Source organism: Tamandua tetradactyla, chromosome 8, assembly GCF_023851605.1.
Source record: "Tamandua tetradactyla isolate mTamTet1 chromosome 8, mTamTet1.pri, whole genome shotgun sequence".
In the NCBI taxonomy this organism is placed as follows: Eukaryota; Metazoa; Chordata; class Mammalia; order Pilosa; family Myrmecophagidae; genus Tamandua; species Tamandua tetradactyla.
The window spans coordinates 58,021,290-58,265,082 of NC_135334.1; the positions used below are offsets into that span (position 1 = coordinate 58,021,290).

Below are 243,793 nucleotides of genomic sequence, written 5' to 3' on the forward strand. Positions count from 1 at the left end.
GAGCCCCCAGTCTTGGGGTTTGTTCATATGAAACTTAACCCCACAGGGGATAGGTCAAGCCTACTTAAAATTAAACCAAAGAATCACCCCAAAGAGAACCTCTTTCGTTGCTCAGATGTGGCCTCTCTCAGCCAACACAGCAAGCAGACTCACCACCCTCCCCCTGTCTACATGGGACATGACTCCCAGGGGTGTGGATCTTCCTGGCAGCATGGGACAGAAATCCCAGAATGAGATGAGATTCAGCATCAAGAGATTAAGAAAAACTCTAGAATAAGCTGAGACCCAGCATCAAGGGATTGAGAAAACCTTCTCGACCAGAAGGGGGAAGAGTGAAATGAGACAAAGTGTCAATGGCTGAGAGATTCCAAACAGAGTCAAGAGGTTATCCTGAAGGTTATTCTTATGCATTAAGTAGATATTACCTTGTTATCCAAGATGTAATGGAGAGGCTGGAGGGAACTGCCTGAAAATGTAGAGCTGTGTTCCAGTAGCCATGTTTCTTGATGATGATTGTATTATGATATAGCTTTCACAATGTGACTGTGTGATTGTGAAAACCTTGTGTCTGATGCTCCTTTTATCTACCCTGTCAACAGATGAGAGGAACATATGGAATAAAAATAAATAATAAGGGGAACAAATGTTAAAATAGATTTAGTTTGAAATGCTAGTGATCAATTAAAGGGATCAGTAAGGGGTATGGCCTGTAAAAAAATTTTTTTTCTGTTTGTTATAGTTTTCTGTTGTCTTTTTATTTCTTTTTCTGAATTGATGCTAATGTTCTGGGAAATGATCATGATGATGAATATGCAACTATGTGTTGATATTGTTAATTGCTGAGTGTATGTGTTGGGAATGTTTGTTTCTTGTAATGTTTTTAATAAAAAATAAAAAAATGAAAAGAAAAGATAAACCTAGGTTGAAAGTGAAAGGTTGGGAAAAGATATTTCATGCAAATAACAACCCAAAAAGAGGAGGAGTAGCTATACTAATATCCAACAAATTAGACTTCAAATGTAAAACAGTTAAAAGAGACAAAGAAGGATACTATGTACTAATAAAAGGAACAATTCAACATGAAGACATAACAATCATAAATATTTATGCACCGAACCAGAATGCCCCAAACACATGAGGCAAACACTGAAAAGGGAAATAGACACATCTACCATAATAGTTGGAGATGTCAATTCCCCACTCTCATCAATGGACAGAACATCTAGACAGAGGATCAATAAAGAAACAAAGAATTTGAATATTACAATAAATGAGCTAGACTTAACACACATTTATAGGACATTACACCCCACAACAGCAGGATACACATTTTTCTCAAGTGCTCATGGATCATTCTCAAAGATAGACCATATGCTGGGTTGCATAGCAAGTCTCAACAAATTTAAAAAGATTGAAATCATACAAAACACTTTCTCAGATCATAAGGGAATGGAGTTGGGAATCAATAATAGGCAAAGCGCCAGAAAATTCACAAATATGTGGAGGCTAAGCAACACACTCTTAAACAACCAGTGGGTCAAGGAAGAAATTACAAGATATATCACTAAATATCTCGAGGCAAATGAAAATGAAAACACAACATATCAAAACTTATGGGATGCAGCAAAGGCAGTACTAAGAGGGAATTTATCGCCCTAAATGCCTATATAAAAAAAAAGAAGAAAGGGCAAAAATTGATGGGCCCTTAGCAAGATTGACAAAAAGAAGAAGAGAGAGGATGCAAATAAATAAAATCAGAAATGGAAGAGGAGACATAACCACTGACCCCACAGAAATAAATGAGGTAATAACAGGATACTATGAACTTTTGCCAATAAATACAACAATGTAGATGAAATGGACAAATTCCTAGAAAGGCATGAACAACCAACATTGACTCAAGATGAAATAGATGACCTCAACAAACCAATCACAAGTAAAGAAATTGAATCAGTCATTCAAAAGCTTCCCAAAAAGAAAGGTCCAGGACCAGACGGCTTTACATGTGAATTCTACTAAACATTCCAGAAAGAATTAGTACCAATCCTGCTCAAACTCTTCAAAAAAATTGAAGTGGAGGGAAAACTACCTAATTCATTCTATGAAGCCAACATCACCCTCATACCAAAACCAGGCAAAGATATTACAAAAAAAGAAAACTACAGACCAATCTCTCTAATGAATATAGATGCAAAAATCCTCAACAAAATTCTAGCAAATCGAATCCAGCAACACATTAAAAGAACTATACATCATAACCAAGTAGGATTCATCCCAGGTATGCAAGGATGGTTCAACATAAGAAAATCAATTAATGTAATACACCATATCACCAAATCAAAGCTGAAAAATTACATGACCATCTCAATTGATGCAGAGAAGGCATTTGACAAAATTCAACATCCTTTCCTGTTGAAAACACTTCAAAGGATAGGAATACAAGGGAACTTCCTTAAAATGATAAAGGGAATATATGAAAAACCCACAGCTAATATCATCCTCAATGGGGAAAAACTGAAAACTTTCCCCCTAAGGTCAGGAACAAGACAAGGATGTCTACTATCACCACAGTTATTCAACATTGTTTTGGAAGTTCTAGCCAGAGCAATTAGACAAGAAAAAGAAATACAAGGCATCAAAATTGGAAAGAAAGAAGTAAAACTATCACTGTTTGCAGATGACATGATACTATATGTCGAAAACCCTGAAGAATCCATAGCAAAACTACTAGAGCTAATAAATGAGTAGAGCAAAGTGGCAGGTTACAAGATCAACATTCAAAAATTTGTAGTGTTTCTATACACTAGTAATGAACAATCTGAGGGGGGAAATCATGAAACGAATTCCATTTACAATTGCAACTAAAAGAATAAAATACTTAGGAATAAATTTAACTAAAGAGACAAAAGACCTATACAAAGAAAACTACAAGAAACTGTTAAAAGATATCACAGAAGATCTAAATTGATGGAAGGGCATACTGTGTTCAGGGATTGGAAGACTAAATATAGTTAAGATGTCAATTCTACCGATTTACAGATTCAACGCAACACCAATCAAAATCCCAACAACTTACTTTTCAGAAATAGAAAAACCAATAAGCAAATTTATCTGGAAGGGCAGGGTGCCCTGAATTGCTAAAAGTACCTTGAGGAAAAAAAATGAAGCTGGAGGTCTAACGCTGCCTGACTTTAAGGCATATTATGAAGCCACAGTGGTCAAAACAGCATGGTACTGGCATAAAGATAAATATATTGACCAGTAGAATTGAATAGAGTGCTCAGATATAGACCTGCTCATCTATGGATATTTGTTCTTTGATAAGGCAGTCAAGCCAACTCACCTCTGACAGAACAGTCTCTTCAATAAATGGTGCCTGGAGAACTGGATGTCCATATGCAAAAGAATGAAAGAGGACCCGTATCTCACACCCTATATAAAAGTTAACTCAAAAAGGATCAAAGATCTAAACATCAGGTCTAAGACCATGAAACAGTTAGAGGAAAATGTAGGGAAATATCTTATAAATCTTATAATTGGAGGCGGTTTTATAGACCTTGCACCTAAAGCAAGAGCAGTGAAGAAATAAATAAATAAATAAATAAATAAGAACTCCTCAAAATTAAACACTTTTGTGCATCAAAGAACTTCATCAAGAAAGTAAAAAGACAACCTACACAATGGGAGACAATATTTGGAAATGACATATCAGATAAAGGTCTAGTATCCAGAAGTTATAAAGAGATTGTTCAACTGAACAACAAAAAGACAGCCAACCCAATTACAAAATTGCAACAGGACTGGATACACAAACTCAGAAATGGACAGCACAATACTACCTAACTGTAATATAATTATGTTAAAACACTGAATGAATTTCATGTGAGAATGATAGAGGGAGGAGGGCTGGGGACATAAATGAAATCAGAAAGGAAGATAGATGTTAAAGATTGAGATGGTATAATCTAGGAATGCCTGGGTGTATAATAATAGTGAAATGTACAAGATACAATTTTAAAAATGTTTTTGCATGAGGAAGAACAAAGGAATGTCATTATTGCAGGGTACTGAAAATAGATGGTAATTAATATTTTAAAATGTCACCTTCTGTGTTAGACTAAAGCAAAAAATGTTTATTAGTTACAAAATGTATATTTTAACTAGTGCATTTCCTAATATAACTTATGTAGATAGTTTGATTGAATGCCATAAGTACTTGGAATCTCAGATAGGACATGAGATTTTGCTGGTTTGTCCAGAGTGGTGCCCCGATGAATCCCAGAGTGATTCGATCAGTGAGTGGAAAAGTATCTGCAAAGCCCCCTTCGGGGAGTGGTGAGAATGGGGAGAAATTCAACTTCCCCAAGTTGAATTCTTGATATTCTCACAAGCAGTGTGGACAACCAAAGCTACAGGAGAGCCCCCAGTCTTGGGGTTTGTTCATATGAAACTTAAAACCACAGGAGATAGGTCAAGTCTACTTAAAATTTAGGCCTAAGAGTCACCCTCAAGAGAGCCTCTTTTGTTGCTCAGATGTGGCCCCTCTCTCCAGCCAACACAACGAACAGTCTCACCACCCTACCCCTCTCTACGTGGGACATGACTCCCAGGGGTGTGGACCTTCCTGGCAACATGGGACAGAGATCTTGGAATGAACGGAGACTCAGCATCAAGGGATTGAGCAAAACCCTAGAATGAGCTGAGACTTAGCATCAAGGGATTAAGAAAACCTTCTCAACCAAAAGGGGGAAGAGGGAAATGAGACAAAGTGTCAATGGCTGAGAGATTCCAAACAAGAGTTGAGAGGTTATCCTGGAGGTTATTCTTATGGATCAAGTAGATGTCATCTTGTTAATCAAGATGTAATGGAGAGGCTGGAGGGAACTGCCTGAAAATATAGAGCTGTGTTTCAGTAGCCATGTTTCTTGAGGATGATTGAATAATGATACAGCTATCACAATGTGACTGTGTGATTGTGAAAACCTTGTGTCTGATGCTCCTTTTATCTACCTTGTCAACAAAGGAGTAGAACATATGGAATAAAAATAATAATAGGGGGAACAAATGCTAAAATAAATTTAGTTTAGATGCTAGTGATCAATGAAAGCAAGGGGTAAATGGTATGGTAGGTATAATCTTTTATTTTTTCTTTCCTGTGTTCGTTTTATTTCTTTTTCTATTGTCTTTTTATTTCTTTTCTGAATTAATGCAAATGTTCTAAGAAATGATGAATATGCAACTAAGTGATGATATTGTGAATTACTGATTATGTATTTTTTTAATAAATAAGTTTTTTTAAAAATGGTCCTAACAAATGCTGGAAAGGATATGGAGAAAGAGGCACACTTATCCACTGTTCGTCGGAATGTCAAATGGTACAACCACTGTGGAAGGCAGTTTGGCGGTTCCTCAGAAAACTAAATATAGAATTGCCATATGACCCGCAATACCATTGCTAGGTATCTACTCAGAGGACATGAGGACAAGGACACAAACAGACATTTGCACACCAATGTTTATAGCAGCATCACTTACAATTGCCAAGAGATGGAAACAGCCCAGATGTCCATAACAGACGAATGGCTAAACAAACTGTGTATACATACAATGGAACATACAGCTGTAAGACAGAATAAAGTTATGAAGTATGTAACAACATGGATGACTTAAGGCCATTATGCTGAGTGAGATTAGCCAGAAGCAAAAGGACAAATACTGTATGGTCTCACTGATATGAACTGACATTAGTGAATAAACTTGGAGAATTTCATTGGTAACAGCGACCATCAGGAGGTAGAAATGGGGTAAGATATTGGGTAATTGGAGCTGAAGGGATACACAATGTGTAACAGGACTGAATGTAAAAAATCAGAAATGGATTGCACAATACTACCTAACTGTAATACTATTATGTTACAACACTGAATGAAGCTAAATGTGAGAATGATAGAGGGAGGAGGGCTGGGGGCACAAATGAAATCAGAAAGAAAGATAGACGATAAAGACTGAGATAGTATAATCTAGGAATGCCTAGAGTGTATAATGATAGTAACTAAATATACAAATTAAAAAAATGTTTTTGCATGAGGAAGGACAAAGGAATGTCATTACTTCAGGGTGCTGAAAATAGATGGTAATTAATATTTTAAAATATTAACTGATGTGTGAGACTAAAGCAAAAAATGTTTATTTGGTAGAAAATTTATATTTTGACTAGTGCATTTCCTAATATAACTTATGTAGACAACTTAATTAAACACCATAAGTACATGGAACCTTGAGTAGAACTTGAGATTTTATTGGTTTGTCCAGAGTGATGTCCCGATAGATCCCAGAATGATTTGAATAGTGAATAAAAAAGTATTTGCAAAGTCCCCTTCAGGGAAGGATGAGAAAGGGGGAAAATTCAACTTCCCCAAGGTGAATTCTTGAAATTCTCACAAGCAGTGTGGACAACCAAAGCTATAGGCTGAGCCCCCAATCTTAGGGTTTGTTCATATGGAACTTAACCCCACAAAGGATAGGTCAAGCCTACTTAAAATTAGGCCTAAGAGTCACCCCCAAGAGAACCTCTTTTGCTGCTCAGATGTGGCCTCTCTCTCCAGCCAACACAACAAGCAAACTCACCACTCTTCCCCTATCTACGTGGGACATGACTCCCAGGGGTATAGACCTTCCTGGCAACACGGGACAGAAATCCTAGAATGAGCTGAGACTCAGCATCAAGGAATTGAGAAAACCTTCTCAACCAAAAGGGGGAAGAGTGAAAGGTATAGGCACAGGTTCAGGATGCTATGCTGGTGCCTGTGAGCATGGGTGCCCAGTGGCAGGGAGGATGTGTTGGAGGCTGGTGGTGGAGACTCAGTAGGTTGGCTGTGAATCAAGAACTCAAAGCATTGGCATGCCATGCTTGTAGGCCCAGTGAGCAGACCACTGAGGCAAGGTTCTTGAGGAAGACTACGTCAGAGTCTGAAACTGCTTGTTCCTACAATTCCCGATAAGATGTTTCTTAAGATACTTTTGTGCTGTGAGAACCTGATTTAAATATTAAGTACTTACCTATGCAGTCTGAAAAAACAACGCAGAGAATGCTTAATTAAAATATAACGGTACTTTCTTTTGAGCTGGAGAATAAATATGTTATGCTGAAGCTATTCGTGGCTCTTGTCTCAGGAAAGACTTGAGTCCCTTAACGCCAGTTTTCTACTGTGTCTTATTTTTTTTCACCCCGTGCAGCGACCCTCTTCTTTCCCTGCTCTCCGAGGAATCCCCGGCAATGATGTGGCTGTGTGGGTACATGGGTCTGGGGGGCAGGGCCCTGGTGTGTGCTGGTCTAGGGCACGGAGCCCTTTGTGTGCATGCACAGAGCTCAGGGCAGTGGGTTGGTACTGCATCTGCATGGGCTGGGGGCAGATGTGGCCGGCTGTGCCAGGTCAGTGCTTGCCAAGAGTTGTGGCTGTGACTGGGCTCCATGTGCATGTGCAGATCTGGGAGTGCCATAAACTGATGTACACATCCACAGAGCTCAGGTGGGGTGGGGTGGGTTTGCACAACTGTATGGGTTAGGTGTGTGTGTAGCCTGGTTTGAAGGTAAGCACCCGCAGCCTTTATGTGCTGGTGACCACATGCATGTGGCAGAAAGGGGGAGGTGGGTCTTGGGAGGAGTGGGGGAGACTGAGCTTGTGCAGGAGATCACAAGCCTGGGCTGGGACAGGCATGTAGGTGCTTGGGGTGGGGGTCTGGGGCAGATACATGTGTGGGAGTTTGGTGGGGCAGGGGTGCTTGGAGTGTGGGAGATAGGGTGGTTGACAGGGTTCGGGTTCATGGGGCATGGGGTGAGTCATGGTTGCGGGGCTGTGCTGGTGAGGATAGCACATTCAAGGAGTGCAGATTGGCTCATTTCCTAGTCTCCCATCTCCCAGTCTGTGCATTCCTGAGGGCTCTGGCCTTCCAAATGAGACTGTTTGCAAGACAGAAGGTCTCTGGTTTTCTGCTCCTCAGTTCTTCAGCTTTGCATCCAGGCCTCCCTTTGTGGTAAAGAAGACTCTCCCAGGTCACTTACACCTGAGATCATTGCCATCTGAGTCACCCTCCTGTCCCTTCTCTAGCTATTCCTTGCAGCAGGGTGAACTCGACCTGTCCTATTCTGCTGTCTTCCCAGAACTCACTTCAAAATTAAACACTTTTGTGCACCAAAGAATTTTTTCAAGAAAGTAAAAAGGCAAGCTACACAATGGGAGACAATATTTAGAAACCACATATCAGATAAGGGTTTAGTATCCAGAATATACAGAGATTCTTCAACTCAACAACAAAAAGACAAACAGCCCAATTTAAAAAATGAGCCAAAGACATGAACAGACACTTCTCAGAAGAGGGAATACAAATGGCTAAAAGGCACATGAAAAGTTGCTCAACTTCACTGGCTATTAGGCAAATGCAAATCACAATGAGGTACCATCTTACCCATTAGAATTGCCATTATCAGAACAATGCAAAACAAAACAAAAGAGAAAATAACAAGTGCTGGAGAGGATGTGGAGAAAAAGGCACAGGTATCCACTGTTGGTGCAAATGTAAAATGGTACAACCACTCTGGAAGGCAATTTGGCAGTTCCTCAGGAAGCTAAGTATAGAATTGCCATATGATCCAACAATCCATTACTAGGTATATGTTCTGAACACCTGTTGGCAAGGTCACAAACAGACATTTGCACACCAATGTTTATAGCAGCATGTTTACAATTGTTAAGAGATGGAAACAGCCCAAATGTCTATCAATGGATGAATGGCTTAACAAGCTGTGGTATATACATATGATGGAATATTACACAGCTGAAAGAATAAATTCATGAAGCATATAAAAACATGGATGACCCTTGAGGACATTATGCTGAGTGAAATTAGGCAGAAACCTGTATGGTCTCACTAATACGAACTAACATTAATGAATGAACTTTTATGGTTGAAGTTAAGAACACAGGTTATCAGGAGATAGAAGTAGGGTAGAGATTGGGCATTTGGCACTGAAGTAATACAGACTGTGCAACAGGACTATGTTGTGCTATAAAGGTATAGCACAATACTACCTGATTGTAGCATAATAAGTACATTGAATGAAGCTGAATGTGAGTATGATGAAATAGACACTCTCTAGATGGGCTGGTGGCATGTATGAAACGAAAAAGAAAGATAAAGGATAAAGACTGAAAGTATAACTTAGCAGTGCCTAGAGTGGAAATGATGATGATTAAATGTACAAATAAACATTTTTGCATTAGGGAGAACAAATGAATATCAACATTGCAAGGTTTTGAAAATGGATGATATTTGGGAAAAAGTACAATCAATGCAAGCTAGGGTCTACAGTCAACAGTAACATTGTAATATGCTTCCACTGAATGCAATAAAGGCATTATGCCAAAAGTAAATGTCAACAGATGGGGGATGACATGGGGAAGGACTGAGGAAATGTCTTCATATAGATTATGGTGGTGAGGGTATATCTATATACTTAGGTTGGATTGCATGATGTGTGAATAAAACTTTTTAAAAAATGAATGGAGTGGTAGAAAATATGCAGAGAAAGAGATGTACCTATTCACTGTCGGTAGGGAAACTGAGAGGTCCAGCCCCTTGGAGGGCAGTGTGGTGGTTTGTTCCACATGAGGCTAGGCATGGGTTGCCATATGATCCTGAAATCAGTACATACCAGGAGGAACTGTGTGTGGCGACAGGAGTGGACATGTGCAGACTGGTGTTTATGGTGGCAGTGTTCCTGATTCACAATGGATGGAGGTGGCCTAATGGATGGAGAACTATGGTATATACATACAATGTACTACTGAGCAGCCTCAAGAAGGAATGAAGTTGTGAGGCATGCAACTAGGTGTATGGACCTTAAGGACTGTATGCTGAATGAAATGTCAGGAATAAAAAGACAGATATTATCATACCTCAATCATATGGCCTAACTATAATATAAAAACTCAGTGAATTGAAGTCAAGAGCATGAATTATCATGTTGGGGCCAATTGTAAAGGGTCGTAGATTATAAACTTCTATAGCAGTCACATATTCATGAGTTGTAACTGTTATTTCTAAATTCTGAGATACTGAGCTGTTTGTATATAACTTGGTAATACGCAGAAACTTCAGGTATTTATGTGACACCTGAGACTCAGAGTTAGAGCTCTGAAGCTATGAAAGTCAGCAGTATCCCATTCAGGAACTGTTTAAAAAGTTGAAAAACTGATCAGACTTTGAATAGAGATGAATGAAGCTTATCTGGATAGGACTAAGGTATATCAGAATACAGGGTAAAGGATGATATGGTCCATATTTTAAAACTTCAACTTCAGTGTGAGACCAAAGGGAAAGATGTTTATTGGGTACAAAATTTATATTTTGAGGGTGGGCCATGGTGGCTCAGCAGGCAAAGTTCTCGCCTGCCATGCCAGAGACCCAGGTTCAATTCTCGGTGCCTGCCCATGCAGGACAAATATATATATTTTGGGTAGTGCATTTCCTAATTTAACTTGTATTGTTAATTTAGTCGAACACCATAAGCACATGGAATCTTGAATAGGGCACGAGTTTTTGTTGGTTTGTCCAGATTTAAGAGTTGAGAGGTTATCCTGGAGGTATTCTTATGCATTTTATCCATATCCCTTTTTAGTTTATGGTGTATAGGAGTGGCTGGAGGGAAGCACCTGAAACTGTTGAGCTGTGTCTCAGTATCCTTGATTCTTGAAGATGAAGTATAATAGTATAACTTTTACAATATGACTCTGTGATTGTGAAAATCTTGTGTCTGATGCTCCTTTTATCCAAGGTATGGACAGACAAGCAAACAAAAATACACATAAGAAATGAATAAATAATGGGGGAAATAAGGGGTAAAAGATATTTTGTAGGTGGAAATTCTAACAGTCAATGAGAGGGAGGGGTAAGGGTTATGATATGTATGAATTTTTCTTTTTTCAGAGTGATGCAGATGTTCTAAAAAATGATCATGGTGCGTACTGCTCGTTCCACGTGACAGAGGAGCCCCTAAGATCTGTGGCAGAGAAGTATGTGCTGTGCTGAGTGATCGCGGGTGGCTAGCAGAATGGAGGATCCTTGGAGCAGTACTTGGAGTACACAGTGAAGAATCCACCAATTGTTGGCATCCTGTGCACAGATCACAAGAACTTAATCTGGGCTGCCATGGGACTTTGTCAGATGAGCATGCTGGGGTGATCAGTTCTAGCCCAGCAAGCAGCTAAGCTAACTTCCAACCCCACTGATATTCCTTTGGTATGTCTAGAATCAGATAATTGGAAAATGATGATCCAGAAACACAATGGCATCACTGTGGCAGCGCACAAAATGGCCTCTTGATGGTTCATATCAATTCTCCAGCCTTTCATATGGACTCAGTTCTCCTTATGTTAACTATCTTATAGAACTATTAAACCTCCAGTAGCTAGGTCATCATGTAATGTGTATTGGTCATTTTTCTATTTATTTTATAGTAAATGCTTTTTGACACTGTATGGATTAACCTATCAAAATATTGATAAGAAAATATCTTGTTTTGAAGTGGCAGATCCAAGGCACTTTGTATATATATATTTTTTATGTTCAATAAATCTGGTTGGAGGAAAACAAAATGATCATGGTGATGAATACACAACTATGTGATGATATTGTGAGCCATTGATTGTACATCATCTATAGAATATATGAGTGTGAAGATTTGTCAATAAAAATATTTTAAAAACCCATGAGAAGTTGATGATAAAATCATGGAAGAAAGGGAAAAGCTTTATATTTTAGTATATTTAACAGGTTTTTTTTTTCATGTTTTTAAACAAGGGGCCTGAATTTAGGCTTCAAAAATTATGTAGTTGATCCTGGCTCTAGGACTAGAAGACCAATAGCATCATCTGTTCTGCATTATTTTGTGTCTTACACAATTAACTTGTTTTGGGGTCCATAGAGCACAAGAGGCTTTGGGATGACTTCATTCTGAAATCCCTAAGCAAGAATCCTCATTGTGTCCCTTATGTAAACTCTAGCAGGTATTGCCATGACTTTGGTTCACTTGGGAGCAACTTGACCTGCATGGACATTACAAGTATGGAGGTGCTGGAACAGAGTCTTGTTCATTTTGGGAATGAAGGTCCAGGTGAACTAGATGTGCACTTTCTAAAGTACCTTCACTCTCCAAGATGCAGCTGTGATTCAGAAAGAAAATGGGCTCAGTGACTGAAACTAAATGGAGAACTTGTGATTTATCAGAGAACTGGAATAATCTTGGTGAATGACTAGAGAAGGTTTAGATCAGGTGTCAGGACCCATAGTGTTGGGATGGGATGTCACCCTTGGTTCTCATTGCTCAGAAAAAAACAATGACAACAATAACAAAAACATGGACATCCACATTTTATTGTCCTTCAAATTGTAGTGTAGAAGGCTTTGGAGGATCTTGCTATCCTGAAGGTGAATATTTTGGCTCAGCACAAAAGGCCACAATAGGCATATGGTATCAATTGGCTCCTCATCAAGCTTCAAATATACCATGGAGATTTGCTTTTCCTCAGGACATGAACTAGATCAGGGTGAGTACTGGGATTGGTAGAGCCTGCGGCAGACTAGCACATCAGTGGCCATGATTAAAATGGAAGTGAGAGAAGACATGCATGATGGTAAAAAAAAATGCCAGAACCACCCTCTCTCTCCTAGCTCTATTATGCATGGCCGTGTAACTCTTTTAGGATCTCAGTAGTAAGTAAAATAATTTTTTTCTCATGATTGCTTCTTCACCTCAGATTTCCTTCTAAGGTAATTTTCCTTCTAGAACCATACCCTATAAAAGTTCCTCTGGTGAAGATGTGCTACTTGTAAACTTTTTTTTTTTATATATATTTGAAGATCTATTAAAAGCATTTCTCTGGGTACAAAATTTTAGGTTAGCAATTACTTTGACAATATTTAACAGTTTGTTGTCTTCCATTATTGCTATTGAAAAGTCTGATTTGGCCTGCATGTAATTATTTGATTTTTCTCCTGGGTTATTTTTTGTTTTTGGTATTCTTAATTTCCATAAAAAAGTGTTTAGTTGTGGATTTCTTTTGATCTGACTTGGATATGTTCTGCTTTCTTAATATGTGAATTCATGATTATCTGTTCCAGAAAATTATTTTTTATCCTTACCCTCAAATATTGCCTCTTCATTCTTTTTTCTCTATCTCCAATTAAACATCAGGCATTTTTCATTTTATGTTCTGTAATTCTTAACCTCTCATTTTCTATATTTTGATTCTCAGTGCCAAATTCTAGGTAATTTAGGATCTGTCTTCCAGTTCACTAATTTCTCTTCAGCTGAGACTAATCTACCATCTTACCCCTCCATTGTTTTTATTTTTAAAATTATATTTTTCATGCCTAAAAGTTCTATTATTTCCTTTGAAATACACCAGGTAATACTTTTTAAAAAAATTTTTTATTAGAGAAGTTTTAGGTTTATAGAAAAATCATGAATATAGAGTTCCCATATACCACCCTATTATTAACATGTTGCATTTGTGTGATACATTTGTTGCAATTAATCAAAGAACATTTTTATAATTATACTATTAACTATAGTCTATGGTTCACCTTGGGGCTTACTGTCTGTGTTGTTATAGTCCTATGGATTTGCTTTTTATTCTTGTAACATATGAACAACTCAAGATTTCCTCCTTGATCACATTCAAATGTGTATTTCAGTGTTGATAATTACATTCACAATGAAACACTACCATCACCATGAACCATTATCAAAACTTTTCCATCATCCCAAATAGAAACTCTGTAACATTAAAGCATTAACTCCCCATTCCTGACTCCCACCCCAGGTCCTGGTAACCTATATTCTAGTTTCTGACTCTATGAATATGTTTATTTCTATTTCATATCAATAAATCCATACAATATTTGTCCTTTTATATGTGGCATATTTTACACAACATGACATCTTCACACTTCATCCATGTTGTCATATGTGCCAGGAACTTTGTTCCTTCTTACAGCAGCATAATATTCCATTGCCTGTACATACCACATTATATTTACCCATTCATTGGTTGATGAACACTTGGGCTGGCTGCTTCCATCTTTTAGCAATTGTGAATAATGCTGTGTTGAACATCGGGGTGCAAATTCTCCAAGCCCCTTCTTTCAATTATTTTGGGTATTGTTCTAGTTTGCTAGCTGCTGGAATGCAATATACCAGAAACAGAATGGCTTTTAAAAAGGGGAATTTAATGAGTTGCTAGTTTACAGTTCTAAGGCCGAGAAAATGTCCCAAATAAAACAAATCTATAGAAATGTCCAATCTTAGGCATCCAGGAAAAGATATCTTGGTTCAAGAGGGCCAATGAAATTCCAGGTTTCTTTCTCAAGTGGAAGAGCCCATGGTGAATACAGTCAGAGTTTCTCTCTCATCTGGAAAGGCACATGGCAAACATGTCATCATCTCCTAGCTTCTTCTCCTGGCTTCGTGTTTCATGAAGCTCCCAGGGAGACATTTTCCTTCTTCATCTCCAAAGGTCGCTGGCTGGTGGACTCTGCTTCTCGTGGCTGTGTCGTTCTGCTCTGCTCTCTGAACCTCCCTCATTCTCCAAAATGTTTCCTTTTTTATAGGACTCCAGAAACTTATCAAGACCCACCCAAATGGGTGGAGACATGTCGTCACCTAATCCAATTTAACAACCACTCTTGATTAAATCACATCTCCAGGGAGATGATCTGATTACAGCTTGAAACATACAGTATTGAATAGTGATTATTCTACCTTTATGAAATGAGGTTTACATTAAAACATGGCTTTTCTAGGGGACAATACATCCTTTCAAACCAGCACAGGTATATACCTACAAGTGGGATTGCCAAGTCATATGGTTAATTCTATATTTAGCTTTCTGCCAAACTATCTGCCACAGTAACTGCACCATTTTACATTCCTACCAACAATGAATGACTGTTCTTATTTCTCCACATCCTCTCCAACATTTGCAGTTTTGTTTTTTAAATAATACCCATTCTAGTGGTTGTGAAATAGTATCTGTCATTTTGATTGGCATTTCCAAAATGGCTATTGATACTGAGCAACTTTTCATATGCTTCTTGGCCATTTGTATATCTTCTTTGAAGAAACATCTATTCAAGTCTTTTGACCATTTTAAAAATTGGGTTGTGTGGTGTTGTTGAGAAGTAGGACTTGTTTATATATTTAGGATATTAAACCTTATCAGATATGTGGTCTCCCAATATTTTCTCTCATTGTATAGGCTGTCATTTTTCTCATGACAAGTCCTCTGATGTACAAGTTTTTAATGCTGATGAAGTTCCATTTATCTATTTTTTTCTTTTGCTGCTTTTGCTTTGGGTGTAAGGTCTAGGAAACCATTGCCTAACTCAAAGTCCTGAAGATGTTTCCTTATGTTTATTTTTCACATAAAAATTTTTTATTTTTTTTAGTTTTTTTTTTATATTTAGGTCTTTGATGCATTTTGAGTTGATTTTTGATATTGTGTGAGTTAAGGTGCACCTTCATTCTTTTCATGTGGACATCCTGTTTTTCTCAGCACCATATGCTGGAGAGACTATTCTTTCCCAATTGAGTGGAGTTAGCACCGTTGTCAAAAATCAGCCATAAATGTGTAGGTTGATTTCTGAATTCTCAATTCGATTGCACTGGTCTATGTCTGTCATGGCAATATCATGCTGTTTAAAACATTTTTTATTGTGAAACATAAATACAGAAAAGTGATAAATTTCAAAGTACAGTTTGTAGATATAGAGTTAATTTCAAAGTCTAGTATGGAGCACCATGCTGTTTTCGTTTTTCTTTAAAAATATGGAACTCTTCACAAATTTGCATGTCATCCTTACATGGGGGCCATGCTAATTTTCTCTGTATTGTTCCAAAATTTTAGTATATGTGCTGCCGAAGCGAGCACGCACCATGCTGTTTTAACTAGTGTATCTGTGTAAGTTTTATAAGAGAAGTGTGAGTCCACTTAGTTCTTTTTCAAGATGACATTTCCTATTCAGGGCCTTTTACCCTTCTGTATAAAATTGGTGATTGGCTTGTTTTGTCTTTTTCTGTATATAAGTCCTTAACTGATATCATTGGTTACATTTATTCCTAGATATCTGAATCTTTCAGTTGCTATTGTAAATGGAAGTTTTGCAACTCAACCTTGTATCTTGCCATTTGCTGAATCCAACTCTAGTAGCCTTCTGGAATTTTTTTTTAAAGGATTTTATGTATATAGGATCATGTCATAAGCAATTAGGGAGTTTTACTTCCTCCTTTCCAATTCAGATGTGCTTTGTTTGTTTCTTGCCTTATGGTTCCAGATAAAATTTCCAGTACAACAACAGTGGTGACAGTGGGAATGTTGTTTCATTTCTGGTGTTACAGGGAAAGCTTTCAGCCTTCCACTATTATGGTTTTAATGGCATTATATATATATATACATACACACACACACACCTTTTATCATGATGAAGCATCCTTCTATTTCTAGTTTTTTTAAAGTGTTTTTATCAAGAAGGGTTGCTGAATTTTGCTCAATGACTTTTGTTGCACCAATTGAGATAATTATGTGGTTTTCCCCTTCATTCTTTTAGTAGGGTGTATTATATTAATTGACTTTGTTATGTTGAAGCATAACTTGCATAACTGGGATAAATCCCTTTTTATTACTGTGTATAATTATGTCAATGTGCTGTTGGGTTTGGTTAGCTAGTTAGTGCTTTGTCAGGGATTTTGAATCACATTCATAGGCTCTTGGTCTGTAATTTCCTTTTATGTGGCTTTGGTATGAGGGTGATGACCTTGTAAAATGAATTAGGGAGTGCTCCCTCCTCTTCAATTTTTTGGAAGAATTTGAGCAGGACTGTTAATTGATCTTGGAATGTTTGATAAAATTCCCCTATGAAGCCTTCTGGTTCTGGGATATTCTTTGTTGGGAGGATTTTGATAACTAATTCGATCTCTACTAATTACTGGTTTGTTGAGAGCTTCCGCTTCTTCTTGGCTGTTTCGATAATCTGTGTGCTTCTAGAAATTTATCCATTTCATCTAGTTTACGTAATTTGTTGGTGTGCAGTTGTACATAGTATCCTGTCATAATCCTTTTCACTTCACTGGGGTTGTGCAGAAATATTCCCCTTCATTGCTGATTTTGATTATTTGTGCTTTCAGTCTAGCTAAAGGTTTGTGATTTTGTTGATCCTTCAAAGAACCCCCTTTTGGTTTTGTTGATTCTATTTTATGTTGTTCTCTACTTCTCACCAATCTTAGTTATTTCCACTCTTCTGCTCAGTTTAGTTTGCTCTTCCATATCTACATTTTCCAGTTGTGAGGGCAGTACTCTGATTTCAGATCTTTGTTCTTTTTTAAATGCAAGCATTTAGAACCATCAAGTCCCCTCAGCACAGCCTTTGCTGCATCTAATAAATTTTGGTTTGTAGTATTTTCATTTCCATTTGCATCAAAATTTTTCCTATTTTCCTTTTTTATTTTGTCTTTGAGTCAGTTTAAGAGGATGTTAATTTCCACATGCAAATTTTCCACTTTTTGCTTTATTTCTACCTTCATTCTATTATGTTAGAAGATACATTTCATATCAGTATTTTTTAATTTATTAAGACTTGTGACCTAACATTTGGTTTGTCCTAAAGAATGAGCCATGTGCACTAGAGAATTTTAATTTTTCTGATGGAAGAAGCATTCTGTCTCTCAGATCTACTTTATTGTTCAAGTGTTCTTCTTCCTTATTGATCTTCTGTCTGGATATTTTATTCATTATTGAAAGTGGTATATTATACTCTAATAAAACTTCATATGTTGGGGATCTGCCACTAGATGCACAATTGTAATTGTCTTCTTGTTGAAGTGACCCCTTTAGCAGTATATAGTGACCTTCTTTATCCCTTATAAGGTTTTTACTTAGTCTATTTTTTTTTATTAGAAGTTTCTCCAGCTATCTTTTCATTACTATTTGCATGGTGTGTATTTTTCAGTCCTTTCATTTTCAGTTTACTTGGTCTTTGAACAGTCTCTTTTAAACAGTTTATAGTTTGGTCACACTTTTTATCCATTCTGCCAATCTCTGCCTTTTGGCTCATGAGTTTAATCTATTTACATTTAAACGAATGACAGATAATTAATGCTGGACTCTTCTGTTTTTCTTTTTGCCTTTTGTTGACCATCAATTCTGCCATTGCCTACTTTCATATTCTTTGATACTTTGTATTCTACCACGTTGAGTCCCTTTTCATTTCTTTCTGTATATATTTTTCATGTTTTCTTTGTCGTTTACATGGGGCTAAATTTTAACATCCTAAATCTGTAACAATCATGTTTGACTTGGTACCAACTGAACTTCAATAGTATCATATACATACATTGTTTCTATACCCTTCCACCCCCCTACCTTTTTATTGTATTTGTTCCAAACTATAGCTTCATATTTATGTCCAAAAGCATAGGTTTATCATTATTTTTTATGTATTTGCATTTTACCTATAAGAAGTAAAAAGTTGGATAACATGCTAAAATACAATAGTACTAGCATCTATAATTATCCATACTTCCATTTATTGGTGGTCTTTTTATTTCATTGGTTAATGCAACTTTATTGAAGAAAAATAAATCAATTACTAGCAGAGCTATTAGTTGATCACTCATCCATTGACAACTTGCATCATTTATTCAGTGCTATATTAAACAGTGTATTGGAAGATAGGTTAACTAATAGCACCAAGCTTCTTAACAATTTAAATGAAAATTAAAAAATGTTTGAGACCCTATTTTGGAATACAAAGGGTGTTTGACTTACAATTTTCATTCTCTGTAGAACAAGAACAGGTCATTCCTTTATTGACATGCATAAAATACATCACATTTTCTGTTCTGCTGATGCTATAAATTCAATACCAATTCTCCAGCCACATCAGTTATGAGCATAAAGTATATCATGTAACCTCAAATTTCTAACAGTGGAAGGTTTAAACAAGAATGGATGCTGCTATAGAGCAATGCTGTTTCCTTTGATGTGACAACTGAACATCCATCTCCCTCCCCCTCAGATGACTTCTTCAGCATGTTAGAGTGGTAAGGAATGGTTTTAGTCTCATAACCAAGTTAGAGTGAAGACATTGGCCACATAATACACATGCTCCATGTTTTAAAAAATTCTGACTCTTGGGCAACTGTTCTCTTGTAACTATACAGTTTCTAAAAGCAGTTATTTTTCAAAGCTGGAAGAACTTAAGTCTTCTTAGATAGCATGTGAATGAATGGAGGGAGGTAAACAAAAAATAAAGAAAGATGAGGTCTGATAGGGGAGCAGCCAGATAACTTTAAATTACTGTTCCTTTTTTGATTTTTTTTATTCCAACTACAATGCAGGTTATTCTGACTTTAAGGTGGCATCACATGGCATACTTCTGAGTCCATTCCCAAGATATTCTGTTCTACTTATCTGTCTGTTTTATAGATCCATGCAATCTCAGGCACTAGGGGGTCATCTGGGTTCGGATCACATAGGAGTGAACAAATGGATAAAAGAACTTAAACAGTTAAAGCAGGAGACCACTGTGATCTTAGAATATCGAGACAAATGCTGCCATTACTGTTAAAATTTAGATGGTAAATTGTTGTAAATGCAACCTTAGGTGGTTTGAAGGGGTCGTCTGTAGGAAAATGAATTGTCAAAAAGAATACACCGCCTTGATATGGGCTGTCATTAGGTCCCATAATTGTGGCTTGCCAATGAAACATATCATCCCCAATTGGACCTGCAGAACATTGTGTTGAGGGGTCACAGGCCAAATCACTAAGTTCCTTATTAATCCATTTCAGCGCCATAGTATGTGCTTTTCGACGGGCTCCACACTATCTTGGCGTGCGCTCAAAGGTCCAGCCAAAACTCTTTATTATCAGGGCAGCAGGGAACAAATATATCTTTGTCTCACACCAGTTCTGCCAGACACAGGTGCTTGGTATTGATGCGAATCTCGCAAGACCTTCATGGCTGGCTAACAGGAACTGTATTGGTGGGCTCTTTTGATGTTACTCTGACCCACTGTCTAAGGTCCTTTCCTTTCAGTCTGAAGAACTCCCTTAGCATTGCTTGTAGGGTAGGTCTGATGGTAATGAACCCCTCATTTCTGAAAGTTGGCTGGATATCATATTCTAAGTTGGCAACTGTTTTTTCAACATTTAAAATATTTCGTTCCACTGCTTTCTTGCCTCTGTGGTAACTATGAGAAACTGACAATTAATCTCTTACCGTTTTGGAACTTCCATAATACATATATTAAGCTTGATGGCACCCTCAGACCTCTTAGGCTCTGTTTTGTGCTTTTAAAACTTTTTTCCTTTCAGCTTCTCCTTCTGAATCATTTCAATAATCTTGTCCTAGAGGCCACTGATTCTTCCAGCTTCAGTCTGCCCTTAAAATCCTGTGGAAATTTTTCATTTCAGTTCTCATCTTTAACTCCAGTAGTTGTTTTGTTCCTTTAAAAAAGTCTGTCTCTCTCTGTTGAGCTTCGCATATTGTTCAGTTTTCCTCATACTCTTTAGTTCTTTCTCCATGTTTTCCTTTCTCTCCTTGAGCACACTGAGGATACTTTTTAAGTCTTCATACATTATGTCCAAAGTCTTGTCCTCTTTGTTGAGAAACATTTCTTATCCCTACGGATGAGCTATCGTTTTGTTTGTCTTCTAATTTTTTGCTGCACACTGCACATTTTAATATTTTAAAGTGTTAACTCTGGGGTGTAGTCCCTGTGCTGTTACCCAGTTAGTGATAAGACAATTTGTATCCAGTTAGTGTTAAGACAGAGACTTGAGTTTCAGGAGTTAAAACAAACCAAAGCAAGTATCACTTTTTACAGATTTTGCAAATTGATTCTGCTTTGGCTGGCTGGAGGTGTCAACCAGAACTTAGCCCTCCTATCAATACCAGCCCAAGGCAAATGTGATGTGCAGGTTCCTGTCTTCAAGCCAGTGGGGAGTCTGTTTCTCCTGCTTTGTGTTTTCTCCTGAAGGATTCCCATTTTACAAAAATTCTAATACCTCCTCTACATCCTTCAAGAGACTTTACCCCTCCTGGGTGCTCTATTGTATGCAGGTAGTACTTTGTTCCAGGCTTCTTCCATGTAATCATTTCTTATACACTTTAGGTATGTATCACTTGCTTTTCTTCAGGACAAATTCTGGGAGGGGGATTCCAAGGCAAGTTTCCTGTTTCAGTTTCATACTTCCACTTAATGGATTAGTAGTGACATATCGGCATAGCAGTATGCACAAAGGGACTGTTCCCTTTGGAACAGGACAAGGGACCCACGGTGGGAAGGCAGGATGGCTCCACACCACGTCAGCAAGTGGCTAGCAGGAGCATCATTGGTTTTGCCTGTTTTTCAAGCTGATTTTTCTTGATTTGGTACTTGCCGGATACTGTAAGCCTTTAACTGTTTTCCAGAGTTTTTAGGAAGATGGCTCTTCCAGTTTTTTGCTAGTTTTTCAAAAAGCCTTTGGAAAGACAGAACCCTACAGCATCTTATGCTGTTATTTGGTTTTAAATCTCATTTTCCCTATAGCTTGACATATTTTGCTATTTTATAAAGCTAGTATTTCAGCTTTACTCATCATTATTCCTAATTATTTTTTCATTTTTCCCTTTCACTTTGACTAAAAATGATTGATGTAATTATCTAGAAGCAGTAAAGCAAACGATCGTTCAATTCTTATGCTACAAAATGCATCTTTCCAGAAAATTTAAAAGCTAGAGAATGCCATCCTTATAAATCCAGAACTTTTCATCTTCAGATCATAGAAATTAAGATGGAAATGTTTCACAATTAGTAGTTAAACCAGATCAAGAGAGACAAATATACCAGCAGCACATTAGACTTCAATGGTGGTGGTAAAATTTTATAATTTAAGTGACCTATCAGTCTGAGTCTTTGGATAACTATATCATAGAATTTTTTCTGGCTCAAAAACTGAGTAGTATAAAACCTATTTCTAAGACCAAAAGGGTAAATGACATGCAGCAAGCTGGATTTCATAATGTGATATTTTACATTAACTTGTAGCACCTCATCTTCCTAAATGACTGTGACAGTATTTTTTTCATATGCTATGATTATGTACCAAACTTACAAACAAGTTGGATGCTTAAATTTCTATTACAATTTCTAATTAAAAAAACTAAAGGGGGACTTCCGGAGAAGATGGCGGCTTAGTAAGACGCGCGGATCTTAGTTCCTCCTCCAGAACAGCTACTAGGGGAGTAGAAACAATACAGAACAGCTCGCGGAGCCACGACAGAGATAAAAAAGACAGCGTACCCCATCCTGGAACGGATGACTGGCTGGGAGAACCCGCTCCGGTGAGATCACCGAGGGGCGCGGGCTTCCCCGGGCCGGGGCAGCAAGCGGCCGGAGTCCCTCCCTTCCTCCTTCCCGGGCCAGCTGGGAGAAGTGGACAGGTGGTCCCCTCAAGCCGCAGCGGTTGGCGACCCCCCCACGTGCGCCCCCCCAGACAAACTGGGAGAATTGGATCGGAGATACCCAGGCTGCGGAGAACGGTGACTGGGGTCCCTTCCAGACACATGACTTCCCAGTCCGGCTGGGAACGGTGCACTCTCCCGGGCCGCGGCGGCTGGTGCCCTCCCGCCACGCTTGGCGCCCCGGGCCGACTAGGAGATTCGGACGGGCACTCGCCCGGGCTGCGGCGGCCAGCGACCCTCCCCACGTTCGGATCCCCGAGCTGGCTGGCACTCTTCCAAGCCGCTTCGGCTGGCAAACCTCCCCCATGGCAAGAGTTTTCCAAAGTTAAAGGACCCACAGCACCTTTTACTGGTGGGACCCGCAGACAAACGTGTGCCATTAGCGCCACCTACTGGGCAGGATAAGAAAAACAGAACCCAGAGATTTCACAGAAAAATCTTTCAACCTGTTGGGTCCAACACCCGGGGAAATCTGACTAAATGCCCAGATGCCAGCAGAAGATAACGGATCACGCTCAGAAAATTGAAAATATGGCCCAGTCAAAGGAACAAACCAATAGTTCAAATGAGATACAGGAGCTGAGACAACTAATGCTGAATATACGAACAGAAATGGAAAACCTCTTCAAAAACGAAATTGATAAATTGAGGGAGGACATGAAGAAGACATAGGCTGAACAAAAAGAAGAAATAGAAAAACTGAAAAAACAAATCACAGAACTTATGGAAGTGAAGGATAAAGTAGAAAAGATGGAAAAAACAATGGATACCTACAATGATAGATTTAAAGAGACAGAAGATAGAATTAGTGATTTGGAGGATGGAACATCTGAAGTCCAAAAAGAAACAGAAACTATCGGGAAAAAAATGGAAAAATTTGAACAGGGGATCAGGGAACTCAAGGACAATATGAACCGCACAAATATACGTGTTGTGGGTGTCCCAGAAGGAGAAGAGAAGGGAAAATGAGGAGAAAAACTAATGGAAGAAATTATCACTGAAAATTTCCCAACTCTTATGAAAGACCTAAAATTACAGATCCAAGAAGTGCAGCACACCCCAAAGAGAATAGACCCAAATAGGCGTTCTCCAAGACACTTACTAGTTAGAATGTCAGAGGTCAAAGAGAAAGAGAGGATCTTGAAAGCAGCAAGAGAAAAATAATCCATCACATACAAGGGAAACCCAATAAGACTTTGTGTAGATTTCTCAGCAGAAACCATGGAGGCTAGAAGACAGTGGGATGATATATTTAAATTACTAAAAGAGAAAAACTGCCAACCAAGACTCCTATATCCAGCAAAATTGTCCTTCAAAAATGAGGGAGAAATTAAAACATTCTCAGACAAAAAGTCACTGAGAGAATTTGTGACCAAGAGACCAGCTCTGCAAGAAATACTAAAGGGAGCACTAGAGTCAGATACAAAAAGACAGAAGAGAGAGGTATGGAGAAGAGTGTAGAAAGAAGGAAAATCAGATATGATATATATAATACAAAAGGCAAAATGGTAGAGGGAAATATTATCCAAACAGTAATACACTAAATGTTAATGGACTGAATTCCCCAATCAAAAGACATAGACTGGCAGAATGGATTAAAAAACAGGATCCTTCTATATGCTGTCTACAGGAAACACATCTTAGACCCAAAGATAAACATAGGTTGAAAGTGAAAGGTTGGGAAAAGATATTTCATGCAAATAACAACCAGAAAAGAGCAGGAGTGGCTATACTAATATCCAACAAATTAGACTTCAAATGTAAAACAGTTAAAAGAGACAAAGAAGGACACTATCTACTAAAAAAGGAACAATTAAACAAGAAGACATAACAATCATAAATATTTATGCACCGAACCAGAATGCCCCAAAATACGTGAGGAATACACTGCAAACACTGAAAAGGGAAATAGACACATATACCATAATAGTTGGAGACTTCAATTCACCACTCTCATCAATGGACAGAACACCTAGACAGAGGATCAATAAAGAAATAGAGAATCTGAATATTACTATAAATGAGCTAGACTTAACAGACATTTATAGGACATTACATCCCACAACAGCAGAATACACCTTTTTCTCAAGTGCTCATGGATCATTCTCAAAGATAGACCATATGCTGGGTCACAAAGCAAATCTCAACAAATTTAAAAAGATTGAAATCATACACAACACTTTCTCGGATCATAAAGGAATGAAGTTGGAAATCAATAATAGGCGGAGTGCCAGAAAATTCACAAATACGTGGAGGCTCAACAACACACTCTTAAACGCGTGGGTCAAAGAAGAAATTGCAAGAGAAATTAGTAAATACCTCGAGGCGAATGAAAACGAAAACACAACATATCAAAACTTATGAGACGCAGCAAAGGCAGTGCTAAGAGGGAAATTTATTGCCCCAAATGCCTATATCAGAAAAGAAGAACAGGGAAAAATGCAGGAATTAACTGTCCACTTGGAAGAACTGGAGAAAGAACAGCAAACGAATCCCAAAGCAAGCAAAAGGAAAGAAATAACAAAGATTAGAGCAGAAATAAATGAAATTGAAAACATGAAAACAATAGAGAAAATCAATAAGACCAGAAGTTGGTTCTATGAGAAAATCAATAAGATTGATGGGCCCTTAGCAAGATTGACAAAAAGAAGAAGAGAGAGGATGCAAATAAATAAGATCAGAAATGGAAGAGGAGACATAACTACTGACCTCACAGAAATAAAGGAGGTAATAACAGGATACTATGAACAACTTTACGCTAATAAATACAACAATTTAGAGGAAATGGACGGGTTCCTGGAAAGACATGAACAACCAACTTTGACTCAAGAAGACATAGATGACCTCAACAAACCAATCACAAGTAAAGAAATTGAATTAGTCATTCAAAAACTTCCTACAAAGAAAAGTCCAGGACCAGACGGCTTCACATGTGAATTGTATCAAACATTCCAGAAAGAATTAGTACCAACTCTCCTCAAACTCTTCAAAAAAATCGAAGTGGAGGGAAAATTACCTAATTCATTCTATGAAGCCAACATCACCCTCATACCAAAACCAGGCAAAGATATTACAAAAAAAGAAAACTACAGACCAATCTCTCTAATGAATATAGATGCAAAAATCCTCAATAAAATTCTAGCAAATCGTATCCAACAACACATTAAAAGAATTATACATCACGACCAAGTAGGATTCATCCCAGGTATGCAAGGATGGTTCAACATAAGAAAATCAATTAATGTAATACACCATATGAACAAATCAAAGCAGAAAAATCACATGATCATCTCAATTGATGCAGAGAAGGCATTTGACAAGATTCAACATCCTTTCCTGTTGAAAACACTTCAAAGGATAGGAATACAAGGGAACTTCCTTAAAATGATAGAGGGAATATATGAAAAACCCACAGCTAATATCATCCTCAATGGGGAAAAATTGAAAACTTTCCCCCTAAGATCAGGAACAAGACAAGGATGTCCATTATCACCACTATTACTCAACATTGTGTTGGAGGTTCTAGCCAGAGCAATTAGACAAGAAAAAGAAATACAAGGCATCAAAATTGGAAAGGAAGAAGTAAAATTATCACTGTTTGCAGACGATATGATACTATACGTCGAAAACCCGGAAAAATCCACAACACAACTACTAGAGCTAATAAATGAGTACAGCAAAGTAGTAGGTTACAAGATCAACATTCAAATATCTGTAGCATTTCTATACACTAGTAATGAACAAGCTGAGGGGGAGATCAAGAAACGAATCCCATTTACAATTGCAACTAAAAGAATAAAATACCTAGGAATAAATTTAACTAATGAGACAAAAAACCTATATAAAGAAAACTACAAAAAACTGCTAAAAGAAATCACAGAAGACCTAAATATATGGAAGGGCATACCGTGTTCATGGATTGGAAGACTAAATATAGTTAAGATGTCAATTCTACCTAAATTGATTTACAGATTCAATGCAATACCAATCAAAATCCCAACAACTTACTTTTCAGAAATAGAAAAACCAATAAGCAAATTTATCTGGAAGGGCAGGGTGCCCCAAATTGCTAAAAACATCTTGAGGAAAAAAAACGATGCTGGAGGTCTCGCACTGCTTGACTTTAAGGCATATTATGAAGCCACAGTGGTCAAAACAGCATGGTACTGGCAGAAAGATAGATATATCAACCAATGGAATCGAATAGAGTGCTCAGATATAGACCCTCTCATCTATGGACATTTGATCTTTGATAAGGCAGTCAAGCCAACTCACCTGGGACAGAACAGTCTCTTCAATAAATGGTGCCTAGAGAACTGGATATCCATATGCAAAAGAATGAAAGAAGACCCGTATCTCACACCCTATAGAAAAGTTAACTCAAAATGGATCAAAGATCTAAACATTAGGTCTAAGACCATAAAACAGTTAGAGGAAAATGTAGGGAGATATCTTATGAAACTTACAATTGGAGGCAGTTTTATGGACCTTAAACCTAAAGCAAGAGCACTGAAGAAGGAAATAAATAAATGGGAGCTCCTCAAAATTAAACACTTTTGTGCATCAAAGAACTTCATCAAGAAAGTAGAAAGACAGCCTACACAATGGGAGACAATATTTGGAAATGACATATCAGATAAAGGTCTAGTATCCTGAATTTATAAAGAGATTGTCCAACTCAACAACAGAAAGACAGCCAACCCAATTACAAAATGGGAAAAAGACTTGAACAGACACCTCTCAGAAGAGGAAATACAAATGGCCAAAAGGCACATGAAGAGAGATGCTCAATGTCCCTGGCCATTAGAGAAATGCAAATCAAAACCACAATGAGATATCATCTCACACCCACCAGAATGGCCATTATCAACAAAACAGAAAATGACAAGTGCTGGAGAGGATGCGGAGAATGAGGCACACTTATCCACTGTTTGTGGGAATGTCAAATGGTGCAACCACTGTGGAAGGCAGTTTGGCGGTTCCTCAAAAAGCTGAATATAGAATTGCCATACGACCCAGCAATACTGGGTATCTACTCAAAGGACTTAAGGGCAAAGACACAAACGGACATTTGCACACCAATGTTTATAGCAGCGTTATTTACAATTGCAAAGAGATGGAAACAGCCAAAATGTCCATCAACAGACGAGTGGCTAAACAAACTGTGGTATATACATACGATGGAATATTATGCAGCTTTAAGACAGAATAAACTTATGAAGCATGTAATAACATGGAGGGACCTAGAGAACATTATGCTGAGTGAGTCTAGCCAAAAACTAAAGGACAAATACTGTATGGTCCCACTGATGTGAACCGACATTCGAGAATAAACTTGGAATATGTCATTGGTAACAGAGTCCAGCAGGAGTTAGAAACAGGGTAAGATAATGGGTAATTGGAGCTGAAGGGATACAGACTGTGCAACAGGACTAGATACAAAAGCTCAAAAATGGACAGCATAATAATATCTAATTGTAAAGTAATCATGTTAAAACACTGAATGAAGCTGCATCTGAGGTATAGGTTTTTTTTTTGTCTTTGTTTTGCTAGTTCATCTTCTAAATCGATGCAAATGTACTAAGAAATGATGATCATGCATCTATGTGATGATGTTAAGAATTACTGATTGCATATGTAGAATGGAATGATTTCTAAATGTTGGGTTAATTTCTTTTTTTATCTTTAATTAATAAAAAAAAAAAACTAAAGGGCACATTGGTCCAAGTTTTCCTGTTTACTGAGGAATAAGCATTATATTTTCAGGGAAGTAAACCTTACTTCAGAGACAGCTTAAAAAGGAGCAGTGTCAAAGACTGTGTACTTATAGCATATCAAAACCAATTTAAAAATGGCTTAAGAAAACAAGGTTCATTTGTCTAAAAACTTGTCAACAGTTAGTGTTCTGTATTTTACTTTAGCTCCCTTGCTTACCTCCTATTTTAGTTTCATGATTACTCACTCAGGTGCTCATTCTGGCTACTTTAGGTTAAATCCTCCACATGTAATCTTTGTCCTAACTCTGTTGGGATTTCCTTTTCTTTTATATTATCAATTTCATTATTTCTACTGCTTCCTTGTCCCCTTCCCTACAAATTCGCACAATGTGCCCTCTGTTTAGGACAAAACAACCAACTACCCTCAGTACTATGATCTCCATCTACATACCACCCAAATAATATCCTTCTAGATAAGAGGGGCAATAACTCCTTATATGGGTATACTCCGCATTTATTTAATTCTTCTACCCACTATATTTTGGCTATTTGCTCCTCACACCCCTTGCCCAATTGCTAATATTTCAATAATAATAGCAATTTAAAACATATTTAGGGTTATTATATGTCAAGTACTGTTCTAACTGCCTTACATGTATTATCATTTCACCCTTCCAACAACTCTATGATATGTATTATTATACCCTATTTACATATAAGGAAACAGAAAAATGTTAACTTATTCACCCAGGTCTGTTAGGGGCAAAACCATGGTTTAAAATTCACTTTAGTTTTGGCACTTTTGTGTGTGTGTCGGGGGGGTGTGTGTGCATAGTCTGGGAACTGAACCCTGTCTCCTACATGGCAGGCAAGCATTCAGTGGTAGCACTGAACTACCCATGCACCCCGAGCCCACACTTTTAGCCTCTACATTAAATAGCTTTCACCATTTAAGAACACTACAAAAAATGATCATTTCAAAAAGATAAGGCATAATTTTATTACTTTCAACTTCTTTTCATCACCATGAAAATAAACTAACAGAGCTTTACAAAAATAAATTTTTATTAAAAGCAGTGGATTCTGAGCAGGAAGACAGTACAAAGAATGTAAACAATGTAAACATCACTACATTCAGCTCAGCCTGATTGAATTCTGAAAGACAACTAAATGCTCTATGTGCACTTACTAACAAGATACATTAAAAAGACTCTACTATACACATACAACTCTCTCTAATCTTGAATAGGAAAAAGTAATTTATCGAAGTCTATCCCAGCGCCAAATACTGGCATCATCACAGACAGCTATAAGGATACTACTATCCCTGCTAAAACTGGTTTGTCGAATAGCAGCAACACATTTCTGATGAGTCAGTGTTGTGCATCTAGAAAAAAACAGGAAAACAGGTTATATAGCATTCATAATAGTCCGTATCTAACTTAAAACTGAAATAGAAAATAAACAGATGCTCCAAGTCAATTAGAAAAAATTAAAATCTAGATATACTTCACTACAAATTTAGTACATTTTATATTCTAGAAATATGTAAAATATATATAAATTATATACGTTATAATGATATATATAATTCATATAAAGAAAACTTATCACCAAGGTATTCACAAAAAACAATCATTAAATTAGAAAAGAAATACTTTACTGGCCTAAAATTTAGAAGAAAAAGGAAGAAATTTCCATAAATTTCTAAATGCTTACTTGGCTTTATGAGGATCTTCTACTTCTAAATCCCAAACATAAAGTTTGCCAACCTGATTGCCCAGTGCAAGCATCTGCATAAACATTTAAAAATATAACAAATTAATAAAATCATCAAAATATAAAGCATTCAAGCAATCCAATCACACCAGCCTCTGGCTGCGCATCTAATGATCTTTCTGTTATGTTCCTAATTTAAAATGGAAATAAGAACACTAATACATATTTCAGGTACCTATGAAGGGCTTTATAATTTATAGTTACCATGGTGATGTTTTGTTTTAATGAATCATAGGAAAAGCAACAGAAAACTCCCAGTGCTTTCCTAACAAAAATAATGCTCATGTAATTTGTTACCAAAATATTCTAGTACCAGATTTCTTTAAAATTTTTGATAACTAGTATTTTTTTTCTCTGTCCTCCACTGATCTCCTTTAAGTTTTCTAGGAAAAAGCTACTCAAGAAGGTTAACATGCTAATCTCTGAAACATTAAGTCTCAGTAGTGGGTGTTATGTTAAGTAAAACTTGACAGGTTACCTAACTGCCAATTCATTCATAATAAGCACTGCAGATGGTATACAGATGTGTAAGGTAAAATAAATTACAAAGGCAAAGTAATCAATTCAAAACATCACAGTAGATTCTTAGATGAAATAACATGGACACAGCAATAGTCTTTCACAGGTCAAATAATTTCAAAATGTGAAAATGTAATACTACCTTTTGCCAGAAATCCATAGAAAACCTCATGTACCAAATGTCACACTGGCTGTAATCAAATCGCCCAAGAATAGTCACATTAGACTCACTGGGTTTAATTTTATCTATATCATCTTCCATTTTACCAGGTTTCCAGCACACAATGGCATTTTCACAAGACTTAAAAAGAGAGAGAAAGGGAGAGAGAGAAATAAACTTTTTAAAAGAAATTTTAATCATAGAACTGAATGTAAAAATTTAAAAGGCTTACTTTCCACTATCATTCTCTCCCCTCAGTTTGTGGTTTGTCTTACCACCCTTTTTAGTTTACAGGAGAGTTAGAATAATAATATAGCCCCCAGAGAGTACTCCAACATACCCCGCCCCCATGATCCCTGATACCCTTATCCATCAATTTTAACATTTGCTATCATTTTTTTTTGGCAGGGGAGGGGGGGTTGTGTGTGTGCATGGTCCAGGAACTGAATTGCCATCATTTTTTAATTGATAGCTTTTAGAACCTGGTTAATGACATATATCATTAGCAATATATATTCACCAATATTTACAGATTAAATGTCCACTCTTGAGGATAAGACTCCAGTTAGCAAAATAATTAAATAATATAAAAGCATTACACTGTCTGAAATACTGATTTTGGAAGGTATAATTTAGCTTCTAGGTCAAACCAAATTAAGCTCTAGATACCTTGATATCTAGAGACTAAGTATTTTATATATTAAACATAATATTACAAGCACATAACTTGGAATACATGGCCCTTCATAATCTCCTGAACATTAGTTTCATTGTACCATGCCCCTCTGACCACACATGGTTCCCTTTACCTGGTTAACTGCTACTTATCCTTCATTCCCATGCCTGCAACATGGTAGGTGCTCAACAGTTGTCTTAGGAAAATTCAATAATTCATAGAAAGGGGCTTAGAGATAAGATTATAAATAAGGCAATAGAAGGCAATAAAAACAGTAGCTTATTGTTAAAGCACTCAAATAGGAATGGGATTGAAATAGGGTGAGAAGTTAGGCCCTCCTATCCTTGCATCAATTTCTAGATAAACCACAAGTGGTAAAGAATACAACGAAAGAAAAACTCTACAACAGTGGGCTCTAGTCCTATTACTTTCTAAGTCAGTGGTCCTCAAAAGAAGAGGGTATGCAGGGCAATTGTACCCACTAGGGACAAGTGGCAATGTCTCTAGTTTCTAGTGAGTAAAGGCCAGGGGTGCCGCTTGGTATCCTACAAAGCATAGGTCAGCCTCTGACAAAGAATTATCCGGCCCAACATCGACTAAGAACCCCTGGTCTAGGTGAACAGTGATTTTGGCAGTTTTACAAGTCACAGCCTGTAGGTTCACATGTGGCAGCCCTGTGGGGTTCCAAATAGTTTAACGTCAGGACAACAGGAAGATCAGAGAGGGGCAGCACATTTATTTCAAAACAGTATTTTTCTCTACCTTTTTTACTTTATAAAATTACAATGCTGTATGTTATCTGTTATACAAATTCTTTACTGCCAAGTAATTTAGGGATCAGCTGGTCTGATGGCTCTTAACTAAAAGTCCTAGGGTTCTCTCAAAAGACTCATCTCAGCCCAGTCCTACTGAAGCAGAATCTCTTAGAGGGAGATGGACATAGATGAACAGTAAAACAGCTCAAGTGCTTCTTACTGGCTGCATTGGAAAACGGATCCATCCCCTCAAGGAAAACTAAAGTGTACGGAGGTAAAAAGAATTTGCCCAAGATAACGTATGGCTGCAATTCAAAATCATCCACAGAGCTTTTAAAACTTACAGGTACCCAGAGGTCCTTGTGCCAGATTTAGAGTCTGTGGGGGTGTTCTTCCACTGATTCCAGTGTAAAGCCACATTTGAGACCAAAGATCGAGTCTAGCCTGTCATCCCAAATTCAGAAATCTTTTTGTGGTCCGATTAAGTTATGATGAGAGCAGAAAATTTAAAGCTAATGGCTTTTATTTCCACTTCCAGAAGTATGGAATAGACCTACTTTCCTCTATCTGTCCCACTAAAACCTCTGGATAGTATATATAAAATAAAAGATTCTAAAAGGTCACAAGAAGGCTGATCAATTAGGCTCTTGGGACATGACGATGATAAAGAGGTAAATTTCCTGGGTTTTCTTCTGCTTCATGTGTCCTGATCCCACATTGGATACTAGAGAAGCTGACAACCCAAAAATGCTAATGAACTTGGAGCCCCACCAAAAGCTTGCTCTCTCTAGCCAAGGAACCAAGAAAGTGAGAGCCAAGCAAGATAGAAAACTTTCAGACAACAAATACTATAGTGCAGCCAAATACACTAAGAAAAACTGTGGACCCACCTCCATTCTAACAAGCAAAGGCTCACGGGGACCCTCTTAAGGTACTAACTATGCACACCTCAAGTACCTAGCCCCGATATACCCCTTCTCATGATAACAAGGTGACCCTCATTCTTTCTGGCTGAGTTGGTATCAGAGGAGCCCTACCACAGATACAAGGAGTTTCACAACCACCAGCAGTAAGAGGCCACCACCTCCTATCCAAAGTGTCAGGAGAGGCCACTTGGGGAAGTGCTAGGAGGCATTACATCACTCCCAGATAAAGTGGCATCAGTTGAGGTCTAGTGGGGAGCCCTGACTAACTCAAGTCGAGTGGATAACCTGGACTTCCATCACTAGACAATCACAAGTTAGTACTGAGTACTCCCCTTCCCCAACTAGAAAGATGTCAAAGGAAGCCTGCTCTGAGAAGATCCAGAGTCTCATAACATAATACCCAAAATATCCAGGTCTTAATAAAAAGAAAACACTATCATACAAAGAATTGGGAAAATCTTGATTTTTAATGAGAAAGATGATCATTAGATGGCAACACCGAGATGACAGATGCTGAAACTATAAGACAAGGATTTTAAATCAGCCATCATAAAATGCTTCAGTGAACAATTAACAAACATGCTTAAAACACAAAAAATAGCTGTTTCTTCAAAGAAACAGAAACTATGAAAAAAACCAAATGAAAAATTTTAAACTGAAATATATAATTAAAATAAAATTGCAATAGATAATCTCAATAGCAGAAAATATGAGAACAAGGAATCAGTAAACTTGAAAAAATTGAAATGACCTATTCTGAACAACAGAGAACTGGAAAGTAAATAAATAAAAAGGTGACAGTGTCAGGGACAAATAAAAAAATCTAATGTGTTTCAGAGTCTCCAAAAGAGAAGTGGAAGAAGGTGAGGCTGAAAAAGAATTTGAAATGGCTAAAGCCCCCAAATTTTGGACAAATTATGTTCCAAAAGACATCAACTTACAGACTCAGGAAGTTACCCCAAACAAGATAAACCCAAAGAAATCAGCACCAAGACATATCATAATTCTGAAAACGAAAAACAAAGAAAAAATCCTAAAAGCAGCAAGACAGAAAGAACACCTTACTTAAATAGAAAAGCAATTTCAGTGACAGTGGATTTCTTATCAGAAACCATGAGGGCTAGAAGGAAGTGAAACATTTTTCAAGTGTTGAAGAGAAGAACCATCAACCCAGAATTCTATATTCTGTGAAAATACCTTTCAGAAATGAAATGGAGGAAACTAGGACATTCTCAGATGACGAAAAACTAAAATGATGTCACCAGCAGACCTATCCTAAAAGAATGGCTAAACAGTTTTCGAAACAGAAAAGAAATGACATAAGAAGGAAAAAGCAAAATATGTTAATACAATACTTGCCTTCTAAATTGTATTTGATGGCTGAAATAAAAATTAACGCTGTCTGATGTGGTTCACAAATATAAAGGAAATAGTTAAGATAATGATATTATAAATAGAGGAGGGTAAATAAACATGAAGGGATGTAAGATTTCTATACTTTACTTGAACTAGTAAACTGTTCATACAAGTATACTGTGATAAAGTATACACACACACACACACACACACACACACACACACATATAAAATACGTAGAGCAACCACAAAAACGCTACACAAATAAATATATTAAAAAACAGTATAAATAAAAAAGGAATTCTAAAAAATGTTCAAGTGACCCCAATAAGGCAGGAAAACAAGAAAAATGAGTAACAAAGAAACAGACAAAAAATAAAATGGCATTCAATGTATTAATTGATAAGTTAAAACTTAAATAGTATACACCAAACAACAGAACTGTAAAACATGAGCTAAAACTCAAAGGAGAAAGAGATAAACCCATAATTACAGTTGGAGACATCAACACCATTCTCTCAATAATTGATGAAACAAGTAGATGAAAAATCAACAAGTACAGAATAATTCAACATCATCACCAACCAAAAGGACCTTAAAGAACACACCATCCCAGTGACAGAATACTTAGTCTTTTCAAGCTCACATGGTACATTTACCACAAGGCCAGAAACTTTAAAGACCTGAAATTGTGCAGAGTGTATTGTCCGACAACAATGGGATCAAACTAGAAATCAATAACAGGAAGATTATAAGGAAGTCTCTCAATACTAGAAAATAAACGACCTATTTTTTTTTTTTTTTTTGGCATGGGCAGGCTCTGGTAATTGAACCCGGATCTCCAGCATGGCAGGCAAAAATTCTGCCACTGAGCCACTGTTGTATTGTCCCTAAACAACATACTTCATATCAAAATTTATAGGATGCAGCCAAAGCAATGTTGACAGGGAAATCAATACCACCAAATGCTTATATTAGAAAAGTCTCAATAATTTAAGTTCCCATCTTAACAAATAGTAAAAGACAAGCAAACAGGAAGGAAATAATAAAGAGAAATCAGTTAAATGGAAGCAAAAAAAGGCTTGCTCTCGGAAAACAAAGATCAATAAAACTGGCAAATATCTACCAAAACTGACAAAAAAAGAGAAGACATAAATTACCAATTTCAAGAAAGAAGCACAAAACCAGACTGCGTGTATATCAAAAAGATAATAAGAGCATACAACAAACAACTCTGTACACATAAATTTGACCTTATATGAAATGGACCAGTTATTCTGAGTGGTACAAACCACCATGACTCACCCAATCTTAAGTCAATTTAAATAACCTATAACTGTAAAGGAAATTGAACTGGTAGTTTAAAAGTCCAGGCCCAGATGGTTGCACTGGAAAATTTTACTACCCATTTAAGGAGTTAACACCTATACTATCCAATCTCTTTCAGAAAAAAGTAGACAGAACACTTCCTGATTCATTTTTAAGAAGTCAGTATTACCCTGATAAAAAAAGACAAAAATCATACCAAAAAAAGAAAACATCACATCAGTATTCCTTATGAATACAGACATAAAATCCTTAGCAAAATATTAGCAAAGAGAATTCAGCAACACTAAAAAGAATGAAACACCACGAACGAGAGTGGGATTTATTCGGCAGATGCAAGGCTAAAACAATCAATTTAATTCATTCTATTAACAGTCCAAAGAAGAAAAATCATATGACCCTATCAATTGTTGCAGAAAAAGAATTAGACTAAATTCAACACTCATTCATGAGAAAAAAACGTCAGAAAATTAGCAATAAAAGGGACAGCCCTCAATGTGATAGAGAACATCTCAAAAACCACACAGCTAATATTAAATAATATGAGAAACTGAAAGCTTTCTCTCTTATATTGGGGAACAAGTCAAGGATGTTTTCTCTCATCACTGCCATTCAACACAGTACTGGAAGTTCAGCAGCGCAAAACAGCAAGAAAAGGAAATACGATCCAGTTTAAAAAGGAAAAACTAAAACTACCCCTATTTCCAAGTGACACAATGATCTAAATCCCAAGGAACCTACCAAAACCAAAACTTAAACAATGTAAACTCCTAAAACAAATTAGCAATTAAGCCAGATCTCAGGATTCAAAATTAACCCGCAGAAATTAATTGTATTTTTATATACAAATAATGAACATGTAAAAAGGAAATTAAAAATGGCAGTTACAAATGCTTAAAAAAAGTACTTAGATGTAAATCTATCAAAACATTTACAGGACTACCTGCTGAAAAATACAAAATGCTTATAAAATAAATCAAAGATCTAAATGGAGAGACATACCATGTTCATGGATTGGAAGATGCCGCACAGTAATGATAACTCTCCCCCCAAACTGACAGATATAACACAATTCCAATCAAAACCAATCATGATTTTTAATAGAGACAAGATTATTTTATAATTTATATAGAAGAGCAAAAGAAACTAGAATAGCTAAAACAATTTTGAAAAAGAAACATAAAGTGAGAAAAATCACTCTTATTGGATTTAAAGATATAAAGAGCAAGAATAATGAAATCCATGTAGTACTGGCAGAAAGATAGATGCATAGATCAATGAAAGAGAATAGAGAAACCAGAAAGAGTCCCTCACGAGTCTGGCCAAACCATTTTTTGGCAAAGATGCAAAAGCAATTCAATGGATGAAAGATAGTCTTTCAGCAAATGGTGCTCATAAAATAAGATATCCAGAGGCAAAAAAAAAAAAAAGAACTTCGACCTAAACCTCATACCTTAAACAAATATCAACTCCAAATGCACATATATTTAAATGTAATAAAATTTAATACCATAAAACTTTTGAAGAAAATCAAAGAGATAATCTTCAGGATGTACAGGGCTTGGTGAAGAGTTCTTAGATAATTATCAAAAGCATAATACAAAAAAAAATTTTTATAAAGTCAATAAATGGACTTCATCAAAATTAAAAACTTTTGCTCTGCAAAAGGCCCTATTAAGAAGATGAAAACACAAACTACAGACTGGAAGAAAATATTTACAAACAACATATCTGACACAGAAGTCATTTTTAGAATATATTAAGAACTCTCAAAACTCAACAGTTTAAAAAAAACCAATCTAATTAGAAAATGAGCAAAAGATATGAAAAGACATCACCGAAAAGGATATATTGAATGGCAAATAATCACATGGAAAGATGTTCAACATAACTAGCCATCAAGGAAATGCAAATTAAGACCACGATGAGATATCACTACACACCTATCAGAACAGCTAAAATAAAAAATAGTGACAATACCAAATGCCGGCGAAGCCTCCGAGAAACTGGATCTCTCCTACATTTCTGGTGAGAATGTAAAATGGTACGGCCACTCTGGAAAATAGTTTGGCAGTCTCTTAAAAAACTAAACAAATTTAACCATATGACCCAGCAATTGCCCTCCTAGGCATTTATCCCAAAGACATGAAAACTTATGTCCACGCAAAAAAAACCTGTAAACAATTGGTTATAGCAACTTTATTTGTAATAACCCAAACCTGGAAAGAACCAAAATATGCTATAATAGATGGATGGTTACAGAAACTATGGTACATCCATACCGTGAAATAGAACTCAGCAATAAAAAGGGAGAACTAGTGATACATGCAACAACTTGGATGGCTTTGAAGGGCATTTTGCTGAGTAAAACTAATCACTCTCATATTCTATGACTCCATTTATATAAAATTCTTGAAATGACAACATTCAGATGTGCTAAAAACAGAACTACACAAACACATTGCACCAATGTCAATTTCCTGGACTTAAGAGTATATTATAGTTACATAAGATATAACCATTGAGGGAAACTGGATGAAGAGCACAGGGCCTCTGTACTATCTTTGAAACATCCTGTGAATCTATAATTATTTCAAGATCTAAAATTTTAAAAAAAGGTAAAAATATACCCACATCAGCCCCAAGGGGAAGGGAAGGGAATTCAGGATCTACTCAAGAAAACATGAAATGCCCTGAATCCACATCAAGGAAAGAAACTGGATAATTATTTCCCCAAATTTGACAGTCTTAAAAATGTTCAGATGACACCACCAATAACTTCTCTAAATTAGTAGAAGTCTATTCTACCAACATGCTAATGCTAGAGCAGGGGTAGACAACTACAACCCATGAGCCAATTTCAGCAGCCTATTCTTTAAGTAAAATTAACCATACCAATCCCCCCCACCCAAAAAAAAAACAAAAAACAAAAAAAAAACCCCAATGATACTGGCTTTTGGTATGACTTATTTTGACACAAGATTAAAAATCTGAGAATAATATCACCTTAAAAGCTACACTTTTAATCTTATGGGAGCAGAAGGAATTATAATAAGTCACTGTAATGTTTTATGCCTAAAACAAGTTCCAAATCTATCAAAAATACCATGAGACTTAAGAACAAACAAACAAACAAAAACCTCTCAGCTGCTAACAGGCTGAACAAAAAACTGAAAACTCCCTGTCAACTTCCAACACACAAGCACACATACAACACACAGCTTAAGAGCAATTACCATACCTTGGATAGTATCAAATCGCCCAACCATCGAACACAATCGACATAATTCCTATGTATGTCTCTGGTAGAAAAGTCAGGAAAGTGAATTTTCTGAGAAATAAATGGCCTGAAGGAAGAATGAAAATGTCAAAACTTAAAAAAAATAAATAAATAGAATCACACTTTCATTTTTTGATTTGTAAAACTTTGTAAAATGATATAGACAACTTAATTTCATGATCTTAGATAATGAATACCTTCCTATCTATTTATTGGGTGGTAAAGTCTTATTCCAATTTTGTTTCTATATTCTTTTCAATTTTTGGCTCTCAAGTTCAATTTTATTTTTGCTCAGTGAATTTTCATTTTATAGAAATTGCAACTTTCTGCCTTTTACTATATATAGCCCAAATTAATCACCTCAATTCTGGTTATCCTAATCAATCATAAGCAAAGACAATTGGTTGCAGTAGTGAGTTTCTCACATAATATAATACTAAGCTACTGACTCAAACCTTTTATATTAACCATTAATGGTCTTTAAAAGTCTACCTAACTAGAATATTTCAAAAGACAGTCATCTGTCTAAGAATGAGATATATTCCCAAGTCTGCTGAAGATGAGATTATATAAGAAAGTCCTGCCTTGAGCAAAAATTTCTGAAAAATGATTCCTAGAAGGACATTTCTTAGTTAGAACTTTTCCACATAATAACTACATTCAGGAACTAAAATGTGGAGCCATTTTCTCGAAAGACATTTGTAAGAAGACCATAAACAAGACAAAATAGAGTTGATTAATAGTAGCAGTAATCTAGAATTAATTAATAGTAAATCTAACATTTCTAATCTAGTGATTCGTTTGTTATACTGAAATAACTGTACAACTACATTATGCCGTGAATTATTTGTCTTAGGCAAAAAAAGGCATATGTCCCTTTTTTTCCTTTCCTCTGATTTGTAAAAACAAAAATGCAGAGTTAACATACATATACATATGCTATTTATAGTTAAAATATTAATGATAGCTTGATGAGGTTCTGAAAAGATGAGAAAGCATTAAGAATTGAAGCATTTCAAAAATATACCAAAACTGCAAAATTCCCTACCCTACCATCCCATAGAGCACTGCCTTTGAATTTTCTCCATTTGTTAATGAAATGAGCATCAAGAATTTAAGCTAAGAACCACCTTTTTAAATTATGTTTTTTTCATGTTGAGTTCAGTTTACAAAATACAAAAATTTATATTAAACGGATTGATAGTATAACATTATACTGAAGTGCCCATTACTGGCCCTATTCCACGATAAATTAAGGTGATTTGAAATTTAAATATTTATAAGGCCAATAAAAAAATAAGTGAAATATGCTATTAAATTAAGATGAAAACACAATTTAAAAGAGGTTTTAAAAACCAAACCAAATATTAGACTAAAAATAAAGGGCTTCCATTTAAAATGGGAAATTTTATGGTTTGTAAATTATACCCAATGTGCTTTGGGGTTCTTCTTAACTCCATGTTGGGGGATTATGTAATAATTTTGGTGAAAAGTAAAATCCACCAACTCATCAGTGTGAGATGACAAACTGTTTTAAATATCACACTGTTACCTGTTGGTTTTATTTGGGTTATAATCATAAGATTCCTTAATTGCATTCATCATTCTCTTTGAATTGATCCTCCAAAGTTTAAGAGAGTGATCCATACCACAGGACATTATTTTTTCACCCAAAAGATCATAATCCTATATGTAAAACAGAAAAGTTCAAATTAAGTATATAAAGTTCCAAGTTACAATATTTACCCAGTTCACCTTATGTACAATACAGTCAGAATTGTATTTCAAACACAATACTAATTATATTGTGAGTTTCATCGGTTTAGGCCAAAAAATCACAGGTATCGTACTACTTCACCCTTTAAAGTTTTGACTGGTTTATACCTAGGCTTAACACTACCAGAGTATGAGTTTTTCTGATATGGAAGGCAAGGGTATAAATTATTTGAATTTAATTTTACTTATCAACTATTTTTAAATATATCTTTTGCTTGATGTTAAGGGTAAATAAAATACTTAATGTAAAAATAATTATTCTATGACACAAAAACTGAAAAGTTTTATTGTTCCATATGTTGACTATTATGACTCTTAACTAAAAGTACAGCAGAGTACAATTTGAGGTTATGGCTCAAATAGTCAATCTTAACTAAAATGTGAGAAGCCAATGAACAGATTTCCTTATAATAAAAACTGGTTTCTTTAATCAGGTGCCTTCAATTTGATTTCCTACTAAGCATCTTAAAAATACTATCAAGTGACCAATATAATTTTCAGCTGTCCATTATATAACCCTGGATCAAGCAATGAAATCAGTATCTGTATGTGCAATTGCAATGAGTACTCAAAACAGCTGGAATTTTACTTCATTTGTATTTCTAACTCAAAACAATTCAAAGATGTTACATTGATTTTAGAGTTTCTAAAATAAAGAAAAACCATATACATAAAGGATATCATGTCTTAATGTTTTACTAATTTTTAATAGGAACCTTAGAGTTTGTCTGTTATAACCACTTTATTCCACAGAGTTCCAGAGACGTTAAAACATCACATTCATAGCAAACACATCAAAGATTTCTTGAAACATTAAAAAAAAAACATAATTCTAAAAATAGGATTTTTCATTTCTCTTGTTCAAAAATGTAAGTCATCAAAAACATTATAAAGCTGCTGAGTGATAGCTATTTAGCACAAGGCACATAATCATAATGGATCAATGAAATTCTCACTCAACAGTCCTTCTAACAGGAAACTCTTGTTGCTGCTTCCTGCTCTCATTTTATATAATAGGAGGTACACGTTTTTTTGTTTTTAATTCTAGCTGCTCCAAGACACTGAAGACCAAAAGAAATATCAAAGTAATGATTCAGCAATCATACTCATTTATTAAATCCCATCTTCAGTTATACCCATCCTTCTTTTTCTTTTTTGTGAAAAGTAACATATATACAAAAAAACAAAAAGTTGTATAACTGTAACTAACCCATACTAAACTTTAAAATTTGTTCTGTAATCTAGGAATGCCTAGAGTGTATAATGATAGTGACTAAATGTACAAACTTAAAAAATATTTTTGCATAAGAACAAAAGAATGTCATTACTGCAGTGTGCTGAAAATAGAAGGTAATTAAAATTTTAACTATGTGTGAGACTAAAGCAAAAAATGTTTACTTGGTACAAATTTATACTTTGACTAGTGCATCTCCTAATATAACTTATGTTGATAGTTGGCTGAAAACCTTAAGTACAATGGAACTTTGTATAGGACATGAGATTTTGTTTGGTTTGTCCAGGTGATTCCCTGATGAATCCCAGAGTGATCTGATCAGTGAGTGGAAAAGTATTTGCAAAGTCCTCTTTGGGGAATGGTGAGAACGGGTGAAAATTCAACTTTCCCAAGTTGAATTCTTGATATTCTCACAAGCAGTGTGGGCAACCAAAGCTATAGGCTGAGCCCCCAGTCTTGGGGTTTGTTCATATGAAACTTAACCCCACAGGGGATAGGTCAAGTCTACTTAAAATTAGGCCTAAGAGTCACCACCATGAGAACCTCTTTTGTTGCTCAGATGTGGCCTTGCTCTCTAGCCAACACAGCAAGCAAACTCACCACCCTCCCCTTGACTACGTGGGACATGACTCTCAGGGATGTGGATCTTCCTGGCAACGTGGGACAGAAATCCCAGAATGAGCTGAGATTCAGCATCAAGGGATTAAGAAAACCTTCTCAACCAAAAGGGAGAAGAGTGAAATGAGACAGAGTGTCAATGGCTGAGAGATTCCACACAGAGTCAAGAGGTTATCCTGGAGGTTATTCTTAAGCATTAAGTAGATATCACCTTGTTATTCAAGATGTAATGGAGAGGCTGGGAGGGAACTGCCTGAAAATGTAGAGCTGTGTTCCAGTAGCCATGTTTCTTGATGATGACTGAATAATGATTTGTCTTTCACAATGTGACTGTGTGACTGTGAAAACCCTGTGTCTGATGCTCCTTTTATCTACCTTGTCAACAGATGAGTAGAACATATGGAATAAAAATAAATAATAGGGGGAACAAATGTTAAAATACATTTAGTTTGAAATGCTAGTGATCAATGAAAGGGAGGGGTAAGGGGTATGGTATGTAAAATTCTTTTTTTCTGTTTTTATTTTTCTGTTGTCTTTTTCTTTTTCTGAATTGATGCAAATGTTCTGGGACATGATCATGATGATGAATACGCAACTATGTGATAATATTGTGAATTGCTAAGTGTATGTGTTGGGAATGTTTGTGTTTCTTGTAATTTTTTTTAATTAATAAAAAATTTAAAAGAAATTTGTTCTATAACTACTTATTAAAACGTACTTGGAAATTTATTGCTCTTGTAATTTTTTTTAATTAATAAAAAATTTAAAAGAAATTTGTTCTATAACTACTTATTAAAACGTACTTGGAAATTTATTGCTTTTTTGTATGTACATTATATTTCACAATAAAAAAACAAATTGAAGAAAAATAACAGGAGAGAATTCTATTTAAGGAGGATAGTTTTCTTACTAACCTAGATATTTTTTGTCAATCTAAACTTTCCAATTAATCATGGACAAAATTTTACAAAAATTTGTTTTTAAAATTTTAAGCTGTTTCTGCTATTTCTACCATTTACCTCATTTAGGGCTGTCAACATTAACAATATATCCCTAGAGCCAGGACCTTTAATTTAGAGTTCTTAATAAAGGATGATAAACTCAACTCTTGTACACATAAAGCCAGATAGATGCAAGTTGACAAAAGTATCCTAATATAGGCATGATTTTCACAAAGGTATACAAACCCAAACTATGAATATTCAGTATCTCCAATTAAAATGGAAAATGCTTCAAAATAGGTGAACCTTTATATAGTTTAATAAACACAAGTGAAGAGCTATAAAATTACTAAAGAAATCAAGTAAGCTATGAGACGTACATAAAACTAAAATAATGTGAAAAGCTGAAACCTGAGTAAAAACACTTGTATCATATAATTATACTAGAGCAGTACAAAGATGGTATTTGCTTATTTTTAAAGATAATCAAAACTGTTAAGTTTTGAATAGCATAATACCACCCAAATCCAAGGGCTGGAAACAACTCAGTGTGAATACAATAAAACACTTCTTAAAAGTTAGTTAATTTGTATTTCAACTTTAAACAAAAAATGAAGGAAAGTTTCAAGTTCATAGCATTCTTTCTAGAAGGTGGTATAGATAAAGTGCAAGTAATTAAAAAACACAAAACATTTACTTGCTTTATTCTTTCACCTTAAGATTAAAAACCTGGCATGTCACAAATAAATAAAATGAATGCCTGACAAACTACATAAAACAAACCTCATGTTTTTTAACAAGCAGAGTTCCATGAGGATTGTTCACAGCTATGTCAACCTGAAGGTCACTGCCCTGTAGCTCTCAACTTACAGCACTTAGAACTTCATCTCTGTGCCCTTCTACACCTCCAAATATTGCCACCAAGGTGTCCGTTTGGATATTCCATAATCGTAAAGCATGATCTAATATAAACACACAAATATTAAGACAATATGTATCATTCATTTACTGTGGCTTTTAACATCTCCTTAAAGAAGTAAAAACTACATATGTGAGTTGCATGTTATGTACCATAAGAACTAAGTATGGAATTCATATCACATGTCAAATTAAAATACTGAAATCATATGTCAAATTAACTAGGCATCATGAGCACAAACGCTTAAGAAAATAAATATTTATGTGCTCTTAGAAATATCTTAAGCTTATTTACTGCAAATAATTTTCTTTAATATCTTAATTTGATGAAGATATGCTTTTGAGATAAGAAAATAAATACTCAGGGCTTTGACCTAACAAAGCTTTTCTACATTATGCTATGGAACAACATGCACAGTTTTTTCCTTCATCACATTCACAGTAAAAAACTGAAGGGGTGGAGTAAATTTATAAGATTTCTACAGTAAACCCAAAATATGATTGAAAACTATATATATCAAGATGAAGTTTTATAGTGATAATCTTCCTTTAAAAAGTATACAGAAGAATCTAATGTTGTATTAAACATTGATAAAAGAATGTACAGCAACATTAATAAGCATAAGAAATGATATTCAGTGACTGAAATATGACAATATCTGCACTATACATGAATATTAACATATTACACAGGCAATGCAAAGAGGTTATTATTAGTAATACATTGTGTAACAGAAATTAGCACTGGTATAACTGCATCTTGATTTGAATCCATCATAATTTTATTACACTATTAGATTTCTATTCATTTTTAAACAGCTTTATATAATTTACATACTACAGAATTCACCCACTTATGTACAAAACTCAATGGTATTTCAAATATTGACAGAATTGTACAATCCTCACAACAGATTTCGAGAACATTTTCATCACCCCAAAAGGAAATCTCATATCCATTCTCTCAACTCCCAACCTTCCCAGCTCCAGGAAACTACTGATTCACTTTCTGTATCTATAGACTTGCTTATTCTGGACATTACATATAATTTATACAATATATGGTCTTTTGTGCCTGGCTTTTTCATTTATCATAAGTGTTTCCAGGTTCATCCATGTTGTAGTATGTATTAGTACAGAACACTTCCTTCATATTCATTGGTCAAAGAAGATTTGTGTATCTTCTTTAGAGAAATGTTTATTCAGAACCTTTGGCTATTTTTAATTGGATTATATAGTTTTTGGTTGAGGTGTAAGGTTCTTTTTATATTCTGGACACAAGTCCAAATATATGATTTGCAAATATTTTTTCCTATCAGGTGGGTTGTCTTTTCACTGTCTTGGTAATGATTATAGCAAAATTCCTATTCATTTTGAAAATGTGTTCTAACATGCAAAGGGTACAGATAGGATTAAGAAGCTGTGATATTTAGTACAAGTGAGGTATTATGTATTATGGCTTATGTCACTTGCAGAGAAATAAGTGAGCCTAGCTACTACTCTCAAGAGAAAAGAAAATATATTTAAGATCTTAGGTGATTTTCAAAGATAAACCTTGGTAGTTAAAGAAAAATTATACCGAAGCATTTTAAGATAGTGTTTCTAATTTGAGGATATCTTTTAATCTGAACAGATTGGGGTGGGGTGGGGGTGTGTAAGATGACAAGCCAAAGAAAAGAATAAACGTGACTACAATAAAGAAGTATAAATGAAAATAGAAAAGGTCATTCAAGAACAGAAAATAGAAGAACAATCTAACGTCATTTCTGAGAGCTCAGTTAAAAACTAATGAAGATTCTCGACCAAAAGGGGGAAGTGCAAAATGAAACAAAATAAAGTCTCAATGGCCAACAGATTCCAAACAGAGTTGAGAGGTTAGCATGGAGGTCTAACCTGATGAATATACAACTATGTGATGATATTGCTTATTACGGATTACATATGTAGAATGGAATGATCATATGTTAAGAATGTTTGTGTGTGTATCTTGGTATGATCAATCAATTTTTAAAAAAGGGGGAAAAAAAACAAAAACAAAAAACAATGTAGAGGCTTTTCAGAACCCAGAGTAAACTTATAGGGCCAATAAAGACACAGAGGGCAATCTGATGCTTTACAAGTTTGACAAATATTTAAAGGAACCTGTACTGGAGAACTTGGGCATTTTAAGGAATGTTTATAAAGCAAAACCTTTTTTTAAACAGAAAAACAGTATGAATTTTAAGATGCATTATATCTTATTACATAATTGAACAGAGTGAAAGTAATTGGTAAGATGATTGGTGAAACCATTTTAAAAACTTTTAAAGACATGCCACTTAAAATAACAGCATCTTAACATAAATACGTAAAATGGTAACACAGACCTAATCTTCAGTACTAATTATTTTATTTATCCCTACTGTTGACAATACTATCCCTGGTCTTCTTCCCCAATACTTGGTTTGGGGATGTTCATTTAGACTAAGATTTTTCTGCTAAAATGTACTGATACGGGAGGAGGAGCCAGGACGGCGGCTTAGCAAGCTGTGGGATTTAGTTTGTCCACCAGAGCAGCTACTAAATAACCATCAACAGTACAGAACAGCTCCTGAGGCCACATCAGTGATAGGACACAAAGGGTATCCCAGTCTGGACCAGCTGGACTGGCTGTGAGCTCCCCCAGACCAGGGAGTTTCCCAAGCCGCAGAGGTCGGCACTCCTCCCCAACAGACGGCTTCCCAGAGGGGAAAGGAAAGGGACTTGACCAGAAGTAGGGGCTGAGCGCAACTAAGCTTCAAGTGTGGAATTAATTCACAAGTTCTGACTAATAAAAATGGGCCCCCAGTTCAGCTGAACCTGGTCAAAGCAGAAGTCGCTCATTTTTGCCCCGGGGCCAAGGGGGCAGGGCTGACGGAAAAAGAACAGAAACAGTTTTTTGGCTGTGTTTCTACAAAGGCTTGACTGCCTTTGGAAACAGTGGCAGGACGTCTCAGGCTGCAACTGACCCAGGAATAGGCAGAAACAAGCTTGTTTGAGAGCCTTTCTGGAGCCTGTGCCTTCCCCAGGGGAGGGGTGAAGCCCAACTCAGGTGGAATCCCTCCCTCAAGGAATTTAGACCCCAGGTCTTGGTAATTTGAAGCCATTAAAACCAGCCTACAATCTCTCCTCTGTCTCTACCACGTCCCCAGCAGGGAGAGTCTGCCAAAGTTAAAGGTACCGCACCTTCTTATGCTGGTGGGACCTGCAGGCAGACAAGCACACATACCGGGCAGGATAAGAAAAACAGAGCCCAGAGACTTCACAGGAAAGTCTTTCTACCTGCTGGGTCTCACCCTCAGGGAAAACCGATGCAGGTGACTCCTCCTGATAGGAGACCAGTTTGGTCTGGGAACATCCAGCTGGGGTCTATAATACCTAAGTAGATGCTCCTAAGGTGGGGGGGAGGCACCATACAGGCAGGGCAAGAAACAAGAATTAAAAAATTCTCCTCTGTTCAATAAAACCTTAGCTAGAGTAACAGAAAAAGCTGAACTGAATGTCAAAGAACAGATAGAAAACAAATTCATCCAGCAAGAAAACACTAGGTAAAAGAAGTGCAAGCAATCTCTGGAATAAACAAATTAAGTTAATTAAATACCTAGATGCCAGCAAAAAATAACAAATCACACTAGGAAAACTGAAGATATGGCCCAGTCAAAAGAACAACCCAACGATTCTAATGAGATACAAGAGCGGAAATGATTAATTAAGAATATACGAACAAACATGGAAAACCGCATCAAAAACCAAATCAATGAACTGACGGATGATATAAAGAAGGCAAGGAATGAACAAAAAGAAGAAATCAAAAGTCTGAAAAAAACAAATCACAGAACTTATGGGAATGAAAGGCACAGGAGAAGAGATGAAAAGAACAATGGAAACCTACAATGGCAGATTTCGAGAGGCAGAAGATAGGATTACTGAACTGGAGGATGGAACATCTGAAATCCGACAAGAAAATGAATATATAGGGAAAAAAGAAGAAAGGGGAAAAATCAAGGAATTAACTGACCACTTGGAAGGAGAGAAAGAACAGCAAACTAACCCCAAAGCAAGCAAAAGGAAAGAAATAATGAAGATTAGAGCAGAAATAAATGAAATTGAGAACGAAACAATTGAGAAAATCAACAAAACCAGAAGCTGGTTTTATGAGAAAATCAGTAAGACTGATGGACCCTTAGCAAGACTGACAAAAAGAAGAAGAAGAGAGAGGATGCAAATAAATAAAATCAGAAATGGAAGAGGAGACATAACCACCAACCCCACAGAAATAAAGGACGTAATGACAGGATACTATAAACAACTTTATGCGAATAAATACAACAATGTAGATGAAATGGACAACTTTCTAGAAAGACATGAACAACTAACTCTGAGTCGAGAAGAAACAGACAACCTCAACATAACAATCACAAGTGAAGAAACTGAATCAGTCATTAAGAAGTTCCCAAAAAGAAAAGTCCTGACCAGATGGCTTCACATGTGAATTCTACCAAACATTCCGGAAAGAATTAGTACTAATCTTGCTCAACTCTTCAAAAAAATTGAAGAGGAGGGAAAGCTACCTAACTCATTCCACAAAGCCAGTATCAACCTCATACCAAAGCCAGACAAAGATATTACAAGAAAAGAAAACTGCAGACCAATCTCTCTAATGAATATAGATGAAAAAATCCTCAACAAAATTCTAGCAAATCTAATCCAGTAGCACATTAAAAGAATTATACACCATGACCAAGTAGGATTCATCCCAGCTATGGAAGGATGGTTCAACATAAGAAAATCAATTAATGTAATACACCATATCAACAAATCAAAGCAGAAAACCCACATGATCATCTCAACTGATGTAGAAAAGGCATTTGACAAAATTCAACATATTTTCCTGATGAAAACACTGCAAAGGACAGGAATAGAAGGGAATTTCCTCAACATGATACAGGGAATATATGAAAAACCCACAGGTAACATCTTCTCAATGGGGAATAACTGAAAACTTTCCCCCTAAGATAAGGAACAAGACAAGGATGTCCACTATCACCACTGTTATTCAACCTTGTGTTGGGAGTTCTAGCCAGAGCAATAAGACAAGAAAAAGAAATACAAGGCCTCAGAATTGGAAAGGAAGAAGTAAAATTCGCACTGTTTGCAGATGATATGATACTGCTAAAAAACCCCGAAAAATCCACAGCAAAACTACTAGAGCTAAGAAAGGAGTACAGCAAAGTGGCAGGTTACAAGATCAACACTTAAAAATCTGTAGTGTTTCTATACACTAGTAATGAATAACCTGAGGGGGAAATCAGAAAAAAGAATTTCATTAACAATTGCAACCAAAAGAATAAAATATTTAGGAATAAACTTAACTAAAGAGACAAAAGACCTATACAAACAAAACTACAAGAAACTGCTAAAAGTAATCACAGAAGACCTAATTAGATGGAAGGGCATACCGTGTTCATGGACTGGAAGACTAAATGTAGTTAAGATGTCAATTCTACCTAAATTGATTTACAGATTCAATGCAATACCAATTAAAATCCCAATAACTGACTTTTCAGAAATAGAAAACCCATAACCAAATTTATCTGGAAGGGCAGGGTGCCCCAAATAGCTAAAAGTATCTTGAGAAAAGAAATGAAGTCGGAGGTCACATGCTGTCTGACTTTAAGGCATATTATGAAGCTACACTGGTCAAAAAAGCATGGTACTGGCATAAAGATAGATATACTGACCAATGGAATTGAATAGAATGTCACCTATAGACCCTCTCATCTATAGACAATTGATCTTTGATAAGGCAGTCAAGTCAACTCACCTGAGACAGAACAGTCTCGTCAATAAATGGTGCCTAGAGAACTGGATATCCATATGCAAAAGAATGAAAGAGGAACCATATCTCACACCCCATACAAAAATTAACTCAAAATCGATCAAAGACCTCAACATTAGATCTAAAACCATAAAACTGCTGGAAGAAAATGCAGGGAGATATCTTATAAATCTTATACTAGGAAGCAGTTTCCTAGACCTTACATCCAAAGCAAGAGCATTGAAGAAAAAGAAAGAAATGAGAACTCCTCAAAATTAAACATGTGCACATCAAAGAACTTCATCAAGAAAGTAAAAAGAAAGCCTACACAATGGAAAACAATATTTGGAAACGGTATATGAGATAAAGGTCTAGTATCCAGAATTTATAAAGAGATTGTTCAACTCAACAACAAAAAGACAGCCAACCCAATTACAAAATGGGCAAAAGACTTGAACAGACACTTCTTAGAAGAGGAAAGACAAATGGTCAAAAAGGCACATGAAGAGATGCTCAACTTCCCTGGTTATTTAAGAAATGCAAATCAAAACCACTATGAGATATCATCTCACACCCACCAGAATGGCCATTATCAATAAAACAAAATGACAAGTGCTGGAGAGGATGTGGAGAAAGAGGCAAACTTAGTCACTGTTGTTGGGAATGTCAAATGGTACAACTGCTGTGCAAGACAGCTGGGCGGTTCCTCAAAAAGCTAAATATAGAACTGCCATATGACCCAGCAATACCATTGCTAGGTATCTACTCAGAGGACATGAGGGCAAGGACACAGACATTTGCACAGCAATGTTTATAGCAGCATTATTTACAACTGCGCAGAGATGGAAACAGCCCAAATGTCCATCAACAGATGAGTGGCTAAACAAACTGTGGTATATACATACAATGGAATATTATGCAGCTAGAATAAAGTTATGAAGTATGTAACAACATGGATAGACCTTAAGTACATTATGCTGAGTGAGATTAGCCAGAAACAAAGGACAAATACTGTATGGTCTCACTGATATAAACTGACATTATTGAATAAACTTGGAAAATTTCATTGGTAACAGTGACCATCAGGAGATAGAAAGAGGGTAAGATATTGGGTAATTGGAGCTGAAGGGATAAAGATTGTGCAACAGGACTAAATGTAAAAGCTCAGAAATGGACAGCACAATACTACCTAACTATAATACAATTATGTTAAAATACTGAATGAAGCTGAATGTGAGAATGATAGAGGGAGGAGGGCTGGGGCACAAATGAAACCACAAAGAAAGACAGATGATAAAGATTAAGATGGTATATTTTAGGAACGCCTAGAGTGTACAATGATAGTGACTAAATGTACAAATTTAAAAAATGTTTTTGCATAAGGAAGAACAAAGGAATGTCATTACTGCAGTGTGCTGAAAATAGATGGTAATTAATATTTTAAAATTTTAACTGATGTGTGAGACTAAAGCAAAAAACATTTATTTGGTACAAAATTTATATTTTGACTAGTGCAGTTCCTAATACAACTTATTTAAATACCATAAGTACATGGAACCTTGAGTAGGACATGAGATTTTGTTGGTTTGTCCAGAGTGATGCCCTAGTAAGTCCCAGAGTGATTTGAACAGTGAATAAAAAAGTATTTGCAAAGTCCTCTTTGAGGAATGGTGAGAAAGGGGGAAAATTCAACTTCCCCTAGGTGAATTCCTGATATTCTCCCAAGCAGTGCAGACAACCAAAGCAATAGGCTGAGCCCCCAATCTTGGGGTTTGTTCATATGAAACTTAACCCCAGAAAGATAGGTCAAGCCTACTTAAAATTAGGACTAAGAGTCACCCCCAAGAGAACCTCTTTTCTTGCTCAGATGTGGCCTCTCTCTCTCCAGTCAACACAACAAGCAAACTCACCATCCTCCCCCTGTCTACGTGGGCCATGACTCCCAGGGGTGTGGACCTTCCTGGCAACATAGGACAGAATCCTGGAATGAAGTGAGACTCAGCATCAAGGGATTGAGAATACCCCTAGAATGAGCCAAGAATCAGCATCAGGGGATTGAAAAAACCTTCTCGACCAAAACAGGGAAGAGTGAAATGAGACAAAATAAAGTGTCAATGGCTGAGAGATTCCAAACAGGGTCGAGAGGTTATCCTGGAGGTTATTCTTACACATTAAATAGAAATCACCTTGTTAGTCAAGATGTAGTGGAGAGGCTGGAGGGAACTGCCTGAAAATGTAGAGCTGTGTTCCAGTAGCCATGTTTCTTGAAGATGATTGTATAATGATAAAGCTTTCACAATGTGACTGTGTGATTGTGGACAGTGAAAACCTTGCGTCTGATGCTCCTTTTATCTATCTTATCAACAGACGAGTAAAACATACGGAATAAAGATGAATAATAGGGGAAACAAAAGTTAAAATAATTTAGATAGAAAAGCTGGTGATTGGTGAGGCAGAGGGGTGGGGGGTATGGTATGTACGAATTTTTTTGTTTCCTTTTTGTTTCTTTTTCTGAATAGATGCAAATGTTCCAAGAAATGATCATGATGAATTATATACAACTATGTGATGATATTGTGAATTACTAATTATATATGTAGAACGGAATTATCAAAAGTTTAGAATGTTTGCATTTGGTGTTTTTTGGTATCTTAAAAAAATTTAAAAATTAATTAAAAATAAATAAATAAAATATACTGATACGAAGCTTTTCAAAATTTTTTCCCCCTTGATACATCTGTCCTTAAAAAAATTCACAAATAAATAGGACAAAAAATATTTGCTTCTCTTACCTTTACTTACAGACAGAAGAAGGTTAGGGTCTCTTGGGTGGAATTTCAGTTCATTAATAGCATTTCCATGGCCAACATAGTGCTATAAAAAATATTAAAATGTTTCATATTTCAAGTTTCATATTTCAAAATTAAACACTTTCATAACTCTTAATAGAATGGAAAACTAGTTTCACTTAAAGAAGTTTTCTCAACCTTAAGTGCACGTTAAAATTTCTTATATTAACTTCCCAGGCTTCACCTTTCAGTTCACTCCAAGGTGCCCTTGATGCTACACCCCCAATGTGGGGGCCTTATAAAATGGCATCACTCTTCTGAAGTAGAGTAGAGTGAAGGCGAGAAATGATTACAAAAGAAAACACTGAAAATAAGATTTTTCCACTTCCTAGTCTTTAATATACATTACCTAAATGTAATAAAGGTCTCAAAAACTAAACAAAGTAATACTTAAAGTACAAATCAAGCCAGAAATATAACAGACACTGATTCCATCCAATTAAAATTCAACATGACATGCTTTCACAGTTGTGTGTTCAAAAGAAACAATTCTATAATTTAAACAGAAAGCCCACCTTTATGCACTGCATTGTTATAGGATTAATTATCCTAATTATGCCTCTAGATCCAGCCACAGCCAGCAGAGGATGGCTGGTATTGCTATCATATGTCCATGCACAAGTGTAAAAGTTTTCATCAGCCTAAGAAATGCCACAGTTAAGAAATATAATGTTTTTGAAAAAAGACACATCAGTGGTTACAGTACAGACCACAAAGAGGTCAAATCCAAAGAACGGCTGAAGATTTTGGATGTAAAAATTCTCACTTTCTTTATACATTTACATTGATATTTGGCTTAAAATCTACACCAAATGAACAAACAAAACTGTAATTTCACACTCAATTCCAATTACTATTTGGCTGTTTATATTGCTTGTTCTTCAATCAGTTGAACATTTGCTTCTAGTGTCAAGGATTGGAAAGACCAATAAGGACTGTTAACAAAGTCAAGGTTATAAAATTTGATGATTCCTATGAGGCCAATTATGGTTCAAAATAGTCTCTAATATCAGTGGCCAGAACATAAGTCCTGGTCTGCCACCTCATAAATAAAACAGAGTATAATCTGATGCAGAAAGCCCAGCTCAATCCTCACTACCACTGAAAAAGGCAAGTCATTGTGTAACCTCTACTACTTGTAAACATGAAAAACTGGAAATAGCTGGAATGGCTATTTATGCAAAACTTACATAAATTCGGGCAAAATCATACCAATTAAAGATGAGGTAATACTGATTTGAAATGATTTCCAATATAACAGTCAAATACAGCATGTGCAGAACAGTGTACACTATCATTTGTGGTTTATTCACACATACATACAAACACACCTGTATAGGATCTTTGGAAAAGGCTATAAAAGCTGATAATGCTGCATCTTGTGAAGGGATGGTTAAGACTTATTTTGCATCACATACTTTTTTGAATTCTATACCTTCTACTAGTTTTACCTACTCAATTTTTTTTTAAATTTAGAGGTAAACTCTAATATATCAATGGCATTAAGCAGTATGGTAACTCAAGAATTGCCTGGATCAGCCTCAGAAAGCCAATAAAGAAACTGGCTGCCTGCCTCCACATTAACCTCAAAGTTTAAATAACTGTTCTTCCACTATCCTAGTTTCCTTATATAGTTTATTTTATGATGTATTTGTAATATAAAACCTTTCTAAACATATTGGTTTCAATTTGAGTTACCTTTTTAGGATAAAGATTTATCCATGTTGACTGTTTACTCACTATGTGAAGACTTCATTTCATTTAGTCTAATTTAACTAGTTTCAAATTTTAAGAAATATTCTATCATTAGTTCTCAAACTTTATTGTACTTATTCAAAATGGAGATTCTTGCACCCTCATTAAAAAGAAACTGCTTTTGGGGAGACACAGAAAACTGCATTTTAAAGAGCATTCTGGGTCTCTCGCTCTGCCACCAAAGATGCCAAAAGGAAAGAAGGCAAAACGGAAAAAAATGACCCCAGCCCCTGCTGTTGTGATGCAGGAGGCCAAGAAGGTAGTAAATCTTGTTTGAGTAAAGGCCCAAGAATTCTGGCAATGAACAGGACACCCAGCCCAAAAGAGACTTCATCTGCTTTGTCAAATGGCCCTGCTACATCGGTTGCGGCAGCAACGGGGCACACTCTATAAGCAGCTGAAAGTGCCCTTGGCCATCAACCAGTTCACCCAGGCTTTGGACCACCAAACAGCCACTCAACTGCTTAAGTTGGCCCACAAGTACAACCAGAGACAAAGCAAGAGAAGAAACAGAGGCTGTTGGCTCGGGTTGAGAAGAAAGCTGCCAACCAAGAGGTGTCCCTATTAAGAAGCTGCCTGTGCTTTAACCATGTTGGTAGAAAACAAGAAGGCCCAGCTGGTGGTAACTGCACATGAAATGAACCCCATCAAGCTGGCTGTCTTCCTGCCCGCCTTGGGTTGCAAAATGGGGGTCCCCTACTTCATCATCAAGGAGAAGGCCAGGCTGGGATGCCTCCTCCACAGGAAGACTTACATCACTGTCACCTTCACAAAGATCAACTTGGAAGACAAAGGAGTACTGGCTAAGCTGGTGGAAGCTATTAGGACCAATTACAATGACAGATATGGTGAGATCCACCATCACTAGGGAGACAGTGTCTTGGGTCCAAAATCTGTAGTGCTTGCATTGCCAAGCTGGAGAAGGCAAAAGCTAAAGAACTTGCCACTAAACTGGTTTAAATATATGCAAATAAAAATAAAAGTTCTCCTATCAAAAAAAAAAACAACAAAACATTCTGGGTAATTCTGACACAGGCAGACCTTGGAGAACATTTTGACAAACACTATTTTACAGAAATGGAGTAATATTTACTAACCCTGTTATAGTAACAATTATACAATAAATACTGGATATAACCTATACAATACTATACAACCTATTTCCTTAACACATAAATTCATTTAAGTTTAATTTAATATAAAATTGACTTCTATGACATGCTAATTCAAGTACCAGGCTTAACAGAAATAAAATTTGTCAATTTTAAATAAATAGGTAATTAGGAAGTCTAAAAGGAAGTTTATTTTCATCAACTTTATTGTCCTTATGAGTGATTTGCCATGGTTAAGATGATTTTAACTCTTCATGACATCACTACACTTTCAGCTTAACACACCTTTCAACTTCCCCATGATACCAATACTTTTTTTCCTCTCCAAATACTTAGTTGGAAAATTCCAAATATCAGAAAATCAGAGAATAGTGAAATAACTTCTTGCCCCCTCTTTTTGTGGGGCATTTTAAAGCAAATACTGGATATTATTTCACTTTACTCTACATTGGAATAGCAAACTTTTTCTTAAAGGGTCAAATGCTCTTGACACAATTACTCAGCTGTCATTATATGCAAATTAGCCACAGACAATATAAAAGCTAATGGGTATATATGTGTTCCAATCAATTTATTTACAAAATGCACATGTTTATTTTCTCCCTAGGCTTTGTTATTAAATACTTGGTATCACTGTCAGTCAGTTTCTGATCAACCCCGGTTCATTATTTTAACTACAATGAAATGATACAATTCTAGACAAGGACAAAGAAACAGAAGGTTTTAGTTAGTTTCTGCTAACACAATCTATTACTGAATTTCTGATGCCCATCTCCAGCCAACACCATACCAATCTCACAATTGATTTCCAGGGATCAGGACAAATAGATATAAGGAATCTCTTGTAGGACATTGATAATGAAGGAACAGTATTAGTTAAAGTTAAGAAAGGTCTACATAACTTTAGGGAGCTAAATAATTTAGAAAAGTTTCAGTTTACTCATTAAAAGTCAATTTCTTCACTCAAAGCTATTAAAAACCCAGAAAAGGATACATCAGCATCCACATAGGATTGCAACAACCGGACTTCTCCTTGTGAGTGACATTCATATAAGGTAACCTAATGAAAAAAAATACAGTCAATTTTATCCCCAAAATACAAGGACTCTATTTACCTTTTGAACATACTTTAATTACAAATATATTTAAAATTTACTATAGATAAGAATTGCCTTAAAATAGCCCCTTTAAATTGAAAAGAAATACAAAGCCTGAGGTACTACATAATGTTTGGAATATAATATTATAGTAGCCACAAAGGTTTCTATTTCCAATCTTTTCATCCATATAACTGCATCAACTCCTCAAGGTGAATAAAGTCGAACCGAAGACCTCAAAGAAGAATAGAATTATTTCCTGAAGGTGTGATTTTTCATCTTTTAATTAAAATCCTAATTTTAAAAAGTTGGTAGTTTTTGCTCATTTATGCATTAATTATATATAAGAAAATCTATAATCTACCTAATAATGAATGATATTTTCTCGGACATAGCTTATCTAATATTAACTTCCTCACATTTGTCATATGTTCTAAAATTTAATATATAATAGATACACATACTACATAACACTTCTTTCCATGTGAGAATTCATTATGTTAGTACCATTTGTTGAATTTTTGTTTTTATTTGGTTGTTTGCTGGTTTTGGGGAAGTGCATTGGCCAGGAATTGAACCCAGGTCTCCCGCATGGGAGGCAAGAATTCTTGCATCCCGACATAACATTTTATAACACTGAATTTCCATAAATTTCCATTTTTAGTATAGCTTAGTCACATTGAAAATAATCTGTCACTAAAATTTAATCAAAGCATGTAAGAATGCAACGAAGATCCTACAAATCATCTATCACTGTTAAATTCTCTATACAAATATTCTTTTAAAAATCCCTTATGTGAAGTACTTGGAATCTTGGGCAGGACATGAGAATCTGTTGGTTTGTCCAGAATGATGCCCTTATGAATCCCAGAGTGATTTGATCAGTGAGTGGAAAAGTATTTGCAAAGTCCCCTTTGGGGAATGGTGAGAACAGGGAGAAAATTCAACTTCTACAAGTTGAACTCTTGATATTCCCATAAGCAGTGTGGACAACCAAAGCTATAGGCTGAGTCCCCAGTCCTGGGGTTTGTTCATATGAAACTTAACCCCACAGGGGATAGGTCAAGTCTACTTAAAATTAGGCCTAAGAGTCACCCCCAAGAGAGCCTCTTTTGTTGCTCAGATGTGGCCTCTCTCTCTCCAGCCTACACAACAAGTAAACTCACCACCCTCCCCCTGTCTACGCGGGACATAACTCCCAGGGGTGTGGACCTTCCTGGCAACTTGGGACAGAAATCCTAAAATGAGCTGAGACTCAGCATCAAGGAATTGAGAAAACCTTCTTGACCAAAAGGGGGAAGAGTGAAATGAGACAAAGTATCAATGGCTGAGAGATTCCAAACAGAGTAAAGAGGTTATCTTGGAGGTTATTCTTATGCATTAAGTAGATATCACCTTGTTAGTCAAGATGTAATGGAGAGGCTGGAGGGAACTGCCTGAAAATGTAGAGCCGTGTTCCAGTAGCCACATTTATTGAAGATGATTGTATAATGATACAGCTTTCACAGTGTGACTGTGTGATTGTGAAAACCTTGTGTCTGATGCTTCTTTTATCTACCTTGTCAACAGATGAGTAGAACATATGGAATAAAAATAAATAACAGGGGGAACAAAGGTTAAAATAAATTTAGTTTGAAATGCTAGTGATCAATGAAAGCGAGGGATAAGGGATATGGTATGTATAATCTTTTTTTCTTTTTCTCTGTTTTCGTTTTATTTTTTTCTGTTGTCTTTTTATTTCTTTTTCTGAATTGATGTAAATGTTCTAAGAAATAATGAATATGCAACTAAGTGATGATATTGTGAATTACTGATTATATATGTAGAACGGAATGATCACATGTTAATGTTTTAGTTCGCTTGTTGTTAAATTTTTTTTAATAAATAAATAAATCCCTTATGTGGATGCTGATTAAGTAACATCACAGGAAATACTTTTTTTCCTTCTTTTAAAGAAATCCTAGAACACTACAATAAATATATCAGAGAACTAATGATGTTAATTCCTGTATATCATGTCAAAACTAGTGATGTGTAATCTTAAATTTATAGTGATGTCTTAAAAGTGTTAAAAGTGAATTTAAATTAATGAACTATGCTCCGGTGGGAAAAAAATCCAACCACTATTGAAATTATATCATTTTTCCTTCGTATTGCTGTTTTTAAAAAAATTTAGGCATTATACTTCTTATCTTCCCATATTATTAACCCGTACTGTTGCTGTGGTACATATGTTACAGATGATAAAGAGTACTAAAATATTACTTAGGCCTCAGTTTGCAATATAATATAATAGGTAGGGGAAGATTAGAGTTTCCTTTCTTATTTTTAATTCTTTTCTGGAGTAATAAAAATGTTCTAAATTTGATCATGAGACCATACACACAACCATGTGATGATACTATCAACCTGTGATTCTATTCTTTGGATAGTTTCTATGCTGTAAGAATGTATCTCAATAAAATTGCATTACAAAACACATATTACAATCAACGTTTGACTGAACATCAAGAAAGGCAGATCAACTTCAGTGGCCAGTCTCAATAACCTTTTAAAATAGTATAGGTATTAGTCTTAAATGTATAGGCATTAGTATAGGTATTAGTCTTAAATGTAACAAACTTCCTTAAGAATGTCCATGAAGAGTCTGAAGGAAGTCTTACTTTTTAAAGAAAAAGGAATAGGAAGGAGGATCTAGCCCAGAATGGATGGATCAGTGTGTTTGTATGATTCTCAAACTTTCACAAGAAAAAAGAAAAGGAAAAAAAAAGAGCTTGGAAAGATGCTAACATCAAAAAAATAACTGAATGACAACTCCCCTGAATAAATTTGAGTGAAGCCAGAAGAATATCATCAACACAAAGAAAAAGAAAACAAATAAAGGAATCAGATAGTGTACCTTTAAATAAAAAATCCCATCTAAGATTTCAGCACAATTACCAAAGGTATATAAAACTTAAAATAACAACTTAAGTTTTGGGGCAGTTAGAAGGAAAAATCTGAAATAGTGGAATGGTAACCCATACAAAACACTGAAATCTGTTCTGTAACTACTTCTTGGCATATACTTTGAAAATTATTGCTTTTTCTTTCTTTGCTTTGTATATGTGTGTGTGTGTGTGTGTGTGTGTGTATGTTATATTTCACCATAAAAAACACTTAGGAAAAAAACAACTTTAGTAACATCTCTCAGATTTACCCCTCCTCCCAACTTGGGCTGACAACGGAGGAAGTGATGTGTATTTGTTGTCAACCCATACCCAATTAGTCTATTTCCTCCATCTTCCTTTCCTTTCTCCTAATACACTAACTTAGTTCTACATAATTCCTCATAATTCCTAGTATAGTATTAACTGATAAGCAGAATGTTAGCTAATAAAGACTTAGGGTTAAATTTTTCCCTGAGGTGAGTTCACTTAAACAGAAAACTCTCCATCCATTTCAAAATGAATGTAATGAGTAAGTCTTTGCAATCTACTAGTCTAATCCATGATTTAACTAAAAAGTTGGGTAATGTTTTAAGTTAAAACAAGCCGACCTGGTTCTCTCCATACATTTCTCTCAGTCCAAGATGCTTTTGGACCCTTTAAATAAAAGCAAATGCAAATATATTTACTGCAAACATTAAAATAACAATTTCTAGATGTTATTTAAAAAGGCTATTAAAATTTAGTGGGTATCACATTAAATATGATTGCAACAGATAAAGGATGTTAGATTTTAGTCTATGGTAACAACAAAGAAAATATATGAAAAACATATTCAGACAGAAATGAGGAAAGACTCAAAATGGTAAAATACAAAAAAATTAAGGATGTAATAAAGTAAGGGTGGTGGGATGGTGGCTGAGCGGCAGAATTCTCGCCTGCCATGCCGAAGACCCGGTTTCGATTCCCAGTGCCTGCCATGTGAAAAACAAAACAAAACAATAATAAAGTAGCCAGTGATACATGAATTAGGGACAAAAAAATGATATGAGACTTACAAAGACCAAATAGCAAAATGGCAGAAAGTTCTGTAATATGAGTAGCTACTTTAAATGTAAATGGATTAAACTCTCCAGTTAAAAGGCAGAGATTGGCAAAATGGATAAAAAAAAGCATGACCCAACTATATACTGTTTATAAGAGACTCATTTTAAATTCAGACACAAATAAGTTGAAAGTGAACGGAGGAAAATAATATATACCATGAAAACAGTAACCAAAAGAGAGTTGAGGTAGCTATACTAGTATCAGACAAAATATACTAAAACAAGAACAGTTACAAAGGACCAAGATAGTCACTATATACTGCTAAAGGGGTCAGTTCAACAAGACAGCATAATCATAACTACATATGCAACCAGTGACAGAGTCCCAGATATATGACAAAAACTGACAGATCTGAAGGGAAATGAATGGTTCTATATTAATAGTAGGAGACTGGCAAAAAAGCATATGAAAAAATGCTGAACAGCTATGAAGGAAATGCAAGCTAAAAATCACAAGAAACCATTTCACCCCCTCTAAAATTGCTACTACTCATAAAATGAAAAATACAGAAATAGGAATAGAGTAGCTTGAAGCTAGCCCTGTTCCACAGAAAAATTAGAGAAGGGACAGGAGGGCAACTGAGGCAGCGATTTGGGAGTGCAGCTGACCTGGGAGAGCCTTCTGCACTACATGGGGCAGTCCTGGTTGCAGAGGACGAGGAACTGAGAGGCAGAAAGCTGGAGCCTGGCGCTGAGGTGGGGAGCCTGCAGGAGTGCACGGTTGGGAGCCCAGGTCTAGGAAGTAAGCCAGGCTGCGTTCCTTGGGCCAAAGTGGTTGGGGGTAAAGTAATTCAGAATGGAGGGGTAAGGAATATCTATATTTTAGAACCTGACATACCCTCGGAGAACAATGGAAGAAAGGTTTATTTGATCTGGAACTGATCTGTAGTGCATAATCTAATTCAACGTATTTGTATAGCTCATTTGAACTACTCCATATTAGTGACAGACCCTTCCAATATCAAAAATTTAGAATTGTCATAGCCCAAACACCCCTAAAGAGGGGTGTGGAAAGATCAAAGATGATGATGGAGCTATACATAGAAGATAGGATTTAACAAATGAATGTGAATGCTGAATCATTAACTTGATATCTCCATTAGTTTCCAGTATTTTAGAGCAGCTAGAAGCAAAAACCTAAAATTGTGAAATTGTAACCCATGTCAAACTCTGAAATATGTTCTACAACTAATTATGGTGCTGTGCTTTGAAATTTATAGCTTTTTTGTATGTATGTTATTTTTCACAAAAAAAAGAAGGAAAAAAAGTCAATTATGATGATAAAAAAATATTTAAGCCCTCTAGCCTCCTATATTCTGGAGCAGCTAGAAGGATAAATATAAAAGGATCATATGGTAAACCATGACAAACTCTGGGATCGGTCCTATAGCCACTTGTTGAAGAGTGCTTTGAAAACTATTGCTTTTATATTTCTTTGCTTTGTATGCATGTTATACTATACAACGAAAAAAAGTTAAAAAAAATATATAGAAGTATTAGAGAGAAATAAGAACACCTGTTCATTGTTTTTGGGAACGTAAAATGGTGCAGCCACTGTGGAAAGCATTTTAGCTGTTCCCCAGAAAGTTAAGAATAGCATCACTTTATCACTTGGCAACCCTGCTTCTAGGTATACATCCCAAAGAACTGAAAGCAGGGACTTGAACAGATATGTGCAAACTGACGCTCCTGGCAGCATTATTTACAATTTCCAAAAGATGGAAACAACCCAAGTCCATCAACAGATAAATGAGTAAACAAAATATGATATATAGCTACAATGGAGAATTAACCACCTGTGAAAATGAATAAGTTGTGATATATGCAACATGGATGAACCGTGAAGGCAACATCTTGCATGCAGTAAGCCAGACACAAAATGACAAATATTGAATGATTTCTCTTGTATCACATCATTAGAACACACAAATTCATAGAGCCAGAAACTAGGATAGAGGTTTCCTGGGGGTCGGGTATAATAGGGAATGAGAGTCAATTACTAATTAGTGCAGAATTTCAGTTTGGGTGATGGAAAAGTTTTGGTAATGTTTAGTGGTGATGATAACAACATTGTGAATGTAATTAACGTCACTTTATGTATCTGAATATGGTTAAAAGGGGGCGATTTAAAATAGAACATATGATTCTAGAATAAAAAAATTAAAAAAAAATAGGACTGTGCAACACAATCAAACGCTAATATAAATAGGTACTATAATTAATAGTACAATTATAATATCCTCTCACCATTTGTAACAAAGGCATCACACTAATACAAAATGTTTAAAATGAGGGTGGTTATCTGAGAACTCTTCTTCTTCCATGATCTTTCTGCAAGCCTACAACTTCTCCAATAAAAATAAACAATTAAACAATTAAAAGAACACTTTCAATATGGAGTACTTTTTATAGAGTCACTAATTACGCTTATTATTTGGGAAAAAAACCCAGCCTTCTCCTATTCAAGGAGAAGCAACTACTGAAATCGTTTCAAGAAAGACAGTCAATTCTTTCACCCACAAAACATTCATGAAGGCAAATATAAAACTTGCTTCATGAATAATTCGTGAATATAAATTAGATACACCTTTCAGTCACGAATACTTGTTTTAATTTGAAAATTTCTAGAATGCTTCACTTTTATAAGAATCACACTGTCAAATCAACTACACAAATTTTACTTCAAAATCATTCCACTTGAATTTTTAACACTGGAGTCCAATAATCAAACCACAATGCCAAACACTCACTCTGTTGCTTCCGACAGTTGCAAACACTAATGGATCTCCTTCTTTACTATGCCAGTTAAACTGAACTCCAAACAACGGTTGGCTATGATCTTCCTATAAAACAACCATGAAATAGACAAATTAATATATTTTGGAAACCAAAAAATGGTAGTAGAAGAGCAAACTGACTTTCCCTCTTAAAATGTTTGTCCAAAATGCAAAATATTTACTAGTCTAGTTTCTATATTTTTAAATATGGTTGTCTGATAAAAGTTCTATAACAAGAGTTAAGGCACATGTTACATAACAACTACTTTTCTATGAAATGCTTTGATATATTTGCTTTTTATTTTCTTAAACCCAATCTTATTCTTCTGAATCACAGTAACAAAATCGGATAATTCTGGTAGATGTATTGAACCTCTCTAACCCTGTTTTATTTTTCTCAAACAGGAAACTAACAACTGAGTTGACACACCTTCTCTAGCATTCACTAAACTTTATTATCAGGTTTATTTTTCCCCTTTAAAGTGAAGTGTAACAGATTCCTGTAGAAACAATTTTAAATAACCTTGAATTTGAGTCTTAAAACACACACACATATACACACACACACACACACACACACATATATATATATATATATATATATATATATATGAGTACTTTTGTAATGAATAAAATTATCTGACCAGTGGGAGCTAGGGAAGAGAATGGACGGTAACTTCAAAAACAGTTAAAAAACAAAAACAAGAAGGTTATATGAAAGTATACAAAAATAATTATTCACTTCTGTTCACAAAGGTTATTTTTCAGCCTTAGGACGTTACTGGCCATATCCACTTAACAGTAACTTTCATGCTCACTTTAGGGCACTGGTTTTACTTGAAAAGCCACAGGTTTACTATTTCAAATAACAGTTAAAAACAAATACCAAATATAGTTCCTAAAAATAATAGGTTAATATAAATAAACATTAGCATGAAACTTTTATATGCTGCAATTACTCTTTTTAAGGGGATATCATGTGATATTCTGAACACTTAATTTTGCTATATAGACAGGAAAATGTGACAGAGCAGTAGCTTTTTACACTTTCCAAAGCCCTTACTCTAAAAGTGTATTTAGATATTTAGAAAAGGTTTTAATTTATGTATGTTTTAGATAATGTGACATATTCCTATTTAGTACAGGAAAAACAACTCCAAATGTAAAAATCAGCAAATGAATATATGTAAAGGAAAACATCTTAAATACATGTAATCCTTGTTATAAAGCAAATAAAAATATGTTGAAGAAGTTGTGATTTAAAGCCACCCCAACTCTTGTTTTCCCTAAATCCTGAATATTCAAAAGCTTCAAAATTTTTAACTTTTTCTTTGGCAATAATTAAAAATAAAACAAAGGACAAAGTTAATTTTTTTTAAAGTACAAAATTAAGACATCTGTTTCAAATTATGCTGACTCAAAGTTAATGGGTCATATTTAGTTTTAATAAGTAGTATCAGAAGTGGCTTATGTTTTTAAAGTTTTACCAACATATAAAGAATAACATTTTATTTTCAAATCTTTTATTTCAATGCAAAAAAAATAAAGCAGAACCAACCTGTAATACTAGATATAACCAATTTACATTTGGGGGGAAAACACCCCTAAACTAAACAAGCATGGGTTAGCTTATAATAAATAATCTTCTGAATTACCAATAATAAAAAAAAAACCTTCAAAACACTTATCTTAAAATAATTCAACTTGGCAGGGTATCTTAAGGATAAATTATCTACCACTAAGAAATAATTCTGAGGCTTACCATTCAGCCCAAAGGATCTGTCTTTTTGCACATACCTTGAGACTATTTACACATTTGAAAGAATATTTGCATTTCTTTGACTTCCATTTTCCCTTCCCCCAACTTTTCCTTCCAGGTGCATTTGGTGTATTTGTAGGTGTATCAGGGCGTTCAGTGTTTGTACCACTTTCAACACTGACAGCATCATCCTGTAAGTAGTAAATTAGGAAAAATTACATAAAACATTAATATTATATTTAGCAGCAAATGACCTTGTTCTGTTTTGGGGTTGACTGACCTAAAAGAAGCAAATTTCTGCAAGAACTGGAAAATTTTATTATTTCCTCCAAATGGGGATAAAAAGCAAATCCAGAATGTTTGTAGATTTAGAATGATGACAAATGATATTAGTAATAATGCCTTAAATAATAAGGAACTGATCTGTGATAACCACTTTAATTCACTGGCTCATTTAAACCTTACAACTTTCAAGGTACAACTATCAAGAAAGGGAAAGTGTTGCTTAGAGTCTAACTAGTTTCTTGCTTTATGGCTACAGAGGATTCAAATCCAAAACCTTGACGCTTAAATCTATCTGACTGAACTATACCATCTCCATAATTTACTTGACTGCTACCTAGTTTAAAGCATGGGTGTGGGTGGTTTTATGTTAGTGTGCGAATGTTAGTGCCTTCTACAGCCAATGTAGTTTTTTGAAAAAATTCCATCATTCAAATTCTGCTTAACCATTAACCCCTAAACCATTTAGGATTTTGAAATATTTTTCCATTATTCGTTATTATTTACAAGTAAAACCTACCTCATGGCTCTACAGCAGGAATAATAGTTTTATCAGAATTCCAGAGCTCTCTATAGTTAGAAATGATAGCAACTAATTTATACCTTACCTCCAGTCCATATGATATTTTATTGGCTCTCTAATCTCAGAAGGGAATTTTACAACCTCTATGATTACAAATTCCACATGTCTTCTTTGGAATAAAGATATTTTGTTAAACCTATCACCTTAGGGCAATAGTTCCTAAATTCATTTCATAAAGGAAAACTTTCTTTGTGCAGCACCTATTAACATCTATTAGAAAACAGACAGGAAAACAAGGGGCTCTTTCTAAATTATTGCTTCCTAAAGCTGGTTTTATAATATTATAGGCTAAAAATTAACTGGAGCATCAAATATTGTATAAAAATTCGTATTAATTCACTTAAAAATAATATACTATTAAACTAGTTTTGGGGAATGGTTTTCAAAACTTCAAGTGGTCCCAAAGAAAATGTTTTTAAAGAAATATGCTAATTATTCTGGAATACACTGATTAGGAGGAAAAAAGGAATGAAGTGGAGGGCTGTCACTCTGAGGTCCAAATAAATATCCAAACTACAATTTCATAGGGGTAGAAAATGTAAAATTTTAAGTTTAGTTCCCATGTTGAAATTACTGTTTTAATCTCTCCCTATTTATCCCACCTTTCAGTTTTTTTCAATTATATACAGAAAAATATGTTTCAATAGAAAGCTATGCATTATCTATATAGTACATCCTTCTAGTTCACCAGTTTCTGTCTTCATTGTCTTTGAGCTATTTTGTAACACTTTTAAGGTCTACAATTTATAGACATACAGATTCTATCTTGCCAGGTAGAGGTTCTTTGAGCTATTTTGTAACACTTTTAAGTTCTACATTTCATAGGCATGTAAATTCTACCTTGCTAGGCAGAGGTTCAAATTGGTGCAAAAGTCATTTTTTGTTTACATTTGCAGTTCAATTCTACATTCCTTTACTCCTGAGTAAAATAAAATCTTTAAAATTTGTTTTTTTTACTTTTTTCTGAAAATTACCCTTTTAACACTAGAGAAACAAAATAATAAAACTCTTAGACATTTTTATACCAGCTTCTTTACATTCTAACTAAACATTCAACTGCTAATCAAAAAGCCACACAAATTATTGTCAAATATAGGGCAAGCTACACGTTTTCCTTTTGACCACTTAATCTACCCATCTACAAAGGCAAATCAAGGTGGAATTAAAGATTTCATTTTTCTTTAAATTAAAATAAAATCTTGTGAAGACCCGGGTTTGATTTCCAGAGACTGCCCATGCCAAACATAAATAAAAAATCCGACCCATGTGTCTAATATGTATACAGGTTGATTTCCACCTGCCCCTCCTCAAATTACAGAATGATGCTTTCTAACAAATAGGACACTATCACCTTCTTTTCCCTGCAAGGAAAGAGACACAGGGAAAATAATTTGGCTCTTCCAGAAAAGTAATACTCTGCAGTCACATGTGCTTTAAAAGTCCAATAAAATGGCAGGTAACATATTAATTTAAAATATGTCCTTTCAAGTACTTGATTCTCCTTAATAGTAACAACTGCTCAGGTTACCTTATCTCTAATTCAAGAAGTCTTCAATTTCTGCAACTTATCCTTGGGAACATCCTCCTAGTCCTCCCCTCACTTACTTTTTGGCCTTCTTATATTTAGCTTCCTCAAGAGTAAAACCACTGTCCCTGTTATAGTTATTTCCAAATGCATTTTTAGATAATGTTTTCTATTCACTTCCATTATTGCCTCTCCTAAATCCTATCTCAGGGGTCCTTGGATGGAATTTAGAAAGCCTGTGAAGTTAAATGGGGAGAAAAATCACATCTTCATTTTCATCACCTCTAACTGAAATTCAGCAATACCTTCAAATTTGAAGGCAGGTAAAATTCATGCTAATGTTACTGTACCTTGACTGTGTCACCAACAGAAATCAGGTATTTTCACACTATCTTTTAGTTGCTGTAGATCTAAAAAAAATCATGTATCCCCATCACTATCAGAGCAGCTGTTGATCTTGTTATTTAATATGCTAATAAACACATATTACTATTACTACAACAAATGTTTTTAAAATACTTTTATAATAAATGATTTTATAACTGACTTTGTTTGCAACCTTATGTACTTTATATTATGCATTTTTAAACATTATTCTTAGAAATATTCACAGGAATCCGAAAGAGGTCCAGGGCTTATAACAGTTAACAACCCTTAGCCAAATGGAGGAAGCAAAACAAAAGCTTAATCCATTCATTTGTTTTTGAATAGCTTTAGAATGCACAAAGTATATATTCCCCTTAAATGCTGCAAACAGAAAATACACCTTCAATTTATTTGATCCCCTGAAATTTTCCTCAGTCTAAACAGGTTACTGACATTTTCACTACATTCTGCTTGATTATTAAGCATGTAGAAGGGCCAGAAACATAACTCTCAACTATATGACTAAAAAATAATTATAAATAATTAACATTTGTTTAGTACTTATCAAGGGACAGGGACTCTTTCAGGGATATTATCTATATTATCTCATTTAATCCTCACAAAGACTCCCATAAGAAAAATACGATTCTTATTTCCATTTTTCAAGAAATTGAGGTACAGGTTAAGTACCTTGCTCAAGGTAACACAACCAGGAAGTGGAAGAGCAGGGACTTTAACCAACATTTAGATCCAGCACCAAATCGCTGGTCTAATCTACTAGTAAAGTTCTTTTTAATCCAGAAATAAAAGTAACAAGCTCCAAGGACTGGAATGAAGAGGGTCACAAATGTTAGACCTAAATATACAAGACTCGGAAACAAACAAGGAGAAAAGAAAAAAAAAAATTTTAAGTAACACTCAACACTCAAATTTTTCAGAAATTTCAAATCCAAGATCCACAAACTGACAAGGACCAAAATATCTTTCTAACTGAAAGAATTAACTAACAAAAAGAATCTTTCCCATCACTTCACTGAGAAATTAGGTCACAATATCATGCTATATAATATGCCTCAGTGTTTATGATGTGGAATTTAGGAACTAAATGTGTAAGGTGCAAAAATTCCTAAAACTAGTCAAACTGACAAAATGAAAAATTTACACGACCCTCATACAACACCTTAAAAAATTCTTTAAAATATTCAGATACTGCGATACATTATGAGAAGAGGGCTCAAGGGCTGTGATTCTTGAGTAGCCCCGATTTTTGAAGACGATTTTATGACGATATACCTTTTACAACGTGACTGTGTGATTGTGTCTGATGCTCCTTTTATCCAGGGCATGGACAAATGAGTAAAAAAATATGGATAAAAAATAAATAGTGGGGAGTTCCAATTGGGTAGACTGAAACACTACTGGTCAATGAGGGGAGGAGTAAGGGGTATGGGATGTATGAGTTTTTTCTTTTTTTCTTTCTGGAGTGATGCAAATATTCTAAAATGATCATGGTGATGAATACACAACTATATCATTGTATTGTGAGTCAATGATTGTACACAAAGTAGGAATTGTATTTGTGAAGATTTGCCAATAAAAATATTAAAAAAAAAAAAGAAGAGGACTCAAGGGCCCACATTTTGTAGTAATTTGAGTGGACTATCTTAGAAATTTGCTGACTTCACTTTGGGATATAAATTTAAAACATGAAACATTTAGATACTAACATTTGGAAACTCAGAGAAATAGGAATTGCTATAAAATAGCTATCAAATTTTTGTTTTCCCACTTTCATGAAATTTATAGTTGGAAAGCAAGCTATAAGACTGAGGGAAGGGGGTGTAAGGGAAGTTCAGTGGTAGAATTCTCGCCTGCCATGCAGAAGACCTGGGTTCGAATCAGGCCCATGCACGTCCCAAAACAAACACAAACAAGCAAACAACAAACAAAAATTCAACAAACTGTGCTGCATTAACGGGATACTCACATGGAAAAAGAATGAAATGTGACCCCCTGCCATGCAGCTACAAAAAAAAAAAAGATTGTCCAACCAGTCCATATTTCCTCTAAGTCCTTTGGTGTGCAAGCCAAAATAATATTATCCTTTCTAAGGAATTCTAATTAAATCTGAAACATCCACATCCTCTAGTTATTACCTGGAAATTCTAAGTATACGCTACTTAAGCATCATTCACTCCTACACTTTTTTATACAGTCATCCTTCTTGTTTGGCGCACACACACAAAACAGAATTTCAGTTTTAGTATTTCCAGACTGTTTTTCACTCTTCAATCTACATTTATTAATGTCAATTTAGTTCCTACTGGCTAGTCACCTCAACTTAAGTTTAGTTAACTGCTGGGACTAAGTTACCAAAATCCATCTCAGAACATTAAAAAAAAGCTAATTCCAAAAACCTTACACTCTGCTAGAGCCAGGAGCCCATATAATGCATATATGCTTTTATCACCATTGCCTATTATCCTTCCGGTCCTCCTCATCTTAAGATAAGGACTTTCAAAGGAGAGCCTTCCTTTCTCATTCCTTCCCAAAGGTCGTTCCTCCTCCAAGTCAGACCAAAATTCATAAACCCTGCTCCTCTGGCAAAGACATCGACACTCAACACGCTCTCCACCAGGTTTGCTCCAGGACAGAAAGAGGTACAAAACGTCCTTAAAAAGAGTCACCCAAACCCCAATAAGTCGAAGATTTACAGTTCCCATCCTGGAGATTCTATAAGGGCCTAAAGAGTGAAAGTGACTCCAAACTCCTTTAGAAGAGGCCCTAAAAGACTCTCATCCCCCTTCCTAATCTCTAACATGCCTTTTAAACTACAGGAATCTCAGATTCGCACTCTCCCCAAGTGTTTCGAAGGCCCAAACATTCTCCATCACAGGCAACAAGAGCTCAGAACAGACCCCTCGGAACCGCTCACCATCATCCAAATACTCAAACTACTCCCCTTCGCAAAGTTTCTGCTTGCCCTCGATCCCAGCTCAAAACCCCCATAGAGACAAGTTCGATTTTCTCCTCCACGCCCGCGTTTTCCGGAGCAAAGAGTGACACCTCTCCCTCCCCCAACAGAAACCCGCAAGCCCCCGGACGTAGAGTTTAAGAAGAATTTTAAACTTTCATTCCAGAGTCCCGTCCAGACTGCTTGGGGTTGTACTCACATTCTCGTCTCCAGAGAGGTCAGGGTTGCTGTTCTCGTCGCTGCTCAGCTTCTGCTTCTTGGCGGCAGGCATGTCTGTTCCCGCCGGCGCTGTCGACACTTCCCTCTCGGACATATTCCTCCGCCTCCCTCCAGTTTCCTGCCGCCTCGAGCGTGGCCTCCGCCACACCGCCGTCAAGCAAGCCCGGCCGGAGCTTGCCGCAAAGTTGCCACTGCCGCCGCCACCTCCACCGCTCCCCCCACTGTCGCAAACTGCGCCCAGCCGCCGAGGCGGGCGTGCGTGCGACCCCGCCACACTGCTGAAAAAGGGGCGCGCGTGCGCGCCCTCCCGCGCGGCTTCCTGGCTCCTTCCCTTTCCCTACTCCCGTTTTGCCCTTTTGCCGCCGCCCTCCCGGCAGCTTGCTTAGAGAGGTATGATCCGTTGGCTTTCCAGGGCAGTAGTACTTCGTCCGTCTCCTTTCCCCACTACCACCTCGTAATGGAGAGGTGGGGCTCAGAGGTATGCTCCCTCACCCTCTTCCTCCTACCAAAGCCGTTTCAGCCGCAATTGGCCCAAATCTTCGATCACCGACCCGCTGCAGGGTCTCGAAACTCTGTGGAATGGACTAGACCACAAATGTGCCTGGGAACGGGGGGAGATATAAGAAGTCGCCTCTTGCTTTAGCGGTGTATATCAAGTGTCATTAATCTCGAACTCGGAGGATAACACTTTCAGGTAGATTACGTAACTGTTCATAACGTAATTTTTTACTGAATGTAGAAATTCCAAAACCATAAACTGCTTCCCACATCTCCCCCCCTTAGCAAATGGAAATTACTCACTAGAGACGCGCCTGCGCGAGAGTGTATTCTCGCGCTGTCTTGCTCCGACCCGCCTACTCCAAGCGCCTCCTCTTTTCGAAATCTTGTTTGTTGACCCAGGTAGTTTTCCACCGCTTTTCCATAATCCGGGATGGATTTCAAAGCGTTACCAAATTACAGTCAATGATTGCTTCGTAAATTCTTGATGAATATTTATTCTGATGAATACTTATTGCGATGGACAATTAACCTCACCTAGTTAGTGCCAATATCAGGTAAGGTTTAAGTAGGACTATCCTGAAATCATAATATGATTCTAGACCCTAATGAGTTAAGCCGAAGGACTTTTTTTTTTACGGCTAAATGGTTGTCAGGGTCGATCAAATCAGTGGTCGTTTTCAACTATGTGATTTAGACGTCGCACAATATTTTATTGGCACATCAGCTACAATAAGGAGAAGGCTACAAAACTTATAATTCACCAAAATATTTGTCTCTGTTAGTGATACCATATCTGGGCTCTTGACATGTACCAAATACTTTGAGGAGCCTTATGGATTTGTAAGATGAGTTATTAAGCCGTGTAACTGAAAAAGCAGCAGGAGAAAAACAATGAGAAAGACGGCAAGAAATAAAATTTATCCCCACTTCCTTCCCCATCTCCCCCCCCCCCCTTTTTTTAGAACACAGTTGTGATTATCTTTTGGGCTTTCAATTTCCTCATCTATAAAAATGAGGTGGGAAGGAGCCTAACACTTCTGGAGGACCTACCTGTTGTTAAATACATTTTCTTCTTTAGACCTCGTTACATCACCCAGTGGATAACCAGTCTAGAACGCGGTGTCCATAAAATTCTAGTATATTTGAATTACTTTCACGTGATCCCTTAATAGAATATCAGTTTCATTATCTGCAGATTGCAAACCATTCTCCTTTTGGAGATAAAAAGAAAAATCTTGTTTGAGAATGAGAAAAGCAAAGTATAGCAAAGACGGGGCAGAATAAAAGGTTTTGTAGTGAACTTTCAGAAAAAATAAGGAAGCTACTTTAAAGTTCAGGTCTTTCTAACAAGAATAATTGCAGTTATTCGCTGAACCCTTTAATTTGCTAGGTACTGCAAAGCACTCCTCAGTTGGTGAGGAGAAACGAGACTGTTATGAAGTCAGCCCACTGAGGAAATAAGATGTTCTTTGGTGTGACATTTTCATTAGCTGAGGCTTACACTCCTCTGTTGAAAAGGCTGTTTGTGAAATACAGCTATATAAGTAAAGGATAAATTACCAAAGAATTTTAAATCCAATTACTTTGTCTAGAATCTGTGGGAGCTGGGAAGTGGGAATCAACTTCTAGTCATAAACTACAAAAAGTGCTGAACATTTGGATAAGGGTACATGTGAAAAGAAACTGCCTTTCAGCATGCTTATTATATATAACAAAGCAAGAAGATTTAAAAAGAGTCCATTAAAACTTGGAGGGATGTTAAAAATCTTTTTCTGGTGATTCATAGGTGATAAATGGAAATTAGTTACTATTATTACTGATTTAAGATACGTAAAATATCACGGGTATTCTATGTATAGCACTACCTTTATGGTATTAATTTAATAAATATGAAGTCTAATTACCTGTTAAAAATAATAAATTTCTCAACACAGAATTCTCCTACTGTGGGGGATGTCAGGAACCATTTCAATTGGAGAGGACTTAACCACCTGCAATTTATGAATGAGGAAACTGAGGCTTAGAGTGATCAGTTTGCCTGAAGACACCCAGCTCTTCAAATGGCAAAGCTAGGGATCAAGTCTGATAGACTCCAAAGCCAAAGTACTTTTGCTAGCCCAGTGGTATTTTTGTGCTATTTTTAAAAAGTCACCCTTTTGCTGTGTACTTTGAAATTTATTGCATTTTTGTGTGTGTATATGTTACTTTTTTGCGATAAAAAAATTTAAAAGCTACCCTTATAGAAATAGACCAGAGTACTCACGGTTTGGCAAACAGACTGTGGCTTTGATGAAAGAGAAAAGGGTGCTTTTTCTACCAGGTTGACACAGCCCAGCACAAACTGATTTGAGTGCCACTTGTCACCTCATCTGGGGACCCTTTTTTGGTTGCATACACAGTAGCCCTACAAAAACTTCCGTGGACTCACATGATAAAAGTTAGGGAGAGTTTCCTTAAAGAACAAAAGAGTGAGAGCTGACAAAAGAATGGGAGTTAACCAGGTGAAACAGAGGAGGAAAAACATTCCAGGGCAGTAATATAAAGCACATGCAAAAAGGCTCTGGGGCTGGGTGGGGCCACAGCGTCTTTGGAATACTAAAAGTTCAGTGCTATTGAAGAACTGAAAAAATGACAGGAATGTAGTACAGGGAGAAGCTGCAGAAGTAGGTAGGGGGTCAAATCATGGAAGGCTTGTAGACCATTTTAAGATCATTATGTTAGTATATATCTCCTGCTGATAAGATTTATATAGACGGAATTAGAATGGCATTACTTTATTTTAAAATTTTATTTATTTTATATACAGTGAAATGCATGGACTCTTAAGTATATGGTTCAGTGACTTTCAATGCAGACATGAGCCCATGCAATCCGCATCCCGTCAAAATATAGATAGAACCTTCCAACACCTCAGAAAGTTACCTCATACTTCTTCTTAGTCAGATCCTTAACCTCCACTCCCCAGGCAACCACTATTCTGATTTCTTTCACTATATATGTAAGTTTTGCCTATTCTAGGACTTGATATAAATGGAAAAATTCAGTATGTGCTCTTTTGAGTTTGGCTTCTTGTGCTCAACATAATGTTCTTGAGATTTATAAAATGGTATTAACTATTAAAGATAAATACTGTCTAGATCAATGATTCTCAAACTATAACAGGCATAGAAACATGGCTAGTTCATTGGACCCCCATCCCCAGAGACTCTTGATACATAGGTTGGGAAGGGGCACCTGACTGCATTTCTGACAAGCTCACTGGTGATGCCTATGCTGCTGATCTGTGAGAGCCAATAGACGGTTTAGAGGATAAAATCAGAAATGTCTTAGTAACAGTTTCTAGGAATAAATCAAAACATCTATCTATTCCTTTCGTGAACATTTTTGAAGTGCCTGTTACATACTACACACTTTCCAAGTGCTGGGGATACAAAGGTAGATGAAACGTTATGCCTTCCTTCTAGTAACTTTGTCTGATTAGGGAAGATAGAGATAAATCAAATAGTCTTTCTAGTTCTCTTAGAAGTCTGTTCACTAGAAAATAGACAGAATCCTAAAAGAGAAAAAGTAATTTCGCTTTCCAAAGTAGACAAACCATCAAGAATAAAAGCAAGACATTAGGGCCAAGATTGTGGCTTAGCAAGGTGTGGGATTTAGTTCGTCCTCCAGAGCAGCTAATAAATAGCCAGGAGCAGTACACAACAACTGCTGGGGCCATGTCAGTGACTGGACACACAGTGTACCCCAGTCTGAACCAGCTGGACCAGGTACAAGCACCCCCCCCCCAGAACCGTAAGTTCCCCAAGCCTCGGTGGGTTGCACCCCTCCCCCACAGGCTGCTTCCCAGAGGGGTAAGGAAAGGGACTTTACCAACAGCAGGGGCTGAGTACAACCAAACTCCAACTGTGGAGTTAACAAATTCTGACTACTAAAAATAGGCCCCCAGCTCAACTGAACCTTGAGTAAAAGTGGAGGTCACTGGTTTTTGCCCTGGTGCAGAGGGGTCATGGCTGACAGAAAAAGAAAAACAAAAAACACGTTTTTGGATTTGAAAAGGTCTGGGCCCTGAAGGAGAGGAGGGGGCACATAGGACCTGGAGATACACACAGCAATATATCAACTTTAGCACTTGATTGGCAAACCCAAGGAATGGGGTCCTGCTCTGAAAAAGATTTTTCTCTTTCGTTTTGGTGGCTGTGTTTCTATGACTTGACTGCTCTTTGGATATAGCTGCAAACCTTCTCGGGCTCCACTGCCCCAGGCATAGGCAGATTAAACTTTTTTTGAGTGTTTGTCTGGAGCCTGTGCCTCCCCCAGGAGAGGAGTGAGGGTCAGCTTAGGTGGAATTCCTCCCTCAAGGAGTTCAGACCCCAGCGTCTGGAAAAGCAAAGCAATTAAAACCAGACTACAACCTCTCCTCTGTCTCCACCATGCCCCCAGCAACTTCAACTGTCCACCGAAGTTAAAGGTACCACATCACCTTATGCTGTTGGGACCCGCAGGCAGACAAGCACCACATACTGGGCAGGATAGGAAAAATGGAGAGCCCAGAGGTTTCATAGGAAAGCCTTTCAATCTGCTGGGTCTCACCCTCAGGGAAAACTGATGCATGTGTCTCTCTCCTCCTGACGGGAGACCAGTGTGGTCTGGGAAAATCTGGCTGGAGTCTGTAACACCTAAGTAGACCCTCCTGAGGGGAAGAAAAAGGCACCATACAGGCAGGGCAAGAAAAAAGAAAGCAAGAACTGAAAAACTCTAATCTGTTAAACAAAACCTAAGTTAGAGGTCCAGAATAAGCCAAACTGAATGTCAAAGAACAGATAGACCACAGAGTCTCCAGCAAGAAAATCCTAGGTTAAAAAAAAGTGAAATAAACAGAATAAACTAACAGATTTAATTAAGGTAATTAAATGTCTAGCCACCAGCAAAAAACAACAAATCATACTAGGAAAATTGAAGATATGGCCCAGTCAAAGGAACAAATCAAAACTTCGAATGAGATACACAAGTTAAAAGAAATAATTCAGAATGTTTGAACAGACATGGAAAACCTCATCAAAAATCAAATCAGTGAATTGAGGGAGGATATAAAGAAGGCAAGGAATGAACAAAAAGAAAAGTGAAAGTCTGAAAAAATAAATCATAGAACTTATGGGAGTGAAAAGCGCAGCAGAAGAGATGAAAAAAACAGTGGAAACCTAGGATGTCAGATTTCAGGAGGCAGAAGATAGGATTAGTGAACTGGAGGACAGATGACCTGAAATCTGACAAGCAAAAGAAAATATGGGGAAAAGAATGGAAAAATATGAGCCAAGCAAAAGAAAATATGGGGAAAAGAATGGAAAAATATGAGCAGGGACTCAGGGAATTGAATGACAACATGAAGCACATGAATATACGTGTTGTGGGTGTCCCAGAAGAAGAAAAGGAGGAGAAAAACTAATGGAGGAAGTTATCACTGAAAATTTCCCAACTCTTATGAAAGACTTGAAATTACAGATCCAGGAAGTGCAGCATACCCCAAACAGAATAGATTCAAATAGACGTACTCCAAGACACTAATCAGAATATCAGATATCAAAGAGAAAGAGAGAATCATGAAAGCAGCAAGAGAAAAGCAATCCATCACATACTAGGGAAGCCCAATAAGACTATGCTTAGATTTCTCAGCAGAAACCATGGAGGCAAGAAGACAGTGGGATGATATATTTAAATTACTAAAAGAGAAAAACTGCCAGCCAAGAATTCTATATCCAGCAAAATTGTCCTTCAAAAATGAGGGTGAAATTGAAACATTTTCAGACAAAAATTCACTGAGAGAATTTGTGACCAAGAGACCAGCTCTGCAAGAAATACTAAGGGGAGCACTAGAGACAGATACAAAAAGACTGGAGAGAGAGATGTGGAGAAGAGTGTAGAAATGAAGACTATCAGTAAAGGTAAAAAGAAGGAAAATTAGATATGACATATAAAATCCAAAAGGCAAAATGGTAGAAGAAAGTACTGCCTGTACACTAATAACACTAAATGTTAATGGATTAAACTCCCCAATCAAAAGACATAGACTGTCAGAATGGATTAAAAAACAGGACCCATCTATATGCTGTGTACAGGAAATGCATCTTAGACCCAAAGATAAACATAGGTTGAAAGTGAAAGGTTGGGAAAAATTATTTCATGCAAATAACATTCAGAAAAGGGCAGGAGTAGGTATACTAATATCCAACAAATGAGACTTCAAATGTGAAACAGTTAAAGAGACAAAGAAGGACACTATGTATTAATAAAAAGGAACAATTCAACAAGAAGACATGACAATCGTAAATATCTATGCACCGAGCCAGAATGCTCCAAAATACATAAGGCACACACTGAAAAGGGAAATAGAACATCTACTATAATAGTTAGAGACTTCAATTCCCCACTCTCATCAATGGACAGAACATCTAGACAGAGGATCAGTAAAGAAACAGAGAACATGAATAATACAATAAATAGGCTAGACTTAATGGACATTTATAGAATATTATACCCCACAACAGCAGGATATGCCTTTTTCTCAAGTGCTCATGGATCATTCTCAAGGATAGACCATATGCTGGGTCACAAAGCAAGTCTCAATAAATTTAAAAACATTGAAATCAGACAAAACACTTTCTCAGGTCATAAAGGAATGAAGCTGGAAATCAGTAATAGGCAGAGTGCCAGAAAATTCACAAATATATGGAGGCTCAACAACACACTCTTAAACAACGAGTTGGTCAAGGAAGAAAGTACAAGAGAAATCAGTAAATATCTTGAGGCAAATGAAAATGAAAACATGGCATATCAAAATTTATGGGATGCAGCAAGCAGTGCTGAGAGGGAAATTTATTGCCCTAAATGCCTATGACAAAAAAAGAAGAAAGGGCAAAAATTGAGGAATTAACTGTTCCTTGGAAGAACTAGAGAAAGAACATCAAACTAACCTCTAAGGAAGAAAAAGGAAAGAAATAATGAAGATTAGAGTAGAAATAAATGAAATTGAGAACATAAAAACAATCGAGAAAATCAGCAAAAGCAGAAGTTGGTTCTATGAGAAAATCAATGATTGATTTTAGCCTTAGCGAGGCTGACGAAAAGAACAAGAGTGAAGATACAAATAAATAAAATCAGAAATGAAAGAGGAGACATAACCACTGACCCCACAGAAATAAAGTAAGTAATGACAGGATACTATGAACAACTTTATGCTAATAAATACAACAATGTAGATGAAATGGACAACTTTCTAAAAAGGCATGAATAATTTCTTTTTCTGAATTGATGCTAATGTTCTGGGAAATGATCATGATGATGAATATGCAACTACATGATATTGTGAATTGCTGAGTGTATGTGTTGGGAATGTTTGTTTCTTGTAATTTCTTTTAATTAATAAAAAATTAAAAAAAAAAAAGGCATGAACAACCAACATAGACTCAAGAAGAAATAGATGACCTCAACAAACCAATCGCAAGTAAACAAATTGAATCAGTCATTAGGAAGCTCCCCCAAAGAAAAGTCAAGGGCTAAATGGCTTCACATGTGAATTCTACCAAACATTTAAGAAAGAATTAGTACGAATCTTGCTCAATCTCTTCAAAAAAAAAAAAAAAAATGAAGAGGAGGGAAGGCTACCTAACTCATTCTGTAAAGCCAACATCAGCCTCATACCAAAGCCAGACAAAGATATTACAAAAAAAAGAGAAAACTACAGACCAATATCTCTAGTGAATATAGATGCAAAAATCCTTAACAAAATTCTAGCAAATTGAATCCAGCAATGCATTAAAAGAATTATACACCATGACCAAGCAGGATTCATCCCAGCTATGCAAGAATGGTTCAACATAAGAAAGTCAATTAATGTAATACACCATATCAACAAATCGAAGCAGAAAACCCACATGATCATCTCAATTGATGCAGAGAAGGCATTTGACAAAATTCAACATCCTTTCATGTTGAAAACACTTTGAAGCATAGGAATAGAAGGAAATTTCCTCAACATGATACAGGGAATATATGAAAAACCCACACCTAACATCATTCTCAGTGGGGAATAACTGAAAACTTTCCCCCTAAGATCGGGAACAAGACAAAGATGTCCACTATCACCACTGTTATTCAACATTGTATTGGAAATTCTAGCCAGAGCAATTAGACAAGAAAAAGAAATACAAGGCCTCAAAATTGGAAAGGAAGAAGTAAAACTCTCACTGTTTTACTTAAAATTAGGCCTAAGAGTCACCACCAAGAGATCCTCTTTTGTTGCTCAGATGTGGCGTCTCTTTCTCTCTCTCAGCCAACACAACAAGCAAACTCACCGCCCTCCCCCTCTCTACGTGGAACATGACTCCAAGGGGTGTGGACCTTTCTGGCAACCTGGGACAGAAAGCCTAGCATGAGCTGGGACTCAGCACCATGGAATTGAGAAAACCTTCTCGATCAAAAGGGGGAAGAGAGAAATGAGGCAAAATAAAGTATCAATGGCTGAGAGTTCCCAAACAGAGCTGAAAGGTTTTCCTGGAGGTTGTTCTTACGCATTAAACAGATATCACCTTTTTAGTTAAAGCATAACAGAGAGACTGGAAGGAACTGCCTGAAAATGTAGAGCTGTGTTCCAGTAACCATGTTTCTTGAAGATGATTGTATAATGATGTAGCTTTCACAGTGTGACTGTGTGGTTGTGAAAACCTTATATCTGATGCTCCTTCTAACTAACTTGTTGACAGATGAGTAAAACATATGGATTAAAAATATGTAAATAATAGGGGGAACAAATGTTAAAATAAATTTAGTAGATTGAAATGCTAGTGATCAGTGAAAAGGAGGGAAAAGGGGTATGGTATGTATGAATATTTTTTTCTGTTTTCTTTTAATTTCTTTTTTTGAATTGATGCAAATGTTTTAAGAAATGATCATGATGAATATACAACCATGTGATGAAAAAAAGAATGTTCATATTGTATGTTGATTGGTTTTATTAATAAAATTTTTTTTAATGAAAAAAAAAGAATAAAAGCAAGGCTGCATAATGGGCCCCATTCCAGACACACAATTCTTCACTGCCAAGCTGAATGCAAAGATCTTAACTTTGTGCTTTCCATTTGTCAGATACTGTGTAAAGTACTTGACATGTTGCATGTCATTTAATCCCCTCAATAAGTTTATGAAGCTGGCACTATTATATGATCCATATTTTACAGATGAGAAACTGAAGCTCTCAGGTTAAGGGACTAGACAGAGATCACACAATGAGTAAGTTGGAAAATCAGAATTCAAACTCCGATCTACTTGAGCCAAGTGCTGGTCCTTTTAGTTCCTACACACTGATAGTTCTCTAGAAGATAACAACCTTCAAAAATAATTTTAGTGCTAAAAATACCAATGCGTAGTATAACAAAACATTCAAAGTAGAACACAATATCATAACAGAGCAGGCGGGGAATAACTAATTTAAACTGGGTGGAAATATGAAAAATCTTCATGACGAGAGGATTAGCTCAGAAAACAAAATTTTTTCAGTGTTTCCCTAACATGAGTCTGAGACAGATAATCTAGTGGATACAGTTGTTGCATTCCAAACACTAGAAAAGTATACTCTATTTTTGGGTAAAGAAAAGTTTATCAGGATTAATTATAGCCTGAATGAAGTTTCTTTTGTGAGTGTACAGTGCCTTTGCTTACCAATTCAATGATTGCTAATTCATTTTTTGGTTTTCTTGGGGACAAGAAGAAAGCACCCTGAAGAATGGGCATTTGTATTCTAGTCACTGGAAAGATGGCAGCATAAATGTAATATTTTGGCATAAGATTTATGAATAGGAAAATATTTAGTATTAAATATCAATAATTAAATAATAAATAACTTAATCCACAAATTTCCCTCTATATAATAAAAATGTGCATAATAAACTTTTAAAATTGTAAGTGGGGCGGGCCGCGGTGGCTCAGCGGGCAAAGTGCTTGCCTGCTATGCCGGAGGACCTCGGTTCGATTCCCGGCCCCAGCCCATGTAACAAAAACGGAGAAACAGAATACAATAAAACAAGAAAATGTTTAAAAATGTTTCCCTTTCTTCCTTCCTTCCTTCCTTCTATCCTTCCTTCCTTCTCTCTGTCTTTCCTTTAAAAAAAAAAAAAAAAAAAAAAAAAAAAAAAAAAAAATTGTAAGTGATTATCTTTTGACATTCTCAGTGCTCTTTTCAAATGTAAATCAAAACCAACAGTGTTCTTACTTGAAAACACTAGAATCCAGAAGTTGAACCAAAAGTAGCATTCACTGAATGCTTGCTGTGTGCTAGGCACATTGCATGATTTATCTTCTTTAGTCTTCACAACACCCTTGTGATTCTACTTTACAAAGTTGCTGAGAAGGAAAAGTTAAATTACTAGCTCAAAGGCATACAGATGGTAAGTGGTAAAACTAGGTATGAATCCATACATCCTCACTCTGGAACCTGAGTTCTTAATCCCGGAACCATATGGCTTTCACTGAGCTGACAACATGTTTATCTCTAGGGGAGTGGACTTGATATAATCTTTATTTCTTCTTTCTGTTTCTCTGTATTTTTGGTATTAAGTGAAAGTTGCTTTTAGATCAAGAAAACAGCTATTTTAACTTTCTAAAGATCAGGTAAATACTTTTATTTTAAATAACCCAATTCTCATTCATTCCCTGAAAAGAGCACCTCTATATATAGTTTTGATTTTAAGCATAAAGTGCACTGCTGTTCGAGATCAGTCTTATCTGGTGCGTAGTACATATTATACGGTTAATTCCCTGAAAAAAAAAATAGGCTACATTTATTGCCAGGTTAATTAATTGTATTTATCTTAGAGTTTGGAACATCATAGGTAAATGCCTAGATTCTGAAATAAAATTTAGTGATCAAAACCAAAGAAACAACCGTTTGTTTTTATAACATTTATAATCTTTAAAGTGGCTGAAAGATGTTAGTCAGCCATAAGAAATTCAACACTATCTGTAAATTAAAGTCACTACCCAAATAGTTCCGAGATCTGATGTGTAACTTAGAAGTGTATGAGGCTAGCCCCTTAGAAGTATTAAACTGCTTTTCCAGCTTCTTTGTCAATATTTGATTTTCCTTTTTCCTGTGTACATTTTGGCTTGTTATTATATGATGTCTCAGGAGTATTAGCCTGTTGGATAGAATAGTGCTGTTTTGTTGAATAAGACAGCACTAGGGAAGTTTTTGTGTTGAAAGCATAATTACATAGATTGAATTACACAGACTCTGGAAAACAACATGAGGCACTTAAAAAGGAAAAAGAAAAAACAACAAACCTCTATAATAGGTTGCATTTGGATCCATCGACCTTGACACTAATCCATTCTCAGTGCATACAATCAAGGCAAAAAAAAAAATACCTTTTATTAAAAAAACTATTTGCTGCTATTGGTTTGAAGTTTATGTGCATAATTAAAATATATCTAATAGAGAACCTTGAGTAGGGTTAAGATGCGAGACAGCTTTTCCAAATGAACATGTGAAAAATAAAAGTAAGTGTGCTCTTAAAAAGGGAGTAGTGGACTAAATAATTACACATTTTGAATTCATTTCACCATGAATTCTTGTTTTATTTCATTTCTTTGTAGAAGCAAAGGTAATTTCAGGTTCTTAGAACAAAGATTTGATAGAGCCAGTTCAAGCAATTTAGAAGGCACAGAGTGTTAAATAACTCTGAAAAGAGATTTTGATAAGTATAAATGAATCAGAAACATATGAGTTGCATTTCTTGTATTTTGTCCATTCACCTCTTGGTGGACAATTGGGTTATTTATAGTTTGGAAGTACTATGAATAAAGCTGCTATGAACATTCATGGATAAATCTTTGTGAGGATCTATGTTTTCATTTATCTTGGATAAATACTTAAAAGAATTCTGGATTGTATGGCAAACGTACATCTTACTGACAAACAGTTTTCGAAGTGGTTAAAACATTTTTTATTACCACCAGCAATGTATAAGAGTTCTAGTTGCTCTACATCTTTGTTGGCTCTTGGTTTTGTCAGTCTTTTTAATTTTAGCCATTTTGGTGGATATGTAGTTGTATCTTATTATGGTTTTAATTTACATTTCCCTGATGACTAGTGTTGCTGAACACCTTTTTTGTATTTATTGTCCATATAGCTTCTTTGGTGAAGTGTCTGTCCAGATCTTTAGTTCATTTTTTATTGTGTGGTTTGCCTTTCTTTTATTGAATTGTAAGAGGTCTATATATAGAGAATTCCATGTTCTATATATATATATATATATATATATATAGAATCTCCCTGTTTATGACTGCTTTTTTCCTTTCTTAATAGTATCTTTAAAGAGCAAAAGTTTTGAATATTGATGAGGTTCTGATAACAAATTTTTAAAGAGGGTTCTTCTTTTTCTGTCCATCTAAGAAATCCTTGCCTCTCTCAAGGTCACAAAGATTATCTCCTATGCTTTCTTCTAAAAAGTTTTATAGTTTTAACTTTTACATTTGGATTTATGACATTTTGAGTTAATTTTTATGTATGATGTGAGATAAAATTTGAGGTTCAGTGTTTTCCACATATATATACATACCCAGTGGTTCCAACATCATTTGTTGAAAAGACTTTACTTTCTGCACTAAATATCTTGGCATTTTTTGTCAAAAATCAGCTGATCACATATGTATGGTTCTCTTTCTGGGCCTTCTGTTTTATTCTATGATCTGTGTGTTTATCCTTTCACCAATAAACTGCTGATTTGATTACTGTAGCTTTATAGTAAGTTTTGAAATCAGGGAGTATAAGTCCGGAACTTTTGTTCTTTTATGTATATGTTGTTGTTTTTTATGTCATTTATGTGTTTATTCCAGAGATGATCCTGCTCGCCAGAACCGGTACTTCTCTTCATATCCTCGAGGCCTTTAAGTTTCTACACAGTTATAAAAAGGAAGGATCATGGTTTCCTGACTTTCTTATTTCTAGTTTCTTCCCCTGTTCCAGGAGATTAATGAGTTTTTTGACTTACTGATGACTAAAACTTGGTTTTACTAGAGAATGTAACAGATCTTGGGGTGGTCAGATAGGGTACTTTTACAGACTCATGCTTAGGTGAATTGCAAAAAGGGAATCCTATGTAATATTACAAACATTATTTGGGATGAAAATTATAATAATTAGTGGAACATATCCTCATTAATTTAAAGTTAAGTCTACTTAACCTGGCAGTCTCATGTCCTCACAGACTTCTTCATATATGTGATGCTCCAGTAAAATTGTACAGTGCTTGTGTTCTAGCTTCCCCACCTCTGTGCTGTGATTGTTGCCATCTCCTGAAATGCCTTTCCCCTTATCTTAGGATGTCTACCTTTTCTTCTACAAAGGCTTTTGTGATCTTCTCAACCAGGAGTAATATGCCTTTTCTTAATTTCCCATGACCTTAATTTTTATCACTTTATAGTACTACCATAGCACTATAATAGCCTACCTTTATTGATTACTTATTAGGTGCCAGACATGTGTTAAGTACTTAACATACATTACCATTTTTATTCATTGTAGAAACATTATAAGGTAGATAGTATATGACCTAATTTACAGGTGAAGAAATTGACACGCGAACAGATAAAGTAATATATCCAGGGTTACCCAATTAGTAAATTTCAGAGCTAAGATTTTAATGACAGACCACTTGACTAGAGTCTTTGTTTTTAACAATTAGGCTTTTCTGCCTCTGAATAGGCCTGTTTTTCCTGCCTCTCTCAGAATCTCTGCTATATTACTATTTGTCTATATTGGTATATACCAAATATAGTCTTATTTGTCCATAGTCTCCAGGTATATTAAGAGAGATGGTGAAGATTTTGGCATTGCTTATCAGACTTCAGGGATACTAGAACCAAAAACCCTTGAACAAGAAAAGGTCTGCAAAGACTCTACAGCTCCTGATGAATGTGCCTCAGACAGGATGGCAGTGACTGTTTTCTGTGGGTAATGTTTTGAGTTGGCACAGACAGCATCACTAAAATAGCTTTCATTCTAGCTTTGAGAAATTTGATGCAACTTCTTTGTCAAAAACAGCTACAAAATAGGAAGAACTAGAGCACTTTTTTGGTCCTTTTTAAAAATAAAATTTATTTCAAATAACAAAAGTAACACACATTTTGAATAATTAGGAAAAAAAAGCACAAAGAATAAAACTCACATAATCCTACTATCCAGAGATAACCAGTATTAATGTTTGAGTCTTCTGTTCATTTAGTCTTTTTCTGTGCACATATAAACAGAAATACACACATATTTTGAAAATATAATTGATACCAATTGGCAAATGTTTTCCTGCAACATTTTAATGGTTGCACAGTAATACATCATAAGAATATTTGTAATTTATTTAGCCATAATCCTATTTGGGGGCATTTAGTTTGCTTCTGATCTTTCTCTGTGTATGTACATGCCTGTATATGCATGTTTATATTCATCTCCTTAGGAAGGAGAATGGGAAGGAAGCTAAATAGCTAGTTTAAAGATACATTGTGCTCTGGTAGAGTTGTGCCAGTTAACAGTCTCAGTAAAACTAGGTTACAATTTGATAACTAAGAAATTTGTAATGCCTCAGGGACCAGATCCTGAAAGAGTTGCCAGAATTGCAGGGAAAGATCACTCTAACTGGAAACAGGAGGCATTAGTGAGAGAGAACCATCCAGGCTTTTCAACTTTCATACCAGAATGCCAACTTTGCCACATGTCCTCTGTTTATTGGTCTATACTCCAAAGTCCATGGATTGACAACATAAAATACCTGTACTTCAAGGTCTTGATGGAGATATCAGCCTTAACCCAGCGGTTTTAGTTTGTAAGCTGCTGGAATGTGATATACCAGAAACAGGGTGGGTTTTAAAAAGGGGAATTTATTAAGCTGCAAGTTTACGGTTCTAAGGCCGTGAAAATGTCCAAATTAAGGCATCCAGGGAAAGATATGTTGGTTCAAGAAAGTTGATAATTTTGGGGGCACATGGTGATGACTGCTAGCTTTCTCTCCAGGCCTCTTCAATGGCTTCCCTGGGGCTCTATCTATTCTGTTGGCTGTCAGTTTTGGTGCCTCTCAAACTTTTTCCAAAATGGTTTCCTCTTAAAGGGCTCCAGTAACAACCCCACCTTGATTGGGTGAAGATACATCTCCATGGAAACCATCTAATCAAAATTTACCACCCATAGTTGGGTGGGTCATGGAAGTAATCAAGAAGACCCCACCCAGCAATATTGAATGAGAATTAAAGGACTTGGCTTTTCTAGGGTACCTAATAGCTTCAAACTGGCACACCAGCTAATTAATTGTGCTCCACCTTCACCCTTCCCCCAGGCTAAATAATTTGTGGGCAGAACCCATTTCTGATTCATCTTATTAGAGTGTCTTCACACTCAATAAATATTTATTGAATAGGATATGAAATCAATATTTTTCTTTCATTTACTAGTTTAATTTATACTGACTTCTTTAGAGGATTTAATAGAAGCATGCTTCTGGTATTGCTGTTACAAGGATAGCAGACCTTATGTATGGTAAGAACAGAACTAGACCAACTGAAACCACTTTTACCCGTTGGAGCTCCTAGGCAGAGACCTCTTCCAGAGGTCAAATTAAAGTAAAAGAGGTATCATTATCACAAGATTAATTTTAATCTTATAATAATGCATAATAATACTATTTTGTTAATATCTTTAAAAGGAGATAGCCTATTTATCTCTAACACTTTTTTAAGTCTTACTGAAAACTCTATCTAATATCTACCTCAGCCATTATGTTTACATAAAACAGGAAATTGTATGAGGTAGAGCAAGGCCTTAAGAGGCCCCACAGTTCTCCTCTTTAAAAGTTATATTATTTAAAAAGATATTATTTAGTTGCTGCCTTTATTCTGAACATCCTGAGCACACATATCCGTATACAAACAATGAGTTAATGTCTGTTTACCTGTGAATGCTAAAGAAGGAGAATGGAGTTTTAGGGTGCTTTTTTGTTTAATTTATCTGGGCTTTAATTTCCTAATGTATAAAATCATAAGAATAGGTGTTGGAACAGATTGATATTGGACTAGTATCAGTCTTCTGCATTCCTGATTTTGCTTGTCTGTGAATCTATGAATCTAAAGAATTTGAGACAACATGGTAGAATGGTTGGGAAGAATGGATTAAAGTCTTAGCTCACTACTTAAAAGCTGTGTTATCTTGGTCTAGTCATCTAAATAAGCTTAAGTTACCTATAAATGGGACTGATGATAACTTCCTTAAATACCTTGGGGTTGTTATGAGATTCAAAAAGATGAAACTGGTTGAAAGCTCCTAGCTTATGCTAATGTTCTTTTTTTATTTATTGAATGTTCATTAAAGCCCTTTACTTTGCTTCTTTCCTTGACTTTTTTTCCCTCCACCCTCCATCTACATGCCTTTTTCCTAGAGTTCTGCCTTCTCTGCCTTTTACTCGATTATTGAATATGTAACCTTTGCGTGACCTGCTCGTTTCTCATAGCTTCAACTACTACTTATATGCTGATGTCTGCTATTGATCTGTAGCTCTCTTGTTCAACTTCTACTGTCTATTGGGTATAGCTATCTGTGTACCCCAGAATACCAAGGTAAAATGTCCAAAACTCAGTTATCCTCCCTATACTAACTCTTTCCTGTCTTGGGGATTAGTACCACCAACCTTGAATGGGCCAATGGTACTTATGTTAGATTCTGCCTTTTTAGTCACACTCCAGTTCAATCAAGTCAGAAATATTGTTGATTTTTACCCCCTTAAAACTTCTCTAATGTCACATCCCCTCCTTTTCATTCTTACTGCCATTACCTTGTGTTCTAGTTTGCTAGCTGCTGGAATGCAACACACCAGAGATGGATTGGCTTTTATTAAAAGGGGATTTATTTTGTTAGTTCTTCAGAGGAAAGGCAGCTAACTTTCCACTGAGGTTCTTTCTTAGGTGGAAGGCACAGGATGGTCTCTGCTGGTCTTCTCTCCAGGCCCTTGAGCTCCAACAACTTTCCCTAGGGGGACTTCTTTCTGCCTCTCCAAAGGCCTGGGCTGAGCTGTGGGTGCTGAGATGAGGAATGCCGAGCTGCTTAGGCTGTGCTACCTTGACTCTCTCTAGTCTTTGACCAGCCAATTAAGTCAAACATCATTCATAGCAGCAGACACACCTCCTAGCCAACTGCAGATGTAATTAGCAACAGATGAGGTTCACGTACCATTGGTTCTATGTCTGCAGCAACAAAACTAGTTATGCTCACCTGGACAAGTTGACAACTGAATCTAACTAACATAACTTGTAAGCCAGTTTGAGAGGATTCTGTGCCCTAGAAAAGCCTTGTTTTAATCCTGATCCATCTCATGGAGGCACTGTTTTTTTTTAATTCCTATTCAGTACTATAAGTTGGAAACTTGATTAGATTATTTCCATGGAGATGTGACACACCCGATTGTGGGTATTAACCTTTGATTAGAGGGAGATGTGACTCCACCTATTGCAGGTGGGTATTGGTTAATTTACTGGAATCCTTTAAAAGGAAACATTTTGGAGAGGGCCAGGAGATCCAGCAGAGCCACAAAAACCATGAAGGTGCACTTAGCCAGAGACTTTTGGAGGTGAAGAAGGAAAATGCACCCAGGGGAGCTCATGAGACAAGAAGCCTGGAGAGAAAGCTAGCAGATATCACCATGTTGCGATGTGCCTTTCCAGTTGAGAGAGAAACTCTGAGCATCATTAGCCTTCTTGAACCAAAGTATCTTCCCTGGATGTCTTAATTTGGATATATACTTGCTTTGAATGGGACATTGGAACATTTTTTATATACTTGCTTTGATTGGGACATTTTCGTGGTCTTAGAACTGTAAACTTGCAACTTAATAAATTCCCCTTTTTTAAAGGCTTTTCTGTTTCTGATATATCACATTCCAGCAACTTGAAAAGTAGAACAGATTTTGGTACCAGAGAAGTGGGGTGCTCCTGCAGTTTGCAAATGCCAAACATGTTGGAACAGCTTTTTAAATGCATAAGGGGATGATTCTGGAAGAGTTGTAAGGAGCTTGATAGAGAAGGCCTAGAATGCTTTGAAGAGACTGTTGGTAGCAATGTGGACTCTAAAGATACTTCTGATAAGGCCTTACACAGAAATGAAGTATGTGTTATTACAAAGTAGAAGGAAGGTGATCCTTGTTTTAAAATGGCAGATAATCTGACAAAATTGACTAGTACCTTTGGCTGGAAGGCAGATTTTAAAAGCCATGAAGTTGGATATTTAGCACAAGAGATTTCCAAGTTAAATTTGGGCAGTGCAGCCTGGTTTCTCCTTGCAGCATTGTAGGGAAATGCGACAGGAAAGAGAGAAGCTGAGAACTGAACTCTTTGGTACAAAGAAACTGATGTTCTGGAAAATTCTGGGCTTCCAGGAAGGGAGACCCCAGAGGATAGTGCTCCACATGAGGATTTGGCCAAATGCAGAAAACCATTTCAGAGAAAGCCAGGACTGAAGATGGAGTTATCCAGGAAGGATTGGTGGAAATTCATTCTGTCTGATGGGCATGATCTGAGCTTACGACATAGAAAGCCAACAAGAGTACTGTGGGACCTGTATAAATGAAATTGCTGCCAGTCAGGACTGAGAGGGACAGAGAAGGGATACACTGGAGGGAAAATAACATCAGAGGCAGAACTATGGAAGCTAAAATCTAAAGTCAAGAAACCTTGGGGCCAGGAGAGTGGACCCACCCAAGCATGTAGAGAGAGTGAGTCTGCCCCTCAGGCAGAGGATGGACCTTCCATCTTGTTGCAGTGAAAGAGTTGTGCTGCCTTAGGCATTGGAGAAGGTGGAGCTTAGAAAAAGGTGGTCTCCCCAATAACCCCCAAGGTTGCATTCAGAGAGAGGTGGCCCGCTGCATGGGCCCTTGAAAAGAGTGGGAGTGCTGCTTTCTAAAGACCCAAAAATAAATGACTTTCAGACTTTGAAATCTAATGGACTTTGCCCTGCAAGTTTTTGAAATTGCTTGGGTCTGGTGACCCTTGTGTTCCTTCCAGTTCCTCCCTATGAAAATGGGCATATGTTCCCATGACTGTTCCTCCTTTGTATGTTGGCAGCAAATAACTTGTTCTGAGTTTTAAAGGTCCAGAGCCTGAGAAGAATTTTGCCTTAGAATAGACCATGCCTATAAGAGTCTTTGATGAGACTTTGTACTGGTTTTAACCTTGTATTGTATTTGTGTTGTTACTGAAATGGCTTAAGGCTTTTCTGATATTGTGATGGAATGAATGTATTTTGTATATGGGAAAAACATGTCTTTTTTAGAGTTCAGAAGGTAGAATATGCCAGTTTGAAAGGATTATGTACCCTAGAAAAGCCGTGTTTTAATCCTGATCCATATCATGGAGCAGTGTCCTTAACCTGTGGAATTTATCTCTGGCTTGTGTCAAAGTTCCAGAAGCGGTAGTTTTCACATGGTCAGCCTTTAAGTTCTTCCAGGATTAACTTTATTTGGGCATCTGACATTAATCTTCCTCCAGTTGCATATTTTAAAACCTTTCCTTTCTGGCAATCACGTTTCATTTTTCTTGCTGAGTATTGTTAATGCCATGATTACATGATTGAACCCGTTCTTTGGAATTATCATTATTACTGAACATGTATCATTTTTTGCTACATACATTTTTCCCTTTTTTTTAAATTAGAGAAATTGTGTGTTTACAGAAAACATCATACATAAAATACAGGGTTCCCATACACCACCCTATTATTAACACTTTGCATTGGTGTGGTACATTCATTACAATTGGTGAAAGCACATTTTTATAGTTGTACTATCAAATATAATCCATTGTTTAACTTAGGGTTCCTGTTTGTGTTGTACAGTTCCATTTTATATTCCCACCAGCAGTGAATGAGTGTTCCTATTTCTCTATATTCTCTCCAACACTTGTACTTTTCCACTTTTTTAAAAGGTAGCCATTGTAGTAGGTGTGAAGTGATAACTCATTGTGGTTTTGATTTGCATTTCCCTAATTAGCTGTTCCTCAAAAAGCTGTGTATAGAAACCATATGACCTGGCAATTCCACTATGAGCTGTCTACCCAAAAGAACTGAGAGCAGTGACTCGAACAGATATTTTTACATCAGTGTTCTTGGTAGCATTATTCACAGTTGCCAAAAGGTGAAGCAACCCAAGTGTCCATCAATTGATGAACTGATAAACAAAATGTAATATGTACATACATTGGATGGAATATTATTCAGCATTAAAAAAAAGGAACGAGGTTCTGATTCATGCACAACCTGGATGAACTTTGAAGACATATTCAGTGAGATAAGCCAGACACAAAAGGATGAATATTATATGATCACACTATATTGAGACAATTAGAATACACAAACTCATAGAATCAAAATCTAGAATATAGGTTACCAGGGGACAGGGTGGGGATAGGGAATGGGAAGTTAAGGCTTAAAATGTACAGGGACAATGGAAATGTTTTGGTAATGGATGGTAGTGATGGTAGCACAATACTGGAAATGTAATTAACAGCACTGAATTATATATGTAAATGTTAAAAGGGTAAATTTTAAGTTGTATATATGTTACTAGAATAAAAGATTTAAAAAACATAGGCCTATACAACACAGTGACCTTATTGTAAATGATGGACTGTAGTTAATTGTACAATCATAGACATGTTCGTTCATGAATTATAACAAATGTACCCTATTAATACAATGTGTTAATAATAGGATTTTATATGGAAATTCTGTATTTTATGTATATATTCATATTTCTGAAGAACTACTACTACAATAAAAAAAATTGTTTAAATTAGTTGGCCATATTGTGAGGGTTGATTTATGAACAGTCCTTATGCCATTACCATGCTATTTTGAATACCGTGAGTTTGTAATAAGTTGTAAGATTGGAAAGTATGAGTCTTCCAACTTCCTTTGTTTCAAGATTGCTTTGGCTACTCAGGGCCTCTTACCCTTCCTTATAAATTTGATGACTGGCTTTTCCATTTCTGCAAGGAAGGTTGTTGGGAATTTGATTGGGATTGTCTTGAATCTGTAAAATGCTTTGAGTAAAATTGACATCTTAGCAATATTTAGTCTTCTAATCCATGAACACAGAATGTCCTTCCATTTATTTAAATCTTCTTTGATTTCTTTTAGCAATATTTTGTAGTGTTCTGTGTATAAGTCCTTTACATCCTTGGTTGCATTTATTCCTAGATGTTTGATTCTTTTAGTAGCTACTGTAAATGGAATTTTTTGTCTCAATTTTCTCTTTGGATTGTTCATTACTAGGGTATAGAAGCACTACTGATCTTTGGGTCTTGATCTTGTACTCTGCCACTTTGCTGAATTCATTTATTAGCTCACTTAGCTTTACTGTGGATTTTTCAGGATTTTGTGTCATAGGAACACAGTATCAGAATATTTATTTTAGCCTTAGTTACTCATGAGTGTCCCTGTTTTAGTTTGTAAAAGCTGCCAGAATACAGTATACCAGAAACAGAATGGCTTTTAAAAAGGGGACTTAATTAAGTTGCAAGTTTATAGTTCTAAGCCTATAAAAATGTCCAAACTAAGACATCCGGTAAAAGATACCTTAAGTCAAGGAAGGTCCATGGGTCAGGAACAACTCTGTCAGCTGGGTAGTCATGGGGCTGTCATCTGCTGGTGCCTTGCCCCTGGGCTCTGTGCTTTCAGCCTCTGTTCCTGTGGAGGTTCCTCACTTTACATCTCCAGTACTGGCGTAAATCTCTTGGTTTCTCTTGGCTCTCTCCAGGTTCTGGCTTGCTTAACATCTCATGTTGACATAAGCTAGGGTCCACACATCTCCAAATGCTCATGTCTCTGTTCTCCAAGTGTTTGCATTTGTGTCAGCTCTGCTCTGAAGTTTCTATTGGCTCTGTCTTTTCTAATTCCTTCCAAAAGGTTTTTTTTAAAGGATACCAGTAAACTAATCAAGAACCACCTAGAGTAGGCAGAGCCACATCACCATGGAGATAACATAATCAAAAGTTTCTCCCCTGCAAGATGAAATTAGGATTAAAGGAAGTGGCTCCTTCCACAAGATTGAATTAGGATTAAAACATGGCTTTTCTGGGGTACAAAATATTTTCAAACTAGCACAGTCCCTAACATTGAATTACCATATAAATGATTCAGAGTAAGGTGGTATTAGGGCTAGATAAAGTGGAAAGGGAGGGCTTTAATTACTGAGTTAATGTGCCCATTTGAAACTGTTGTATACCCCAGAGAAGCTATTTTCTTTAGTCGTCATTGAACATTATTAGGTGGGATCTTTTAGATTAAGTTGCTTCCATGGAGATGTTACCCACCCAATTGTGGGTGGGACCTTTAGGTTAGGTGGTTTCCATGGAGATGTGTCTCCACCCATACAAGGTGGGATCACTTCCTGGAGTCCTTTAAGAGGCAACCATTTTGGAAAAAGCTTCAGAGCTCACACAGCCAGAGACCTTTGGAATGCAGAAAGAAAATATCCCTGGGGAAGCCATTTGCAAAAGCTGGGAGAGAAAACTAGCAGATGTCACCATGTGCCTTCCCAGCTGACAGAGAAACCCCAAAGCCATCAGCCTTTCTTGAGTTAATGTATCTCTTTCTGGATGCTTTAGTTTGGACATTTTTATAGCCTTAGAATTGTAGCCTTGCAACTTCATAAATTCCCTGAATAAAAGCCATTCCATTTGTGGTATATTGCATTCCAGCAGCTTTTAGCAAACCAAAACAATGAAGACATGCTGATGTCATGAATTTGCCTATTTAAGAAGTTAATGGGGAATAAATCACAATGAAATACCAGTGCAATCCATTCATTTATTTTTACCTTTGAAACATTGGTTAACGATATTGTGGGCATCATCATGATAAACTACTTATTAACTGTAAATACTCTTAAATTTATATCCCTAAATTCATTGCTACCCTCATCGAGTCCTCATACCTGTGTGATTCTGTCATTGATCATTAGCTATACTGTCAACTTACTTTAAGCAGCCTCTTTAAATTTGTTTCAGTTCCTTTTATTCTATTGCCTTTCATGCAATATTAACTTATTCTATAGATACTGAAATCACATTATGTGTTATACTCTATATTAGGCCCTCACATACAGTGGTAGGCAGAACAAGATACAGGCCCCTATTTTCATGAGTCTAGCGGTGGAAACAGACATAAATCAAAGTAACACATATACATCTACATTTACAGCTAAGATAATTGCTATGAGTCAGAGGTATATGATGCTATGATAGAGTAAAATAGAGGGAATTTCTCTAATCAGAAATATCATGAAACACTTTCCTGAGGAAGCTGAAACTGTAGGAGGTTAACAAGGCAAAGATATGGAGGTAGGAAAATTTAGACCTTACTTCTTGCAAAGTCTTCTGAGACTAGCTTTTTTCTCTTCATGTTCTTATCTTGGCATCCTCCTCCTATAGATTTTTCTTTTTTTTTTTCTTTCTAATTTTGCTTCAATTAAGAGCTTCTCAAAACATACTTAGCACAAGATCAGAGAAAATCAGTTAAAAAACATACAGGTAATAATTTTAGATGCTCAATAAAGAAGAAAGGGCCCCAGCTTCTCACTGTTGACTAATGCTATTCTAATCAGATTCCTCCTTTTGTCCTATGCTGATCCTAAGTATGGGGATACTGGCATGTCAACCAACAAGGGCTCTAGTGTTTATGAAAATAATAAAGCTATGAGCCAAAACTATTAAACGACAATGGGAGCAACTTACTTTGTTGATTAGAGTCTGGGCAGCCTTGACAGTGATTTAAAATAGATTTTGAAGGGGTGGGGTGGGAAATAGGACATTTGGGTGAGGGGACAAGCACAATCATACAAAGGAGTGGAAAAAACTCCAAGTATCTGCAGGGGCAGTAGTAGTTTAGTATTCTTTCTCTCTCACTTTTATTTTTTTTAATTTTTTTCGATGATTTTTTTATTGAGATATAATCATCCAAAATGTACAATCAGTGGTTCACAGTATCATCATAAAATTGTGCATTCATCATTACAATCAATTTTTGAACATTTTCATAACTCCAAAAATAATAAAAACAAAAGTAAAAAAGAATACCCAAAACATCCCATACCCCCTCAACCCCTCTATTGTTTATGTATTTATATTTGTGTTTCATCTTTTTTTCTTACTCATCTTTCTATACACTGGATAAAGGGAGTGTCAGTCACAAGGTTTTCACACTCACGTTCAAACCCTTTAAAAGCTCTATAGATTTCCAGAGCCTGCCCATGTAAAATAAATAAATAAATAAAAGGAAAAGCTCTATAGTAATTCAGTCATCTTCAAGGCTATTGGGTTACGGTTCAACAGTTTCAGTCATTTCTCTCTATCTACTCCAAATACACCAAAAACTGAAAAGGAGTATCTATGTACTGCATAAAAGTAACCTCCAGAAAGACCTCTTGACTCTATTTGAAATTTCTCAGCTACTAAAACTTTATTTTGAGCATTCTTTTAAATAAGTCAGGGAAACATCATAAAACAGAATAAATCAGATTTTTAGAAATTAAAAAAAACAAACTAAACCTCAGTGAACTGAAAAAGTCCTATAGATAGAATCCACTAAAATCCTTGATAAATGAGTTGTTGTTATATTAATCTGAACATCTGCAACAGTCATAGATTCCAGAAACTTGAGTTTAATTCCCTGGTTTCTGCTTATTTTCCTGGCAAACCTTATTTAATTTTTTCCCCATTTTTGATTGTTTTCCAAGTGTTACCCTTCTCCTTTCTTGCTTAACATTTGGAACAAACTTTGCCAAATGTTTTCCCCATCTCCCCAGACCATGATGAGGTTGGCTAAGAATTTGTTTAAGCATAGTTCTTTCTTCAGTTCTCCTTCATTTGATTAAAAAAATAGCTTGCACTGGAATGGAAGCTCCACCTGATGGCATATGGCAAGGCCTGGAGGAAAAACTGATGAGAAAATATTTTCAGCCTAATGAGAGACCCAGCCACCCAAAAATTCTTCCAAAAAGTACACATCCAGAGGGGAAAACAAGCACTTCAGCGATATTTTTGATTAAATAATTTGAATGGTTCTTTATTACCATATTGTCACGCAAATATACCTTTATGTGTCCATCCTCAATGGATAAAGACAAACTTTTCCTTTTCTTTTAATTGAGAATATTGAAGTATATTTCCATTATGTGTGAAGAAAAGAGGAATTAATGTTTAATAACACTCATATGCCAGGCACTATGATAGGTCCATTCTGAATTCTCTCTTGTTTAATCAGGTGTTGGTGTAACTAAATGGGGAGATAGACACTCAGTCTTACTGTCTTGGTTCTTCAGATGAAGAAACTGGGACCAGAGAGTAATTTAGTTGGTCTTTTATGTCATTAACAGCCAAGTGGGACTTGAACCCAGGTTCTCGATCTTTAGTCCAGTGTTTTTTCTTCAATAGCAACTGAAATTCTCATGACATTTGTCTTTCAGCCACCCTTCCATCCTCCCTTCCTCCCTTCTTCCCTTCCTCCCTTCCCCTCCCCTCCCCGCCCCTCCCCTCTTTTATTGTGGTAGCATATGTAGAACATAATATTTCGCATTTATACCACTTTCAAGTATACAATTTAATGGTTTTAATTATCTTCACAATGCTGTGCCAACATCGCCACCATTCATTACTATTGCAGGAGTTTGGCTACCAGGTTCTTGGTCATGCCACGAGAAAGAATTCAAGTGCACAGCATAGTATAGAGTAACCGAGCAGAAAAGTTATTGGGAACAGCTGTGAGAAGATATACAGGCACTCTGACAAAGACAGAGGTGAGAGAGCTGAGAGACCCCAGCAATGTGTGGTGTGAGAGTCAGCGTCCATGCTCCACCTCCTCCTCCGTTTTGAAAGCAAGTCACATAGCTGCCCAAATGATAAGATAGACATTAAAAGTCAAAAAATGTAAAATGCCCCACCCCTAATAACCAAATCTCACTAGAGTCTGCTAAAACTCTGTTGTAACCAAATCTTGTGAGACTATTAAACTTTATAAGCCTTTCCTGGGCACGCTCTCTCACTTTCTCTCCTGGCTTTGGTTGGAGTACAGACTTTCATCTCCCAACTAGCGCCATTGAGGAAGATCTTCCTCCTATCTGCAAGCACCTAATTAAACTCATGGGTAATTTTCTGTCTAGTGTGTTCTTTGATTCAGGGTTGTGCTGGGTTCTAACATTTGGCAAGCTAGCCAGGGACCAATGAGCAGCCAACATAGAAAGCATGAGTTTGTGAAAAGTGTCTCTGCAGAGGTAATCCCAGGGTGGCATACTTCTTTGGTCTGGAAGGAGTCACCCACTTGCTTGACTGTGCTGTAATCAGATGGCCGTTGTGTGCGGTGCGACCAACTATGGTAGGGTGTCTTGAGGAAGATAGAGGAACCTGCACATCCATGAGGGCCATTGCAGCAGACTGTTTCAGAAAGACACAGAAATCAGCAGATTTGAAGAATGCATTGAATGAGAGATTAAGTTTGTAGATAAGAGTTCAGGAATATTAGTATGCCGATATGCTAGAGTGAGAGGGCATATCCTGACTTCCCTTGACTGGGATCCAAAGGCTTGGGGTCCCATAGGTTCTTTACTTGATAATGAAAAGGAGAAAGAAGAAATTTGGGAGGCAGTATTTCCAAATACCTCTTTATTACAAGGAATTAACACTTAATTATTTAGTATTTGCTTAAATAGGGCAAGTTAACCCATTTTTACCCTAACCTGTGAAGAAGAACGAAGGATTTTCATCGTGTTCCCACAAGACTATTCACTTAGCCTGACCATCTGCTGTGGGCTCATAGCAAAGGACTTGGCTAACTGGAAAAATGTAATTCTATTTCATTATATTGATGATGTCATGTTAACCAGTAACTTTTCCAGAACTAAAAAAAGCCTCAGGCTCATTGCTGTTTCATCTTAACAGCTGGGGATGGACAGTTGATTGTGGTAGACTGCAATGTCTTGGCTGCCCTGTCAAATTCTTGAGTATTATATGATTGGGAAAAGCAAAATTTATCCCTTTTGTAGTAATTGATAAGGTAAAATGTTTTCCTATACTTGTATATGCCAAAACAACTAATGTCTTTCTTGGGATTGTTGGGGTATTAGGGAACCTTTTGTGCCCCACTCAGCCTAAATGTTAAAACCTGTGTATGTTTTAATTAGGAAAAGTTATCCCTGGGAAAGGATACTTCCCAGAAGGCTGCTTTTGAAAAAGCCAGATGGGCCATCCAATGGCTCAGGCTTTATGGAGGGTGGACACAGATGTCACTTGTGAATTAAATATGGCTAGTTCCAATATTGGCTTTGGGTGGAGCTTGTGGCAAAGGCAACAGGCAAAGCAAGTTCCCACTGGATTTTGGTTTCAGCTCTGGACAGGAGCCAAACTGCTGTATAGTCCCTTAAGAAAACAATTGTGTGCTGCCTATAATGCCTTACTGCAAGTTGAACGACTAACTCAAAAATGCCGTGTGAAATTAAGAATAGCCATCCTCATACAGGGGTGAGTATGTACTTATCTGCTACACTGCAGCATTTTCAACAACAGCCCCTTAAGTGCAGAAATGCAAGACACCCTGAGGCCAGTTTCCTATGTAGAACAATGCTTGCCTCTTCCTGCTGATCCTCCTGAGATGGCTGTCTCTGCACACCATTGGCAGATGTGGCAGTATACGTAAGTCTACCTGGTATACTGATGGATCAGCACACAGGCAGCCTGCCACCAAGATGGCAATACCCATGCAATGTAGTACAGGCACTATATGGTGGGAAACTGGGACTATGCAAAGCAGCCAGTGGGCTGAATTAAGGACTGTTTGGATGGTCAATGTTCACAAACCAGGAGATGCATTAACTGTTTGTGCTGACAACAGGGCAAGGTACTGGGATCTGACAGTGTGGATGGCCATGTGGAAGCAGGAGCAATGGACTGTTGTCTGCTGCCCCTTATGGGAAAAAGAAATCTGGGAAGATATCTGCACTACCTGTCACAAGCAGAAGGTAACTTTTATTTTATGTCTCTGAGCAGAACACTGGCACTTTACCTGGCAATATTAAGGCAGATGCTTTAGCAAAAATTCCTAGTCTACAGCCAGCATCACATGAGGCTGCCAAATGGTTGAACAGAAAAACAGGACACTATGAGTACCAGACTCTGTGGAGATGGCACAGCAATTCCAGCTGCCCATCATCAGACAACAACTGAAAGATGTCATAGTCGCCTACCCCTCCTGTTCACTGCAGTGCCCAAGGATGTTTCCTCACCTACTTGGTCATATTGGTTCTTACCATCAGGTGGCAGGTAAATTATATGAGGCCCCTTCCCTTATCGGAGGTGCAAAGTATGCTCTTACATCTGTAGCTGTGGCCACTGGACTGTTGACCCTTCTAGTAGGGAAAGCTAACAAAGAGCTGCAATACCAGCTTAGAAAAGCTCAGTGCATTCTTTGGGTTCCCCACACATGTGGACAGTGATAGATGGATCACCTCTTCTGAACGTCTAATCCAAGCCTGGGCTACTGAACATGGCATCTGATGGACATTCCATTTGCCTTACAACCCCACAGCAGAGGAGATAATGGAAAGGATGAATGGGCTCTAAAAGAGCTATTAAAAGGTAATAAATGAGTGGTGAGATGCTGGCTCAGTGGCAGAATTCTCGCTTGCTGTGCCAGAGACCTGGGTTCAATTCCTGGTGCCTGCCCATGCAAAAAAAAAAAAAAAAAGATGATAAGCAATTTCTACAGCAGTGGATATGCAGGTTCTATCAGGCTCTCCCCAGCCTCAATTCAAAGCCCAAGCAGTTGCTTCTGCCCTTGTTGAACTTGTAACAATGGAGTCCGTGCTGGTGCTGTGAATTCAGGTAAAAAGACCAGCAATGCTACAGCCACACCAAGATAATGAAAATAACTTGCTCTTGCTTGTGTCACAAGCATTAAAAATTGGGGAAAATAAGGTGTATTGGTCATAGTCCTGACCAATGCAAGCCATGTTGGTTGGGAGTCCTAGGTTCCTGGGGTATTAGGGTTGCCCACAGTTTATACACAAAATGCTGAAAGTTGTATATGTTACCAACCTAGGACCCCCCTCCATACACCAAGGCAAATTATATATGACTCTGTGGATACTTAAGCCCACGCTAAATGTATTTGACTACAGAAAGCAATAGCAGGAGCAAAACGTGTGGAATCTGTCTACTAATGGAAATTTAGCTTATATTCCACTTGCCCTTAGTGTTATAGCAAATACCTTCTTGCAATAGGCGTCTGTGGTAACCTCCATGCACAATAGATCTCCATGCTGAATGTGCACATTCAGCTACTGAACAGTAGAATGCTACTGTTGGATACCACTGGTCTACCTTGGACTGTGACCCCTGTGAATTGGACTGCATAGAATACCCTGCTGGCCTGGGAGAATTCACAACATCAGAAAAATGTGGAAGAGAATCTTCTCAGTTAGGACTGAATTTACAGGTTAAGTAATTATCAGTAGAATGACTTAATTCCCTGTCTTAGCCATGGTGATCTCAATTTGTGTGGTTGTTATTTCTCTGTAGGGAATTCCTAATGTTCTGTTGTCTGTTATACTGTTAATGAATGCAACATCTGTCCTATAGACAATGTAATCTGTTGTGTGGGATAGACTGTAAGGACCAGGGCCAAGACCCTGCCCCCTCCTCCATTTTGAGAGTAAGTTGCATAGCCACCTACATGCCCAGGGATAGATGTTAAAGGTTAAAGAAGGTAAAACCCTCCTCCCCTAATAACCAAATTTCATAAGACTCTTCTGAAACTTTGTTGTAACCAATTTTCACAAGACTATTAAAGTTTATAAGCCTTTCCTGTGCATGCTTTCTCTCAGCTTTGGGCGGAGTGCAGATTTTCATCTCCCAACTAGTGCCAATGGGGAAGATCTTCGTCCTTTCTGTAAGCCCCTAGTTAAACTCATAGGTAATCTTATGTCTAGTGCTTTCTTTGACCTCGGGATTGTGCTGGGCTGGAACATGGGGTCATTTGCTTTTATAGATTAGCTCTACTTTCTCCCCCTCCCCCTTCTTTGTTCTGGGCTCTTTCTCCTTCCCTCCTTTCTTTCCAAGGTGGTACCTAGTGGTAGATAGTATATTTGGGTGGGTTGGTTGGTTCTACCCTTCTCTGTAGATGAGTCACTTGGGTGGGAGTCCTTTGGTTTTGGGTAGCTTGACTGCCACTGGGTGTTCTTCATAAGTGGGTAGCCCTAGGCAGGTTGTCTGTCCAGGACATGGGCCCTCCTGACATTGATTAGTCCTCCTTGCCCAAGAGCTCTTTCATGTTTTGTTTTGTTTTGTCTCTCCACTCTTTCCCTGTCCTAGCCTGCCTCATTACCAAAACTTTCTAAAACCCCAAACAATTTCTTTCTTTTTTTCTGGAGCAGTTAATATTCTTTGGAACATTTAGAAAGGAGAGGTTTGCCATCCTCCTTCAACAACTTAATTCAACATTTATCTGTTGACTGTCTACTGTATATGAGGCTTTAAAGGTCATGTTGGGTTCTGGGATAGATACAGTAAGATAGGTTATGTAGAGATAACTAGAATAAAGGGCAGCATATGATAAGTGCTTTTTAAGCAAGTTCTAGAGGATTTCGGAGGTGGGGAAGGTGGCCTGTGAGTTGAATTTTTAAAGAATGGAAGTGAAGAGCAAGAATAAGCTCTTAGAGGAAGGGAACGATGCAAAGTTGGGGAGATATCCATCTGATAGAATCCTGTGGCCAAAAAGGGTTTGTATTGGAGGAGAAAGTAGAAGAGAAGACTGAGAAATGTAGGCTGTGTCTCTACTTGCACTGTTACATAGCAGGGCAAGATACTCTTCCTAATATCAGGTGTAGCTACAAAGAGGATGGAAGCCCCAGTCAGATACCATGGAGGTTGTAGATAGGTCATCTAGAAGCAGTACTAGAAATGGATAAAAGTCAGCAACCAAGTTAACAAAGGTTGATGCTAAGATGAACTGGGTTGAGTCGAGAACCACGGTCCAAGGAGACCTTCTAGCACACTCCTACCTCCAGGGGGAGCTCAAGGTTTCCTTCTTTCATTAATAAAGAAAACCGATCTCTGAAGTAAATCCATTACAAAATGGAGATTTTAGAGGAAAAGAATGGTTCTGCAGAGTTGAGAGTGGGGAGGGAGAATCTGTTGGAGGAATAGAGTGGTTACAAATGGATGTGAACTGAGACAGTATATCCTGTGGCAACGATCTCATTGGGACTCTTGGTTTTGGCTAGCTTCTGTAATCTTATCTTTTCACATCTTCCCTGCCTTGTGATGGATATTTGGGACTTCTTAAAACAGGAAGGCAAAAGTATCCTGGAGGAGTCTGCATTCTCCATCCTAAGCTGCTGGGGCAACAGACCTAATAAGGTTTGTAGTCATGTATGAAGTAGCAATAAAGAAGGCACTTTGGACAGGACTGTCCTTTGTGCACTTATATGTTAAGAAGCTTGTGCAACTACATGTATGATTTGGGATCCTGATAAGATTGTTTTCACCTCCTAGGAGTATATGACTGTCATCTAGTGTGGTCATTTAGGGGACTAGCATTTAGGAGATAGGAAATTCATGGGCAGGATTCTTCCCAAGAGGGAATCTTACTCAAGGCTTCAATTAGTGATGGCCAGGGAATGGTAGAGATGGAGAGACCTATTTCTGGCATGCAAAATGGTGCATTTTAGGGGCTGAGACTTCAAAGCCACCTAGCTGCACTTTTGTGGCGCTTCTTCTCTCATGGAGGTAGCAGGATCCTCTTTTCAGAGATTCACTTCTAGGTGAGAGCAGTTCCACTAGCAGAAACCTAGAATTTGAAGGGATGCAAAACCAAATGTGAGGTAGGTACCTTCTTCACTATAGAATAAAGGCTGTGTAGTTGGACAGAGCCAGCCCTTACTTAATTCCAGAGCAAGGAGTTAAAAATGCCAGGAGCAATGGCATGAATCTAGGATCCCAGAAAGGTTTTAATCTCCAGGAATAAAGGAGATCTGGGAATGACCTAAGGAAGAAGTATAAATTCTTAGTCTTGCTAGTTCACAGTGATGTTTGAATGCAATTCTTTGGGTATGCAGACAATCTAGACAGGTGTTGGACTTACTCTATCAGATGGGTATTAGAATGCCATAATTTTAACCTTATTCCTCCTGTGTTCCAATTATAGGAGCCACAATATTATTCTCAAATATCATCTGATATATTAATATGAAGGCCTGCAGTTTCTGGCCCAAATAATTTCTTGATCTTGTACATATCTCTTCATTGCTTTCTAACCATCTTAGTTATTAAATCATATTTATCATTTAATCCCATTGTAAAATTCTTAAATAACCATGGCAGAAAATTTTAAAGCCCACATAGAAAGTTAAAAAAAAAAAGCCATAATTCTACCACTCAAACATAAGTACCATTATCATTTTGATGTATCCATTTTCATTGTTTTATACTATATGACTGTGTATTTTAAAGCAAAAAACATCATCACTTTACATTTTGCTCTGTAGGTTTTTTCTTCACTTAGTAATCTATCTGCAGAACTACTTCAATGTTATTAAATTACCTATGTCATGATTTTTCCTTATAAAATTTTTAATTATAAAATATAAAAATAAAAGTGTTGCACAGGGAAAAAAATACATATGGAACTATTAAACTCTTCTGTCTGAGAAACCCCAGGTACCCTCCCAATCACCCAAGGAAATAGGCCAAGCCCTGGATTTTGAGGCTTCGTTTTTTTTTTTTTTTTTTCTTTTTTTTTTTTTTAAAAACTTTAAATCATTGAAGTTTATTATGCTTTTAAATAACTGGTGGCACATAGATTGTTAATGCAGATTTCATAGCCCAGGATTATAGGCAACATTCTCTGACAGTTTTATAATCTTTATTTTTTTTTTTTTATTTTATTTTATTTTTTTTTTATTAACGGAAAGAAAAAAAGAAATTAACACAACATTTAGAAATCATACCATTCTACATATGCACTCAGTAATTCTTAACATCATCACATAGATGCATGATCATTGTTTCTTAGTACATTTGCATCAGTTTAGAGGAACTAGCAACACAACAGAAAAAGATATAAAATGTCAATATAAAGAAAAGAAATAAAAGTAGTAGTAATAGTAAAAAACAACAACAACAAACAAACCAACAAGCAAACAAAAACAAAAAAAAACCCTATAGCTCAGATGCAGCTTCATTCAGTATTTTAACATGATTACTTTACAATTAGGTATTATTGTGCTGTCCATTTTTGAGTTTTTGTATCTAGTCCTGTTGCACAATCTGTATCCCTTCAGCTTCAATTACCCATTGTCTTACCCTGTTTCTAACTCCTGCTGAACTCTGTTACCAATGACATATTTCAAGTTTATTCTCGAATGTCCGTTCACAACAGTGGGACCATACAGTATTTGTCCTTTAGTTTTTGGCTGGATTCACTCAGCATAATATTCTCTAGGGCCATCCATGTTATTACATGGTTCACAAGTTTATCTTGTCTTAAAGCTGCATAATATTCCATCGTATGTATATACCACAGTTTGTTTAGCCACTCTTCTGTTGATGGAGATTTTGGCTGTTTCCATCTCTTTGCAATTGTAAATAACGCTGCTATAAACATTGGTGTGCAAATGTCCGTTTGTGTCTTTGCCCTTAAGTCCTTTGAGTAGATACCTAGCAATGGTATTGCTGGGTCGTATGGCAATTCTATATTCAGCTTTTTGAGGAACCGCCAAACTGCCTTCCACAGTGGTTGCACCCTTTGACATTCCCACCAACAGTGAATAAGTGTGCCTCTTTCTCCGCATCCTCTCCAGCACTTGTCATTTTCTGTTTTGTTGATAATGGCCATTCTGGTGGGTGTGAGATGATATCTCACTGTGGTTTTGATTTGCATTTCTCTAATGGCCAGGGACATTGAGCATCTCTTCATGTGCCTTTTAGCCATTTGTATTTCCTCCTCTGAGAGGTGTCTATTCAAGTCTTTTTCCCATTTTGTAATTGGGTTGGCTGTCTTTTTGTTGTTGAGTTGAATAATCTCTTTATAAATTCTGGATACTAGACCCTTATCTGATATGTCATTTCCAAATATTGTCTCCCATTGTGTAGGCTGTCTTTCTACTTTCTTGATGAAGTTCTCTGATGCACAAAAGTGTTTAATTTTGAGAAGCTCCCATTTATTTATTTCCTTCTTCAGTGTTCTTGCTTTAGGTTTAAGGTCCATAAAACCACCTCCAGTTGTAAGATCCATAAGATATCTCCCAACATTTTCCTCTAACTGTTTTATGGTCTTAGACCTAATGTTTAGATCTTTGATCCATTTTGAGTTAACTTTTGTATAGGGTGTGAGAGATGGGTCTTCTTTCATTCTTTTGCATATGGATATCCAGTTCTCTAGGCACCATTTATTGAAGAGACTGTTCTGTCCCAGGTGAGTTGGCTTGACTGCCTTATCAAAGATCAAATGTCCATAGATGAGAGGGTCTATATCTGAGCACTCTATTCGATTCCATTGGTCGATATATCTATCTTTATGCCAATACCATGCTGTTTTGACCACTGTGGCTTCATAATATGCCTTAAAGTCAGGCAGCGCGAGACCTCCAGCTTCGTTTTTTTTCCTCAAGATGTTTTTAGCAATTCGGGGTACCCTGCCCTTCCAGATAAATTTGCTTATTGGTTTTTCTATTTCTGAAAAATATGTTGTTGGGATTTTGATTGGTATTGCATTGAATCTGTAAATCAATTTAGGTAGGATTGACATCTTAACTATATTTAGTCTTCCAATCCATGAACACGGTACGCCCTTCCATCTATTTAGGTCTTCTGTGATTTCTTTTAACAGTTTTTTGTAGTTTTCTTTATATAGGTTTTTTGTCTCTTTGGTTAAATTTATTCCTAGGTATTTTATTCTTTTAGTTGCGATTGTAAATGGGATTCGTTTCTTGATTTCTACCTCAGCTTGTTCATTACTAGTGTATAGAAAAGCTACAGATTTTTGAATGTTGATCTTGTAGCCTGCTACTTTGCTGTACTCATTTATTAGCTCTAGTAATTTTGTTGTGGATTTTTCTGGGTTTTCTACATATAGTATCATATCGTCTGCAAACAGTGATAGTTTTACTTCTTCCTTTCCAATTTTGATGCCTTGTATTTCTTTTTCTTGCCTAATTGCTCTGGCTAGAACTTCCAACACAATGTTGAATAATATTGGTGATAGTGGACATCCTTGTCTTGTTCCTGATCTTAGGGGGAAAGTTTTCAATTTTTCCCCATTGAGGATGATATTAGCTGTGGGTTTTTCATATATTCCCTCTATCATTTTAAGGAAGTTCCCTTGTATTCCTATCTTTTGAAGTGTTTTCAGCAGGAAAGGATGTTGAATCTTGTCAAATGCCTTCTCTGCATCAATTGAGATGATCATGTGATTTTTCTGCTTTGATTTGTTGATATGGTGTATTACATTAATTGATTTTCTTATGTTGAACCATCCTTGCATACCTGGGATGAATCCTACTTGGTCATGATGTATAATTCTTTTAATGTGTTGCTGGATACGATTTGCTAGAATTTTATTGAGGATTTTTGCATCTGTATTCATTAGAGAGATTGGTCTGTAGTTTTCTTTTTTTGTAATATCTTTGCCTGGTTTTGGTATGAGGGTGATGTTGGCTTCATAGAATGAATTAGGTAGTTTTCCCTCCACTTCGATTATGTTGAAGAGTTTGAGGAGAGTAGGTACTAATTCTTTCTGGAATGTTTGATAGAATTCACATGTGAAGCCGTCTGGTCCTGGACTTTTCTTTTTAGGGAGGCTTGAGGCTTCGTTTTATGAAACTTATTTCCATAGGGGAGAAGCTAAGACTACTCAAAGAGGCCTAAGTATTGTTCCTAGGAAGCCTCTTTTTTGCTCAAATGTGGCCTCTATCTCTCTAAGCTCAACTCTGCAAGTAAAATTGTTGCCCTCCCCCCACACACACATCTACTCTGTGGGACAGAGTGGAAATCTCCCTGACAACATGGGGTATCACTCCGGGGAATGAGTCTTGCCCTGACACCCTGGGATCAACAACGCCTTCCTGACCAAAAGGGTAGAAAGAAGTGTAATAAAATAAGGCATCAGTGGCCAAGAGAGATCAAATCGAATCGAAACTGTTCTGGAGGCTGCTTTTAGGCAAGCCTCAGATAATGCTAATTGCTGTTGTTTACTAAACCCCAATCAACATCATTCCTGCTGACTCTTAACGATAAATAGGTCTCTAACTGAGACTCAAGAAATGTTTCATGCACTAGGTTTGCCTTTCTGAAACCTATAATCCCCAGAGTGTTCCTAGATTAGATAAATCCTAATCCTAAATCCTACAGAGGGACCATCTTCTCCAAGATTATCAATTAATTATATCTCCCAACCTTTAGTGAAGTCAGAACAGGCAGTCCCCAAAGGTCCCTATAGATTGGGAGAAGGATTAAAAGAGTAGGAGGTATAACAGAGAAAATGGGATTTAGCAAATGAGTGTGGTTGCTGAGTCCCTATATTAATATTCCTTCTAGCCTCCAGTGTTTTGGAGCAGCTAGAAGGAAAAATCTAAGATGACGGAATGGTAGCCCATGACAAACTCTGGAATCTGTTCTGTAACTACTTGTTGAAGTGTGCTTTGAAAATTATTGTTTTTCTTTCTTTGCTTTGTATATTATGTTTTACAATTTAAAAAGTTAAAAAAATTATATGTAAATGGACAGTACATGCATGGTGAATGTACAATAAAGTGGAATATGCATTCGAATTTCAAGATTCATATAATAAAAATTTAAAAAATTTAAAAAAGGTATCTTGTTATTGTGAACTTAGAAAATGAAAGAAAATATGTATAGAAGGAGGGAAGTCATCAGGAATCCTGTCATCCAGAGATGAATTGCTTTTAATATTTTGAATCTATTTCCTGGCAATCTGTTTTTAAAAATTCTATAGGTAATAAATAAATGTGTTCTAACTATAAAATTTCAAACAATACTAAAGTATTTTACTCTTCTTTTCTTGCATGTAATAACTTTTAAAATGTTGATTCTTTGAGTAAAAATATTCTTAATCCAGAACAAGAAAATTATAGAAGAAGAACCCATAAATCATCCCCAAACCCACCATCCAAAGGCAACTATTGCTCAAAGTTATGTAATTTTTTTAGTCAATTTTCTTAGCCATTACTGATAACTTTGCTTAAGTTATTTCATTTTCACAATATCTCTAAGGAGTACACACTGTTGTTATCTTGGATTTACAGATGAGAAGCTAAGGGTTTGAGGAGTTACACAACATACCCAAGTTTCCACAGCCAGTAAGTGCCTGAGCCTGGAGCTTTGAGAGAAGTTCTCTCTGAGGGTGAAGTCTCAGTCCTGACCTACCATATAATATTGCCGCTCATATTTTTGTACATGAGATCACAGGCTGTCATAACTTTTTAAAACTTGACAATATGTTGTAGATATCTTTTTATGCCAATGAATTATGAAATATTTCATTATCATTTTCGATAGCTTTATATTATTCCATTGCAGGATATCCTAACATTTAATTAATGTCTCACATTGAAATTATTTCTGGTTTCTCCTGTTATAATTAACGTTGTACATTGTACATTCCTCTGGATTATTTCCTAAGTATGAATTCCTGGGAGTAGGATTGTTAGTGATAGAATGGATGTATTTTTAAGACTTTTGGTGTATATTTACTAAATAACTATGACCTGTGAAAGGTCATAGTTATTATCACAATGATAATGTGATAATGTCATTCAGTATTGTGATAATGTCATATTATCACAGTGATCAGCAGTGCAGGAGAGTGTTCAGTTCCCCACTCTCTCCAGACGTCTGAACATTGATATTCTTCATTTCTTTGATTATTTATGTTTTAATGTATTTACATGGTTAACTGGCCATTTGTATTTCTTTTGTGAATCCTCTGTTTATGTTCCTTACCTATTTTTCTGTTCACATTTCTGCCCTTTCTTTATCAGAGTAAAAACTCCTTTTTACAATAAGGATACCAACACTTTGAGTATCATATTGTTGCAAATATGCTTTCCAATTTTATTGCTTTTGACTTTAAAATTTTGATTATAGTATTTATGGTTAATTTTTTTCTCCTTCTTTAATCAGTTAGACTAAGACCATCATAATTAATGTCTTGTTAGAAATATTCTTAGTGTTCATAGACAATGAAATCTGAACAGCTAACATGTTGGACAGGCTGTTCTCTGACTATTCTCATTTCTCTTCCGTTTCCCCTTCATGAAAAAGCTTATAAAGTTGTAAGTGACTGTGCTAATTTGAAAGGATTATGTGCCCTAGAAAAGCTATGTTTTAATCCTGATCCATCTTGTGTAGACAGCCATTTCTTTTATTCCCTATTCAGTACTGTAGGTTGGAAATTTGATTAAATTATCTCCATGGAGATGTGACACACTCAGTTGTGGGTATTAACCTTTGATTAGAGGGAGATGTGACTTCACCCATTCCAGGTGGGTCGTGATTAGTTTACTGGAATCCTTTAAAAGAGGAAACATCAGGCAGGCCACAGTGGCTCAGCAGGTAAGAGTCCTTGCCTGCCATGCCCAAGGACCTGGGTTCGATTCCCAGTGCCTGCCCATGTGAAAAAAAGAGGAAACATTTTGGAGAAAGTTTGAGAGCCACAGGAACCAGAGAGCCCATGCAGCGAGAAACCTTTGGACATAAGAAGGAAGATGCCCCTGGGAGGAGTTTCAGGAAAAAAGAAGTCTGGAGAGAAAGCTTACAAATGCCCCTTGTCCACCATGTGCCTTTGCAGTTGAGAGAGAAACTCTGAAGGTCATCAGCCTTCTACAATGAAGGTATCTGTCCCTGGATGCCTTAGATTGGACATTTCTATAGCCTTGCTTTAATTTGGACATTTTCACAGGCTTAGAACTGTAAACTTGCAACTGAATAAATTCCCCCTTTTAAAAGCTGCTCTGTTTCTGGTACATGGCATTCTGGCTGCTAGCAAACTAGAACAGTGATCAACGAACTCTTTTAGCCTGGGTGCTAAAACAGAGTCAGTTGGTCATACTGCAACTGATGACAGCTATGTGGTTTTAGACTGTAATATATAAGATATAGTGGATTCTGGGATTTCAGCCTTTGGGTTAGAAATTCTGTTATGAGAAGCAGGAAATTATAAGATGTTGCAGGGGTCATTCGTTTCTGTGATTTCATTGTGTTTATATTTTGGTCCTTATTTAGTAGCACTGTGGGGCTTGTGTTTGTATGAGTGTGTGTGGTATTCTGGTGGGTTTTATTAACCCCCTGGATTTTTGGATAACAAATAGAAACTTAGTCTCTTGGCATTAATTCTTTCAAGTAACCAATTTGTTTTGGTTTGCCTCAGACTTTCCCAATTTTAGTTGTCAAAGTCCCACATCCTGTGAAACCCCTCTCCTGAGTGTGTCACACTCATATTAAGTTTAAAGAAATTTTCCCTGGTAGTGATATGCCAGGGATGAGAATGGAGTGAAGCTAGAATCAGGGAAGCCAGTCTGTGCACAAGGCAGTAAAGACCTAAACTACTTTGAAAATGGAAGGACAGAAAAAGACTTAGAGAGTTGTCTCTGGAAAACTGGCTTTTGTTATGATGGGGTAACTACTTTTTGAAGTTCATGAATAATCCTTTAACACCAATTTTAGTAGCCTCCTTTTTGTTCTTGTTTTTGTTTCTCTAATTCACTTCACGCTGTTGAAACCCTTCTTGAAATCCTCCCTCTACTCCTCCTTGATCTAGCATTCTTCAACATCCTGATCACTACCCTTCATTTATTGAGAATTTTGTCGTACAGGTCACAGTGTCCTCTCTCCTTTCTCCCTAGCTTCATGCATCCTAGACAAACTCAGCATCTGTATGGAGATCTGTCTATCATCCTGAGTTCTCAGTTCCAAAACCTGCTAACAACCCATGACCTTTGCCACCATCTTACTTCAGCTACTCAAGTTCTCCCTCAGGCCCCTGACATCACTTTAAATAGCTCCAATCCTTAAACTGTACTGTACCTTAAATTCCCCCAATCATCCCTTTCCATTCTAGCTCTTTTATTCCTCTGCTTTTACTATTACCTCACTAAGATATCTAATCCTTTGGTCCTTCCATTCCTCCTTAATCTTTTAACCTGTTGGCTTCATGATTCTCTCTGTATAGCCTGAACACAGTCCATTGATCAAGACAGGTTAAATGGCTATACCTTTTCTGAGGATATAGAGACTGTTTAGTACATTTAACCTTTCTTTTGGAGCCTTGGATAGTTTTTTCAGTATTTTGCAGAATAGTAAGGACATCATTGTGAAGATACATCATTGTATTGAAGATTTCAGAAATATTGGTTAATAAATGGAGAGCTTTGGTTGAGATAGTACCAAGTATACTCGCTTTTACAATACTTTCATAAAGAGAAAAAAAGGAAAGATGAGAAAGAGATGTCCTAGAAGGCTGAAATTACTAAGAAACTTTTGGAAAACATCATATGCTATTGTCAGTAAAAATTACTTCCTTTTCTGGAAAAGAGAAGAAGGAGGGGGCGATCATCAAAGTAACTTAAAATTAACAGCTGTGAAACAGAGCATGCAACAAGAAGTAAAAGCAGTACAAAGATGTTTTAGGGCATGGCTGTTGTAACAAATTACCACAAACTTGGTGATTTAAAACAACAGAAATTTATTCTCTTTCAGTTCTGGAGGCCAGAAGTGAGAAAGCAGTATCACTAGCCCAAGTGATAGCAGAGCCCTGCTCCATCTGGAGGCACTAAAGGAAAATGTGTTCCTTTTTTTCTCTTGCAGTTTCTTATCACTACCAGCGTTCCTGGGTTTGTAGCTGCTTCAGAGCATCTTTGAGCCCAGCATCTTCAAATTTTTCTCTGCTCTGTCTTCACATCTTCTTCTCTCTGTTGTATCAAATCTGCCCCTGCCTCTCTCTTATAATGACACCTGTGACTGCATTTAGGGCCCACCCAGATAATCCAAGATAATCTCCCCATTTTAAGATCCTTAATCATATCCACAAAAGATTTTTTTTCTTTCCCCCAAATAAGGTAACTTTACAGGCTCTAGGAATAGGACTCGAAATCTTTAGGTGGCCATTATTCTGCCTACTATAGCTGCATAGGGCGGGGATGGAGGTACAGATGGATTAGAGGACACTTGGCAGAGACTGTAGACAGAAGCCCCAGCAGAAAGTTTCCTGATCTCTTCAGTGGCCATAAACAAGGTGTAGGGCATTCAAAAGATTGGGATTTTGGCAGCACAGGGAATTTTCAGCTTCTAGTCCACCTGCTTGTCTAATGCTATTTACTCATTATTTTCTATCAATTAAGTTCTTTATTAACCTTGCTTAAAGTGGTCTGTCAACAAAGGTTGGATGAGAACTACCTGTCTCTTTAAGTGCTATCTTTAGGAGTATAGGAGAGGAAATGACCTTATAGGGGTGATCATTCTTTTTTAAAAATGATTTTTTATAGTGACATATATTGAACATAAAATTTCCCATTTTAACCACTGTTAAGTATACAATTCAGCAGTGTTAATGATATTCACAATGTTGTGCTACCATCACCACTCTCCATTAAGGGGTGATAATTATTCATTCATGACTGGTGAAAAGAGGACATTTTGGAGGGAGTATGCCAAACACACCTCCCTGTGTACACACCCTCCTGAAGGTTGTTTGTCATTTTGACTAATTTGGGGGGTTATAAGGATGCTATATTTTCCTCTGAGAGGTCAGAGCACTGTGGAGTGTTTGAGTAGATGAGCATGAAATGCTAGGTGTGGGTGCAGACAGTTACTTTAGCCACCTCCACCCACCAAAAAAGCAAGTATGAAAGAAGAGCAAGATCTTAATTCAAAGAACTTCAGAGATGACTGAGCTGGATTTCCCCAGCCACACCACAAAAGAAACCCTAGGTAAGAGGAAAGGAGGAAATTCTGTGGGTTAATGTCGCCCAGTCCTTACACTGCCTGGGCATTTCCCCCAGAGAGGCCCTGACTACAGAGTGAACATTGTGGGCTATGCTCTTGCTTATCCTCATGGGGATCAGCTATTTTCTGAGTAAGATGGAGAAAGAATCAATATTTAAGTGAAGTGGAGAGGGGATTGTGCTGGTATAGTGACATGACCCCATGTCAGGACATTCTAAGCATGGTCAAGAGGGAAGGAGCTGAGAGCTGGTGGAAGGGAAGAGGAGGAGAACACATGAGCCCCAGAACTCTGTGTCAGCTTTAAAAACTTCATCTAACATTAGATGCCCAAGTGAGGAGGTGGAAGGAACTTCTCCTTTACTAGTCTGTCTCTTCTATCAATCTTCTTTTCTATCCCTAAACTGCATTCATATCAATACTAAATAATCCCAGAGAGAAAATATATATGACAGTGCTTTGTGAACTTTAAATCCCTAATATTTATAATAAGGAATAGCATTTGTTGAGAATTACTTTAGGTAGACATTGATCAAAGCACTATGCATATATTCATCTCACTTAATCCTCATAACAATTTCATGACAAAGGTTTTATTATTACCATTTAACTGATGAGAAAATTCAAGACCTAGTAAGGTTAAGGAACTTGGCCAAAGACAAGATAGTAAATGGGAGCACCAGGATTTGAACCCTTCTATCTCTGGAGCCCAAGCTATAATCATTTTGCTATACTGCAGATTAATACCGGTTTAAATATTTCTTTTCATACGCACTAAATAAGTATAAATGTGGATAGAACAGAGATACTTGCAGAATCTATATTTAATTTTTTAAAAATCAGTGCATAATGGATAAGATCAAATCAATGCAAAGTCCCTTAAAGGAAACAATATGGTCCCCAGGCTAATAGTAGGACCCTGGCCTTCCGTGTCTCTCCTTCACGAGCAGAGTCTTAGGTGGCCTTATTCATCACTGGTTTACACTGAAATACCCTGAAGATGGAGATGCCTATCTCTCAACTCCACTGTCTCACAGGCTCTGCTCTGTTTTCCTGTTGTTGCTCCCAGTGATATTCCCTGGGATTTAACACTACCCAATTGAGTTCAGGCCTCCTTTCTTCATCCTCATTGCCCTCCTCACTGAGGCTGCTCTCCCTCAAGTAATGGGGGCTGGGTGGAGCGGTACTGGGCAGGCAGAATTACAACTGCTTTCTCCCAAATTGGCTGATCCTGCTCGTGGGCTTTCATGGATTCCCTACAGTTAAATTTTTATTAGACCCATGTGCTGGTTTGAAACTGTTAAATATCCCAGAGAAATCCATGCTCTTTTTTTTTTTTTAGATATTAAAAAAGAAATTGGTTTATTGAGGGCAAGAGGATACAAACAATATAAAAATTGAAAGCTCATCTGACATGTAATTGACTTTTCTTTCACTGCTGGATTTTTTGTACATTTTCTAAGGACCCAATCTGTTCTGAAATCCTTCTGCAAAGGGTAGTTGTGGGGCACATACTTTAAGTGACTCTTGGGATAATTCTTATGAGGATGGGTTGGGGGTGTAGAATTAATTCCTCAATTAATTCTGCCTACTTCTTTCCCTTCTGCTTCATGTGTACTACGAAATAGTCATTGCATGCGATGGTGAGCCCAGCAATTAGCGAAAAGAAGCTCTGGAAGCCCACTTTGCCATCTCGACACTGGTCCAGATCTTTCATTATTTTGTCCACAGCCAGAGGGTCTTTTTGATTTTCAAAAAATCTGGGGAACTCCTTTTTCATGACTACCCTCAGGTCCTCCTTTGTTAAGTAGCCTTTATCCCCGGTGAATTTGTGAAATGTAAACATCATAGTTTCCATGGCATGCTCCATTTGAGATGGCATTTTGGTGAGGTCTGTTGAAACCTTGGCTGGAGGCGCGGCGGTGGTGGGAGTAGGGTCTCGGGAGTGGGGTCACCGAGCCAGTCAACCCATGCTCTTTTAATCCAATCTTATGGGGGCAGACCTATTGTTAGATGGGTTGTTTCCATGGAGATGTGACCCTGAGTATTCAAGGTGGGTCTTAATCCACTTACTGGAGTCCTCTAATAAGGAGACATTTTGGAGAAAATATAGACGCCTGAAGACAGAAAATACCCTAGGAGATGCTAAGCTAAGAGATGAAATCCAGAGTTTGCCCTGGAGAAGTTAAGAGAGGACCGATAGGACACAGAGAGAAAGCCACTGGAATCAGAAGCTGAAAGCAATGAACTGGGAGCAAGGACCAGCAGATGCCAGCCATGTGCCTTCCCAGCTGACAGGTGTTCCAGATGTTAGCAGCCTTTCTTCAGAGTCCAGGTATCATTTTGTTGATGCCTTATTTCAAATATTTTCATGGCCTTAGAACTGTACACTTGTAACCTCATAAATCCCTTTTGTAAAAGCCAATCCATTTCTGGTATATTGTATTTCAACAGCTTTAGAAAACCAAAACAACCCATACTGTCAGTTTCTTGTCAAAGGACATTTACTTCCCTCCAGCCAGTTAGAGAATGTTTGAGTTGTGCTACTCAGTGTCTGACAAAAGAAAATTCCTACCCATTAATGGTAACTACTGTTCCAGGATTGAGCTAGAGCATCTGATCCCTTTCTTGTGTCCCTGGACATTCTTCTTCTTCCAGTATATTCTGCTACTAGCTCCCCAAGGTGGTCAGTTAAGAATTCATACACATAGAACCCTAGCACCTATCTCCAACTTGCTCATGAGGAGAAAAGAGAAGTTAAAGAATAGGATCCAAGGAAAGAGGAATTCAAATAAATCATTCCACATGGACTCCAGAGTTTTGAGTCTGTCTGTGAATCATTCTCCTTGCCTATGGACTGGTTAGTGCCTTGCCCCAGTTAGTGCTGGAGTGCTGGGACACCCTTGGGAGGAAATTTGCATGCCTTATAGAGAATAGGGTATATATAATGCAATCCTCTCACTCCTGAAATAGGTGCACCACCATATCTACTTATGGTGTTTGAGAATTACCTAGATAATTTCTCTGGCCTTGTAATGGGAGAAAAAAAATAACCTCATTTTGGCCTAATAATCTTGGAATCTAATTTTGAATTTGACTCTGATTTACCTTCCTGCTTTCAATGCAGTATTATTCATACACAAGCTGGCGTTCACAATGGCACAGTTAATTAAATAATTGCTAACACTCTACATCATGCTATTTAACAATAACAGGAGATTGAGAGAATGGCCTAAACATCATAAGTCAAGAAAACTAGTCCCCCAAAAGGCCGACTTGATTTATCCAGCTTGATTGCCAGGTAATAAAATCTAACACTTCTCCACCTCACTTAGTGCTCAGATTCCATCATAAAAGTAAATTAAGACTACTGAATTAGTATAGAGAAGTTGACCCAGTTATTATTATTGTCTTAAGAATAATCTACTAGGTTAAAATGAGCATTTTGTCATACAATTCAACAACAAAAGAACAAACAAACCAATTATAAAATGTGCTAAAGATATGAATAGGCATTTTTTCTGAAGAACAAATACAGATGGCTCAAAAGCACTTGAAGAGAGGCTCATTTTCATGAGCAATGAGGAAAATGCAAATCAAGACTACAATGAGATACCACCTCACATCTATAAGAATGGCTGCTGTTAAACAAACAGGAAACTACAAATGTTGGAGAGGATGTGGAGAAATTGGGACACTTATGAACTGCTGGTGGGAATGTATAATGATACAACCACTATGGAGGATAGTTTGATGGTTCCTTAGGAAACTAAATATTGAGTTGCCCTGTGACCCAGCAATAGTATCACTTGGCATATACCCAGAAAAGCTGAAAGCAGTGACACAAACAGACATTTGCACAATTCTGTTCAAAGCAGCATTATTCACAATTGCCGAAAGAAGGAAACAATCCAAATGCCCATCAACAGATGAGTAGATTAACAAAATGTCATATATACATACAATGGAATATTATGCAGCAGTAAAGATGAAATGATGTCCTGAAGCACATGACAAGATGGATGAACCTTGAAGACATATGCTAAGTGAAATAAGCCACACACAAAAGGATAGATACTGTAGGACTCCACTTTTATGACCATGGTAAAGGTAAAATCAGAGGCTTATAATACAGAATATAAGGGACTTAGAGATACATAGAAGCTAGAGATGGGTGAATAGTTAGCTAATGTGGTTGAACTCAAATTTAAGGGAATAAATAGAAGTGAAAGCAGTTTTCTAGTGGGTCTATAAGTGATATTACCATATTGAAGGTGAACATGATTGAAATGGGTTGTATAGATCTATGTGTCCCACTGATTAATACTAGAAATATAAATAAGTTCTTGCAAGAACTACTTCAAAGGTATGATTTGTGTACAAGGAGTGTTTGTTTAAGTCCAGAGTACAGGGGGGAAACATGCTATTGCATGCTATGGGCTATGTTTAACAGGGAAACATCAGCAGTACCACAGAAACAGCAGGGGTAAATACTTGGGGGAGGGACAAGAGTTATGGGGAGATTTAGATTTCCTATTTGGTGAGGGTGTGTTTGTTGGTTATCTTTCTCTTGGGAACAATGAAATTATCTAAAATTGAGAGTGTTGACGCACTGTGGACTTTGGGCATTATACATGATGCCTAATAAATGCAGGTGGCTGAAGGATGCACTGACTGAGAAGTAGATTGGTAAACAATGGTGTATACATATGGCCACATATTGTGCTGCTACAAAAAGGAACGAAATGGTGAGACATGCAATGATGTGAATGAACCTGTGGGACATTTGGTGAGGTAAAATAAGCCGGAAATGAATCATTGTGTGGTCTCCTTTAGAAAATGCTTATAGAAAAACAGGGCCTAGATTGTAAGCTCTTATAGCAGACACATTTAGTCTGGAGTAATAATTATTATTCCTGGATTTTGAAAAGCTGTTTTATATGTCTATAACCTGGTATTCAGAGGTAAGAACAAAGCCAGTCAGGTTGGGATTAAGGTAATTCACAACACAGGGGTAAGGAAAACATTGTCTATGTTTTAGAACTGCACCTACTCTTTGAGACCAAAGGAATTATTTTTTCTGGAACCTAAATTTTCTGTAGCACATAATAAAACTCAACCTGTCTGGATAGCTCATTTGGACAATCACAACAGGGAGCCCAGAATAAGTATGAGGTCCATTAATCCTGTATAGCTTAATGTAATGCCTGGATACATCCTAGAATATATTAAGCAGATAATCAGAAAGTACTGGCAAACTCCCTTGAGGGATGGGAGAAAAAATATGGAACTATTAAACTTTACCACCAGTGAAACCCCAGATATTGTGTCAAACATTAAAGACACCCAAATCAATAGGCCAAGTCCTTGATCTTGAGGCTTAATCTTCTGAAGCTTGTGTATATAGTGGAGAAGCTTAGCCTACCAATAAGTATGCCTAAGAGTTACTTCTGGAGGACCTCTTTTGTTGCTCAGATGTGGCCTCACTCTCTCTAAGCCCAACTCTACAAGTGAAATCATTGCCCCAAAAAGTCAATTGTGATGATAAAAAAATATTTATTCCTTCAAGTTTCGTATGTTCTGGAGGAGCTAGAAGGAAAAATATGAGCTGATGGTATGGTAGCCCATGACAAACTCTGGGATCTGTCCTGTGACTACTTGTTGAAGAGTGCTTTGAAAACTATTGCTTTTTTCTTTCTTTGCTTTGTATATATGTTATATTATACAATAAAAAAAAGTTTTTTTTTTTAAATGAGCATTTTGATACTCTATGCCATGTGAGCTCAGTTTCTTGAATGGCCTTTTTTGGCTGTGGGTAATGATTTTATTTTTTAAATTGATATATGTTATATATTCACATACCATTTATCCATCCGAAGTGTACAATCAGTGGCTCACAATATCATCATATAGTTATGAATTTATCATCATAATCAACTTTTTCTTTCTTTTTTGTGAAAAATAAATATATACAAAAAAGCAACAAATTTCAAAGCACATCGCAACAATTAATTGTGGAAAAGATTTCAGAGTTTGGTATGGGCCACAACTCCACAATTTTAGGTTTTTACCTCCAGTTGTTTCAAGATACTGGAGACTAAAAGAAATATCAGTATAATAATTCAGCAATCGTAGCCCTTTGTTAAACCCTATGTTCTGTGTATAACTCTACCATCACCTTTGATCTTTCTCCCACTCTTTAGGGGTATTTGAGCTGTGCTTATTCTAACATTTTCATGTTGGAAGGGGCTGTTGATAATGTGGGATAGGGGGATGGAACTAGTTGATATTCTGGAGAGGCTGGCCCCCTCTGCATTTCAGGACTTATCTTGTCCAGGGATCCATCTGGAGGTTGTAGGTTCTGGAAAGCTACCCTCCCAGTGCATGGAACCTTTGTAGAATCTTACATAATGCACTAGGTGTTCTTTAGGATTGGCAAGAATGGTTTTGGTTGAGGTTTGGCAGGCTATGATAGAATATCTAACAGAAGCTTGCATAAAAGTGACCTCCAGAGTAACCTCTTGACTCTACTTGAAATCTCTTGGCCAGTGATAACCTTATATGACTACACTTCTTTCCCTCTTTTGGTTAGAATGGCATTGTTGATCCCATGGTGCCAGAGCAAGACTCATACCTGGGAGTCATCTCTCACTCCACCAGGGAAACTTTCACCCCTGGATGTTATGTCCCACATAGGGGAGAGGGCAGTGATTTCACTTACAGAGTTGGGCTTAGAGAGAGAGAGAGGCCATATCTGAGCAACAAAAGAGGTCCTCCAGAAGTAACTCTTAGGCGTATCTATAGGCAATCTAAGTTTCTCCACTACAGACATAAGCTTTAGAAGAGCAAGCCTCAAGATCAAGGGTTTGCACGTTTTATCTTAATCCCATTTTGTAAAGGCAGCCATTTCTTCTACTCACTATTCAGTATTATATGTTTGAAACTGTATCTTCCTGGGGATGAAATTCAATCAAGAGTGGTTATTAAGCTGGATTAGGTGGAGATGTGTCTCCACCCATTTGGGTGGGTCTTGATTAGTTTACTGGAATCCTATAATAGAGGAAACATTTTGGAGAATGAGGGAGATTCTGAGAGAGCAGAACAACATAGCCATGAGAAGCAGAGTCCACCAGGCAGTGACCTTTGAAGATGAAGAAGGAAAATGCCTCCCAGAGATCTTCATGAAACAGGAAGCCAGGAGAGAAAGCTAACAGATGATGCCGTGTTCGCTACGTGCCCTTCCAGTTGAGAGAGAAACCCTGACTGTGTTTGCCAATTGCCTTTCCACTTGAGAGAGAAACCCTGAACTTCATCAGCTTCTTGAATCAAGGTATCTTTCCCTGGATGCCTGAGATTGGACATTTCTATGGACTCGTTTCAATAGGGATGTTTCTATGGCCTAAAAACTGTTAACTTGCAACTTATTAAACTCCCCTTTTTAAAAGCAAAAAAAGATCAAGGGCATCCCCTATTGATTTAGGTGTCCCTAATGTTTAACACAGTATCAGGGAGTTCCCTGGTGGTAAAGTTTAATAATTCCATATTTTTTCTCCCATGCCTCAAGGAACTTTGTGAATGGCCATTTTTTAATTATTCAAATATGGCGTTACTCAAAGGAATGTTATTACTGCAGGGTGCTGAAAATAGATGATAATTAATATTTTAAAATTTCAACTTATGTGTGAGACTAAAGCAAAAAATGTTTATTTGGTACAAAATTTATGTTTTGACTAGTGCATCTCCTAATATAACTTATGTAGATAGTTGGTTGAACAAACAACGTAAGTACATGGAACCTTGGGTAGGACATGAGTTTTGTTGGTTTGTCCAGAGTGATGCCCCGATGAATCCCAGAGTGATTTGATCAGTGAGTGGAAAAGTATTTGCAAGGTCCGCTTTGGGGAATGGTGAGAATGGGGGCAAATTCAACCTTCCCAAGTTGAATTTTTTATATTCTCACAAGCAGTGTGGACAACCAAAGCTGTAGGCTGAGCCCCCAGTCTTGGGGTTTGTTCAAATGAAACTTAACCCCCCAAGGATAGGCTAAGCCTACTTAAAATTAGGCCTAAGAGTCACCCCCAAGAGAACCTCTTTTGTTGCTCAGATGTGGCCTCTCTCTCCAGCCAACGCAACAAGCAAACTCACCACCCTCCCCCTGTCTACGTGGGGCATGACTCCCAGGGCTGTAGATCTTCCTGGCAATGTGGGACAGAGATTCTGGAATGAGCTGAGACTCAGCATCAAGGAATTGAGAAAAACTCCTGAATGAGCTGAGACCCAGCATCAAGGGATTGAGAAAACCTTCTCGACCAAAAGGGGAAGAATGAAATGAGACAAAGTGTCAATGGCTGAGAGATTCCAAACAGAGTCGAGAGGTTATCCTGGAGGTTATTCTTACGCATTAAGTAGATATCACCTTATTATTCAAGGTGTAATGGAGAGGCTGGAGGGAACTGCCTGAAAATGTAGAGCTGTGTTCCAGAAGCCATGTTTCTTGATGATGATTATATAATGATATAGCTTTCCCAATGTGACTGCGTGATTGTGAAAACCTTGTGTCTGATGCTCCTTTTATCTACCTTGTCAACAGATGAGTAGAACAAATGGAATAAAAATAAATAATAGGGGGAACAAATGGTAAAATAAATTTAGTTTGAAATGCTAGTGATGAATGAAAGAGAGGGGTAAGGGGTATGGTATGTATAATCTTTTTTTTTCTCTGTTATCATTTTATTTCTTTTTCTAAATTGATGTAAATGTTCTAAGAAATGATTATGATGATGAATATGCAACTATGTGATGATATTGTGAATTACTGATCATATATGTAGAACGGAATGAGCATATATTAAGAATGTTTGTGTTTCTTGTAATATATATTTTTTAATTTAAAAAAAGAAGTAGCCTCTAATAAGGATTAACAGGATACTGTTTATTAAAGCTTAAAGGCATCTTTTATTTTTAAAAAAAAGAGTAAAGGCAAAATTGGAACTACTATGGAACAACTGAAAACATAATGGTAAGTTATGTTTTCCATTGTCAGCTTGAACTGTTTATTTGAAATCATCTGCCCTGCCTTAAATTTATACTTAGCAATATTAATATGTATATTTGTCTTATGTCAAATATTTGAATTTTAATATGTGGACCTTCAAATGGCAATTTTCACATGATGACTGATGTAACTTGAGACCCAAGGTCTCAAGTTAAGTGGCAACTGCCTTTTACAAAAAGATGAGACCCTATTTAAGTGAATCATTAGATTCAATATAGATCAAGAACAGAGTTTCTTATTTGTTCCCTCTATACTTAGCAAATTATAGGTGCTCTCATAGCACACATTCTAATAAGAAAAGTAAGAGAGATAGGATAAAGAACTAGACCAAACGGACATAATATTTAATGACAGGAAAGACAGGAGTAATACAATCAAGAATGCAAACTTAGACTCTTAGACCAGAGGCTGAGTTGTATAATACCTCTATGGTGAAAGAAAACTAATCAGCATCAAGTAAGGAAAACATAAGCTCTCTTAAAATTCAGTAGAGCAACTACAATTAAAGAATTACTATTTATCCAGTGTCTAATAAGTGCTAAACACTTAGCATCTCATTTAGTCCGTAACAGTCTCACATTATAGGTGGGGACTCATGCAGGCAAGGAGTTTAGTAACATTTTTTCCACTGCCTTTTGGTAGAGGTAGGATTTTAATCTGGTTTGTTCATATTATAGGACTCCTTCCAAAAGAAACACTGGCAATTTCTCTACTGCAAACAGCTTTAATGTAAAATAATAATAATAATAATAATAATAATAATAATAATAATAATAATAGTCCTTCATGTGGCAATAAAGACATATGCTCCTGTTAAAAAAATATATATATATATGGCATTACTTATCCATACGATATATATTTGCTGACTACCTGCTTAGCCTTATGATGTGTTCTTTAAAATAATCCAAGAGATACTGTAGTGTTAGGAAAGGGTCTGACTTTGAATAAAGACACAATTGGGTCCAAATCCTGGTGCTTCTATCCATTAGCAATATGATCTTGAACCTTGTACTTGCTGAATGTCAGTTTGCTTCTCTATCAGAATGATGGTGGGGTGCTGGGGGATTATTTTCAAGACTGATATTAGGACTAAGAATTAAATAGCATTGTATAGATCAGGTATATAGATACATAAAGTACCAGGAATATGGTTGGTATTCATTAAATATAATAGTACAATTAGTGGTTCACTGATTATAACAGTAATCCTACAGATTATAATAGTATATTTCCCTAATAGTAACCTACAGATTTTTTTGAAGAGAAATTTACCATCACTTTGACACTAAATATAACAATAGAGGATTGACTCTCTCTCTCAGCTAACACTACAGGCAAACTCACTGCCGTCCCCCTCTCTACGTGGGACATGACTCCCAGGGATGTGGACTTTCCTGGCAACATGGTACAGAAATCCTAGAATGAGCTGAGACTCAGCACCAAGAGATTGAGAAAACCTTCTCAACCAAAAGGGGGAAGAGAGAAATGAGACAAAATAAAGTATCAATGGCTGAAAGATTCCAAACAGAGTCAAGAGGTTATCCTGGAGGTTATTCGTATACATTAATAGATATCACCTTTTTAGTTAAGGCATAACAGAGAGGCTGGAGGGAAGTGCCTGAAAATGTAGCGCTGTGTTCCAGTAGCCATGTTTCTTGAAGATGATTGTATAATGATATAGCTTTCGCAATGTGACTGTGTGATTGTGAAAACCTTGTGTCTGATGCTTCTTTTATATACCTTATGGACAGATGAGTAAAACATATGGATTAAAAATAAATAGATAATAGGGAGAGCAAATGTTGAAATAAATTTAGTATATTGAAATGCTAGTGATCAATGAAAGGGAGGGGTAAGGGGTATGGTATATATGAATTTTTTTTCTGTTTTCTTTTTATTTCTTTTTCTGAATTGATGCAAATGTTCTAAGAAATGATCACGATGATGAATATACAACTGTGTGATAAAAAAGTTCATATTGTATGTTGATTGGTTTTATTAATAAAAATTTTTTTAAAATAGAGGGCCGAGTATATAGCAAGCACTCAGTAAATTTTTGTCAAATAAACAGATACAGGACATTTTGGATATTTTAAAACAGTAGCAGCAACATATAGACAAAGAATAGATGATCACTTATATACCTTGCAAGTAGAGTTGAGTGGCTGGCTTGCTCCCAAATATCTCCTCTCTCACCTGCCTTAAAATTCCATTGATAAGATCATGGAATAGAGACTGTCATTCATTCATTCATTCAACACACATGAATTGAAGAACCCATGGTACAACAGTCGAGGTTTTATAAAGACTCAGTCCCATGTTCCTCTCCTAAGAGGGCTTGTAATTTATAGAAAAACATGAAAACAAAGTGCTTACTATTGTATGTGTTAACACAAGTAAGGGCATTTCTCTCAGATTTATAGTTAATATTCATAGTTGGTATTCATGAATTAGTCTTCTAAACCTCTTCCACTATCATATTAGTAAAAGTTAGACTGATAAGTTCGAAGGGTTTTGGGTTTGGCTCATTCCTTTTGCTGGAATGACTTTTTCCCCTTGGAAAACCAGTCATTCATTCTTCAACACACAACTTAAATCTCCAATGTGAAGCCCATCCAATACCTCCAGGTTCATATCTCCTTTCTACTCCTAACCCATCCAATGGTTCTCAAATACATATTAAAATCCCCAAAGAAGGTTTAGAAATTGGTAGAGTCCTACCCAGAAAATTACTGAATTATGACCATTAATTATGTCAATTAGGTGACACATAAGCATTTTTAATTTTTAAATCTTCACAGATGGTTATGATGGGGGAGAGAATCATTGTTGCAGAGAATCACTGTTAACATTTATTGACTGGTAGCATAAACAGAATTAGAATTACTGGAGAGTAAAGAGTGAACCTTTTTACTTTTGTTTCCCTAATTCCTAACATGTTGTAAGCTCAGAAAATGTTGAATCTATTGAATGAATTGACAAGGAGACAGAGCTAGAAAGGACAGAATAAGCTTTCATGAGGGACTTGTTCTGGATGGTGCAGGGGAGAAGTGAGGTGGGTGGGTAACGTGAGGGTGTGAGTCCCAAAGGGGAGCAAGCCTAGAGTGAATAGGGTCTCAGGGGCACTACAAAAGAAGAGGTGTGCATCAAACAGTAACTTGGTCTAGTCTATGTTCCCTTTTTTCTTTAAACTGCAAATTTTATTGAGATATATTCACATACCATGTAATTCATGCAAAGTATACAGTGTCTCACACTATCATCATGTAATTGTACAGTCATCATCACAGTCAATTTTAGAATATCTTCATTACTCCAAAAAAGAAAAATAACAAATAGACATAAAAAAAAAAAGAAAACCCAAAACACCCCACATTCTTTATTCCCCCTTATTATTGACCCCTACCTAGTATTGGTGTGGCGCATTTGTTACTGTTGATGAAAGAATATTAAGATATTAATGCTAATTATAGTCTGCAGTTTGCAATAGATACTTTTCCCCTCATATACCACTCTATTATTAATCCTTTGTCTATGTGTTAGTCTTCATTCCTTTGACATAAGTTTGCAATGGGATGCTGTTTGAATAATCATCTAGTCAGGACTGGGATCTTAATAGGAAATAGAAGATAGAGTTGCTGACCAGAAGAAGTTTAAAATCTAGCTAAGACCCATGAAACAACTGAAAAACATTCACGGAGCAACAAAGCAATTAAATTTAATGGTTACCATTTGTTCAGTGCTTACGACATGCCAGTCTTTACATTAAGCACTTACGAACATAACTTATTTGAAAACTATTACTATTGCTGCTGATGAGGAAATACAGGCTGGGGGAAGATGAGCAACTTCCAAAGTTATACAGCCAAAAAGTGGTGGAAACTGGATTTGGACCCTAGTTTGGCTGACTTACAAGGCTGTGCTTTTGTAGACTACACCACACAGCCTCCTCCCTCAAATCAACCTTCTGCATAGCTTCTGGCCTAAGTCATTACCTAAAAGGCAAGTTTTACCATGTCTTCAAGACTTAAAATCCTGTGGCTCTCCACTGCCTTAGGAGATGTTTGAAAAATGCAGTGTCTGGCAGAACCAACTAGAGAAATAACTAAGTAAGGTGGGGTTGGTGTTGGTTTCCAACAGCAGGGAGTTTTACTCTAAGATTTGAAGGAGATAAGAATTATAGAGAACAGCATAACTACTAAATCTAGACTTGGAATGTTTGAGGAAAAAAGACCCAGATCAAACTCCTATACCTGCTAAAGCTGTTATTATTCCTAACTTTTTCTGATTATAACACACACATTCAGAGAATCGGTGAAGTTCTGCTAGATACTATTTTTTCACCATATAGTTCGAGCAGTAAGATTAAAATAATATATTTAACCAGAAGTTCCTTCCAGTACAGGGTGTATCTTAACAGAGGAAAAATCCTATGTTCTGTTCTCTGGTAATCCTATTAAGCATTATGAAATCTGGGACAGAAAGTTATAAAAACTGAAATAGTAAAGGTTTAAATGAGTGTTGACTTCAACCAACAATTCACATCCATTCAGATGTTACATATGTAACTTCGCAAGATATATTTGATGCCTCTGCTGTGGGCAAGGGTTAGTCCAGGAGGCCCTGCAGCTCTTAGCAATTTTGTCTTCACTTTGAGTTTGTCTTTCCTTACTTTTTGTATTATGTGGTCTTGTCTCACGATGGCACCATTGTGTCATATGTACAGGCTAGTTACAGCTTACTTAACTGTTATTTTTAGCCCTCTCTCCTGGCAGACTAGACCCAGAAGTTACCTCCCCTTCCCCCACCCTGCAATTTTAGAATGGCTGGTAAATATCTTATCAGGAGATACTACTTTTTGTCACTGTTAACTTTAGCCTCACCACTTGAGTTATAATTGGCAACTTACACAACACAAGATTTGCACATATCATCTCCACAAGGCTTTCTTTTGTTTAACTCCAGGTTTTACAACTGTCTCAGCCCCTGTCTCTGAATTATTGTTATAGACACTCACATTGCATCACTACTAAACTATTTGTGTTATTTGTTCTCATATTTTAGTAGGTTATTTTTTTTGGGAGGGGTTGTTTTCTATTGCTTTATTTTTAACATGCATGATTTAAATTTGTATGCCTGAGACACTGTTGACAAAAAGTTTTTCCTTGAATGGCTGGTAAATAACATGGTTTTACTTGACATTTTATTAAAATAAATAAAAGAGAAGAGCAAATTCTTGTGGATTCGTATGAAATGTTTTCTCATGTGTGTGGCATTATACTCTCATAATAGACTAAACAAAAGCATTCCTGTGCTTAATGATTAGCTTCAAGTTCAACTGCAGTCAGTAATTTACTAAATATTTATTGAGAACTTACTCTGAATTAGACACATATGGAGGAGTGCTTACAGGGCACAAGAAGATGCTGTGTGCCTACAGTTAAGAAGAAAATAACAACAATTTCTGTCACTTCTCTGCTTAAAATCCCTGGAGGGTCTGGGGTCCAAATTAGTTCCGAGTATTCCTCTCCCATCCAGAGACAAGGCTGAAAGAGCCCAGAAGGGGAGAGGAAGCTTTGCAACATCATACCAGGCCATGTCTCTTATTCTTTTTGACCTCCTTGTTCTGTCCTGGTGCTTCCAATTAATGTTTCATATTAATTATTCCTGGTTATTCCTCTCAGTTTTGGATTAATCCTAGCTTTGCCCCTGGACCCTCACTTTCAGATCTTCTACTGCATCTTCTGGGGAAGTCTCACCCCACCAATAATCAGACCTAGCTTCTGCTACTCAGTCCCACTTGCCTGGGAACTTTGAACATGTTCTATAGCTCCAAAATTAAAATTCCTTAGCGTATCATACAAACATCTTTTAGATTTGATACCTGCCCATCTCTCTAGCTTCATCTACCATTCCTCAAATTGTATGTCATCTTCTGGTTGTATTGAATTTTTTTGAGCTGTTTTTGGAGCAAGTAATTTTATTTCCTATATCAATGTCTTCATGTATGCCGTTTTTATTTTCTCATAAAGAACCCTTGCTTCACCCTCAATTTTCTAGCCATCTCCTCTTAACCCCAAAGCTAATTTCAGGAGTTCCATGTCTCAAGAAGTCTCAGTCTGATTTAGATTCTTCTACTCTAAGCCATTGCACTTATCATGATAGTGTAACAGTGGCTTTACTTATCTGTCTCCCACCTGCTCCCAGACTATAAGCCCTTTGGAAGAGGCAACCATGTCTTGTTAGGCTTTCTGCCCTATCCCTAGCTCATGATTGACACTGTTGAATAAATCAGTGAATGAAAGAATGGATAATGAATAAGCGAATTTACTTGCTAATATATCTATTCAAACAAACAGTAGTATTACAGAGTCTAGTATGGGGGCCGAGAGGTAGAGAGGTCATCAATAGAAAAATTCTTTTTTTCCTTAAATGTGAGCAAGAGTCTAATAAGTGCTAGTTGCTGAATCTAGTTGCTAGTAGCTACATCCAAATGACAACAAAACCAATGATCAGTTCAGTCATAGATTAAATTCATCAATGGATTAACAATTATTGAATATCTATGATGTGCGAATCGCTACTTAATCTATAAAAAGCTAATGATTTAGTAAGAGAGCCTATACAATAATAATGCTGAAACAGGGCAGACTTTATAATCATGGTAGAGATTAAAACAACATATTGTGGGATTCTAATAGGAAACAAGATCAATTTTTATCAGAATTAACCAAATCAACAGCATCCATTATGGGACGGAACAGGCTGTGAAATTCAAAGCAACTAGCAAACTATAGCTTGTTAGGTGGTTGTTTTGCTCTGTTGCGACCTTAAAGTCAGAGTGATAAGGAAGTGAAAAAGTGGAAGGAAATGAGGTAAGGGCCCTGAATGAAGGAATTTAGTCTTGTGAAAGAAAGAGGTTAAACCACAGGGAGGAAAAGATAAAGATTGTTTTGGCGTAGCATTTTGTTGAGTCTCTTCAGTTCCAAGATTAGGGAAAGGAAAAAGAAGGAGAAGGAGAAGGAGAAGGAGAAGGAGAAGGAAAAGGAGAAGAAGAAGGAGAAAAGGAAAGCCAGGCATGGAACCAAAGGAAGACTTGGCATCAGAATAAGGAGAAAACAAAGTGAAAAGAAACAGAAATAACCTGTTTATATAGGAATTATCCTCTTGGACCCTGGTTATAAAATGTTGACACACTTTAATGATGATACAAATGAAAGGGTGGGAGAGGCATGGTTTAAAATTGGAGCAGGCTAAGGAATACAATTTGATATTATAGTTATCATTAGAATTGTTCACAAATATTCCCACTCTCCATCGATGGCATGGAAGGATTGTACTTCCCACCTCTTTTGAAGATTGGTGTGGCTATGTGGCTTGATTTGGCCAATAAAATGTGAGTAGAAGTGACAAAAATGTAGAGTAAGCAAGAAGTATCTTCAGCCATTGAGATTTTGTGGTTGTTTGTTATCCAGTATAACCTAACCTATATTTACTGATATAATTACCAAGAAATGAAAATTTTGGCAAAAAAGAGATGTGCAAAGGAATACTCTAAGGATGGCTTTATGTTGGAAATAATAAAATGTAAAATGAAAATACAATAGCTGGCAATTACAGAAGAGCTATGATTCCTTCTCCCCCTCAATAATGTATCTATAGGTCTTTCTCTTCATATTATTCTCATTTACAGACAGCATCCACTTTTATAATTGAGCTTTTGCCTCAGTGTGAGTTATTTAAAATTCTATATATTTTGTTCCGACAACAATAATCACATTTCTAACTGTCTACAAAGACATCTTTATTTCAGAACAGTAAAACTGTTCAGACATGTTCATGTCTAAAATCAAGCTATGAAATTTCCCAACAGATCAACTCTTCTCTCCAAAAATGCCCTTTCCTTTTCTACCAGCAAAATCTCCATTCAAGCCTTGGAAGCTATCTCAGATTAACTTCCTCATCTTTTTTCTCTATGTCCAACCCCTGCTTCAAAATGCTTCTCATACTTACCACTATCTCTTTACTCATCCCTCAGCTATCCTAGTCTAAACTTATTTGACTCATATCTAGGCCACTGCCACAGCCTACTAACTCATCTCCTCTCCAATATCTTCTCCCATCAATACACCCTACCCACTGTTCCCAGATGTTTCCCTCTTCAAGGACCTATTTCAACACCCGACCTCAGATCCAAGATCTTCCATGATGTGGCTGTCTAGCCCAGCAGCTGCTGTGGTCAGGTTGTCATGTTTTATGTGCTATAAACCACTCTGCTCTTTCCTACCTCTCTACTTTCCCAATATTTTTATCCTCCTTCTCCCCCTGCCCCCAACTTGGAAAGTATTCTCACTTTCATCTTCCCATTCAAAAATCTTACCCATCTTAAAGCTTGTCTCAAATTCCTTTTTTTTTCCCCAAGAAGTCTTACCCAACAAATCTCACCCAGACAGGTGTCTCCCTTCTTATCCACCTAGCCCTGAGTCACAGAATTCTCAGTTCTCTTAGAAATCTTCTAAAGCATTCCTCCGAATTTATGGTTGTGGTTAAGAGATTTGGCTAGTCCTGCAACCATTTAGTAGAACTAGAATTTAGGTGTCCTGATTTTAGTTTTCTTCTCACTATACCTTATTCCCTTTTCTTTACCAATTGTACTATATTTTAGAATTTAAACCTATTAAATCTTGGATTTTGTTTAATATCTACAAATCAGTACACGTGATTAGGATCAAAGAACTCACAGTAGAGTACATATTAGGTTCAGGCTACTCTTTTTGTATTTCTGAGTCTGAGGTTCAGAGTTAGGTTGATATGCAGGGCCAAGACAGTAAATAAAAAAGTTTTGGAACCATCAAAAATCAGAGCTAAGAAAACAAATCACACCTTACTAAAAGGTAAAGTAGTAATTTAAGATCAGTAATCAAAAGACCAGAGTCAGAAGGAATTAGGATTCCAAGCTACAAACGGCCTGATTGAATTATTGGTGGTCAGAGAAAGGCAGATCGATAGTGACAAATCCCTTTACCCAGCCACTAGCATAAGGGGAATAGGGAGAAGGAAAGAAAAGAAACCCTCATCAGAGTCCCCTGCCTAGCTAGAGAAGGTAACCCTAATAGGGAACACCAAGCGTAAGAAAGCTTGATTTTTAATTATAGAAGATCAAGCCAGGCATAGAGGGGCTGAGCAAAGAGGCAGAGCTGCTCTGACACAAAAGACAGGTGCTTTTAGTTGTCTGTTACTGCAACTCCAACCACATTCCTCTGGGAGGTCCGACTGTCGGCTTCAGAGTGCTGATTTGTCAAAGCCCATCTCCCCTGGACACTGGCTTTTTACCCCTGTCCTGTCTGCAGGAAAAGGGAGCCAGTCTACCAGTTACTGGCTTTGCTTAACTGTGCTGACTCCATTTAACTTATTAGTGTGAACAACTAATGGAATATACAAGACACTTCATGCCTCCATGTCTTTGCTTGTGCTATTCCGTCTGCCTAGAGAGTCCTTCCTCTTCCCGTATCATTCTACATCTGACTGGCAAAATCTTATTTATGTTTCAAGATCCTACGCATATGCTCCTGCCTCAGTGAAGTATTCTCAGATTCCCCCGAATTGGAACAGAGCACATCATTCCTTTCTCTGGACTCCTGTAGTTGGTTGCTTGTTTTTATTTATTATGACACTTTAAATATTCTGCTTTATAATGTAATGTAGTTCTTTATCTTTACCATATTAGATTTAAGTTCCTTGAGAAGAAGAACTATGCTTTAATTATCATTGCACCCTTACAACACCTAGATCATTGTGTTGAGTATAGTAGAAATTAAATAAATATGTTGGACTAACTCTTGAATTGGTGTTTATTTTATTATTTATTTTTTAATATTTTTTAATCTAGGAAAATAAATACATGCCAATCATTCAGATAATACAGACATACAAAATTAAAAGTCAAAGTACTCTCTCCCTTAATCCTACTACCCAAAATGCATGACATTTTCTTATGCATTTATATAGCTTATATATATATATATATATATATATGAATACATGCATACAATTTTTCTTTAAAAGCACTTTGCAAGTGCATATACATTTTCCTTATCACTCTGAGTTTAAGGTCACAAAAGAGCAAAACAACCATCTGACAAGCAATAGTTTGCTAGTTTCGAATTTCACAGTCTGTTCCCATCCCATAAATTGTTGACTTGGTTAATTCTAATCAAAATGAATCTTGTTTCTCTGTCAGTAAATGGTTTCACAATGTATCAGAGGATGAATGTGCTTTAAAGTAATCAATTCTTTTATGCATATTTGTTTCCTTTTTTTTTTTTTTTACTTTCATACTTTCAAGCAATTCTACAATAAACCCCCTGATATATTTATAAGTCATTAAAACATCAGGATTTTTATAGGTTGGGTTCTTAGAAATGGAGTTACTGAGTTAAAGTTCATATAACTTAACATGATAGAAATTGCCCTCAAACTGCCAAATTATGCACAACAAAGGGCAGTTCCAATTTACACTCCTTATTGTCTGTGTTGACTCTAGTGTCCAGAGAAGCTTTAGGGGTTCCAAATAGGTGTCTCAGATCATTTAGGGAAAAGGAGGGGTAAGAAAGTCTGGACGTGCACATTGTGGAGTCAGAACACATCTGTTTTGATTGATATTATTTATTGGGCTTTGTATAAAACTTCTTCTGAGAAGAGATTTGGTGCAAAAATAAAATTTGAAAACCACAGAAATAAGAAATTGCCCCTTTAGGCCAATAGACATTAATTCATAGGTTAGTTAGGAATGTTTTCAGCTGCAAGTAACAGATAACACAACACTAGCAGACTGAACCAAAGGGGTTCATTTTTCTCAAATAAAAATTAGAGAGGTAGCTACCACATTTGTTTAGTGGCTCAGTGGTCCTTTGGACCTTTCCCTTATGGTTGGAAAATGTCACCACCATAGCTCCAGCATCACATTTATATTCAAGGCAGGATGAAGGAGAGATACCAGTAGCTGTTGTTCTTTTCTCAGAAATGCAAACTCTCTCCTAGAAGCACTCTACTCCTCCATGAAACCTTTGCTTACATCTCATATCCAGAATTGTTTCTCATGTGTCCTGTAGTAGCTGCCAGGGAAGTTGGAAAAAAGACAACTTCATTTTCCCAGCCTCTATAAAGAAGGCAGGCAAAAGATAAGCAGTTTGAGAAAACACAGAAGAAAATCTACAGGACCTTGGATTTGCCAGTGGATTCTTAGAAAGAACACCAAAAACATGAGCACCAAAAGAAAAAACAGATAAAACGTCTTCAAAAACTTTTGTTCATCAAAGGACATTTTCAAGAAAGTAGAAAGGCAACCTATAGAATGGGAGAAAATATTTGGAAACTTCATATCCAGTAAGGGCTTAATATCCAGATATTTAACGAACTTCTATAACTTAACAATAAGCAAACAATCTAATTTTTTTAAATGAGCAAAGTCTTAAATAGATATTTCTCCAAAGAAGATGAACAAATAACCAATGAACACATGAAAAGATGTCTGTCATCATTAGCTGTTAGGGAAATGCAAATCAAAATCACAATGAGATACCACCTCACACCTACCAGAATGGTTATTATTTTAAAAACAGAAAATAACAAGTATCAGTGAGGATGTGGAGGAATTGGAGTCTTCAAACATTGCTGGTGGGAATGTAAAATGGTATAGCCACTGCAGAAAACAGTGTGGCAATTCCTCAAAAAGTTAAACATAGAATTACGTTATGACCCAACAATTCCACTCAAATGAACTGAAAGCAGAGACTCAAACAGATACTTGTATACCAATGTTGATAGCAGCATGATTCAAAGTAGCTAAAAGTTGGAAATAACCCAAGTGTCCACAAACAGATGGATAAATAAAATGTGGTAGATACATACAATGGAATGTTGTTCAGTTATAAAAAGGAGGATATTCTGATACATGCTATAACATGGATGAACTTTGAAAACATTATACTAAGTAAAATAAGTCAGACACAAAAGGGTAAATGTTGTATACTTCCATGTATGCGAAATATCTAGAATAAGCAAATTCATATAATAACAGAAAGTAGATTATAGGTTACTAGGGGTGAGGAAGTTGGGGAATGGGGAGTTATTGCTTAATGGGTCCAGAGTTTCCATTTTGGGTCATGAAAAGTTATTGTATGTGGATGATGGTGATGGTTGCAAAGCATTATAAATCTAACTAATGCCACTGAATCACACACTTAAAAATGGTTACAATTGCAAATTTTGTGATATATATATATATATACACATATCTCAAAATATAAATTTTGAGATATATATAGATCTGCTCCCAAGTATCCACCATACTAAAGATTAAAAATGTAATTGCAAATAAGGTAGTCTTTACCTTATGGTGCTAATAGCTGAGTTGAAGATAGGTAAATAAATCCGTTTTATTGCATAAAAATGTACAATAAAAATGTTATATGTCCTAATGGAAAAATATGTAGAGGGGGTATTAGCAACCCAAAAGAGAGAATGGTTGTTTTCCATCTAGAGTATGGAGCAGTAGAAGGGGGTCAGGTAAACTTCATTCAGAATGTGATATTAAGCAGAGTTTTGGAAAATGAGTAGAGATCATTTTCTGGAGATCCAGAGGATATAGTGCAGTTCAGGTAAAGGGAATAAAAGCACAAAGTTACACACATTTCAGGAACTACAAACATTTTATTATGACCAAGGAGGCGGTTTGGAAATAAGTGGTGTCAGGATAGGCCTGAAGAGAGGTGAGGCTGGAGCCTTCCCTGTGCCACAGCAAGGAATGTGCAAATTTTGTGACCTGACACTGAGATTGTGTCACCCTTAAACAGTCTAGTGTAACCACAAAAATGGAAAATATGTCAAGAGAGCCCTAAATACCCACCACATTTGCTTGATTTCCCTTTCACCTGGACGCTGCCACGCCCTGACCATGAGTGACCTGCATACCTGCCCATCAAATACTTGTCAGATTAAAGCCTGCCACTGACTCCTGGATGGAGTCACTGCACTTCTCTGTGTCTCAGTTCTTCATCTATGAAATAGTAATTATTCTTTGTGGAACAGCTCTCTAGACTTTTTTCAAAATGTCTCAGATGAATGATTCATGAACTTCAGTGTGGTATAGTTAAGGGACAACAACAATAGCAACAACGCGTTTTGAGTTAGAGAGACCCAACTGTGTGACAGCTCTCTGAGTCTGGGTGCTTCCTCTATAGGATAAGGATAATACCCCATCAATGCCTGATGCCTCATTAGTGCCCCCAAACTAGCAGTTTCTTTACATTCTATTTTGATTTATATTTACCCAGAAGGTACACGGAATAAGTCTAATGTTAGCCTGAAGTCAAATGTCCAGAGACATTGGTGACTTGCTAGAAAGAAGAACAGTCAGCCAGGTAAGTGGTAGAGCTGGGCTCAGGTCCAAGCCTCCTGACTCTAAAGTCAGCACTTTACCCACTAAACCATGCAGCTTCTTTCCTCCAAGTGAAAGGGTTAGATTCACATTTCTATGATGCCTGTCAAATGAGTGATTTTATGAATATATTAACTCCGCACTGTCCTCCAACCTGAGTCCATGGAGCAGAAAGGTCTGAGTTATTCCATGTTTTGAAACAACTCCTGAATGCCTCCCTGTGTCTAGCTATAGCATGACTGTAATCTTGGAGAGAATGTGTATTGACTGTATCCTGGAGAATTAAAGGACTGCTCCAGAGGAAAAAGAAAGGGTGGGACCTCCCTTGTTGCAGGTACTATTACACAGCTTTCTGGGAAGTTTGCAATAATGTCAATTTTAGGAAAAAGACTGTCACTATTTGAAAAAACGATTAGCTCATGACACGGAAGAGACGACCTTTACTTCCAAAAAAAAAAGAGGAAGTAACTAGAGCAAAGGACAACCAAAGAAGATTTGCAACAACAGGGTAAGTTTTGTTAATGTTGCAATTTTACTTAAATAGAAGATAGGCCAATGAAATATTTTTAGACTGGCATTGCAGGAAAATAAGAACAAAATGAATTCTTTAGAAAATATTTTGAGAACAGAATTGGTATATATCCTCCTAAGAGTTATTTCCCTAACTTTCTTCAGTAAATACTAAACTATAATATATCCAAAATTTGTGCTAGATACTAATCTATTAAATTACACAAATTTAATGACTTAAAACAACACACATTTATTATCTCATAGTTCTAGACGTCAGAAGTACAAAATGAGTCTCATGGGACTAAAATAAGGTGTTGGCAGAGTTATGTTCCTTCTGGAGGCTCTAAGGGAGAATTCATTTCCTTGCTTTTTCCAGCTCCTATAGGCTGCCTGCATTTTTTGGTTTGCGGCTCCTTCCTCCATCCTCAAAGCCAGCGGGGTAACCCATTCCTATCTCTCTCCATTTCTGACCTTTGCTTCTATCATCAGATCTCCTTTTCTGACTCTGATTCTACTGCCTCCCACTAATTTGGACCCTAGTGATTATATTGAACCCAGGATATGCTCCCCATCTCAAGATACTGAATCACACCTGCAAAATCCCTTTTGCCTTGTAAGGTTACATATTCACAGGTTCTGAGCAATAGGACATGGACGACTTTGGGAAAGCCATATTCTGTTTACCACAATCACAGTACTTTTCTTACCACAACAATAATAATGCTATTATTATCATTATGCTGCTTCTCTTTGTTCAACCCCTTCAATGATTTCAGGATAAAGTTCAGCTCTTTTGTCGAACGTGGCTGGCCAGTTGTGATCTGGCCATTGCCTACCTTTCTAAGTCCACCTCATTCCGTTCACCTACATGCACTAAACACTTCGTGGCATCAGACACCTTGCAATTCCTCGATAGCGACCTGCTTTCACTTACTGACCAGCCTCTTTCCTGCTGTTCTTTCTGAACAGATTATTCTTTCTCATTCTTCTTCACTCTCAATTCTTATTCTTATCTCCTTTTTTTTTTTTTTTTAGTGATGTATTCTTTTGTTTTGTTTTGTTTTTGTTTTTTTGCATGGGCAGGCACCGGGAATCAAACCCAAGTCTCCGGCATGGAAGGCGAGAGCGCTGCCTGCTGAGCCACCAAGGCCTGCCCTCTTATCTCCTTTTACAACACTTTTTTAGCACAGGTTTCTTTCTTGAGAGATTTCACTCCCCTCTTAGGTGTGATCTTAAGTTACTACACTTCTCTCTTAGTTTTTGTACTAACTATTTTATTAGTGCCTATATTATTGTGAGAATCAAACGGCATAATCCACATAAAGCACTTAGCAGAGGGCCTAACAAATAATAACCACTCACAAAAATTATTCTTAAAATTATTATTATTTATAATTATTGTTATAGCATTCCTTGGCCTTGCCCCCAGTGTAATTTAAGAGCTTCCTCCTCTGTCTTCCATTAGCAACCAGTACATAGAAGGTAGGAGTCTTTCCTGTAATTGCCCATTTATTCATAAGTCTCTTCTGTTGTACAGCCCAACCTTTGAGATCAAGGACTCAATCATTCATTTCCTAGCATCAATAGGAAACTAATACAGCCATCAGAGCCACAATTTAATGGGAACCTATTCTGTACAAAATATGTTATATACATTAACCATAACCCTAGGTACAACTTCATAGATGTACAACCTGTGTATTTGCACAGAGCTGCATGCTTAGGAGGGCTCTGCACTTGCTGTCACTATCTTGAAATCCTTAATAATTTTTTAATAAGGGGCCACCCTGCATTTTCATTTTGCACTGGGATCCAGAGATTACATAGCTAATCCTGCCTAATTCTAGCATCAGTCCTGAAGAATAGAGGTTATACCCACATAACAGATGAAGAAACTCAGAGTCTCAGAGGAGTATAGACTTTGAATCAGGTGATAAATTCTGCTACTTCCCAGTCGTGAGCCCTAGGACAAGTTTACTCATTTCTCTTGAGCTTCAGTTTCCTCTTTTGCACAGAATTATGAAACCCATTTGCAGAGTTGTAAAAGAATAGAGATAATAAATATGAAGGGCCTACACAGTGTAGGCAAATAGTAGAGACTTGGAGAGTAAACATCATTGTTCAAAGTCTCAGTCTCAGCAAGAGTTAAATGAAGATTTCATGGCTATACCTATCCTACTACTTCTCTTTTCTCTTGGACTTGTGTTTTGGAAGATCATTGATAGAAGACTGGTTGCTGGAGGTTGAGACTGGAGTCAGGGAGACTAGTTTAGAAATTGTGGTAATGTAATAGACAACTTTTGGAGGAACTCTCTAACTCATGCCCTTCTCTTTTTTCTCTGATACATGTGGGTGATCCTCCAGTAGTTGAGTCTCCATCAAGTGACTCAGCCTCCCCCAATCTTCTTGATTTTATTGGTCTCCAGTCTCTCCCAGAAATTTGGTATTTTGAACTGAGAGATGCAGAGGTTGAGAACTGTTGCATCCAAATCATGTTCATAGCAGGACCCTTGAGAAAAGGTTCATGGGCAACCTGCTTGCTGCCAAGATCCCTGAACCTACCAGGATCTTGTCTTTCTCAGTGATCGCTCTATCTTTTATCTATGTGTATATCTGTTCAAGAAATGTTTTTTATTTCCTTCTAATCTAGACAGAATTGTAACCAATAGAACCCTAACTAATGCATATAATAATGTCATAATTAGTGTTTCAGGTTTGGTGGGAAGATGCATTTGAGGGACATTTATAATATGTAGGGTTGGGAAGCAGGAGTTTGGAGTGACTCCTAGGATTTTGGCTTGCATCTCTAGGCTAACTTTGCTGTCATCACTAAGATAGGGAATAATGGATAAGGAAGAGGTGTTGGAGGGGGAAATGCTGTATTTAAGGGCCCAGGGAGTATTCAAATAGAGATGTACTATAGGAAGTTAGATAGGTAAATCTGGAATGAAGAAGAGAAATCTAGGATGGAGACAAATATTTTAGAGTCTTTAGCATTTACTTAGTCATTATTGCCATGGGTGTTTGCCCAAAGAGTTAAGTGAAAAAAGAACTCAGAGAATGGAATCCTAGAGTATACCAATAAGACAAAGGAAAATAAAGCTTTAAAGGGGATTGAGAAAGAATGGTCAGAGAGGGAGGAGCAGAACCCAAACGAGGGGGAGAGTTTGACAAAGGAAATGTCTAAATCAATTCGCCACCTTAGCAGCATCCTCTTTGTCTATACCTGAGGTTATAACCCCTATCAAACATAACTGAACCCATTTTCCCATAACCCAAGGAATTCCCTTAAGCTTTATCTTCTGTCCTTTAGTTTGACTTCTAGATTCTCATGCACTGCCTGGCCTCTTTGGATCAATGACTCAGTTAGATTGACTATTTGATGACCTCTAAAATATTATGAGTTAAACAATAATAAGAGAAATGCAAATTGAAACATTCATATAACCTATTATATACCCATTTTATTAGAATATGGATAGAGCAATAAAGCCCTATGTTGGCAGAGGCTGTGGGGAAGCAGGAACTTTACTGGTAGTTTTATATACAGTCAGCCTTCCTACAGAGTAACCTGGAGAGCAATAACAAGAGCCATATATGCCCTTTATTCTATTTTGGAACATACATTTAGGAAACAAGCTAAAGGTAAAAAGGAGAAAAAAAAAAAGGAATTGGTACAGATCTCAGTTTCATTACTTAAAAGAGCAAAAGACTGGAAACACCCAAATCCTCACCTCTGAGGAAATGCTTAAACAATGTCAAACCTAACTCACTCGGAACATTGTGTTAATCATTAGAAATGAACACGTGAATATGGTTTCTACAAAACAATATTAAGTGAAAAAAGCAAGGCACACCAAATGTTGGTGCAGATGTAAAGAAACTGGAACCCTTTATACATTACTGGTGGGTATGTAAAATGGTGCAGTCACTTTGGGAAGCAGTCTAGCAACCTCTTAAAAAGTTAAACATATACCTATCATACAACTCAGTAATTCCCTACTAGTTATCTAACTAAGAGAATGAAAACTTATGTCAAATCAAAGATTTCTACATGAATGCTCATATCATAATTGTTCCTAATAGCCAAAGAGTGGAAATAATCTAGATGTCCATCAATTGGTGAATGGATAAACAAAATGTGGTATATACATACAATGGAATATTATTCAACAATATAAAGGAATGAAGTACTGATATATGTTACAACATGAATGAACCTCAGAAAGATTTTGATTAGCGAAAGAAGTTATGTGCAAAAGGCACAAGGGATACCATCCTTTTTATATATAATTTCCAGAAAAGGCAAAGCTGTTTTCCAGAAAAGATAGCAGATTAGTGGTTGTCTGGTTTAGGGCTGGGAGTAGGAACAAGGATTGATTGGAAATGGGTAAGAGAATTTTTGGAAGTGAAGGAAGCATTCTAAAACTAGATTGTGGTGATTGTTGCAAAATTTTATAAACTTATTTAAAAATCACTGAATTATGAACAGACTTTCTCCAAAGAAGATAGACAAATGGCCAATAACCACACAAAAAGATGCTCAACATCATTAGTCATCTGGTAAATGCAAATCAAAACCCCAGTGAGATGCCATTTTATACTCACTAGATGACTATAATAATAAATAAGAAACAAAAAATAAGTGTTCATGAAGATGTGGAGAAACTGGAACCCTCATCCACTGCTGGTGGGAATGTAAGATGGTGCAGCCATTTTGGAAAACAATTTGGCAGTTACTCAAAAAATTAAACATAGTGATAGCATTTGACCCAGCAATTCTACTGCTTAGTGTATATACCCCAAAGAAATGAAAACATGTATCCACACAAAAACTTGTACACAAATAAACTTTTAGAGCAACATTATTCTTAATGGTCAAAAGGTGGAAACAAGTAAACTGTCCATCATCTGATGAATGGACAAAATGTGGTATATCTATATCCAAGAAAATTATTTAGCTATAAAAAAGAATAAAGTACTGATGCATGGATGAACCTTGACAATATGATGCTAAGTGAAAGAATCCAGTCACATCTATACACATATTGTATCATTCCATTTATATGAAATGTCCAGAGTAGGCAAATCTAAAGACAGAAAGTAGATTAGTGGTTACCTAAGTCTGAGGGTGGGGTGGGGGGAGAATGGGGAGATTTGGAGATGTTAGCTAAAGGGCACAGGGTTTCTGTTTGAGATAAAAATGTTCTAAAATTGATTGAGGTAATGGTTGTACAACTCAGTGAATATGCTAAAAACCTTTGAATTTCACATTTTAAATGGGTTAATTGCATGGTATGCGAATTACTTCTCAATGAAGCTGATACAATTTTTGTAAATCGTTGTACATTTACAATGGGTGAGTTTTATTTATATAATACTTCAATAAAGCTGTTCCATAAAAAGCAAAACACAATCTGGTACTGAAATGTATAGCTCTGTAATTTATAAAATAAGAAAGGCTGGAAGAGACTTGGGAGTGATTTGTGCTATAATGGAAAGATATCCCAGTTGCAATGTAGAGGTCTGGATTCCATTCTTCATCCTGCTGCTTACCGACCATGTGTCCTTGGGCATATCATGGAAACACTCTGAGACTTAATGCTCCCATATGTAAAATAGGGATATTAGTTTCTGTCTCACATAGTATCTTGAGCTGTAAATGTTTAGTGGGTTCATCTTCTTGCCCTTTAGGATTGCTTAAGTATAAGTTTAAAAAAAATGTGGCAGTTAAAATTGAAATAACGTGTGAAAGGGATTTGAAAGTTAAATATCTCATAAAAGAATAAGATAGTCTAGGATCCTAATTCTATACTTCTGTCCTAAGGAAGAACATCAGCATAACCTCAGTCTCAAAAATAAAGTACAAACCCTTTCTCTAAGTGCCTTGGAAAATGCCTTTTCTAACTGACTGTGAAAATTAAGAAAATCTTTCCATGTGCTTGTACATTGTTTAAATGCACTGGTTAAAAAGGCAATTTGGGAGTGACACAAAGAAGCTAGGTATGCTAACAACAAGTCACCTTAGCAATATGTTTTGCTGTTCTAGCCTTCCCAATTCTGGGCTTTACCCCAGGTAGGATGATGAACCCAGTAAACATGGGAACCAAACCATTCTACATAAAATTATTTAGTCATACACAGATAGGGCAGACATTCACCCTTCCCTTAAAATAATGTTTGGAGGGAGAAACGCTCTGAAGTTCTACAAAACAATCTCTTCTTCTCTCTTCAGAATCAGACTCAAGATCCTCAACACCCATCACAGGGCCTGGCATCTGGTAAGTAATCGATATTTAGTTATGTATGAGAAGGAATGAGCAATATTGCCTAGAAGTCCAAGGTTGGCATTGGATACCATAGTTTATTAAAAGAGACCATTACATTGTACATGAGGAATTTCAGAAGGCAGATCTAAAATCATACTTCACATCATTTGGTGTCTGATCCAAGCCACAGAATATTTTCCCATTCATTTATTAAACTGCCTCAGCCTGTGGAGAATTCCCCCCAAATACTGTTCTTATTAGTCTGAAGGGACAGTGTTACTCCAACAGTGTTATTCAATGTAGAATTCTGCATACATTTCAAATGCTTGTGCAGGAACAGTGTGTAAAATGGCTGGTAAATGGATCTGCTGTCCTCCACCCTTCTGAGTTGTGTATCCTGATTTTGATTGAGAAGGGAGCCTGACCAGGCCTGCAAGTGGGCAAATTGTTTCCTTCCATAGTGGGCAAAGGTAAACATCACTAGTTCCAGGAGGGATGTTTTTGAAATTATTCTTGTGGGATGGAAAACCTTCCTCAACTCCAGACTCTCATTCCCACAGTGGATTTGTGCTTTGAAAGGGGTTCAGAGCTCAAGATGAACTTCATTTCCTCCCTCCCCAGGGACGTTCTCACATTCCTGGCATTGCCTGTGGGTACCTTTTCTTCTAGAAGACATTTCCTTCATATAAGCTCCTGGGCCAGCAGCATTCCTCATGTTACCCTTGTCTCACATTCACTGCAGTGAAACCCCTTTGATCAAAGGGAAATAATAGACAGGGATCCTCACCTCAGCATCACCTTACTTGCAGAGAATTACCTCAAATAGCATGGTTCCTACTAACTGCTGTGTTGCTACTTTGCATATTATCTCAGATAATTCCCCCACAACAGCCCTAGAAGGCAGATATTTTTTTGTTTCCATTTTACTTTTCAGGAAATCAAGGCTCAGAGAGGTCTTATAATTAGTAAGTAGTTGAGCCATTATCTAAACCCAGTTCTGACTGAATATATGCTTACATCTAACTAAAAACAGCTGAAAACAGCAGAAACTTGGCCAATACCTCTACACCTCAGAGATTTAGAGGAGGGCAAAGTAAGATACACCTAATTCTAACAATACCCTAAAAACTCTTAGACCTTAATAAGACTAATTTTAGGGCTTAATTTTAAAAGCATATAGATTGTGGTTGGTAGCAGCAGGGAAGGGCTCAGTAGAAAATTCCAGGACCCACATTCTGGCTAATATAAAAGATTAACAGATACCAGAGGTGACTCTGTCTCTACTCTTTTCCTCCTCTCCTCTCCTCTCCTCTCCTCTTCTCACAGCAACTGGCATCCATGTAGCTACTTCAGAATTTTGACATGGAGCTTGGGGTTGTAAAATTTGGCCCTGATAGTATTATCAGTATTTTCTACGAACTACTAATCCTTTTAGATAGTGGTGAAAGAGAACTTCATGGTGTTTTCTAGTAGGTTAACATATTCTGCTTCCTGTTAAAAAGCAAAATACAGGCAATAAGTTTTGCCTGGTGCTGGGGCTCTGGCTATAGGACTGAGAGCCCTTGTGGAAAAAGGAATTTACAAAGGACATAGAAGATAGAAGTCCAGAAAAAACTCTGGCTTATTACTAACATACCAGGCATAGTCCCAGAAAAGATAGGGTAAAAAAACATTCGTTTTTTTCAATAATCAAAAAGCCAAGAAAGAGAGGTACTGAGATGGACAGAGCGATGGAAGGTAACACCTTTCTTTCCTGAATAACTTCAGATCGGGATCTTAATTGAAAAGTAGAACTATCTCTTTACCTGGCTTTGCCATGGGCTAGCTGTGTGACCATCAGTGAGATAATTCCCTTCTCTGAGCCCTAGTTTTCTCAGAAAACTGGTAAACTGAAGTAGTTTAATTAAATGGTCTCTCTGGTCTCTTTCAATCACACCAGTCTCTGTTGTCTTAAACTCTAACCTCCATGAAGGCAATCTGCCTCTTTTCTGTTTTCCTCAGCACAGGGTCCATCTTGTAGTAGCACCTTGCACGTAGTGGAAACTCAGTAAATAGTAGCGTTGAATGAATAAATGAATGAGGATTTTTAAAAATTAATAACTTTTGAGGGTGAAGGAAGAGAAATCAAAGACTCTCATCTCTTGGAGGCATATGAAAGATATTTTTTAACAAACTTGAAATTTTGATTGTAATAAAAAGCCACTTTCTGAGCTCGTGTTTTATATATACAAAGAACTGTGTAGTGGGATACAAAGTCATTTAAACCAATCTGTGTCCCTGAGGGTCTCACCACTTGTTTGGAAAGGCACACTAAATATGCTAAATGTCAACAAAAGAATTCTTTTCTGAGCTTGGAAAAAGGTACTTATATTCTGCAGTCTCACAGGTTCCTAGGTTTGTGGTGAGATCTGAGAGGTAAAGGACCAGCTGGGTGGCCTCTTGTCCCAGCTCTCCCACTCCATCATCGTGAAGCCTTCTCTCTCAGTCTGGAGCAGGCCAAAAAGTGCAGTGGCAGGGCACTTATCTGATGTCTCTTATGACCTCTATACCTGAAGGCAGGGGGAAAAAAAAACCCATCATGTCCTTTTCTTTCCTGCCCCAGATTCTCCAGGCATGTAAGACTTTGCGTAGTTCAAGCCAAGATTTGCTCTGTATCAGCCAACTCCCTGCATGTCAGCTGACTGATGGTTTTCTGTCCTTATTTTAGAACAGTCTAGGAAAGTCTTGAGTTTATTAAGAGTCCCTCTGAGTCATGGCTCAGAAAAGATTCTACACGTCATCCTGTTTGATTTTATAAATGGTTTCAGTTTTTAGATCAGAGTTGCTGCCTCCCCATTCTTAAATAAAGTGAATGTGGCTCTGGGCCAGGAGAAAGGCAGGCCTGCCTTCTAGTTCCAGCTGCATCATTACAAACAGTGGGATGTTTGGCACATAGCTTCACCTCTCTGAGCCTTGGTAGCCTCCTCTGTAATGAGGGGACTGAAACAACTCCCTCGTTCCCACCCCACCCATAGGGTTGTTCTGGGAACGCAATGAGATCATACATGTGACAGTATTCTGCACTACACAAATGTAAATTATCTTCATTATATTTCAACTCCTGTGAATCATTTCAGATTGGGTTCTTAACATATTTGTTCTTCTGACAACTGTTTCTCCTTCTTTTCCTTTTTTTATTTTCTGAAGAAATTATAACATTGATCCTAGGCATATACCCTAATGGAGTCTACTCCTGTACCTTACCCAATATCTTTCTGGCTCCATTCTCCTTCCCAGTTGGGTCTACGAGCTTTTACTCCCTAACTCTGTCAGTAATTATTCAGGAAGGTTTCTTCCAGCCCTACCATTACCATACGCGCTTGTATATCTGACACTGGCATATTTAATATTTGACCAAGTTGTTGCCATGTGTAGAAATCCAAATAATGATGGACTAGGAGTTAAGAGTCCTGTGTTCCAGAATTAGCATTGTGTGCCAGTTTTAAAGGATGTATGTACCCTAGAAGAGCCATGCTTTAATCCTAATCCCATTTTATAAATCCAGCTGTTTCTTCTAATCCCTATTCAGTACTGTATGAATCTGTAATTAGATCATCTCCCTGGAGATGTGACTCAATCTAGAGTGGTTATTAAACTGGATTAGGTAGAGATGCGTCTTCACCCATGTGGGTAGGTCTTGATTAGTTTACTGGAATCTTATAAAAGAGGAAACATTTTGGAGAAAGCTGGAGATCTGGAGAGAGCAGAGAACGCCACAGCACCATGAAGCAGAGGGTCCAACAGCCAGTGAGTTTTGGAGACAAAGAAGGAAAATGTCTCTCAGGCAGCTGGAAAGAAAGCTAGTAAATGACACCATGTTCGCCATGTGCCCTTTCAGCTGAGAGAGAAACCCTGACTGTGTTCGCCATGTGCCTTTTCATTTGAGAGAGAAACCCTGAGCTTCATTGGCCTTCTTGAACCAAGGTATCTTTCCCTGGATGCCTCAGATTGGACATTTCTATAGACCTGTTTTAATTGGGACATTTTCTCGACCTTAGAACTGTAAACTAGCAACTTATTAAATTCCCTACTTTAAAAGCCATTGTGTTTCTGGTATATTGCATTCCAGCAGCTAGCAAACTAGAACACATTGTCATTGACTATCTGAGGGTTTTGGTCAACAACTATTCAGGTGGTGGTAGCAGGGAATGTTGCCTGCTGTGTGTTGCACAGGAACTCAAAATCTTTTAGGTCAAGTATAAGTAAACCTCCAACTAAGAACAATGTACTATACAGTGGCTCTCACACACAGTGATATGGGCACATAGAGGTAACAATTTAATCTGCCTCCAAAGGTTGTAAAAGGTACCACTTCAGAGAGGATGTGGTGTGTGAGCTAGACCTTGAAGGATGGCTAAGATTTTACAAGGTCAATAAGGACAGGTAGAAGGAAGAATATTGAGACATGAAAGGAACAGGATGAGGAAGGAATGGCAAGAGTTTGGCATTTCCAGAGCATAGGATGTGTGTAGGGAGGGCAAGAAATGAGACCAGAGAGGCAGGGTGGGCTGAGGTTGTGTTAGGTCTCACGGTGCCAGATTAAATGTTTGGGCTTTATTCTCTCAAGTCCTTCTCAGCTGAGATTCCATAGGAAATTATATAAGCATTAATGACTTAAAGTATCCATTGTATGAATCAATTTCTCCCCTGTACACCTAGAATGATACTGGCTATGTACCATCCTGGAGAACACTGAGAAAACAGTCATTCATAATTTTCTATAGGGCTTGATTCTCATGCAAAAGCCTAATTGAGAAAGGCTGCTAGGCAATGGCAAACCATCCAACATTTACAGAAAACAAATGACATGTTCATATGTCATAGAAATACTGCTCTGGTAGCAATGAGAAGAGTGCTATAGAAAGACAAAAGGCCAAGGATAAGTGATGAATTAAAAGGCTATTGCAATAAGATTCAGGTAAATGATGAGCAGAGTTCAGAGTTATGACAGCAGAAGTACAAGGGAGGGGCATCCCAGCAGCATTTGGGAGGCAGAATGGATGGAGTAGTTTAGCTCTTGTCTTTTCCAGCTTCCCAGCTATTACCTGAAGTCCATGGTTCCCTCTAGCTGCAGGCAGGAGCCTTTCTGAAGAAGGTGAGAAGTGCATGAGCTGCAACCCACAATGAGGATGGAGTATGCTGCTGTGGATCTTTTTTTTTTTTAATTTTTAAATTTTATTTTTTTAAATACCAAAAAACAACAAACGCAAACATTTCTATTTTGATCATTCCGTTCTACATATATAATCAGTAATCCACAATATCATCACATAGTTGCATATTCATCATCATGATCATTTCTTGGAACATTTGATCTTGACTTTATTTTGCCTCTTGTGAATGCTGCACACTCTTCTAGCATCTGAATTATACTTTTTCTCTTTATACTTCCTCACCCTCCATTAATGTTGGTCCAATTCCCTGACCTTCAGCCTGAATTCCCTCCCCAGCTCCCCATTTCCCTGCTGGGACAAAAGCCCTGTCTGAACTCCAAACTGCTTGGCTGCGATCCTTGACACTTGGCTTCTCTATCCTAACCCATTCTTCCAGGGCACTGTATCTCAACCTGTGCTCCACTCCAGCCCCAGTGATCCTATAGCTGAATTAGTATTCTCACCTCCAGCCGGCTTGATCCCACCTTCATCCTCCTGTCCTTAAGGCCCATGTCGCTGAGGTCTCATTAGGCCTCACACCTAAATCCACCCCGCGGTAAAACAAGACATCACCAACCCTCATCTGTTTTCCCATTTGTAACATGAGGGAATTATGCTAAGTGACTCCTAAGGTAGCTTCATTCCAACACTAACATCCTGTATTTCTACACAGGCCAACTGGAAAAGAAGTCTGTATTGGCACAAACCATTTGAGGCTGGGAGTGAGGGTGTCAGACTCAGCAAAAATGTCAAGCTAACTGGGAAGTCGGGAGATTACAGAGCAGCCTGCCACTGGGCAGACAGCAGCTAGAGACTCAAGCCAGAGATTAGCCGACCCAGACAGCTGTGTACACAAGATGACTGATGCCACACCCAATTTATTAGTCACATTCACGATCAAGGAATTAACAGCATAATTTTGTACCCCCCAAAGGACAACATTCATTTATGAGCTAGAGCTATTTGGTATAGTGATCATAATTCTACCTTTTCTCACAGTTAGTGCTGGTGATTTAGGAATCAGTATTGTCCCATTAGTATTTTGCCCATTTCCTTGAAATAACCATCCAATGACTATTCCCTGAACATCTAGCTTTAATTCTCTACCTAAGTTTTTGAACCCTATAACTACTTCCTAGTCATGTGATTCCAGAAAAGTTAATTAATCTTATTGAGCTGTGGATTCCTGTGAAATGGAATTAAATAATATCTACCTTGCAAAGATTTCCAGATTAAAGGTGCTTGATTCACAGTAGTTTCTCAATAAAGGAGATTTCCCTCATGCCAATGCAGCCACTTTCCATCTCTTGAAATCTCCTTACCCTCAGGATTGTCTCCTAGGGTTTTCTGACATTTTCCTCTTTTCTACTTGAGCCTGCAAGTTCTCTTAAGGACTGTATAATTTCCTGCTTCAACACCAGACCTGCAGCATGCTGAGTTCAGCAGTATCACTTCCTGGAGTAGGAGATTTTCTATTGTTTTTTCTGGTCAGGGCTGAGCAATCATAGGCCAAGAAAACACTGGTCAGATGAGGATCATAGCTAAAGACTCTAAGAGCTCCATTGTCTCAACTCCAGGGTCTGTTATACTGAAGATTTAAACTCCAGTGCTGTGACTCAAGAGTAGATTCAGACAGAAGAGTCTAAGAGACAGAGTGGAGTGGTGAGGAGGGGTAAAGTAAGGATGCCTCTAAGCTGCTGAGCACAGAACTCGGCTGTGAGACATACAGCTTTGGGTGGCTAGGGGCTAGAATTTTAGTTCTTCCTTCAGGGGGATTCTAGGAACCAGACAGATATGGGTCGTCAGGGCTTTAGAGATATTTAGATCTGTACTCTTTTCCACATATGGGGAAACTGAGGCTCAGAGAAGGGAAATGATTTGCCCAAGTTCACATAAGAGAGAAAAGGTCAGAATTGCATTCAAATCAAGGTCTCTAGATTCTATGTCCACACCTATTTCCATTATCCTTTGAAAAATAGTTATTAAAATTCAGCACATAGTGGGCATTCAGTAAATTTAATTGTTGAATAATAAGTGTAGAGAATATGTGTAACAGGATATCTAAGCAGTTATTTGCCAAATAATATTGAGCTCCAGGAAGTAAGGATCAAATTGTGAAGGTATTAGAAGCCATGCTTAGAAATATGGAGTCTTTTTTTTTTTAGGCAATGTTAAGCCATCTAAGATTTCTGAGTAGAGACTTGACATGATCAGTTTTTGAGATCATTCTGGTAGCAGAGCAGAAGCAGAGGATGGTTTGGAAGGTGTTGGGTTAGATGCCTAACTTAGGAGGTTTTAGAGTAGTCCTGGTAAGAGATGATTGAGGGAGGTCTTAATAAGGGTAGTGGTGGTAGTAAGGATAGAGAAGAAGAAGGGATCCAAAATTAAATGCAATCAGTGCAACCTGGTTGTCAGTGAAGTGAAAGGCAGAATGGGGTGGGGCAGATGTCTAAGACCAGCTGAAGCATAACTTCTCAAGGTCTCATTCTGCTGCCCAGGGACCCAGGCTAACCAAGAAGTCTTCAATCCTGGAAGAGGCAGCTATTTAACAGCCACAGTGCTGGACAAGCCTCTGGCCTCAGAGTGAGACTTACCACCAATAGTCACTGCAAATTCTGACTGTACATAAACCAAGGGATCTGTTTTCCAGTCAGAGTGGTTGTGACATACATATAGGACCTCCTGTGAAGAGTCCTATCACCTGGAGGCTTCTAGTTAAGGGCACAAATTCTTAAAATTGAACCTGCTGGTTACTATACCTTACCCAGAAAATTAAAATTTCCTAGTATAAAAGTAAGGGCCATCCACAACTAGCTATGAAGGTCATATATTGTAATGGTTAATAACACAGAATTTGGTGTCAGATGTTTCTGGGTTAGAATCCAGACGCTGTTGCTTCCTAGCTGTGTAACCTTCAGCAAGATATTAAATCTCTTTAAGTTTCCTCAAGCATAAAATGGGGATAATAGTAGTACATTTGTGAGAGTTATTTTCATAATTATATGAGATTACACATTTTAAGTGCTCATCACAGTGCTTGCTATATAACAAGTGCTCAACTGGGGTCAATAATTGTTCATTTTAATATCGCTACTGAATTATTTTACAGCATGATCTGTAAATAAAATATCATTTATCTAAGAGTAAAGAATTCTAAGTTTGACATTTTTTTCATTCTCATGTTTTTTAATCCTCAATGCTTTTTATTTAAACATTTTATTTGGAAATAATTTCAAATTTACAGGGAAGTTGCAAAAATATTTAAAAAAAAAATCCATACAGAAAACTGCAACATACCTCCACCCAGATATCCAGATTCACAAACCTTTAATATTTTGCCACATTTGCCATATCAGTCTGTGTATTCATCTATCCATTTATCTATTTTCTAGACATTAGAAAATAGGTTGAATAAATCAAGCTCCTTGAATATTTAATACTTCCATGTTCATTTCCAAAGAACAAGATACTCACTTATGTAAACTTAGGTACAGTTACCAAATTCAAGAAATTACAGTCTGTATTTTATTTTTTCAAATGCCCAACTTTTGGACATTTTCTCCCCCATTATTAGATCCAGTCCAGGATCATGTATTGCATTTAATTGTCATTGTCTCTCTAGACTCTCTTTTGAATTGTGGAACATAATATATATCATAAACTTTCCCATCTCAACCACTCCCAAGGATACGATTCAGTGGGATTAATTATATTCACAACACTGTGCTCCCTTCACCAATCATCCCATTACTAGAACTTTCCCAATACCCCAAAGAGAAACCCTGCACCTATTATGCATTGACCTACTTTCCACCTCCTTCCCCTACCCTGGTAGCCTGTATTCTACTGTCTCTATGAAATTGCATATTCTCACTATTTCATATCAGTGTGATTATATAATCAACCTGTCCTTATGTGTCTGAAATATTTCACTCAATGTGATGTCTTCAAGGTTCATTGATGTAGAAAAGAATTTCATTTCTTTTTTTTTAAGGCTGAATAATACTCCATTGTACGTATATACCACATTTTGTTTATCCTTTCATCTGCTGATGGACATTTGAATTGGTTCTACCTTTTGACTATTGTGAATAATGCTGCTGTGAACATTGGTGTACAGATATCTCCCTGAGTTCCTGCTTTCAATTCTTTTGGGTATATACCTAGAAGTGGGATTGCTCAGTCATATGGTAGTTTATGTTCATCTTTTTCAGGAGTTGCCAAAGTGTTTTCCACAGTGGCTGCATCATTCCCATCAATAATGTAGTAAGGTTCCTATTTCTCCATATCGTCACCAACACTTTGTTAGTTTCCATTTTTTAAACGATAGCCATTCTAGTGGGTGTGAGGTGAGATCTCTGTGATTTTGATTCGCATTTCCCTAATGTCATTGAACATCTTTTCTTGTGCTTCTTGGCCATTTGTTTATCTTCTTTGGAGAAATATCTATTCAAATCCTTTGCTCATTTTTAAATTGGGTTATTTGCCTTTTTGAGGTTGAGTTGTAGGAGTTCTTTATATATTCTGAACATTAAACTCTTATCAGACATAAGGTTTCCAAGTATTTTCTTCCTTTCTGTTGGTTGTCGCTTCACATAACGTTCTTTGATGCACAACAGTTTAAAAATTTGATGAAGACCAATATATCTGTTTTTTTTCTTCTGTTGCTCTTGTTTTTTATTAAGTCTAAGAATCCATCACCAAAGCCAAAGCCCTGAAGATATTTCCCTTGTTTTCTAAGTTCTATAATTTCACCTCTTGTATTTTGGTCATTGATCAATTTTAAGTTAATTTTTATATATAGTATAAGGTAGGGGTGCACTTTCATTGTTTTGCATGTGGATATCTGATTTTCTTAGCACTATTTGTTGAAGAGACTATTCTTTCCCCATTAAGTGGATTTGGCATCCTTGTTAAAAATCAATTGGCCATTGATATATGGGTTTATTTCTGCATTCTCAATTCTATTCCTTTGGTCTATATGTCTGTCCTTGTGCTAGTACCATATTATTTTGATAATTGTAGCATTCTATGTGTTCAACGTTTTTAAAAGCGTCCTGTGTAGGCATTACATTTTCACCAAATTTTAAAGATTGATGGATGAATGGTGGAAGAGTAAAACAATGTGCAAGAAAAGCATTTGTTTGTTTGTTTTTTTCAGAAATTCTATGTTCCAAAGTGATTTTGCTATTGATTTTCTGATGACTTTAAGTCCATTTAACCTTTTTTAGCTACATTTTCTCCCACTGCAAAATAAGTGGGCATAGGTTATATAGTTTCTAAAACCCCTACCTATTCTAAAATAAACACATGTATTTATTTTATACATTAATTACATATTGCATGCACAGCTATAACAGTAAGCCAAACCCCAATTATTTCTAAAGAAATTCTAGAAACCTCAATGATTATTAGGAATTCTTGCCAAAAATCTGACAGCCGGGCGGGCCGCGGTGGCTCAGCGGGCAAAGTGCTTGCCTGCTATGCCGGAGGACCTCGGTTCGATTCCCGGCCCCAGCCCATGTAACAAAAACGGAGAAACAGAATACAATAAAACAAGAAAATGTTTAAAAATGTTTCCCTTTCTTCCTTCCTTCCTTCCTTCTATCCTTCCTTCCTTCTCTCTGTCTTTCCTTAAAAAAAAAAAAAAAAAAAAAAAAAAAAAAATCTGACAGCCATCCATTATTATGATGATTTCTCTAGTAGTTTGACAGGTGTATAGGTGACCTGGAACATCTGGAGGGATACTCGCCACAAAGCAGAATTTGAGTCTCTTGCACTTGCTGAGACTTTCTTTGAACTTTCTCATCCATTATTTGCTTTGTCAGCGTTTACATCAGAGTGGCTTTTGGTGATAACTTAATCAGGTAGGCAAAGCCCTGTAAATAGGTTAGAAAGACCATCATTATGATCAAACCTCTCAGGTTGGCTGTAACTTTCTCTCCCAACCTTTTTCCCACTACTCTGCTACTGTACAGTCTCATTCATCAGACTGATTTTGGCTGCTTCCTCAGGTCCTAAGTGTGTTATTGTTTTAATGCTATTAAAGCAGTTTCCTGGGTGGGTGCTTCTCTCCACCTGGGAAATCTTCTCTCCCTTTCTGTGAACCCTGTCTCCACTTGCAAAGCCAACATTTATATGTTCAAATCCTTCTCACCCTTCAAGGCTTAGCCCAAATGTCACCTCTTCACAAAATGTGAGTATTCTTTCCCCCTGAGTGGAGTGAATATCTCCTTCTCTTTAACTCCCAGAGCACTTCTGGTGTGAACCTCTCAGGTGGTCCTCAGCAGACACTATAGCACAGGTTAAGCACCCAGGATCTGCAATCCCACCTCCTGAATCCAAACCCTATTGGCACTTAGCTGTGTGATGGTGGGCAAGTTATAAGCCTCTATATGTCTCAGTTTCCTCATCTGTAAAATGGAGTTAATGGTAGCACCTACCTCCTAAAGTTTTGTTAGATTAAATGAGCCAATAAATGCAAAATATTTATAACAGTGTCTTGCTTATAGTGACTGTTTAACAAATGCTAGCTATCATTATTACTCTTTTCCTTCTACCTTATATTATAAATATAACAACCCTGTCTTATGTTCCCTCCTAGAGTCTGTGCTCCTTGGCAGCAGGGGGATATATGTCTGTTCATTTTTTTTATAGCTCCTTTAGTGCCTAGAGTTAGTCAGCACACAAAATTAGAGTTTTTATCTGACAGATTTGGAAACTTAAAGCCAAGTCCTTCCCCTTCCTTTCAAGTCTTATAGTAACTAAGTGAGTTTAAGCATGAAATAAGTGATTCATGAAGAAGGCAAATTATTGTAATTACCTGCCAAATTGGACTAAAGAGTTTACAGTTAGTTACATGCTAATTCATGTTGTAAGAACAAGGCTTTTTGAAGAATGCTGCATGTTGTGCACAGCTCTTTAGCAGTAGAACCAGGACTGGAGCCCAGCGTTCCTAACTCTAAGTCTGGCATCCATTCCATAGCTCTACACAGCTGGATTCTATTGCCTTTGCTTTCTATGGTTGTGGGGCTGGCCTGGCTCTTGCTGGCCATGGACAATGATGACTAAGGTCATCGTGGAATGCAGTTTACTTTGCAGGGAACAGCCTCATCTGTGATCCATGGATAAACTGGTAACAAAAATGTACTAACAGAAAACATTATGTGCTACCCTACAGGACAAAGTTCAGCCCTAGTCATGTTATCAGGTCAAATTCAGATCTGTTTCTGAGATGTTTTCCTTTTTTGCAGAGACATTTCTTTGGTCTATGTCCATGGATTTGTGCCAAGCAGCAATTTACCCTACACTGTGATTCATTTATTTGTTTTCTATACACTGTTTGACTTTCCCCATATTTGGCTATGGTTGCTATCTAAGCATATGTTTTATGTGGCTAGTCAGTCAGACTTTTTAGATTTTTGAAAGTTAATACAAAACAATATTAAGACTAAAGGCCAGGATTTTTCTAATAATAACCCAGGGAGTAGACATTTTCTTTTTAGTGAGTATTAACTTCAATTTAATTCCACTCTCCAGTGAAATTTCACAGCATTAATGTTAAAACATAATTCGGGTCAAGTAATATATCAACTCCTGGTGTGTCATTAATAGTTCTTAATTCATGAATAAGAGCCTTACAAAGTAGCACAGGCCCACAGAAATGGGCCTGGAGAAATTAGGCCAGACAGGGCCCAATGAAATTAAGGAATAAGATGCTACTTTCTCCCTACTCTCATGAGCACCATTTCTTATCTCACAATTTAGCATAGGGCAGTGCCAGAAGTCTCAAAGTTGGTTCTCTAGTCTGCTATTTATGCTTGGCATTCCTTTAAAGTGGCATTCAGCTGGTGGAAGTTTGTTCCAGAGACTTCTGCCCTTTCTTTTACTAATACATTAATTCAGGAAATATTTATCAGTGCTCCTATGTGCCAGGAAATGTGGTAGGTGCTGGAGAGAAAAATGAGTAGGACATGGAGCTGTTGTTGAGTGGGAAGCCTAAAATAGGTAGATGATTACAACTCTGTGTGTTTGCCTAGTGTTATGGTAGAGCTCTACTTCCAGGGCCACCAGAGAGGTAGGAGGTGTCTCCAGAGGCTGCGATGTCACAGAAAACCACAAGGAGAGAGTGTGCATAGTTGAGAAATGGTGGCATCATGCATCTTACAGGTGAAAAAGATGTGAAAGAGAATGTTGAGTGCAAACACCTCTGACAGCTCGAATGATTTAAGCTGTCTAATAGTCATGAAAATACAGTGGACAATAGGCTTCCAGTTTCACTAAGTAAGACTCATATGTAAAGTAGGCAGAATTTGACCCATAAGGTAAAACTTCTAAGGAAGTGAGTGACAGCGATTGGGAAGGAGGGACAATGCCCAGAAGGCACTGAAGTGGGGCTCTTGGTCTGTGGGAGGAACGAAGTAGGAAACTGGGGCTGAAGGTGTGTGTGTGTGTGGTGGGGGGTAGGGAAATGGGGAAGAAGGAGGAGGTCTAAAACTGTGAGCAAGCTTTGTCTGTTTGAGGAAGGTGGGCCCTGGATTGTAGTCTTATATGGTGAGGTGCCAAAGTGAAGCCATACATTAAATCTGAATCAGTGTGGCTTATGTAATTAAAATAGGCAAAGCATATGTTTAGTTTCAAGACTAGGAAGACTGCTGAGTTCCAGAATTCTAATTTGTTCCACCACTGCACTGTACCCCCAAAGCATTTAATAAAGTACCTAATAAAATAGGTACCCCTTTTGCTTAGAGTACCTCTATGTCCTCTTCTCTGCTGTCCAAGGCCCCTCCATTCCTAATGGCTCAGATTGTTGAGTGTTCCTGCTCCAAGTGTGCATAGCAATTAGCCCGTCCCTCTCATTGTACTCCTCACATTGGATTGTCCTTGTGTGTTTGCTTTTCTGCCTCCCCACCACAACTAGGCTATGAACTCCCTGGGGGCAGATACTGCTTTTCATCTCTATATCCCCAGGGCTTAGCTGTGGAGTAGAACATTGCAGCTGCCAGTAAATTCCTTTCGAAGGGTGGATAGATGGATGGACTGATTGACTGACTGAATGGACAAATGATTGAGCAAAATCAGTAACAGCTTGCATTCTCCTTAAGAATACAGGCCTTAAAGAGGGGTGCCCAGAAAAATGGTGAACATATTTTAACATGGAGGCTAAACCTGGATAAAAATCATGTACCTTACTTTCAGTTCAAACCTAGTTGCAAGGTTGTATGCTTGAATTTACTGTTCACATGAATACTGTAATTTTAAGTCAGGGTTTGCTTAGTAGGCGGGTTTCAAAGATGCAGAAGGAGGAGCAATCTAATCGAAAAAAGCTTGGACGGGGAGCCAGGAGGTCTAGCCTCTCTTCCTGATCCCCCACCAACTTCCTGATTACTAAACCTAGATGAGCTTCTTATCTCCATATGTTTCCAGTCTCCCAGCTCCAGTCTTTCCCCTTTGCAATCCGTCCTCCACCCAGTCCACCTTTTCCAAAAACAAATTAATCATCTTGTTTTTTGTTTTAAATCTCTCTTGTTGCCTCCAGAGCAAAGTCCCAACTCAGCAGGCCGGTAAGATCTTTTACAAATCTCTTGAGACTGCTCATCCCTTATCACGTGCCTTATATCCAGTTACTCCTTGTCTCCCTTTCCCCTCAAGCTCTTACATGCCTCTGTGTTTTTTTCCCATGGTTCCCTATAGCAGGAATGACTTTTCACACTCATTTTACCTGGTAAATTCCTGTTTTATCATCGCTTCAGACCTAGCCCATGAAGCCCAAGAGTTGCTTTTTCAGCAAGGCCTCTTCTAATTCCTTTAGACAATGTAAGCACCTCCTCCACTCTGCTTCTGTTGCGTTTTCACTTGCTTATATCAGATCATATGTAACCCTGGATTAAAATTATTTGCTTACTCATCCATCTCAGGTGCAAAACTCTGAGCTCCTTTAGACAATGTAAGCACCTCCACCACTCTTCTTCTATTGCATTTTCACTTACTTATATCAGATCATTTGTAACCATGTATTAAAATTATTTGCTTACTCATCCATCTATCTCAGGTGCAAAACTCTGAGCTCTTCTAAGCCAGGGGCCACTATTCCTGTATATCCCTCTTAGTTCTAGCATTTAGGAGGTTCTTCAATATATGCTGGTTGAATAAATCAATTGAATTATTTGACTTTTACATGTCCTATCTCACCATCTGTTACTGTTATTTACCTCTCCGTTTTCCCATGAAACTTAACAATAAAGATTGCTTTGTTGAGCACTGACCAAGCAACAGGCACTATTCTAATCCTTTATGCATGAAGATTATTATCTCCACTTTTTTAAAAAAAGGAACTGAGGCCCAAAGAGGTTAAGTACCTACTCCTAGTCAAGGTTAATAGGAGGCAGAGCTGTGATTCAAACCGAAGCCTCTCAAATTTCAAAGCCCCTGGCCTTTCAATAATAACACTTGCTTCACCAAAGACTTGCAAATAGGTCCTCCCTTGGTTGCTTAATTGCTCTGAACTGCAGTGAATCGGACCACAAGAGCCAGACTCACCTAGACTTGCCTAAAATTCCAAATAGACACATCTTAATACTGACATACATGGAAACTAAGCCCAGATCCTTGTCCTGTCAAGAAGCTGCCTTCTAGCACAATGGAACCGGCACTTTATTTCCTGGAATGGGATGGGAATCCTCAGCAGAGAGGGTCTCTCAAACTTCATGGGTTTGTGCTGGATGTCCAATCCAGAAACTGTCTGTTCCCTGGATCCCTGGAGAATCAGAAAGAATTGGCTTCTGGGATGTTTATTATGGTCATTGAGCCCTCAAGGTGAAAGGTCTTTTGGATAGAAGTGAACAGGCCACATTTACTCAACCCAGCATGGAGTCAAGCAGCCCTAAGCCACATTCCCCTGGAGGTTTCTTCTCAATGTTGACTCCTCAGCTTGATTCCTGGCCTCCATGGAGGAGGGGTGGGGAGAGGTGGGGGGTAGGGGGAATGCCTGCCTCACTGCACAGCTGACATAAAGCAGAAATCTCCCTGCAGACTTCCCTTCAGTCTGGAGACTGCATCAAGCCCTCAGATGTTCCTCTTGTGCTTTTCACCACAGCTACTAAGCCTTTAGTTTATGGGAAAAAGAGAGGCCCACAAAAGTATGTATGCTCCTATGATGAAAAATGTTCCATAGGAATGTGGCAAAAGCCAGAGAGGGGAAGAGTATTCACATGCTTGTGGATACCTATTACGTGCCAGCCATTTTACATACGTCAACTCATTTAACCATCACTATAATTGTTATTTCCATTTTAAACATGTGCGAGCTGAACCTGACTCTGCTTCAGCTGAATCTTAGCATATTTCTTCTCATTAGTAAAAAGGATATTGTATGATCCCACTGATATGAAAGAATTAGAATAAGCAAATTAATAGAGTCAGAAACTAGAATATATGTTACCAGGGGCTGGGGTTGGGGTAGGGAATAGAGAGTAATGCTTAAATTGAGGAGAGTTTCTATTTGGAGTGATGGAAGAGTTTTGGTAACGAATGGTGGTGATGGTAGCACAACATTGTGAAAGTTATTAAATAGTAATGAATTTTATATTTGAATTGGTTAAAAGCAGAAATTTTAGGTTGTATATATGTTACTAGGATACAAATTTGAAAATAAGAAACATTACTGTTGTGGTAGTTAGAGTCAGTTGTCAACTTGGCCAGGTGAATGTGCCTAGTTTTGTTGCTGTGGACATGAGCCAATGGTACGTGAACCTCATCAGTTGCTAATTACATCTGCAGTCAGCTAGGAGGCATGCCTGCTGCAGTGAATGATGTTTGACTTAATTGGCTGGTGCTTAAATGAGAGAGCTCAACGTAGCACAGCCCAAGCAGCTCAGCATACCTCATCTCGGCATTCCCAGCCCAGCCCAGGCCTTTGGAGATGCAGAAAGAAATCATCCCAGGGAAAGTTGTTGGAACCCAGAGGCCTGGAGAGAAGGCCAGCAGAGACCATCCTGTGCCTTCCCACATAAGAAAGAACCTCAGTGGAAAGTTAGCTGCTTTTCCTCTGAAGAACTAACAAAATAAATCCCCTTTATTAAAAGCCAATCCATCTCTAGTGTGTTGCATTCCAGCATCTAGCAAACTAGAACAACTGTACAACATAAACTGGAACCCTAGTGTAAGCCATGGGCTATAGTTAATAGTACAATTATAATAATACTCTTTCATCAGTTGTAACAAATGTACCACACTAATGCAAAGTCTTAATAATGTAGGAGAGGTATATGGGAACTCTGTAGTTTCTACATGATTTTTTCTGTAAGTTAACAACTTACCTAAAAAAAAAAAGATAAAAAGAATATTGTGAAACCTTTGACCTTGAGTCAGGGATCAGTGACTGCAGTTCAGCCTAAGGTGAGGTAGGACATAGCCATAGGGGTTGAATCCTTGTATTAGGCACTCCTGTTTGTTGTCTGAGACTCTGTGTTATCTTGCCCATGGGTGCCCCTGTTGGAATCAAGAATTGCATTTGGGGCAGGCCATGGTGGCTCAGCAAGAAGAATTCTTACCTGCCATGCCAGAGACTTAGGTTTGAATCCTGGTGCCTGCCCATGCAAAAAAGAATTGCATTTGGAGCCCAAATCTAGCAGTCCAGAATTGGGAGAAGAAAGCTGTTTGGGTTTAACAGGGAGAGCCTTGGGAGAGCCTAAGAGTATGAATACCTTTAGTTGGGTACCAGTTTCCTCTATTACTTAACAGATGTGAGATCGTGCCTTGGTTTTCTCATCTGTAAAGTGGAAATAAAAGCAACTATTCAACTATCTCAAGATATTTATGAATATTAAATAAGATACTGAATATGGGGATGTAAAAAGGCCTCAGAGACCTAACCTACTCATAAATCCACCACTTTATCTACTGCCAATCTATGGAGTTCCATCCATGATTGGGCAAGCACCCCATTCTCCAGATTAGTTCTTCCCCTACTTCTACCTTCCAAGCCAAATGAAGGTCAATTTGTTGTAGCGAAAGGAGCATAGACTAGGAATCAAATGGCTTGGTCTTCGGTCCTGACTTTTTTACTTCTTGATTGTAAGATTTTTAAGTGAGTCACTGAGCTTCAATTTCCTTATCTGGTGGATGGGGATATTAGCATTTACCTTCAAGAGTTGGCATAAGGCTATACGAGAGAATGGATGAACCAATGCTTTGTCACTCAGGTGTGTTATATGAATGCAAGTTATTCATCTAACATAGCATTTTCTATGGACCAGGCATGTGCCAGGTGATGGGGGTACAATGACAGTAAGAGATGGTCTCCATAAAGCTCACATTCTGATGAGGAGTGTAATGTCAATGATTGGATTCTTGAAGCACAAAGAAGGGGCACCATTTTGGTTATCTATTGCTACATAATAAGTTACCCCCAAACTTAGCAGCTTAAAACAGCAAACATTTATTATTTCACATAATTTCTGAGGGTCAGGAATCTGGGAGTGACTTAGCTGGGTAATTTCGGCTCAGGGTCATTCATGGAGTCAAGTTGTTGGCCAGGCTGCAGTCTCTGAAGATTTGTCTGGGATTAGAGAATCTGCTTCCAAGCTCACTGATAGGGCTGTTGGCAGGAGGTTTCAGTTCCTCAGCATGTGGGCTTCTCTATAGTTCTGCTTGAGATGGAGATTTTCCCTAAAGCAGGTTATACAAGGGAGAAAAGCACCCAAGAGGGAAGCCAGTGTCTTCTATAACCTAATCTCAGAAGTGATATACCATCACTTCTGCAATTTTCTATTGGTCATGCAGATCAACCCTGGCACAATGTAGGAGGAAGGATACAAGAGCATGAATAACAAGTGGTGGAGCCCATTGGGAGCCATTGCAAACACTAGCTACCACACACATTCAACATATTGGGAGAGGGGAGGGGTCAGGAAAAGTTTTCTGAAGTTTAAGTGCAGGTGCATTAATACTGCTTTTTGCAGTTTCTGCTAGATGTTGGACCAGTAAAAGATATCTTTATTTTCTATTCAGAGTATTCTGCTATCAAATAGAAAGTACACTATAGATAATACATAGCAAATGTATAGCTGTCCAGAAACGGTGGCGACTTTGCTGGTGGGAGGATCTTCCAGTTGGATCATGACTCTGGTGAAGTTAGGCCCCACAGGCCCTGGTGGATCTTCAAGTCCACAACCCATTGAGAGATGTCCACCAATAACTACTACCCACTGTTATTAACAGTGCATCTCACACTGTACTGCAATCATGTGTTTACATGTCTGACATGCCTCTAGACTGGTCTGACCAGGCAGGAGATGGGTTACTCTGTCTCCAGTGCCTAAGCACAGTGTCTGGTACTGTTCCTGTTTGGGGGACTTAGGGAAAATGCATGACTACAAGGCATGCTGTCCTAAATGTCATAGGATCAAGACAGGTGAGTATCACAATCTTTATTGAGCTGTGCCAGGTATTTCCTGAGTATCAAGCCTTATGCTACATGCTTTAGACACATTTTGTTTGATTTAATACTCATAACAATCATGTTGTAGGTATTTTTTCCCCATTTAACTGAAGAGGAAACTAGAGTTACACAGCTAGAAAATGGCCGAGTTGGGATTTGATCCCAGATTTGTTAGACTCCAAAGCCTGTGCCATTAACCATATCACATCTAGTGGCAGATTCTCTCAAACAAACAACACAATGAATTGCTGATGCAAAGGACATTTGGTAATTTAAAAACCAAATAAAAGAAAATTAAATAGCCTTAAAGAGCAATTTGATCAATATCTAAAAGCCAGTGACAAGCACTCTCTCCCCATCACAAATACTTATTTTTCCAGGAATGCCCAGCTTATACCCCACCTCTTCTAGGAAGCCTTCCCTGACTCACTGTGATGCTTGTCTCCCTTAAACTCCTATTGTGCTTGTGATTGTGCCATTTAGCTGGTACTTACCATATATAAGACCTGATTTGCAGATTATCCTTTTTGTATCTCAGGTCCTCAGTTTCCTTCTCTGTTCAGTGAGGGAGCTGGACTTCTCAAAGGCCCTCTTCAGGCTTACATAATGTAGGATGTATTTCTGACTCCCCCTTGGCACAATCTCCTCCTTGCAGGAAGGGACCACGTGGTATATTTGGCAGGCTTTCACTGATAACAGAACTTTTACCTGATTATGCTGTAAGGGTCTACTTTCTGCTCTCTCTCCTAACTATGCTTTTAGCTCCTGAGGATTCCTTACATCATCCCCAGCACCTAGTACAGGAACTAGAGCATAGCAGACTCTTATGTTTCCTGAATGAGTGAATGAATGAATGAAGTAGTGAATGAATGATTATGATTTTACACTCTTTTGACCTTAATTAAAATCTTTTAATATTCTGTATATGGTTGTAATTTCTTTTGCTTGCTCAGTGTGTGTTGACCTTCTTCAGGCACTATTTCCTTCAGGCCTTCCTCCATCCCAGGGCTTTTTCCCTACAGAACCAAGATGGAACATTTGGAATCAGAGTGGGCAGAGCTGTAGGCACGTGGGCAAACTTTGACTCATTAATTCCAGACTGCCTACTGACCTATTGCTCTTCTTTTTGGACTTATTCCATCTTTTATTGCAAGATACTTCCAGAAATGAGGTAATGCCCCAGCCTACAACTTTGTTTGCACTGGTTACACATGTGATCTGCTTGCTCTTGGGATGCCATCACCCAACTCTGGCAGTGGGGGAGGAGGTTATAACTTCATCTCAGCAGTACCATATTACCCTGAATCCCACTGTCCATGGAAGATCTCTGGAAAGACTCTTGCAGCAACTGCTCCCACATGGGATAGGAGTCCTCCTACTTACCTACATCAGAGTCCACATTAGGACCTTCACTTGTTTTACCTTTTCTCTATTTTTCATTTTACTATTGGGAAGGAATGTCATTTAGTGGTAAAGAACATGGCCTTTGCATTTAGGATTTTCAACCTGTTCTGCCCCTTACTAGCGATGCATCTTGGTGAAAGTAACTTCTTTGAGCCTTAATTTTCTCATTCGTAAACTGAGAATAATATTAACTACCTCGTAAGGTTAGTATGAAGATTAAGATAATTAATATTTGTAAAGTGTTTAGACAGAACCTACAAATAATATGCACTCGATAAATGTTAGCTAGCATAATTAACTATTTTTATTTCATTTTTTAAAAATGCAATTGTGTCGAGATATATTCATACAGCATAAAAACCAACTATTTCATATATTTTTATTTCATAAAAAACAATTTTAATAATGTTTTGTACAAAAAAAATAATAATTTTAATTAGAGAAAAATATGGAATGTTTCATGAATTTGCATGTTGTCCTTGTGCAGGGGCCATGCTAATCTTCTCTGTATGTTCCAATTTTAGTATACGTGCTGCCAAAGTGAGCATTAGCATAATGAACTGTTATTTGGCATGTCCACCGCTCACACTGAGAATGATGTGGGTAGTGAGAGTCTGCAAGTGAGTTTTCATGTCACCATCAACATCTTGCTGGAAGCAGAAAGAGATTCTGATTTACTGAACACTGGACTGAGTGCTTTATATACCTGAAATCATTTCATGCTTAGAAAGACCAGAGTTTACAAGTAAAGCCCAGGGGGTTAAGGAACTTGCAATGTCACACAACCAGGAGAGGGGGCAGGTCTTTCTGACCCATGTCCTTTCCCTGTTCTCCAGCAGAATACGCTGGGGCCCACTGTGACCTTTTATTTTGTCCTTCTGAGAGGTGCCTACATAAATTTACCTTGATAGCTCTATTATAGTGAACTTTTCCCACACTGAGAGTTAAATGTTTTGTTCATTTAGTTCTTACCTTTCTCCCACTTCTTTTACAGGCCCCAAGATGTTCTGCAAGTCCTCTTCCAACTTCTCCTTTCCACTCAATCTGGTTTCCTGGAAACTCTCTTTCCTGTTTCTCTGGGCCTATCACCTTCCTCCTTTTTGTAGCCAGCAATTTCAATTCCGTGCCTTCAGTTTACCCTGTGGCTGGGACTGTCTCTGCTAGTCTCAGCAGGACTGGTATCTGTAACCCATACCCAGGGCTGGACTTTAACTCCATGCCAGAGGTGCAGATGGCACGGGGAGGTGCAGTTAGTAGTAAACCAGAAGGGCAGACAGAGAGTCAGGAAAAGGTACTCACATATCACCCACTCAATTTCACTTCCTTATGTAAATTATCTTCCTGTTTATTAAATATTGTAGAAGAGTTTCTGCCATATATTTTTCTATGCACTAACGCATATGGGAACATGCAGTGTATGTTGGTGTATGGAGTTAGGGTTAAAGGAGAAGGAGGAATGGTTTGCCTTGTCAGGGAGAAATATTTTATCACTGACATTGTTTAGATTCATATCATGAGATGATAATAAAAAGCAGACTGTTTTATTATTGCTTATTTTTGTTTTTAAGTTATTGTTTCAAGTATCATCTTCAATTATCGTCAGTTGGTGCACCCCCTTATTGCTTATACCCAGGGCAGACCACACCCATTGCACTGCTCCACCTTGGAATGCCTGGGTATATATACAATACATGCACATTATTTTTTTTTTAATTTTTAAAATTTATTTATTTATTAATAAAAAAATTTAATAAGTGAACTAGAACATTAACATGATATCATTCTGTTCTACATATACAATCATTAATTCACAATATCATCACTTAGTTGCATATTCATCATTTCTTAGAACATTTGCATCAATTCAGAAAAAGAAATAAAACGAAAACAGACAAAAAAAGATTATACATACCATACCCCTTACCCCTCGCTTTCATTGATCACTAACATTTCAAACTAAATTTATTTTAACATTTGTTTCCCCTATTATTTATTTTTATTTCATATGTTCTACTCATCTATTGACCAGGTAGCTAAAAGGAGCATCAGACACAAGGTTTTCACAATCACACAGTCACATTGTGAAAGCTATATCATTATTCAATCATCCTCAAGAAACATGGCTACTGGAACACAGCTCTACATTTTCAGGCAGTTCCCTCCAGCCTCTCCATTACATCTTGGATAACAAGTTGATATCTACTCAATGCGTAAGAATAACCTCCAGGATAACCTCTCGACTCTGTTTGGAATCTCTCAGTCATTGATACTTTGTCTCATTTCACTCTTCCCCCCTTTTGGTTGAGAAGGTTTTCTCAATCCCTTGATGCTGAGTCTCAGCTCATTCTAGGATTTCTGTCCCACGTTTCCAGGAAGGTCCACATCCCTGGGAGTCATGTCCCACATAGACAGGGGGAGGGTGGTGAGTTTGCTTGTTGTGTTGGCCGGAGAGAGAGAGAGGCCACATCTGAGAAACAAAAAAGGCTCTCTTGGGGTGACTCTTGGGCCTAAATTTTAAATAGACTTGACCTATCCTTTGTGGGGTTAAGTTTCATATGAACAAACCCCAAGACTGGGGGCCAGCCTACAGCTTTGGTTGTCCACACTGCTTGTGAGAATATCAAGAATTCAACTGGGGGAAGTTGAATTTCTCCCCGTTCTCACCATTCCCCAAAGGGAACTTACACGCACTTAATGTATTTTTTAATGGAATCATTCTGCAATTATTGTTCTGCAATTTACTTTCTCTCTCCCATCTCCTCCCTCCTCCCACCCTCATTTGGCAATGTGTCCTTGAGGTCTTTCCATGATAGCACATAGAATCAGTATAGTTCCATTACCTTTTTATTGTTAACAGTTGTGTAGCATCCATAGTATGTTGTGTCATTCTCCTATCAATAGATATTATGTTGTTCAATTTTGTGCCACTCCATAAGCTGCATCATCATTTATTTCCAGTGACCCATAATTGGAAATATCCTAATGTCTAATGTCCTTATATATGATACATGATGTATTGGGGCTTAGTCTGTACCAGGCTCTGTTCTAAGCACTTTGCTTGTAGTAACTTATTTAATTCTCAAAACAACCCTATGAAGTAGATACTATTATTTTCATCCCCATTTCATTGCTGAAACAACTAATGTAATTTTACTGTAAACACATAACTAGTAATTTTTGCAGCTGAGATTTGAACCTACAGTACTTTGACTCCAAAGTTTGCCCTATTTATGCATCCATGCTCTGTGAGACTTTGTATATTTAGGCAAAAATTTCTTCAAAATAAATAAATAAATGGGAGCTCCTCAAAATTAAACACTTTTGTGCATCAAAGAACTTCATCAAGAAAGTAGAAAGACAGCCTACACAATGGGAGACAATATTTGGAAACGACATATCAGATAAAGGTCTAGTATCCAGAATTTATAAAGAGATTGTTCAACTCAACAACAAAAAGACAGCCAACCCAATTACAAAATGGGAAAAAGACTTGAACAGACACCTCTCAGAAGAGGAAATACAAATGGCCAAAAGGCACATGAAGAGATGCTCAATGTCCCTGGCCATTAGAGAAATGCAAATCAAAACCACAATGAGATATCATCTCACACCCACCAGAATGGCCATTATCAACAAAACAGAAAATGACAAGTGCTGGAGAGGATGCGGAGAAAGGCACATTTATCCACTGTTGGTGGGAATGTCAAATGGTGCAACTACTGTGGAAGGCAGTTTGGTGGTTCCTCAAAAAACTGAATATAGAATTGCCATACGACCCAGCAACACCATTGCTAGGTATCTACTCAAAGGACTTAAGGGCAAAGACACAAACGGACATTTGCACATCAATCTTTATAGCAGCATTATTTACAACTGCAAAGAGATGGAAACAGCCAAAATGTCCATCAACAGACAAGTGGCTAAACAAACTGTGGTATATACATACGATGAAATATTATGCAGCTTTAAGACAGAGTAAAATTATGAAGCATGTAATAACATGGATGGACCTAGAGAACATTATGCTGAGTGAGTCTAGCCAAAAACTAAAGGACAAATACTGTATGGTCCTACTGATGTGAACCGACATTAGAGAATAAACTTGGAATATGTCATTGGTAACAGAGACCAGCAGGAGTTAGAAATAGGGTAAGATAATGGGTAATTGGAGCTGAAGGGATACAGACTGTGCAACAGGACTAGATACAAAAACTCAAAAATGGACAGCACAATAATACCTAATTGTAATGTAATTATGTTAAAACACTGAATGAAGCTGCATCTGAGCTATAGTTTTTTTTTGTTTGTTTGGTTGTTTGTGTCTTTTGTTTTTTTTTTCCTTTTCCTTTTCTTTTTTTTATTATTATTATTATTTTTATTTTTTTCTCTATATTAACATTCTACATCTTTTTCTGTTGTTTTGCTAGTTCTTTTCCTAAATCGATGCAAATGTACTAAGAAATGATGATCATGCATCTATGTGATGATGTTAAGAATTATTGATTGCATATGTAGAATGGAATGATTACTAAATGTTGTGTTAATTTCTTTTTTTTCTTTAATTAATAATAAAAAAATTTCTTCAGGCTGGACACCTGAAATTGGAAAATTTTGCCCCCTAAAAACAGCTGTGCCAATTTATATTCCTACGGAGTATAAGAGTATAATTTCCCCTGAATCCTTACTAATTATATATCTAGCTTACCCATTTTTGGCAAACTGAAGGATAAAAGTATCCCATTCTTATTTCAGTTACATTTTCTGAGTATCCAGAGATTGGGCATTTTCATATAATTATTGACCACTTATATTTCTTCTTCTGATAATTACTTGTTCACGTTCATTGTCCACTTCCAGTAGTTTAGTTTGTCTTTTTTGTGTTTATTTGCCAGTACTGCTTATATGTTAAGGCTTTTGATCCTTTGTTTTTTATATATTTGACAAATAATTCCCCCCTTTCATTCTTTTTAAACTCTTGTTTATGATATTTTTATTGTATATGTGTCTTCAATGAAAAGTTTTAAACTATATATTTAATTATATTAAAGAATTATTAATATTTTGGGATGTGATAGCTATAATAATAAAGAAAATTACATTATATCTGTATTTGCTGCAAAATGATATCAGTGAAGGTGGGAGATAGATGAAACAAGACTGGACTTGAAATTGATGATTGTTATAGATTGGTGATGTGTGTAGAGGGGTTCATTGCACTATTCTCTCTACTTTTGTAAAAATAAGAAGTATAGAAAATCTAATCAAATCTGTCAGTCTTATCTTTTATGATGTCCTCTTTATTTTGTGACTTGCTTAAGGTCTTCCCCATGTCTGTATATAGAATATTCTTCTGTTTTCTTTCTTATTATTTAAATTTTCTTTTTATTTAGCTCTTTAAGTTGAAAGTTATCTTGTGTGTGATCAGAGGTAGAAATCTAGTTTTTGTTTTCCAAATGGAAAATCAACTGTCCAGTGTGATTTATGGAATAATCCATCATTTTCCTCAATCTGAAATGTCACCTTTATCTACACCAAATACTCACATATACACATGCTTGTTTCTAGACTCTAGATTCAGTCCCACTGAGCCTGCTCAATTACCATACTGTTTAATTACCATCTGTTTTTTTCTAAATGAGGTTTAAAATCAGCTTCCCAAGTTTCATTTAAAATATTTCTGGGATTTTAACTGAGATTTTAAAAGTTTATAGATCAGTTTGGGAAGAATTGACATGTTTACAGTTTTGAATCTTCCATCCAGTAACATGGTATATCACTCCAGCTTTTTTTTTTACTTCAGTAAAGTTATGAGGGGCTAGCACATTTCTTGCTAGGTCTGACCTAAGTATTTTATATATGTGGTTGCTTTTATAAATTGAATCCCTTTTTTCTCCCATAATGTTCTTCCTCAATACTTCCTGTGTTCTGTTCATTTGGGATTTAATTCCAGATATTTATTGATATTTTTCATATTATTTATAAAATAGTTTCAAAACTATTAAACAACTGAAAATTTGCAAGTTTCTCTCCTTATCACTGTTCCTTGTATAGGACATCTTTCTTTTCTGAATTTTATTTTTTCTTTCACAGCAGTGCATTCTTATGTAATTCTTCACAAAAGATCCATTGGAAGTAAATGTTCTCAATCCTTTCAGGTTAGAAAGTGTTTTATTTTGCTCTCTTATTTGAATACCAATTTGGCTAACATGGTACAAAAACTCAAAAATGGACAGCACAATAATACCTAATTGTAATGTAATTATGTTAAAACACTGAATGAAGCTGCATCTGAGCAGCTTCATTCAGTGTTTTAACATAATTACATTACATAATTCTAGGTTCAAAATATGTTTTTTCACATTTTAAAGTTATTACTTCATTGCTTCCCATATCTCAGTTTCTGTCTCAAAATTTCCATTCTTGATCTTTTCTGTGCATTCAGAAAGATTTCCTCATTTTTAGCTTCTGGATTATTTCCCCAATCTTTGTCATATTCTTTTTTTTTTTTTTTTGTATACTGTATGGCAGGGTCACATTTCATGTGAGTAGCCCATCATTGCAGCACCATCTGTTGAATTTGTTTGATTTGCTTGCTTATTTGTGTTTTGGAAGTACATGGACTGGGTCTCCCACATGGCAGGCAAGAATTCTACTACTGAACTACCCTTGCACCCCCCCAATATTTATTTTATTATTCATTCCATCTGTTCCTTTGTTTAATTTTACTATAATATTTTTACATTTTCTTTTTGTTTGTTGTTTCTTCCTTTTTCATAGCAGCCTGCTAAAATATCTTCCTGTGTCTTTCTAAGAATGTTGTTTAGAATTTTTGAAGTGTTCTTTTCTGTTCCCCTAATTATCTCGCTTTCCTCTAGGATTAATTTTAAGTTTACTCATCTTAGTCCCCTCCTTTAGAGCTTTTGAATTTTCTCAAGTATCTAGTAATCCCTGGTTTTCCATTCCTGTCTATGTTTGAAGGTCAGGTTAATTAGTAGGTATTGATAAGTTTTTGCTATAGTTTTGAGTGATCTGTTTCCCCAACAGGCTTCTCTGTGCCGAGACTCTGTGGGTAGGTAGGACATTCTGACTGGCAGACTTCTCTGTAAGGTGTGCAGAAGGCAGTTTAACGATGATGGTGCCACAACCCTCTCCTATTTTTTATATTTGTTTCTTCTGACCGTGGAGATTTTCTGCTTCTACCTTCAAAGTAATTTTCTTTGGAGGATGTTTAGGAATGTTAATAATACCTCTGCTCCTGGTTCTCCATCAGTCTGATTCCAATTACTTTCTATCCAGGTTTCCATAACAATTTCTGCCTATTTTCTTGTTTTCTGGTACTAGTAGGGTTTTACTGCTTTTAAAACTATCTGTTCCAAAGTCAATCATCACATTCATAAGGAATAGTAAACAGCCATGAATAGTCAAAACCATTTTGAAAAAAGAAGAACAAAGTTGAAGTACTCATACTTTCTGATTTTAAAACTTACTACAAAGCTATAGTAACCAAAACAGTGTGATATTTGCACAAAGAGAGACATAGAGACCAATGAAATTGAATTGAAAGTTCAGAACTAACCCTTCTCAACTTTGGCCAACAGATCTTTGACAAGGATGGCAAGTCCATTCAGTGATGTAAGAATAATCTCTTCAACAAATGGTGCTGGGAGAACTGGATCTCCAAATGTAAACGAGTGAAGATAGATCCCAACCTCATGCAAAAATGAACACAAAATGCATCCAAGACTTAAATATAAAAACCAAAAAGATAAAACTCTTAGAAGAAAACATAAGGAAATATCTTCAGGAACTTAAGTCAGGCAGTAGTTTGTCTTAGACTTTATACCAAAAGCAAAGCAACAACACAAAAAATGTATAGTTGGGAGTTAATAAAAATTTAAAGCTTTTGTGCAACAAATGACTTTACCACTAAAGTAAAAAGTCAACCTACAAAATAAGAGAAGAAACAGGCCAAGATGGCGGCTTAGTAAGGTACGTGCATCTTAGTTCCTCCTCCAAAAGCAACTACTAGGTGAACTGAAACAGTGCAGAACAGCTCCCGGGGCTACGGCAGGGAATGGACACACAGCATACCCCAGTCTGGACTGGCTAGTCTGACTGTGAGACTCGGCTGCGGTGAGATCCCCGAGCGGCGCACGATTTCCCGAGCAGCGGCAGCTGTGGCGGCCGGAGCTCCTCCCTCCCTCCTTCCCGGGCCGGCTGAGAGTCTCGGAGAGGCAAGTTTCCCAAGCCGAGGCAGCCGGCGCCCCTCTTTTGTGGGCGGCTTCCTGGTTTGGCTACGAGTCTCGGATCAGAGGGCTACCCAAGCCGCGGTGGCCCTCCCCCGCGGGCGGCTTCCTGGTCCAGTGGGGAATTCCCCAGGCCGCAGCGGCCGGTGACCGACGCCCCCTCCCCTGCGGGTGACTTCCTGGTCCGGTGGCGAACTCCCCGGGCCCGCTGCAGCCGGCAACCAGCCTCAGGGTCCCCTCAAGCCGCGGCAGCTGATGCCCCCACCACGCGCGGCCCCCCGAACCAACGGAGAGAACTGGATCGGAAATCCCCAGGCCGCGGAGATCGGTGACCAGGGGGATCCCTTCCAAACACGTGAGACAAACGTGTGCCACGAGCGCCACCTACTGGGCAGGATAAGAAAAACAGAACCCAGAGATTTCACAGAAAAATCTTACAACCTTGTTGGGTCCGACACCCAGGGAAATCTGACTAAATGCCCAGACGCCAGCAGCAGAAGATAATGGACCACGCTCAGAAGATTGAGAATATGGCCCAGTCAAAGGAACAAACCAACAGTTCAAATGAGATACAAGAGCTGACACAACTAATGCTGAATATACGAACAGAAATGGAAAACCTCTTCAAAAATGAAATCAATAAATTGAGGGAGGACATGAAGAAGACATGGGCTGAACATAAAGAAGAAATAGAAAAACTGAAAAAACAAATCACAGAACTTATGGAAGTGAAGGATAAAGTAGAAAACATGGAAAAAACAATGGATACCTACAATGATAGATTTAAAGAGACAGAAGATAGAATTAGTGATTTGGAGGATGGAACATCTGAAGTCCAAAAAGAAACAGAAACTATCGGGAAAAGAATGGAAAAATTTGAACAGGGTATCAGGGAACTCAAGGACAATATGAACCGCACAAATATACGTGTTGTGGGTGTCCCAGAAGGAGAAGAGAAGGGAAAAGGAGGAGAAAAACTAATGGAAGAAATTTTCACTGAAAATTTCCCAACTCTTATGAAAGACCTAAAATTACAGATCCTAGAAGTGCAGTGCACCCCAAAGAGATTAGACACAAATAGGCGTTCTCCAAGACACTTACTAGTTAGAATGTCAGAGGTCAAAGAGAAAGAGAAGATCTTGAAAGCAGCAAGAGAAAAACAATCCATCACATACAAGGGAAACCCAATAAGACTATGTGTAGATTTCTCAGCAGAAACCATGGAAGCTAGAAGACACTGGGATGATATATTTAAATTACTAAAAGAGAAAAACTGCCAACCAAGACTCCTATATCCAGCAAAATTATCCTTCAAAAATGAGGGAGAAATTAAAACATTCTCAGACAAAAAGTCACTGAGAGAATTTGTGACCAAGAGACCAGCTCTGCAAGAAATACTAAAGGGAGCACTAGAGTCAGATATGAAAAGACAGAAGAGAGAGGTATGGAGAAGAGTGTAGAAAGAAGGAAAATCAGATATGATATATATAATACAAAAGGCAAAATGGTAGAGGAAAATATTATCCAAACAGTAATAACACTAAATGTTAATGGACTGAATTCCCCAATCAAGAGACATAGACTGGCAGAATGGATTAAAAAACAGGATCCTTCTATATGCTGTCTACAGGAAACACATCTTAGACCCAAAGATAAACATAGGTTGAAAGTGAAAGGTTGGGAAAAGATATTTCATGCAAATAACAACCAGAAAAGAGCAGGAGTGGCTATACTAATATCCAACAAATTAGACTTCAAATGTAAAACAGTTAAAAGGGACAAAGAAGGACATTATAGACTAATAAAAGGAACAATTAAACAAGAAGACATAACAATCATAAATATTTACACACCGAACCAGAATGCCCCAAAATACGTTTGGAATACACTGCAAACACTGAAAGGGGAAATAGACTCATATACCATAATAGTTGGAGACTTCAATTCACCACTCTCATCAATGGACAGAACATCTAGACAGAGGATCAATAAAGAAATAGAGAATCTGAATATTACTATAAATGAGCTAGACTTAACAGACATTTATAGGACATTACATCCCACAACAGCAGGATACACCTTTTTCTCAAGTGCTCATGGATCATTCTCAAAGATAGACCATATGCTGGGTCACAAAGCAAGTCTTAACAAATTTAAAAATATTGAAATCATACACAACACTTTCTCGGATCATAAAGGAATGAAGTTGGAAATCAATAATAGGCAGAGTGCCAGAAAATTCACAAATATGTGGAGGCTCAACAACACACTCCTAAACAACCAGTGGGTCAAAGAAGAAATTGCTAGAGAAATTAGCAAATACCTCGAGGTGAATGAAAATGAAAACACAACATTTCAAAACTTATGGGACGCAGCAAAGGCAATGCTAAGAGGGAAATTTATTGCCCTAAATGCCTATATCAGAAAAGAAGAAAAGTAAAAAATGCAGGAATTAACTGTCCACTTGGAAGAACTGCAGAAAGAACAGCAAACGAATCCCAAAGCAAGCAAAAGGAAAGAAATAACAAAGATTAGAGCAGAAATAAATGAAATTGAAAACATGAAAACAATAGAGAAAATCAATAAGACCAGAAGTTGGTTCTATGAGAAAATCAATAAGATTGATGGGCCCTTAGCAAGATTGACAAAAAGAAGAAGAGAGAGGATGCAAATAAATAAGATCAGAAATGGAAGAGGAGACATAACTACTGACCTCACAGAAATAAAGGAGGTAATAACAGGATACTATGAACAACTTTACGCTAACAAATACAACAATTTAGATGAAATGGACGGGTTCCTGGAAAGACATGAACAACCAACTTTGACTCAAGAAGACATAGATGACCTCAACAAACCAATCACAAGTAAAGAAATTAAATTAGTCATTCAAAAGCTTCCTAAAAAGAAAAGTCCAGGACCAGACGGCTTCACATCTGAATTCTATCAAACATTCCAGAAAGAATTAGTACCAACTCTTCTCAAACTCTTCAAAAAAATCGAAGCGGAGGGAAAACTACCTAATTCATTCTATGAAGTCAACATCACCCTCATACCAAAACCAGGCAAAGATATTACAAAAAAAGAAAACTACAGGCCAATCTCTCTAATGAATATAGATGCAAAAATCCTCAATAAAATTCTAGCAAATCATATCCAACAACACATTAAAAGAATTATACATCATGACCAAGTAGGATTCATCCCAGGTATGCAAGGATGGTTCAACATAAGAAAATCAATTAATGTAATACACCATATCAACAAATCAAAGCAGAAAAATCACATGATCATCTCAATTGATGCAGAGAAGGCATTTGACAAGATTCAACATCCTTTCCTGTTGAAAACACTTCAAAGGATAGGAATACAAGGGAACTTCCTTAAAATGATAGAGGGAATATATGAAAAACCCACAACAAATATCATCCTCAATGGGGAAAAATTGAAAACTTTCCCCCTAAGATCAGGAACAAGACAAGGATGTCCACTATCACCACTATTATTCAACATTGTGTTGGAGGTTCTAGCCAGAGCAATTAGACAAGAAAAAGAAATACAAGGCATCAAAATTGGAAAGGAAGAAGTAAAACTATCACTGTTTGCAGACGATATGATACTATACGTCGAAAACCCGGAAAAATCCACAACAAAACTACTAGAGCTAATAAATGAGTACAGCAAAGTAGCAGGCTACAAGATCAACATTCAAAAATCTGTAGCATTTCTATACACTAGCAATGAACAAGCGGAGGGGGAAATCAAGAAACGAATCCCATTTACAATTGCAACTAAAAGAATAAAATACCTAGGAATAAATTTAACTAAAGAGACAAAAAACCTATATAAAGAAAACTACAAAAAACTGCTAAAAGAAATCACAGAAGACCTAAATATATGGAAGGGCATACCGTGTTCATGGATTGGAAGACTAAATATAGTTAAGATGTCAATTCTACCTAAATTGATTTACAGATTCAATGCAATACCAATCAAAATCCCAACAACTTATTTCAGAAATAGAAAAACCAATAAGCAAATTTATCTGGAAGGGCAGGGTGCCCCGAATTGCGAAAAACATCTTGAGGAAAAAAAATGAAGCTGGAGGTCTCGCACTGCCTGACTTTCAGGCATATTATGAAGCCACAGTGGTCAAAACAGCATGGTATTGGCATAAAGATAGATATATCTACCAATGGAATCGAATAGAGTGCTCAGATATAGACCCTCTCATCTATGGACATTTGATCTTTGATAAGGCAGTCAAGCCAACTCACCTGGGACAGAACAGTCTCTTCAATAAATGGTGCCTAGAGAACTGGATATCCATATGCAAAAGAATGAAAGAAGACCCATATCTCACACCCTACACAAAAGTTAACTCAAAATGGATCAAAGATCTAAACATTAGGTCTAAGACCATAAAACAGTTAGAGGAAAATGTAGGGAGATATCTTATGAATCTTACAATTGGAGGCAATTTTATGGACTTCAGTGCTCTAAAGCAAGAGCACTGAAGAAGGAAATAAATAAATGGGAGCTCCTCAAAATTAAACACTTTTGTGCATCAAAGAACTTCATCAAGAAAGTAGAAAGACAGCCTATACAATGGGAAACAATATTTGGAAATGACATATCAGATAAAGATCTAGTATCCAGAATTTATAAAGAGATTGTTCAACTCAACAACAAAAAGACAGCCAACCCAATTACAAAATGGGAAAAAGACTTGAATAGACACCTCTCAGAGGAGGAAATACAAATGGCCAAAAGGCACATGAAGAGATGCTCAATGTCCCTGGCCATTAGAGAAATGCAAATCAAAACCACAGTGAGATATCATCTCACACCCACCAGAATGGCCATTATCAACAAAACAGAAAATGACAAGTGCTGGAGAGGATGCGGTGAAAGAGGCACACTTATCCACTGTTGGTGGGAATGTCAAATGGTGCAACCACTGTGGAAGGCAGTTTGGCGGTTCCTTAAAAAGCTGAATATAGAATTGCCATACGACCCAGCAATACCATTGCTGGGAATCTACTCAAAGGAATTAAGGGCAAAAACTCAAATGGACATTTGCACACCAGTGTTTATAGCAGTGTTATTTACAATTGCAAAGAGATGGAAACAGCCAAAATGTCCATCAACAGACGAGTGGCTAAACAAACTGTGGTATATACATACGATGGAATATTATGCAGCTTTAAGACAGGATAAACTTATGAAGCATGTAATAACATGGATGGACCTAGAGAACATTATGCTGAGTGAGTCTAGCCAAAAACTAAAAGACAAATACTGTATGGTCCCAATGATATGAATCGACATTCGAGAATAAACTTGGAATATGTCATTGGTAACAGAGTTCAGCAGGAGTTAGAAACAGGGTAAGATAATTGGTAATTGGAGCTGATGGGATACAGACTGTGCAACAGGACTAGATACAAAAACTCGAAAATGGACAGCACAATAATACCTAATTGTAAAGTAATCATGTTAAAACACTGAATGAAGCTGCATCTGAGCTATAGGATTTCGTTTTGTTTTGTTTTGTTTTGTCTTGTTCTTACTATTATTACTTTTATTTTTTTTCTCTATATTAACATTCTATATCTTTTTCGGTTGTGTTGCTAGTTCTTCTAAACCGATGCAAATGTACTAAGAAACGATGATCATGCATCTATGTGATGATGTTAAGAATTACTGATTGCATATGTAGAATGGTATGATTTCTAAATGTTGGTTTAATTTCTTTTTTTCCGTTAATTAATAAAAATAAAAAAGCACTTAAACAAGGTTTTGGAACAAAAAAAGAATAAGAGAAAATATTTGGAGACCATATATCTGATAACTGCTTAATATACCAAAATATCTAAAGAAATCCTATAACTCAACAACAAAAATACATATGACTCATTTAAAAAATGGGCAAAAGACTCGAATAGAAATTTCTCCAAAGAAGGCATGCTAATGGCTAAGAAGCACATGAAAAGTTACTCAACATCATTAGCCATTAGGGTAATGCAAATCAAAGCCACAATGAGATACCATTTTACACCCACTAGACGGGCTACGTTCCAAAATATGGAAAATAACAAGTGTTAGAGAGGATGTGGAGAAAAATGAACACTCACACATTGTTGGTAAGAATGTAAAATGGTACAGCTACTGTGGGAAACAGTTTGGCAGTTCCTCAGAAACTGAAGTACAGGATTACCACTTACCTGGCCATCCCATTTCTAGGTATATACCCAAGATAATTGACAGCAGGGACTTGAACAGATATTTGCATACTGATGTTTTTATAGTGATGTTATTCACAATAGCCAAAAGGTGGAAACAACTCAAGTGTCTATCAACAGATAAATGAATAAATGAAATGTGGTATATACATGCCGTGGAGTATTATTTGGCCATAAAAAGGAATGAAGTTCTGATCTTATAAGAATAGTGAAACCTTGAAGTATTGAACTATCTTCAGTACTACAACCTTGAATATATCATGTTGAATGATGTAAGCCAGAAACAAAAGAAATATGAAATAAGTAAAATATGTAACATATGTAAATTCATACAATCAGAAACTAGAATACTGGTTACCAGGGACTGGTTGGGGGAAGGGAATGGGGAGTTAATGTTTAATTGGTATGAAGTTTCTATTTAGGTTAATGGAAAATTTTTAAGCAATGGATGATGATACAGGAGGCACAACTTTGTAAATGCAATGCGCACCACTGAACTGTGTATTTGAAAAGGAATAAAAAGGGAAATTTTAGTTTGTATAAAAGTTAACACAGACAAACACATACACACAGAAGAGTGAATCCTAATATAAACTGTAGGCTAAAGTTAATAGCATAGTTATAATAATATTGTTTCATCAATTGTAACAAAAGTAACATACTAATGCGAAATGTTAGTAAAAGGGAAAACTGCGTGTGAGAGGGGGACATATGGAAACTGTACTTTCTGCTTGATTTTTCCGTAAACCTCTAACTGTTCTCATTTAAAAATACAATCTTTTCAGTCTTTTAAATGATTTATGGATGGTGGGAAGGCACGTATATGTTTGTGCTTAGTTCTCCATTTTTGATTTGCCTCCCTTTCTTATGTTCTCGCTTTGATAATGAAACTTGTGACAATAAAACAAGCTTTTGGACACCTTCCAACATGAAAAAGTTACAAGGGGCATAACCCAAATACCCCTAAAGAGTGGAAGAAAGATCAAAGGTGATGGTGAAGTTATAAAGAGAAGGTAGGGTTTAACAAATGAGTAAGATTGCTGAATCATTACATTGATATTTCTTTTAGTCTACAGTATCTTAGAGCAGCTAGAAGTAAAAACCTAAAATTGTGGAATTGTGGAAATATGCGATGCACTTTGAAATATATAGCTTTTTTTGATATATGTTATTTTTCACAAAAAAAGAAAAAAAGCCAATTAAATAAAACAAAAAACATGCTGTTGGAATATGGGTTCTTTGTTAATTAAAATAATTTTATTTAATAAAATGTGCCACATATTTACATATATTATCACATTGGATCCTCTCTACAATCTGGTGATGTAGGCATCTCTTATGTACAGCAGATTTCAGATTTTGGTATGGGTTTCAATTCTACAACTTTAGGTTTTTACTGCTTACTGCTCTGAGATACTGGAGCCTAAAAGAAATATCAATATAATGATTCAGCATTCATACACTCATGTTAAACCCTACCTTCTCTGTATACCTCCACCATCACCACTCTTTAGGGGTATTTGACCTATGTCCATTTTAACATTTTCATTTTGGAAGGGGCTGTCAATAAGATGGGATAGGGGGATGGAACTAGTTGATGTTCTGAAATATGGAATATGTTTATAGGCCCACTGGTGAATTGCCTTCACTTCTATCTATTCCCTTATAATTAAGTTCAACCTTATTAGCTAACTATTCACCCATCACAGGTTTCTGTGTATCTCTAGGTCCCCTACATTCTGTATTATAAACCTCTGATTTTACCCTTACCATGGTCATAAAAGTGAGTCATACAGTATCTCTCCTTTTGTGTGTGGCATATTCCACTCAGCATTATGTCCATCTTGTCATGTGGTTAAGGACATCATTTCATCTTATTGCTGCATAATATTGCATTGTATATATATATATATATATATATATATATTGCATTTTGTTAATCCACTTATCTGTTGATGGGCACTTGGATTGGTTTCATCTTTTGGCAATTGTGAATAATGCTGCTATGACCATCGGTGTGCAAATGTCTGTTTGTGTCACTGCTTTCAACTCTTCTGGTTTTATATATATATATATATATATATATATATATATATATATATATATATATATATACTGAGTAGTGGTATTGCTGGGTCATGGGGCAACTCAATGTTTAGTTTTCTGAGGAACTGCCAGACTGTCTTCCATAGCAGCTGTACCATTATACATTCCCACTAACAGTGCAAAAGTCCCAGTTTCTCCACATCCTCTCCAATATGTGTAGTTTCCTATTTGTTTAATAGCAGCCATTCTTATAGCTGTGAGGTGGTATCTCATTGTAGTCTTGATCAGCATTTCCCTTATAGCTAACGAGAATGAGCAATTATTTAAGTGCTTTTTAGCCATCTATATTTGTTCTTCAGAAAAATGTCTATTCATATCCTTAGCCCACTTTATAATTGGGTTGTTTGTTCTTCTGTTGTCGAGTTGTATGATTTCTTTATATATGCAGGATAGCAAACCTTTATCCGACATGTGATTTCCAAATATTTTCTCCCATTGAGTTGGCTGCCTCTTCCCCTTTTTGGCAAAGTCTTTTGAGGCAAAAAAGCATTTGATTTTGAGGAGTTCCCATTTATCTAATTTTTCTTTTGTTGCTTGTGCTTTGGGTGTAAAAGTTTAGGAAGCTATCTCCTATTACTAGATCTTGAAGATATTTCCCTACAGTTTCTTCTAGGAGCTTTATGGTACTGTTTCTTATATTTAGGTGTTTGATCCAATTTGAGCTAACTTTTGTATAGAGTGTAGGGAAAGGGTGCACTTTCATTCTTCTGGTTATTGATATCCAGTTCTCCCATGCCCCTTTTCTGAGAAGAGTAATTTGTCCCAGTTCAGAGGATCTGGAGGCCTTGTCAAAAATCAGTTGACTATAGATTTGGTGGTCTATTTCTGCACTCTCAATTAGATTCCATTGGTCAATATTTCTGTCTTTGTGCCACTACCATGCTATTTTGACCACTGTGGCTTGATAATAAGTTTTAAATTTGGGGAATGTTAATCCTTCCACTTCGTTCTTCTTTTTTAGGATGCTTTTAGCCATTTGGGGTCTCTTTCCCTTCCAGAATTGGTAACTCTTCAGAGTAGGTTGTTGGAATTTTGATTGGTACTGCATTGAATCTGTAGATCAGTTTGTGTCGAATTGACATCTTAACTACATTTAACTTTCCTATCCGTGGTCATGGAATGTCTTTCTACCCATTTAGAAATTTGATTTCTTTTAGCAATGTTATGTAGTTTTCTGTGTATAAGTCCTTTACATCCCTAGTTAAATTCATTCCTAGATACATGACTCTTTTGGTTGCTCTTTTGAATGGAATTTTTTCCTTAATTGACTCCTCAGTTAGGTCATTGCTTGTATATAGAAACATTACTGATTTGAGTACATTAATTGTATAATCTGCCACCTTGCTGAATTTGTTTATTAGCTCAGGTAACTTTGTTGTAGATTTCTCGGGATTTTCCAAGTATAGTATCATGTCATCTGCACATAATGAAAGTTTTGTTTGTTTTCCAATTTGGAAACCTTTTATTTCTTTGTCCTGCCTGATTGCCCTAGCTAGAACTTCTATTACAATGTTGAATAATAGTGGTGAAAGAAGGCATCCTTGTCTCATTCTTGATCTTAAGGGGAAAGCTTTTAGTCTCTCACTATTGGGTACAATGCTGGCTACAGGTTTTTCATATATGCCTTTTATCATATTGAGGAAGTTACCTTTGATCCCTACTGTTTGAAGACTTTTTATCAGAAAGGATGTTGAATTTTGTCAAATACTTTTTCAGTATCAATTGAAATGATTATATGATTTTTTTACCTTTTGATTTGCTAATGTGTTGTATTAAATTAACTGATTTTCTTGTTGAAACCATCCTTGCATTCCTAGTATAAACCCCACCTGGTCGTTTTGTATAATTTTTTTAATGTGCTGTTGGATTTGATTTGCTAATATTTTGTGAAAAAATTTTGAATCTAAGTTCATTCGGGAGGTTGGTCTGTAGTTTTCCTTTCTTGTAGCATCTTTACCTGATTTTCATATTAAAGTGATGTTAGCTTCATAAAATGAGTTAAGTAGTGCTTCTTTTTCCTCAAATTTTTGGAAAAGTTTGAGCAGGATTAGTGTTCATTCTTTTTGGAACATTTGATAAAATTCCCCCGTGAAGCTATCTGGCCCTGGGCTTTTCTTTTTAGGAAGATTTTTGATGACTGATTAAATCTCTTTACTTGTGATTGGTTAGTTGAGATCTTCTATTTCTTCTTGAATCAGTGTAGCTTGTTTGTGTGTCTCCAGGAATTTGTCCATTTCATCTAAGTTGTCTAGTTTCTTGGCATATAGTTGTCCATAGTATCCTCTTATGATTTTTTGTTATTTTTTTGGGTCTGTGGTAATGACCACTCCACCTCATTTCTGATTTTGTTTACTTGATCCTCTCTCTCTGTTTCTTTGTCAGCCTTGTTAGTGGCCCATGGATTTTATTGAGTTTCTCAAAGAACCATCTTTTGGTTTTATTGATCCTTTCTATTGTTCTTTTGTTCTTCCATTCATTTAACTCTGCATTCTTTGTTACTTCTATTCTTCTATTTGCTTTAGGTTAGTTTGCTGATCTTTCTCAAGTTTCTCCAGGTGAGCAGTTAAGTCCTCAATTTTTGTTCTTTCTTCTTTTTCAATATAGGCATTTAGGGCAATAAATTTCCTACTCAGCACAGCTTTTGCCACATTCCATAAGTCTGATATTTTGTATTTTCATTTTTATTCATTTCCAGATAGCTACTGATTTCTCTAGTAATTTCTTCTTTGACCCACTCACTGTTTAAGGGTGTGTTATTTAATGTCCATATAGTTTTGAAAGTTCTGGTTCTTTTGTGGTCATTGATTTCCAGCTTCATTCCATTGTGATCAGAGAAAGTGCTTTGAATAATTTCAAATTATTTTTAAATTTATAAATTTATTATTTAAATTTAAATTGTTTTTAAATTTATAAAGACCTGATTTGTGCCCCAGCATATGATCTTTCCTGGAGAATGTTCCATGAGCACTAGAGAAGAATGTATAGCCTGGTGTTTGGGAGTGTAATGACCTATATATGTCTGTTAGGTTTTATTCATTTATCAAATTATTTAATTTCTCTATTCCCTTGTTGATCCTATGTCTGGTTGTTCTATCTATGGAGGAGAGTGGTATATTGACGTCTCCTACTATTACTGTTCAAACGTCTATCACTCCCTTCTATTTTGCCCATATCTGTCTCGTACTTTAGAACTCCTTGATTGGAAGCATAAACATTTATGGTTGTTTTATCTTCTTGGTTAATTTTTCCTTTTATTAATATATAGTGTCCTTCTTTGTTTCTTATGATGTCCTTACATTTAAAGTCTATTTTGTCTGATATTTGTCTAACTACTCCTGCTTTCTTTTGGTTACAGTTTATGGGGAACTTTTTTTCCATCTTTTCACTTTCAATCCATTTATTTCCTTGTGTCTAAGATGTGTATCTTGTAAGTAACATATAGATGGATTATAATCCTTAATCCATTCTACCAGTCTGTATCTTTTAATTAGTGAGTTTAGTCTGTTAACATTCAATGTTATTACTGTAAAAGCTTTTCTTGAATCCACCATCTTATCCTTTACCTTTCATTTGTCAAATACATATTTTCTTTTCCTACTTTTTCTTTTTATCCTTTAAATTGCTGTTACTGGTTCTCTTCAATTCTGTGCCCTCCTCCAGAAATCCCTCTCTTGTCTTTTTTTTTTTTTTTCCAATTGGCAGAACTCCCTTTAGTATTTCTTGTGGAGCTGGTCTCTTGTTAACATATTTTCTCAGCCTTTGTTTGTCTGTGAAAATTTTAATCTCTCCCTCAGTTTTGAAGGGCAATTTGGCTGGGTACAGAATTCTGGCTAGAAGTCTTTCTCCTTCAAGATCTTAAATATATCATACCACTACCTTCTTGCCTCCATAGTGCCAGTTGAGTAGGCTGAACTCAGTCTTATGTGGTTTGCCTTATACGTGGTAGATTGTTTTTCTCTTGCCACTTTCAGAATTGTTGCTTCTCTTCAACATTTGATAGGCTGATTAGTATGTGTCTTGGGCTAGGCCTATTTGGATTTATTCTATTTAGAGTTCATTGGGCTTCTTTGGTTTGCATAGTTCTGTTTTTTGTAAAGGTTGAGAAGTTTTCCCCCATTATGTTCTCCACTAATCTTCCTAGCCCTTTACTCTTCTGTTCTTCTGGACACCAATGATTCTTTTTTTTTTTTTACATGGGCAGGCACCGGGAATCAAACCCGGGTCCTCAGGCATAGCAGGCAAGCACTCTTGCCTGCTGAGCCACCGTGGCCTGCCCACCAATGATTCTTATATTTGTGCACTTTGTTTTGTTCATCATTTCCCTGAGATCCAGTTCAAATTTTTCCATCTTTTTTTTTTTGTCACTTGCTCTTTTGTGTATTCAAAATCAGTTGTCCTGTCATCTAGTTCACTTATTCTTTCTTCTGCCTCATCAAATCTGCTGTTGTGTGTTTCTAGTATTTTTTTATTTGGTCTACAGCATCTTTAATCTCTGTGATATCTGCTATTTTTCTATTAATTCTTTCAAATTCCTCTTTATGCTCTTCTAGTGTCTTCTTGATCTCCTTTATGTCATTAGCCTTCCCACTGATTTTATTTAGTAGAGTTATATGAACATCTTTGATTAGTTGTTCCAAAGTCTGTGTCTCCTCCAGTGTTTTAATTTGGTCATTAGACTGGGCTCTGTCTGCATTGCATATGGTTAGTGATCTTCTGTTGTCTTTGCAGCATGTAAATATCTTGATAGGGTTACTTTGGAAGTCGATTTCCTTCAGAAGTCTAAAGCTTTGAATTTGCAGGATGTGTGAAGCAGGATATGGGACATGGGGAAGGGCACAGCAGTGCAGTGGTGGGTTTGGGTGCAGGCATATGCACAGGTTAGGGACACTGCACTGGTGCCTGTGAGTGTGGGGTATGGGTCATAGGATTGTGGAGGTGCGGTGCAGGGACCATGAGGGTAATGTGTAGCTCTGGCAGGCCTTGGAGTTCAGGAGCAGGTAGCAGCATGGTGGACACAAAGATAGGGTGCGGTGGGAGGTGGATGCAGGTGCTGAGCAGATGTACTGGGACTGGTTCGTGGGTAGGATGCAGGTGGGAATGTGGAGCGTGTGGGTCATGGGTGCCAGGGTGTGGAGTAAAGGGCCAGAGGTCAGGACACAGTGAGGGCAGGGCACGGTGTTTCATTGCGCAGAGGGAGGAGTCCACGGGAGCTGGGATACAGATGCGCGAGCATGTAGGGGCGGGGCACAGGTCGCAGAGGTTGTAGGATATGTGTCAGGGGTGTGTGATAATCGGTAGCCGCGCCCTGGCGTGGATGCACATGTGCAGGGGGATGGGTGGGGTAGGGGTGCACGCTTGTGCAGGACAGAGACTATTTGGCACAGATGCGCACAAGTGCAGCTGCCAGTTGTTAGAAAAGGTCACTTGTGCCGTGGAGTGGGGCAAGGGTGTGTATGTGTGTAGGGCAGAGGGGTTGGGGTACAGGGGTAATTGCGCTTGTGGGGGAGAGGTGGGTCGCACTAAGACAGGTTTGCGTGCCTGTGTGGGGTGGGGGTGTGAGGCGGGGATGTGCATGGTTGGGGGTACTTCCAGTGCAGAGTGGGGAGCTGGTGATGGGGTTCAGGTGCATGGGGTGTGAGGGGAGTCATGGGTCAGGGGGTGGGAGCAGTGCATGAGGGTAGCTCTTTCAAGGAACGCAGCTTGGCTTACTTCCTTGTATTCATCTCCCTGTCTGTGCACTCCTGAGGGCTCTAGGCCCCAGTTTGGAAATGGGCCCGTTAGGCTGTTTGCACTACCTGGATGGCCTCCAGTTCTCTACATCTCAATTCTTCTGCTTTTTCGACCGGGGCCTCTCTATATGGTGTAGAAGACACTCCCAGGTCACTTATACACTGGAATCCCGCTCCCAGTCATTTTTTCTGTCACTTCTCTAGCTCTTCTGTGGAGCAGGCATCCCAAAGTGGTTACCTGTGAAAGGACTCCAGTAGACACATTAAGACCCACCTAGAATGGGGGGAAATATGTCTTCATGGAAACTACCAAATCAAAAGTTCCCATCCTCCAGTATTGAATCAGAATTAAAGAACATGACTTTTCTGGGGTACGCAACAGTTTCAAATGGGCACAGCATCAAAATTCACATTTGGTCAATGAGTTACATGAGTTAACTGAGGTCACACTGCTAGTAAGAAGAAGACTGGAAGTCTTTTTCCAAAGCCCACTTCACACTACCATACATTACTTAAATGTTTCTGTTATATTTCTTTGCTCTAGTTTTCTATATGGTTATCCTGTTTCCTAGCTATAGTTAATTTCTATTGTGAGGTGCTTGGCAGTTAGTTTAAATTTTGTAGACCTAACTAGATAAAGCAGTTAATTACAATTATGGTAACATCATATACATATGTATATGGGCTCATGTATTTTTAAAGCTCCTCAGAGTAATTATAATGCATGTGAGGATTGAATACCATTGACCCATGATCACTATGAACTGTGTTAAGCACTGGAAATGCAAATAATAATAATTGCTAACATTTATTGAGTACATACTATATGTCAGGCACATTCTAAGTATACTCTCAGCAACCCTAAAAGGTAGGTATTACTCTCATTTTATATATGAGCAAACTGAGTCACAAAGAGGATAAGTAACTTGTCCAGGAATTGGCAGTCTGGTCCTCTGTTCTGTGGCTCTCTGTTCTGCAGTTGATTGATAGCTCATAGTTTAGTGAATAGAGGATATCAAGAGGAACACCTAAGGGAGGTGGAGTTAGGGTCAGGAAGGCTTCTTGTAGGAGGTGGGAACTCAATTAAATAGAGGAATAGTAAGAAGCAGCAAAGCAAAGTTAAGGAAGAACTCTTCAGGTTCCTGTCTCCATTCCCTTGCTAGGCGGCCTGACTCCACACCTTCCAGGAGTTTCTTCTTCCTTCTTCCCCCACTGAAAACATTGGAATGCCCACAATCATTCATCCTGAACATGCCTAACACTTTAACTGGGAAGACTGAAGTCATGCACAATTACTCATGCACTTTTTCCTCCTAACAATAGGTCCTTCTGTGTGCTTCTCATTGAAATATAAAATGCTCCACTCTGTTGTTTAAAATAAGTCTTTGTTATAGGAACAATTCACAAACGTGTCAAACACACATTGGTTCCCCACCCCCTCCTTTTCCTTCCCTCACCTGATTCTTATGCTAAGAAAACAAAATTTCCCTGGCTTGCCAGGACCTGTGCCCACATGCCAACTCTGCCCAGAATAGAAGCTCACCCTACATTTTCACACTGCTTTTAGTCAAGTGTGGCTCTAAGTATAAGTTTGAGGTTAACCTGAGGGAGCATTTAGCTATACCAACTGCCCCTCTGCTTGGCCTCAGGGGCAGGAACAGACTTTCCTTTGAGGAAAGGGAAATTCTCTGATGCTGCTAATTAACCGTGATAGCAAAGGAAGCCCTCTCCAGACACCAAAAATATCAAGGAATAACATTTTAAAAAGCAGTATTTGTATGAGCTAACCACATCATTCAGCCCAGTCTAGGCTGTGGCTGAAGGGAAAAAATTACACCTCTTGGAACCTGTACGGTGGCTGTATCCCAAATGGGTACCTCAGGAGGTCATGCCCCTAGCGAGTGTCTGCTATGGGAATGAGGGCCTCAGGAACGTGGATGGAGTTCAGCTGCCCTCCCAGCTGGCTTTAGGCAAACCACAGGAAGCTGGCTGAAGATGGCATGTTTATATAGGCGACATGTGAGTCTTTGTTAGGATAGCAGAGGCCTGTTAACTGTGGAGGAGTTGGGTAGAGATGCAGGAGGACTGCCTTAGCATCTGAATCTCATCCTAGCAGGGCCCCTTTCCACCCTCTGCTTATCAAAGTGAGGCAGATCCCCACTTTCTCTTAAACCGAGAAAGAAGTGTCACCATCCAGCCTGCACATTACACGTTGGCTTTGCTGCTATAGGGCTGGATGGAAGATGCAGAGTATGTAGCTTTTGCAAAACTCGGGATCTAGCTGCTGCTGTTGGAGGAGGCTTTTGGAGACTATGAGAATTGGATTTGGCCACAGGATGAAAACCGGAAGTGTTGTGGCGGGAGGGTAGGTAGTAGGGCCATTTGGTTGGGACATCAAGCTCAAGAGGACTCAGAATTTGGCTGCTGATCAGTGTAGGGGAATGAGGTTAAATCTGAAGGCGGCCTCAAGGACTGAGGACCTTAGAATCTGAAAGCTACCAGAGCCATAGTGAGTCTCTTGGAGGGCCTGTTTACATAGTCCACCTTATTTTACAGGGACTAGGACAGATTCTCAAGACTCTAAATTGCCAAAACCAGGAAATGGGGGTACTAGAATTTCATACCAGGCAAACTTCCCAGTTTCTCACTCCAAAAACATTTTTGCATCTGGGCAGACAAGAAGAAAATTCCTCCACTACAATATCACATGTAAAGAATTCTTGGCAGCTACTTGTGGTGGCACATCTTTCTTTTCTTCCCTTCCTGTTGATGGAGTCTCCTTTTATATCCATCAAGTGTCAGAATTGAAAACACAACTTTAGAACTCTTGTAGACAAATTACTTTTTATATCAGGGGCTCCTGCTCATCCCATATTCTGTTTCCCATTTTGCTCACTTCCTTGCACAAGGCCTTGAACTATACCTTGTATATGATACACTGACTTTCTGAAAAGTTTCCACTGTTTGTTATTTTAATGGGGGGTGGGGAGGGGCACCAGTTTAGAAAGAAAGAGGTTATCATGAGCAGAGACTACCTATGTGAAATGTAGACCAACCAGGGTTGAAGAGCAAATTCCTAGATTCCAAGGTCTTGCTACTCAAGATTGCTATGAACCAGTAGCTTGGGCTTCACCTGGGAACCTCACCAGACCTGTTAATTAATTCTCCATTTTAACAAGATCTCTAGGTGATTTGAATACATACTAAAGTTTAAGGTATGGCTCTGTAAAAGTCCCACCTCTCTCCACCCAAATGCTTAACCTTGTACCACTTCCCTCTTGCTCCTTTCTTTGGCATCCCCACTGTCAAGTGTTGCTTTGTTACTCCTGTTCTGCCATTTTGTCATTTTTGTTGAAAATTTAAAGTCATAGGGATATATTTTTAATGGGAATTTGAAATGGACATTTTTGGAAAAAAATAAAATATAGCCAATTTGAGAGATCTTTTGCAGCTCTGTCATGTTTTTAATGTAGAAATAAAAATACATACTGTGTTTATATTGGCTTGCTTGTAAAATTATCATCTTTGGCTATATTTAGGAATTTATTGGCTTGGAAATTATACTGAAAAACTTTGAGGGGAAAAATATTTTTCCCTTTAACTTTTTGGAAAATAAAATTCTTTAACAAACAATCCCATTAACGTGTTTTCCCTATTTCCTTATTATCCCTGTCAAATATCATGCATTTGTTCTTCTCATGTTCCTAGACCAATTTCTTCATTTCATTTAATTTTTTTTAAGTTTTTAATTTTTTTAAACATAACAACATACAAACATAAACATTCTTACCATATGATCATTCCATTCTTGGTATATAATCAAAAAGTCACAATATCATCACCATGATAATTTCTTAGAACATTTGCATCAATTCAGAAAAAGAATTAAAAGGAAAAAGAAAAAAACTCATACATACCATACTCCTTACCCCTCCCTCATTTAAATTTTTAAAAATAGTTTTTTCTTATTATTTATTTTAGAAAACAGGGAAACAAAAGAAAATAAAACACCACCAGAATTCTACCCATTTACATTATATTATCCATTACAAGCAACTGTAAATCTCCTATATAAAATTTTCTTATTTGTTGACAAAAAGTGGATTAACTTAATGCGTAATAATTAATATCTACTTCCTTCTAAATATAGCAGTTATTAACATCTTTCCATCCATAAACATATTTCCACAGCGTCACAAGTATGTGATGATATTGTGAGCCATTGATTGCACACCAAGTATGAAATGTTAAGAAAATTCGTGTTTGTATGTTGATTGGTTTTATGAATAAAAATTAGTAAAAACCTCTAGAAAATATGTGCTGATCTATGGTAACAGGAAGATCAGTGTTTGTGTGAGAAGGAAGGGTGCAGGCAGGGAGGCAGAGATTACAAAGTGGCACAAAGAAACTTCAGGGAGGAATGGATTTTTATTGTGCTAATTGTTATGCAGCATATATATATGCAAAACTCATTAAATTGTACACTTTAAATATGTGAAGTTTATTGCCTGTCAATATTATACATATAATATGTTATACCACAATAAAGTTTTTTCAAAAAAATTTGGAAGGAAAAACCCTCTTTAATTAGATAGTAAACATATAAATACACTACACTTGTAAAAAAAAATTAAATAGAGATAACACTAAATTCCCCTTTGTCATTCACATCCTTGGTTCCTGTTTTAGTTTGCTGGCTGCTGGAGTGCAACACACCAGAGACAGATTGGCTTTTAATAAAAGGGGATTTATTTTGTTAGTTCTTCAGAGGAAAGGCAGCTAACTTTCCACTGAGGTTCTTTCTTACGTGGGAAGGCACAGAGTGGTCTCTGCTGGCCTTCTCTCCAGACCTCTGGGTTCCAACAACTTTCGGGGTGATTTCCTTCTGCATCTCCAAAGGCCTGGGCTGAACGGCGAGCGCTGAAATAAGGAATGCTGAGCTGCTTGGGCTGTGCTAGTTGAGCTCTCTCATCTAAGCAATAGCCAATTAAATCAAACATCATTCATTGCAGCAGGCACACCTTCTAGCCTACTGCAGATGTAATGAGCAACAGATGATGTTCACGTATCGTTGCCTCATGTCCACAGCAATAGAACTAGGCAGGTCCACCTGGCCAAGTTGACAACTGAATCTAAGTACCACAGTTCCCTTCCCACCTTCCCAGAGATCACTACTGTTATCAGTTTTGTGTTTATTCTCCCAGATCATTTTCTATGCATTTGCGCACATTTATATGCAGCCATAGAAAACAAATTACTATGATAGATTGAACTATGTACCCCCATATAGACATATTTTAAATCTTAATTTGCATTCCTGTGGATGTGAAACCATTGTAGATAGAATCTCCTGAAGATGGCATTTTTAGTTAAGGTTTGTCCCAACTGACTGAGGTTGGGTCTTCATCTATATTACTGAAGCTTTATAAAGAGAAGGAAACTAGAAGTCAGGAGATGGAGAAAGCCATGGGGAGGAGGTAGAAGCAGGAAGTTAGCAGGAACCTAGAGGTTAAAGGAGAAGACATCACCATATGACAGGAAAGCCAAGGAACCCCAAGGATTATGGCAAGCCAGCACCAGGATGCCATCAGCCTGGGGAGGAAGCAAGGCTTTTAGCCTCTGAAACCATGAAACAAGAAATTCCCATTGGTTAAGTCAACCTATGTGTGATATTTGTCACAGCAGCATGGAAAACTAAAGCATACTATTTTGTATTTTTTTACACCAATGGTATAATACAATATCCATTATTCTTCAAATTGTTTATTCCATTCAACAATATGTCCTGGACTGGTCTCTGTGTTAATGTCTGTAGATCTACCTTTTCATTTTAGCCATTGCAGAATATTCTGTCTTATGAATAGATCATGGTTTATTTAGTCTGTCTTTTATTAACCGACCTTTGGGTAGCTTCCACTTTTTCTGTCTTACAAAGAAAATGCTTATGCATGTTTCTTTGTGTATATGTGTGATTGTTTCTCTAGAATAGATTCAGAGAAGTGGCATTGCTGTATTCTAGGACCACCTCTTTCCTATGTGTGAATAGAGGAAAACCTCATTCAAAGATCCTACAGGAAAAAGTGTGGTTCTTGAATGCTTGAAAAATGTGTTTTTTCCTCTCAGTTTTGTACTTGACTTCCAGTGTGATCTTGAGTTTTCTAGCTATGATGGGTGGAGTGCAAGTGAACAAGAAAAGGGGCATACCAAGTTTGAGGGAAAAGATAATAAGCAATTTTGGCTGAGTATAAGATGCTTCCCTCTCTTTTCTGGAAGGGAAACATGCCCATGGAGCAAAGTAGAAGGAGAGTCCTCTCCTTTTCATCCCTCCTTCTTGCTCTGTACCCAGTCTTCCACCCCAGCTCAGTGAATCATTGTTAACACAACTTTTTTTCTCTCTTTTTTTATTAATTGATTTTTTTAAAATATAACACACAAAAACATTCTTAACATATGATCATTCTGTTCTACATATATAATCAGTAATTCACATCATCACATAGTTGCATATTCATCATCATGATCATTTCTTGGAACATTTGCATCAATTCAGAAAAAGAAATATAAAGACAACAGAAAAAAATCATACATACCATACCCCTTATCTCTTCCTTTCATTGATCACTGGCCTTTCAATCTACTAAATTTATTTTAAGCTTTGTTCCCTCTATCATTTATTTTTATTCGGTATGTTTTACTCATCTGTTGATAAGGTAGATAAAAGGAGCATCAGACACAAGGTTTTCACAATCACGCAGTCACATTGTGGAAGCTATATCATTATACAATCATCTTTAAGAAACATGGCTGCTGGAACACAGTTCTACATTTTCAGGCAGTTCCCTCCGGCCTTTCCATTACATCTTGGATAGCAAGGTGATATCTACTGAATGTGTCAGAATAACCTCCAGGATAACCTCTCAACTCTGTTTGGAACCTCTCAGCCATTGACACTTTATTTTGTCTCATTTCACTCTTCCCCCTTTTGGTCGAGAAGGTTTTCTCAATCCCTTGATGCTGAGCCTCAGCTCGTTCTAGGATTTCTGTCCCATGTTGCCAGGAGGGTCCACACCCCTAGGAGTCATGTTTCACGTAGACAAGGGAAGGGCAGTGAGTTTGCTTGTTCTAACACAACTTTTGACGGTTGCACACAGGGTGCTGAGCACAGTATTAGGCACTATACGGATTTCAATAAATACCATGGTCTCTGCCCTAGTGAGGGAGAGTAGACATCCATCTTGGGAAGTTGAAATAACAAGCCGTATACTTTAGTACCAAGTACAATTTAGTGTTAGGCAAACTGAACACAGTCCCAAGTACTGCTGAGTGAACATAAAGCCCTCTTCACCTTCCACCTAGATTATAGCCCCAGCCTTTTATTTGGTTTCCTTGACTGTAATTTCTCCCTTTCAACCCATCCAGTTTATTGCCAATAAATAATCTCAGAAAACTACTTTTATGGTATTTATGGTTCTGATCGTTCCCTACTCTAATTCTATTTACTGGGCTTTCCCTCATCCTTCAAGACTCAGTTCAAACTTTTTCTATGTGCCAATCACTTACTCTAAAAACTTCCCCTGACTCTAGGTTCTGTGAGCTGTTTCCTCCCCCACTGCTCCTTTTCTTATTACAGAAACCATTTTACTGTGATTACTTCTTTATTTTTCTGGCCTACTTTTACCCAGACTGTGAGTTCTTAAAGCACAGGGCCTCTGTCTTAGCCAACTTTGTAGCTACAGAACCCAACTGCATGTGTAGTTGATGCTTAATAAGTGTTCAACAAAAGAATGGATAAATGAACTTCCCAGAGATGTACACTGGTTCTCAAAGTGCTTTTAGGATCTGGAGAGTAATTTTGCTCAGAGAGAGAAACAACTGCAGAAGGTGGCAAGAGCAGAGACAGCCTTTGGGACGACTGTCCTAGATCCTGAAGGTAGAAAAGGGGGGAGCTAGTACTTGTCCTGCTCTCAGAGTTTTAATTTTACGTTTCAAACAAATTAGCCTATAGTTCTCTCTGCAATGTAAGGGGTGCCAAGGAAGTATTCATTTAAATAAAGAGAAAGGAAGACTTTAAAAAAGATCACAACTTTCCCTAGTTCAGAACTGGAGTTTTTAAAGCTCAATTCTAGTCATGTTTCCCCTGGCCTAAAGCCTTTGTCTAAAGCCCTTTGAAGACTTTCCATTGCTCTTAGGATTAAGTTCAAAATTCTTAACTTGATCTGTGAGGTCTCACATGGCCTGGTGGCTGCCTACCTCACCAACATTCTTTCACATCAAATATCATTGAATATTTATTTCCCATTCCCCACCTTCTAACACCAGACTGTAAATGCCATGAGGGCAGGTCCATGTCTGTTTTATTCACTGCTATATAGAAGGGCTTTCTCTTTGTATTTCATTTCGTTTTCACAGTAATCCTGTGAGGTAGTCGTCGTCACCCCTATTTGACAAGTGAGAAGACTGAAGCTCAGAGAAATGTGTGGTAGACTCAAGATTTGAGTACAGTTCCTTCTGCATTGTTGAAAGACTAAAAGGGCTGGAAGTGCCTTTATTTGGGATTTGGACCCCCAAGGATGTGTTTTACTTTCCTATGGCCACTGTACAAAAAATCACAAACTGGGTAGCTTAAAACTACAGGAGTTTATTGTCTCACAGGTCTGGAGGCTAGTAGTCTGAAATCCAGGTATCAGTATGGCCATGCTTCCTCTAAAGTCTGTAGGGAAGAATCAGTTCCATGCTTCTCTCCTGGCTTCTTGTGGTGGCTTACCAGCAATCCATGGCTTCTCCCATCTGTCTGCATTTCCATGGTTAAGTGTCCAGTCTAACCTAGGTTTAACTTCTTTCATTCCATCTGTAATGACCCTATTTCCAAATAAAATCTCATTCTACCAAGTAGGACTTCAAAATATCTTTTTTGGGGGACAAAATTCAGTCCGTTACAGAGATTGAACTTGAATTCCAGTTCTATCACTTATAAGATTGATAATTCTAGGTGAGTTTCCTCATCTGAATAATAGGGATAATAATACTTATTCTACATGCCTCATAATATTATATATCTATATCTGTACCTATATATGTTCCTTGAGTAAAATGGGAACAAACTCAGTTTGAAGCTGAGTCCAGATGTCTCTGTATATAATCTAGAGGAAGTTATTAGCCCATGACTTACATTGACAACGAAAAAAGATTAATTTAAAATGGGAGCATCCATCCTACAGAATAAAAATGACACATTGGGCTTTTGTATAAGCACAAAGACAATAGATAATATGCAGTGCATTCTAGTATTTAGCCTCTTGCTCTTGCTCAACCAAGGGACAGAGGAAATGGTTAATTGAGTGTAGTTAATGATTAGCATTAATGGCCAAGAGATTAAGTTTTGGAGTCAGACAGACATGGGCTTAATTCTGTTAGCTCTATATTTACCAGCAAAGAAGCTTTAGGCAAGTTACCTAACTTCTCTAAGGTTCCTTTCTACATCTGTAAAATGGGAGTAATAAAAGTACCTACCCCTCAGACTGTTGTAAAGATTAAAGCAAATAACGTAAGTGCACGACACTTAGGAAACCCTCTATAAATGTGGTGGGTTCTCATTACCATTTCACTCTGCTTTTTCCTCTTTGCTTGCTGATTACTACACATCTATTTTTCCATCTTTATACCATTCCAAGTGGAATGATGGCTTTCAGGTAGAGAATTCTGTCTCTCAGACAGCAACTGCTCCAAGTGAAGCCAGCCTTCTATAAAGAGGAAAAGATTTCCTCCTATGCTCTCTGTACAATGACTCCCACCAGTTTTTATATTTCTGGGGAAGCTTCTCTATTTGTGCAGACCAGCAACTTTTTTCTATTCATAGTTGAGCAATTAACTTCATGTCTTTGCTCAGTTACTTTTGATAGAACACAAGGATAGGAGGATTTTTTTTTTATTAATTAAAAAAAATTAACAAACAAAACATTAGGATATCATTCCATTCTACATATACAATCAGTAATTCTTAATATTATCACATAGTTGCATATTCATCATTTCTTAGAACATTTGCATCGATTTAGAAAAAGAAATAAAAAGACAACATAAAAAGAAATAAAACGATAATAGAGAAAAAAAGATTATACATACCATACCCCTTACCCCTCGCTTTCATTTACCACTAGCATTTCAAACTAAATTTATTTTAACATTTGTTCCCCCCATTATTTATTTTTATTCCATATGTTCTACTCTTCTGTTGATATAGTAGCTAAAAGGAGCATCAGACATAAGGTTTTCACATTCACAGAGTCTCATTGTGAAAGCTACATCATTGTTCAATCATCATCAAAAAACATGGCTACTGGAACACAGCTCTACATTTTCAGGTGGTTCCCTCCAGTCGAATGGGAGGATTTTATACTCTGACTTTGGACAGCAAGAAGATATGCAATATAGAGCCAAAGATAAAATGGAATTTACTGTATAGCCATTTCATAGCTATTATTGCATTGGCTGAATGAGGTTATTTGATTTATTATGAATCTTAAAAGGGGGGCTTTTCAGTAATTTTGAACAAGGAGCCAGAAATTCCAGCTATAGCATTATATTCTGGTATGTGTGTGTGAGTGTGAGTGTGTGTGTTTCACTTAAAAGGCATTTATTGAAACCCTACTATGTTCTATTCTCTGGGGAGGGATACAAAGCTTAATAAGTCATGGTTCCTTCCCTCATAGGAACTTATAAACCTATGTGGTAGATAGAAGGACACAGATCATGGAAGGGAATAAAGAAGCAGGGAAGGCAGGATGTGCTGAGTGTGATCCCCCTTTTCTGGGTTGGGATTAAGCGTACGGGATGGTGGAATAAGGGAGCAAAAAGATCATAGACTGTGCATCACCACCTGGACTTGAATCCTGTACCTATCCTTATTACTTAAGTTACCGTAAGCAAGGCACTCGCCCTCTCTAAGCCAGTTTTCTACTTTATACAAAAAGAGTAATATTGTTTCCTTTAGAAGGCTGATGTGAGGATTAATTGAGATAAAGTTCATAAAGTACAAAGCATGATGCTGGGCTTATTGAAGAAAATAAATATTAGCTATTATAAATAACAGAATGATGAGTATCCCCAGGATATAAGTAGTATTAAAACTTTTAAATATACAGGGTCAGTGGAGGAGACTTAGCGAAAGTGACCTTAACTCTAGTCCTAGCAGCATGGTTTCTGTGGAGCATCTTCCCAAATGTACAGCTTCTGCTTTACCAGTAAATGTAAAGTCCTTCTAGCTAAAGACTTGCCACTCTTTTGACACAGATGGTGACATCCTGTGGTCACTTCCCTCCCTTAGTCAAACATTAGGTGTGGTTTCATGGGAACCCCTCCCAAGGCGGTGGATTATCTGGCAGTAACAGAGAAACAGGAAGAACAGTGGTTTCTATTGAGAGAAGAGACTACGTATTTTCAGTAAATAATTCTTCCAATTTTATCAGTTCCTTGACCAAATGCTGAGCAAACTATAACATGAAAGGATAAGGAAGCAAAGACACAGCTTTTGGAAAAGCTGAAAGCCCTGATGTTAGAAGCAACTCATGCCATCCATAGCATGCTGAATAAGATGATGGCTGACGACAGCTCTGTGGCTAGGATAACTGCTCCGGCAGAGCTGGGAACAGGAGAGTGTAATTACACCTTCTCAGTGAAGCTGCTGTTCTGCGCTAGAATCTCATGTTTCATTTAACAGAATTAGGAAACTGATCCAGATTTGAGTACATAACCACTGAACGGAAGCTAACCTGGCTCATTTATCATATAGAACTCCTTGATTTATGGGAAATATGGGGTTTCTAGCAGGGGAAATGAGTTAATAGGTGAGATAATTGTTATTGTTCATAAGAAATACCTCTGTGGTCTTTCCTTCATTTTTTTCCCCTATTTTTTATGTTATATTCTTTTTCTTTTTTTTCTTGAGAAAAACCAAAAGCAAATGATTGTGGGAGGGCTAAGTTTTAAGAGTAGTTGCTTTGCTACTCAGGAAACCCAGACCCAGAAGCTTCTATGAGCATTTATGAATAGGTTAGCACCATGTTCTCGATGAACCTGTGGTGTGTGACTAGCAAGGGTGTATTACCCTTTCTAGCTGAAACTGGTTTCCCTGTTCCAGAGGCTCTTGATGGCCTGCTGGCTGGGATGGCAAGGAACCATATATCTGAGGCTAACTGATGTCTTTGTGGTGCTGTATCGTTCCATATGGGCAGGATTCTGATTTAGAGGCATTCAGCCATAATCCAACAGATGTTAGCTTCTCCCCATTGGTTCCTCAGCCAAGCGCTTGGCCTCCACTTCTTTTGTTTGTTTATTTCTTTTTAAGTGTAATTAACGCTTTTTGTTATTCCTCTTAACTTGATGTCTCTTTTTTTTATCATATAGTTATGTATTTGTGAACATTTTTAGGACATTTGCATCACTCCAGAAAAAGAATAAAAAGATAAAAAACTTATATATCCCATATCCCTTACCCCTCCCTCTCTTTGACTCCTAGTCTTGCAGTCTACCCAATTACTTTTTACCCCTTATCCCCTACCCATATTATTTACTTATTTTTTTTGGCCTTATTTTTCTACTCATCTGTCCATGCCCTGGATAAAGGGACCATCAGCCGTAAGGTTTTCACAATCATGCGATCATACTGTATGAGCTACATAGGTATACAATTGTTTTCAAGAATAAAGGCTACTGGAATATTAGCTCAACAATTTCAGGTATTTCCTTCTAGCTATTTTAATATACTAAGAACTAAAAAAGACATCCATACAAAGCATAAGAATAAACTCCAGAATAATCTCTTGTCTCTATTTGAAGTCTCTCAGCCACTGAAACTTTATTTTGTCTCATTTCTCTTTTCCCCCTTTTGGTCAAGAAAGCTTTCTCAATCCCATGATGCTGGGTCCCAGCTCATCCCTGGGAGTCCTGTCCCATGTTGCCAGGATGATTTACACCCCTGGGCCTCATGTCCTACATAGGGGGAAGGGCAGTGAGCTCCCCTGCCAAGCTGGCTTAGAGAAAGAGGCCACATCTGCGTACAAAGAGGTTCTCTGGGGGTGATTCTTAGACATAATTATAAGTAGGCCTAGCTTCTCCTTGGCCGGAATAAGTTTCATAGGGGCAAGCCTCAAGATTGAGGGTTTGACCTATTAAATTGGTTGTCCCCACTGCTTGTGAGGATATCAGCAATTCCCATTTGGGGAAGTTGAATATTTCCTTCTTTCTCCCCAGCCCCCCCAAGGGGACTTTGCAAATATTTTTTAATTTTCTGCCCATGTTACCCTGGGATATATCAGGGCATCACACTAACCTGTACAAACCCACAAGATCTCATTCCCTATTCAAGATTCCATATAATTATGGTGTTCGAATAAACTGATTATACAAATTAAATTAGATAGTGTGCTACCCAAAATATAAATTTTCACCAAATATATATCTCTTTCTTTGGTCTCACACAGAAGTTGAAGTTTTTAAATATAGACCATATCATCCTTTATTCTGTATTATGATTTAATCTTAGCCAGATCAGCTTCATTCATATCTCTAGTTGTAGTCTGATCACTTTTCCAACTTTTTAAACAGTTGCTGTATGAGGTAGTGTTCACTTTCATAGCTTCAGAGCTCTAACTCTGAGTCTCAGGTGTCACACAAATACCCAAAGTTCTAAGAAATGATCAGGTCATATACATATAGCTCAGCTTATCAGAATTTAGAAGTAGCAGTTACAACTTCAGAATAATTGTGACTGCTGTAAGAGCTTACAATCTAAGAACCTTTATAATAGGCTTCAACCTGAGAGATGTATGCTCTCAATTTAAATTCTCCGAGTCTGTGTATTATAGTTAGTCCATATGAATGAGGCATGATATTTGTCTTTTTGTTTCTGACATTTCCTTCAACATACTGTCCTCAAGATTCATTCACCTAGTTGCATGCCTCACAACTTCATTCCTTCTTGCAGTTTCTCAGCTGTCTGTTATATGTATACACCACAGTTCCCTCTTTTATTTCTCAGTTGATGTATCCTTAGGCCACCTCCATCCATTACAAATCACGAACACTGCCACCATAAACACCAGTGTACATATGTCCATTCATGTCCCCACTCTCATTTCCTCCAATTGTACAACTAGCAATGGGGTTGTAAGATCATATGGCAACCCCATCCCTAGCCTCCTGTGGAGCCACCACACTGCCCTCCAGAGGGGCTGCACCACTCTGCTTCCCTCCCAGCAGTGAATATGTACATCTCTCTCTCCACATTTTCTCTGGCACTTGCATCTCTGTTCATTTTTAAAGTTTTATTCTCACACCATGCAATTCAACCTAAGTGAAAAATAAATGGTTCCTGGAATAATCACATAGCCATGCCATCACCACCACAATCTATATGACTGCATTTCCTTTACTTCTGCAAAGAATCCCAAACCCCACCCCCCACTGACATTTAATTTTGGCATATTGCTTTTATTACATTCAATGGATGCATATTACAATGTTACTGTTAACTATAGATCCTAGTTTGCATTAACATTTTGCAAACTTGACATTCATTTGTTCTCCCTCACGCAAAAGCATTCTTATATTTGTACATTTAATAACCATCATTGTCCACTTTAGGCATTGCTAAATTTTACCATCTCAGTCTTTACCCTCTATCTTTCCTTCTGGTGTCATACATGGGTGATCTCCACTTCTAAAAGCATTATTTTTATAAGGATTGTAGCACCTAGAGACTCTATTAGCATTAAAATGGTTGAATATATGTTGATTTTAATGATAATCATAACATCTAGTACCATTATTGTGCTTCCAGAGTAGAGAAGTTTAGGGAATAAAGATTTGCCTATGGGGAACCCCCCAGCTTCTGTTCAAACTTCAGAACCCTTGGAGAGTGGCTCGTATTCAGTTTATAGGCTTTAAATCTGAAAATCTTCTTTAGGATTATACTCAGCACCCAGCACAGTGTCTAGCAATGAGAGATGTTCAGTCACTCTTTTTAAAGTATTTAATTCAACATTCATTATCTCCTTTAATATTCACAACAACCCTGAAAGCTGAATATTATTAGCTCCAGATTGTAAATAAAGTGTGTTTCAAAGCCATATACAGAGTTGTACATGCGATCAGGTGTTGCAGGGATGGGAAAAGGTTTCTCTATCACTACTTGCTCTCTGAACTTAATGTGGGAGAATCAAGGAAATTAATGTTGTTTATATGAAGACTTCTCGGACTTCCACAAAATGAGAGGAGTAGCTCTATTAGAAGTTTGACTAGAAAAGGGACTTGAAACCATGCTTACTAGGAAAGGTGGAAGCAAGTGGAGATGTTTGACTTGGAGAAGAGAATGCTTGGGGGATGTAATAGCCATCTTCACATAGCCCAGGGCTGACTCAGCAGAAGACACCCTCTTGTCCTGTTAGAGGCCCAGCAGCAGAACATAGTGCTAATTTTACAGAAACCAAGTTTGATTCAACAAAGGGAAAAACATTCTATCCCATGCTGCTGTTTAGAAATAGAATAGGTCACCTTGTTCTAGTAACCCCCCCCCCCCCCCCATTGAAGGTGTTCAAGGAGAGACCATATGATCACTTGATAGAGATATTGTAAAAGGAATTCAAATATTGGCTAAGGGGAGAAGGGCATTGGGGTATATGAATATCTCCTTTTTGTCTCCTAGAACCCAATCCATTAGTCTTTAATCTTGAATTTGAATTTTAAGCCAGATATGAACATATTTGTAAGAAAACTAATAATAGATTAGGTAGGAGTCCTTTAGCCTTCAACCTCCACCTGGATAGGATCTCTGTCTATGTGATACACCATTGTGTGCCTGTAACCAAGAAATTAGGATTTAAGGTATGATTTTGATTATTGGATCATTGTATACCTATTCCTTTTTGCTTTCTGGTATATTGGAGTAGAGAGAGGGAAATACCTGAAATCTCTAAATTGTAATCCAGCTGCCTTAATCTCTGGTAATGATTCTATAACCTTTATCTTGTGCCCTTGTGATTGTAAAACCTTGTGACTAACCCTCATTTGTACCCATTTATCCAGTTTTTCAATTTTAGGGTTTTGTAATCACTAAAGACAGTCCCTAATGTTTATTAATGAAGGGTCTTGGGTCAGCCCAAACCCACCCCAAGTCCAAAGTTACCTTGATAACAAGACTGGATCTAACTAAAATAGGCCCACCTGACATGTGCAGTAGCTTAGACTTTCACCTACAAGTCATCTATACCTCATTATAATACTAAAAATCATGCCCATCATCATATTAAGGCCACCATTTCTTTTTTTTAAAAAAAATTTATTTATTTTTTATTTGTGATACATAACCACATACAAACGCATTCTTATCATATGATCTTTCCGTTCTTGTTATATAATCAATAACTCACACTATCATCACATAGTTGTATATTCATCATCATGATCATTTCCTAGAACATCTGCATCAATTCAGAAAAAGCAATAAAAAGAAGACAGAAAAAAATTCATACATACTATACTCCTTATCCCTCCACTTCACCAATCACCAGCATTTCAATCTACTAAATTTATTTTAACATTTGTTCCCCCTATTATTTATTTATTTTTAATCCATATGTTTTACTTCTTTGTCGATAAGGTAGACAAAAGGAGCATCAGACACAAGGCTCTCACAACCACACAGTCACACTGCGACAGCCTTATCATCATACAATTATCTTCAAGAAACATGGCCACCGGAGCACAGCTTCATATTTTCAGGCAGTTCCTTCCAGCCTCTCCATTACACCTTAACTAAACAGATGATATCTATTTAATGCATAAGAATAACCTCCAAGATAATCTCTTGACTCTGTTTGGAATCTCTCAGCCACTGACATTTTACTTTGTCTCATTTTACTATTCCCCCTTTTGGTCAAGAAGATTTTCTGAATCCCTTGATGCTGAGTTCCAGCTCATTCTAGGATTTCTGTCCAACGTTGCCAGGAAGGTCCACACCCCTGGGAGTCATGTCCCACGCAGAGGTGGGGAGGGCAGTGAGTTTGCTTGCTGTGTCAGGCCACCATTTCTTACATATGTTCTGTGACTAAGCTTGAAATCAATCTGCGCATGCTTAATAATTAGATCACCTCTAAGTATATCACCAGGAGCCACTGTGTTCATTATCCTAAAACCTGCCCATTTTTTGATTATACAAAACTATGAGAATTACTACAGTTCAAGGAGACAGATTTTGGGCTGATAGGACATGTGATCTCCTCCTACATACCTAGTAATAACCATTTTCTTTCTTTGATACCCAATATCTCAGGAATTGGTCATTTGAGCAACGGGCAAAAGAATCCACTACCTTTGTCCAGTAACATTCCCAGCACCTGTCACTGTGCCTGACACATAGCACACCTTTATTAACACGTATTGAATGAATTGATGGACTCCTGGGTTCACTGGGGAACCTGATTTCTCCTTTTTAAGAACTTATGGAGTGTGATAGGAATGAAAACTGAACCAAATCAAACTTCTTGTTCTTTACTATATAGGTTTATGAGTTTGTTGAGAGGAAAAAGTTTTTATTTATTTGTGTCTTCTGAAGACATGCCTCCACATGTGTATTTTTTGTAAGCCTCACTAGCTCAGAAACCGTGAATAGACAATGTAGAAGCCAACCTGTGTATTCCTGCAATGAGAGGACCAGAAGGGGCCTGAGAGATGCCTTGCTCTGTCTGCTGTTACGTATATTCAGGAGTGAAGGAACATAAATTAACAGGCAAAATACCATAATCCAACATAAGGAAACATTCCAGAGGTAACACTGGAGAAACCCCAGAGGAAGAAAAATGATTGTGTCTGGCACGTAGTAGAGGATCAATTCAGTGTTTTGAATGAATGAACAAATGGAGCATGGTTATGTCAGGGTGGAGTGCTGGACTTAGATTCAGAAAACCTGGTTTTCCCTCTGTATTTGTCTCTGTGACCTTTACATGTTCTTTATCCTCTAGCTGTCATTTTGCGCTACCTGGTATAGTTATAGAGTTAGGAGATCATGGTTGTCAGGACTGGTTGGTAGCAGTGGAAATAAAGAGAAGTGAATTGCTTCAAGAGCCATTTTAAAGGGGTAGGGTAGAGTAAACAGAATTATGTAAATAGGCGAGGAGGTGAGAGTGAGAAAGTAGTCAAGATAACACCTAGACTTTTTTTTTTTTTTTTTTTTTTTTTTTTTTTAAAGGAAAGACAGAGAGAAGGAAGGAAGGAAGGGAAACATCTTTAAACATTTTCTTGTTTTATTGTATTCTGTTTCTCCGTTTTTGTTACATGGGCTGGGGCCGGGAATCGAACCGAGGTCCTCCGGCATAGCAGGCAAGCACTTTGCCCGCTGAGCCACCGCGGCCCACCCAACACCTAGACTTTTGACTTATGCAGTTGGATGGAGTGATGTTTACAGAGATAGGAACAAGCAAACAGAACAAATGAGAGAAGAAGCTGATGCACCACACCTCTGGCCCCCAGCAAACCACATACTCAGGAACATACTGGTGCTTTGGCTTTTCCCCTACCTCCATGATTCCAAGAATAGGTCCTTTATAAAACATATGGATTAAAAATAAACAAATAATAGGGGGAATACTAAAATGTTAAAATAAATTTAGTAGATTGAAATGCTGATGATCGGTGAAGGGGAGGGATAAGGAGTATGGTATGTATGAATTTTTTTCTGTCTTTTTATTGCTTTTTCTGAATTGATGCAGATGTTCTAGGAAATGATCATGATGATGAATATACAACTATGATGATAGTGTGAATTATTGATTATATAACAAGAACGGAAAGATCATATGATAAGAATGTGTTTGTATGTGGTTATGTATCATAAATAAAAAATAAATAAATTTAAAAAAGAGAGGGAGGGGTAAGGGGTATGGTATGTATGAATTTTTTTCTGTTGTCTTTTTCTTTTTCTGAATTGATGCAAATGTTCTAAGAAATTATCATGATGATGAATATGCAACTATGTGGTGATATTGTGAATTACTGATTATATGTGTAGAACAGAATGATCATATGTTAAGAATGTTTGTGTTTCTTTGTTGTCATATTTAAACAAAAAATTTAATTAATTAAAAAAAAAAAAGAATAGGCCCTTTAGGTGAGAGCTGGAGCAGACCCAGTAGCTTCAAATGTGACAAAGCCCGGAGGTTATCCCATATCTTTCTGGGGCTGAAGTAACAGCCCTTAAGTCATGCATTCATCTTTTCTTTTACTGCTAAGGCAGCACCAGAGGCAAATATTGGAGATCTGGGATCCACAAATTTAAAATTATAAAGAAAGGGAAAGCTACACGTTTAGAAGCTGGTTTCCTGCCAAAGCTTTGCTTCATTTAATGCACTCGCCCACACTCTCCCTGGTTTCCAAAGATCAACTGCAGGTTCATCCCCTGCAGTCTATGTCAGTGCCTCTAGTCCTTGGTGCAAAATAAATGAAACTAGAAGGGAAATAAATGAAGCTCCCCAAGGACTGGGGGTAGTTGGGGAGGAATTAGTTGAGTGGCAAATGGAGGGAATGTCAAGATGAGAATCAATATGTAATGAAGAGAACAGAGATCTCCCCGTGAGCACTGAGCTATCATTGTACTACCGTAAGCACAGCACAGCACTACCTTAAGTGCTGCAGGCCTGGGGAAGTGAGCTGACCCCAGCTAAAGCCCTGCTGTGGTGTAGAGAAAACTGACATCCCATGGCGTCTTCTGAATATTGCTACAAAAAGAGGACCCAGGCTTTATGCAGCAGGAACATAGACATGGAAGAGACAAAGGTGTGTGGGGGTGGGGTGGGAGTGGGGGTGTCAAATGTAAAATTTGAGAAAATATGCTTGCCACTTAAAAAAAGAATATGTTTTATTGCTTTTGTGTCTAATTACAAAAGCAATGTATATAGCTAGATTGTAAGCTGTTAAAGCAGTCACATACTTCTGGATTTTGAGAGGCTATTTTATATATGTATGACCTGATGTTTAGAGATGAGAACAAATCCGATCAGGTCAGGATTAAGGGAATTCAGAACACAGAATACAGAAGTTCTGTATTTTAAAACTTCATCTACTCTTTGAGACTGGGCCAGTTTGAAAATATTATGTACCCCAGAAAAGTCATGTTTTAATCCTGATTTAATTTTGTGGAGGCAGCACTTACTTTTAATCCTGATTTAATACTGTACATTGGAAACTTTTGATTAGAATATCTCCACAGAGATGTGACACCCAATCGGGGGTGTGACCTCTTGATTAGCTAGAGATGTGATTCTGCCCATTCCATGTATGTCTTGATTAGTTTACTGGAATCCTTTAAAAGAGAAAACATTTTGGAGAGAATCAGAAATGACAAAGCCAACAGAAACTTCAGAGCAGAGCTGACACCGATGCAAACACATGGAGAACAGAGACACCAATGTCTGGAGATGCTTAGAGCCCAGCAGGTATTGCCATGAGATGTTAAGCAAGCCAGAACCAGGAGAGAGCCAAGGGAAGCCAAGAGATGAAAGCCGGCCCCAAAGAAGCAAAATGAGGACCCCCCCCCCCCCCACGCACCACCACGACCACCACAGGAACAGAGGCTGAAAGCAACAGAGACCAGAAGCAAGGGACAAGCAGATGCCAGCCACGTGACTACCCAGCTGACAGAGGTGTTCCTGAACCATGGGCCTTTCTTGAATGACGTTAAGCTCTTGTTGGTACCTTGGTTTGGACACTTTCACTTCCTTAGAACTATAAACTTGTAATTTGTTAAATTCCGCTTTTTGAGGGCCATTCCAGTTCTGGTGTGTCACATTCTGGTAGCTCACAAACTAACACAGAGACCAAAGGAAGAAAAGTTTATTTTGTCCAGAACCTAAATATTCTGTAGCACATAATATAACTCAATCTGTCTGGATAGATCATTTAAACAATCCAGACACAGGGAGCCTAGAATAAGAATGAGACCTTTTAATCTTGTATAGCTTAATGTAATGCCTGGATACATCCCGAAGTATATTAAACAGATAATTGAAAAGTATTGGCAAAGTCCCTTGAAGGATGGGAGAAAAATTACGGAACTATTAAACTTTAACACTGGGAAACCCCTGATACTGTGTCAAACATTAGTGACACCAAAATCAATAGGCCAAGCCCTGATCTTGATGCTTATGTATGTAGCAGAGAAGCTTAGTCTACCTATAGGTATGCCTAGGAATTACTCCTGGAGGACCTCTTTTGTTGTTCAGATGTGGCCTCTCTCTCTAAGTCCAAATCTGCAAGTGAAATTATTACCCTCCAGGGTTAATATGACATCCAGGGGTGAAAGTCTCCCTGACGGCCTGGGAGATGACTCCCAGGGATGAATCTCATCTTGGCACCGTGGGATCAACAGTTCCATCCTGACTAAAAGGGGGAAAAGATGTATAACAAATAAGGTATCAGTGGCTGGGAGAGTTCAAATAGAGTTGAGAGGCTACACTGGAGGTCACTCTTATGCATGCTTCAGTTAGATATTGCTACCTATTATAACCTGCCAAACCCCAACCAAAACCATTACAGTCAATCCTAAAGAATACCTAGGGCATTACACAAGATTCTACAAAGGTTTCATGCACTAGGGTAACTCTCTAAAACCTACAACCTTCAGATTTGTTCCTAGACCAGACAAGTCTTGAAATGTAGAAGGGCCAGCCTTTCCAGAATATCAGCTAGTTCCATCCCCCATCCCATATTAGTGACCACCCTTTCCAACATGAAAAACTTAGAATGGGCATAGCCCCAAAACCCTTAAAGAGTGGGAGAAAGATCACAGGTGATGCTGGAGTATAAGAGAGAAGATAAGATTTAACAAATGAGTGTGACTGCTGAATCATCATATGGATATTTCTGTTGGTCTCCAATGTTTTGGAGCAGTTAGAAGAAAAAAAATCTTGAAACTGTAACCCATACCAAACTTTAAAACCTATTCTATAAATACTTCTTAAAATGTACTTGGAGGGGGTGCAAGGGTAGTTCAGTGGTAGAATTCTTGCCTGCCATGCGGGAGACCCAAATTCGATTCTCGGCCCATGCACTTCCCCCTAAAAAACAAGAAGACAAACAAACAAATAAAATTCAACAAGTGGTGCTGCAGTAACAGGATACTCACATGGAAAAAGAATGAAATGTGAGCCCCGCCATACAGCATACGAAAACAAAAACAAACAAAAAAACCCTAAAAAAAAAAAAGTACTTGGAAATTTATTGCTTTTTTTAATAAATGTATAATTCACAATAAAAGAAAAAGAACGTTAAAAAAAAAAAAGAAAGTTAGAATAGGCTCAGCCCAAATACCCCTAAATAATGGGAGAAAGATCAAAGGTAATGGTGAAGTTATACAAATAAGTATGACTGCTAAATCACTATATTGCTATTTCTTTTAATATCTAGTATCTTAGAGCAGCTAGAAGTAAAAACCTAAAATTGTGGAATTGTAACCCATACCAAACTCTGAAATCTGTTCTACCACTAACTGTTGCAATGTGCTTTGAAATTTATTGCTTGATTGTATATATGTTATTTTTCAAAAAAAAAAGAAAAAAATAGATTGTGATGATAAATACACAACTATGTGATGATATTGTGACCATTGATTGTACACTTTGGATGATAACATGGTATGTAAATACATAATATATTAATTAAAATAAAAATTAAAAAATTTGAAAGATTAAAAAACAAAAACAATATTAATATTCCTGGTGGGAATACTAAAAAATACAGAGAAATAAAATATATAAATAAGTATTCAACTTTAATCCCACCAACCACTCTCGTGCCATTTGATGAATAGTTACTGAATGCTGACTAGCTGAGGTACAATTATTTAAGGCCCACAGCAACCCTAAGACTTAGTAATGTTATTGCCCTTTAATCAGTGAAGGTACTGAGGTTCAGAGAGGTTGAGATTTGCCTGAAGTCACACAGCTGGCAATGGTGGAGTCTAGATTTGAACCTGATTCTGTACCCCAATTTTCACGCAATATTTTATCTGTCTTGATCCACAGATAATACCAGAGATGCTGCTGCTTCATCAAATAATTCCAATTTTCAAGTGAAAACCATAACTCCAAAGAAAAAGATACCACGTAAAGATGGTTCAAAAAATGTGTTCTGCCTTTCAAGTGTTGCCACACTTCCTGCTAATTTGTAAACTCACCCATTGCAAAAGTGCTGTTTTGATTCTTCGTCCTTTCTGACAACCAAAACCGAAAGGGACTATCAGTTCACCACTTGGCCTGTGGCTTCCTCCTGCTTCTGTCTGAAATGAATTGTGGTTAGCACTCACTGCTTACCCTCTTCCTCCTGCAAGTCCCTCTTTGAAGCAGAACATTTTGATTAGTCCATTTTGACACCACGGACATTTTGAGACCCTAAAATTCCAGCCAATAAGCTATCACTTTAAAAAAAATAAACAAATGCTGCGTGCAACAATCTCATCCCATTTTTAAGCATCACCTTTTTTTCACCATGTCTTTGATTTCTGTCCCATCCTTGAATTCCCCCTATCTGACCTTAATTTCATCCCGACATTGTGGCAGAGTTTCTTTTGCACTGATCACTTCACGGTTTATTTTTTTAAGTCGAAAATTTAATGGCTTATTCTTTGTAGTAATGAATGAAGTGTGAATGTCAAAATATCATTAGCATCAAAATGGCCTCAACGAAAACATCATATACCCAGTATCCAGTCCTGACTACACAGCTTTGGTCCTCAGCCAATGTAGTCCTGACAACTTTAGATACTGTATGCACATCCTCCAGTATTAGCTGTCCCTGACTATTTCTGATAATTCTCCTGACGCTCTCAATACAGAGCTGTCATTAACAACAGGAACCTTGGGACCAACTGCCTCACTTCATACCTACCATTCACTGTGTGACCTTGGACATATCTTTTGTAGCTTCCCTGTACATCAGTCTCCTTGTCTGCAAAATGAGGAAAATGACAGTATCTATTTTGTAAGGTTGTTATGAGATCAAATACTTGTAAAGCTAAAGCTTTTAAAGCTCTTAGAATATGGTCTAACCTACTATTAAATGTTGGCTATTTAGACAAAGAATCATTTGCCCATCTTGTCTACCTCTCCCTCAAGAACCAATTGTCAAGATATATTTCTTAAATGCTGTTTTAAATGTTAGTAGTTTTCCAGTTTTATTTATTTATTGGCATTGGAAAAGTAATGCTTTCTTTCCTTTCATTTTATCTTTTTTTTTTACTATACATGCAGAGTAGTTTGCCAACAACTAGATACTGAGTAGAATTTTGCGGGCTCGCCAAAAAATTATAATAACTATTTATCATACTCTGTATATCCATATCTGTATCTATTTGTACATATACAAACATATGCATATAGCACATATTCTTTTGTAGTGACTTTCTGGACAACAGTTTTTATGTATCCAGTTTATTTAATAAATTTATTTCACTGCTACTCATTTTACATTGCAAAAGGTTGGCTAATAAAGAGTTGACAAGACTCGACATGACCTTGAATACTATGGTAAGGATGTTGCATTTTATTCTCTGTGTGATGAGGAACCGCTGATGGCTTCTGAGGAGGAGAGTGCCATAGTCTGTGTTTTAGGGAGCTCAGTCTGGTAGCAGTGGGAAAATTGGACCAAGAAGGAGATGGAGTCAGGAAGATCAGTTAATAACTCAGACTGAGAACATCAGTTAAGAACATCAGCTAAGACACGAGAATAATTTAGGGGTAGAATCAAGAGGACTTGAGAATGGAGTGGTGAGAGAAATGAAGGAGATAATTCTGAAAGTTTTTACTTTGGATGGCTGAGAGGGTGGTGAAGCTATGAAGGCAGACAGCCTTCTACACATTCTTAATTACAGAAAGGATTCAAAATCTTGAGGTTGCAGGGGATGGGGTTGGGGGAGAAGGAGAAAAACCATGAAAAATCAGAGTTCCAAGCAAACCTCTTCCTCAGCTAAAAAAAAGAATAACCTAAGTACACCCATGCTTTTGATGTCTGAATGTAAAACTAAACAAAAATGGAATGGTTAAAAAAATAAAACATACAAGGTTGATAATGATTTTCACTAAGTTGACAGAGATAATCAAGCACATTAAATATTACATTCCAAGCAGTGTCAAGAAGATGCTGAGATTTGTCAGAGATAATCAAGCACATTAAAAGTTATAATCCAAGCAGTGCCAGGCATACGCTAAATTCGTAAAGAAGCACACTCTTTCATCCTTGCAACTGTGGAATGTTTCCTCTCCCACGAGAGCAGCCAGAGCCCTAGGAAGAACCAAACAAGGCCACAGGCATTCCAACTACGTTCCTTTCGGGATGCCAGTGTTTTCCACTTTCATCCAAGATTCCTGAAGCCTGCGAGTTCAAGTGGGCAAAGAACAGAACAGAGGGACTGTCCTAGTGTGAGACCACGTGGCAGCCAGCCATGCAGCAGGGAGTGTCTGAAGACTTCAGCCCAGGAATAGGGTACTCACCACCAAACCACATTTCCTTCCCACCTCCCAAACACTCCAGCTGCCACAGGGAAAGTTCTTGAAAAGAAGAATGAAATTTTCCTATGTTGTGTCTGTGGGTTCTGTAAACTATATCTTCTAAATCAGAAATCCAGATGCATGACATAGTACTAATGGCAATTTAGGTAAAGGATATTTTAGAGGTGCTGAAAAGAAAATCTAGAGTTTACCAGTTTTCACAGTAAAAATGCATCATTTTGAAAACTAATTCCACAAATACATATTCAGCATTTACTAGGTGCCAAGCACTATTCTAGGCGCTAGTGGTAGAGTGGTGAACAAACAAATGGCATGTTATGTAGTGGGAATATGTCCCCTGCAAGGTAGTAAAAAAAAAAATTTTTTTTTTATTGTCTATGAACAATATTTTTACTGAGAAGTTAGGATTCAAGGGATAATTATGATTACTGTTATTCCCTTTTTACTTTCTGGTATATTAGAGTAAACAAAGGGAAATACCTGAAGTCTCTGAACTGTAATCCAGCTATCTTGAGCTCTGATAGAGATTTTATAGCCTCTATCTTGAATCTTGTGATTGTAAAAACCTCGTGATTGACCTTCACTTGTACCCATTTTATCTGGTTTTTCGACTTTGGAATCTTTTGCTCACTAAAGACAGCCCCTAATGTTTATTAATGAAGGGCCTTGGGTCAGCCCAGAATTAACCCATCCCAATTCAAAAATTGTCTTGATAATCTAAGCTGGATTTAACTAAAATGGGCCCACCTGACGTGCGCAGTAGCTTAGACTTTAACCTAAACGTGACCTATACCTCATTATAATACTAAAAATCACACCCATCATCATGTTAAGGCTACCATTTTCTTACATATGTTCTGTCACTAAAAATAGAATCTATTCGCACATGGCGAGTAATTAAATCATCTCTAATTACATCATCTGGAGCCACTGTACTCATTATTCTAAAACCTGCCCATCTTTTAATACTATAAAACTATCAGAAGTACTGCAGTTTGGGGAGACAGATTTTTAGGCCATTTGCTCTCCTGCTTTGTGCCTAGCAATAAACTTTCTCTCTTTGAAACCCTCTTGTCTAGAAAATTAGTCATTTAAAATCCTCAGCTTTTGTCCAGTGAGAATATGATCCATAAAGAACTTGATTCTGAGGCTTCTTTCAATTGGACAGGACATTATATTGCTGATCTTGAACTTTAACTTGAATTTTGGCAGAATCCTGTATTTTATGCATGATTGTTCCGTAAACCCACAACTTCTCTAAATGAAGGAGGAAGAGGAAAAGGAGGAGGAGGAGGATCAACTCAAACTCTGTCTGGTTGTCAGTGATATGGTCCTTAGCCTCAGGTGGGAAGTTATCTCTCTCTTCTCTGAGATCCCCTACTCTTCTCTGATCCTCTGAAAAGCGGTTGGATCATTGTATCATGTGCTATAATTATTTATGCATATGACTTATCGGTCTTTGTAGACTCCTTTGAAGCAGGCTCCTTTAACTTATCTCTCCAGACCTCTGTCCGGACACTCCCTTCCTTCTCTTCCCCTCCCCCACTGCCTTCCCTCCCCTCTGTTCCCCCTTTCCTTCCACACAGAGCTCTTTCCTAGTTCCCACATGGGCCAGGCTCTTTCATAGCCCCACACCTTTGTATACACAGTTTCTTGGTAAATACACTGATGAAACAACTTTCTCCTTTCTTTACTTGGGAGAACTATGATTATTCTTGGGACAATCAGTTCAGAAATTACTTCCTCTGTTAAGCCCTCAGTGACTTCTCTGGGTAATAAAGGGCCATGCCTTCTGGCTCTTACGGAGCTCTAGCATATCTCTGTTAGCTCATTTATGATCCTGTTTTGTTTTTTTTTTCTTTCATTATTTGTTTTTGGGTCCATAAATCCTGGGGGCAGAGTACTCATTTTATCCACCTGGGGCTCTGAAATTTTGCACCTTTGCCTGGAATTAAGAGGACCTCTATGAAAGTGTGTTGAGTAATTGACTTGTCTTCTGAATTATCAGGGAGATAACCACATGACTGGGGTGTTTCTAAGGCCCTCCTGTCTTTAAACACACACACAAAATGGCAACAACAACAAAGGAACAAAATAAAGCAAAAACTTTATTTGCTTTTCCTGGAAATCCCCCTCAGTGCTCATTCCTTGGCTTGAAGGCATTGAGACTTCTGTTAGAATACAAAGGCTATGAACATAGTAGGTAGAGGACTGAATAGAGAGAAAACCTAGGACCTACTTACTAATTGCAGCTCACTTTGCAAATAATTCTGTGACCTTGGCCAAACCCTGTCACCTCTATAGGTCTAGGTTTCTTTATTTATAAAGTGGAAATTGTAGTCAATCCAGAATGGTAAATCAACTTTGGTTTCTTTTCTCCAGTGATAATTTCAATGGAATAGTAGTGGTCTCCCAGAGAGCTATGTGGAGTACTGTGATGCTTAAGTCAGTAAAGACACTTAACTGGAAAGAATGTCGTGACCATTTATTTAGCGATTCCTGCTCAGAGACGGGAATGGGAAGTGAGGAATGTCTGCCTCAAATTTGCTGACACCGAATTGAATGGGTCATTGAGTTCCTTTTAGCTCAAGTATTCTGCATTTCATGATCCATGCAAGATCATATATAAAGTCAGTTCAATTTAGTTCAAGAGGATATGCAAGTATCTGCTGCATCCTAGGCAGTGAGCAGTGTGAGATGCAAGGAGAAATGAATAGTGCATGGGAGGTAGGTGATAAGTATTATCTCCATTTCGCAGATCATAGAAACTGAGGCTACACCGATGAGTGGAGAAGCTATAAGTCAGACTAATTTGACTCTAAGTGCTTTGCACCTTTCCACTCTACCTCACTACTTTTCCTGTTTAAAAAGGAAAGGGAAGTTTAGTTGAACACCATAAGTACAGGGAATCTTGAATAGGGCATGAGGTTTTGTTGGTTTGTCCAAGTTAGTGTGATGCCTGGATAAATCCCAGAGTGATTTGGACAGTGAATAAAGAAGTATTTGCAAAGTCCACTTAGGGGAATAGGGAGAAAGGGGGGAGATTCCATTTCCCCATTTGGAGAATTTCTTATATTCTTGCAAGCAGTGGAGGCAACTACATCAATAGGCTGAACCCTCAATCCTGGGGTCGCCCCTATGAAACTTATTTCTGCAAAGGATAGGCTAAGCCTACTTAAAATTAAGCCTAAGAGTCACCCCCAGAGGACCTCTTTTGTTGCTCAAATGTAGCCTCTCTCTCTAAGCTGACAAGGCAATTGAACCCACTGCCCTATCCCACTACGTGACATGACTCCCAGGGGTATAAAACATGGGACAGAAATCCCAGAATGAGCTGGGACTTAGCATCAAGAGATTGAGAAAACCTTCTTGACCACGAGGGGGAAGAGAGAAATGAGAAAAAATAAAGTGTCAGTGGCCAAGAGATTTCAAACAGAGTTGAGAGGTTACCCTGGAGAATATTTTTAGGTGTTGTATAGATATCCTTTATGGTGTATTAAAGTGGCTAAAGGGAAGTACCTGAAACTGTAGAGCTGTGTTCTACAGTAGCCATGTTTCTTAAAGATGATTGTACAATGATATAGCTTTTACAATGTGACTGTGTGATTGTGAACCCCTTGTATCTGATGCTCCTTCTATCTAGGGTATGGACAGATGAGTAAAAAATGTGGATAAAAAATAAACAAATAGTAAGAGGAGCAAAGGTTAAAATTAACTGAGTAGATGGAAATACTGGTGGTCAATGAGAGGGAGGGGTAAGGGGTATGGTATGTATGAACTTTTTCTTTTTCATTTTATTTCTTTTTCTGGAGTGACGCAAATATTCTAAAAAATGATCATGGTGATGAATACAGAACCATGTGATGATATTGTGAACCATTGTTTATACACCATGTATGGAATGTTTTTATGTTAAGAATGTTTGTGTTTGTATATTGTTTTATCAATAAAAATACTAAAAAAAAATAAAGGGAAAAGAAAGGGTGATACTGGAATGGAGGCTTGGGTTTTCCCATGCTGAATGCATCATAACAGAGACCCAGAAAAATCAGTGAGTAGGTGGGGTGGGGGGGTGGGGAGGAGGGGGAGAGAAGGGGCAGGAAAGGGAACAGAAAAGTCCAGAAAGGAAACTTCACCTATTGCATGAGGGCTGGCCTAGCTTCATTCTTCATATGGGGCCACATTTACAGGCAAGTGTGTTTTCTTTTGTCCCGTGTGCCTCAATTCTTAAGATTCTGTCTACTTCTTAACAATGATGGGGGTGGAGAGAAGCAACCGACCTTCTGGCAGGAAACAATGTAGGGTAATGGTTTAAATCGAATCATTCTGATAGCAGGAGAATTCTGACCTTGTACCGCCCTTCTGCCATTCACCATGACGGAGCACCCTGAATGCCACCTTGAGTATGGCCCTAAGCACTTGTGAGGTTTGGACTTTCAAACTCCATTTGGTTTCAAGATGCTGTGATTTTTTTTTTTTAATTTTTTTATTAATTAAAAAAATTAACAAACAAAACATTTAGATATCATTCCATTCTACATACACAATCAGTAATTCTTAATATCATCACATAGTTGCATATTCATCATTTCTTAGTACATTTGCATCGATTTAGAAAACGAAATAAAAAGACAACAGAAAAAGAAATAAAATGATAATAGAGAAAAAAAAGACTGTACATACCATACCCCTTGCCCCTCGCTTTCATTTACCACTAGCATTTCAAACTGAATTTATTTTAACATCTGTTCCCCCTATTATTTATTTATTTATTTATTTATTTTATTAATTAACGGAAAAAAAAAAAAAGAAATTAACCCAACATTTAGAAATCATTCCATTCTACATATGCAATCAGTAATTCTTAACATCATCACATAGATGCATGATCATCGTTTCTTAGTACATTTGCATCGGTTTAGAAGAACTAGCAACACAACAGAAAAAGATATAGAATGTTAATATAGAGAAAAAAAATAAAAGTAATAATAATAGTAAAAAAACAACAACAAAAAAACAACCAGACAGACAATAACAAACAAAAAACAAAACAACAACAACAACAACAAAAAAAAACCTATAGCTCAGATGCAGCTTCATTCAGTGTTTTAACATGATTACTTTACAATTAGGTATTATTGTGCTGTCCATTTTAGAGTTTTTGTATCTAGTCCTGCTGCACAGTCTGTATCCCTTCAGCTCCAATTACCCATTGTCTTACCCTGTTTCTAACTCCTGCTGGACTCTGTTACCAATGACATATTCTAAGTTTATTCTCGAATGTCGGTTCACATCAGTGGGACCATACAGTATTTGTCTTTTAGTTTTTGGCTAGACTCACTCAGCATAATGTTCTCTAGGTCCATCCATGTTATTACATGCTTCATAAGTTTATCCTGTCTTAAAGCTGCATAATATTCCATCGTATGTATATACCACAGTTTGTTTAGCCACTCGTCTGTTGATGGACATTTTGGCTGTTTCCATCTCTTTGGAATTGTAAATAACGCTGCTATAAACATTGGTGTGCAAATGTCCGTTTGTGTCTTTGCCCTTAAGTCCTTTGAGTAGATACCTAGCAATGGTATTGCTGGGTCGTATGGCAATTCTATATTCAGCTTTTTGAGGAACCGCCAAACTGCCTTCCACAGTGGTTGCACCATTTGACATTCCCACCAACAGTGGATAAGTGTGCCTCTTTCTCCGCATCCTCTCCAGCACTTGTCATTTTCTGTTTTGTTGATAATGGCCATTCTGGTGGGTGTGAGATGATATCTCACTGTGGTTTTGATTTGCATTTCTCTAACGGCCAGGGACATTGAGCATCTGTTCATGTGCCTTTTGGCCATTTGTATTTCCTCTTCTGATAGGTGTCTGTTCAAGTCTTTTTCCCATTTTGTAATTGGGTTGGCTGTCTTTTTGTTGTTGAGTTGAACAATCTCTTTACAAATTCTGGATACTAGACCTTTATCTGATATGTCATTTCCAAATATTGTCTCCCATTGTGTAGGCTGTCTTTCTACTTTCTTGATGAAGTTCTTTGATGCACAAAAGTGTTTAATTTTGAGGAGCTCCCATTTATTTATTTCCTTCTTCAGTGCTCTTGCTTTAGGTTTAAGGTCCATAAAACCGCCTCCAATTGTAAGTTTCATAAGATATCTCCCAACATTTTCCTCTAACTGTTTTATGGTCTTAGACCTAATGTTTAGATCTTTAATCCATTTTGAGTTAACTTTTGTATAGGGTGTGAGATATGGGTCCTCTTTTATTCTTTTGCATGTGGATATCCAGTTCTCTAGGCACCATTTATTGAAGAGACTGTTCTGTCCCAGGTGAGTTGGCTTGACTGCCTTATAAAAGATCAAATGTCCATAGATGAGAGGGTCTATATCTGAGCACTCTATTCGATTCCATTGGTCGATATATCTATCTTTATGCCAATACCATGCTGTTTTGACCACTGTGGCTTCATAATATGCCTTAAAGTCAGGCAGTGCAAGACCTCCAGCTTCGTTTTTTTTCCTCAAGATGTTTTTAGCAATTCGGGGCACCCTGCCCTTCTAGATAAATTTACTTATTGGTTTTTCTATTTCTGAAAAATAAGTTGTTGGGATTTTGATTGGTATTGCATTGAATCTGTCTATTATTTATTTTTATTCCATATGTTCTACTCTTCTGTTGATATAGTAGCTAAAAGGAGCATCAGACACAAGGTTTTCACATTCACAGAGTCTCATTGTGAAAGCTATATCATTGTTCAATCATCATCAAGAAACATGGCTACTGGAACACAGCTCTACATTTTCAGGCAGTTCCCTCCAGCCTCTCCACTACATCTTGAACAACAAGGTGATATCTACTTAATGCGTAAGCATAACCGCCAGGATAGCCTCTCGACTCTGTTTGGAATCTCTCAGCCATTGACACTTTGTCTCATTTTACTCTTCCCCCTTTTAGTCGAGAAGTTTCTCTCAATCACTTGATGTTAATTCTCAGTTCACTCTAGGTTTTTTCTCAGTCCCTTGATGCTGAGTCTCAGCTCATTCCAGGATCTCTGTCCCACATTGCCAGGAAGGTCCACACCCCTGGGAGTCATGTCCCATACAGAGAGGGGGAGGGTGGTAAGACTGCTCGTCGTGTTGGCTGGAGAGAGGGGCCACATCTGAGCAATGAAAGAGGCTCTCTTGGGGGTGACTCTTAGGGCTAAATTTTAAGTAGACTTGACCTATCCTTTGTGGGGTTAAGTTTCATGTGAACAATCCCCAAGACTGGGGGCTCAGCCTATAGCTTTGGTTGTCTACACTGCTTGTGATAATATCAAGAATTCAACTTGGGAAAGTTGAATTTCTCCCCACTCTCACCATTCCCCGAAGGGGGCTTGCAAATACTTTTCCAGTCACTGATCAAATCATTCTGGGATTCATCGGGGGATCACTCTGGACAAACCAACAAAATCTCATGTGCTACCTCAGATTCCAAGTACTTATGACATTCAATCAAACTATCTACATGAGTTGTATTAGGAAATGCTCTAGTCAAAATCTAAATTTTGTAACAAATAAACATTTTTTGCTTTAGTCTCACATGTGATTTTTTTTTAATAAGTTTTGCTAAGTAGTAAGATTTTCTGGGCCTGCCATATGTATGCATCTTGATGGAGGCAAGGAGGTGTCCATAAAACCAGAGGGTAGTGTCTGAACTCTACAAATTCAGATTCTTAATAGTCAACAAGCCCTGAGAAAACTGTTCTGTCCCTAAACTAACACAAGACTGGAAGACATGAGGAATGGAAGTTATAGATTTATAATGAATTTATACACTACATATAATGAAGATACCACATAAACAAACATATCCCTCAGAAAAAGTTAACCAGTTAGATCATCCTCTTCATGACACTGACATACCTGGGAAGCCAAGCAATAGTCAGAGGTCACCAAAGGAAAACCCAAAGCTGGAGAAACAAAGATTAAATTAATTGAAGATGATGCTTATTTTGGACTACAGTAAACCTAACACAAAATATGGAATGTTGAAACTAGAGAGGACCAAGACCATTTAGTTAACCCTCTTGTTTTACAAAAGGGGAAACTGAGGCCCAGAGAGAATTGACGTGCCAAAACCCAAACCATTCATTAACACTTTTCTTTCCTTTCCCAAAACATTTCTTGAGTGCCAACCAGCAGTAAAAGCATCATTTCAAATAAAGTGGACCCTTCCCTCCATAAGCTGAAAAGTCTAGCTGAGGAAATGGATATAAATAGAACCAATTCTCATACAGTATGACTAGTATTCTATACAGGAGTTAGCAAAGGTTTTCTGTAAAGTTCTGAATTGTAAATGTTTAATACTCTGTAGACCATAAAGTCTCTGTCACTACTACTCAGCTCCATCATTGTAGTACAAAAGCAGCCATAAAAAATACATAAATGATAAGAGTAGCTATTTTCTAATAAAACGTCATTTATGGCCACTGAAGTCTAAATTTCATATAGTAGTAATATGTCATGAATTGTTCTTTTGATTTTTTTGACCATTAAAAATGTAAGAACTATTTTTAACTTGTAAACCATACAAAAAGAGGCGGCAGGCTGGACTTAACCCTCAGGCAGTGGTATGCCAATCCCAAACTTAGATGAACAAAAATTTCAAATGATTTTTCACCAACCATGAAGGCGTGATCCAGTTATCAATCAGATTCTTTTACCAAGAAAAAAAGAAAAGAAAAGAGAGTGTGCTTGCCAGTGTCGCACTGGAAAGGCAGGACCACAGAGATGGGTACTGTTCACAAAGAAAAGGACAGGACAAGAAGAGGTCTGAAAGTCCCCATCACTATCCCACCTCCAATATTAATTAAACCCCAAATTATTCTACAATCTATTCAATTTCATATAACAGAGACTGTCAGTTTTGTGAAGTTTAAAATGTAGGTTCCTCTATAGAAAAGCTAGCCTTTTCCAAAATTCCCACACAGCCATGGTTCAAGGAAGTCAGTTGACTCTAGAGGACTTGTTACCTATAGGGATTCAGGTGATTTTTTTTTAGCATTAGGGTGCCGTGGGTGTATCTTTGGGGCAGACAGACCACCTTCCCCTTCCAGATATGAAGGCAATGATGGTGTCTCATTAATCTTTGCCTATCTAGTCAGAAAGAATAGGGTCTGGCACTTCAGAGACACTAGACTTTGTCATGGGGCAGTTTTCCTGATAAAGGATGTGCTTTTTACTCTTACATGGCAATTCTCTGGACCTCAGTTTCCTGATCTGTAAAATGGGCATGATAATACCACCTACAGTATAGATTTTTATGAGATAATATTTATGAAAGCACTCTGTAAACTGGAAAACATAACATGAATCTTATAACATTCTGCTACCTCCTTCTATTCCTACACTTGCCTAAGCCACTTTATCTTTCTGGGCTTTAGTTTTCTTATCTGAACAGCCAGCAGGTTGAATTCAATGATCTTGAAGTTCCCTTCCAGCTCTACCACTCTGACCCTGTCTCATGTTAGGAAAGGGATTTTTCTGTATATGGGGAGTAGTTTTGTCTTATAATTGAAGATGAAGGGTAGGAACAAAGAAGCTGGGTTTGTGAAATATCAAAAAAAGGAAGACTAGATACAAATCTTAGTCCTGGACAGAGAATAATACCAAGTGCCTTCCTCATCCTGGATAAAATGTTTGCTTCTTTAAAAGGCATAAACACCATGTCCTAGATTTGCTTTACATATGGAAAGTTGAATTTGAGAATCTCATCCTTTTCCTCTTCCTCAGGATCAATCAATGCTTGGAATTGTTCAAGCAATTATCCATCCAGCAATTTTTAATAAGGGACTGGCTGTCTAGATACTTCCATGTGGAATACACATGGGTGTGCCGTGACTTTTTATCTCTGCTGGGAGCTATGGCTTACACGAAGGAGATTGAGTCATTTCCCAGCACGCCAGGGTCCTATGCAGATGTTCCCTCCTTTCTCTCATTTATGCTTTCGTAAAGAGTGTGCTAGTCATTGACCAGTAGGTGAAATACTCTCTTCCCCACAGAGGAAAATGACTTTGGCTTTTAAGGAGCTAGTGTAGGATGGAGAGGGCAAAGGGCTGGACCAGGAACTGAGGGACAGGTGAGACAAGCAGAGAGGAGGTTAGAGAAATATGTTTGGTTCCTCCTCCATACTTCTGGCTTGAGATGTTTAAGGAGGAGTTATGGAAATGGGGATCCAAATCCAGGATCTATCTCACAGTTCTAAAGGTTGTTTTCTCCAAAGGAGAATTGATCTTTGACGTCTCTGGTGTCCAAGAGAAGAGGCTAGGTCTCTTACAACAGGCAAATTGCCAAGTCCTGAGATTTATCCTGTGATCTTCATATTATCCACCCACAGAGCTTAGGAATTTAATGAAGAATGTACAGCAGACACACACTTTCCCACAACTACAAGGACCTAAGACATCTTGATATTCAGTTCACATTATCAAAAACATATTATCAACAGTTGTCCCAGCTAAATGTTTCATATTCATCCAATCCCAACTATCTCAGAAATGAACAATTTACCCTAAGATTTCCCACCCTCATATATTTTTTCAAATTTTCCTCTTTGCTTTAAAGGCCCTTCACAGTCAAACATTCCTCTCAGCAATGTGCTTGCTGGTCCAAATCCTACCATGGTTCAAGATCTATTTCAAGACCTGGCTTCTTTACAAAGCCTTCTCTCATTTATTTAGCTCCCATAATAGGTAATTTTTATGAGTTTATATTTTGCCTCTCCAGTGAGAATGTAAATTCCTTAAGGACTTAAGGATTTAATCTTTCTATTTCCTTATGTTCACAATGGTGTCTGACTCAGCTCCTTCAACAAAGTAGACATTCAAAAAATGTCTGTTGATCATTTGTTTAGCCAGAACACAATAATCAAGATCTTCAACTGTATTTAGAATGTTTGCACTGTGTAGAAGCCTAAACCACAAAGAGATTGTTAACATGGATTTCAATTCAAAACAAACAACAAACTTCTAGAAGATTTCCCAAGGTCAACACGTTTCAAATCATTTTGCACCTTCTGCATGTCTAGCCAAGCAGTTAAACAATCTTAATTCAAATTCTGAATAATAGGCCTGAGGCATGGAAAGGTCTTCAATCATTAAGAAATATTCTATTATATTCAGGGTTTTGTGCATTCTAAAGGAGGAGCGTGGACTAATATTTGGAAAGGGGTTCTAACAAAAGGGATTGACACAGAAGTCTGTGTCAATCTACCAAATCTTATCTAGAGCTCCTTTTACTAATTAATGTCTCTCCTCCCTGGCCTTGGTCTCCTCGTATATAAAGCGAATTTCTAAGACTCATTGTGAAGTCTTATTTCATACAACATAGATGTTGGTATGCAAATGTAGAGGATTTTATTGTGATGACTCCATGTATAACTAAGAGAGAAAGACCATACAGGCTCTGAGCCTGCGTGTGTGTATGTGTGTGTTTGTGTGTGTTTGTGCGCGTGCGCACGCATGTGTGTGTATGTGTGAGGGAGGGAGAGACAGAGAGAGAGAGATACTGAGATTGAGAGAGGTAGGGACAGAGACAGAGAGAATATATATTAGAGAGAAACGTATCTCTAGGACTGCCTCAGATCCTGATAACTTCCCAGCCTCAGACCACGATTTTCCTTTCAGTAATTCCCAGACACATTTTTTACTTGTGGGCCTCTGAGTGAGTTTCTGTTCCTTATAACCAAAAACCCCCACGTTTTACTAAATTAACTCTAGTGCATCAAATGACACCCTGGTATATTATGTATAGATAGAAAAACCCAAATGTTAGTGCCCTGAAAAATGTTACACACTTGATGAAAAAAGAATATTTATTCCTGGGCCTCTCCCTAGGCCCTCAATCTCCCTCCTCCACCAAAATAACTATTTTGAATGCAAAAAAGGCTAAAAACTGCCAACATTTGCAATTTGGCTCAGTGAGACCTTCGCGGAACATCCCTCCCTTCCCACTTACTGCCTATGGCACAAGTACATCTCCTGCAGGAATATTTCATGATCTGGATCATAAGAGCAGTGTTTTGCTGTACAATGGATAGGCATTTACAGAATCAGCTTTCTGCCTAGAGGGAGAAGACTTGCCTGTTGCCACCTTAGAACTCAACATGTTATTTCACAATGAAGTGCAGCTAGAAGGTTATGTACAGTATTTCCCAAAGTTTTCCTTAGATCTTTGCACTGTGAAATGCTCTGTGACAAAAGGTTCCAAGGTCAAATAAATACGGGAAATGCTGCACTCTGTATCTCCCTTTTATAGAGCGATAATGTATATGAACATGTTAAAAGTCTCCTCTGCTGACTCCTCCTTCTGTACCAGATTTCTAAATTTGAAGTCCCCTGGGGCTTGTCACTAGGACTTAACTCTTCTCTACAGTCTCCCTAGGTGATCTCATCCTGTTCCATGGTTTTAAATGTCATCTGTATGCTAATGATGCCCCAAATTGTATCATAAACCTTTCTCCTAAGCTCCAGACTCATAAATATATATCTGCCTACTTGATAGTGCTTCTAAGATGTGTAATAGTATCTCATACTTAACATGACTAAAACAGTGTCTTGATTTTCTCCATCCCTTTAAGCCTTTGCATAAAGTCTTTCCTAGCTCAATCAATAATACTATCATATATTCAATTACTCAAGCCCAAAAGCTACAAATCATCTTTGACTTCTCTCTTATCCCACATCAACCCGTCAGAAAGTCCTGTTAGTGCTATTCCTCTCAGATGAGCTACTGAAGAACCTCCTAACTGGTTTCTACTTGCAGTCTTGGCCTCTACATTCCATTCTCCACACAATAGCCAAAGTCATCTTTTAATATTATAAATCAGATCATGCCCAGGCTTAAAACCCTTCAAATTGCATTCCATTATACCAGCCATGGCCTCTATGGTCATAACTCATTGCATATACATTCCCCTTCAATCACTCAGTTCTGAATACCAGAAGCTTCTTTCTCTTTCCCCAGCATCCCAAGCGTTTTCCTGCCAGGCCTTTGGACTTATGGTTCCCTCTGCCTACTGTGCTCTTTTCTTGATTCATCATGTAGTTGGCTCTGAAATGCTTCAGGTTTCAGCTCAAATGTCAGCTCTTCAGAGATGCCCTCCCTGACCATAGTAGCTAAAGTTTCCCACTGCCAGCTACTCCCTATATCATCACTTTAAAGTCTTCACAGTCCATACCACTTGTTCTACTTTGCTAGCTGCTGGAATGCAATATATCAGAAATGGAATGGCTTTTAAAAGGGGGAATTCATTAAGTTGCAAGTTTGCAGTTCTAAGTCCATGGAAATGTCCAAGTTAAAGCAAGTCTATAAAAATGTCCAAATTAAGGCACCAATAAGAGGTTACCTTCACTCAAGAAAGGCCGATGAAGTTCAAGGTCTTTCTCTCAACCAGAAAGGCACATGGAAAAATGATGACATTTGCTAGCTTTCTCTCCAGGCTTCTTGTTTCTTGAAGATCCCCCAGGGACATTTTCCTTCATCATCTCCAAAGGTCACTGGCTGCCTGGGCTCTCCTGTTTCTCATGGCTCTGTCTCTCAGAATCTCAAGCCTTTTCCGAATGCTTCCTTTTTCAACGGATTCCAGTAAAGTAATCAAGACCCACCTGTAATGTTGGAGTCACATCTCCATCTAATCAAGGTTAACACCCACAATTGGGCTAGTCACATCTCCATGGAGTGGAGTTTCCAACATTCAGTACTAAATAGAATTTAAAAGAAACCGTTGCTCCCACAAGGTTGGATCAGGATTAAAATATGGCTTTTCTAGGGCACATAATCCTCTCAAACCAGCACACCACTATTAGGAATGATCTTGTTTGTTCACGTTTTTGGTGAACCCCACCTAGAAAGTGAATTATTTGAGGGCAGGCCAGGGATCTTATCTCTCCTTTTCATACTTTACCAGGGTTTCTCAGCACCTAAAGCAGTGCCTGGCATACAACAGATGTTAATAAATATTTGTTAATTGCATGAAATAGTTTGAGAAATTATGCAGTAGAGAATACTGTGAAACTTAGTTTAAACCCAGAATTCCTCAAACTTATTGAACATAAACCCTACCTGCTATTGTAAGGAATACTTATTATCCCAGGGGACATTTCTAAGGATATACTTTGTTTTGAGCTGGTTAAATGTCAGCATTGAGAAGATTCTGTGTTTTAAACATCAAAACATGAAAATCTGTTGTGAGCCAGGCATTTTGGCAACTCTTTGGTAGTCCAGGAGATTTTTATTAGGAGAAAGCTAGTTTTAAAATTAAGTTCTTGAGTATTTTTTCCTTTGAGAAAAGAGTTTAAGAAAATCAAGATAACAGCTCAAGATCACAATGCTCAGAGATATAAAAGTTGTTGGGACAGGGTAGGAAGATGGGGTGGGGAAAGGGAGTTCAGATTAATTCAGATAATTAAAGGGGTAAATGAGATTGAAGCCCAGTGAATCTTCCCTACTTCTGATAGAATTTTTGCTAACAAAAACCTACAGTTGGAAACGTTGCTGTATTTACACTGTGTATGTTTTCTGTAATTATTTCTTTTTGTTTTCCTCATGTTTAGTAAAGCTGTTTTTGAAAATACCAGCCTGTCTCAGTTATTCCAAGAGGAACCATTTTTGTCCACATTGAAGATTTTAAAGGGGAACCACACAGCTTTGGGGAAAGGTGACAAAAGTGATGTGGTAACACGGAGAATCTAGAAAATAGGAAACCAAGGTAGAGACACAAGGTCAGTAGGAGTAAGTTTAGCCTCTTAGAACACTGAGGTACTCTTTCAGAGTCTGCTTTGGTTCAGCTCTATTTGGTTAAACCTTGGAGAGTTTTGTATTGAGTCTTAATTAGACAAGACTAATTCCTGACAAAGTCATACATATCCAATATCAACAACTTGGACAGATTCTTGTACACCAATGTTCATGGAGGCATTATTCACAACAGTAAAAACGCTGAAACATTCATCAACAGGTGAATGGATAAACAAAATGTAGTATATATGTTCAATGGAATGCTATATAGCCATTAAAAAGAATGGGAGAGAAAGGGGGAAATATTCAACTTCCCCATTTGGAGAATTCCTGATATTCTTGCAAGCATTGGGGACAACCAAATAAATAGACTGAGCCCTAGATCTTGGGGTTTGCCCCTGTGAAACTTATTCTTTTTTTTTTTTTTTTTTTTTTTAAAGAGAGAGGGAGGAAAGGAAGGAAAGACAGAGAAGGAAGGAAGGATGGAAGGGAAACATTTTTAAACATTTTCTTGTTTTATTATATTTTGTTTGTTTGTTTGTTTATTACATGGGCTGGGGCCGGGAATCGAACCGGGGTCCTCCGGCACAGCAGGCAAGCACTCTTGCCCGCTGAGCCACCGCGGCCCGCCCTGTGAAACTTATTCTTGCAAAGGAACTAGGCCTTCCTATAATTATGTCTAGGAATCACCCCCAGAGAACCCCTTTTATTGCTGAGATGTGGCCTCTCTCTCTAAGCCAACTTGGCAGGTGAACTCACTGCCCTCTCCCACTATGTGGGACATGACTCCCAGGGGTATAAATCTCTCTAGCAACGTAGGACAAAACTCCTGGAATGAGCTGGTACCTGGTATCATGGGATTGAGAAAGCCTTCTTGACCAAAATGGGAAAGAAATGAGAAAAAATAAAGTCTCAGTGACTGAGAGATTTCAAACAGAGTCGAGAGGTTATTCTTTTGCATTATATAGATAACCCTTTTTACCTTATGGTATACTGGAGTGGCTAGAGGGAAGTTACCTGAAATGGTTGAACTGTGTTCCAATAGCCTTGATTCTTGAAGACAATTGTATAATAATATACATTTTCAATGTGAATGTATGGTTGTGAAAAACCTTGTGTCTGATGCTCCTTCTATCCAAGGCAAGGACAGATGAGTAAAAAAAAAAAAAAGGATACAAAATAAATAAATAATAGGGGGATTAAGGGGTAAAAATAAATTGGGTAGATTGAAATACTAGTGGTCAATGAGTGGGAGGGGTAAGGGGTATATGGTATGTATGAGATTTTCTTTTTATTTCTTTTTCTGGAGTGATGCAAATATTCTAAATTTGATCATGGTGATGAATACTCAGCTATGTGATGATATTGTGAGTCATTGATTGTACACCATGTGTGGACTGTATATGTATGAAGATTTGTCAATAAAAATATGTTTTAAAAAAAGGAATGGTACTCTGATGTATGCAATAACGTAGATGAACTTTGAAGACATCCTGATAAGTGAAATAAGCCAGACACATAGGGAAAGATATCGTGTGGTTCCACTTATATGAAATAACTGTAGTATACAAATTCACAGAGACAAAAAGTACAGGTTACCAGGGGCAGAGGATGGGGGAAATGGGAAGTTAATGCACAATAGGCACAGGGTTCTGTTTGGGGTGATGGGAAAGTTCTGGTAATGAATGGTGGCAAGGATAGCACAACATTGTCAATATGATTAATCCTACTGAACGGTGTGCTTGGAAGTGGTTGAGATGGGAAAGTTTATATTGTATATATGTTTCCACAATTAGAAAAGAGAGAGAAAACATATACTTGGTAAGGGAATTGTCTAGCTGCATGAAAAGTCTTAAATAAAATTAGTTGAGGAGAATTTGAGAAAGTCCTCAATGATTTGAAATGTATACAAAGAAAATAGGAGAAATTTTGTTCACATAAAGTGCTCCGAGTTTGGACTTCAGTATTTCTCAATTTGTGATTATGCTAAGATTGGAAGCTGAAATTTGTCTTTGGGGTAGACACTCACTTTATTCTTAGAGATACCAAGGGGAAAGAATTTTTAGTCATGAAGAGGACTGAAACCCATAAGAATAAACCATGTGTATTGGCTTCAGATTAGAGGAGTCAGATATTATGTTTAGTAGTAAAAAGGGCTGGCTCTTTAGCAGATGGGTTCTGGTCTTGAAGAGATAGTTCTGTTGTTTGTGATTTTTCTTTATTAGGTGGGACTTAGTCTTAGGTGGGATATATATATAATCAGATTTCCATCCAAGGAAGAGAGTTTGCCCCAGAAATACGGTGGAGGGTTAAACATATGGGAGAAACCCAGGCTGTACATCAGGTATGCCCAATGTATTCCATGGCAGTGATGCTTGAGATTCAGTTTAAGTTCTCTTTTTCCATGTTGTGTTTTCCTATTTTACCTTCAAGTCTCAGTAAAGTCTATTACACATAATAGTCTGTATTAACTATACTTGGAATAATGAAGGAAGTAGTCAACGCGCATCTGTGGAGTGATGCCTGAGGGTTAGTGGTGGGAGCAGCTTGGAAAAGAGGACATATGATGACCAGAGGCAATTGGGGAAGGAGCCTGGAATGGTCTGAGGAGAGTTGCAAATGGGGTATTGAGGGTGAGAGTACTTTATTAATAATTAAGTGTTATAACTAAAGTAGTTACCATATGATGGTTAAGGGAAAATTACCAAAAAAGAGGTGTACAGGATACCCACTGGAAAAACTACTGACACAACCAGTTCATAGTGATCATACTTGTGTTTGATCAACTGAGAAGCATTAATGGGGTTTATATTAACTTTGGAAATGTTAAAAATTAAAAGATTTATATTAACATTGACAGTGTTGAAAAGAAAAAGGGTATGTATTAACTTTGACAATGTTAAAAATTAAAGAGATAACTTTTGATTACCTCTGCATCAAAAATTGAGGTAAAAGCACCTTGATAAAGGATTATGAGAGTGGCAGCAATAACAGCATCCTGCCTTGCAAATATATTTCTTTGTCTGAATGCTACTGCACCAGCATGTTAGCACATTGTTCCCTGAGATACCCCTACCATTGAAATACTGACTTTGATGTAGAGAAGAAGCATCAAAAAACCATAAGAGTGGGAAAAGGAGGCAGGGAGGCAGGGAAGGAAGGAAAGAAGGAGAGATGGAGGGAAGAAATAAGTCTGGCCTTTTTTTTTTTTTAACCTCAGATCAAGTTCCAATTATATTTAAGATAATGAACTTTGGTTTCATATAATATTGAATATTTTGGAAGTAGTCACATCTTTAAAATAAACATATGACAAATTTTGTGGTTAAATTATTAATATGGAATAAAGGTGTTATTTAATAGTAATCTACATAAACTAATGCATCTTTAGTGTCCTCATTTCATGACATACTTCTAAAATCTTGCAAGTAGCATCCCATTTCAGAAAATGGAATGAAGATTCTTTAGAGGTCTAAGAATTAGGTAAAAGAGAAAGAAATCAGATGATATTATCCTGACATCTTTAATACCGAGTAACACTAATATGGTAACAGCAGCTCTTTATTCTAAGGATTTCTATTTTAAAGACTTGCAGTTATTTATTTTCCTTGTTAATTAAAATTTTCTATGGTATTGGCATGACTTGAATTCTATTAAATACCAAATGATTTCCCACATATTTAAGTTTAGAATCTATCTCTTTTAACAGACAGAAATTAGCCCTCCCAGTAACAATGATCAGCCAGTCAAAATGAATGCTATTGTCCTTCTTCCTTATTGATGAAGCATTGCTGATGCTTCTAGTCCCAGGTACATCTGAGAAAGAAAATGATGACGCATAACTGGCAATACCTTTCATCGGAATTGAGGGGTTGACTTCCTTCCTTAAGAATCTATTGGTATATGTGCAAGAAAAGTAGTTGGCGTGGTTCCCAAGGAAATGTTTGAAAGCTTTTTCCCTGGCTTAGGATGGTCAATATATGACATATACTGTCTTTACGTCCCTAAATATTCTGCAAAACAATCTGATATCCACTGTATCCTCTTAACTCATTTTTGTTAAGAAGATCCTGAATGAAATGAATGTCTGAGGCAAAGACTTTGGAAATATTTGAAAAAGCTCTGATGCAATGCCTCTTCCAGAAACAACCCAGACTTTTTAGTGGCTTGTTTCTGGTTTCATTACAAAACATGACAGTCTTGGGTAGACTTAACACAGTGGACATGATTATGCAGTCCTGTTCCACATCATTAGTGAGAATAAATGCCTCTGCCAGGATTCTGCTAACTCTGTTTCTAGCCAGACATCTATTAGTAAACATTGTAGTCTTAAAATACTCAGCTCCTGTGGCTGGGCAGTCTGCATAACGGAAACTAGGTCCAGATTTTTAAAAGTAGCAACATAGGTAAGCAATAAAACCACTGTTCTCCAAGGAATATATTTAGAAATTTGGGGCACGCAGAACAGAATTTTGGTAAGGGCATTTTTAATTTCTTAGTTTAAAAATTTTAAAATTTTCCTAATGGAACATAAAAAATATTTCTTGTTTTGTGGCAATGCTGAGTAAGAATGTAACTGGGTCCCTAGCCCTCACTCTGCCTTGCTCAGTATAGCCGTTTGACTTCCTTCTTAAAAGCCAACATAAATTGAAACATTCTCCTCAATCTGACTTGATCTTTTGCAAATGGGTACTTCTAACAAACTGAAAGGATTTGAAGTCCATATTGTAAATAACTGTAGCAGTTTACATGTTCTTAAAAAGAATAGTCCCTTTAGTTAGTATATACTTTACAGCTCTAAAAACATGTCACTCTGTGTTCGCTCTTGATCAAGATGGAAAGGACAGGAAATACATGCCTTTTACAAAAGTGAGAAGACTGAAGTTCAGAGAGATTTAGGACTTTTGGCCACAGTCACAGCAAATAGGCTACTTTCAAGACCAGTGTGAAGGTCTGTGATAATATTTTCTTCGTATTCCTTGTCGAAGAAGGAGGAACTGACAGGTAGGAAGTTCCAAATTCTGTAACCCTGCACACAAGTCCTCTCACCTCAGCTGCCTTTGGGCCCCCCAGGCTTGCTACAGCCTTATAAGCAATAGCTGCCTGTACAACTTGTCTATCTGGCAATGAAACACCTTAAAATATTTACTTTCCACATGCAAGCGGTAAGGATCACAAACTCTTATCAGAAAGCCAATGTGATAAGAAGCTTTGGAGGCTATTTCATAAACCAGTAGTACTTGACACAGTTACTAAAATAAACTTTATTGCCCTCCAGAACGAGGAAGAACAATTCTAAGGTCATCTTAGAAGCAGTGACACATTCGGTAGGCATTTATAAATAAGACACTGAATTTGCTAACTCTTCTTCGCTGGAAGAACCCAGTGAGCTTCCAAGGTTCTTTTCCACAATCATCACATCAGCCTCACTGAGATTTGCCTAGACCAGAATTATCATCTGCGTTGTACATATGGAAAAGCTGAGGGTTCAGAGATCAACTGACTGATCCAAGGTCAACTAGTGAGTCATCAGCTAGCTGATTTCTCCTTGATGATTTGACTGCCACAAGTAAGTGCCTTGCCTGAGATAATGAAAGGAAAATATTCAGGGAATGAGAATATTTATGGTGTGCTTTTCAAATTTTAGTAGTAACTAAGGGTTGAATGCTAGTTCTAGCTCTGCCCCTAACTAGCAATGAAACTTGGACAGGTCATTAAATCTCTCTTAAATCATAATATCCTTCACTCAGAAATGAGACAGTTGATTGAACTAGATCAGGAGTTTTCAAGCTTTCTTCTTTTTTAAAAGGAAAGTCTTAATGTTCTAAGCATTGGTTCAAAGGACCTCTACATGTAATAAATTTAATTGATAAAAGCTAAGCTGCAGTTGTATGGGGTGCAGAGTTGTTATGTCTACATACATATGCCCTCCTCTGGCTTGGCTCCCCCACCTTCTACTGGAATTCCTGGACACGGTAAAAAACAACAACAACACAGTGTCAGGTAATCGAAAGCTCCTTCCTTTTATTAAATTCATTGTTCTTGGGCGGGCCGCGGTGGCTCAGCGGGCAAGAGTGCTTGCCTGCCATGCCGGAGGACCCCGGTTCGATTCCCGGCCCCAGCCCATGTAAAAAACAAACAAACAAACAAAATATAATAAAATAAGAAAATGTTTAAAGATGTTTCCCTTTCTTCCTCCCTTCCTTCCTTCTCTGTCTTTCTTTCTTTCCTTCCCTTCCTCCCTCTCTCTTTAAAAAAAAAAAAAAAAAAAAAAAAAAAAAAAAAATTCATTGTTCTTATGATTGAAAGTTACTAGCTATCTAATTGACTACCTGTTCATTTCTCCTAAAGTATCTTGTGGTTCAATAGGGCTCCAGACTTGGAGCCATTGGAGCTAGGTGTGCATCCCACCTCCACTTTAATCAAGTTGCTTCACTGTTTTAAGTCTCTGTTTCCTCATCTATAAAATGAAGATAGTAACCCTCCTTAGGTATGAATGCTTTCTAAACTGTAAACAGTACGTGTACAGTGTAATTTGTATTATCTCCTGTCCATAACACCCTTCCAGGGGGTGATAGCTTTACACTCAGAATGATTCAGAGTATCAAAATGGACTACACTGCCTTTTGGCAAGCTTACTCAAGAGTTGAGGTGTTATCTGTCATGTTTGAACTCCATCTTCTCTGTGAGCTGAAAAGTCAGTAAAGAGGGTGTGAGCTATCAACCTAGCAAATAATTAAACCAAGGAGGCACCATCATTAGGCTTAAAGGGAAGAATTGTTCTCATAGTCTGACCCCGATAATGATCACCTAGCTATATTTCCCCCTTCACAAAGCCATGACCTAACAATAATTATTGTCATTTATTTAGTGATTATATTTATTGAGTGATTACTATGTGGACACTGTTTTTATGAGTTTCTCAATTGATCCTAAGAACAATCATTTCCAAGAATATTATCCGTACTTCAAAGTGGAAAATATCCTATAAAATAGATTATTATTCCTATTTTGTAGCTTAGAAAGTCTAAGTAATTTACTCAGGTTCATACAACTGATAAGTGGCGGAACCTGAACTTCAAAATCAAAACTCTGAATTGTTCAGTTGTGCCTGAAATAATTTTGGAAGAAATAATTTTCCTCACTCATTATGAGAGCTGAAAGCTTCCATTCTTCATCATTGCAATGCCTTAGCCGCCTCCGTCTTTTCATTTAATTTTTTGTTATTTCTTCCTCCATTCAAAAATATTGCATTCATCTTCATAAAGCTCAGAGGTGGAAAGCACCTCATTGATTTCTCCTATTCCCACCCCCAATCCCTTGTCTTCTATAGTGTATTTTCTGCTTAGGGAAAGTTTCAGTGAAGGGAGACACATTTTTTTCCATTGGGGAATTAGTCCTGTAACTAATTCATCTCTGTCAGGAAGAGTTTCCTCTTATGCTTATTTTCTTCTTCAATTTTGCATTTTATCCAATTCTTTCTCTCTGTGGGCTGCACACTTCAGTACTTCGTCTCCCATTACCTAAGCCTACCCAGGCTCTCAGCAGTGATTTTGCTGAACTACCTTTTCCCCTCATGATAAGGCCACAGCAGCTTTCCTATTGACATCTGGAAGTTACTTTCCCCAGTGGACAGAAGTAGAAGTGAGCTGTGGAGATATGCTGGGAGAGAACATGAGCAAGAAGTATGGACGTGAGGCTTGAAACCTGCTTAGTCAGCAAATTTTGGGCCCAGTCTGCTTGGACATTTTTCTTAGGCTGCCCCTCCAATAGTAGCAGAGGTCCCAGTTAGTTATGATTCCCATTAGGATGCTATGCCAGACCCTAAAATTGGTACCAGCAATCACAGAAATAAATGGAGCGCACCATCACAAAAGAAGACAGTATGGTGTAGTAGAAAGCATTCAGCTTTGGAATTCGAAAAATCTAATTTAAACCATCACTCCACTTTTTATATAGCTGACTTTCAGTTTACTCATTTGTAAAATGGGGAAATAATTCCTATCCAAGAAGTTTCTATAAGGATTACAGATCGTGGTCTGGCATATTGTAAGTACTTGATAAATGGGAGTTATTATCTTTCAAGCTCCTAGTTTCTGAACATTTGCCTTACTTAACCACTTCCTCATAGCCTTGTATCCTATTTGTTGTCTATAGATAGCCACCCTTTCCTCTTACTCTCCCATTTTCTCTGCTGCAAAACAGCTTGTAGTGTCCTGATATTCTGGTTTCACCTCTGCATCAGCGAGTCCACACAGTTCACCTCTGCCTAGAAAGCAGAACTCAGACATTTGCTTTCAGATCCAAATCAAAGTTAGTTTGCTTTCAATTTTCACTTTGATGTGAATCTCCCTACTGACATGCTAAAATGGATTTAGATACTAATCTATTTGCTATCTGGTTATAAGCTCTTTGTGTATGTTGACAATTTCTCATTTTTAACAAGGGACGGTTCCACGTGTGTGAGCTCTGGCAATAGTAGTTTTTTTTTTTTTTTTTTTTTTTACTTTTATTGATAAAATCAAGCAACATACAAATGTGAACATATGAACATTCCATACTAATAGTGTTTTGTTTTTTGTTTTTTGTTTTTTTTTTAAACATGGGCAGGCACCAGGAATCAAACCTGGGTCCTCTGCCATCACAGGTAAGCATTCCTTGGCTCACTAATAGTGTTTTAATAAGCAAACAATACCCAACATGAACAAAATACTTCATTTAAACATTCTTTTCAAGTGAATACATGTGACTGTTCCTAGCCAAAGGGCACTTCCTCTCTATTAGGCAAAAGTCCATTCATTTATTTTATTTTTTAAAAAATATTTTTATTGAGAAATATCCACACACATGCAGTCCAACCATATTATACAATAAATGGCTCACATCATCACATACATAGCTGTATATTCATCACCATGATAATTTTTAGAAAATTTGTATCACTCCAGAAAAAGAAATAAAAAAAAGAGAACTCATACATCCCAGTCCCCTTAATTCCCCCTCTCATTGACCTACAGTATTTCAATCTACTAATTTGCACCCTTTATCTCTCTCTATTATTTATTTATTTTTATCCTTTTTTTCTCATCTGTCCATACCCTAAATAAAAAGAACATCAGACACAAGGTTTTCATAATCATACAGTCACATTGTAAAAGCTATATAGTTATACAGTCTTCTTCAAGAATCAAGGTTACTGGAACACAGTTCAGCAGTTTCAGGTACTTCCCTCCACCCACTCCAATACACCATAAACTAAAAAGGGATATCTATATAATGCATAAGAATAACCTCCAAGATAACCTCTCAATTCTGTTTGAAATCTCTCAGCCACTGAAACTTTATTTTGTCTCATTTCTCTCTTCCCCCTTTTGGTCAAGAAGGCTTTCTCAATCCCTTGATGCTGGGTCCCAGCTCATCCCGGGAGTTCTGTCCCATATTGCCAGGGAGATTTATACCCCTGAGAATCATGTCCTGCGTCAGGGGGAGGGCACTAAGTTTACCTGCTAAATTGGCTTAGAGAGAGAGGTCACATCTGAGCAACAAAAGAGGTTCTCTGGGGTGATTTTTAGGCATAATTATCAGTAGGCCTAGCTTCTCCTTTGCAGGAATAAGTTTCACAGGGGTGAACCCCAAGATCTAGGGCTCAGTCTATTAATTTGGTTGTCCCCACTGCTTGTGAGAATATCAGGGATATCCCAGATGGTGAAGTTGAATATTTCCTCCTTTTTCCCCAGCTCCCCAAGGGGACTTTACAAATACTTTTTTATTCTCTGACCAAATTACTCTGGAATGTGTCAGGGCTTCACACTAACCTGTACAAATGAACAAGATCTCATGTTCTATTCAATATTCCATGTAATTATGATGTTAAGTAAACTGACCATACAAGTTAAATTAGATAATATAAATTTTGCACCAAATAAACTTCTCTCCCTTTGGTCCTGTACACAAGTAGAAATTTGAAAATATGGACCATATCATCCTTTACCCAGTATTTGAATGGAATCCATTCATTTAATAAAATTTATTGAAAGTCTACTATTACTAAAGATCTTTTAGGTGTTGAGATACATTGGCTAACATAGTAGACATTGAAACAAAATCCCCCTTCATGGAATTTACATTGCAGTGAGATATACATATAAACAAGCAAATGCATAAATTGAGAAAATAATTTGAGATGACTGCAATAAAGGTAAAAACAAGGAGATATGGGAGTCACTGGAGAGGCTATTTTATTTATTTTTGTATTTGTTTTTACTGAATTAAACATCAAAGTAATAGATGCACATAACTTAAAAATCAACCCCCTCCCCCCAAAAAACTTGTAATGAATAGGGAGAAGGAAGTGAAAAGTCATCTCTGAAAAGGAGATAATTGGGCTGACACCTGCTTGACGAGGTGCATATCGCTATAAGAAGGCTTGGGAGAAAGCATATCAGACAGAGGGAACAGCAACCCAAAGGCCCTGAATGTCGAGGAGTTTGGTGTGCAGGTACATGGGACAAGAGAAAAGAACAGTGTGGTAGGGGTGAAATGTAGGAGCTGATATTGTAGAGGTAGATCTAAGATTGTAGAAGCCAGATTATGTAGGTTTTTAAAGCTATGGTAAGGCAGTTGCCCATGTTCTAGTTAGAGTGGGAAGCCAGAGACTGGGTTGAATTAAACAGAGGAGATATATGGACTGATTTATGTTTTTTAAAAAATGACTCTATCTGCTGGATAGAGGACAAAGTGGCCAGGCAACAATACAAACAGTTAAGAGGCTATTGCAACAGTCTAGGCTGGTGACAATGGTGAATTTGAGTAGGATAATGACAGTAGTGACGGTGAAATGCAGGGTTTATTTTGGAGAAACAGTCTCCAAAACTTGTCAATGAATAGGATTCTGGAAGTGAGATAAAGAGAAAACAAGAACAAGTTCTAGGTTTTGGCTTGAACTAGGTGTAATTTGGCACCATTTACTAACATAGGAAAGACTGGGGGTGGAGAATGTTTTGGGCTTTGGTTTTGCTTTTGATATTTGAACTGTAATAGATCTATGAGATAGTCAGGTGAAGAGGTCTAAAAGACCAACTTCTTTGCTGTTTCAGGATGCTTCCATTCCTCCCTCTCACACACCCAATTGTTTGGCTAGGTTAGGGACCTGCAATAAAAAAGAGCAGATCTCCATGTCAGTCCCAGATGCCTCTTGTTTTAGTTTCTCCACTGCTAAAACAAGTATCATACACCAGGTTTGGCATAAACACCAAGAATTTATTAGCTCATGGTTTTGAGTCAAGGAAAAGTCCAAAATCAAGGTGTTAGCAGGGTAAGATGCTCTCCCTGAAGACTGTGCCATTCTGGGGCTGGTCAGAAATCTCTGGGATTCTTTGGCTGCTTTTGTCACATGTCAATTTTATGGCAGCATCTTCTCCCTTCTCTCCCAGGTTCTGTTGACTCCCAGCTTCTAGCTGCTCCCTGTGGCTTCCTTTTTGTGTCCAATTTCCTTTTGTTTAAGGCCTTCAGCCATATTGCATGAAGGCCCAAACTCATTCAGTTTGGGCACACCTGAAATAATAACATCTTCAAAAGTCCTATTTAAAAATGGGTTCAGGATGGGCCATGGTGGCTCAGCAGGCAAGAATGCTTGCCTGCCATGCCAGAGGACCCAGGTTTGATTCCCGGTTCCTGCCCATGTAAAAAAAAAAAAATGGGTTCATACCCACAGGACCAAAGGTTGGGTCCTGAACAGACCTTTTGTGAGGGGTATGAGTCGGTCCCCAAAACTTTTGTGATCAATTTGCATTTTTTCTTGAGAGCTGGTTTTGGAGCTCAGGGAACCATAGTAGCATTCCCTGGATACCTATACAACATTCTAAGATGTCTTTGGGTAACTATGGTTGGTAGAGAAAGTAGTTCTCCAGAACAGTGTTATGTTCTGCCAAAAAAACATTTCCAACTACATTTTCCATTTGGCATGCAGACTGGCTATGGCATAGTATGAAAAAAATACAATATAGTTAGAAAATATTTCTTAAACAGAGACATACTAAAAAGTAAAGGTTTTGCTTTTTTTCTCACAGGATCTCCTGCTGGGATGAGGCAGAAGCACTACGTTGAGGCTGCATCCTGGAAACTGCAAGCTGGCTGTCAGGCCAGACCTGCTATCTCTTCTGGGCCTATGGTTCTTCACACAATGATGAAAGCACTTTTGAAGAAATGTGTCTATACTGTTTCCAGTTGCTGGTGCTGGCTAACTCTCGAGTGTATCTCAAACCCAAATCCAGACTGATACCCAAAATACGGTATTTCTTCACTGAGAAGCAAAAAAATGATGCACTTAGGTTTTTTTTTTTTTTTTTTTTTTGGTGTTGTTTGTTTGTTTCTTCTGGCATGAGCAGACTCTGGGAACCGAACTGGGGTCTCCAGCACAGCAGGTGAGAATTCTGCCTCTGAGCCACTGATGCACCACCCTACACTGAGTTTTAAAGAAGTAAAAATTGTGAATAAATACAAAGACTCTAAAAGTGTATTGTTCATTAACTTGTAAAACATACAACAGAACAGTTAAACATCCCGGTAAGAGAAGAAGCTTTCTGTCAGCACTGAAGAGCAATCCTACCTCTCCTACAAAGAAACTCAGCTCAAAGACACCAGGGACAAAGACTCAATGTTCTGCAAACCTAAATGGTGATATGGTTGGTTCCTAAGGCAAGAGTCCAGCACTGATTTGCAGAACACCCACATCTGGACAGTCGACACCCATTTGTTCTTCAAAGAGTGGGAGCAAAGCAAAGAAACACTTCTCTCAACTAAAAGTGTTACTTAGAAAGAATCCTCAAACAATCCAAAGGTGGACTTCAGAAATTTGTTTTCTCTTTGAAGAATCAGTTTTGAAAATAAGAAATATGTAATGCAATTTCTGAAAATAAAGTTAGGAAAAGAACATTTTTCACTTGTATTTAGTCTTTGAATACATGAAAACTTGGTCCAAGAGCAAACTTTTCCTGGCATCCTACAGTCTTTATGGGGAAAATACTCTTTGGAATGAATAACTGAAATCTGTTCCTCAGAGGGTGGTTGTGAGGATCATCAAAAAAGTATGTGAAAGGTCCTTTTAATTAGTGTGTGTATGTGTGTGTGTGTATAAAGATATTGAGTGTTATTATTTTCTCCTCTCTTTCATAAGAAATTGAGACCTTTATGAGAGAGAGGATCTACTCACTAATGAAGATTTCTTCCAGGGGTCTATAGCTATAATGCCAACTCAGAATAAGGATCAATTATGTGTGGCCTTATTTTCCTTCAAACAGCTACATAATATATACATATATTAGTAAAATTTGATGATTATTCCAGTTTAAAGTGCAAAAGTAAATATCTGGGGCAGTCTTCATTAGAGATGATTCAAGAGGATGCTGAAATTTTCATTTTTACCTTTGCTTCTATAATATTTTACCTTAATGATATTTTAATTTGCTCTAGTAAAGACTTATTTGTAGGTCTAAAAATTACATCAGAAGATAACATAGTAAGCATCAATTTAGCTATCTTAAATCTTTTCTGGGATGTAAATACATATATGTTTGCTAATGATAAGGTAGGATTGTATTCAACATAGGTACCTGAACCAAAAAAAAGTAAAGGTCTTATTTTGTTCCCCCTCAGATCCTGATTCATAGATTTACAGCACTTAGAGTTGGGAGGACCTCAAGGAACAATGGGTTTAGCCACTGATCTCAGACACACATGGCATCAAGGCAGCAAATGCCCAGAAGAATCAGACCATCTTACGTAGTAGAGTTCTCTGCCTTTGAAAACTGGGACTTTTCTTCTACCCTCCTTAGGCATCCAGGCTTGTCAGGAGCTATTTTCAGTTAAAAAATAAAGTGTAAATGAAACAATATAGACAAAATCATTAAAATAATTTATGGCATGTCTAGATAGTTGTATTTGTGCTAACATAAAGGGTATATTTACTTATGCAACAAAATATCACCAAATAGCAATACTAAGGAGAAAACCTGCCTATATTTATTTTTAAAAAATCTCAAATTTTAAGAGTATGAAGAGCAAGTACTTTGTTAGGAAATATTTTGTCATGAAGACCCACTGACATGCATAAAAATATAAAGATCTCAAAAGTAAAGGCACAATGAGAGGGAGGGGTAAAGGGTTTGGGATGTATGAGTTTTTTTCTTTTTATTCCTTTTTCTGGAGGGATACACATGCCCTAAAAATGATCATGGTGATGAATACACAACTATGTGATGATATTGTAAGCCATGATTATATAAGCTGGTTGGACTGCATGTGTGTGAAGATTTCTCAATAAAAATATTTAAACAAAAAAAAGTAAAGATAATTTGTTTGGCTGAGGAAATTTTCCTAAAACAAAGACATAAAGAAACAAAGAAAAGACATATACCTACTTACAATCATATGGCTTTAAAATTAAGTACAGGAAACAAAATTATTTTTACAAATATTAATATCTAAAATATGGTATATTAAATTTTACACTGGTTTCAAGAATGGAGGTGAGGGTGAAGTTGAATAAACAGAAGAAGAGATAAAAGAAAGGTAAAGAGACACACTAGGAGGGAAAAAGAATAATTGACAAAGGAGTGGAGAAAGAAAGAAGAAAAAGAGAAGAGACAAAAAGACATACATACAAAGAGACAGAAAAATAGGCTGTGAAAGAGGGGAAGAGAAAAGGAGAGCAAAAGAAAAAGATTAAGAAGGATAAACAGGGGTGGTGACCAAGTAAATGTTTCTACTTATTCCTTGTACTTGAGCTTTGGTCTTCAAGGTGTTTTTTCTTCTCACTATTGTCCTTTGAAATGTGAAGTAGCTGTTTAGCCACTATCCATAGTCCTTTAGTTTCTTTTTGTGTTTCAGATTGCCTTTCGAAGTACTGATAGTCAAATCAACCCACGAAAGTATATCAACTGTGGCAGTGACCAGAATAATATTATTTTGGGGCCAAAATAGAATCAAGCTAATGACTAGGCACAGCCCACAGATTAGAGATCACCCAGAACCTTCAAAGCTAACAAGGTAGTGGTAAGTACTAGTGCTTTAGGACCCAGGGTACTTCCTCATATGCAAATTGTTCTTCAAAAAAGATTGAAAACCATTATTTTCCCCAAGTGTTTAAACATATGCCCTTGGATATTATTTATATGACTCATTTATTTGATTTTCTAAAACAAAGTTCTTAGGTTAATTTCTGGCCTATCCCATCTAAATAGAAGGATTGGAATTAACCTGGTTTTTGACATTGCTTTATAGCCAGGGCCTTCCAGCCTATGAGACTCTTTTATGATGCCTTCTCATTATACAGACTCATTTCTATAACTGTCCTCTTACTAGTTGATGGATCTGTTACCTTTACGGAAACTCCCCAGATCTAAATTCATTACCAAGCTGTAGTCTTCCTTATGCTATAAATTCCAACCACCATCACTACCACCACCTGTCCCACTCATACTTGTCTATTTCCAAATTCATCTCCCCTCATGGTTGTAAGGCAGAAACATGACAGATTGACTTGGAAAGAACAACAGGAAGCATAACTTTCTGAAAGCCAAAGAAGTAGCCACATCCTGTGATAAAACAGAAAAATAATCACCATTGTCTACATTCAGACCAATACCACAAACTAAAAGGGGGAGGGGGGGACATTGGCATTAGCTTAAATAGCAACCTGCTGATATATTCCATCTTTTTTGCCATGAACTGTCTGTACCATTTCTACATCAAAGGCAAGAAGCTTTTGTGTGCTGGACTTTTCAAGAGAATATTAAAATTTGTGTTTAGAGCAAAAACTAGCCTAACTCAGCTTGTGTTCTCTGGAGAAGCTGGCTCAACTCAGGTCAGTTATTTCTTGTATTTGTATGAGACAGCCTAATCCTTGTAACTAGACTTGTTTATGAAGAGACTTTGAAGAGTCTCCTGTCTCAGCATCATTAGGGCAGAACAAGAGGGTCAAGGTACTGTGTGTACTTTTGCTTTAGTATCCTTATTGGGTTACACTTTGTACCTTACCTTTCAGGGCCACTTCGGATGTCAGTATAGTTATAGGCCTGGAAGAAAAGAGGGGTAATGAGTGGATCATGAGAGGAATTAGTGGTATATTGCAAGACACTTACTTCAAGGCATTCCATTATTGCTTCATCTGGTGAAACAAGTCTAATTTCTTCAGGTGAAGGCAGGATGGCTGATTTCTCAGGGCAGATCAGAGATTGGGTGGCTGGTTACTCAGGGTAAACCATTACAGGTTTATCTGGGAAGGAAGACTCAGCAGAATCTATGGTTTCATTGTCCCCGTGGCATCATTATCAGTCCACATGTTCCCATTCCAATTTTCAGGATCCCATTCCTTCACCATCAATACTTTCACTTTAGCAACACACATCTGCAAAGTTTGGAATTCAATTTAAGTTGTAATTTAGCCTACATAATGCATAATGAGACTCTGGATCTGGTTTCCAAAAATCTCAAGACTGCAGCTATAAAAAATAAGAGTTTCTTTCAAGGCACACAT

At 37.4% G+C, this 243,793-nt stretch overlaps 2 protein-coding genes, 2 non-coding genes and 3 pseudogenes across 15 annotated transcripts; 2 read left to right on the top strand and 5 right to left on the bottom strand.

Annotated features, from left to right (window-relative positions):
• Window positions 1-15,880: 15,880 nt before the first annotated feature.
• Window positions 15,881-15,989, bottom strand: LOC143645341 (U6 spliceosomal RNA). Its single transcript, XR_013157064.1, has one exon. It is a non-coding gene; the product is annotated as a U6 spliceosomal RNA (small nuclear RNA).
• Window positions 15,990-19,355: 3,366 nt separating this feature from the next.
• Window positions 19,356-21,342, bottom strand: LOC143643422 (ubiquitin-conjugating enzyme E2 D3 pseudogene; annotated as a pseudogene).
• Window positions 21,343-29,254: 7,912 nt separating this feature from the next.
• Window positions 29,255-72,310, bottom strand: EED (embryonic ectoderm development). 5 transcript variants are annotated; one of them, XM_077113339.1, is made up of 13 exons: window positions 71,691-72,309; window positions 65,800-65,952; window positions 63,976-64,068; window positions 57,090-57,155; window positions 53,744-53,869; window positions 53,172-53,253; window positions 44,496-44,587; window positions 40,609-40,742; window positions 39,018-39,123; window positions 37,757-37,831; window positions 30,720-30,878; window positions 29,999-30,072; window positions 29,255-29,666 (listed from the first exon to the last, which is right to left on the bottom strand). In XM_077113339.1, exons 1-13 carry the CDS (start codon window positions 71,802-71,804, stop codon window positions 29,540-29,542), a joined length of 1,401 nt encoding a protein of 466 aa, XP_076969454.1. In that variant the 5' UTR covers window positions 71,805-72,309; the 3' UTR covers window positions 29,255-29,539. The 5 variants fall into 5 exon arrangements, with proteins under 5 accessions (XP_076969454.1, XP_076969455.1, XP_076969456.1 ...); XM_077113340.1 differs by lacking the exon at window positions 37,757-37,831; XM_077113341.1 differs by lacking the exons at window positions 53,744-53,869; window positions 57,090-57,155 and having other exon boundaries at window positions 71,691-72,310.
• LOC143643888 (large ribosomal subunit protein eL8 pseudogene) lies at window positions 55,168-55,943 on the top strand (annotated as a pseudogene).
• LOC143644408 (uncharacterized) lies at window positions 71,992-240,190 on the top strand. 8 transcript variants are annotated; one of them, XM_077113348.1, is made up of 4 exons: window positions 71,992-72,188; window positions 100,170-100,296; window positions 143,534-143,579; window positions 239,328-240,190. In XM_077113348.1, exons 1-4 carry the CDS (start codon window positions 72,168-72,170, stop codon window positions 239,362-239,364), a joined length of 231 nt encoding a protein of 76 aa, XP_076969463.1. In that variant the 5' UTR covers window positions 71,992-72,167; the 3' UTR covers window positions 239,365-240,190. The 8 variants fall into 8 exon arrangements, 4 of the variants coding, with proteins under 4 accessions (XP_076969463.1, XP_076969460.1, XP_076969461.1 ...); XM_077113345.1 differs by lacking the exon at window positions 71,992-72,188 and adding an exon at window positions 99,563-99,799; XM_077113346.1 differs by lacking the exons at window positions 71,992-72,188; window positions 239,328-240,190 and adding exons at window positions 99,563-99,799; window positions 209,999-211,424.
• LOC143643423 (protein S100-A10 pseudogene) lies at window positions 115,878-116,172 on the bottom strand (annotated as a pseudogene).
• LOC143645337 (U6 spliceosomal RNA) lies at window positions 165,046-165,151 on the bottom strand. The gene has a single exon (XR_013157061.1). It is a non-coding gene; the product is annotated as a U6 spliceosomal RNA (small nuclear RNA).
• Window positions 240,191-243,793: the final 3,603 nt, after the last annotated feature.

Excerpts from the sequence above, each read along its gene's own strand:
- EED (XM_077113339.1), bottom strand. The coding sequence starts at position 71,804 with ATGTCCGAGAGGGAAGTGTCGACAGCGCCGGCGGGAACAGACATGCCT. Across the intron at positions 44,588-53,171 it reads TCTTCTGTCTGTAAGTAAAG|ATCATGCTTTACGATTATGG; the intron begins GTAAGAGAAGCA and ends TGTTTATATTAG. Across the intron at positions 40,743-44,495 it reads GAGATGAAGTTCTAAGTGCT|GATTATGATCTTTTGGGTGA; the intron begins GTAAGTTGAGAG and ends TTTTACATATAG.
- LOC143644408 (XM_077113345.1), top strand. The coding sequence starts at position 99,582 with ATGGCTAGTTCCAATATTGGCTTTGGGTGGAGCTTGTGGCAAAGGCAA. Across the intron at positions 99,800-100,169 it reads ATAGCCATCCTCATACAGGG|GGCAAGGTACTGGGATCTGA; the intron begins GTGAGTATGTAC and ends TGCTGACAACAG. Across the intron at positions 100,297-143,533 it reads CTACCTGTCACAAGCAGAAG|AATCAGACTCAAGATCCTCA; the intron begins GTAACTTTTATT and ends TTCTCTCTTCAG.